This window comes from Mytilus trossulus, chromosome 3 (assembly GCF_036588685.1).
Source record: "Mytilus trossulus isolate FHL-02 chromosome 3, PNRI_Mtr1.1.1.hap1, whole genome shotgun sequence".
NCBI classification, from domain to species: domain Eukaryota; kingdom Metazoa; phylum Mollusca; class Bivalvia; order Mytilida; family Mytilidae; genus Mytilus; species Mytilus trossulus.
In genome coordinates, this window is record NC_086375.1 from 79,957,679 (window position 1) to 80,246,036 (window position 288,358).

Below are 288,358 nucleotides of genomic sequence, written 5' to 3' on the forward strand. Positions count from 1 at the left end.
TTTTCATTGACCAAAATATGGTTTGCGTACTGTTGGCATTAAATTAAAACATTGATTTCATCTTTAACACATTTTTTACATAAGTTACATTTCTTTCACTAATACACAAAGTTAAGATATCTTTCCCTTAAGGTTATGTAAACTTACTCTAAATTTATTTAACATTTAAATGACCAAACTTAAGGGCACACGATACAGTTTACAGTTTTATGAACATTTCCATATAGGCTACATTTTGCCTGACCAAATCAAATATGTATAAAAAATGTTCTACTTTTGAGTTAAATGAGGTCGAAATTTTGAATATTTGCTCAAAATTCGGATGTGTAGCCGTATTTTCCTTTCAAAAGACAGACTTAACTTTTTTGTTTTGAAAGATACACATACATTTTTTTGTTGAATAGTTTGTAATTCTGTATTTTATAAGTATTCTATAAAATTTATGCACTTTTTTTAAATTTCGAAATAACTCATATATATCAAACATCATGAATTGAGAAAAAACGTCATTTTTTTGCTGTATATTTATTAAAATTAAAAAAAACCCCACTATTTACAGTTTTATAAAATTTGGTCCACATAATCTCCCTGCAAAATGAAACAAAATGTCGTTTTAAAAAATAAGGGTCCATGCACTCGATTTCAAATGAAATCAGTTTGAATGATAAAAATCAGTCGGATAATGCATCTTTTCCCGATATGTCACAGTTTGACGTCGCGAAATCACATTTGACGTAAACAACGTCATTACAGCTTTTAGAGAACGTTTTACTATTGTTATAATATACACATGGAAAACAGAATTGCAACACCAAATTGCAATTCAAATAAAAAAAAAAAACTCTTTATTTTTTTGTAATATAATTTGTTGAAATAGAATTAGTTGAACAATATTTAAATATCACCTTAGTTTAATCAATAAATATCGACTCGATAAGTTCTTATCTGTACATGCAGCTTCTGCACTCGTAAACAATAACACAGATCTTTTTATCCTCATTGTTTTCAACACTTTAAATAACAAAGTTTGTTAAGTTATGTGATTGACACCTTGTAATTGGTCACCCACAACTCATAACGGCAGCAAAAAGGCAGATAATCAGCATGAGAGAATCAAGTATGTCGCTGTGACAATTGCACGTATTGTTGGTCATCACCATTCCACTATAAGTCATTTTGAGGTTAAAAATCAGGCAACATATGATGTTAAAGACCTTAAGAGATCGAGAAGACCCTATAACATCTACTAGGGAAAGTCAAGCATAATGTAGGTTGGTCAGAAGGAAACCCATTGCAAACAATACAATCCTAAAATGAGAGTGATGACCATTCGGGTGCCTTTAAACAAGAACTGTTCGAGGTCGGCTCATCGCTATTGGTTATCATGCGATAAGACCAGACGAACAGACACACAGTTGCCCGTATCCAATATAGTGCAGAGTTGACCAAAGTTGGATATTAGCATCGTGGAGGGAGATCCATTGTTCCACTGGAATTTGTTTTATCTTTTTTTTCGCCCGATCGTAGCCCGAATTTAAACCATACCGAGCATATATGAGACACTATTGGGAGTAAAGTGCACGAAAGGACACCCAGTTAAACCACGTCATGAAATAAACCCTTCGTCAGGAATGGTTGCTGCTACCTAGCTTAGCAACAGTAAATCGACTTGTGGCAGGAATCAAAAGAAGTTAAGATGCAGTTATCCGTTTGAATGGAGGCTGCGCACAAAGTTCTTATTCTTTGGCGTATAACGATCAACCATGATGTGAACAATCATCTAAAAATAAATTTTGAAATGTCTTCAATTGTAACAGTTCGACTACAGTAAAAGTTGTAAAATGCATTTTTGGTACAAAAAACTCTTCATTTTGTTATAAACATTTTGGTTAGAAAAAAAATTTTTTTTCATACATTTTTTGTTATTATTTTACAAATATTTTATCATATTCCTTCCAAAATAAGGGACAGCATAAAAAAATCAATGAAGGATACAAAAACGTAATTCAAATAGTTTCCCTGTTTTTGTTGGGGTTTTTGTTGGGGGGGGGGGGGGGGGGGGGGAGTGGGGGGAGGGTAAAATGGCTGAATTTTTGATGTTTCTAAAATGTTGATTTTTCAAGTTTCAAAAAATCAAGGTGTTGCAATACTTTTTTCCATGTTTATATAATTAGACTAACTATACATGTATCATCAGCCAAATAAATGGGAGTAAAATTTTATAATATTATTAGATGAACTAGACACATGTATCATGTATCGGTAGCAAAATACATAGGAGTAAATGCTCGGTATGATCCTCACCTACAAAAAGACCAGCATAAACTAGAACTTATACATTGTACAAAGAAGACCAGCATGGTACGTTACAAACAGGTACCACAACACATCATCAGCTGAATCTATGCTATGAAAGTTACAATGGCCAACAGTAGGAGAGGGAAAAGAACAACAGACTAGTAACCCTAGCCTGTTATACAAAATTTCAGAAAAAGTAATTGATATTTAATAAACATTAAACACAGGGAGATATATTAACTTTAAATAATAGAGAAGAGGGGGAGGGGAGGTACCAGATCAACATTCAAACTCATAGATAGAAAATAAACTGACAACGCCATGGCTAATCAGCAAATTATAGTACACAAGACAAAACATAGAAAACTGAAGACTAAGCAACATGAACTCAACCAAAAACTGGGGGTGCTATCAGGTTGTCCGGGAGTGTAAGCAGATCCGGCTCAACATGTAGAACCTGTCGTGGTGCTCATGTTATTACACACTCGGTAAATAATCTAAATCGGTAGCACATTCGTAAAAAAGGAAACAGGATTGTAGTGACGACATAAGGAACATATCCAATATCATCTGTGAAACGGATATTCCATAACGGCCAATTAACATGTGAAGGCGTCCGTAAAGTTTACGAAGGGATGATTTCAATTTCACCATTTGGAACTCTTGGTTAAATAGCTTCCTTGTGAGGAGCAATCTCTTTCAAGGCAATCATGATAGGAAAAACAAGCCCTGGAATATCGTTTTAATTGGGAGATATACACTCCGTATGCAGGCGCTGCTGGAATGTTGCTACGTTGAAATGGAAAGTTCACAATATGGAAGCTGAAATCATCACTTTTGTCGTTAAGTTTTGTTTACAATCGACTCTTATTGTTAATATCTAGATTTCTAAAACCAGTTGTTGGCATGGCATGGGTTATGCTCTTCTCATCTATTTTATGATGGTATAATGCTGCACCCATAATAGGAGGGATTGTGCATGATATTCATAGGATGAAGACATATTCTTTCAATCAGTTTAATTGAGGTTAGGAGTTTGCATGTCAGTAACTGTTAGTAGTCTTTTGTTATTTATATATTATTGTGATTTTGTTTATTTTCTTCTGTTTCATATTCTGACATCGGACTCGGACTTCTCTCAAACTGAGTTTTACTGTGCGTATTGTTGCGAGGTTTTTTCTACATTGTCCAGATGTATAGGGGGAGGGTTAGATCTCAATAAACATATTTAACCCTGCTGCAATTTTGCGCCTGTCTTCTGTCCTTTGTAAGTCTAGTATGATTTTTCATTTTAGTTTCTTGTGTATAATTCGGAGTTTAGTATGACGACCACTCTCACTGAACTAGTATACATATTTGTTTATTGGACAGCTGAAGTACAACTCCGGATGCGGTTGTTTCTCGCTACATTGAAGACCAATCGGTGGCCTTCGGTTTTTGTCTGTTCTATGGTCGGGATGTTGTCTTTTTTCCATTCTCAATTAAATTAAGTGGAGATATGAGGCAGAGTTATCTGTATCTGTAACATAGTCTGTTGTATACATTATCTTCAGTTTGATGGGTAAGATACGTTCAACATAGTCAGCAAATTTTGAATTATTATGTGAGAGAACATCATTTCAATAGCGTATATTAAAGTTAAATGATACTGTAACTTCTTTTCTGAAGAAGTTCATGTATGCCTTATGAGAATAAAGAAACAAGTCGCCAAAGAAGATGGATACAATTGGTTCCCATTGGAATGTTGATAGTTTGTTGAAAAACACGTTCTCCAAACGTAACAAATATGTTGTCAATAAAAAAAAATGAAGCGTCTTGATTTCAGAGAACTTTTTGTTTGAATCAGAGGGATTCTTTTATAAATAGGAGTTATCCTTCCCTTAGACAAGATACTTGTATCTTTTATTAGCCATTCTTTTTTTACAAAATAAAGCAAAACCAGCTCTTTCAATTAGTTGTTTGGTTTGGAATGGGGAACACTATTATTATAATTTTGAAAGCTTTCCAAACGAAATAAACTAAGTACATGTTGTATCAGTAATATAAACAACTCTGATGTTGATACTGTGATTTTATCACAAAAAGCTTTTTCATTTTCGCATAAATATCCACTCAAATGTCTTTATAGTGATTAGGGTTTTAAATAGTGGTTACCACAGAATGAATCTAAATGATGACGACGTGAACGACGACAGAATGTAAACGTTCATACCATGCTTTTAAAAAAAAGAAGAAGATAACGATAACCAAATTATATAATAAAAATGCTTATAATAATACAGATTAAAACCAATCTTTTATAAAATATTTAGTTCTAAAATATTGCAATGTTTCAATTATAAGATACTTTAGAAATATACAAATATGTTAGGCAGTGGTAAATTAATGAATGGTTTATCTAAAATTAAAAATGAATATGGGCAATGTGTCATTTATCTGTCAATTGTAGAAATAACATTCACTGATTATTATATATTTATAAACATTCTAGTACGCTACCCTGAAAGAGTAAGCAGTAAAATCGCATCTACAAAATTGGCAATAACAATGCAAATTTTGACATATATTAATGCTCAGCTGTAAAATGTAAAATTAAAAGAGACTAGTTCTTCTATTGTTTGATAAATATGAATGGTAATATACCCGTACAATGACTAAATTTACTTCTGATAAATAAACATAAAAATCAATTATGTAAAAGAGACGACCTGCTTGTGAATTACTGATGTAATTTTTGCTATGCCTGTATATGTTTTTGGAATATGAAAAAAAATTATGAACTTGCTTAAAACTTCCATTTTAGTAGCATATACATTTTTCTGAAAAGGATAAAGATTGAATCTGTGGATCATTTTACCTCGTCAGGTTTGCCCTAACTGCTTTAGTTTTAGAGTTAAATGTGACTATTACTAAATATTTCAGGCACACAAAGGTTTTTTTCTTACCGTTTAAGTTTTTGAGACGTTAACTCGAATACTATATTTTGACAAGCTAGTTCAAGAGGAGAACATGTAAAAATGTTGTAACCATTTAATACTACACTGAATCTAGTCGGTTTTTACTTTAATTAAAGAATAATTTATTGAAAGCAAAACTATATAAATGGTGTGTTTCCGAAGTAACTTTGTAGAAACGACCTTCATCAAGAACACTCAAACCAATTAAATTGAAAACCAAGGAAGTACCTACACATGCGTGTGAAAAGTTGAATGACGTTATTGGACATAAAAACGCCACATACCCTACAGCACCTTCATTCAAAAGAGAACAGTTTTGAATGGGTTTTTTTCCTGCTTATCTAACGTTTTCGTGCACAAGTTGCAGTCTACCTGTTTTTAATTTATAAATTTAAAAATAAGAACTGAACTTCCAGGTATAATCAAAAAGGGGAAATCCATTAAATCTCACACAATCAAGCGCATTTGTCAATGGAATGAGTGAAAAAATAGCTCGAATGACTTTTACCTTTGTGGTGCTGTTTTTCTTATCTCATCATATGTGACCATATATACAAGTAAAGTTTCAATCATATAATTATGTAGTAATTTTCGGCATGGGGAATCCCCTATTATGCACACAATTCAGTATTTATTTTTTTACAAAGTATCAATTTGAATTTTGACATAGATTAACAATCGAGATAAACTTTCCTCCCATTTATAAGGGCATGTAGAATCACATACACGAGGAACGTTGAAATCCGATATAAAGTTTTCAGAAAAGAAAATGAATGATGGCATGATAGGCGGATGGACTGACGATGAACGACCTAACAGACGGATAAATACCATGTTCAGTATTTTGTGATTTTATTCTATAGTTCTACAATAGATATAGGAAGATGTGGTGTGAGTGCCAATGAGACAACTCTCCATCCGAATAACAATTTAAAAAGTAAACCATTATAGGTTAAAGTACGGAATACTTTTAAAAATAAACAGTGAACTCAAATCTAAAAAAAAGTCAAACAATACAGTCAGCTTGCAGGTAATGGGCAGTTTTTTTGCATTATATTATCGATAGTTCAAGAATAGTACTAAATCAACCATATTCCATATATACAACTAAATGCTTAAATTAGCTTAATGCGCCGGTTTGAAACAAACTTATCGACAAACTACTCAATTTGAGTTATATTGCCATTTAAAACATTAAATGAACAGGTGTACTTATCTCTTGTTTGGGTAAAGTTTCACCAAACCATAATGCTATTAGTTGGATGACGTAAATTCAATATTTATTACGTTTATAGAACTACAAAATAAAAACCGAATTTGCAGATCATGGACAGTTGCAATAATGAAAAAAGTTCCAGTAATAAATCAGCTACATTTCAAATGTACAACTAAATGCCTTAAATAAATGGATACATCTCTACATCATATTACAGGGTTAAATTCAAAATATTATAGGAGCAGCATATTAACATAAAGTTATAACATGCTTAACTGAGACGACATAATACTTAAATGAAGCTGAACGAGAAACATTGGTATAATCATATGTTATCAATTCATAACCACCAACAGCATCTCCTGCTGTCAAAATATAAATCAATGTTTCGATCATTTATATTTGTTTTCGCTGTCATATTAGAATATTATCATTACAATCATGTTGTGTTGATACAAAACAGAAGATTTTGTATGATTACCAATAAGACAACTCTCCACAAGAGACCCAATGACACAGAATTAACACCTATAGGTCACTGTACGTCCTTCGACAGTTAACAAAGCACATACAATGAGTCTTGTTGTAGCGTTTGAATCTTAACAACAGGTTTGGTTTTGTCATTTCATCTACTCCAGTCTGCATATGCATTCACAAACAATTTATACAAAAATATGAATGTGCCCTTTCAGAAAAATTTACAATTCTATAGCTAGTCAAGCATATCTGTCCATTTGTCAGATCTCACAAGTTCCTTTAGACTGTGAAAGTACTAGCTTTCTGTGTTTTTTTTCTACAGATTAAAAGTAGAACTGGAAGAGGATTAACATGTCTCTGCAACTAAGGTTATCATAATCCAGACGCCAAGTTTCAAACTTCTTTAAAGTTAAAAGTGTCATCATTCATGCAGTATTAATCAAGTAATGTATCCATTGAAGATCTCCAAAATGTTCAGGTACTGATTTTCCTCAGCATCTGTCAATGCAGTGTTGTTCCATCTGTTAAAACATAATTATTATTCAACTTTGATAAAAAAAAATTAATGATTTTGAATTATACCTTTACGTTTTTATATTTTCATTTATATTCTGTTAATTTCAATATAAGAATTTCTTCAGTGAAGAATCTGTTGGTTATCAAAAAAACACTGAGCCACCTCTATTAAAAATACTGAATTGTTTTATTTATAATAATGATATGGACAAAACAACATCATAATATTTCTTGAAACATAAATGACTTTTTGGGCTTTTTCAGTAAAAACTCATCAGTTAACACTTCTGATGAGGTTATATCTATAAATTAATTGTTTAAAAACCTTGGAGAATTTTTTGAAATTCTTAGACTTTTCTAACCAAGGAATAGATTACCTTAGCTGCAAAACTTTTATAATTCTAGGTCCTCAATAATTGTGTAATGAACATATGAAGGTTGGTATGCTGCACATTTTAGTCCAATATAAATACACAGAAAACAATCTGATAAAACAATTAGGCAGATTGTTTTGTGACAGTGCATACAGAAAGATACAACAAATGTCTTTTGGGGATCTTATTGAGAATGCTTTTCTCTATCATTTATGAAGCGTAGCATTAAAAAGGTTGGTATTTTTGACAATACCAGCTGATAAGCATGTGAAAAAAAAAAAGAATTATATTAAGAAAATCTTATACAATATTAATTCACATAGTGATAATCGAATTCCAGTCAGACGTATAGTGGTCGATTTGTGTAAGACTTTTCAAAATCAACGTCAATTAAAGTTCTGCTGTCTTTTGGTTTGAGACACATAAGAAGAAAAAAAATCTCCAATTTCAAAACGTATACAATGATCTTATAGTGGCAGAGTGTATTTGTTTAAATTTGTTAATATAGTCGATAAAAAAAAATGCAACTTCAACAACCAATAATTATGTCAATAGATATAGGAAGATGTGGTATGATTGCCAATGAGACAACTCTCAATCCAAGTCACAATTCATAAAAGTAAACCATTAAATGTACACAAGACATCAATGTCTTTATTACCTGTCAACGATATTAGTATCGATTATGTCTTTTAGTTCCACCAGAAAGTATCGAACCAGGTGTTCATGGTTTTCTGCAACAGCTATATGTAATGCAGTTCTTTTATCATAATCTGTTTTGTTTATTATAGATTGATCACTGTCGATATATCTAAAATTATAATAAAACAAACTTTTTTATTGCAAGATTTTTAGATACAAGACTAAGAATTTAGCATGGCAAAAGATGAGAAGGATGGAATGGGCTGCAAAAATAAACTTTGATCGACATATTATTTCCTTATTATCTACATACTTGCATGAAATGCTGTTATATAGTCTCAGAGAAGTAGCGATGACAAGCTTTGCAGTAGTATATATCGACTAAAATGCTAAGTTCAAATGGTCATAGCTTCAAGTAAAAAAAAGATCGAATGACAACTTCCTGTCGATATGCACATTTACATATCATGAACCAATTAATAACACTGTTTCAAAAATACTGTTGTGTGGTTTAAATTCTATTTTCATTCTCAATTCTTTTTAAGAGGAGTTGCGACGACAAACTGGTGCACTCGTATATTACTGACAAAATTCAAAGTCTAAAGTTGTCTCATTGGTAATCATACTACATCTTAGTTTCAAGTGGATTGGACTTCAACTAAAAAACTACCTTGACCAAAAACTTTATTCTGAAGCAAGACGAACGGATAGACGAACGAATAGACGGACGAACGAACGGACCCACAGACCAGAGAACATAATGCCCCCTACTATCGTAGGTGAGGCATAAAAAATCAAAATTCAAAGAGACATAACTCCTAGAAAATCAAATAACAATTTCCTGTTAATAACAGCGGTATACTACTGTTGCCTCTACTGATGTCCCATATCTAAATAGAATAGTCTATTCAGGACATTGGTCATGATACATGAGAAAAGCAAGCTAGCTATCAGTCATTTAAATTTTACCTTTTAGAAATAGTGAAGATTTTTTTACTGGGTACCGGTAGTTAAATGACCACCTGTTGATGAGCTCTCACAATACCTATTGTACAATTTAAATGGACAAATTGTGTTGACAATTTTTTAAACTGGTCAGGCAATAGGTAATTCACTACCACAAAGCTTATTGGATAGGCACAGTAAAATAAGCATAGAAAATCATATTGCCCAGTATTGCCCACTATTAACAATTTCTGGGAGTATTGCCCAGCCCGGGAAAAACCGGGGTTTTCCCACCCGGGAATTCCCGGGCGGGTAATACTTTGCCAACCCTGTTTAAAACCACCACTATGCTTCATTGTTTATTGCATACATCTAAATATTATTTGTTAATGTGTATAAAAGGTTGCACAATACAAAGATTTGTTTACTTCCAATCACTAACCTTTGAAATGCTGTAACTTTCTTATGAATGCAGTGAGGGATATAAGCCGATAACTGTCCATTCTGTAAAATATTGGACAGGTCTGAGGCTGCAGGCCGAAGACCTGTTCAATATTTAACAGAATGGACTGTTAGAGGCTTATATCTTACTTAAAACATTGTTAAACACGTCGATAAAAGTTAAAAAAAAAAAAAAAAAAGTCAGCAAAGATTTATTTTCATCAAGTATGAAAATTGTTTTGTGAATAAACTTTCTTTACATTAAAATATATCCTACATGTTGGCCCCTTTCAACAATAACTAAACTTAAAACAAATAGACAAAAAGAAAGTACAGCTGAGGGTAAACAACATGTATTGCTACATGAAGAATAAGACACAAGTCACAGGGTATGCGTATCATGATTTTTACGTGCACAAGGACTACTCACATTTTCTGCTCATAGTTTTCGTGAATACCATTACATACGGTTTGTGTTTCAAAATGGTTAAAATGAATGAAAGTATATTTTAAATGCAAAAACGAAGAAAAAGATGTCGTTGCATGTATTAGTGATTGTGTTGTTTCAAACTTTGGATTAAAATCAAATGTGTAATTGGAATCTATTCAGATACAGTATTCAGTGTGGATTACAAAGAGGATATAGACAAAGCAGCTTATAATGGTTAGTTTTATATATATTATATTTCAAAATGTAGTCCTCCTCTATTAGTTTCTTGTTTCTTCTTGGGTTTTACTTTTACTAAGTGAATGAGAAAAGAAAAAGAATAGGATATGAAAACAGGTTCTTGTCGAACAATATCAAGTGCATCGCAGTCGATTTTATTACAAATATATATTAATTAATATGAACAAATGAAGAAAAAGCAACATGCAATCAGTTATATTCTTTTATTGGAATTTTCAAGAGACTGTATCCAAACGGTACCACCTAAATACATCCCCCCTTTCTGTTTTATTTTCTTTCTTCAAGGTCGTGTCGCTCTTTTTTCGTTTATTTGTTTATTGAGTCCTTTGTGTTTTATAAATGTTACCGAAATATATTCTTGTCTCGAATTTCTTTTGAAAAAAAAATCTCTCATAAAACAATCACTGCAAAAAAAGTGCGAATCGGAAACACGATTGGTTTGTTTGACAGATAAAATGCGGTAATGTCATCCTTTATTCTACTTTTCATATTCATCGTGGTTCATAAGCGAAGTGTAGCATTATAATCATATTTAAGCAATAATATCAGACTTAAAAAAACAATAATTCTAATCAATTTAGAAATTTGAATATTATTATAACTATTATAGTCCCCTGTAGTTCATGAAGGAAGTTCAAGATTCGCACTTCTACACAGGATAATGTTTAGTTAGTTCATGGCCCTTGTATTGTAGCATGATTTATCAAATTTAAAAAGAATTACTTCATTGCTTTATTCATTTTTAATTGTAGTTGAAAATGAGGTTAAGAAGAATAAGAGCAACACCAGAGGTCAATTTTGATAGCCTAAAGACGGATGAGGATAACCCTTTTGAAAAAAAGAAATAAATTCATAAAATCCAAAGAACAAGACTTTCAACGAGCATATTAATCCACTTATTGAATTAGTCTTAAAAGAGACAACCCCAAAACATGAGAAAATGGCTGTGATATAAGTATTGGATGTGTTAAAAATCAATTTGAAAGTGATTTTTCCTCAAGAAATCGTTTTGATGAGTGACAAAGTTATTGTATTGGAAAGTGACTTTAATAAAATGTTGTTTTTTTTTAATTGTCATTTGTTCTTTGGTTGTGTTTTATGTTTACAAGATGAAAACAATTGGGGTTATTAATATGTTTTTATTTGAGTGATTTAACTATCATTTACCTGTAAGAATCAGTTATGCTACCTTTAGCTGTCCAATATTTTTAAGAAAGAGGAGGGCTATTCTTAAAAATATTGGACAGCTGAAGGTGACATAATGGTTTCTTACAGGTAAATGATAGTCCAATCACTGAAATAAAGAACAGGTAAAACAATAGAATGACGTCACAACAATGTTTTAATAAAAATAATAAAAGAGGTATATATTTTTAACTCCCAATCACTAACCTTTGAAATGCTGTAACTTTCTTATGAATGCATAGAAAATAATAAAAGAGGTATATATAGATAGGTAAAAGATTAATCTTTAAAATGAAGGCTATATTTTTATTATGCAATCATTATATAATCAATTATTATGTAATTAGTGGCAAAATCTGGGCAAGTTCACTTGAATGAATTTAGCTCTATCATCTCTTTAACTATACATAAAATTTTAACGAAATCTAAACATCATGGGCTTCAAAACGGTGTCTCAGATTGTCTCTATGGTATTCCATTCTCTCATAAATCTCTAATTAGTGTAAACATCCTAACCACATAAAAGAAGATGATGTTCAATTAGGTGTAAAATTTGTTCTATACATTCTATCTGAAATCTGAGACACCCTTTTGTAGATAATGGCCATAGGAACAACATATAATAAATTCAACCCTCTAGGGATACCTTTGCAGAAGCTAAATTCATTGAAAAGAGTAAATTTGGTGAAAAATATTTTAGACACAGTTAACATTATAATTGGTTACATAATTATTGCATAATACTAACATTGCATTAATTTGAAAGAGTAATCTGTTAGCTATCTAAAACTACCACTTTAATAAATTTTTCAAGCATTATTAAGAAAGTTACAGCATTTTAAAACTTGGGAGTTGGGAGTTATAAAATCTTTGTATTGTGCTACCATAATAGGTTATGGTTAACTCATGAAATTCATTCTGAATCAAGAGAGCTTAAATGAACAGTTGTATAATTCAAATAAAATACCCTATTATAAAGAAATATGGTATAGGTTGCATTCGTAAATACAGCTGTTTCTCAAAACACGCCTCTTTTGGTGAGATCTTGAATATTCATAGAAAATTAATTTTGTTTACATACTGGTTCCCAGTTATGCTTTCTGTGTTCCGTCTCACAGAGACATAATTTAGGAATGTTACCATTAAATAAACATGTGCATATTGTTTACATTGAAATCTGTGGTAACCAATCATTCGAGGTAGGGGTAGTTGAGAAAATTAGGGATATTTAAAACTATGAGAAGTTCAGGGCGTTTAAACGTTAAAAATATGCCGCACAGCCTTATATTTTGACCTTTGAAAAATACTGTGGTGCATATGAACTTTTCAATTCTAGGGTAAGATTTTTTTCAAAACTTCATAGTAAAAGTGGTACAGTTTTAGCCGTAAAAGGAGTTCCTATGGGAAATTGCATTGTCAATATTTATAGAAATGCATTATAAATTATAAATTAAAGTATTATTTATTTTTTCACTCCTCTAAACTATTATCATGATTAAACGTATAACAATTATACATTCGTACTCACCCTCTAACAGATCGTATATCCCCCTTGTAGGTTTTATTCAAAAGCATGAAAATTCGAACATTCTGTTCGTATTTTGTGAATGCGGTGTTTTCATCCTGAAAAAGACAACATGTTGACAAATGACTTTTCTTGGGAAGGAAATTTCATATTTACACATAAAAACTCATTCTCCCTAATTAAACAAATATTGCGGACTTACAGAATTTACCTTGTTGGAAGGTAAATTTCAGAAGAGAATAAATGCTTTCTGGTGATTTTTCTGAGTAATTCTTTGTTTTCCGAAGGAAAAAGAAACTTACGAGTTGAATATAATTCAACGTTTAATATTCTTATAGATTATATACAGCAGGTAAGACTGCTAAACAGTTTTAAAAAAGAATATGCAAAATATTAAATAAGTTATTCAAAATCTAAAATTTACATCCAGTGAATAAAACAATAACTCAAAAAGAGTCAAACTAAAGCCAGTTAAATAACAACTCGATAACTTCAATCGTATGAGAAGTAAATGTAGGTACTAAAGTCTTGTTTTAGGAAGGTATACAAAGTCCATGATTACTTCTGTTAAAAGTCTTATAAACTAAAGGCTCTAAAGAGCCTGTGTCGCTCACCTTGGTCTATGTGAATATTAATCAAAGGATTCATGACAAAATTGTGTTTTGCTGATGGTATTGTGTTTGTCGATTTTACTTTACTAAACATTCTTGCTGATTACAATTAACTCTACCTATAATGAACTTGGACCAGTAGTTACAGTGGGAAATGATTTGTAAAAGTTTACAAAAATTTACAAAATTGATGAAAATTCCTAAAAATTGACTATTAAGGGCAATTACTCTTTGAGGGGTCAATTGACCATTTTGATTATGTTGACTTATTTGTAGGTCTTACTTTGCTTTACAGTATTGGAGTTTACAATTTATCTCTAATAACATTCAAGAAAATAACCAAAAGCTGCAAAATATTCTAAAAAAAAAATTTAGGGGCAGCAACCAAACAACGGGGTGCATGATTGGTGTGAAAATTGCAGGCAGGTAGATCTTCACTAAATGAACAATTTTGTCCTGTCAGATTTGCTATAAATGCTTTGGTTTCAGAGATCTGAGCCAAAATCCTCATTTTATCCCAATTTTTGAATTTTAGCCATAGCGGCCATTTTAATTGGTTGACTGGGTCATCGGACACATTTTTAAAACTAGATACACAAATGATGGTTGTGGCCAAGTTTGGTTAAATTTGGCCCAGTTGTTTCAGAGAAGTAAAAGTTAAAGACAACAACGACGACGTCGACGTGTTGAGAGAAGCTCACTTATTTCTGTGCACCAGGTGAGCTAACAATCAGACAAGAGGAGAAGAATTTTGAAAACGTTAACGACAGCATCAAGTAGTGGCTGTAACTTACTTGGTTCATTAAGCAAATGTAAAGCTATAACAATTTCAGCTGATCTATAAAATAAATTTACGTATTCTTCTGATTAAACTCTGCATAGATATTATTTTTTTAAACACTTTTGGTTTGAAGCTATGTTCACATCTTTATCATCTTTATCATCTTTGTCATTATTTTTAGACCGATAGTAAACAATTATATTACATTTGCGTTTGAGTTTCATGTACAATTTGTTTCATTCACATTTACCACATATTTGTACAGTAAATTTTGGATATGCCATTCTTAATTAGATTATGCTTTCATCTAAGGATAAATGGAATGACAATGGAAAGCGACACGAGCTTTAGTCTTTTTTTTTAGTGTAGGAACTTATTAGGGGTTGGTTGAAAACAAAGCTTTTTATGTAGCAACATGCCTGCACACGGCGTATATATCTCCCAAATGATATTATATTTCTATTCAAAATAACATAAAAAATGTGGTGCACCAAATTTTTTATGTTATTTCTTCATAGACAGAAAACATATTACAGTCATTCCTTAAATAAAATAATATCTATATTTTCATGCCTCTACCGATGTTGTTATTACTTTGATGGTGATTCCATTGGGATATAATAGTACTCCAGTAGAGGTATTGATCCAGTTATAGAAGAATATCAACGGTACCTATGTTAATGTATTAGCAGCATATTTTCACGATTAATATTATTTGAGTGATACTCGATACCAAAGGTTCGAAATCCCTAAACATATCACAGACATTAACGAGTTGAAAACAAACAAAGTAAAGGGAACATTTTAATTCATGTTAGAAAAAGTTAAAAATAATAACTGAATTATTTTAATTTAAAAACGAATTTCATAACATTTTTCTTCAAATTTTATCATACCGTATCTTCAGATCTTAACATATCTTCCATTTTATCAGTCAAATAGTTTCGAACACCAGTGAAACGTTGCCTTTGGTCAAGGTTTTCGTTAGTTGCAGCATGTGAAACCAATAATTCTACTTGATCATTAACCACTTCAAGAGGTCTTTTCATCGCACTGAAAATGAGTTAGTCGTATCAATATTTCGAAATGTTTAAAAGGGATAGATCTCATTGTTTGGCCTACTATTCTTAATATTACAGGGTGTAGCAGGCTAGTATTTTTAAGTGATACACCCATCTTATTACTGATGTTTCATTTGAAACAATTCAGAATATCATCCAAAAGGATGTGACTACCCGACACGAAGTAAAACTGCTTACATTGGTTGTGTTTGTGTTGGTTAGTCTTTAGTATATATGTTCCGGACCATATGAGTATTTGGACCATACGCGTATGGTCATGACCATATGCGTATACTCATATGGTCCGACCGTACGCGTATGGTCGGACCATATGAGTATAATACTCGTTTGGTTATTAACGGGCCGGACCATATGAGTATTTTGACCATATAGGTATATTTATTTTTTCCAAATGACATTATAAACGTTTCAATAATACAAGAACTTTATCTAAAAAAACAGTGATGGTTTAAAACATGACAATTTTTTAATTTTATAATCCAAAAAACTACGTAAAAATTTAATATTGATGCCATAGTTAGTTTTCATCGCTAGTAACATTTGTGCATGTAGGCTAGGATGACATTCACTTCCACACGGTATCATAGCTTTTTTGCATTTGCAAGAAATTTGTGCACGATCTTTTTCATTTACACATTTCGTTTGCGAGTGAAAAACAAGCCTTTTTTGCAGCTGCGTACAGTGATACCGAGGTCGTTGGCAATTCTGATGTCTACGGTGTTTTTAAGAAGCTCTAGATCTCAAGTATCGTAAAATGATTGACTGCAATACACCATCTTCACAACACAACTTAAATAAACTAATAGTATGCTACTTTCCAGTGACTTCTTATGTAACAGTTTATTAAGAAATTTTTGGAATTTAATTTTTTTAGTCGACATATTGCCATTTACTCGTAATAACAAATCGGTAATGACCATCGGTAATGACCATCGGTAATGACCATCGGTATAAAATGTGTTTAATTTAAATCTGACAATTAAGTAAAATAAACAATGTGAAACTTCTTATTTTTATTTAGCTTATCTTTTTATTATAATATAATGATACAATAACCTATATGATAGCGTCTTTTGAATGAACGGTCATACCATATGAAGAGTTTAGAAGTATTAAAAGTAAACTGTAACAGAGTGTTAATTACCCCGACGCGTATGGTCGGACCATATGAGTATATACCCATATGGTCATGACCATACGCGTATGGTCCAAATACTCATATGGTCCGGAACATATATATTGTATTGTGTCTTGTTTACTATTATTTGTTTGTTTGTACTTTTCTTTTTTAGACATTGCGTTGTCAGTTTATTTTCGATCTATGCGTTTGAATGTCTCTATGGTATCTTTCAACATTACAAATTCATAGAAAAAAAATAAGCAACAGTAGTTATCAAATAAAGATAATTACGATTGTCATGGATTCTAGTTTGAACCCGTCCATCTGTGTAAATATCTAAGAAAAACAAAACATGGGCCAGACCTTCTTGAACAATTGTTATAATTAAGTTAACTGGTGTGTATCCGATGCAAGCTAATCTAAATGTGGATAATTGAGTGACAGGACATCATCAAAATACCTTATAGTAAGATGAAACAACTGAACTGTTGATGTTTTTGAGAAGTCTCTGTATGAATACCGGATATGATTAAAACAAGAAGATTCCTGGGAAGAGATACAAAGGTGATAATAAAAACTACAAAAAGCCACCAGAACAAGTAGTGCCGTTAATTATTATTTGACCTTCGCCTAACATTAATAACGTCTTCTTCGTAATTATATTTTGCATTCTTTATTGTTTTGTAAAGAAATTCTTACTCGTTAGAACCAAACGTTTTGAGGTCAGTATGAAGTATGTCATATACTTCATGAATTCGCACAATAATTCCTTTTTAATAGAGGCAGGCCGATTGATAGTGTGATATACGTGTAAATACACATCAATTTCCGTTCCGGCTTCAGTTTGCGTTGTAACATATGCATCTTATGAGTAGTGTAATGGGTGTCATCGTCCATGCACATCACCTTCAGTCCGTAGTTGGCCGTTTACACGGCATATTTCATCTTTCTTCACCTTCCAGTGACTCTTTTGAAACTATGCGAATTCCTATTTCTCAATATAAACTTCAAAATGATTATATATATGTATGACTATGGACATTTAGTAAACAATAATACATTTATCAGTCATTCTTTTTCGAAAGTCCTCTGTATAGCTATAACAAGAATGTGTCCCCGGTACACGAATGCCCCACTCGCTCTATCATTTTCTATGTTCAGTGGACCGTGACATTGGGGTAAAAACTCTAATTTGACATTAAAATGAGAAAGATCATATCATAGGGAACATGTGTACTAAGTTTGAAGTCGATTGGACTTCAACTCCATCAAAAACTAACCTTACCAAAAACTTCAACCTGAAGTGGAACAGACTGACAGTCGAACAAACGCACAGACCAGAAAACATAATGAACTCTTCTATCGAAGGTGGGGCATTAAAAGTACCATGCTTATAATTTGAATAATTTGAATATTTTTGAAATCTTGATCACATCAAATTTGGATTTGGCGAATATGTGAAATAGGTAAACGAGACGTTGATATGAGAAGTGGAACTGGTTGCAATAGTGATCTAACCATGTTTCTATAATGAGTATCTCTTTTTTTAATCATTTTTTTTTCTTTTTTGCATTAAAGGATCAACTTTCAAATTTTGATATGGGGGCTTGCCCTCACCACATAACACATATTTTGAATTTATGAATTAATACATACTTGTCTCTTATAAATGGTGAAACTTTGCATTCTTCCACTAGATACTTCACAACATCTAAATGCCCTGCAGAAGCTGCTACGTGTAGGGGTGTATTCTTCATGTAATCCCCTACATCAAAATACGGATACTCAGATCTAAAAAAAAATTAAGTATCACAATATTGGAATTTGTAGAGTCTATTTAGCAAATAAAACAACAACTTGTTGAAAGTCATTGAGGTAACTGTAAATGAACTGTAATTATTGTGATCAGATAGTCTTCCTTTAATTAAATGTTAATTATGGTTAATCTAATGCAGACAGTCATGCTAAGTACAAAATAGATTTTTGTAACTATACAAGTATTCAAATTTCATGTTTCGGTGTACATTTGATTACTATTCATTTATCTTATTTCTAAATACTTTTTCTTTGAGAAATAAGTCTTACATTCTGCATTTTACCCCACTGTTCTGTTTTAAACCATTTGCTCTTTTCACAAAACAGAAAAAACACACACTTAATTCTAAATACTCGAAACATCATTAAGCTGAAGTTTGGTTTGAATCGGTTTAGTAGTTTCATAGAGAAGATATTGAAAAAATGTACACCGAACGGACGACGACGGACGCCAAGTGATGGCATCGTTGAGCTAAAAACGTACGAGTTAATAGTATTATTACAATTATATAGTGCCTATATTCAAACTTACTTTTTAATAGTTTCCACATCACCTATTGCTGCCGCCTCAAATAATAAGTACAAATTTGACCGGTCTGTTACCTAAAGCAAACACACAACTTTTTTTAGCAAAATTTTGACGCTGCATAATAACTACAAATGTTCTCAAAAGAATTGGTATAATTATATATATTGAGCCTGAGTTTATGATATTCTTAGTTTATAATTCTAGTCATAGTGGAAATATACTGCAAAGCAAATTAAATTCGTCATTTTAATTTCGGAATGCGTTTAAATGATATATTCATTACATAATAGAACCACACAAACTGCAACTGTTAGCAATCTTATTAACCCGTGTTCAGATGTCCTTGAGTTAAAAATGCTGACAAAGAGTATGTTTCAATAAATACAAATAAGTCTAAATCTGAAGGTTTAAAAAAAAAATGTTTACAATTACATTTTCTATCACAGTCTATTAATCAAGAAGTTAAGATATTGCATACTAAAATAGATATTGCATCCTAAAATTGTTCATGGTAGTGACGGATTCACTAAACTTTGTGTATAAGTGTTTGCACACATATTTACATCCATGACCTTCATAAAAATTGATGTTTGAGAGTTCCCGATGATGGAAAATTAAATCAAGAGTTTCAGGACGGATTCAATTTTGTACATTTTATAACTATTTTAATTTTTTTTGACAATTGTATTAGAAGCGAATTTATAAAAAATACATTTCATCCTATATTAATTATACTTCAGTATGTTATATTCATGGTTTTGGAACAACAGTCTGTGATGAAAAACAATTATATATATACTTAGTACAAAATGTTTTATATGTTAAGTTTTAAACGAAAATTTGTTTGTTAAAATCTATTTTTTTCAAATATCTTTAGCAGTGTGAGTTTAAAATAATTTAGGTTTGAGCGTTCTAGATAAGGTCAATTAAGGAAATAAAAAAATAAAAAAAATATCACTATCATTAAGTATCACAGATTCAAGTTATCTACCACTGTTGGTGAACCCTGATTATTTTATCTCCTACAAAGGTCTATGAATATGATTGTTCAAAAGCAACCGCGGGGAGACCGTGTATATTCAATATAAGGTAAGTAGGCGGGGCTTATTCCAATACACGGTAAGAAATGGTTTTACGTCCCTTTATTACAAAAACACGGTGTTGAAAAAAAATCTTACTAGATCTCAACAAACAAAGAAATTGATGATGAACGTTTGAAATAAATTCTTAACACACATTTGAAGCTAACAGAGTTATTGTTGGTATTTGTTTGTATATATAACAAAGGAAAGGTAGGGTCTGAATAAGAACAATATTGGGGAAGGCTCTGGATGGATCATTCTGCATATAACTCAAAATTGTGAAGTGATGTATTTCAGGATTTTGGTGAACCCGATCAAATGTTGAATCATCAATATATTGCAATACAAGTCTTAAAGAGTTTAAAAAATTTGTTTTGGTTATTAATGAGTTAGTTGCAAAAACTCTCGTGCTTAATGTTTTTAATTAACTTCTATTTGAAGCGGTTAAGCAAATATATGATCTAATGATTGTTTTTCCCATGAAATTTTACACATTTAATAGGTTTGTGAAATTTCACAAGACGAGTACAGTTCTACATAATCATAAAATTATTTATCATTTATTAGAACTTGTTATATAAGAATATATATTAAGTCGACGTCTGAAGCGATGGTGCTGAAAAACGTTCCTAGCAAAATAACATCTTCATAAGGAAAAATTATCATCTCTAATCTTCTCTCATTGTGTCGTGGAAAGCAAATATGTGCGCAATAAGCACATTAACACGCAAATAACCAAAAAAAACCCGTTACTATGTTTTTAGAAAAAAATATTTTCAGACTCAAATGATCTTGGTTGTTATTCAATATAAAAAAGAAGATGTGGTATGATTGCCAATGAGACAACTATCCACAAAAGACCAAAATGACACAAACATTAACAACTATAGGTCACCGTATGGCCTTCAACAGTTTATTTTATCAGAATTATTCAAATTTAAATTTGACTTACCTGTGGCGGTGCCACTTGTTGCTTTACTTTTGGAGTAAAACTTTTAGTTGATTTACTCTTTGATGACAATAGTATTCGGGTCATAAATTGTACTCTGCTTTTATTTCTGGAAAAGAAATCACAATATCAAACCAAAAGAAAGTAAATCAAAGATCTTGTTGTAACATGGCTTTCTAAAGCGTATACTTTATTTTCATTTTATAACTTACTTACCAAAAAAAAATCTTTCCTATCGTTTTTATTTTTCCCAATCAGATGTAATATTTTTTCCCTGATACTACCAGCCCACATTAATGATTTACGAAGAAATCGAAATGTTAGTAATTACAAAACTATAAGCAGTTTTCACGATATTTAAATACAATATGTATTTTTTAGATTAAATAGTTTTTCTTGATAGATGACGTTTATCGTTCCTCCTATCCTTGTTATTTCAAGAAAAATATCTTAAAATATCTAAGATTAATCGAATTTTCTATTTAAACACAACTGTTGCTCCAATACAGTTCCTGTTATATGAAAAGATTAAGCTGTATTTGGCAAACCGTTTGGGAAGTCTGGGTCCGCAATTAACTTCAACTTTGTACTTTATTTGCTTTTTTTTTCGAGCATCCCTGTTGACTTTTTTGAAGATAAATCGCGCGTCTGGCGTGCGATGTTTTTAAGTCAGATAGAACTTGTGAATGTGTTTATATACTTTTCATTTTGCCATATGATTACGTACTTACTGTTTGGAATTTTCCTCAGAGTCTTGAATTTTTTACCATTTTATTTTTTGGTAACTATTTACTTAAGGCTATAACCACCCGATTACTTCATAAACAAGAGTGCACACACTGAACTGTCTCGCCTTCTTTACAAATCATTGATATTATGTTGATAGTCCTAAGTATAAAGCTTTATTATAACTGTCACATAAACTTAACATTAACCAAGATAGCTAAACAAAGACCAATGAACCATGAAAATGAGGTCAAGGTCAGATGAACCATGCCAGGCAGACATGTACAGCTAACAATGCTTCCATACAACAAATAAAGTTGACCTATTACTTAAAGTTTTAGAAAAATAGACCAAAACACAAAAAACTTCACACTGTGCAATGAACCTTGAAATTGAGGTCATGGTCAAATAAAACCTGCGGGACTGACATTAAGATCATAATATATTTCAATTCACCAAATATAGTTGACCTTTGGCATATAATATTAGATAAAAAGACTAAAACTTGAAAAATTAACTTTAACCACTGAACCATGAAAATGAGGTCAAGGTCAGATGACATCTACCCGCTAGACATGTATACCTTACAATCATTCCATACAACAAATACAGTAGATCTTTTGCATAAAGTATGAGAAAAACAGACCAAAACACAAAAACTTAACTATAACCATTGAACCATGAAAATGAGGTCAAGGTCAGGTGACACCTGTCAGTTGGACATGTACACCTTACAGTCCTTCCATACACCAACTATACTAGCCCTATTGCTTATAGTATCTGAGATATGGACTTGACCACCAAAACTTAACCTTGTTCACTGATCCAAGAAATGAGGTCGAGGTCAAGTGAAAATTGTCTGACGGGCATGAGGACCTTGCAAGGTACGCACATACCAAATATAGTTATCCTATTACTTATAATAAGAGAGAATTCAACATTACAAAAATTCTGAACTTTTATTTCAAGTGGTCACTGAACCATGAAAATGAGGTCAAGGACATTGGACATGTGACTGATGGAAACTTCGTAACATGAGGCATCTATATACAAAGTATGAACCATCCAGGTCTTTCACCTTCTAAAATATAAACCTTTTAAGAAGTGAGCTAACACCGCCACCGCCGTAGCCGCCACCGCCGCCGCCGGAACACTATCCCTATGTCGAGCTTTCTGCAACAAAAGTTGCAGGCTCGACAAAAACTTCATGAAAATTTCTCATTCCGTTTGAAAGTCCGCAATTTTTTGTTGGCACGGTATAAACGTTTGATAACTGGTGTTATTCTTCAATTATGTCACGTTCAAACCGTCATACATGTATACCAACATTTAGATCATGCACATATGTTTTCTTCGCTTGTTTCGAAAGTGCACATGAAGGTTTACTGTATTAAAACTTTTTAATGATAAATAACATTATCATAAGCTCTGAAAAGTACTCAAGCCTATCATGAGTCAGCAAATTGTGTCGTCGCAGATATTGACATATATGTTGATCATGTTTTGTTGTTAAATGTGGTGTTTTTACTTTCAGCCTTCATTTTTTAAATTTAGAAATAAGGCAACAACTCGAAAATTGGTGAAAAATTGTCGTTTTATATTATCGTAATACCTTTTTACATTATCTGTTTTATCTTCGTCAGAACACAAGCGTTTCTACAAGGAATGAATAATATGTTAAGCAAATCGACATAAAAGCACTTTCATCATTCTATTGACTTCATATATTCATACACATGTTTAAGTTAAGAAAATTCAAATTATTTATTATAAAATAAGAACGTGGTGTGACTGCCAATCAGACAACTCACTACAAGAAACCCAATCTCATTGAAGCAAGCAATCATATGACGCCGAACAACTTCAAACAAACATCAAAACCCAATTCGAATAACAAGTTATAAAAGGCCCCGACATGACAAATGTATATCAATCCATAAGAAACAAAAATGTGTCTCCAGTACACAGATGCCCACTCCGCACTATCATTTTCAATGTTCAGTGGACCGTGAAAATGGGGGAAAATCTCCAACTTGGATTTTTTGTCTTGTCAAATAAAAAACAACACAAAGAAACATATGATAAAGACTTGCCTAACAACAATAAACACATTAAACCTCCCACAAAACAAAACACAAACAAACAGATAACAAGAAATATAATAACAAACGTCATTTAAACCATAGATCAAGTTAGGTGCATCGAAATGGCACATTTTTCTAATTAATAGCATCCAATGGGATGATCAAGATGGTAACAAATTCTAAGATTCTCAGGATTCAGTGATATATCATTGACGAGAAGAAAAACTAGAGGCTCTAAAGAGCCTGTGTCGCTCACCTTGGTACATTTGTATATGTGAATATTCAACAAAGGACAAAGATGGATTCGTGACAAAATTGTGTTTTGGTGATGGTGATATGTTTGTAGATCTAACTTTACTGAACATTCTTGCTGCGTACATATATCCCCATCTATAATGATTGGCCCAGTAGTTTCAGTTGAAAGTGTTAGTAAAAATTTACAAATTTTATGAAAATTGTTAAAAATTGACTATCGATTCGTCTGAAATTTTCAGGGCAGATAGATCTTGACCTGATAAACAATTTAACCCATGCCAGTTTTGCTCTTAATGCTTTTGTTTTTGAGTTATAAGCCAAAAACTGCATTTTATCCCATGTTCTATTTTTAGCCATGGCAGCCATCTTGGTAGGTTGACCAGGTCAACGGACACAATTTTTAAACTAGATACCCCAATGATGATTGTGGCCAAGTTTAGTTTAATATGGCGCAGTAGTTTCAGAGGAGAAGATTTTTGTAAAAGATAACTAAGATTTACGAAAAATGGTTAAAAATTGACTATAAAGGGCAATAACTCCTGAAGGGGTCATTTGACCTTTTCGGTCATGTTGACTTATTTGTAAATCTTATTTTGCTGAACATTATTGCTGTTTACAGTTTATCTCTATCTATAATATTTTTCAAGATAATAACCAAAAACAGCAAAATTTTCTTAAAATTACCAATTTAGGGGTAGCAACCCAACAACAGGTTGTTCGATTCATCTGAAATTTTCGGGGCAGATAGATCTTGGCCTGATAAACAATTTTACCCCATGTCAGAATTGCTCTAAATGCTTTGGTTTTTGAGTAATAAGCCAAAAACTGCATTTTACCCCTATGTTCTATTTTTAGCCATGGCGGCCATCTTGGTTGGTTGACCGGGTCACCGGACACAATTTTTAAACTAGATACCCCAATGATGATTGTGGCCAAGTTTGGTTTAATTTGGCCTAGTAGTTTCAGAGGAGAAGATTTTTGTAAAAGTTAACGCCGGACGCAGGACGACGACGACGGACGACGACGGACGACGACAGACGCCGGACGCAAAGTGATGAGAAAAGCTCACTTGGCCCTTCGGGCCAGGTGAGCTAAAAAGACTAGATAATATTACAGGATATTGTATATATGCATGACACACAATTACAGTCTTGATGTATTAGAAACAGATGCAGGTTGGCCACTTTCATTTAAAGATCATGCATTGAAACATGAAATGAGCAGTCTGGGCTTACAGTTGTCAATCAATGAGTTTTCTCTTTTATGCTTGTCATGTTTATGTATTTAATCATATATCTCTTCATGCCTTATAAACCACATACTGTGTTATGACGCTAAATAAAAACTGACGAGGAAAGGTAACACTTTGTCGAGCCTAGGTGGTATAGTGGTCCAGGCATAGTACAAGGCGACTTGGAACTACGATATCTCAGGAGCATTAGTTCGAACCCCGGGTAGTGAAGAACAAAAACTTGCTATCGCAAGATAACAGATTTAACATCGTTGGACTGTTATTTAGGCAAATAATATATATACATATATCAGCAGTGACAGTGCTAGTAAAAGTGATGAATTGGAATCATTCTTATCGTTCATAAGTTTTCTTATATGGTACCAGCATAAGGATTCTTATTTATTTAATTGTCTATTTTCGTATGTATTGGAAATGAGAATACTTGCAAGTTGGGATTCGAACAATTGAAGATCATCATTAATACGGAAACTACATCATTTCAAGAATTCATAAAAATTGAAGAGAGCTGATAAATATCAAAGACACAAAATAGAGATGAATTTAAAAACCTTGACACTGTTAAACGAGAATTGAAAATATCTTTCAACATTGTTGATGAGCAGCAAGCCGTCAACTCACAAGAACTTATGATAAATTATTCACAAAATGTGTAGAGTGTTTGAAAATCCCTTATCTGACTATGGAAACAAAAATAAAATGAGAGAAAAAAAATATTTGGAACTTTCTTAAAAGTAAAAAAAAATTTGTATTATTAAGAAACCTGATCGGGGAAAAGAAATGCCATATATTCAAAAGAAGTTAAAAAAAACAATCCCGGAGAACACAAAAATGACGTTGGTATTGTCTAAGAGAGTGATATTCGTAATTTTGAGGCTGAAATTTAATTGTTGAAAAATAAAGCTAACAGATATGAACATAACAAAAAAAAATCGAAAGAGAAATGTACAAATCTTTTATTTAAAAGTTTAACGCCGAGATCACAGAAAGTATAAACAATTTATGAAGATCTGAATGTAAAAAAGAAAAAACTAAATCTGTACAAATCTGGAAATAGAAACAGCTTTGGCTCGAAGAATACGAAGAAAATATCGGTAATTTCTCAGTTTCTGAAGAAACCACACAGTTTGATAACGGATATAGAAAGAAGAGCTTACTACAGAAATAAGAAAAGTACAAAGAAATTAACCCGGAACTACATATAATACAACATTAACATTACAAACCAAGTATCACATAATCCCCGCAGAATTTCCAGCCCCGAAATACATCAAAATTTCAATACAAATGCGAATCAGAATATCTATATATTGAGATTACGAAGAGATCCTGCATCAGAAAGAAAGGTTATTTAAAGGATGTTTCTTTGAGTGAAGATGTCTTGTGAGAGAACATAAACGGTGGATAATATTATGCCGAACATTAAATTAATCCATTATTTCTCCCACATACTGAATGCCACAAGTTTTACATGTTTATTCATAAATTGAGTTTCCGTTTTATAGCTGAAATATGAATGATGGTATAACTGTTTTTTGTTTTGTAAAGGAGCCGATGACAAAACTGTTGTAGTTTGGTCTTTTGTTGCACTTTAGTGTTTCTGTTGTTTCGTTGTTTTCCTCTAAAAGTTGATTTGTTCCCTCGGTTTTAGTTCGTATCCCAGATTAGTTTTCTCAATAGATTTATGACTTTCAAAACAGCGGTATACTACTGGTGCCTTTATTTATAAGAAAGTTGCAATACCCAATAAGTAAAAATCATGTGCTTTATTTTACAAGTTATTCAAGGTGATCATTAGTGCTGAAGTTTTAAATAGGTCTATTTACAATACTATTTTAGTGTATGACTCTTGAATTGTCTCGGTATAAATGCATTGGACAATCGGCATTTATAACTATTGAAGTTCCTAGTGCAGATGGTCCATATGTGCATCTTTTAGACTTATTTGTACGTTTGTTTAATTTTATAAGTCGTAAGTTAGTTGTACATCTGGTATGTATTTTGACCGAGTGTTGGCTGGTAGATCCAAATTAGTGTCGTATTAACCTATTATGCGTTGTGCTCACCCCATTTCGTCAATGTAACGGAAATATTTACAAGTGTCGTACAAGAAAAAAATACTTGATATCCATTCGTTCCATTTGGTAATACAGACTACAATATGAGTTTAACAGTTTTTATGGACTTTCCCGTTTTTATTTACCTCGAAGTTCGTTTTTTTAATAGCATTTGGATTTATAAATATACACATAAACTAAGAGAAGTTAGAATTTCGAAATAGAATAATCACTTACCACTGTTGTTTGCTCCTCGTCCCTTTCCGTGAACCTTTCTTTCAGACGTGTCTGATCCATATCTGCTCCATGTTCATATCTAGTTTAACGTTGAAATCACGTTCAAAATTAAATATATATATATATGGAAGACGTTTCATGATTAAAATTGATTTTGGATAAATGATTTATATAACAAGAGGCACAACCTTACTTTGGAAAATGTCAATCAGCTAGAATTTTATATACACATACTATATGTGCACTTTGTTGTTTGTTCATTGATGCAATTTCCATATTGAACATGGCTTCTAAAAAAAACCAGTCCAAACTATGAAATGTTTATTTTAGGGCCAATAAATTCCCAAAAAGTGTTGTCAAACTCTTCGAGTTATCAAAACATTAACTATAAAAAGGCTAAAAATTGGAAACCAAAGCCATTTCAAGTTACATATTTTGTAAATACAAAATTTTATCCTGGTTTATATGATGAGTTAATCTACAACTATGTCGATGCTACTGCTGGTGGAGTTTTGATTCCCCTAGAATATGACTAGGCCAGTAGTCAGCACTTCTGTGCTGACATGAATTATCATTTAAATGATCGTCTTTAATAATTAACTGTTAACAAAACGTTTGATTTTTTGAAATACTAAGGCTTTTCTACCTCAGGAATAGATTACCTAAGCTGTCTAAAAACTTTTAGGATGTTTGGTCCTCAATGCTCATCAACTTCTTTCTTTGTTTGGCCTTTTTAACTTTTTTGGATTCGAGCGTCACTGATGAGTCTTTTATAGACGACACGCGCGTCTGTCGTAAGTACAAAATTTAAATATGGTATCTATGATGAGTTTATTGAGAATGCATATCTTTTGTCGTTTCTGACTACCTTTTTCGGAAATGGGATACACATGTATTAATGAACAAAAAAATACAGCCTTGATGTACAAATATACAGAAGCAGATGCTGTTGAAAAGCTTCGTTGAGAGAACATGCGTTGAATACGCATAACATAAGCAGTCTGGTCTTCTAGTTGTCAATCAACGTGTGACATGCACCTCGATGTCATACCAGAAATATACAAAAATAAAGGGATGTTATCTTAAAAAAATTTAACCAGTCACCGAAAAATCATGTAATTGCTTGATCCCTCATGATTTATTGTTTTAAAATATACAAATCTTTCTTTTTTATCAATAAAATCCTAAGGAACGTAAAGTCCTGAATTTATAAAAAATCAAAAAGGAGCATTTGTCAATAGATATAAGCAATTCACGACAGTTTCACGAAAACTACTTAAAACATTCTTGAATTATTATCCGAAAACTAGATTATCTCTTTTTTAATAATTAAAAAACCCGTAGCTCTGAAGCGTAAAGTCTAAAATTTATAAAAAATGAAAAGGAACTTACGTCAAAAGATATAAACAATTCTACACAGTTTCATGAAAATTCATAAAATCGTTTTTGAGTTATTGTCTGACATATTGACAACGGACGGACAGACGGATGTACAGCGGTGTATCATATTACGTCCCGTAAACAGACGTAAAAAAGTTAATAATGGAAGTATTTTTTTCTTTTCGTGTTACGAAATTCATATGGGAGTTGAATATGTGTTAAAAGTTGAAGGATAAATAACCGAGATTAATTTTCGGTATTGATACCCTTTAAAGCACTCACGATTGTTTTCGCTCATATTGACATATTTGTGAATCTTGTATTGATTATGAATTTCTGCTTTTATTTTCCAAATTTAGTAATGATAGACCACTACTTAAAAGTTGATAATAAAACGTCATTTTGTAATTTCCTTGTATTACCTTTCTGCATCGTTTGATTTATCTTCATCAGAAACCTGGCGTTTCTACAATAAATAAACAATGATTAAACAAATAATAAAAAAAATCGACATAACAGTACTTTTATCATTCTATTACTCTTGACTCAAATATTAACATTCACGTGACAAGTTGAACTCTTATTTCCATTTACTTTTTATTTGTTTTAATTTATCAATATTTGTACATTTGTTAGAGATACATAAGGTACCAGTTCCTCAGCCCGGCCTCGTTTCTGTTAGAATATAACATATCATAGGTAAGGTTAGAAAATATACAATATATATAATAACTAGCTTATAATAATTAACAACTGAATCAAAAGAAGATAATATGATATATTATAAATTCTAGCTCAAGAAATAACTTATTTTTTTCTGCAACCAAATTGTGGAAGTTTTCAATGTGACTTGATAGACAAAACACTGTCAGCTAATCAGAAGACGCGTTACATTTAAAATTATATTATTTATCAATATTTCGTAATGTGGAACAAATTCAAACACATTAACTTGTTTTGTTTTTATAGCTCGGATATATAATATCCTTTGTATACAGTATAAAGTGTAAGTTTAAGTTAATAATTAATGCTGTAACAATTTATATATTGTATTAGCTTTCATTTTTTGATTTGTTTTGTATATGCAACTCTTTGTATTTCTTTTGTTCTTATTAAGTGACTCTGTACTTTAAAAGATCCCGTCAATATTATTTTGGTCTATTATATGTCATTATGATATATTCCTATTATGAATAACTATATACGTTGAACCACAAACGTCAAAATCATTCAATCGCGTAGCAGATGAATCGGACAATCCATTGTTGGGTTGCTGCCCCTGAATTGGTAATATTAGGGAAATTTTGCTGTTTTTGGTTATTATCTTGAATATTATTTTAGATGGAGATAAACTGTAAACAGCAATAATGTTCAGCAAAGTAAGATTTACAAATAGATCAACATGACCAAAATGGTCAGTTGACCTCCTAAGGAGTTATTGCCCTTTAAAGTCAATTTTTAACCATTTTTCATAAATTTTATATATCTTTTACAAAAATCTTTAGTTAGTTCTTGCAACCACGGTTTTTGGTATTGCTTTCATCAATTTAGATAATATATTATATATATGTAGTATACACTTTCTCGATAGAGTAAAAGTTAACACAATATAAATACAACACTGTAAAAAACATTTGTATCTGAATTGAACATCAGGATTGACCTGCACCGGGAATGCTAGTGTCTAAAAGTTGATAATAATCTGATGGCGAGATACAAAAATGCAAAATCATATTTCAAAAGTCGTACTTCCAAAAGAAACACAAAATCTCGAATACAATAATAAAAGATACACTACTACAGCACCTATAATCGTAACTAAAGACTATATAGTATTATTTGTGGAATAAACATTGACTATTTATCAACAAGGTCTTGGTACTTTCTGAATAACGTTTAAATTGGTACCGTTAATTTTATTACTATCACTAGGTCGATGCCTCTGCTGGTGGACTATAAGTCCCCGAGGGTATCACCAGCCCAGTAGCCAGTACTTCGGTACTGGCATGAAATTACGGATTTTTTGTGTTATTTAAATTTGTTGTTACGAAATATTAGAACTTATCATATACTTGTATAAAATATCACTAAAATTTTACAGTTCAATAACATTTGAAAATATCAAAAGGCTATGAAAGGATTACTAGGTTTATTGACCAGATTCTTAAGAATTTCCATAGCGGGCTGATAAAGGTACCTTTATTGACTGCTTCCGGAAGGTTATCACATGCCTTTCCGTTAATTTCCGTGACGTTTATCACATGCAACTTCGTGCATTTCCGGAAATTTGATTGAAACAACAGAACGCGGAAAACGGCACTGAGTGATAAGACTTTTCCCAAAATAGTTGAGGAGCAAAAATGAATTAAGTTAAAATTGTTTTGAAAGACATAAATGAGGTGACAATATTATTAAAGAACATAAAAAAAAACATTTTTTTTTTTTTTTTATCAATAAAACAATTAAAGTAAAGAATTTGTTTTGGTTGTCTGTAAATATTTTCTGAAAGTGCAAAGACAAACAAAATTAAATTTTAATAGTTCTTGTCTGTATATCTTCTGCTGAAGTATATGATAAAAAGATAATTACATGTCATTTTTCATATCTGACCCTTTATCGGCCCTCGTTCATGATATCAGCCCTCGAGCCTACGGCACTTGGGCTGATATCACAACCTAGGGCCGATAAAGGGTTTGATATGAAAAATGCCATGTAATAATCTATACTTATTATAAATTAAGGAATGTATCTCCCTCATGCAAAGCTCTGATTCCTTTCACGGATTTGGCTTTACTTTTTGGACCTTTTGGATTATAGCTCTTCATCATTTATGTAAGCTTTGGATTTCAAATATTTTGGCCACGAGCATCACTGAACAGACATGAATTGTCGAAATGCGCATCTGGTGCAAGACAATTGGTACCGTTAATTTTATTATAGTAAGGATTACTAGACGGTCTTTCCGATTTAAATGGTTTTACACTAGTAATTTTGGTGCCCTTTACAGCTTGTTGTTTGGTGTGAGCCAAGGCTCCGTGTTGAAGGCCGTATATTGACCTATAATGATTTACTTTTTTTTAAATTGTGATTTGGATGGAGAGTTGTCTCATTGGCACTCCCACCACATCTTCCTATATCTATTTGACAATAAGCTGGCTCTTTAAATTTTTGCGAAGACATCGATAAATTTTTCCAAAGACTGAAGAGCAGCTGCAAACTCGTACGTATCATATGCTAAGGTGATGAAAATTGATAATTTCATTAACGAAACCGTCTCGTTATTTATAAATTCTGGTACAGAGATGACTGATGTCGTCAAATTCGAAGTAAATGCCTAGAAATGATACAGAGGAAGCATTAACTTAAAGTTAGGAGGATATATTAATAGGACCAAATCAGAAAAGTTTGAAGTGTATCTTCGACAAACGAGTCGATATCAATTTTGAAATGATAACATTTTGAAATATTAAAAACTGTCATAACTTCATACAACCAAAAGAAAGGTGATTTTCATTTGTTTCGTTGGCAAATACATTCCAAGATTTGAGTTTGTCAGTTTTAATGAAATTCCACTTTGTGATTTTACCTTGGAGTTCGATATTTTTGTTTATACTTAAAAATGCCAACACAAAAACTTATAAGAGGAGAAACAATTTAAAAATATAACAATCACTTACCACAGTTGTTTGCTCCCCATCAATTTTCTTGTACTTTTCTTCAAATATTTTCAGACGTTTCTGATCTTTAATCATACTACTATCTGCCGTATGGCCATATCTAGTTGAACATTGAAATGACGTCCAAAATTAATAAAATGTAAATGAGAACACGTTTCACTAAATTGAAAACTGATTTTGGAACGAATATGATGATAACAAGTTGCACAGACATACTTGTAAAGAATGCAATAGGCTAATAACTACATAAAATGTATGTTTCATTATAATACTTTATTGTGATTGGCTAACTGCACATCACGTGTTTTTTCATAAGCAATTGCATTACTCAATACAACTTTTCATTCATGATAACACGTGGTCCCACAATAAAGTGCATAGGTGAATTAAATAAAACAAAAATAAAAATCGTGATTTCATAATCATAGCTAAAAAATGTAATTATAAGTATTGAATGCCTCTTTTTGTAGCTTCATATGGTTGCAAAAACGTTGACCGTGTGCACATTGTAAGAATGAAGCGCTTCCGCGTTACATACAAAATGTACTTCGGTCAACGCTTTTACACCCAAATGAATTTACAAAAAGAAGCGTTCAATTACTAATTGATGATTTTATATACACATTCTTAAGTTGATCTTTGTGTCGTTCTTTATTCATGCAATTTCCATACCCTATCTTCATTAGCTTTATTTTAGAATAAAAGTCAGCACTGCGAGAAAAAAATCTTTATATAAGGGGCAATCACTCCGCAACGTGTTGTCAAAATCATTGAGTAGATCCTGGCATGTCGATAGTTTTTTTTTATTGGAGTTTTCACTTTTAACATAGCTCAAATATAGCTTTATAGTTTTCAAAACATATGCTATAAAAATGCAAAAATTTGAAGCCCATAATAAGCAAAGCCATGTTAAGTATTAAGTTTTAGGGAATAGTAATAATAAAACAGATCTTTGCCGGGTAGTTTCTTTCTAATTTGGTCACAATTTTAGTATTTAGATTAAATTCATATCATTACTAGGTGAGGTTGTCTCGGCACAAAACAATATTAAACAAAAGGAGTCACGTTCTATGCCTTCCGAACATCCAATTAAAATTGCACCTTAAAAAAGGGCGACAAGGAGACAAAGGCAAAACTTGTCGACCATTTTACAATGCACTTACAAAATATTTTTGAACCATGAACTATTTCCAAATACAGTCTAGATGTTATATCTTCAACTTTTGAATTTCCAGACTTTGATTCGATTTATGTTTTAAATGTTTCTCAACTGTGCATAACATTTCATTGTTTTATTTATTTCTAATATTTTGAATTGAATGATTATTTACTATGTAAAATTAGTTCTCCTCATACATATATATAATTTATTTGTTTGATTTGATCGCTGAAAACAAATCAGTCCTATTTTTTTACTTGATCATTTTATTAAACGGCTCTAAAACCTAAAACGTTCTTTTCACTCACGTATGATCCATCTCTGTGCGCAATATAATTTTATTTTACGAAGATTAAAAAATATCTTATTACGTACACAAGTTTAACATTAATGGATATACGGACAGACATTGGAACACAGTTTTCCCCCTTCTTCGGAGAGGTGTATAAATACGGAAATATTCGAACTGACTTAATTCAAGACAAGTCATAACGATTACTAAATGATGTATTTATCTGTTGATTAACCACAAACATGTTGCGACCTTTGATGTTGAACATGCCATTATATCAATAGGCGAAAAAATATTACAAACCTACCAAGGGAGACTCTAACATCCAATATTTGTAGGATTTTACAAAGGACAAACAGGTGATGACACTTTTTCCGTGTAAAAGTGCATAAACCATAGCGTCACGAGTCAAACTGTATTTATTAAGAGACGTCTGTATGGTGGAAGTCAAGAACCGTTATACAGGAGAAAAAAATCCGAAGCAAATATCAATTGAAAAAAAAATGGATTAACAACACTGTCAAGCTAACCATAATAAAAGTTGATCAAGAAAATAAAATCATTGTACACATCAGTATTTGTCTGGCGCAAACTTTGAAATAAAATGCACGACATGATTTAAATACAAATAACTGAAAAAACGTAAACAGCACTAGCCATTGTTTAAGTAGGTAATTAAAATACTTTTATTTACCGATCTGGTATATTCCTGTTGCAGTTGCATTTAGCAATCAAAAAGATCATGGCATCTTCCTTCCACTCGTCCACAGCTAAATGAAGTGCTGTTCTACCATCATAATCCTGCATATTCATGCTCACTCCACTGTCATATAACCTGTACAAATTAGATTTAAGTTTAGGTTAGTTCTGGTAAAAAAATCGACATAATATAAAGATAAAAGTTTTAGAAAATATTTCCTGCTGATTTCAGCTTTTCAAGTAAGATTTGCATTTACTGTCATCTTTAGTAAGATGTAGCAGATATAACCGGGCTGAACTTGAGTTATCTTTAATATATAGTGGAATTCAGCAGCCGATTGTACGAAAGTTTTATTAAATTTAACGGCTCATTAGTGTGTCATCAACTAATGTCACATTAATAACTTAATGCATCATTAAGCCTTAATGACTCATTTATCTAATGACACTACAACCGGAACGATAGTTCCTTAAAGTAACAATAGATTACCAGCATCCGGTGTAAGGATCTCGTTTTGTGATTTTTTTCTTCACAAAAAATGCCAACTAAATTTGACTTGAAATTCTTCAAACTTCAGCAATTTAAGGAAACAAATCATGCCACAAGAATTATTTCCACGAAACACTGATGAATTTCACCATAAACGGATATGGAAGTTTAAAAAACCGATTTGTATAATTGGAATAGAGTATTATGTAACTTTCGTACATTATCTACGATTGCAATGGTTATTCCGGTATGATCAATTCAATGATATAAAACATTGATTACTTAACATTAAATTAAATCAAAAATTTTGAGGCCATGCAGCTATGCGCCTACATATGGATTATATATCTCTCAATTGATACGATATTCTCGGGCTTGTATTTCTTATCATGATTTCCTTGATAGAGGGTTGCTGCTCACAAGGAAGCTATTAAACCCAGAGTTCCAAATGGTGAAGTTGAAATCATTCCTTCGTAAATTTTAAGAACGTCCTCACGAGTTGGTTGGCTGTTATGGAATAACCGTTTCACAGATGATTTCGAATATTTTCCGTACGTCGTAACTACAATACTCTTCTCTCTTTATGAGTATGACCTACCGAATGAGACTACTTTCCGGGTTTGTAATAACACCAGCAATAACACGGGTGATACATGTAGAGCAATATCTGCGTACTCTTCCGGAGCACCAGAGATAACTCCTAGTATTTGATGGTTTCGAGATGCTTAGTCTTTAGTTTTCAATATTGCGTCTTGTACATTATGTTTTGTCTGGTTTTTGTTTTTCATTTTTGCCATGCCGTTGTTAGTTTATTTTTGATCTATGAGTTTCACTGTCCCTCTGGTATCTTTCGCCTCTCTTTTTAAAATGGACATACACTTTTTGAACACAACATCCTTTGATTCCGAGACATACATAGCCTCTTATAATAAATTATAAAGTAGGAGGAAAAATGAAGCAAAAAACAAGAACGAAACATTGGTCAACAACTAATTCGCACAATCAAGATGTATGAAACAATTATAGGCTCAACAAAATTCGTTTTTGGTGCATTTAGCCATCTGTTTCACTGTTGGAAGGGAGAAATGCAGAATAAGTTTTTTTTATGGCTTTATGACGCAACGATGTTACGCTCATCCCGACGTTTGTTTATTTTTGTATAAGTGCTGACGTTTTGACAATACAATTCCCCGAAAATTGTCAAAAGCTCAATTCTTCAATAAAGTATAAATGATCAATAACACATGATGGCAACTAACCCAACTAAATATGAGAGATTTCAAATGTGCATGGGATTTGTATTCACATAGTGTAATTATCACCAAAAAAAAAAACAAATGATCAAATTCCTATTACTCCTGTAAAAATAGTCAAATTTAAATAGTGGAACAATATGGTAAACGAAACATAAAGGCAAAGGTTCATACCATGTTTGAGAGTATTCTTCGAAAACATAAACAAGAACACTTGCGTTTCAAGCTGTTTTCGTTTTTCTAATAAAATTGTCAAACTCGCACAATAACCTTATTGATGGTAAATCGAACTGACTATACAGCACGGACAAAATACTATGATAAAAAATAATCCTATCAAATATGGAAGTCAAACGGATTCTAAGTATTGAACCGCTTCGTACTGACGGCCGCAGATTATTTCATTTTTATGAGGGTGTGAAGTGCAGGGTTGAGAACAAAAACATATTTGCAGTGATGTAAAATTTTAAGAAGGAACGCATGTTCGATGCTTCTGTTAGGCTTTGGGTAACACTATTCTCTTCAGAAGTTCTGTGTAATGTTCAAAGAGGCTGCTTTACAAACCTTGTAACACTACCTTTTTTAATTGTCCAATTCTATCACTATTTACCAAATCAAATATTTACAGTGAGTATTTATATCACTATATTATATATTTTTTTAAGCATACATTTTCCCATTCAAGAACAAAGATATTGTAACGATTGTAGCTATAAAGAAATATTTATACCTTTTCAGTGTTTCTACGTCGCCGTTGTTACCAGCCATCAATAAGCTAAATGTTTTATATTCATCATTCTCTGTGTTCGTTACATTCTAAAAAAACAATGTAATGTGATAACAAGTATTTTAAAGTAAAACTTTCTTACAAAAAAAAAAAGAGAAAGCACACCCTAAAATTGTTGAATAATGTTACACAAAACGCCCATGAAAAATGAATCTGTACAAATGCTATGCTTGCAATCTCCAATTCCCTCTAGTAAAATCACTCTAATTAACAGGGATCGTTGTTTATAAAAAATAAATCATAATCACATGGCAAAATTAAATGACAAAACACATAAAAAACGAATGGACAAGAACTGTCATATTCCTGACATGGTACAGACATTTTCAAATGTAGAAAATGGTAATTTAAAGTTGGTTTTATAGCGCCCATTTCTGCCATAATTATGCTCGAACAAAAGTATATAATGGCTCACATTCTACTAAATATGAAAGCTTTCTGAAATACGACCTGAGCGCAACTTCCATCACAATTGGAACAAAACTCCAACAAATGGTTGGAAACATATCACTCCAACTAAACTGATTAAGTCAAAATTGAAGAGTCAATCACATGCAATGCAAACTATCCTACCTTGTATGAGAATTTTCTGTCAAATGGTCTCAAACTAAAAACGTTCATAATCTTTTGATTGAGTGTATTTCTATGTTGTAATGTTACACTATTGTTTTAGATAAGGATGAAGGTTTGGTACCATTAAACATGTTAAACGTTTAAACTTGCTTTAACTGTTTACTTCACATATCATATCAATTTAATATTTCAAAGTTTCCACGACAATGAGATCAAGGTCAGATAAATTATGTCAGCTGGACATGTACACATTACAATCATTCCATAAACAAAATATGATTGATCTTCTGCAATAGTTATTTTAAGACAGACTAAAACAAAAGCTTATCATTGACCGATGAACTGAGAACAGAGGCCAAAGCAAAAGTATACCTACCAGACAGACATGTACCCCTTACAGTCATCTAATACACCCAATATAGTTAGCCTATTACATTAAGTATTTGGGGAAAACCCACACCAAAAACAAAAAATGCTAACATTGACAAGTGAACCATGATAATGAGATCAAGGTCTGATTATATATAAAGACATATAAACAATCATGTCATACACCAAATATTGTTTACCTTCTGCTCAAGTATTTACAAAACATACTGAAATAAAATCCTAACAATTGAACCATGAAAATGAGATCAAGGGCAGATTTTACTTGCCAACAGAAATTAACATCTTACAATCATTCTAAACACAACATATAATTGACATACTGCTTTAAGTATCTGAGAAACGAACATAATCATGTAACTCTAAGAAACATATCTGATCCTTGTAATGAGGTTGGGGTCAGCCGAAACCTATTTGACGGACAATAAGATGTTGCAAGGAACTCATATTCCGAATATAGTTTTCCGATTATTCATTATTAGTGAAAATTCACATGACAAAACTTAATTTCTTATGAGCAGTCCCTTAACCATGATAATGAGGTCAATGTCCATGGACCTTTGACTAACGGAAACATCGTCGCGTAGGGTATGTTGCATCCAGCGCTTTTTCTTTCTGAAATATAAATCTTTATAACTCTAGTATAAACCGTGGTAGCCGTTTGATAGTTATCCATATGTCTGGCCTACAGCGACGTTCATCGTTATCGACAAAATAAACTATACAGTGTTTGATTCACTAGTGAAGTATAAAAAAGTAGAGATGTTTTGTGCCCCTTATTCTTTTAACATATTAAATTCATTCTTGCAAAATCGTATGATATGCATCGAAAAATGCAGTGAAGTAGTCTAAGATACGAAACTTCATTGAGATAGGTGAAAGGAATAATCAGTATTTAAAATTTGGAATACCTCTTTTAAAAAGAAATAATTAAAGAAAAAAGAAAAAACGGGTTGATTTTTTAAAAACCTAGACTCTTATAAAAGAATAGATTCATAATGGTTTTCAGATATTTGTTTTCATGTATTAATCTATGCCTTACCGGACAATAAGTCAGGAAAAGTTTGAATATCTTGCCTCTTCCTTTTTCCTTAGCGACCATTAACGGTGTTCTATTCCACCTAAAATATAGTTAAATTTTTGATAATTTCAAAAACATCGTTTTGCGATATAATCACTAAACTTGCTTTAATATCTAGAATATATTTCAAAATCTTTCTTTTCAATTGAATTGACAAAACAACAATTCATAACCAATATTATCTTAAAAGTTATTAGTTTGACAACACATGCGTAATTTATTTATGAGATTTAAGTATTGGCAAACTACTTTAACCTAAATATCATTTATAACAAAGTGTGTACCTATCCTCAGCCTTTTGAACTTCCTCTGTTAGTCCACAATCTTTCAGTAGGTACTCAACAATATGTTCCTGGTTATTACTGACTGCTATGTGAAGCGCAGTTCTTTTGTCATAATCCGAAACTGTCATACGTTCTGCTTTGAAGCTGTAAAATTCAATCAAAGACACAGACCATTTACATCGTATATCACATTAAATTCCTGCAGTTGTTTTTTGCGCCATTATTTACAATTGTTTTTTTTTAAATATCTAAACAAACTGATAAACATGTCTTTTTTTGTTACCCATCGCATAATTTGATAGGCTAATAATGACTCTTTTTTAGTTAGAAGTAAACAATGGTTAAAAGTTTTGGTTGTATGCTTCAACCAAACTTCAACCATCTCAATAACATTTCTTGATAAACACATGTAAAAAAAGATACATACTATCATGAATGACAGAAATTTTGATCCCAAGTGTTTAGCTTCTACGAACATAAACAACCCTTGTATAAATTAAAAAAAAAGATGGCAAATGATTGCTCACGACATATCTATAATCAAAAACAAAACGAGAAAGATTGAACAAAGCAAGATAGGGTAATGCACATAGAGGAAACATAACAGAACATTAAGCTGAAAAGGCTTCTAATAACAAACTAGAGCTTGAAAGAGGCTGTGCCGCTTGTCTGAATCTACTTGTGTTTTTGAAATCATATAAAAAAGATAAATATCGTAACATATTCTTAAATAATGATTGACAGCAAATTTGATTAAATATTGGCCCTATAATTTAATAATAAATCCTGCCTGGTGGCCATCTTAAATTGTAAATCAGCAACAAAGTAGCAACATTTTATCAGCACCTCACAAGGAACAAATTTGGTTTTAATCTATTGAGTGGTGTTCTATTATAAGACATTTTTGATGTATTTTCCATAGGGTCCTTTGTTGAACAAACTTCCCTCTCGCTGCCATCTTGGATAATGGATCAGCTACAAAGTAACAACACTAGGTCAGCTCCTCATAAGGAACATTCATGCTATGTTTAGTTGCATTCCATTCGGTGGTTCTCTTAATAGAAGACCTTTGTTTGTATTTCCCAAAGGGTCCTATGTTAAACTAAGTCCCCCGCTTGTGGCCATCTGCGATGAATCGGCAACAAAGTAACAAAACGTAGTCAGCACCTCATAAAGATCATTCAGAATATATTTGGTTTCGTTCCCTTCAATGGTTTTCTAAATGAAGACAGTTGTATGTATTTCCCATTGGGTCCTATGTTAAACTTAAGTCCCCGCTGGCGGCCATCTTGGATAATGCATCGGCTACAAAATAACAACACTTGGTCAGCACCTCAGAAAGAACACTCATAATATATTTGGTTTCATTCCAATCAGTGGTTCTCCATCAGAAGTTCAAAATGTAAATAGTCAACAACCTTCGATGATGAATCGGCAACAAAGACAAGTAACATCACGTAGATCCACGTAGTCAGCACCTCATAAGGAACATTCATACTATATTTGATTTCGTTTCGTTCACCGGTTCTCAAAAAGAAGACAGTTGTATGTATTTCTCATAGGGTCCTATGTTAAACTAAGTCCCCCGCTGGTAGCCATCTTGGATAATGGATCAACCACAAAGTAACAACACTTGGTCAGCAACCTCATTAAGAACATTCATATATATTTGATTTTATTCCAATCAGTGGATCTCTAGCAGAAGTTCAAAATGTAATAAACTAAACATCGACGACGACGGACGACGGACGCCAGGTGATGAGAACAGCTCACTTGTGATGAGAATAGCTCACTTTGTCCTGTGGGCCAAGTGATCTAAAAATACAACTATTTAAAAGAGAAAATCAATGAACTGATTTATAATAACACCAATAATAAAAAAGAAAAACATACAATTATGGCAGAAATTAGCCAGTAACAAAAAGAATGTCACGTGATAAATAAACTCACCATGTTACCAAGATTGAATTTTGTACTTGCGCCAGACGCGCGTTTCTTTTTCAAAAGACTCATCAGTGACGCTCCAAAAATATCAAATAAAGTACGAAGTTGATTAGGCATAGGACCAAACATTCCTTAAAAGTTGTGCTAAATACAACTTTGATTACTATTCCAGAGGTAGAAAAGTCTTAGTATTTCAAAAATTCAAAACTGTGTTAACAAAAGGTAGAATCCCAAAACTGTTGAACTCCGAGGAAAATTCAAACGTAAAGTCCCTAATCACATGGCGAAATCTAATGACAAAACACATCAAACGAATGGACCACTACTGTCATATTCCTTACTTAGTACAGGCGTTTTCAAATGTAGAAATTGGTGGATTGAACCTGGTTTTATAGGGCTAAACCTCTCACTTGTACGACAGTCTCGTCAAATTCCTTAAGTTTATATTTACAACGATGCGTGAACAAAACAGACATAATAAATAAAATAGTCAAAATATGGGCACAACCGTCATCACTGTGTTACAACCTTAAAACAAACAATTTTACAAAAAAGCACAAAAGCATCTATCAAATTAAAACACATTCATTGCTTCAATCACAGGTTTTCAAGTTTCGAAATTCGATAGACTAAAGTAATCTTCATTTATCCAGGAAACGATTTTTACTACAACAAATTACAATTCTTACCATTTAGGAAAACAATATTGAATAAAGTTGTGTTATACAAATTACATATCTATAATATAATGATAAACATACGCTCTCATTCTACGAATGTCTCCACGTGCTGCACTGCTCAGGATTCGAACGATCTCTAAATCCTCGTCTACACTTTCATTATGATTTTCCTAAAAAATAAAAGAAGTCTTTTAAAAAGTTGTCACACAGAGTGATTCATGAACATTGCATTTATTCAGGAAAGTATACATTAGTGTCTAGTGTGACCTGGAATGAGTTTGCTTGTGTTTTTTTTTAACCTGCCATGATTATTTTTTTGGCATGCATGTAAAAAAACGGTAATTTTCCGTAGTGGCAAATGTGTAATAATTACAATGGTATACTCGCTTTATTGTTCAGAATGATTTTGCTTTTAAAAGGACAAACATGTCAAGAAATACTTGCTATCTTAAATAATATAGAGCAGAGTTTCCACATACCTTGTTAACCATCAAGGTCCAGAGGGCTAAACCTCAATATCGCTTAAATACAAGTTAATTGAACCTATGTCCCCTGCGTTACACATATGTAATCTACCCATAGGCATTTACTATAACAAAATCTTTGAAGATTTTAATAAAAATGAATAATGCTTGCTTGAGATCGCTTAGAATGTTATTTTTCAAATATTTCTTTTTCAACTGGCATTACTCCTTAAATATTGTTGGTTGGCACTCATCATATACCTTGCTCGTATAAGCTTTTGCTATATTATCAATTTAATAAAAGGAGAAGGTCCGGTAAGGGCCTTTTTTACCTCAAATTTCATGTTCATCTGACGAAAGATTTTAGACAATTTTCAAACGCTTTAGTGTTTATTTCATTTGATTCAATAAGTTTATGTGAAAGATTTTAACTGATTTACTCATTAAAACGCTCCGATTCTAGTTTCAATATGAAAAAATCTATCAAATATGCCCAAAATTTCACTTTTCAGATGGCATTTATTAAAAAAAATGAAAGTGGTCGCATCTGTGTTCATCCACAACCTATATATTATACAATTTAATATATACAATATATTAAGAAGGAACACGAATGCAGCCACTTTCATTTTAGACGGAAACTGTCTAAAATTTAACTAAATGCTAAAATTGTGAAGATTTCAGTTATTTAGCATGACTTATTAAAGTATACCTTTTAACAATTTTGAAACTGCTATATTTTGGGGCCAAAAAGGGGCCTTACTGAACCTACTTTTTTGGACAAAAGTGTGGTTGTGAAGACGCTTACAATGCAAAGTTATATATGAATGACATTAAACAAGAATGTGTCATGCCTAAATTGCACTATCATTTTCTATGTTAAGTGGACCATGAAATTGTGGTAAAACTCTAATTTGGCATTAAAATTAGTAGGATCATACCATAGGGAACATATATACTAAGTTTCAAGTTGATTGTACTTCAGCTTCATCAAAAACTAACTTGACCAAAAACTTTAACCTGAAATTTGCACTATCATTTTCTATGTTCAGTGAACCATGAAATTAGGGTCAAAACTCTAATTTGGCATTAAAATTAAAAAGATCACATGATAGGACACATGTGTACTAAGTTTAAAATTAATTGGACTTCAACTTTATCAAAAACTACCTTGACCAAAAAAATTATCATGAAGCGGGACAGACCGACGAACGGACGAACGAACAGTCGGACGAACAGACGTACAGACGCAAAAAAACACAAAACCATAATGCCCCTCTTCTATCGTACGTAGGGCTGGGACATAAAAATCTCTAACTTCTGTAAAATTAATAGATCAGCCCGGATTTTATAACGCATCAAAGATCATATTTTTATAAACCTATGATTTAACTTTCATAACAATCCTACAAAAAATGTAAGCGTGTGAGTTTTCTCTCTCTCATTTATCAGCCACCTGTGCATCTAGCAACTACGACTTTTGATTTTGGACCTATTGAACCGAATATTCGATTTAAGATTAGCAAAAAAATAATGAAAAATAATTATCCAAAATTAGATATGATTTAACTATTTCTTATTTCAGAAAAAGCGATATTGAACTTAATCGTTTCACTTTCAAATCAGTTCACTGTTTATTCTTCTTTGATCGTCTGTTAAAGTTTCGTTAATAGCTAGAAAGGGAAACTGTAGTTTTAACTTGGAAAAGATACATATTTGATCACACGGATAGCAAGATAAATGACAAACGTATACAGCTATGGTTATATGCGCATCTAGTTTATGGATAGTACAATGATAAAATTGAAAATGGAAATGACGAATGTGTCAAAGAGACAACAACCCGACCATAGAGCAGACAACAGCAGAAGGTCTTCAATGCAGCGAGAAATTCCCGCACCCGTAGGCGAGCTTCAGCTTGCCCCTTAACAAATATATACTAGTTCAGTGATAATGAACGCCATACTTAACTCCAAATTGTACACAAGAAACTAAAATTAAAAGTAATACATGACTAACAAAGGCCAGAGGCTCCTCACTTGGGACAGGCGAAAAATTGCATATGATACTTTAGGGCAAAACTAACAACTTGTTTTGGAAAAATCTCAATACCAATTGCAGTATGCTAACATTAAGCTTGATAACCAATTTCAGGAGAAACTCTTTATTCATCGGTCTTAAACAAATTTCAAGGATAATTTCACACAAGGCCATTGAGAAGGAATGTATTGGTTAATAAGAACCTTAGTGAGCGCGCTCACACACCCCGCATCCCCACATGGTCAGTGGAGAAATAAAATAACTGTACGAAAAAGAAAAAAATGAATCATAATTTCCTGTCGATATGCACATCTTCATAGTATGTCCTTATTATCTAAAAAAGGTTTCATGAAATTCTGTTGTGTGGTTTTAGAGGAGTTACGGTGATAAGGAACAGGACTGACAGAATGACGGACGGGTCAAAACATTATACCCTCCGCAACTTCGTTGAGTATGGTATAATAAGAAATAAATGATGGATGTGAAAACAAATATAATAGTAGATTCATGACCATCCTTAATGTTTTGGAAATTGACACTTAATATGTATCTTTTAGGTCTTGGTATCTTTCGATAACTAATTCGGAAAAAAGACGAGAGGTTATTTGCAACCTGGCTTATAGTTTCTTCCTTAGGCATCGATGACGTTTAACAAATTTTAGGATTTGAGAATTGTATACTTCACACGCGGTTGAAGTTTTTTTTCCTGCTAATGTGAGGACAATAAATATTTGAAAAATTCAAAAATATCCCTTTTGTTATATATTCCTGTACTTATATGACAACGGAAGAAATCAATGCATCTAAAATAACAGTGGAACTCCGTCTCGTTTGAAAATAAGAAGAGGTTGCACAGGAAAGTGCACAAGTAATTTTTAAAGGAATATCGGCAACTTTCTAGAAGTTCTACCTCTAAATATGTGGCCATGGAAAACTAACAAACAGATGACTTGTTCTTCAATGTGGCATGTATGAAGCAATAAATGTGTATAGTAGAACAATATTAGTGTACTAAACAAAAACAAAAAAAAATCGATTAACAACAGACGGAATGCAATATTACTGCATCCATGCTATAATATGGCAAAACAAAGGGCTGATTACATTATGCATTTGGCTACAAAACAATAAAAAGATTAACATGAACAGTCACTTTATAAAAAACAAGCTTATTGAAATATACAATACAATCTTGTCACTAGATTGTAATTTTAAACGTTTTCTCACATTCACGCTCGGGCGCCTTTACAATTAGTAAACAAGAATCTGAAATTTCAAAATGGTTGAGATCAACCAATGGAAAAATTACATATTACTTTAATAACAAGCACATAAATACATATGAAGTGTTAATATATTGTACCATTGACTCTGCCTTTAACTGTTGTTTCATATATGTACTCAACATTTCTTTTAAATTCTGGTTTTCTTGCCCAACTTTGATTAGCTCAACTGGTCGTTGGTCCCTAAACATATAATTTTGTGCTAAATGAATATAATGCAAAATGCACATAATTTCAAACCTGATCAAGAGCTATATAATATGGGATCAAATTAGATTTACCAACAAGTTACAAACATGACAAAAGTCCAGGCCTGGAAAAGTGAATTCCTTACAACTTTTTTTCAAAATATATATATATATATATATGATAGTATAACTATATACAACAATAACTACTATAAAATAATCATATAAGCTACTCGTTCATCATATGATTTTACTCATTCTTATCACCTCGCCTTTGTTTTTTAGATGAACAAATATAAAAGACTATTAATGCTGTATGTACATAAATGCAATAGCGTAATAAACAAATCCATAACATAACTTTCTACTAGCTATATAGATAAAAGAAAATTGTAAAAATACAAACCTCCATCTAACAAATGGTGAAACATTGCATTGATGAATTAGAAAATCTATCACTGATACTTGCTTCTTTTCTGTGGCGGCGTGTAATGCTGTTCGACCATCTGAATCTGATAAGTTCATGTCCGTGCCCAAATTATGCAATCTATAATATATACATATATAACACTGTGACAACCTGTTTAGTTCAAAATATTGAATTGCTAAGGCACAATATTTGCTTGTGAAGAAAGGAGATTGAATATTTAAATTCACCAATCCAAATATTACCGGAAAAAGCCATTAAAATTTATAGGATGAAGGGTATTTAGGACCCATAATTCCATGAGGTTTGTAAAAAATAAATCAAAGGATTGACTGAGGTATTAAACTATCGAAATAGACTTCTACACTCCTGCTGTAAAATACAAACTAGTTAAATGTGGGGTGTGCGTTTAACTCTGGTCCATGTATGAAGCAGTCGTAAACCTGACCGGAACTGGAACGTCTATTCCGTTTTCTCTTTAAAGAGGGATTTCATTCTGTTTGAATGTTAAAGGACCTTGAACAAACCCACTAGCTTCGGAGTCCACATAAAGCAGGTTGAAAGAATAAACCTTTGATCCGATCCAAAATTTATGAATATTTGCTTATTTTGAGGTCGCAATTCACTTCGATTTAAGATCATTGTAGTTGTTTTTGACAACTAAGTTTTAGTCTAACGTCAATTTTAATGGTACGTTATGCTAACAAAAGCAAAACACAATGCTTCGATAGAATACCGTTAACATTGTGCACCTCATTTGCCTGTTGAAAGCATTTAACTGAACTATATTTAAACACAGAAAAATGTGACTGCTGTTTATAAAAGACAATTCTTCAGTAAAGATAAGTTAATAAAATATAAACATAAGATCACATCTTTTTAAATAATAAAACAAACATACAATTCCATTAAACATAAGACTAAAAACGAAATAAGACGTTTCTATTTTTTTTAATTTTATAATTTGTGAAATCAATATTTCGTGAACAAAATAAAAAAGCACACTTTTTGTAAAATAATTAATCCATTATGTAAGTTTTGTGCTTTGATTTACCTTTTCAAATCTTCAACTTCTCCATTTTCAGCAGCTTTGATCAATTTTAAAGCGACAGTGTCTCTAAAGTGATGCTGTAATATCGAATAAATTCAAAAAGATAAAAAGCAACTCTGTAGAAAATAGGCAAAGAAATATAAACTCGTAAGTAGCAAAGAACGTCATAGCAAATTCGAAACTCGACAAAAAGACAAACCAAAGTATACAATACAATAAAAAATAGTTAAACAACTATAAGGACTACGGATCACGAACCCCACCAAAGATTCGGATGCTCTCTCGGGAAAACTTAGCCATTCCTTACATGACAACCGTCGTTTTGTTCATGTAAGTATCAATTCCGTAATTTTACATTCGACAACAAGACTATGGGACTATGGGTACGACAATTAGAAAATTACCATCGTCATCTGTCAAACAAATATTCAGCAATGGTAAACCAACTTGTGATGGCGTTCGTAAATGTTCAATGGGATGACACTTACCAAGACATCCTTGTGGTTATTCACTACAAATTGGTTAAACACTGACCTTGTCATGTTTAAAAAAAATGAAATGTATATTGTTCCTAAAATGTATCCGTTGAGGCTTTCACATAGGACGACGTGTAATCGACCGTTTATCAAATTTAACTAAAAAACAAACAGTCAACATCAAATGATAAATATTTGAAGTTACACTGGGAAAGCAAATGAATTACTTCCTTGTATAGAAAAGACAGCCAGGATATGATTCAGGCTCTTCTAACACTTTTAAAAAATACTGGTTATCAGTTTTTTAGTTGAATAAACATCTCATCCAGGGAAAGGATGTGTGGCAAGATATCACTTCATGCAGGAACTTTTTAGGAAGAAAGATAAAAAGTTAGCAATATCCTTTAACTCTACTTTCCGCTATATAGATGATGTTATTTTACTAAACAATTCAAAATTTGGTGACTATGTGGACCGCATCTATCCCATCGAACTGGAGATACTACAGATACATTTATGTCGGCTTCATATCTTGACTTACATCTAGAAATTGACAATGAGGGTCGGTTGAAAACAAAACTTTACGACAAAAGAGATGATTTCAGCTTTCCAATTGTGAACTTTCCATTTCTAAGTAGCAACATTCCAGCAGCACCTGCATACGGGGTATATATCTCCCAATTGATACGATATTTCCGTGCTTGCATTTCCTATCATGATGTTCTTGATATAGGGTTACTGCTCACAAGGAAGCTATTAAACCAAGAGTTCCAAATGGTGAAGTTGAAATAATCCCTTCGTAAATTTTACGGACCCAATCACGAGTTGGTTGACCGTTATGGAAAACCCGTTTCACAAATGATATCGGATATGTTCCTTACGTCGTAACTACAATCCCCTTCCCTTTCATGAATGTGACCTACCGAATAAGACTATTTACCGGATTTGTAATCACATAAGCAACACGATGGGTGCCACATGTGGAGCAGGATCTGCTTACCGTTCCGGAACACCTGAGATCACCCCTTGTTTTTGGTGGGGTTCGTGTTGTTTGTTCTTTAGTGTGTCATGTGTACTAATGATTTTCTGTTTGTCTTTTTCATTTTTAGCAATTGCGTTGTCAGTTTGTTTAAGATTTATGAGCTTGATTGTCCCTTTGGTATCTTTCGTCCCTCTTTTTTTAAACAAGATATGTTTATTATGATTCCGAAAACGTCTTGATAAAATTGGCATCTGTGCAATAATCTTTTTTTCCTAAACAATATATTCTGCAGTTGTAGATGTAAATAATAAGTTTGTATCATTGAATTGTAGTTTGAAAAAAGGGTTAACATATTTCAAAGAGGCAAACGATTTTTTTTTCAAGATTTTATTACTTTTTACACTATAACTATATTTTGATGATGACAATTTAATTTTTTTTTGTACAAAACAAAAAATGTCGCTTGGGTTACCAGGGTAAATACATAATTTAATCCTGGTATTAGAAGGACTATTACATTACTTGTGAACACATACATATATTATTGGATAATCAACAACATGTGAATGTCAATTATAATTACCTATTCTTATTTTTCAAATAAAGTAAAACGTTTTCGAAATATACTGTCATCAGTCACAAATTATAAACTTATACTCATGTCGTTTTTGATAATAGTCCTGTGTATCAATAGCAATCAGATATAGGTATATTAAATTCATTGACTGTAGATCTATGAGAATCACTGTTCTATGAACGGTTAATAATTATAAATAATTGTAAAAATCTTTTAAAAGAGTTTGCTACCTTAATTTTCTGTGAACTTTTACAGTTTTTCAAATCCTTAATTATTCTTTCAAAATCAGGTTTCCGTTCTATGTCTTTCTCTCGATTCAAATGCCACTCTGCATCCTCAGCAGCTGTAAAACCGATGCACCTAAAACATTCAAATTATAACAAGTGTAGCTCAAATGTTCTGTACTGGTTTTTTTTAAGCGTATAATGTTAGATTTCGACTTTGATATCTTATATCGTTAAATCATACATAACTATTTCAGCACATATGCATATGTGCAACACTATATGGACTAAGTATCAGCAATGAAATAACGACAGACATAGACAATTTACCCATTTAAAAGCAAAAGATGCTAAATTAATACCCATCGAAAATATTCCAAACTCTTTTAAAAAAAATGAATACTTAAACGTAGCTCAGAACTCCTAATATTGAAAGGGAAACAATACACAATAACTGAACCTTTCTAAATATATCAATGTTTGGTGTGCATCCTTGATCGATAATAAACTATCGTGATAACTTTAAATATAACAGTTAGGAAAAAACATAATACGAATAGTTTGTCTTAGTTTAGTTTTAATATTATTTTCATGAATAAAACTTAAAAACCAAATAAAAATCATTTCATGATTACTAAATACCTGTATACGAAAATATTGATACAAATGAGGTTGAATTATTGAAATGCACGTCAATAATACAACATCGATTTTTTAAAGCTCTCTGTGTCAACTTTTAACAAAACTAACTGTGTCTAGCGATATAATACAATAACTTATTAGTCAGTCTCATATGACCTGTTCGGACTGAAATTGGTTTACTAGTGATATACAACTACAAAATGTATAAAGAAACTTCTCTAATTCTATGGAAATATATTATTTTACAAACCAATTGTATAAAAAAAAATAATCAACATGTGATTGCCGGTGATCTCAGAAGATGATTGGCTGAGTCAATTGTTCATAACCTTTCTCAGCTCCCTGAACTGATCAAAATGCTCTAACAGGTGTTAATGAAATTGACAATTTCGTGAAAAGAAGGAGGCACTCGAAGGGGATTTTAGTTAAGAAAAGAAGAAAATTTATCTTTTGATCATTAGAGAAACAGATTATTACATAGTAGCGCGGGGACTATCGGATTGATCCAATCTCGTAGTTAAATTAAAAAATTTAAAGTCCTCGCCGAGGCCCGGACTTTCAAACTGTTAATTTAACTATCTCGATTGGATAAATCCGATAGTCCACTTGTTTCAATTTAATAATATATATTTATGCACCTTAAAACTGGAGTATACTAATATCTTATGTATTACATTGCATTTGATAAAAACAATTTATCAGAAAAGTCATGTTGTCATATATGGAATACATTTTCACTGTTTCTTTCTTTTATGTACTTATTCATTTCATTGTGATAAAGATCAATAATTTTATTAAAAACTTGACATGATTTACATTGTCACGGTTGTATTGCATAATTACTCCGTAAAAGTTTATTTCTAAAATAATTTTTCAAAAGTATTGAATGAAATGTAAAAACACCAAAATTGACGGGAAACAAAACTTTTTTTACAAAAGTACCTGTCAATTCCTTTCGGATAGCCAGCATTGTTTTTTAAAAGGTAATCCACGGCATTATAATGTCCCTGACATGCAGCTAAATGCAATGCACTCCTGTTGTCGTAATCAGTATCGTACATATCAATGTATCTTTGATTAGCGAATCTAAAATAAATAAAATCTAAAATTTATAAAAACAAACGAATGGTCAAGTTAATAGATATAAACAATTTACAAAAGTTTTATGCAAATTGAGAAAAATATTTTTGAGTTCATGTCCGACATGTTGCCGACGGACGAACAGACAACGGTTTACCATAATACGTAACGTATGAGTTCCGATTATCGGGTTGTCTGTATGTTGATAAAGACAATATGTAGGCTTTTGATCTCGTTCGGTGCGCTCACTAGCCAAAAAAGCTTCATAATGTGACTAGCAGCTAATATTTTACAATATCAATATCCAGATAACCTGATAATCGATTTATCTGGCAGTGTTTTGCGTCTTTGAGAGTTTTTTTTTATTATTTTCATCAGCAGCCGGAAGATGAATTGATAAATTCGGGTCAAACTTATCAACGTCAGTTCAAACATGATCATGTCCGGGTCAAAAATATTAAGGTCGGGTCAACATATTTGACATCAAAAAGCCGTGATATGTAATTGAATTATATTGGTTGCAATGAATTACATTGATTTCCTACTGAAATAAAAACCGATAATTTCACATATGAAATAAACGTGGTTATTCCACTCCTCTAACGTTATACAACAATAGGCGTTGTCAAGATGTCAATTACGGCGGATCAAAACAAATTGAGAATGCAAAGAGAAAGATATTTCGTTATAGTGCCTTACATTTTTCTACTTTAATTTCAAAAAAAAAAATCAATTTATTGAAGAGAATAACTTTTCAAAGAATCAAATATCGAAATAAAGGCAACAGAAGTATACCGCTTTTCGAAATTCATAAATCGATTGAGAAAAGAAACATATCCGGGTTAAAAACCCTGAGGGAAACACATCAAATATAAGAGAACTACGACACAACGAAAACACAAAACTAAAATGTAACACACACAGAAACGAACTATCATACCACATCTCCTTTTTATGCCCTACCTACGATAGTAGAGGGGCATTATGTTTTCTGGTCTGTGCGTCCGTTCGTCCGTCCGCTCGTTCGTCCATCCGTCCGTTCGTTCGTCCATCTGTCCCGCTTCAGGTTAAAGTTTTTGGTCAAGGTAGCTTTTGATGAAGTTGAAGTCCAATCGACTTCAAACTTGGTACACATGTTCCCTATGATGTGATCTTTCTTATTTTAATGCCAAATTAGAGATTTTACCCCAAATTCACGGTCCACTGAACATAGAAAATGATAGTGCGAGTGGGGCATTCGTGTACTGAGGACACATTCTTGTTTATATATAATATTGCAATGGTCATTTTCTTCTGATTTGTTACAGGGCATTTTAAAACAAGAATGTGTCCATAGTACACGGATGCCCCACTCGCACTATCATTTTCTATTTTCATAGGACCGTGAAAATGGGGTCAAAACTTTAATTTGGCATTAAAATTAGAAAGATCATATCATAGGGAACATGTGTACTAAGTTTCAAGATGATGTAAATTTTACTTCATGAAAAACTACCTTGACCAAAAACTTTAACCTGAACTTTGCACTATCATTTTCTATGTTCAGTGGACCATGAAATTGGGGTAAAAACTATAATTTGGCATGAACATTAGAAATATCATATCATGGGGAACATGTGTACTAAGTTTCAAGTTGATTGGACTTCAACTTTTTCAAAAACTACCTTGACCAAAATCTTTAACCTGAAACGAACGGGCGCACAGACGGACGAACGAACGAACGGAGGCACAGTCAAGAAAACATAATGCCCCTCTAATATCGTAGGAGGTGGGGCATAAAACAAATGGTGAGGCTAAACAAACCTCGCAAAATATTTTTTACTCGTGACCGAACAACACTTATAATTAACTCATACGCTACGTTTATTTGTAAATCAATGTGTTGTTGGGGTCACTCGTTGAATATTTTCTTCATTTTAATTCTTCAAATAGTTATTCTCTAATTATTAGTAGCTGAGTAGATTGGGACGATATATAAAATGGTTAAAGTGGTCATTAGAGGGCAATTACTATAATAAGGAGCCGACTGACTTATTTGTAGACCTTATCTATCTGATTATTTTTTGTAGATAAAGTTTTGATATTACAAAATGAACAAAGTAGATGTGCGATACATATAGGTTATAAAAAAGCTATCAGATGCGATACATATAGGTTATAAAAAAGCTATCAGACATTTTATCAGCCCTAGGTCATAATATAATCCGGAGAGCCGATAAGCTTGAGGGATGATTTTGACCATATGCTGATAAGGGGTTTAAATTTGAAAAAAATATATCTTATGTTCTTTTTCTCATATACTCCAACAGAAGATATACAACTGACAACAAATATTTTTTTAAACTTTGAAACTGCATTTATTGTAGTATTTGTTTTGCAATTTGTCATAATATATTTTCCTGATTACTAATGCTCTTTTTTTAATTTTTTTCCCCCACTAAAAACGTGCCATTGAGGTGTATAATAAAAATCGAAAGCAGTTGATATAAACCGGAAAAAGTTGATATAAACCGGGTACAGTTGATAACAAAAGTCATATCACACGGTTTATGCAATTCTTCAAATTCAATGAATAAATATAAGAACAAATTAGTTTTTATTAAGGTATACACTTATGCTATTATATTCTTTAAGTATATGCTACACATAATTAAGGCAGATCCCTAATTAAACACAAACCATATCTAAATAGAGGCAAAAGTAGCATACCACTGTTCAAAAATCATAAATCGATTGAAAGAAAACGAATCCAGGTAACAAACTAAAACCGAGAAAACACATAAGAGGAACACAACGGAATAAAAAAAACAATGCAGTGCAACAAAAACGAATACCAACTATAAAAGTTTTGATTAGTTTACAGGCGACTATACAACTTGCCAAACTTTAAATCGACCAAGTTTAAAATTAAAGAAAAGTGAATAAAGCTTTCAAGCACTATCACTGATCTGACATCAAAATTAACATTTCTATATTAACACTTATGAAGATATTGTTTAGGACCTTAAGTGTCCTTCCCGACTTTGAACAAGCACGCTAATATCAAAGTATTGGTAAAGAAATAAAAACCCGGTATATTTCGAAAAAAAAGGAATTGCCATCACTTGTTCAGGCATATTGTGACCATTTGACGCTTTTTGTCTCTTGTTTTTCATATCGTGACTTAAACTGAATACTTGTGTTCAATACCGCTCCGGGGAGAAAATTTCAGTTACTACAAAATTATAATACTGAGAAATTTCAGATCGATTAAATTGTACTTGATCGGACATGTATTGTCTGTCTTCAGATCTTGATTTTATTTTTTATTAAAATTAGTGTATATTTATGAACTTCGTTCGCATCTCGTTCCATTTTTTCATCTTATGGAATGAAACTGCAGAAAAATGAATTTGTATCGTACTTCACACATTTAGTTTTTCATTGTAAATCATTGACACGAAATAGTTTTTCTAGGAAAATAATAAACTCCATTTACACGAAAATATTTCATATTTTTTTGTAAATCATAAATGCCAAAACAAAAGAAATTGACGTTTTCAGGAACTAGTTCAACCCGCTTCATTTTCCTTATCAATATATAGTATATGCCATATTTTTATGAGTACCATCACTTAATTCAAATGTTGATGCAATATCTTTGATTGCTTTTGTTTCATTGTTTACAATCAATACACACTTTTCCAATTGGAACGTTATTTGAAGACATAGATACCCACTAGTATATTGGTAATTGTGTTTCTTTGATTGCTCATTGACGTAGAAACAACACTTTCTTATCTTATTCTTGCATCAAAATAATTATATAGTTTACCTTTTCAACGATTTAACGTCGCCTTGGGAAGCAGCTTTAAGTAATCTATAAATCAGCACCTCATAATACTCATCATAGGTAAGTCGAGGCTAAAACAAACAACGAACAATAACGTATTGAACGATGATTTAGCTGACATTTGTTTTTAAGTATTGAATCACATTATAAAACATGCGGAAAATTCACTTTTCTAATTCTTTTCTGATGGTCTAATGAGTTATATCACTGAATAGGGAGTTTTATACAAAAAAGCAACCGCATATTATACACGAAGATTCAGGAGAGTCAACTACAGAATAAAAGAAAATGTACAAATATACTTCAATGAATCACAAACCGTCAGATGGTCTACGTAGTAAGTCTAACTGCTGGTCGATTTATTCCCAACAACTGTCATGTAAGAACATTTATTCTAACAATCAAGTCGAAACGATATAGGGTAGCATTGACATCACTTGTAATTAAAGAAAGCGATTTGGTTTTCCTTAAAATTAATTAGTCACAAACATGTAACACTTCGCAATAACTGCATACCTAATCTAGTTGACTTATCGTAAACTTAAACCGACTTGATTATATAAAAACTATAAATATGCAAAATACATAACTTCTAAATCAATAAAACATGACCAGTGACTGGGACATATGAAATATTTTTTTCGTTAAACAATCAACACTTTTTTTTAATATACTGCTGATATTTACCCAAAGGAACTCATTTTAAACAAATCAAATTTAAACATTAGTAATTGTCCTTTCCTAGATATAAATATTTCTGTTTTACACGGAAAACTCCACACTTCAATGAACGATAAAAGGGACGAGTTTTCGTTCCGTATTGTCCATTTTCCCCTTTGTGGATGGGGATATTGCTTTGGCATCATCTTTCAGTATTGATAGATTTTATGCTCGTGTCTGTTTTGACGGGTTTTTTTATCGTAAAGAACGTATTCTATGTATCACTTGTAAATTATTAAGCCAGGAATATCGATACCACAAATTACTTAAAACCGTTACTTAATTCTTCAATAGATATAAATATTTGGTTTGGAATTTGCTTTGGCATCATCTTTCAGTATTGATAGATTTTATGCTCGTGTCTGTTTTGACGGTTTTTTTTATCGTAAAGAACGTATTCTATGTATCACTTGTAAATTATTAAGCCAGGAATATCGATACCACAAATTACTTAAAACCGTTACTTAATTCTTCAATAGATATAAATATTTGGTTTGGAATTTGATGGTACTTATAGAAACCTTATTTCAAACGGGATAATACATCATATGTCTATGGAAATGTTGTTCACCGTGCCCGAAAATTTAGAAACGATCCTGGTAAACTTACGATCCTTTGAATAAACTTATTCTAAAAGGTCATCAAATCAACATGGTAATTAAATAATTGAATATAGTTTTTATTGTTATTACTATTGATTTTGTTGTCAGTATATTAAGTACAAACTTAATGTTATTGTTTTATACATATACATATTCATAGATCCACAAGTTATCGATACCCGTATCTTGGTATTGCACAAAGTCATGTTTTTTTTCTGATTGCATATGACGTCTTTACACTTAATCCATTGGATGTTGGATGTATACTGATTGATTATTTAGTCTTACATGAGCGAAATTGTTTTATTAGTTGTGAGTGGTATTGCACTAGCTGTCAGTAACTGCGAGTACTCTCAGATCATTGCTTTATGTCTTTTTGTTGTTGGGATATACAAGTACCTGGCCACGTCCACTTTGTTGTTAGGTGTATTACTATTTGTATGCATCTGATAAGTTTAGCCTTTTTCAACTGTCTTTTTATAGCTCATTCGTATTGTACTGTAACATCACTGTCCCAGGTAAGGGGAGGGTTGGGGTCCCGCTAATATGTTTAACCCCTCGACATTTTAAATGTATGTGCCTGTCCCAAGTCAGGAGCCTTTAATTCAGTGGTTGTCGCTTGTTGATGCGTTACATGTTTGTTTTTCTTTCATTTTCGTACATAATTTAGGCCATTAGTTATCTCGTTCAAATTATTTTACATATATTATTTTGGGGCCTTGTATATCCGACTATGCGGTATAGATTTTGCTCATTGTTGAAGGTCGTAAGGTTATCAATAGTTGTTAATATTTGTGTCATTACGTCTCTTGTGGAGAGTTGTCTACCATTTGTACCAAATTTTATCAATATAAAATTACACCACATCTTCTTTTTTTGTATTGAAGAGCATTAAATATTGATGTTTATACAGACTTTCGTGCAGTGAGCTATTTACTTGAATTTATGAAGATGGACAAAAATTGTTCAAATTAAGAATGACTACGAAAATGTTTCATTAATGTTTATTAAATACTCATTGCAGTAATGCTTCGACAGTCGGAAACCAGGTTGAAATAGAACAAAAGAATCGAAGCTCTTTATTTGAGAAGGCGATACACGTGTTCTGTATTGTTTACTATAGTTACAAAATTTTTAAAAGTTGATAGAAACAAACAAAATTGCAATATTCTTCTCAATTACGAGGTGTTTTATTTTAAAAACACCATTTGCATAAGTTTTCAATTTATCTAGTTCATAGTTAAGCAGAACAATTAGATATCAAGTCGACGACATTGTATCTTTCAAGTTGGGTGACAAAAATGCATAACCTCCGATTTTTTGGAAAAAAATACCAAAGACGGAAAACATATCAATCTATAAGTTCAGTAATTTTCGTGTCTGCCCTTCCATTATGTGCTTGAGGAAAAATATCCAAAAAATGGGAAACAATTGTATCGAAAAGAGAAAATCGAGTGCACCTTTTTATGTTAGGGCGTGTTTGAGTTGGGTATTTTGTCTTGATATCGTACAAAGTAAGAATATTTCATACATCGTCTCGCTTCAGATTCTATCATTTTTATATATTAAAGCTACAGGTTGATGTTATAACACAAAAAAAATCACGGTACTAAAAGATAAAATATATGGGTCAAGTGAAATACCTATCTAATGAGTCACAAAAACAGAGAAGGTGTGTTCGAATAGCTATTTTTTTTACTGAAAGTACTTGACGACAGTCTTTCAAGTTGGATGATGAAAATGCATATCTTCGAAAAATTCTAATTTTTTGTATGTGATAACTAGAGTTTATAGTCTTCATAAACTAAAAAAATCTAATCTGCCCTTCCACGAAATATTTAATTAGATTTTTTTTAGATGTTTATGAACTTTCGAAAATTCCACATGACAACCGAACAGACAATAGTTTTAAGCTGAATCAATGCAGACAAGATTATTAACTGATGCTCATTAGCTAGTTCATACATTTGTCTTTAAAAATACAACTGACATATAAGGATCATAATGGTGCAATGTGGATAAATTTATCGGTTTCCAAGAGAAAAATTGGAAGCGCGTCATCCCTACAATGGCTTCCGTTTCTACGATTGTGAAAATGAACTGGCGTAGTGGGTAGATAATTTTGACGAAGTAGGTTCCTGACTGTCGACACTTACACTATTTAAAACATGCCTTTCTAAAAGTATCGCCTAAGTTCATGAATTACATATTCTTTCCCAAATTAAGTGTCCAATTGCTTCACGCCAAACTTAACTTAATGCATTTATCTATTATTTTTAGATTCTTTTTTGGTTATTAGCTTTTCACGTCTTTCAACATTTGTACATATTTTACTAATTATATTAACGTTGAATGTTTCTGTCCTCGCAGTCATATATAAGACATCTACTAATAAAACAAATGAATTTTGTGTTTCGAGCACATATTTATTACACCGATTATTTAGTAAAATTTTATGATCGAGATTTAGGTAACCACAATAGGCACTTCTTACGCATAAAATGACAAAATTATATTTTCCTATTTTGTTTCAGTAATATCCTGCTTATATTTATATTTCCTTTTTTGTGCTTTTTTGTTATGTATTTGATTGTTTTTTGTGCGGATTGAGATTATGACACGGTGATGATGGCTGTATCCCTATTTTGACAATTTTATCTATTATGTCTGTTTTGTTCACGCATCGCTATAAATATTACGGAATTTGATGCAACTGTCATACAAGTGAGAGGTTTAGCGCTTTTAAACCTGGTTCGATCAACCGTTTTCTACATTTGAGAATACCTGTACCATGTCATTTATACGTCAGTTGTTGTCCATTCGTTTGATTTTGTCAATGTCATAAGGGACTTTCCGTTTTGAATTTTTCTCGGAGTTCAGTATTTTTGTTGTTTTACTTTTTCTCAATTTTATCCTATATCACATCAACGAATTAGAATACCTTCTGTTATGTTTTTTATATTGAAATGAGAAAGACGACTGGTTCCCTAGTTGAGAAGAGGATGTTAGTCATTCCAGGGTACTCGATCTTGTATTAGGTGAAACTAAATGTATACGTATATGATGACGATAATTTTTTTCATGTTCCATTGTTTTATCCGTATTCTTTCAACTTATTTTTTTTTAAAGCTCTTGTCATCTTTTCTTTTGAAGCAGATTTGCTCTATTTTTCATACATTCTTTATTCAAAGTGAACCATTTTCCTAGACACTGTCATTAAACTATGTGACGAAATGAATTAGGGTGTAGAAATTTGGATCTTACAATGTTGTAATGAAATGTGTATACAAATCTAATATTAAGTTTCCGTAGGTACGTCTACAATAAGCAAAATCATAACTACTAGAATACAGTAGGTTTTGATACACCGCTTGCAGTATAACTATTTTTTTTTCAACTAAAGAGAAAAAAACACTTCTGGCAATGTGCATTCGAATGTCACATTTGAATTTTTATATTAAGTTCGCGTGTGTGTTTTGTTTTTTCTTCATATATGTAGGAAATAATTTATACAATTGATTTAAAGACTGAAAGAAATGTATTTGTCATTTTAGTTTGTCTTGCACTTTTTTGTTTTGGCAAAAGTATTGGAATAATTAAATAGTTATCATAATACCTGTACTATTTCATGTGTAGAAAATATATACACCACAAATACAGTACCTACAAAAGACATTTTATCATTATTCAAATAAGATTCGTAGGCTTTTCGTAGACTAAAAAACTAGCTATTTATTTTACAAGAAATGCTGGATAATATTATGTTAATATGTGTAGCTAAAAAAATAATTCTGAACACATTTACAAGTTTATTGAATGGATGAAAAATTGTCACTATTCGACCACTAAAAATGTGAAAATACAGACAGCAAAGTATTAGTTGTTGGTGTCAAATGTCGGAATGTACTTAGGTTTATTTGTAGCAACTCTAAAGTATTAGTTGTTGGTGTCAAATGTCGGAATGTACTTAGGTTTATTTGTAGCAACTCTAATGTACTGAATAATATTTACACATACAACAATTAACATTTAGAAAACTGGTCAAATAGAAACAAGAGTAGACACGCTGAATGATTTCTTCTTTGATAACCATTGGTATTATGTTGATAGTCATAAACATAAACTTTACTACAACTATCACATAACCACAACATGATCCATGAAAATGAGGTCAAGGTCAGAAAAACCAAAACGAGTCATACATATTCACCTCACTATTATTCAATGCACTAAATATAGTTGACCTATAGCTATTGCTCATAGTTTATGAAATATAGATTTAACAAAGAAAACAAATTATTGAAAGTTGAACCACGAAAATGAGGTCAAGGTCAGGTGAAATATTCCAGGCAGATATGTACATCTTACAATTTATCTACGCATTAAATAATATAGACGACCTTTTCATTGTCGAATTTAAGAAACAAATTAAACCATGAAGATTAAAAATTGACCAATAGACCAACAAATGGAGGTCAAGGAAAGACGATATCCGCCTGACAGACATATACAGCTTACAATCATTCCATACAACACATATATTTGACCTTTTGCCTAAAGTTTAAAATTAAAAAACAAAAAATACAAAACTTAACACTGAGCACGGAACCGTGAAAATGAGGTCAAGGTCAAATAATACCTGCGAGATTGAAATGCACATCAGCAATTATTTCTATACACTAAATCTATTCTTCACCTATTGCATATAGTGTTAGAAAAAAACTCATAAACTTAACCTTTACCACTTAACCATGAAAATGAGACCAAAGTGAGATGACACTTGCACGTTGGACATGTACATCTTGTAATCATCCAATACACCAAATACAGGAGGATATCGTATAAGAAAAAACAGACCAGTATAAAGCATCAAGGGCTTCCACCTTCTAAAATATAAAGGTTTTTAGAATCTAGTTATAGCCAAAACCGCCGCCGGATCAATATCCCTATGTCGAGCTTACTGCGACAAAAGTAACAGCCTCGACAAATGGAGTATATTTATATAGTTACTTACCTAGAATTACAGAAACCACTAAAACTGTAGTACCGATTTTAACTGGTATAGAATACACATCATATTCCAAAGTAGTGACAATGACTATAAAACAGAATAAAGCATATTTATATATTTTAACACGCATTATATATGTTTTTAATTATCATCTTAGGACTATAATTAAATGATTATACTAAATTGTATTCTCTTTTTTGTATTGTATCTTAAGCAGAAATATATTAACAAGCATATGAGGCATAGTACACAGGAACGAAAAGCTGCACAAGAAGAGAAAAAAAATCATTGCAACAGCGTCTGCCAAAGGTTTGATACGATATTCTAGAGATTGCGTTTCCTATCATGATTATCTTGATATAGGTTGTTCCTTAACAGAAAGCTATTTAACCAAGGATTTCAAGTGGTGAAGTTAAAGTCCTTCATTAGACACCTCAATTTAGATGACCATTATGGAATATCTTTTTCACAGACTGATTACGGCGGATATGTTACAATCGCCTTATCATAATTCATTCCTTTGTTCCTTAAAAGGGACATAATCAAATACAACTTCTCATCGAATTTGTGTTAATATGGGTGCTACATTTGAAGCAGTATTCTGCTATGAATAGACAACGGAAACGGGGGGGGGGGGGGGAGGGGGGGATAAAAAGACCACCATCACCAATTATTCTGGACTCATCGAAATCACCTATATATATATGGTTTGGTTCGCGTTGCTCAGTGTTGAGATTTTGATATTGTGTTTTATAGATCTGCTTTTTTTTATCATTAATTCTCATTTGCTTTACTCATATGTTTGAATTTCCATTTAGGATCATCCGCCTTTTATTTAGTTTGTTCTTAACCTAAACAACGTTCTCAAAATTTATTCAGATTTTACATAATCCACAACTGTGCACTTTTGTTGCGGAAAATCCAATGTTCAACGATTTCGTTTCCCGCATGCTTTGAATAACTTTTTCCATCGACACTTTAAATTGAAAATTATGTCATATTGCCACCTCTGTATTACATTGTGAGTTATTTGTCCTTATCTAAAGTGTATTAAAACACACCAGCATTAAATGACAGAAAAGTAGATACAATTATCTATACATATTTTAGATTATAGATATCCTTCAGCAGGATGTTGAGTGATTTATTATTTTTTACATTTTGAAGGATATCTTTTCACACGCAACACTGTGTCGATTGCATACAAAAACTGTATATTTCGTTATTTTGTTTTAATATATTAATTTCAAGAGCATCGTTAAAACTATTAAAGCTTACAGATTTTTTTATTTCATTAATAACACAGAGATTATCTTCAGATTAGTAGTCAGTACTGGAAATGATTAATTACAAAATTAAAAAACATTTTTTACATTATTTTTAATTATAAGTGACTGGGGAATAGACATATTGTCACTTATTTCTTAAACCGGCCAATAGCAATAACACACGTGTCAAAGAGAAGCACCTGTTTTACTTGTCTGTACCAAGTAAGAAATATGACAGTTGTAACCCATTCGTTTGATGTGTTTGAGGTTTTGATTTAAACATTTGATTCGGGATTTTCCGTTTTGAATTTTCTTCAGAGATCAGTATTCTTTTGTGATTTTACTTTTTACTATGCGTTCGTCCCTCGTCCATACATAATGTGTTGACTTATTAAACGTCTATATCATATACTCTCATGTAGGGTATTTTGAAAATAAAATAACAATAAATTAATGTACTCATTACTTTATAGTCATGGTCTTTATAAGTTCAGTATCACACAGCGTATATGGCTAGGGTAGTGTATTGTAGATATACCAGTGTTACAAAAAAAACAATTTTGTAAGTCTTCGATTGACAGTGTTTAAATTAATAGTTTCATCAAATTTTTTTATGTCATACTCACTAAAACTTGCAAATAGCAACGCAAAAAGTATCAGAAACGGTATCAGCTGATATTTGTAAGGCCTCAAAACTCCGCCCCGTATAAAAATGACTGAAATAAAAAAAAACACAATACGATATTTTTACGAATCTGACAGTTGTATCAAAAAGAATAATTACTGTTTACAAGTTCTTGTCCCATCTCATACAGTTAAAACAAAAGAACATATATTGTATTTTTAGAACAAATTGCAAATTAAATCATATTTTTCTGATCTTTTATCATTTTGATATTATGAATACAAATTTCTCTTCTCTAATAGAGATTGAAAATCTGATGAATGAAATATAATATGTGCTATTATGTTACCTATCAAAAGTATTGGACAAACCACAAATCCTGCTACAATGACTGGTAAAACAGAAGTTCTTAAACTCGTTTGACCGACTTTCGCTGAAAATAAAAACGTTTGTTTTATATTTGAATAGTATATGCAATGTTAACATGAAACTATATTGTACATTGTAATTGGCAAATTCCGCATAGTTAAATTACATTCCAGACATGTCAGAAATGAAATAAAAATTACACATAAAAATTGTGTGCGTCCTAAGAGTTTTCTGCATGATCCTTCACTAAAACCGCTCATACGTAAATAATTTACAGAAGTGAATGTGCGAGTACTTACAAGGACGAGGATTGTAATGATAAAACGGACCAATAACGAGTAGCTGAATGCTGAATGAGGACATATTTGCCTGAGGGACCTAGAATCCTACTTTCCAGATGATAATACCAACCAGCTTCGATTTCGACCTAGTGCTGAACAATGAAATTAACTCTTTACAATGTAGGTGCGTCAGCAGCGCCTTCCTAGAGTAACAAAATGTTTGAGAATCAACGATTCGAAAGTACAGTATTTGTTTACAGATATATCAAAAATGATCAAAATGTATCTTTGAGTTGGTTAATATTGAAAAATTGCAATTGTTTCTACATAATAAACTTTTTTGTACTTTTACACTAGAACATGCCTGAGTTGAAGAAAAATATATAAATCAAACAATGATACGGTCCATAAAAAAACCCACTAACAATTGGCACTAATATGTTATTAATGCTGTTATGTTCGATTGATATTAAAGCATTTCTAACATTACTAAGTTAATGCATACATGGAAGTAAAAGAATTATATAATAGTTCTTGAAAAACTGGTCATTATCGTGATATATGGACTGCCCACAGGACAGTGATATTGACTAAGATAGTGATAATGTGACTGAGCCGAAGGCGAGGTCATTATCGCTGTCGCGGTCAATATTACTTTCCTACCGGCAGTCCATGTATCACGATAATGACCAGATTTCAAGAACTATTATGTTCATTTTTTTGAACAACCATGTTTTGGAAAATTCACATAATTTCAATATGCCTTTAGGTGTAATACCACCAAATCATGGTACATCACATCCGGTTGCATACGAAAGTAGGTCTAAAAAAATATTCCCTTGAATTTGACCGTTGTAGATCATTAATCCTACATTTTATTGCAGTAAAACTATTTCTGTGTCATAAACATATGTCTTGGGTATTTCAAAACACCATTATTTTTTATTTGTGATTTCTATAGAAAATTTTGTAATCTTAAGGTTACATGGTGACTAAACCTTGTACACAGATAGAATAAGGGGAGAAATTTGATTGATTAACTTCCAATGATGGTTATTTTCTTATATGCAATGAAATGTTATGTGAAACTTTTTCTATAGAATTGGACAGGATAAAATTTTACTCATGCCAAGTATTTCTTTATTTAAAAAACAAAGATAAATTCTGCACAATTTTTTGAAAAGTGAAAATTTAACCAAGACAAATAGGGGAAAATCAATGGTGGTATTACACCTAAAGCAAACTCGCTTAGTTTTATTATTTTTATTGCAAAGAGTGAAGACCGTTCGTAGTAAAACTTTTTAGTGCAATTTTCACTTTATAAATACTTAATCAAGTTTTCTAAATTTTATAATTAACGAAAATATTATAAACAGTTCAACAACTTAAATATACTATTGAAAACAGGAAAAAATTATTAAAAGGACATATTTCTTCTTAAAAGAGAAGCCCACCGGTCATTAACAGAGAAATCACGCCCCACCGGTCATTATCAGACGGAAACCACGACCCAACGGTCATTATCCGACGGAAATCACGCCCCAGCGGTCATTATCAGACGGAAACCACGCTCACCGGTCATTATCATGTAAAAGTTTGTTAACGACCGGTGTTCAGGTCCGTTTTATTCTGTTAGTGACCGATTTAATTTATTACTGAAGAATAATGAATGTCATGTGGCTCCTTATTATGCAATAAAAGAAGCTTATTCTTAACCGATATGAAATAATAGATGTAACATACCTCGTATGGAAAATGACGTAGAACTTGTCGTAATATCAGTGGGTGCTGTTGTTTCTGATGTATAACTACAAAACATAGTCAAAAAGCATAAAGAGAGGAGCAATTCGTCTTTATCTTACGTATTATTCATTACTGAAAACACATTATAATCATTCAAGAAAATAACTACCTCCGAACCGACCATAAAAAAATTAATCGAAATTCCAATAGTCCTCAAAATACTACATAAAAAATCACAAGAATGACACATAAACCGGATGAGAGCTCGGCGTCTCTGAGGGGTTAAAATTAGTATGTCAGGTGGTAAATTCATTAATTTTCGATGGTATCAATTTTTGTGGATTGCTAAAAACTTGCATATTCGTGGATATTTGATTTCGTGGTTTTGCCAATCTTTGTATACAAAGCTTATTGAAATTATATAATTCGTTGAAGATTTGAATTCGTGGTTCGCATGCGCTCACGAAAACCACGAAAAACGGTATATAATGAATAATATTGAATCCACAGTAGTCTTGACTGTATGTCAACATCCAGTAACAAAACTTATTATGAACATATTGTTTGATGATGACTACTCTATAGTCTTCATTAGCTCAGATGTGGTTTAGAAACCTAAATACATTAATAACTGTTCATGTGGTGCCGGATCTGCTGACCCGTCATGAGTACCTGAGATCAACCAAGATTTTGGTGGGGTTCGTGATGCTCAGTCCTTAGTGTTTCTATGCTGTTTTGTATGTAGTAGTACTATTGTTTGTCTGTTTGTCTTTTTGTTTTTATCCAATGTGTTGTTATGTTATTTTCGACTAATGAGTTTGAATGTGTTCCTCTGCCATCTTTCACCTTATTTACAGTAATAATTTCAAATCCTTAAAAAACAAAAAGTGTTGATAATTCTTTTTTAAATAAGTGTTTTGATCAAAACAGACATATGAATGACACAAACTTACCTTGAATTTACTATGTCTTCACAACTATTTTGTCCAAGAGGTCTGTAAAAACCAGAACTGCACTTATCCACACACTTGAAATCTGGAATTATGACACAATGTTTCGTTTTACGATACAACATGCAAGAAGATTGTATTTTCAGATTTCAAAGCATTTCTTTCAAACGATATTTTTCTGGGGTCAAAAAAAATATTCCCTTGAATTTGACATACTGTTGTAGTAAAAAAAACCACTGAGTAATAGACATATATCTTGGGTATTTCAATTCACCATTAATTATTTTTTGTTGTTGTTCCTATAGAATATTTTGGAAACTTGAGGTTATATGGTTATTAAAGCTTCTACACAGGAAAAGAAAAAAAGTTTACATTAAATTGGTTAACTTCCAGTGATGTTTTTTTCTTATATGCAATGAAACATTATGTGATTTTTTTTTCTATGATACTAGACAGGATAAAACGTTTCTCACATCAAGTATTTCTTAATATGAAACAAAGATAAATTCTGATTTTTTTTGAAAAGTGAAAACTTACTTTAGACTAATAGGGGAAATCAATTGTGGTATTACACTTAAAATTGAAAGTTGCACATTCACCTTTTACCTTGTGCGTACTCTTTTTTTAAAACTTTATCTTATTTAATGTGATACATAACACTGTAAAATCAGCTGATCGTTTTAATTACGTTGTGTTGTTTAGGAAATATTAAGCTTCTCAATGATCAAAATTAGTGGGGGTTTTCAAAATGCTATATAACCAGTTTATTTTTTCTGATAAATTGGTAGGCTCAAATATTATGAAATTTTTATATTTTTGTCAAAGTATGAAAGGAAATATTTTATGAAAATTAAACGAGCCAAATTGATTTTAGTGAATATGTTTGGTACCACTTTAAGTGAAAAGATCATAAAAAAATGAAATATTTTGAATGAATTGAGTCCGAAAACACATTTTGCCTTGAAATAGGCTGTGCCTTGAATATTTAAGAAAGTAATCCACATTCAGTGTTTTGGGAAGTGTTTTTTCTTCTTATTTCTTATATTTTGCAATAATAAAAAACTTTTCCTAAGTAATAATGTTATAAATATACCGTAATTAGTAAATGAAATTATTGTTTATGTCCCACTTTAGAACGCGTCGAACATTTTTAAAAGTTTTAAAGATATATAAACCTCCATACAGAGTCAACACTTTAAAATGGACTGTTCATTCAGCTTGAATACTTCATTTACTCATTTATTATCACATTTCTTTCATTAATGATATAATTTTGAAAATAAAAGACAAAACACGTTTAAACTCCTTAACTCGAGTTTTATGAAGGGCCATACGGGTCATAATTTGTTTTGTTACACGAGTGGTACGCGTAACACTTTGTTTGAGTACACTAGATGTTATTTAACAATTTGTTCGCATACCCAACAAGTACACAAAACTGTTAGTTCACGTGTACAGAATAACATTTTTACATTATACACAATGAACTTTTTATTGAACCTTTTTAAAACATTCGAGGATACAAGTACATTTATAAATGATGTAAAACAAAATATTAATGCATCCATTAGAGAGGTTTTGTGTGCAAATTATGTTAGTGACGAAAAGATATCGTTAGTCTGTTTGAAAGGTTATTCGCATACCTCATCATATATGATTTTGTGAATAAGAATTAGTTTTTAAGATAACCACGTATTAGGCGGAATTTGTTTGGATAGTGAAATTATATTGACACCGATAATCTTTTATTCAGGGAAACGGATGGCAGGTTTCTGTTGCAGTTAGCTGCATGAGCAAACATTTACGCGTACCTCCAGGATACGTGAACGAACCGTAACGAGTATCTCTATGGTACATAAACAACCTGTTACATGTAAGTGTTCCCTCGAGTACGTGCAACTAAATAAATTATGACCCAAACTGCCCTTCATATAGTAAGTTTAAGAACTTGTCGCGATTGCTTGATAAACACGAACTGAAAAAATTGTTAAGATTTTATGACAACAACGTTACATACAAACCTGAGTCGAGTTCTTGTAAATCACTTTGACATGGTTGATATTTACAGAAACAATCATCATCGCCTGCGGGTGAACAACATTTGTCAGGCCCTGTCATTACGTATCCATTTTTGTAATCACAGCTACACGTAGCATCGTTTGTAATACTTCCATCAGAACATGCAACTTGTCCAATCCCAGTACACAATGACTTCACAACTTCACATTCCGTTATTTCATAGGATTTGATGGGCCAGGGTTGGTATCTTGAATGTGGACATGGATCATAGTATATTCTTTCTGAAAATGATGTGTACCGTGGGTAATTACCTGAAATAAATAAAAAAAAATCAATTAAAACTAAAGGCGAAACGCAAATTATAAATATTGTCGAATATACATAGGTATATCACATGAAGAACAGTTTTTTTGAAAGGAGAAGGCAACCGAAACTCATTTCAAAAATCAATCTTTAATGAAATATTCCTCTTTTTGTACTTTTCTATGACGCCAAGAGGTAACATTTTCTGTTAAATGTTATTAAACTATTGTCCTAACATTACTTTTGCACAATTGCTTTTTAAAATTTACTCCCAACATTATTATATCGTTTTAAGGAACCACAATACAAAGATTATTGTACTGCCAATCTCCAACCTTTAAAATGCAGTTTCTTTCTTATGAATGCATATAAATTAATGAAAGAGGTATGATACATAGATAGATACAAAATTAATCTTTTAAAATCAATGCAATATTTTTGTTATGGAATCATTATGACAATATTGTAATCAATTATTATGCAATTTATGGCAAAAGCTTGAGCAGTTCACTTGAATGAATTTAGCTCTGACATCTCAATAACGACACACGAATTTTTAATGTTATCTGAATCAACACAGCAGGAGCTACAAAATGGTGTCTAAAATTATCGGTAATGTATTCCATTCCCTAATTAATCTGTAATCAGTTTAAACATCCCTACTACATAAAAATAGATAATGTTTGATTAGGTGTAAAATTTGATCTATATATTGTATCCAAATTCTGAGACACTCTTTTGTAAAAATTGGCTCTGGGAACAACATATTATTAAATCAATCCTCTCAGGGTATCCCCTTTTACTAAGTTTCAAGCATTATAAAGAAAGTTACAGCATTTTTAAACTGGGGAATTGAAGGTCTAAAATCTTTGTATTGTGCTACCTTAATATAAGAAAAATATTGGAACGGTGATTCTATTGGTTATTGGTTTCAGCAGCTCTTCAATGTATAATAATTCATTATTTGTTTGCCTGAAGCATCACTGAAGAGACGCGCGTTGTCGAAATGTGCATCAGAACCAGTAAAATTGGTACCGTTCATATAATTGTTAACTTTTATGACGTTTCTAGAGCACCTGAAATCAACCTAATTTTTGGTGGGTGTCTTGTTGCTTAGTCTTTAGTGTTCTATATTGTGTCGTCTTGACTATTATTTGTATATTTGTCTTTATTATTTATCCATGGCGTTGTCAGTTTATTTTCAATCTATGAGTTTGACTGTCCCTCTGGTATATTTCGTCCCTCTTTTCAATATTGTCAACTTATACACGTAATTCTAACAATCTGTCTATTGTAAACAGTCACAAGTCACCATGGTAAAATATTACACGTTATTAAAATGACGTATTCATATTGTTACTAGCGGTATAACTTGCAAGTAACATTTACAACGTTTCAAAGTAAATATCCCATGTTAATCTAATAACCGTTATAACTTTTCTATTGTGAACAGTCATGTACACATCATCAGAAGGAATACAAATTCAAGAACGGACGACATGTTATTATTGGTTTGTTTACGTTAAAGCAGAACATAACAGATTGTGAGAGAACCTTACATCCACGGGTAACATTTTGTTTCCTTACTCCAAGAATAGCAAGACTACCACTTCAAAAGTAACTTCTGCACGTTTGCACTTATTTTCATTCATTGATGTGAATAAATCATATTCGTAAATTTTCCTAATCAACTCGTCTTTATATATTTATGTAGGAATCGGAACCGCAATGGTACTCCGAACTGCGATTGTTACGCCGAAGTGCGATGGCTGTTACGCTGAAGTGCGATGGTCTACCTCTGACATTGAGTAAAAAGCAAAATGTACATGAGCTGTTAAAATGAGATCATATTATTAAAACTTGACAAAAGTAGCTGCTAGCTTCGCATATGGAAGATCAAGTTATTTATATATTCATAACTATATTTGACAGCAATTTCTATGGTAAATGTTTTACGCGATAAAATTTTATTTAAAAAAAAAAACAAATGATGCAGAGATTCTAATTGTCAGATATTGGTCTGATAGGCTTTCGCAAGAAAAACGTTTCAATGATGATACATACCTGGTGGCAGTTGAATAAATTCATTGCATGTTTCAACATATTTGTCTTCATCGTCTATCAAACAATGATAAACTTCAGGTGGTTTACACTTTGGGTGAGGATGAATTTTGCTGCGTTCTGCTCTTGTTGGACATCTTTGGACGCGAGCAATAGTCCCTGTAGCTAATGCCGATGTTATCACCTACAGAGTGTAAATGATTGAGTTAAGTCTGCCAATTGATATTTTATCGTGTGTTTTTCTATGTTGTGATGTTATGCTATTGTTTCAGAAAAAGGGAGAAGGTTTGAATCCATTAAAACGTTTAATCCCGCTGCAAATGTTTGCACCTGTCCCAAGTCAAGAATCTGATGTACAGTAGTTGTCGTTTGTTTATGTAATACTGAGTATATATACGTGTTTCTCGTTCTCGTTTCTTTTTATATAGATTAGACCGTTGGTTTTCTCGTTTGGATGGTTTTACACTGGTAATTTTGGGGTCCTTTATAGCTTGTTGTTCGGTGTGAGCCAAGGCTCCGTGTTGAAAGCCGTACATTAACCAATAATGGTTTACTTCTTTTTAAATTGTTATTTGGATGGATAGTTGTCTCATTGGCACTCACACCACATCTTCCTTTATCTATATACACATATAACATTTAATTACCTTATAAACAACTTCTTATTAAGACAAATCAATAAATTCGTTATTTAGTTGGAACATTACAAGGCTAAATACAGATATGTAATCATCCGTGTTGGCAGAGTAGATAATATTGTGTCAGTTCTGGACATTAACTACATAAGCATTTATCAGTTGACTATGAGTCTTTCATCTCCATTTGCATGTGCTATCTTTTTTAAAGCATACACCGTAAAATGGAAACTCCAAAACCTTACTTATTTTTGGGGGCACTATTGGTTTTAGTAAACTGAATATACGATATACAAGTTATAGTCCAAAGAATGATTAACAAATTAATATCTATTGCTTATGCTCCCTTGTTCATTACGATTGCATCTTTCTCTTAAATGTTCATGTTGTCATCTTATTAATATGCCTATTAACTTCACATTTATTTTCATCTTCGAGGTTGATTCGTATTTCATACCTTAGCTTCACCGAATGTCGTACACACATTGCTAGTTCAATTGCATGTTCCACAACGAAATTTTACATTAAATGACAAAAATATGTTTGCAGTTAAAGAGGGTCATTGAACATTATGTAAAGCTGTTCACTCTCATTGCGAAAATAACAACGTATGGATTAAAAATAAAATTGAATGTTGATTCTTTATGAATCTCTGAAGGATCTTTCTTTTAATCTCTGAGCGATCTTTCTATAAAATTTAGTTTATCAGAACCTTTGAATTGTCAAACCTTTAATACCAACACTCCCCATGCAAAATTGAAAAATCATCTTAAAGAATTAATGCTTATCATTATGAAAAAAGTATCATGCGTTTTAAAATCTTTAGCTTAAGTTACCATATGGCATATTTCATAAACATTGAACAGAAAGATAAAAAAAAAACATGCCACACAGAAGAACAAATAATCAGTATGCTGGATTTTCTTAGTGAAAATATGTTTGTTGCATTTTTATGTAGTTTTTTTCAACACCCTGTCGGCTTTCATACGGAAACGATTTTTTAGCCTGTACTTGCTGATCTCTTCTTTTTTTCATATGCATCGGAGCTCCGTCAGACTCTTGTTTTTCACAAAAAGATCAAAGAATCAGATAATTTAATTTCACCTTCAAATATATTGATGAGGTTCTTTCTATTTACAATCCAAACTTTTTATATAAATATACAGTATCAACTTCACAAAAAATACATTATGGTCTTGTATTATAAGTTCTAGCTACTTATAATATTCTTTTTATTTGTCTTTGTATATTTTAGTCCTATGTGTATTTTATCTATATGCTATTTTTCTTCTTTATTGAGATAGTTGTTTGTTTTTATAGTGATTAAGATATACCAGTGTTCCCCAACTTTTTGGCTTTTTAAAAATAGTTTCTTTGTTTTGCTCACACGTTGTTGTCAATAATATGGAATTCTATGCGACTGTCATTCAAAAGGAGAGTTTAATCTAGCTATAAAACAAGGTTTAGCGACTGTTATCATCATAAGTAATGTCAAGTACCAAGTAAGAAATGTGACAGTTGTGTTCCATTCGTATTACTCGTACGATTTGATTTTGTCGTCACACTGTCCCGATTTTTATATACGATGGACACCCGAATGCGAAAATTGCAAGTTCGTACGAAGTTGGTCCCGATCTCGTTAAAATACCAAAAAGTAACCGAAGCAAGTACGATGAATAACGAAGTCTATACGATGGTGCCGAAATTATATACAATAGCAAATGATGGACATACGATGGTTAACCGAAGACGGGTATTTCAGATTCATATCTCAGCCGAAGCCTACACGGATACACAAGCGATTACGAAGGCTACACGATGGATTACGATGATGGCGCGACGGCCATACGATGTCTAAAAGACACTCTAGAACCAAAATGCTCAAAACTTGGTATGATGCTACTCACTAAGAATATCTTAAGCTCTATTGACTTTAAAGTTCAAAGGTCAAGGTCACAGTGGCAGTTGTAATCCAAGGCAATATCACCCTTGTGGACACTCTAAAACCAATTTGGTATATTGTTCCTCCTTGTAATGATCTGACATTTTTTACGTTCAAGGCCAAAGGTCAAGGTCATGCAGATGGACTTGTTTTTCTCTCCTTGAAATAGCATAATACACAGGAAATTGGTTGCTCATTTTTATACCTGCTGGTTCTAAAGACAACATTAAAGGTATTTTCAGTTACTGAATGATTTGGTTGATTTCTAAAAAAAATAGTTTATGTATCAAATATGCATATTTAATTTACAATTTTCTGCATGTGTCAAATACAATATAGTGTCGATATTTGTCCAAATTTGTTACATACGAGGGGATGCCACGCTCGGCATTGCCTTGTTTGAACTGTAAAATGTGTGCACTATTCTGAATAATCACCCATAATTATGCCCAGGTGTACTGACTATCTTAAAGGTAAGGTAATGGGTTCGTTGATCCCTTTTATTCAAAAAGAGCTCTTTCCAGGAGAATATCATAATAATATAATCAAAAGGAAGGATGTGGGGAATGCAACAAATGCGGCAAAATATGACATATAGAAAACAAAATGATTATGGAGTAAACATTCATGTGACAACAACTCAGACGATACATAAAAAAATCAAAATAATGAAGAAAAAGTTGGTTTCCCTATATTCTTGTACCTGCAGTGTTGGTGTACGAGGCGCGTTTATGATTTTCATCATGTTACTTGATATGAAAAATTGACAAAAAATAATATTCTACTTGTAAAAGTAAATCCTGACCCGGTAATAGCTGCTCTTCTTGTTCCATTTGAATTAAAAGAAACAACGCTGGCGCTTTTCTTGTTTTCATAGAATCGTATGGTATGAGCTCCATGTTTTGTGAACGTCTTTTTTAACTGTCGTATAAGACTGACCATTGCATATCGCGCATGACACTTTAAATGTATTTTAGCGCGAAAATTAACTTACAATGAGCTGGATTTATTACCGTCGCAGTTACATCTTGTCGCCTTCGTACTTTTATTCGATGGCAACACCACGGGATTACGAGTTCATCACGAAGTCGTGTTGCCATCGCAAGACCTTCGGGTAGCTTCGTGATTCATTCGTGTAGACATCGTAATGTCAAAACTGCCCGATGGAAACGATGGAAACACGAATGCAATACGATGTTCAAAGATGCAATTCCCGGTGACATTACGATAGTGAGGATGGTAATACGAACTCAATACGAACCCTCAACATCGGACGCACCTTCGGGGAATTTTTAACATGTTAAAAAATTTAGAACCCTTCCCGAAGTTGTCCCCGAAGGCTAGAAAAAGTGGCAGATGGTTCTACGATGGTTAAAGATGGCACAACGAATAGCCCGATCTGGATACGATCAGTCCCGATTTTGAAAATTTCCTTAGTCTTGTTGCCATCGGCGTAAAAATCGGGACAGTGTGACGCGGGCATAAGGAACTTTCGTTTTGAACTTTCCTTATGCCCGCGTCACACTGTCCCGATTTTTACGGCGATGGCAACACGATTTTGGAAATTTTCAAAATCGGGACTGATCGTATCCAGATCGGGCTATTCGTAGTGCCATCTTTAACCATCGTAGAACAATCGGCCACTTTTTCTAGCCTTCGGAGACAACTTCGGGAAGGGTTCTAAATTTTTTAACATGTTAAAAAATACCCGAAGGTGCGTCCGATGTTGAGGTTTCGTATTGAGTTCGTATTACCATCCTCACTATCGTAATGTCACCGGGAATGCATCTTTGAACATCGTATCGCATTCGTGTATCATCGTTTCCATCGGGAAGTTTTGACATTACGATGTCTACACGAATGAATCACGAAGCTACTCGAAGGTCTTACGATGGCAACACGACTTCGTGAAGACCTCGTAATCCCGTCGTGTTGCCATCGAATAAAAGTACGAATGCGACAAGATGCAACTACGAAGGCAATAAATCCAGCTAAATGTAAGTTAATTTTCGCGCTAAAATACATTTAAAGTGCCATGCGTGATATGCACTGGTCAGTCTAATACGACAGTCAAGAAAGACGTTCACAAAACATTGAGCTCTTATCATATGATTCTATGAGACAAGACAGCGTTGTTTCTCTTAACTCAAATGGAACAAGAAGAGCAGCTATTACAGGCTCAGGATTTACCTTTACAAGTAAAATATTATTTTTTATCAATTTTTCATTTCAAGTATCATCATGAAAATCATAAACGCGCTTCGTACACCAACAAAAGAGCTCTATTTGAATAAAATGGATCAAAGAACCCATTACCTTACCTTTAAGATAGATCAGTAAACATGGGCATTATTAGGGTGATTATTCAAACTAGTGCACACATTTTACAGTTCAAACAAGGCAATGCCGAGCGTGGCAACCCCTCATATGTAACATATTGGGGACAAATATGGACACTTTATTTGTATATGACACATGCAGAAAATGGTAAATTGAATATGCATATTTGATACATAAACTATGTTTTAAGAAATCAACCAAAACATTCAGTAACTGGAAATACCTTTAATATTGTCTTTAGAACCAGCAGGTAAAACAATGAGCAACCAATTTCCGGTGTATTATGCTATTTCAAGGGAAAAAACACGTACATCTGCAAGACCTTTGGCCTTGAACGTAAAAAATGTCAGATCATGTTACAAGGAGGAACAATATACCAAATGTGGTTGAAGCATATTGGTTTTAGAGTGTCCACAAGGGTGATATTGCCTTGTATTAAAACTGCCACTGTGACCTTGACCTTTGAAGTTCAAAGTCAATAGCGCTTAAGATATTCTTAACGAGTAACATCATACCAAGTTATGAGCATTTTGGTTCTAGAGTTTCATTACAATTGTATCTACACGCAACTTACATGTAGTAAGCTGTACACGACGTCTTTTAGACATCGTATGTCCATCGCGCCATCATCGTAATCCATTGTGTAGCCTTCGTAATCCATCGTGTAGCCTTCGTGATCCATCGTGTAGGCTTCGGCTGAGATATGAAGCTTGAATACCCGTCTTCGGTTAACCTTCATATGTCCATCTTTTGCTATCATATATAATTTCGGCACCATCGTATAGACTTCGTTATTCATCGTACTTGCTTCGGTCACTTTTTGGTATTTTAACGAGATCGGGACCAACATCGGACGAACTTACAATTTTCGCATTCGGGTGTCCATCGTATATAAAAATCGGGACAGTGTGACGCGCGCATTCGAGTTCGGTAAATTTTCCTATCTACTATGCTAAAAACAAATATTCCGTACCGACTTTAGAGTTTAAGCAACTTTATACTGTCTGTTATACAATATGTAGCACGATAAATATAAGCTTACCAGAGAAATAATACAACATTGAAAGAGAAACGTCATTAGCATCTTTCACTTATAAATTGAAACTGGATACCTCACATCCGTCCTATAATTAGAAATTTAAAACCATAATTAGCAACTCATATTAAAAGCATCTTATAATTTTCCATAAAAGATCTGACAGACAATTGTCTTTGGTATTTTAAATTTTTGAAGGAGTAAATGTATATGATAGTAGAAAAAAACTCCGAGCATAAAGTATGTAAATGCAGAACACAGACCACATACTGCATATCATATTAACCCAAAATCATTTCCTCATATTAATCAATCAAACATTATCACTGAACTAGTATACATATTTGTTTAAGGGAGTTTCTCGCTACATTGAAGACTCATTGGTGGCCTTCGGCTGTTGTCTGTTCTATGGTCGGGTTGTTGTCGCTTTGACACATTCTCCATTTCCTTTCTCAATTTTATAAATTACGCAATCAGTAAGTCATGGTTAATAAAATAAAAATAATATGTTTTAAATGCACAGACACACATGTGTTGCCTATATACATTTTTGTGTCTCTTTGTTACATATTTGTTTGTTTTTATAATGATTACGATTATTACACAATAATTAAATTTAGGATGGTACACGTCTTCTGATTGGCTGAAAAAAATTTGTCTCTCATCAGATAGTCACAATTTTGTCACGTAAACGCGACATTATCAACGGTTTATCACTATTTACTCCTTTTAGAATTAATTTATTAGGAATGACTTTATTTTTTCTATCTATTCGAATTAACATAAAAAAGTGATGCATACTTTTGAATAACTGGCTAGTCAGGTTATTCAGAATGCACCACATTTTTTATGTTACATGTATTTCTTCATAGACAGAATAAATTTTACATTCTTTAAATGTTGACTGATGTACCACTATTGTTTAACATTTTTACCTATTATGTTTGTTTATCTTGATCATACATCGCTGCCAATACATGTGTATAATTACATTAGCTGTAAGTTTCATTATAATACGTTATTCTGATTGGCTAACATGTTATTCCGTAAACAATTGCATCAGACAATAACATTTATCATGCATGATGACACGAGTTCCCACAAAAAAGTGCACAGGTGAATTAAATAAAACTGGATAAAAATCGTGTTTTCATGATTTTAGCTAAAAAAATGTAATTATAAGTATTGAATACTTCTTTTTGAAACTTTATAGGGTTGTAAAAGCGTTGACCGTGCGTACATTTTTAGAATGAAGCGCTTCCGCGCTTCATACAAAATGTACTTCGGTCAACGCTTTTACCACCCAATAAATTTACAAAAAGAAGCATTCAATTCTTAAAATAATGAATTGTATGCGACTGTCATACAAGTGAGCGGTTTAGCCAGCAATAAAACCAGGAAACTAAATTATTGAAACCATAACCCCCATAATTAATCCCAACCTTCCTTTAGTGGTATTGAACCTTCTGGTAAAAAAATATAGAGATCCATTCACTAAAACTAAAGTTATTGTCCGGAAACTTAATGCGTCTTCGGACGACGACGACATGAAACACGGGTGTCATTCGGTTTATCGAGAGAAATGATCGTGAAATAATATCTAACGGCGGTCAAGTATTGAGAGACGATCGTGAAAGTTCTGGTAACGGATCGTGAAAGACATTTAATGTACATTCTAGTTCAGAATTTTTGAAAAAATCGCTTAATTTTCAAAACGCGGACCAAATCCGAACAAAAAAATATGTGTCTGTCAAAATGGTTTAATTTCCTCTACATTACTGTGAAAGAAGATAAAGAAAATATGAAGTACTTTTTGAAAAAACACAAAAGGCGCAATGCGTGTCTATGAAATTAATTGCAAATAACAGCCTTTTGTACCTATAATGGTCATATTTCAGTTTATCATGATATATTTGAAATTTAATCTTTGGTGTATCTGATGGTACAGTAAAATTAAGGTTATGTTCTTCTCTTAAAAGCATTAATTTGTATATAAAAACCTTGAATTTGTTGAATATCCATCAAACTTGATCGTGAAAGCTCAGGCAACGCATTATTTTGATCGTGAAAGATAATGCGTGACCAGACTTATTACTAGTAATCAGAAATCAGTATTTCTTTTACCATTTGATAAACCCGCAACTGGTTGAAGCCTGTAACTATTTTAATAAAGAAGAACATTAAAACTATTTTTTTTATTCAACACTTTACCTCGAAAGTTAAAAAAACAACAACTAAAAACGTCTCTAGATAAGTTTGAAAGATTTAGCTCTGAGAATCGGTCAAGTGCAATTCAGGCAGACCGATACTATTTAACCAATAATATGGATATGCAAGATTTAAACCAAAATGATATCCATCAAACAAAAAATTACAGCAAAACAGCATCTTTCATGAGTAATTTCAGATTGAACGATAACCAACATTTTGTGCAACAGTACTTTCTTAAGTTCTGTATATACAACGCAGATGTTGATTGATTTAACTATATACTACAGACTATAGAATACCAGAGCGCAAATGCTGTAATGTCTCGTCTGTTTTACTTATGATAGTAAATTTTTGGAAAGTCTATAATATGAAGGGTTTTACTAGAAGTGTCAAATGCGCTTAATGCGCTTAATGTATCTTTGTCCATCTGATGAGTTACGCCTTTTCAATTGATTTTTATAGTTCGTTCTTATGTTGTACTGTTATACCACTGTCTCAGGTTATGGGGATGGTTGGGATCCCGCTAACTTGTCTTAAGTTAACCCCGCCACATTATTTATTAATTTGTCTGTCCAAAGTCAGGAGCCTGTAATTCAGTGGTTGTCGTTTGTTTATGTGTTACATATTTGTTTTCGTTTATTTATTTTTTTATATACAAATAAGACCGTTAGTTTTCTCGTTTGAATTGTTTTACATTGCCATATCGGGGCCTTTTATAGCTGACTATGCGGTATGGGCTTTGCTAGTTGTTGAAGGATATACGGTGACCTGTAATTGTTAATGTCTGTGTCATTTTGGTTTGTTTGTGGATAGTTGTCTCTTCGGCAATCATATCATATCTTCTTTTTTTTTTAATTATGATTGTCAATGGTTCATACAAAGAGTGCAAGGTCAGATGAACCATGACATACAGATCTATATTGTGACAAATATTGGACATAAATATTGGACATAGCTGACGTTAGAATTATTAATTAAATTTTATTTGAATAAGAAAGGTTTTGATTATCTTAATCAATATGTATACCGTTAGATAATGCAAACAATTCTCTGGTCATTTAAAGTTTTATCAAAATATTTATAGTTTTCTGTTAAAGAAATAATTGAAAATATTTGTTTTACTTTATTGTTGTTTGTAACTGTTTTGTATTATTTTTGTTTTTATTTATTTTATTAAAAAAGTTTGAATTTTGAAACTTATAGGTGTCAGTCGATCCCGGCCTGCCTCTACATCGGCAACAACGCCCGGACTGCCTTTACAGCGGCAGCAATGCCATGTACCATCCAAGGCATTGTCCACGGCTAGTACCCCCATGCAGATGTTCACTACTAGTTCCCCCCACAAAATGTAAGATTCCAGACTCAGCTCTCACAGATGTAGTTCGTTGTCGAGAGTCCGAAGATCAAAGAACATCAAACAGATCATGTTCCAGTATCCGAATATTCACCTTCTTTTTGTTATAATATTTGGTGGAGGCCCGTTACTAAAAAATTGGACGCCAAACATCGACACCTATCTTACAGCATGCCAGAAACTAAGACAGTGTTTCAACATTTAGAACCAGAAGATTTACAATTGGACATTATTTTTATACCGTTCGGACTATTTATTTCTATATGTTTCCAGTAGATGATATATCTGTGAATAATCAAAATACACCATTGAACAACGACATCAGCTGATTATCAAAGAACATTTTATTATTACGTGAACATTTATCAACATCAGTGACATTAATATTGAATTTATATTATTGTGTATTTGAATTGTAAACATATATTTTCATGAAACTGTGAGTACATCTAAAGCTTATTTTAAAATCTAAATTTTTAATTTAAAATTTTTAGCTATGAAACAAAATGTTCATTTTCATTTCACAAATCGTATTGCGTTTCATGTCTTAAAATTTCAAGAAAAACTTTTCTAAAAAAACTGTCTACATACATGTAAGTTATAAAATTATGTTTTTCATAAAATGTTGTAAAATTTAATTCATTTAAATCATCCATTGAATAACTTTTCAGAATGATATTAATTAGAACTGAATGTTTGTATTTCAAACGCATGTCAATATTAATATTTGCAATCTGTCGTCTTTAAGAATAGGTTCAAACTTCATTAAGAGTTACGTAACGTAAATATCCTTGTTTGTAAGTTACCTATTAGGAACAAGTTAGTCAAATTCTTGTTGCCGTTTACTGTACATTTTGGAAAAATCAAAGTTATAATAGTTTAATATATACATATGTAGGCAAGCATATTGCTCAGGCTACCTGAATAGCAGGGACGCCACGAATAATAGATATAATGGGTTACCTCACAAGAAGGAACGCCATCAAAAATAAATGCATGGGTCACCTCAGGAGCAGGGACGCCACAATCAAATGACAAATGGGTTACCTCAAGAGTAGGAACGCCATCAAAACGATAAGACAGTAAATTAGAGACTGCAATAAGCAAAATCAAATTCTGTTTAAGATTTATTCAAGATTTCATATTTCATATATTTTTGCAACATTTTGTTTAAACACTTTTCTTATATTTATAACTACATTTCATCAACTGTAAAGATAAACGTTCATTTGTAAGCATGTGTGTAACAAACTTTAAACAACAACGATTTATGATTAATACTTAATAGTATTTAATCAGCGTAACATCAATTAAATTTAAAAAAAAAAAACAAATGAAAGAAGAAGAAAACACCAATTGAATAGTATGATAAAGGAATCTAAAAAATGAAAAAAAAGAAAGAAAAAAAAAGAGAAAAATATTAAAAAATAAGTTCAAATTTTTTATCGCTTAAAAATCAAAAACTAAATGCTAAATGTTTATATATCCATTGGTTTTTCGTCACTCAATTGCTTGTCTTCTATATTGTTTTGAGGTTTAAATATGGATATTGATTATTTACTTACATTAATAATTAAAAGTTATAAATCCATTTTCAAATTAATATAGTAAACATAAAGTTTTACACAATTTCTCTTAAATATTCTTTATTATTTATTATATTTTGGAGTCCAAAATTTCTAAGGAGAGTGATGTATTGTGACAAATATTGGACATAAATATTGGACATAGCTGACGTTAGAATTATTAATTAAATTTTATTTGAATAAGAAAGGTTTTGATTATCTTAATCAATATGTATACCGTTAGATAATGCAAACAATTCTCTGGTCATTTAAAGATTATTTATTATCACCAAAGTCAAATTGACCTCTCTATTATATATGGAAAATTTACTTATGCAACATTTGGCCTTATTTCGGACATTAACCATAGTAGATAATTTCTAATCAAATCGTGACAAAGAAAGCCACGTTGGCATAACAATAATTTAATGATTACTATATAAGTAGAAATTCTGCTTTGAGACGTCAAAGTTTGAATTTTGAAACTTATAGGTAAGTCATGATTTTAAAAGTATTAAGATTTAAAGTAAATTATTTTTAGATAATGTTTAACTAAAATAAAGATGATTAATAGTAATCATAAATAAAGTTTTATCAAAATATTTATAGTTTTCTGTTAAAGAAATAATTGAAAATATTTGTTTTACTTTATTGTTGTTTGTAACTGTTTTGTATTATTTTTGTTTTTATTTATTTTATTAAAAAAGTTTGAATTTTGAAACTTATAGGTGTCAGCTAGTCGATCCCGGCCTGCCTCAACATCGGCAACAAAGCCCGGCGGCTTGCCAGCGGCAATGCCAAATACCATCGTCGGCATTGTTCCCAGCTAGTTCCCATCAAGATGTTCCCAGCTAGTTTCCACAAAAATGGAAAGATTCCAAGACCAACTCTCGCAGAGTCATTCTTCTGTTGAGAGAAAATGGGTCTTCAAAGAACAACTAACTCCACAACCAACATACTACTACATAACATCAACAAGACGAAAAACCATCTATATTATGTTACAATATCTATGCAAATATCCCGTAGACCAAATAAATGTGTTCCAATCGTTACAGTGACTTAAAAACTGACAAAAGTTAATATGCTTGGCAAATTAATTCGAAACATAAGGTCAAAAGTATATGAACCCTGACCGACAGCCAGACATAGACATATTGATATTATTCAATATATCAAATACAATTGACGTCATCATGGTCATATATGAAACATGTAGAAAGACATGTACACCATACACGAAATACCATGGCGCTATAGCATACAGGTATATATCCAAAAAGCTAGACAACATGTTGTGCAACAGTACTTTCTTAAGTTCTGTATATACAACGCAGATGTTGATTGATTTAACTATATACTACAGAGCATTGACGAATGATGCATGATAATGAGTTCGATGTTATTTGAAACCTTGCAGAAGTAGAACATGTACACCTCACAATCATAACAACAGACAAATATCCTAAAGCTTAACGAATCCGTGATACGGATTTGACCACAAAAATGAATCTTCATCCATGAAATAAGGCAAATTCGGGGTGAGGTGAATCTTGTCTGACGAACATGTAGTTTATAGAATCCAATTTACAAAATGTGGGTATCTCCTAGCTATAACTCGTAATAAGTGAGTACTTCACATGACAATAAAAAGCTTCATCCTACAATCATCCAACTATTTTACATTTCATTTTCTGAAAATATTAATAACTTGAAAAGCTTAAACCTATTGCGGATGTTGACCTATATAGCTTTTCTCAATATAAATAACAAATATTAATTATGATATAATTGAAGAATAATTTGAACGTCTTCGTAGCATCAGATCATTTACGATCCTTTTCACGATCTTCAAAACTGCGGTACGTGATCTTTCACGATCCGAAAAATCATTTTTTGTGTAAATAGTTCTTTATTTACCAAGTTTCAGATTATGTTTATACAAAATAATTCTGAGAACCATTTGAGTAATTCAAACAGAATGCCCTTATTCGTATTAAAGTAGTTTTTCTAGTCGAATTTGTGAAAAAATCATGTTTGTTTACATTTTTATGTCATTGAAATGTCGAGACGCAATCTGCCTTTTGTTGTTTTGTAATAACTATGTACTTTTAAAACTGGATATTCTCACATACTGATCATAATGTTGAATCATTTTGACTTCAAGATTTCAAGATTCTTTATTTCTTAAACACCATAAAGATACAATGGTACAAAGAAGTTCATCAAAAGTCATATAACATAACACAAACACACATGACAAGATGAGATGAAATATCAAATAATACATAATAAACAGTATAGTAAAGAAGAGTGGTGATTAACCAGGAAGACTCACTTGAAAAGTTATAACCCTGATAAATTTGCACTGCTTTTTTAACTTATTTTTAACTTTTAACTGAAATAGTTTTTCAAATTTTAGTATGTTACATCTGTGCAAGAAAAAAGTATCCAAATATTGTGCTCGAAAATTTGCCAAAGAACTACACTGCAAAGTGTAATGAAAATCACCAATCTCGTTACAATGACATAAGTTACAATATCTAAGGTTTCGCTCAATCTTATTCCATCTACCAGTTTCGATGGGTAACTTATGGTTACCCGTACGAAATCTACAATATGTTATTCTATCTTTATCATTTAAAATATTCAGATATTCCTCAAATTCAAAATTTTGTTTATACAATTTGTAGGCCAAACCTTTTGGCGAACAGTCAATATCAGCTCTCCATTTCTATTGAAACTGATCAAATCACTTTTGTTTTAAACTAATACCCAACCACTTAGAATTAAATCTTCCTTGTGACAACCATATATTGCTGTATCCACATTTATCTAATATATCTTTAATGCATTTCAACCAATCTGACCTAAATTGATTGTCCGAATTTTTCAAGAACACGTATTTGTATAGTATTTTAGCAATCCTGTTATCATCCCCATTAACCATTTTTGACCAAAAATTAACCATACGCAGCTGTATATATAAAGACATGGGATAAATACCAAGTTCACCATAAATCATAAAATTGGTTGTCGACTTCTTAAGGTTTAATAATAATTTACAAAACTTTAGGTGCACTTTTTCTATAATATCAGTATTACTGAAACCCCAAATCTCACACCCATACAGGAGAATTGGCTTCACAATTTTATCAAAATGATCATATTGTGATTTCACTGACAAGTTGTGCAACCTCCCCTTTTTCAATACTTCATACATTGCTTTATTTGCTTTTCTAACTAAAATCTTCTTAGCACTCATAAAGCTACCTGTTCTTGAAAAATTCAACCCAAGATATGTCTATTCATTGACTATCTCCAATGCATTTCCGTCATATATAAAGTTAATATTTTGGGGTAATCTACAACCAGAAAAAATTATAATCTTAGTTTTACTTGTGTTAACTTTTAATTTCCAGGTACTGCAATATTCAAAGAATATATCTAATTGCAACTGTAGATCGGATGCATTATCCGAAAATAACACTGTATCATCTGCGTATAATAACACAAACAGTTTTAAGTAGATATCAGTAATACAATTTAAACCACATACATTTTTTTCTTCAATAAACTGTTGAAGGTCGTTCAAATACATTGAAAATAAAAAAGGAGACATATTTTCACCCTGTCTTACACCGATATTGCATGAAAAGTATTCTGACATTTCACCATTATACATAATGACAGACAGTTTTATTTTGTCGTAAATTTGTCTGTGTAATTAATTAAATTAGAATATGTATTGACCTTTCATATGTCTTCTCGATTAAATGTCGTTCACGATCCGTTACCAGAACTTTCACGATCGTCTCTCAATACTTGACCGCCGTTAGATATTCTTTCACGATCATTCCTCTCGATAAACCGAATGACACCCGTGTGAAAGCATTATATAACGCAATTTTTTGTTTGCGTTCGTATAAAAACTAACGGCCTGATTTATATAAAATCCAAACAATAGGATTGTAATACGTTACTAAATAAACAAACCAATACAAAACCAAACAAACAAACAGACAGAAAGGCATATTAACGTCAAAACGATGGACATTAAAAACAGTACAAGCATGTAGCATTGAAAAAAAATTAAAGATTAGTATTATTATTTATTATACTATCTTTGACAGCATTAGTGAAGCACAGACTTATTTCAAAGGTTTAATTTCTTACTATAATAATAATAGTTTGATGATCTCATAGCATGCGACATTTACTTTATGATATTTTCAAACACTTAATCTGTTTCAGTCTTGATTAATGTCTGCACTTTTGTTTTCAAGGTTCATGTCATGTGTAATGATATAAGTACAAAATGTTTATATTTGTGTATATATATATATACATGATATATATGAGGCGCAAATTCATTATTGACGTGTCAGAAAGAGAAAGTATGTAGTATGGGATAATAATTGGAAATTAATGCATAATTCCTTATAAGAAGACACATACACAACAGTGGTCAACAGCCTAATGATCACCGATCAGGACAGTCAACGGATAGTACGTCCACAACTGGCACGTTCAATAAAACATTATTTGATTAGTCTGCGACTAGCTCTATTCGATAAAGAAATTAACGATTTGCTACTATTAATCATCGTGTTTATAGGTCGAGTTATCTCGCCTACCACAATCTTTATAATTCGCAATTATAAATCAAATCAATCAAATAATTTTATTGGTGTAAATTCCTATACAGAAATGATACCAGCCGACATTTACAAAATACAAATACAAATACAAATACAAAAATAAACAAACAAACAAACAAACAAAAACAAAAAAAAACCCAAACCAAACATATTTTCTCAATGATAAGAGATACATATTTTATATTTACATTGCGTGGAGGTGTTATTCATACAAAATTATTAATTCAAGCCATTAACAATTAGCTTTAATACTATAAAAGTTCTTGACAACATTATGTTTGCTTTAAATGAATGTTCAAATCATACATATCGCTTATTCCAGCTACACTTACAGTACCAATGTCTGTATCAGTGGCGGATCCAGGAATTTTCATAAGTGGGGGCCCACTGACTGACCTAAGAGGGGGCCCGCTCCAGTCACGCTTCAGTGATTCCCTATATAAGCAACCAAATTTTTTCCCAAAAAGGGGGGGCGGGCGGGCTCCCTGCCCCCCCCCCCTAAATCCGCCTCTGTGTTACATTACTTTTCAAAATGAAACTAAACTTATATTATTTCTGTAATAACAAATAAGATCTATAGTTCTTATCTAAATTTATATTAGGGGTCTATACGCGAACTAAACAATTGAGGGAAGCATTTGATTATTTAATTAGGCGAGAATTAATAACAACTTGATTTCATCATATTTTTTTTAAATACAAAAAATTCTACTTGAACATGATTATTGCAATATCAAAACGCTTTAATTAACGAAACGGTTTTAATAAAAGTTCCTATTTATAGAAACAAAAGTTTCTATTTATAGAAGCATATCTTTCTATGCAAATATATGATATACAGGGGGACTGATTGAGAAGCTAATTACCAACTATACTCAATTTATTTTCTATGGCAGTCAAAATTATTCCCCCCATTACTGTCCAACCTTCCTACTTTCTCTTTCACATTAACTTCATGTTTACATTCTATGCTTGGGCGTAAAACACCAAAAAACATTTTATTCTGTGTTAATGTTAAGAACTTTTTGTTGAAATCATAATAATGATTGTTATCAAGAAGATTAATTTGAACACAATACACAGGGATGGGTTAGTTCTATATTTATATAATATTGTAAACATTCCTTCGTGATCTATATTCGTAACTTAACATTGACCTTGCCAAATACATTGATAATTGAATATGGGCCTGTTGGGGGTATATATTTCTTGGTATACAGATAATATTCTATGTAAATGAACAATGCTATAAAAATTCATGTACATACCTCAGGTCTGCTCAGACATATTCAAATAGAAATAACCAAGGGACGTAATCAAATACATTCTTAAGACGTAAACTAAAAATATGTATATGACCTATTTCTTAAAATCTGCTTATTATACATTTCCGCTCTTCGTTTTTAATAACCATATTTAACTGTATATATCTTTCGTTAAATCTATGGGAAATTTAGAGCTATGGGGGAGTTTTTCAGAGATAAAACGGTGTTTGAATTTTTTATAACACAAGCGGTTTCTTTTTCTTTTTGATACTGATTTAATCAACAAGCCGTTATCACGGTTATGAATATAAAGATGCGTTAATATTCGAGCTGATAATTTTTAAGTTGAGTCAGTCTATAGAAAAATAAATGCAACTATATATATATAGTATACATGTTGTTTTTTATTTACAATACGAGATAACAACTAGTTTAAGGTACAAATTGTTGTGATAGTTAATCATACTTTTTGGCATGGTCATGTACATGTCATCAATAAATTGACACGGGAGGGGTGACTTTGCTTCATTTAAGAAGGGAATGCTTCAAAGCGTTGACCAAAGTTTATTTTGTGTGACGCGTGGAAGCGCTTCATTCTAAAAACTTACGCAGAAATTTCCGAAGGCTTGTCATTTGACTGAAAAAACGCGAACATATTTCGTATAATACATGTACGCGGATATTATTCAGTGCAAAATAACAACGCCTACTTAAACCAGTCTATTAGAAAAACAAATTATTACGGAAGAATCCATTATGTACTTGCACTGCACTATTATTAGAATAGTAGAATGCAGGATGAAAATTTCCCTGTATATTTAATCAAATGATCTGTTACATATCATAACAGTTATACAAAGTTCAGTACTTGGGTACTTTGATTACATATTGTGACTTGGATGGAAAGTTGTCTCATTGGCATTCATACCATATCGTCTTGTTTCTATTTTGCATGATGCGTGGAAGAATTATTATATATGTTATAATATTATCGTCACTTGCTTTCATGTGGTATACATTAAAGAAATAAACGGTTGACACAGAGATATATCTCGCCTACCTTCATTAAATTTTAATACAAAGACAATCTGATGACCACACCATGGGTATTTAATTCAGTCACTGGTAGAAATCCAGAGCCATCGTCCAGAAAAGAAAACCTAGTTCCTCGCTTTCTGAAGGCGAGACAAAAATGGCAATGTATAATTCTTATATTTTAATTTGATAGAAATGTATATATGTAAAAACGTTTTGAATCTAAAAGTAAAACTTTAAACACAAACAATTATGTAGAATTGTCTAGTAAGCTGAAAACAGTATCAGGCCACGTAAAATCGTCAGAAATTTACAAAATTAAGAAGTCTTCTACGGGGTGACACATGCGGCTCAGGATTTACCTGTCCCTCCGGAATATATGAGATCACTCGCCAATGGTTTTAGGGGGTTCGTGTTGCTCAGTCTTTTGATCGTTATTCGCCATGGTATTGGACGTTTCTTATCGACGTTCGATTCCGTATACATCTTTATTATTTTTTCGCCTCCCTTAAATTGTGCTTTAACATCACTATCCTAGGTAACATGAAGATGGAGCACTCATAAACATGTATGACCCCTTCCCATTCTGCCGCACGTGTCTGTCTATCTGTAAGTCATATGTGTTTGTTGGGTAACGTCATGTTTGTTTTTTGTATGTTGTCGATTATCGTTTTAGTTGTTTCATCGGAAACGAAGGTTTAACTAAATATGATAAAGTTGAAGAATCAGTTACAATACATACAATTGTGTTTATAGAAGTTATGAAATATCAACAAAAAAGGGAAGATATTATAGCACCATAGGATGTGTAGGACTAAAGATACGTTCATTAGCATATTTTTTTTCTTGGTTGGGTTGTTGTCTCTTTGACACATTCCCCATTTCCATTCTCAATTTTATTAGCATATGGCTGAGCTATAATCAATTATTGTTTAATCTAAATCGTTTTATCTCCTAAACTGTTAAGGTTACATTAAAACTTGAATAAATGCTAATAAAAATCAAGTCTGTAACAGTCAATCATAGGCCTGAAAATACTTATGAATAGTCAACATTTTTTTTAATTTAGTATATATATATATATATATATATATCAGTTTATACAGTTTTTAGAACAGACAAAAAAGGTACTCGTTACAAAAGTCATACTCATGAGACTAACATAAATTTAGTAACTTCGCGTAATGTAGAGGCTGCGGATTCAATAGTGAACAAAATAACCGAAAAATGTTTCTTGACTACGTTCCATCTTTGTGTCTGATTTGGATCCTTTTCAATTTCAAATAAAGCATCAACAAGTCCTGGAAAACTACTCCCAGCATAGCTATTGACACTGCTCTCAGCAAACAGAACATGTCTACAAATGGAAAAAAAGTATATTCTTATAATGTTTTAATTTCTCCTGATTTGATAACCTGAAATTTTCATTGTGGACAATGTAAGAATTATGAGAACATTAATTATTCAGTCTTGAGATTAGACACGAACTATATCGCATTATATATATAGTTCTACAGTCAGTGTCAGTACTTACTTATGCTATTAGTATCTAGAGAAGGTCATAATAATAGAGAATAAACAACTATATCGTAAACATCTTGCACTCTCTTCTATAAATAGCAAGTTGGTAGTTAAATCAAAATTAGAAAAAAGAAAGACAGACGACATCGAATTTCAAAATGTTGTGTGTGCCAATGATTGAATACCGGTAGTGAACTGAATGTTTAACCTCGCCATAATCTCTATGTATGTGCCTGTCTTACGTCAGGAGCCTTTTATTCTGTAGTTGTCGTTTGTTTATATGTTACAAAATTGTTTTTTTATCATTTTTTACATAAATTAGGCCGTTAGTTTTCTCGTTTGGATTGTTTTACATTGTCATTTCAGGGCCTTTTAAAGCTGACTATGCGGTATGGACTTTCTCATTGTTGAAGGCCGTACGGTGACCTATAATTGTTAATTGCTGTGTCATTTTGGTCTCTTGTGGAGAGTTGTCTCATTGGCAAGCATACCATATCTTTCTTTTTATATGCATGAACATATTTTTGTATGAAAGAACATATTTACTATCAAATAGGTTTACTCAAACACTTAACAAAAAGTATCGAACAACTTTCAATATTCCCCCCCCCCCCTTATTTTGGAATCGGTGATGTACAGGCAATCCTCCAAATTGAATTTAAATGTGTTATAAAACGCAATAAAATGAAGACTGTTTGTCGTTATTCCTCAATTAATAAGCAAAACTTAAATTTCTGAGTGCAATCCATGTATAATGCTGTGCTCGCAGACGTTGATTTTTTTGGCAAATTTTTCAACTCTCGTGCATCGCTTCCAGATAGTACATCTTGTTTTTCATTCATTTTATTTTATTATTTTATTTTATTCCTTCTTATACCTAGCAAATAATATAAAACATTAATACTTTAAATCAGTGATAAGATGGCCTTCTGTATTCGGTAAATTAATTTATTTCCCAATGAAATAAACATATAATGTATTATATGCATGTTGCCGTGGCAGTCACAAACCTAAGTAACCCTTGGAAGTTTTATATTGTCAATATGACCAACCAGGATGTAGGATTTCAATTGCTGTAATATATAAAAGCTAATTTGTTATGACGTCACATAATTCACAATTGCTTACAACGCCATTGAATTTTCAGACTACTAATTCTCGAGTTTTTACATTGTAATATTGAAAAACCTATTTCTTGTTCGTAAGTTGCAACAATTCTCCACTTTTTATAGTTTTATTTTCAAATTTGAAATATAAATACTCGCAGTAACTCGTATGCTTTATTTCAAATCCTTAAATTTAAATATCGTGGACGAAAAAGAAAACGTAACACAAACGTAACAAAATTGAAACTTCTACATATTCTGTTCATTTTGCAAATTTCCTTATTTTGATGTGATGATTTCGGTTCTTTGGTCATGCCTGTGTTGGTTTTAATCAATACTTGTCTACAACAGAGCCAATATAAAGCTTTGCATCAGCTTTAACGACTAGGGAACAATAAAGGTTGTTCGGTAATCTTTTGATGTCTTCTAGTCTGACCCTCACCTTGCAAAGGGTCTCCCAGGCAACCCCTGTGGATCTAGGAACGCTTTCTCGAGTAATGTCATCTGATCATTGATCATTCTGATTGCATATGGACTGAAATGAAAAATCTTTCTTTTTCACTAGCATAAACATACTTCAATAGCAATGCTAATCGTATTTAAAATACAGGCAACGAATGGCATCGCTTAATACATATGTTGCTTTGTTTTGTAAAAGTATGCATATTGTTGGTTTTGCTAACAAAATGGTTCTGCTACTACTTAATGACAATTTAAAGTTATAAGTGTGTTGAAAAAAACATTGTTGACAAATTCTATATATGTGAACAAAAACATACTACAAGTCAACGTTTTAGACAACTTAAAAAAAAAAAACACACGATGCAAAATATTAATTTGTAAACCCAACCAATACTTTATTATACAATATAAATAGTAAGTTGTGGTGTGAGTGCCAATGTAACAACTTTCAATCCAAGTCACAGTTTGTAATAAGTTAACAATTATAATAGGTCAAAGTACGAGCTGTAAAATAGAGCTTTGTCTCACACCGAACAACAAGCTATAAAGGGCCCCAGTAGAGTAATGTAAATAAAGTCAAACAGGAAAACCAACGGTATAATCTATACAAAAACGTAAAATCCTTATGAACAACAGCAACAAACGACTATCAGTGAACAATAGGTCCCTGGTATGTTGTGTTTATTATAAATATACATACTTTTGCATGTCTAGTTTGTTAACATGTTCCTGAAAGGATGTTGTTGACTTCGTGAATGAATTGGCAACATTATGGAGTTCGGCTGAAAATTAAAAACACAAACTAATAAACAAAAAATACTTTTACCTACTTGTGCTTCTAGAAGAGCGGAAAAAAAATCACAAAAAACACAAAAATTATAAATAGGCGGAAGCATCAACAAACCGGTTCTTAAAAGCAGAACACGAACTATTACACGAAAAATCGGACTTCAAACTTAATGGATAATAATAATAAAAAAAAAGGAAATTGTATAATGGTAAAAAGACTACAAATACCATTCACACGGAAAAAGTATTGACTTTGTATTATCAACCATCGATAATTATGCAGTTCCTACGTTTCATGTTTCAGACAATTTTTGTTTTTGTCAAGAATGATAAAAGAGTTGGTTATTTATCATATTTGCGAAGCTTTTTCTTTTTATTTGAAACGTCATTTTATTTTATTTTGTATGTGATCGAATACACTGGTAAAGCATTTTGAAAGTGTCTACGTGTAGAGTAATATTGTTAAAATACATTACGTATGCTAATGTTGTTCGTTGATAACAATTGCCCATACTCCTGCTCCAGTAATGTGACTAGTTGTTGAAGTTTGAGTGAAAAGTCAGTTACAACAAATGGAACGAGTAACTCTTCTGAGAGACGTCTTGTTACCTCAGCCATCACTTGGGCTACTACTTTATGATACTATAAAAAAAATATAAAAACTTCAGCCTTCACTAGTGCTTCTACTCTATGATACTATAAAAAAAAGCATTAAAAACTTCAGCGTTCACTTGTGCTTCTACTCTATGATACTATTAAAACATAAAAACCTCAGCCATCACTTGGGCTACTACCCTATGATACTATAAAAAACATAAAAACAAATTGTGTGTTTTTAAGGCCCTACCTTTCAACGTTTGGTTTGAGCGTTCCTGATGAAGGTTTTTATCACAACCCAAGTAATATCGGTAATGAGAGGATCCTTTCTCAAAATAACTTTTTAATCGCACAAGGAAATTGAAGAATTACCTTTCTTAAGGTAAATTTGTCATTAACAGACACAGATTGTACCATGATGCATACATTTGATTTAAACTGTAAGACATAAGCAGACTAAAGGCATAGTTCCATATGTACAATGTACGTCATAGATATATAGGCGTCCGTTCTTAATCATGAGTTTTTTGGTTGAATGTAATATATTCGGTAATTATGGTCACCAACAAATATAAGGTACTGTTGTCGCTCCTGTTTGTAATGTAGTATGTTAAAGTAAAAAAATTCCTATTCATTTAACTGACACTTCTCTAAAGTTTTCATTGTAAACAAAATGTATACTAAACAACTGTCTTTATACCTTAAAACCAGGATCCATCAGTTTGTCGACAACGTTAAAAGTTTCATACTTGGAATGATACAAGGGATAACCACCAGTCTAAAAGATAAATATACAAGAAAACAAAATTACTCTAAATATGTAAAAAGTAACTATTTTGATCTAAATTTCATATTTATTTATATATTTAGTATTTACTTCCAAGGTATAATGATTGTTGAATCAAGAGAACATAATTTGTATACAGGTTGAATTGATATTTGATTTTTTTTAAATTTAGTTTTCGGAACGTTGCAATAATAACCATAATTTTTAACGTCTGATTAGCAGCTGCAAGCTCTTGTATACCGAATAAGTTGGGAAATATATATCTCATAAGCAGGTGAAGTTGGTTTATTGCCACTAAGGTGGCAATATACATTTTTTTCCCGTTTTATTTCAACAAATACATGTACACTTACTTTGATGGTACATAAAGTCATACACACATTAAAATTTTCATTTGTTATTTCAAGTTCTTTCACAATAAAAGTTAATTCTATCTAGTAAGAACTTAGGGCCGAGTACTCACCCTCGTTGAATATGATATGTCACATATAGGAACACCAGCAAGCTGTACAAATGGTGCAAAATCACTCCCAGAACCAGCTACATCAATTCTGCAAGAAGACATTCATAAGGGATACAACTAATACAATGAAGCAAAACAATATATTTCAAGTAAGAAACAAAAGAACACATGTATTAAACTGGATTCCTTGCATATGCCAGATTAATATTTATATTCATCACGGTACAAAAAAAAAATTTCAGCTTAAATGCTCTAACAGAGCATTCAATTGAAATCAAGGTCGATTGATAATTGTTTTCCGTAATGATAATATGATCACATTATGCATTATCAAATATGCAAAATTCAAAAAAATGTTTTACTAAATCATCAAAACATCCTCAAAATTAAGTATTTCTATCATAATTTTAACAACCAATGGAATGATTTGGAACATACGTTACGGCATTGTCTTCCAAGTGCAATAAGTAGCCAATTGATGGCTTTAGACATATCGACGTCTGTGTAGTTTTTCCTATTTGCTAGGTTTTTTTTTTGTAAACAGTTCCTTTTTTAGATCACCTTACCCAAAAGGACCAAATGAGCTGTTTCATCACTAAGCGTCCGTGGTCCGTCGTTCGTCTGTAACCTATTTCAAAAATCTTCTCCTCTAAAACTACTGGGCCAAATAAAAACTAAACTTGACATAAATCGTCCTTCTGGTATCTAGCATTAAAAAATATCTCCAATGATCATGTCCATAATTCAAGATGTCCGCCATGGCTAAAACTAGAACATGGGGTAAAATGTAGTTTTTGGATTATAGCTATGAAACTAAAGCATCGAAAGCAAATATGACATTGGCTATATAAATGTTCACCAGCTCAAGATCTATCAGCCCTGAAATATTTAGACGTTTCGGACAACCTGTTGTTGGGTTGCTGCCCCTAAATTGGTAAATGTTGCAGGTTTTGGTTAATACCTGGAATATTATAATAAATAGAGAAAAACAGTAAACAGCAAAAGTGATCAGCAAAGTTAGATCTACAAACAAATCAACATGACTTAAAATTGTCAGTTAACCCTTAAGAAGTTATTGCCCTCATAGTATATTTTTAAAACTTTTTGTAAATTGTTTTAATCTTTTTCAAAAATCTTTCTCTCTGAAATTACTGAGACTTTAACAAAACTTGGCCATAATCATCATTAAGTTTTTTAGTTAAAAAAATGTGTCAAAACTGTTACACAAATTCTTAAGGAGTTATGGCCCATAAATGACAATCTGTTCTTCATTTTTGCCTATTATCATGAAAACTATAATATTTAGAGAGAAATATTTTTTTTCTGTAATGCCTTTTATGATTTAAATTATAATAGAAAAGTAAACACCTTAAATCTCAAACAAAATCAACAAGGCAAGATCTATAAATAAGTCAAAGAAACTAAACAGACAAAGAGATCAGTAATACATTTTTAGCTTTTGGTTCTTATTAAAGCAATGGGCAAGCACGTTAAAATAATATTTTAAAGTTATCTTTAAAAATGTCAGCAAATGACCATCACTCCATAATGACAAATATCGTTGACTTTTAATACCTTGGTTTGGTTTTATCGTCTTCATCAGGGTGACCATGCGCCCATTTTGAATATAAAGACCTATAAGTGTTCTGCATATCAGGACTTGGCATCTAAAATGAAAGCCGTTTACTTTACTAATGAGTTACAAAGAATATATCTTGATGATTCATAGATTAAATTGAAACAATAACCTGCGTTTATAGAACACAATGACCCGCTTGAACTATAATTTGGTATATATAATAAATATTTCACATCACAATGAACATGTGTACCAAGTTCCAATTTGATGTTACCAACCTAGTAGAGTAATTAACTACCTTGACCAAAATGTTTTAAAGTGAAACATGATAAACATGTCGGCTGACGAACGGACAGACGGACAAGACAGTCCCTTAAACATAGTTTCCCAATCGAAGAAGGGGCAAGAAACGTACTGATCCCATAAGCCTCGGTCACTTTAACGGATAGCTCGAAAGGATGCCTAACGGAGAACTTTTATACGTCCGTCGATATCCGAAGCATGTCCGTTTATCGTACGTTTTATCCGTCGATGTCTGTTTTGTCCGGGGCAAAACTTTGAACGGACGTCCAACGGTTGAAATGTCCGTTTAACGTCCGGTAGGCGTCTGTTTTGTTCGATACTCGTCCGTTTCGTTTCCGTTTTGTATCCGTTACGTGTACGTTATACCGTCCGTTGGAGGACTGGCAGATAAATTCACCAACAGACTTCCATTCTCAATTTTATTCTAACGGACGTCTAACGAATGTGAACCAGACTTTTACCGGATGTACAACGGAAAAAACGGACGATGAACGGATTTGAAACGGATAAATGTCAATTGAAAATTCCGCGTCAGAAATGCCAATTAGATTTCATGAGGTTCATGAATTCTTATTATTTTTAATCGATCTTAGAGTAAGGGTACGTCTTCACAATCAAACAGCTTTTATTCATGCCAGACACTACCCTTTGGCGGCATTTTGAAGAACCAGACCAAAACCATTTACACAGAAATATTTTGAATATTTACACGATTTACATTTATTTTTGTCGCCTTTAATTATTCCGTATATCTTGTTCATCCGTTTTATCCGGTACGCTTCCGTTGGGTGTCCGTTTTATGCGGTACTCGTCCGTTGGATATACGTTCGACAATTGTTCTGTCCGGTCGTTTCTCGTACATTTGTACGTTGCATATCTGGTGTGTGTCCGTTATGCATTCGTTACGCGTCCGTTTTTATTGGTCAGTACACCAACGGACTCCCAACGGATAACATTTTTGTCAACGGACAACTTTTATTTTCATCCGTTATGTGTCCGTTCGTGCTATCCGGTAATGTTTGACCGAGACATATTGTATCGAGTTAGTTCACTAGCAAATTGGGTGACGAATTATCTTTTAACATGTGTCTTTTAGAATAGTGATTAAGTCTTCAATATAAAGACCATACTTCCATTGGTCTATACTCAAAAATATGGAAACAATAACGACTTGTTTTTACAAATAATATTTCAGGAAATGTATAGTAGGAGCGACAAAAAAAATGTTCTGGCATGTAAAAATGTAAAACAATTCAAACGAGAAATCAACGTCAGGATTATGTACAAATACGTTTATGATTAATAGCTTACATTTTCTGCTATATTATAAATAACACTGTTTAACAGAGGCGATGCAGCTACAGATAGTGAATAATTCCCTATAATGAGAAAAATACATATAAAAATTGATTTCCTCATCAGATAGTCGAGTTAATAAGTATACATGCAGCTAAATATGCACAATATATTGGTATTCACAAAACTTATCTACGTCCGACGACTTGTAGTTTTGTCATGCCTCAGCAGGAATTGATGACGAGAACCTCAAAAGTATCTTTATTTTTTTCTTTAGATAATATATGGTAATTTTACTTGCCTCCAACTGCTATATCTACATTAACATAAGCAACAGATCGTGTTTGCAGATTTTTAACAAATTGCTGAAAAAATAAAACATAATAATATTTATTTTTTCACAATCTTATTATGTATCCCAATTTAAAAAGATATTTTAAGAAACCGTAGAAACCGTGGGGCATAAGGCAAAGGGCGAAATAAAAAAAAATGGATTGTTTCTTTTAATTTTCTGTTTTATAAAGTATAATATGATGAAAATTATGACGCGTGATGCAAACAACAATGCAGCAATCGTGCATTTAATTTACTTCAAGAGAATAATTAAAGATTACATTTAAAAGATTTTAGGCTAGGTTTTTTAAATTACAACAAATACAAATCTCTTCAGTGATGCTAAATGCAAACAAATTTTGAAATCCAAAACCTTATAAGAATATTTTATAATTGAACTTATTCTGCCAAACAGAAACAAAAATATCTCAAACAAATCCTTAAAAGGATTAAAACTCTACTCGAGAGAGCCTCATCTTTTCTATTACAATGTTATAAGACTTTCGCTTACTGCAGAGGACCGTTAGGGCCTCGGGTGTATTGCCATCGCCTAATTTTCCGCCTTATTTGAATATCCATATAAGGATATATGCATATATAATTAGTTTTGGAATGATAACCGAGCTATAAAATTGTAGATCCGTGCACATATATATTCCTTATCGCTTCTTTTAAATTCATGTTTTTAATGGATACTAAGAAAAATATGGAAATGTTTTGTCAATAGAAATACAAAAATGTATTAGATTATTAGTCAAACAATCTTTAATATCAATGACATACCGACAAATTGTTGTAACGGATCTCCGAGCTTGAAGAAACACGATCGCAAGAGCTGATCAATACAGGAATTTATATATCTGATTAAGAAACGCTATTATATGAAGCGCCCTATATTCGTTCTTTTCTAATTATGAAGAGTGTTGCTGGTTATATTCTAGAACTTACATTTAACAAAAATATTTAATGAGCTTGCACTTCGTTTTGTCTTTAAATTTACAATGTATTAGCAGTATTTAAAGACCACAATTGAACTTGTTGTGTGGAATATTGAGTTTTTCTCAGGGCTATGACAAAGTTAAGATTGCATTGAGCCATACATATCTGCCATTGTAATGCTTTGTACTTCGTACTTTTTTATTAACTCGTTGATTCGTCATTATTCTTTCTGTTTTGTATATTGTACAAATAACTTCTAAATCTGTTGTTTACAGTCTAATGGAGGGATATAAATAGTGCTTTTAGTCTTGACTCTGTGTGTTGCATCATTAATAAATGACACATAAACCAATTATTTAGAAAGTCATTGTCCTTGTATGTTAGATTTGTGTATATTGAAAAAGCTTTTTCTTCGATTTTAGCCGATATTGGTCTATACATTCAGAAATACATTCAGTTTACCTCTACCCATTCGTTGGAACCAATTAACCCGTATTCTTCTCCACCCCAACTACAGAAAATTATTGAACGTCTTGGTCGCCATTTTTCTAGATGGGAAAACAAAGATTATTGTGGTTAACAGGAAATAGACCTTACGGAAATATTTTGAAAATTTACAATTTCAAGACACAGTGGCTTGATGTTCTTTATGTACATTTTGAAAGTGTAATTTTTTCAATGGTTATAGAAACCAAGGGAAACAAACATTGGATACCAATCTACAGAAACGTACACTAATTTGAGACTCAAAAGAAACAAACGTTTGATACCAACCTCACTTAGGTTCCTTGCAAACATGTAAAAGAGTGTTCCAATATTATTTTTATTTTTTTATTTGTAGGATTATCAATTATACATCAACCCTGGCTTGTTCTTTAAAAATTAGAAAAGTTTATTTGAAATGAGTTCCAGTTGGTGGCGTCTTATGTTTCGAAAGTTTTACGGACGCCATCATCGGATGGTCCAACTTTATGTTTCTTTGTTATCTTCCTTTTCTTCTTCTCTCCACAATCAAATGTATCACGAATTAACTTTCATCATTTAGTCCTAACATTTCGACTTCATTAATTATATTAAGAAGGAGAGGAAAATGTATAAGTTCTCAAAGTGTTCAAGACAAATATTTGCCACTATGCCACCCAATGAATCTAAAATAAGAACGACTTGTGAAAGTTCTTTTAAACACTACATAAAGTTTAAAAAAATATCGTTTTTTAGTTCCAGAACATTTTTTGCAAACAAACCAGTTATAACACCAACACACTGAGCAATACAAATACTTATTTTGTTAGTCATTAACATATTGACTTACTTGTATTTACAAGATTGCCCATAACACGTGATATTTCCTTCATTACAGCTGTACCAGTTGATGGATCTATTGCTCCAAAAACCCAAGCGTCTCTATGGTTACCCATAAGAACATAACGATCTAGAAAAAAACAAATAGCAGGAATTGATATTCCAAATTTCTGAATTTGAAAAAAAATATTAACAAACGTTTACCTGTTCATCTGGTACCTTTCGCCCTTTTCACCATTAAGCTGTATTTGACAAAATTAATATTTAGTATCTTTTTTTGTCCTCACTGATGCTCTTCAACTTCGTTTGGCCTTTTTAACATTTTTCTTATTCGAGCGTATCTGATGAGTCTTTTTGTAGACGAAACGCGCGTCTGGCGCAAATAAAAAAAATCCAATCCTGGTATCTATGTTCATGACAATGAGTTTATGTATTACTTACTAATCCTCTTTTTAAATATATTTGTTTCATTTTGGATCTCTGTAGCTCAAAAGTTGATGGCAAGAGCAGCATTTATGATATGATGGTTGATGGTCCATTAGAAAATGTTAACGGTTTATTCTTGATTGTTAAAATCATAAATAGAAAGTTGCATGTATCTTTATGAATAATAACAAAACCAGTTATATATTAGCAAATAATTTACATACATGTATAACTGACCTGGTTCAATAGCACCTCTTATTATTCCAAACACATTGTGTATTGTCCTCTTCTTATTTGAAGTAGAAATCCTCATACGGACTTTCCTTAAAATGTAAAAAAAAAAAAAAAAATGTATGTAGATAGACTAAGTTATTGGAAAACAGTCAGGCTATCTATCGCATGTACATTCAGGACGACGAATATTTTTTAAATGGTTTATTCATTTCTACGAATGATACTTTATTTTTGGAATATACCGATGCACTAGAACGATAAAATCGAGAATGGAAATGGGGAAGGTGTCAAAGAGACAACAACCCGACCATAGAGCAAACAACAGCCAAAGGCCACCAATGGATATTCAATGCAGCGAGAACCTCCCGCACCCGGAGGAGTCCTTCAGCTGGTCCCTAGACAAATACATGTATATTACTGGTTCAGTGATATTGGACGTCATACTTAACTCCGAATTATACACAATAATATATAGAGTCTGATATAGATACATAAAAGCTTACAAGGAACCAATGTATAGAACATCTGAACACCCAGGGCTGCCATTCTTAACTATATATGATGCACTATACAAATAAGGTAATTCGATATGATTACTATCTACAAAAGTTTAAAATGATAAAGATGTGAATAAACTTACCAACTTCCTGTTCGACCTTACAACACTGAGCAAAACACATAAAAATAATAAACATTTATAAATGGTCGATTGAAGACTAAATGTGAAACAACGATCCGTGCCTTCTAAAGCAAACGCAAAGTTACGCTAACAGTTATTTGGTCCTTGGTGTATAGTTATTGTCTTATTGACAATCTTATCACATCTTTTTACTTTTATATTTATTTGAGTTATGACTCGATCTCATCACTAATTATTTGTAACTCATCAAATAATTTTAGGTGCCGTCTGGTCATATCGCTCGTCACTTGTTTCGGTACTAACATCCATTTCTTTCAGTATTTGGCTTTCGTCGTTTTTGATGAAGGTAAATTCAGAAAAGTGTTTCTGATGCATACCATTTACAAAGTGTTAATTTATTTTAATTTGAATACTGTAAAATAAGCTTAAAACATTTAAATATATACCAGTCTGTATCGGTAAGAGGACCTCCAATTCTGTATGTAACATTCATTTCTCCTCTCCATGATGCTGGTAAGTTGGCTGTACCTGTCATTTTACTGAAATGACATCAAGCCTCAATAATAATGAAATACAAATAGCTTTTCGGTTGTGAGAATTATATTACGTGATTTTATTTAAATATTTGACGCTCGTAGTAGGATCAAACTGGCAAGAAAAATGCATTTGTTTCTTGAAACCTTTAGTGACAATTTTAATTAACGGCATTTTAAACAAGATAATAGGCAAATAGGTCCGAAGTCCAAGTAAATTGGGTTTTCTGAAACTATTACAATAATATAAACATTGTAGCTATCCACACTTATTATTATTTTTTTTTTTTAAATAGACATTTGATGAATAACCATAGTGCAAAATATTACACTCTTTAAATGATGACAGAGATGAAAGTACATCATTACATTATATTAGAACCAATTTGTATACCTTTTTCATACAGACTTACGCAAATAGTTCTCTAGCTATTCCATAACCTATAGGATGGACAGGAATTGTAGGTAGATTCATGCTAGGATCGTTTTCTTTAAGTCTGTAGGCAGTTTCTATATATAGAAAATAACACTTTAAGTTGTATTGTTGTAATTAACAGAAAACAACTTATCTTCCTTTGAAGCATTTTAGTTTGAACTACAGTAACTATTATCAACATGAAATGATAGTCGATATTTTCTTGTTTTTAAGTTCATTTTATACTACATGTATTTAGTTTTTGCTTTTCTTCCCAGGCAGATTAATGTCCTGCATTGATTTGTTATAGTAAAATTCCTTATTACAACACAGCAATGAAGATAGATAATACCAATCTTAAATTCTATATGTTAGAAATGAAGAGTCTACTTGTTTCCCTTTACATACAGTGTATACCATGATGTAAAACAATGACGAACCCGTTGCTGGATATCCCGGTGTTAATGGATCTCCATCAGTTTTCTTCACAGTTCCTCTTTGTGTACCAGAAGGAGGTAACCATATAGAGTGAGGATATACATCTTTTGTTTGTCCATTAGAGTAGTCAGCAGGATCGGAATATATAATTATACCTATTGCACCATGTCTAGTTGCTTGCTGAACCTAATATAACGAAGAAATACAACTGACAGGTCAAACAGCTTTTCTTTTAAATCGTTTTCGAAAAAAAATGTATTCATATTAATACGCCTAAAATTATAGATTTCTATCACTGGCATTAGTTTTATTTATAATAAGGCTCCAACGACTGAACTGAATAAGGTTGTCAAACTTTCATTTGAATTTTTATATGTTGAACTGAATTTAATTTTCATTTTTTAAATTTCAGTTACTAGTAGTACCTTATCTCCTCTGAAGATTCTACCATATCTTGCGATGACAATTTTCCCAGACACATTCACCGATGTATTAGCTTCAATGTACCTGTAATCTTCTACTCGTCCGTAGTTTACGTAAATAAGCTCCGACTAATGAAATAAAAAAAAATGGATAAACAGTATTTCGAAACTGCTAAAGGATGATATTAACCCCGTTACAAGTTATGTTATTATAACATAAATATTCCAATTCAAAACTTAAAGACGTCTGAATTAAACGAATTGGTCCAACCACAGGCACTTGTCTCAGAAAAAAAATCCTATATACTTTTGTTTGTTTTTATAAAAAGAAGAATGGTCAACGTACATGTATCAACGATAACCCCAGTTCTTTTTTAAATCGCGTTGCTCATGTAGTCTTAAGCTCCATGTTGTGTTTTGGATACTGTTGGTCTTTTTGTCGTTTCTTGGAGTGTTTGCCACAGTGTTGTCAGTGTGTTATCGACTTTTTGAATATCAATAGGTTTTATAAAGATATTGTTATTGCAATTCTTTTAAAAACTTGTTTAGACAACAAAAAAAAAGATTTAGAGATAGGCAATTTCTATAGATAATTGATTTTGCGAAAGAATATAGACATTTGTTTTTGTTTTGTTTACCCAAATTAATTGTTTATTATCTTTTGACTTGTTGAAAGTGATGAGTCACCTTTAAGTTAAGGCAAGAATATGTACCCGATTCGTTTAATGTACAGCATATTTACCGAATTCACAATCCCAGGAGCCGAGTATGCATTAAATGGAGGAACCACATTACTTTTATTTTCTGAAGGATCTAAGATGTCTTCATACAATGGAGATGCATATTGTATATCACCTGAACCGTTTAATATCTGGATTTGGTTCATGATGCTCTCGTCTGTTGTATTAGGGTACGAAAGTAAAACTTCATACGGAGTGATAAAAACTTCATCCATTCCATTATCTTTCCAAAATTGTTCCAGTTCCTTCGCTTGTTTCAGGTCTGCTGGTGTGCCAGCCAGATGAGGGTTTTCGGATAAACCTCTAAAATAAAGAATTTCAATATCTTACTATAATTGTTGATATTGAAATTTCTTTCAAAACAGATTTTTTGATTTATCAAGTTGGACCCCTTCTTTTTGCTTTGAACTCTTAACGTATCATAATCGTTTTTCTAGGTAAACTGATTTCTCTTATAAAAATTCGCGCTCTTGTACATTATTTGATTACAATGACCTCGTACTAACATAATTTTATCACAAAAATCAAAAATGAAAGTAAAAAAAAAAGATCACTTCGTAAAGATGTCTGTAATATGCTGTAAAAGATATGTCAGTGAATAAGTGAAACAGCAGCTATTTATATATTATATACTATTTATAATTAGTTTGATGTGTTATCTTCATTTGGATTCTCATAGGAAGAAGGCATGAGACGTTATGTTTTTGCAAATTTTATAAAAATATCACCACTAGGGTAACAGGCAAATAATAATGCCTTTGCGTCTATTGTTAAGTTTGGTGTGGCAGAAGGTAAGCAATGCTTACAGCACCGTCTCTGTCTCCTTATTGCAATCAATCAATATGCAAGTGTATGATGTGGTATTATTGCTAACGAGACAACTAATCAAAAGAATTCAAATGATATGAATGTAGGCAATTATTAGCCAACGCACAACCATTATGTTTGATTTTCTTATATTATTTCAAATATGAATGAGTTCTCTCATTTGAATTATCATTTCGCGGCATTTTACAGCTTGTTATGAGGTATGGATTGTGTTCATTGCGAAAGGTCGTACTCCGATCTATAGTTCTTAAACTTCTACGTAATCTGATCTCAACTTGAGAGATGTCTCATTGGCAATCCTATTCCTATTTTATATTACATTTGCCTCTCCCACCCCAAAAAAGAAAAGAGAATCGACTGTAAAAAACAACAACACAGAAAACTTAGAATTCAGCAACACGAACTCTAACGAAAGATGGTTGTGATTCAATGTGTTTATTACAGATGCTGATCAAATAGTTGCATCAGTGTGCAAAGGGCAAATACATTTCAAGGCACGTCTCACTCGGTTGCAAGTTGAAGGCATGAATAACAAGAACTATCTTTAAAAAAGATATCCGACGTATTTGAATTTGAGTATATTCACCAAAACCCCACGGAAATCTCACATGCGTAGGTGCGTTTTAAAAGTCATGTGCGTTCGTACAACAAAGTTTTCATTACAAATTATATAATTGTCCCGAATAAACAGCTGTCATGGATGCAAAGAGCTATTGGAGAATCAATTATTTTTATAAAAATATAAATCTTTGTAAGATCTAGTTCAAATATTTATAGTTTTTCACTTGCTTTCCCATCACGATATAATTAACGAGACGTTTTTTCAAACAGAACCAAATCACCCATCATGACAGCATTTTGTCCAATCACAGAAAGGATTTTCGAGCATGCGTATTCTGTTGCCATAGTTAAGCGTCCTTAAGTTCAAAGGGCACAAACCGAAACTATACCGACTACGTCGGAAAAAGATTAATTGTGTCTTGTTAGATTTTAGAATATTCTAAATTACAAATGAAAAAAAAAAAACAGTAAGTAGAAGATAGAAATCTTACTTGAGATATGTTCTTATATTATTGGCATCTATACTGTTCATCAATTCTTCACGGATCGCTGGGTCTCCATCTGTTAAGTAATATGGTGACAAGTTGTCCCATGCCGGTGTCACTTTATTATTATTGTCAACCTTTTTGTCAGTTTTACACAGTGCGTATCGTCCAATGAGTATACCAAGTACTGTTGCAACGATTACGATGAAAATTGCAAGTACATAAAATGCATATCGTGAAGAGAATATACTACTACTGGAGTTTTTAGCTGGTTCGTCCAAACTGTAACCTTTTTTATGCATTGTTTATTGTATCCTTAAAGTGAGGTGACACCCTTAAAGTCACGGCTTGTCTTAACATATCTTTATACACCGATAACATCATATTTGCTAACCAGATATTTGATAAAAATCATAGCTTATCAAAACTATTTTTATCATTAATTTTAATTTTACACTCAAATTTTTAAGTATAGGAGGGTTACACTAGTACTCATGAATTCAATTTGACTATGATCCTATAAACAACACTCAAATTTTTAAGTAAAGAAGGGTTACACTAGTAATCATGAATTCAATTTGACTATGATACTATAAACAACATATGGATTTGAAATTTCTATGTATAAACTTTGCAGTATCCAGAACAAACGATGTCACATTTAGGTGTAGTTTGGACCACGCGGCAATAGTTTAAACGATCATATATAAACATAAGTATTTATATTTTATGTTCCTTTTATGTCTCTTTCGGAAATCTATAAATAGTTATTTCGTTTTACTTATTCATTTATTTCAAAGGTTTATCTAATATTTTTTCTTTCCTTTATTCGGCATCAACATAAAAATAAGGAGCTGTTATTGCGAATAAAAGACAACTCCGTAACCACCAAAGTTCGGTATTAACTGCTCAAAGTGTTCTTCGTATGTTCATGGACATGAGTAAAATTGTTTTACAATTCAAATTCAGCAACCTTCGAATTTTGAACGTCAGTGAAACAATTTAACGGAAATACTTTTTTTTCGGTTATTCAAGCTGATGTGTGACGTGATATGAAACATACAGAAAAAGAAAAACTTTGCACTTTAATAAGTTAAACAAATATTATCAATTCACAAAAAAATCAAACCCAGAATTAAGTGTATACATGGCACAAAGGGTTCTTACAGTTGTTTTAGTTTTTGATGTGAATGTTTTCATTGATCTGACATTTTCTCCAATATTTCTATTCTCTCGAGATGTTATATGTATTGCCTATATTTGTTCATTAACTGATCAATGGTGGAGTTACAGGTTATATTGGTGTGCTGCAATTGTACGTTTATGATTATAGATTATATAATTACAGAATTATCTTAGTACCACCAGAGACAAATAAAACCATAAGTATCAGGGATCACTGTAAGCAATAGACGGTAAGATAATGTTTTATATTTGTATTACTTATAAGAACAAAGCGTTAAGGTACGTGTTTAGATACAGGTTTATATATACAAAAAAATAATACAAAAGAGTTGTATAAGAAATTAAAAAAAAATGTAGATACTGAGATGGTGACGGAGGTTCGCGTTGTTCTGTAGTTTTATTGTATTATGGACTTGCTTGTCTCTTCATCATTTTTGTTATGACATTGTCAATTTTTCTTCAACTTCGACCTGTTGGTCAGTGGTTTTCGTTTGTTACTGTGTTCATACGTGATTCTCGTTTCTTGTTTTTTTTTATTATATATATTAGACCGTTGATTTTCCTGTTTAAATTGTTGTACACGAGTCGTATGATTGGCCCTTTATAGCTTGCAAGGCTCTGTGTTGAAGGCCGTTATTGACCTATATTTGTTTATGTTTACACATTGTGACTTGGTAGGAGAGTTGTCTCATTGGCACTCATACCATATATTCTTATTTCTAATATAAGATTTCAATGTCCGATTCGTAGCATCCACCTTTTGTTATAACAATTTTTACTTCAAAAGTATGTCGTCAATTTCAAAAGTTTTTATTGGCTTAAGTTTTAGTTTACTTTTATTTTGCCTATAAATCATCTTTCATTTGAGGGAAGATTTTAACCCAAATAGACAAAAAGGGGAACGAGCACACGATTGTAATGTCTTTTCCAACTCTATAGGTATAGCTTATCTGTGATTTCTCATATATCCAATCTTTCATTGTTAAGGGATGACATCAAAAGATCAATAAAGGATAAAAAACTTAATTCAAATAGTTTGGGGGTGGGGGTGGGGGGTGGGGGGGGGGGGTTTAAACTTCCTGCAAGTTTTGTTTATTCTACATCGATTTTACATATATCCATATGGGTCAATCAATTTTTCCCAAGTTAACTTAAGAGGGGGGTAGGGGGGTCATTAAAAAAACTATATGAATTAAGTTTTCTATCCTTCATTGAAATTTTGATGTCGTCCCTAATTACTCTTTTATTTTTGTGATAAAACTTTTTTTCCAATAACTTAGTTCCAATTCAATAGAATGATTTAACTAACAACTAACAACAAAGAAATGCAATTTATTTATAATAGTGTCTAATTACTATTCGCCATTAATATAAAGTTTTCATTGACAATGACACAAATGCATCAACAGTAACTTGATGAACAATGCTTAGGTCAATATGATTGATATAAAATGGAGAATGGAAATGGGGAATATGTCAAAGAAACAACAACCCGACCAAAGAGCAGAACACAGCCGAAGGCCACCAATGAGTCTTCAATACAGCGAGAAAATTTCGCGTTTGGAGTAAAACGACGACAAAAAAGTCCACAATACAATACATATAAATATTTCACAAAGTAATTGAAGTAGATTAGACGCTTCGTCAGTAATTTATCACGTTGATGAGTTCAGGTTGGTATCAATCTTTTCAGTAGCCGCAGTTTGGTGTCTATTACTCGGTAACTTACTCATTAACTAACTAAATTATTTATTATAGCAACATGTGTTTTTGACAAATAGGGAATATTACGATGTAAATAAAATCAATTCACAGAACACTCGTCAGTTTTTGGCCTACAAGTTATTTAAAATATTAATGTCTAATACAGTACGACGAACAAAATATAATCAATTTAGAAAAGTTTCCTACTATCAGCTTTTTTCCCTTACTGGAAGCTTGCAATATATATTCAGCAGTTTATCTCCTCCGATGTTGACATAGATAATACTTAAAGTGTTCATCTTTTATAGAATATAAACATTTTAAATTATTGATACAGGTTGAGCTCTTAAATTAATGTAATGATTACAGTTAATGAGGAAACATAATTCGTTTTCTACACAGTTATCTTTGCCTATTTTACAAAATCCGGGCATCTCCTGTTACACCCACAATTACGACCAGTTTCTAACATAAGGGGAAGCATCCCAAATCTGAACATACTCAGCTTATGTGCCATGATCTTTGGTATGGGTTAAATTAAGTTTTATGTAATGAAAACAGCTGTAATTTAATGAGTAAGTATGTACAAAGTTTCAAAAAGATATTGATATTGTCTTATTATATTTTCAGTAGCGGAAAAATTGTGTTTATTACTTGTTTTTTTTCATCTTTCTGAATGCCGAGTTCCTGGTGCATTCTAGATGATTGTACATTTTGTCAATAGTTATACTAGGGTGTTTCTTGGGTAGTCAGATGGTGTCGTATATATATATATATATAGATGTTTGGTATGAGCATTGACGTATCTTTTTAATTTTGTTGTGAAATCCTTCCAGGTAGTTAGTGTTGCATTGTTGATTAACAAAAAGCGGTGTCCTTCAACCTAAAACTCTGTCACGAAGTCGGTAAATGATGTAGCGGATACGATATCAGCATAAACGTAATGCACCGGTATGTCAAACATCTTACAAAAAAGTGAGAAATCATTAACAGCTGGGACTTATAAAACTTGCTTTAAAAACTTAGCTCTCGTCATATTTGATTGAAACAAAAATAAAACAAAAATATTTGTTAAAATTTATTATATTAAAGTAAAAAAAAGTATCTTCAAAAATTTAACATCCGATAAGATAAATAAGGTTGATATGACACTGATTTCATTGTTTTACTTTTTTCCAGAATTAACCGAACAGTTTTATTTGATTTCCATTTGTTTGGTGTGTTTGAGCCTTATATTTTGCAGGATTTACCGTTTTGCATTTTCCATGAAGTTGTGATTTTTGTTTTCAAACTTTTAAAAAGTTTTAGTGATATTATGTCAAAACAATAATTAAGACAGCTTTATTTCTAATATTTGTAACTGAATTCAATGTCTTTTCTGGTAAATTTCACAGATATTCCCCAAAATTGTACATCTTTTGTGATATACAAAAGTCATGCAAACATTAAAATTTTCACACTTTAACGACTTTTTTTTCTAAAATTGAATGTAGAATTCATTATCCCTTATAAGATTTTACAGACAAATTACAGGTACATATAAAAAATATGACTATAATTCAGAAAAAATGTTATCTACTTGAAAATTTAAAATTGAATAGATATGGACATGTTTTATTGTTAATCTAATAAATTATTACTTACTTAAATTAATTCGAATAATCCATGCAGGCTTTTACATGTTAATGTTATTCTAATAAAGAAGAATCCATGGTACAGATATATTATTAACATTAATAATAAAACATATAGTCAGTATTAATACAAATGTATGATCAGAGACATATACTGTAACATATGTCTGTGGTTAAATATACAACTAGAAAAAGAGAAATTTCAGCTTTTATAAAAACACATAAGGTATGTACACAATGTAATGTAAAGTAATTAAACAATGTCTCCTCTAATCTCCACCTTTTATAAGTCAATATATTTGATCTAATTAGATAATAAGATTTCAAATGTTTTTTTCTCTTTTTTAAGGTTGCAGTCTTGTAATTGACTGCTGCATAGGCTTACATACAAAACTGCTTAAAAATAAAAAAATAAAAATGCTACATAGAAAAAAAATGTCATGTTCATGTCATGTATGTACTAATGTGAAATTGTGATTTAATCGAGAGAAAAAAGGGGGTCTTGCCACGAGGAATAAAAAGTTACACAATCCTGAAGTCAAAACATTTTTTTTCTACTTTCTGTTTGCTATTTTACTAGGCCGCACCACTTTCAGTAAACATGATATCCTTCCACTTTCCTGGATTGATATCCCCAAAAGATGCAATATTTTTTCAAAAGTCTATGTATATGTTTCAATTCAGCATAAATCTCTAATCAAACAGAAAAAATTGAGTTCAGAAAAAAATTCAGAAAAAAATGCACTATTTTGTTTCCCTCCATCTTCATGCACCGGAAACTGGAGACTGGTACCTTAATTAAAATTAAGAAGATGAAGCCCATACTATGTTATCTTGCATACTCTATAACGATTTCAGAAATTAAGAAATGTGACAAAGCAAAACATTTTAATACTGATTTTATGTCTTTTAATGACAAACTGAAATACGTGTTTTTATTGTGATTTTTAGTGTTGATAAATTCTGTTATCTTGATTTAAATATATATTTTTTCTAATTTCTGTAAATAATGTATTTATACATTGGGTTTTAAAATACGAGATTTTTCTACAATGTGTTCTTACAATTCTGTTCAACACGGCTCTATTTATTTATACTGCATGCTTTTATAAAAAAAATATTATTCTTTACGCTTAGTGTAATGCTGTTTTATATGTGTTAATTAGAGATGCGACTTAAAATAAAATATTGATTTAAATTGAAAACTTTATGTAGTTCACATGAATGCTCTGTCCGCAAACCTCATTTAAAAACTTCCAATTCAAATAATTGTGTCAAGGATTTGTATAGTTCTATACAAATCCTTGATTAATTATAAATTATTTCAGAATGAATTCGACAGAGAGCATAGCGTAATCGTACTGTATATCTACTTAAAAGCACTGGATTATTTAAAATGAGGAGTTAAAAGCTATAATAACATACCAGTAATACCGTTAAATCATTTCACAATAATATGTTTTATCATGTCCATCTAGTAGACATTTAAATCGTACATGATTACAACTATGTCAATATTATTTTTTCTTTATTCGAAGGCTTGAACAACAAAGAACTAGACCTGGGTTATGACATAGATATTGTTCATTATATTCGATATAAACGAACTTGGACTTTCACATGTTGTCATGATTGAACAGAAATAATAGCCTAGAAAGCAAATGTTATGGTGAGTACATTTTTGTTTATATTTTGCTCCCCACATTTCACTGACTATTTATTGTTCAACACTAATATGGAACAGATACTGCCTACCCTTAAGTTATTAGGCAGCTATACTGACCGACTTTAGAAACGCAACACTAGATTGTTCTTTTTAAATTCCCATTTTCAAATATGCAATTTTTGTTGGAACAAACTAATGAACCGAAATTTTATTCATTACTCAATTATTTACAAAAAAATGCAGTTCGAGAGATGAATTGAATAGTATTACGTCATTTTTAATCGTTCAAAGCATGTGGTATACAATGAATTCCTGGTTTTCCCCTTAACAATGGATGTGTCCCCTTACGAATGGATGTGTCACCGTCGAATGCAATGACTGTCTGTAATATATGCCAGATTGATCGTCATCAACGTCAACCAATTCTGTTTGGCATGTTTCAGGTTATCGATTGCACCCTCTGATTTTGCATTTGTTCCACCTGTTACAGTGTGTTTTGACAATTATACGGGTGAAACTTTAGGGTTTTGAATGTTTTTTTGCAGCCAATTCCACGTTGCGAACGTAATCATGACTCTCAAATGACGTTGCGTAATCATATTATCTATTGAAGTTGCGTAGTCACTACATGTTGATCTGTTCATTGATGGTCATCAACAAATCCCGTCTACATATATCGTTGTTATAAGGACAGTAAGACGAGTTTCTGATCTCAAATTGTCTGGTTGCAGCCTGTTAACGTTTTCCTGTTTGCAAAATTCTTATGGGCTGATTCGGTTTTTTATTCCTTAGTCTTGGCAATATAGTGAGGCAACATGTTTATACCGATTTAAGTGTGGCCATGGATTAAAAGAACTGTTTCACAAAGAAAAAAAAACTCTAAAAAATCTTTCATGGGGTCCAAATTTCGCTTAAGAAACTTCAATAATCCAGCAGGTTCAATAACCACAGAAAAGTGGAAGAAGTATGGTTAGCATGAATAATAGTTGTATGAGGATCAAGCGTGATTTGGTTGAAAAATAAATCAACAAAATGAGTGTTGCATTTTTAAGGTCAGCCAGTATATAATTTATTGCAATGTTGTTGTCTTTGACCTACGACTTCTGATTGCGACTGGCCCATTGGTGTCTTCCCACAACTTTTAATTGATAATTCTGATAAAGCAATTTTGAAACAAACACAACGGTTACTGGAACAACTTTGTCCGATATGTGCATTCCTAGGAGAAAACTGAACTAACATTTTCTCATTTCCATGTAGTCTGTAAGGTAAATAAATCCATAAATTGATACAAGTCATGTTTATGATAATAAGAGAGTGTATTCATTATTATCTCGACACGACGGTTGGTATGTATTTACAGCTTCAAGTAATGTACACATATAAAAAAGCAACAAAATAAAACAAATCCTAAAATTAAAAGCCCTAAAGACTGTGTCGCTCACCAGTGTCTTCAAAAACTGCCCCTTTTTAGCTCACCTGTCCCAATGGGCCAAGTAAGTTTTTCTCATCACTTGGCTTTCGTCGCTGTCGTTCGTCGTCCATTTTCTTTTACAATAAAATTGAGAATTGAAATGTAGAATATGTCAAAGAGACAACAACCCTACCGAAGAGCTGACAACAGCCAAAGCCCAACAATGGGTTTTCAGAAAACTCTATACATGTACAATGAAGAATAAAGAAACACAAAGTAATACGCACAGTAAATCTCGATTTAAAAGAAGTCCGAGTGCGATGTCAGAATAGAGAAACTAAGCAAAATGACAATAATACATTAGCAAAGTACTGCACACTGTGCCAGCTTCATACCCCAATTGAGCTGATTGAAAGATTAAGTCATAAACAAATGAAAATAAAGTATAATACCACCCATTAGGGGTTTAATATCATACCATCATAAAATATACGAAACGAACATAACCCGTACCATGCAAAGAACTGGTTTCAGAATAAATGTGTTTATTTCCGATGAAAAGACCATATGAGTGCATCTATACTATTAAACGAGAAGACCTCATTTTTGGTGTCGCTTCTCCTCCTTCCACAATAAATTGATCATTGTGACTGTATGTCCTATAGGTACCATGCATAGTCGCATTTGTCATCCATTCTTATGATTATTCAGTTTCGGTTATTTTGGGAGAAAAAAGGAAAAAAAGAAGTCCGGATATGTGTCCGTCATCCCCCCGGCTTTTATTCATTGACAACTTCCTCTTCCGTTTATATTTCCAGAAGTATCTATACTATCGAGAAGACCTCATTTTGTGTGTTGCTTCTCTTCCTTCCACAATAAATCAATCATCATGCCTCTGTGTCCTATAGGTTACATGCATAGTCACTTTTGTCATCTATTCTTATTATTATTCAGATTGCCCATAATTGGGGCATACACATTTATTGTTAAAAGGGAAAATAGTGATTTGGCAAAAATGAAAGTAAGGTAGAGATTAGAGTGGGTCTCATTGGGGTCTAAGCGTGACGCGGGATTGCCGATTTTTCGGAAGCGGGAAACGTGAAAGTCAAATTATAGTGTCGTGAAAACGGGAAATGAGGTCTTGCGGGACCCGGGAAATGACAAAAAATTGAAAATTGCTTACGTACATAGTGTAAGCGGGATACGGGAACCTGACAAAACAGTAAGCGGGATCCGGGATTGGAACCCCCATATGAGACCCCCATTAGAGGGTGGCAGGACCTTTTTCGGGGCGTCGGGATCGGGTATTTTTAGGCTCGGGATTTGGGGATTGATCCTTACGAGATCCGGGAATATAGAACCACAACTATTATACCTCCTTAGAGAGGACAATTATTTTTCGCGTTTACCTACATGTAAACTACGATTAAACTACTTAATATATAGAGACTCTCTGTATTCTGTCATGGAATTTCAAAAATCACAACTCTTATACTTCCTTAGAGAGGACAAATATTTTTATTTGGCAACAATTAAAGTAAGGTAGAGATTAGAGAGTGGCAGGACCTTTTTCGGGGCGTCGGGATCGGGTGTTTTTAAGCTCGGGATTTGGGGATTGATCCTGACGAGATCCGGGAATATAGAACCACAACTATTATACCTCCTTAGAGAGGACAATTATTTTTCGCGTTTACCTACATGTAAACTACGATTATACTACTTTAATATATAGAGACTCCATACCTGCCAACTGTCACTATTTGCGGGGGATTTCCCCAATGGAGTTTCCCAATTTGAAATTTTGAAAGAGCAATTTTGTCCACAATTTTAAACAAAACAATTAATTTTACAATGACTACAGGCTTATAAAAGTATGAAGAAGCCAAAAAAACTAAATTTAACTGTATTTGAAGCCCCCCTTGAAGGTTTTTTAGGACTATGGCAGCCATCTTGCATGCAAAACCCCCATGGGCATTTTGAAAAGTTGGCAGGTATGAGACTCTCTGTATTCTGTCATGGAATTTAAAAAATCACAACTCTTATACTTCCTTAGAGAGGACAAATATTGTTCGCGTTTATCTACATGTAAACTACGATTATACTACGGGTGCACAGACTAGAATACATAATGCCTATAATTGGGGCATACAAATTTATTGTTAAAAGGGAAAATAGTGATTTGGCAAAAATGAAAGTAAGGTAGAGATAAGAGGGTGGCAGGCGTCGGGATCGGGTGTTTTTAAGCTCGGGATTTGGGGATTGATCCTTACAATATCCGGGAATATATTTTTTGATTTCGGGATATTAATTTCTGTTAATTCTGAATCTCGGTATTTCGTGGTTTTAAGCCCGGGATTTCGGGATCAGGACCCCTCCGATCGACAACCCCTCAAATTAGCCTTAGTCGCTATAAGTCATTTATACATGATTCAAATCCTGCCATTGGCATGTTAATAAGGCTCTCAAAAAAAAAGTACTGATGGATTGTCATAGAAGCATTTTTTAGACTAATAAGGGTATATATATATAAAAAGTTACATTTAATTCATGTTTGAAACGGTGTAAATTTTTAATTTGATTTGACTTTTACCAAAAGAAGCATTTTTGCAAAGGAGAAGCATTGTGGTCGTAGGCAAGAAACACGAATATAATTGAATTTAACAGAAAGGAAACATATCGGACTTTGGAAAAAGGCAGATACCTTTATGTAATTCTCCGTACATAATATCTTTTACAAAAAATCATCCTACAACAGTTCAAAAGCTGTATATGCCCGCGATTTCGCGGGTGTGTTCTAGTCAATACTAATAACAACATATGCAATCCTTAATTACCCGACAACAGTAGCTAGTATAACTATATCCTTTTCGAATAAGTCTGTTTAAAGGTTTGGTTATTCTTCTTCTCTGAAAGTACTGAGCCAAATATAACCAAACGTGGCCTCAATCATCATTGGGATATCTAGTTTTTATAAAATGTTCGATGACCAAGCCAACCAACCAAGTTGGCCGCCATGGCTAAAAGTAGAGCATATGGGTAAAATGTATATTCTAATATGACGTCCCTATTACGATTTGAAATACAGCAGTCCCTCTATGTCATGATTACACTAAGATCTGTGAAAAACATTGAAAATTTAAAGTCACATTTTAACAATTTTTCTTTATTTTTTGTAATCTTTTACAAAAGTCTTCTCCTCTGAAACAACTGAGAAAAATTAAACAAAACTTGGCCACAATTATCATTAGGATATCTAGTTTTCCGATGATGCAACAAACATGGCAGACACGGCACAAAATATAACATAGGGGTAAAATGCAGTTTTTGGCTTATATCTCAAAATCTAAAGGAAAAATATAACGGTTTCATTATTTCATGTATCAATTGTAAATAAAAATATCAAGTGAGCGACGCAGCCTTCTTGGAGCCTCTAGTTGTAAATAGTATTAAAGAAGGATACCAGTATTAAGAGTTTCAGCCATATTTGTAAAATTTTATCCTGCTGATATATGTTCTATTTTAGAGTTTCTGTTTATCTATTTTAAAACAAATGGTAAACAATGCCATTCACGTGTCACGCCCAATAATGGTCGCTTTTTTGCTTTTTAAAGTTCCTCGTATCTATCTATTATATTTTCTAGTTAAAAGCATAATTGACGAATAAGAAAAAATGCCACTTACGAGCAAAAACTTCAATAAGAAGTCGACTTACCAACTTGAAACAACTTTTAAACCAGCTACTCTAATAATGACTATAGACTGGTTATGATTTCAATTGGAACCGTTTTTTCAGAGGAGTCTCAGAATACTTTTGTTAACGGACGACAGATGCCAAATAATAGACATAACAACAAAAAACATTTATTATTGGATCGTTGCGATGATATATTCCGTATTAGATTTAGTTCACTTTTTTTCTTTTATTACAGGCTGAAAAGCCACCAACCAAGGAACAGATAAACGGTAAGTATTTTCTGATTCTTAGCACTTGAGTTTTAGAACTTCAATATACATATATACTCTAAATTATACACGTGTGATGTTTGTTTTTCATTATATCTGTGCTGGATATTTTCCCAGCTCAAACTTCATGGTCGTAGTTGTTTGATACGGATAGCTGTTTCCTGTTACTATATCAAATTCTACATATGAGATTAGACTCAGATTAAGAGACGATGAAGCAATGTCTCTAGAATTTCCTTTATTACTATGCCACAGGTGGTCTGTGTAAGATTGTGTCATTTTTGTTCCCATAAAATATTCCGTTTATTGGTAGTGAATGTTATTGATTGAAAATAAATATGAAGATAATTTTTTTTAAACACAAAAGATTTACAGAAGCATTACAAGAAAGAGACCGAAAGAGAAAGCTTAAGTCCCAACAAGTTCTGTCGGCATCTATAGCATTTCGTCAAAAATTGGTGCAAAAAAAGTTATCGGAAAGTTTGTTTTATATATTCCAATTTTGAAAAGTCTTGGCTGCATTTCATTATGATATATCACAGATTAACGAAACAAATAACAAAATCTTGTCTACTGTGTAGCTTTTAGTGGAACCTTTGATTTTCAAGAAAAACGTCTTTAAAGATGAATATCGATACAAGCAATGATATATCCTCGGAATTCTTGGTGCTGAGCATAATATATGTGGGTCTATTTGTGTTTGCTAACCTAATCAATAGATATAAGAAGATGTGGTATGAGGGTCAATGAGACAACTCTCCATTTACAAGTCGTTAAAGAAACCCTTTATATAAGGCTATTTTATCGACGACAGACATAATACACTGTATTACTGAACACATTTTAGTGGGATCTTATTGTATTATAGTCAATGCTTTGATGTTGACAGGCATTGCACATTAACTTGGTGTAGGTTTGAAATCCTTTAAGATGTGTTTTAAGAACAATTATCCTTCTCTGCTTTCACGTCTATCTGGGACAATTAAGTTAACTTATTTTTTTTTGCTCAAACTCATGATATTTATTTCAAACAAGAATACCAATTTTGAATAAACAGAAACAATAGACGGGGTCATTTGTACGGACATCTCCCCTACTTATTGGTGCATGAGTTCAAAGTCCTATTCTTTAATTTGTTTATGTGACTTTCAAGATTTCACAATTCACACTCTACATATATTATGCAATATCACTTCAAACAGCGACGCTTTGATAAGCATTTTGCTAGTCTACTTGTATTGTGCTATTTTATTTTAAACAAAATAGATCACGTTCAAAGATGAGGAATATTTGTCTTTTTTTATGATAGAATATAAAGACGCCTTTCGTGCCTTTGATACCAATGGGGATGGGAAAATATCCTGTAAAGAGTTACGTACCTTCCTTAAATCAATGGGAGAGAACCCATCGGATGCAGAAATTAAAAGAATAATGAGACGAGTCGACAAAGACGGTATGATTTGTAAATTAATTATCAGTAAATATCAATAGACTTATTTCAAATGTATCCATTTATATTTATTATACTGACAATTGATGGGATATATTTTTGTCAATATTTATATCACTATTAGATACATTCGGTGTTTAATTTGTCTGTTATAATATGCAACCATATCCTGGAAAATTAAAGATATCTAATCATGTCATTATACTATGTTTAACCTTTATACAAGATATGTGAAAAATGTCTGTAGTGATACTAAATATTTCGATTATGGCATTGCGAACATATAATGATAAATACAAAACATTGCCACGGAAAAGAGGTATACAAAAACAAAACTTGTTTAAATTTGGTGAGTTCATACGCGGCACTTAGTGTTACATGTGGTCTTGCCCCAAAATCTGACATTTAAAAGTCAGGAATGTATAAATACTTGAATACTTGTCATGCTTAAAAAAAACTAAAAGAGACCTAGCAATATCCAATGAGGCTATCTTTGCATGATTGAGTTGAAATCCCCATTTTCTGAATGATATCTAAATTTATAGTCCTTCCCTTTGGCTATACCTCCCTGCACATATCACCATTCACGGCTTTGAAACAAGAGCAGGCATTATTAGCGACATTACAATGTCTGAGGAGAAGTTAGCAAGCTTTATTTCGTCAAGCGTAAAACTGTCTTAGGGAAGGGGATAAGACCAGTAATAGTCACTGGCCAAAAAAGATTCACATTGTGTCAAGCGGTTGCTATTTTACGAGATAAATGTGTAGAAAACCCGATAATCTATACTTATCAATGTTGAATGTGGAAAGAATAATAGGTTAAACATAACAGTACTGAGTAATTGATTATGACCCTCGGGACTTAGCATTCCACTAGCAGTGGTATCGACCTAGTGCTTGGTAAAAAGTATTGCACTTTTAAAAAGCAGATTGAACAGTATACATAGATGACACGTACTGATGATTAGCCAAAGATATACTTATTATTATACCAATAAAGATACATGACCGAAATTGTCATTTTGCTGTTTATTGGAGTTATTGCCCTTTATAATGATGATTGTACTAGCCATAATGTGTGGGTCCTACTTTGATTACAAAGAGATATAAAGAAATTGTAAACAGTTAAACTAATAAACTAATCATATTATGCGCATGGATGTTGTGATCGTCATTTGCTGTATAACCAATCGAGTTGTAGGGCCTTGGAGGACGACTAAGTACGGATATTTTGGAGATAATGTCCTGTTTTTAATTCTATCTTAAAATAATGTGATAAATACTATTGGTGTATGAAATACTAGAAGATATGTATTTATTATAATATTTGAAAATGTATATCAATATTATTCATTCTTCAAATTGGTAAATTACTGATAAGGAGAAAACTATTATCTAAATGGCATCATTTAATGGTGAGCGATATCCGACGCATAGGTCATAGGCGCATCTTATTATACGTACAAACGTATTTTTTTTTTCCTAAATAGGTATTTTTGAGCCTACCCTCAGATGCGTGATAATAAGGTTATAACCTAAAAAAATCTTGACTTATAAAGCTGTGACACTGAAAAATATTGCAGAACTTTTTGAAAAATAACCCTTGTGTGAAATGAATTCAATAACACTTGTGGCTTGGTGTTTTAAAAACCAACTACTGCCATGATAGGTGTTACATTGCATCTTTTGAATAATTATATATAGGCAGTGGGACAATAGAGTTTGCAGAATTTGTTGCCATGATGACCGAACAAAGAGAACAAACATTGCAAACAGACGAATACAGAAAGGCATTTAATTCGTTTGATCTTGACGGCAACGGTTTGATAACTGTGAAGGAGTTTAAGAAAGCAATGGCACGACTTGGCGAAAAAATATCAGAGAAGAAAATAAAGAAAATAATGAAAGAGATAGATATAGACGGGGATGGATGCATTAACTACCAAGGTTAGTAGCATATAATACAATGTTGATTGATAGATTGTTCTTAACATAATAGTGTATTGACAAGTTGATATAATAAGATGTGGTATGAGTGCCAATGAGACAAGTCAAAAGTCACAATTTATAAAAGTAAACCATTATAGGTCAAAGTATGGTCTTCAACACGGAGCCCTGGCTTACATCGAACAGCAAGCTTTAAAGGGCCATACAATTTTCTAGTGTAAAATCATTAAATCGGGAAAACAAACGGTCTAATCTATATATAAATACAAGAAACGACAAATACTTATAAACCACATCACACTTATAACCCACATCAACTAACGACAACTACTGAACATAAGATTCCTGAACATCAGATATCGACAGGACACGATAACGATAAAAGGATAAACGTTAATAAAGTGGAAAATGTGAGGGTTTGAAGTAAGGTTTGGAAGTAAGAGGCTTTTTTAATTTCACGATAGTCTTTTCTTTTTAGGTTAGATAATTTTACTGTTTCATATACTGTTCATATGTTGACAGTTTGAATCAAACTGGTTAATCATCTCAAGGTCACATATAAGTAAAGATTGAAACGTTACAGGCAATGCAATTGTGTAATTCCAATAAACAGGCAGTATTGTGCAATAAACCAATATTTTTATTTGTACTATCATTGAAACATCTGCACATTATCAGTATTATGGAATTATTGCTAATCAATGTTGACTAAAGCTAGAATTCCAACTGGTATTATATATACAGGTCTGCAGAATCTCATTGATTTACCAACACATGTAATTTCCTCAGAAACCACTATTTTCAAGACGGTAAACTAATAAGAAATTTAGTCTAATAATTGTTTTTGTATTGACCCTGCTTTCTACAGTGACGTACATAGGATAGCAAAATATAATACGTATAGCCCTTATAAAACACTCAGTGAATAATTGACTGTTCTTTGAAACACGAATGTATAATGTTGATATAAAAAAAAACAAGAATAAAGAATACTCAAATAAACCATATTTGGTATCCATCCATGACACAACATTTAAGTCAGTACATGCACAGCAACGAAAAAAACACACAAAAAGCAAAGACTCTGCGCGTTTATTGCTGTTCTTTATCTCAAAATCACGATAAGTTCTTCGACACGAATGAATATTTTTTTTTAGAATGCACTAATCTCACTGCAAGTTGAACACGACCCCTAGCAGCTGCTTTAGCGGAATTATTTGCAAATATAATCTGAATACTTTGTGTCAAGAGATTGTAAATCTGACATGATGTTTTTTTTTAAATTTTATTGAACACATATTTGTTACGTTTGGTATAAGGATATTCAGCATATTATATTTGGCTTTATAATTGGAACCAAGGTTGCTCCTTTTCTCACCAACATTTTCTTTATATATATTAGGCATATTCTATAGTTCAATTAGTAATTGTCTATCTACGCATCTTGTAAAAACACTATAAACGTACGTATACAGTAAAAAGACAAAGATGATCTTAAACTTCACCGAACCTGTATAACACATTAAAGGCGATCATGTTTCTGTTTTGATTTTTAGATTTTCTACCAATACTGATTTTTCATTCACTTAAGTGGGATACATAGTGTACATTAACTTGAATTCCCTCACAGCATGTGATTACTTATGTAAATCACATAGCATAAGCATCCTAATTATATGTTTAATTCAATAAATATTACTCTAGATATTCAATATATTTTGCATACTTAGTTACTCATTTATGCTACATTTCTTTCATTTATTTTTCAGAATTTGTCAAAATATTGACAAAATGAACCAGTTATAAAGAAGCAAAAAAGAAAGCAAGACTTATAATTATTCTGAAGTTGATAATGGTGCTAAATCGACTTTTATAAAGACACATTCGTAGATCGTTAGTAACAAAATAAGTTGCTTTGATGATACTACAATGTCATCTCTACATTTTAAGTTGAGTTATCTTTCGTCCTTCAGTGCATTCATATAATTTGGAGAACTATATGCGAAGAACTACTCGGGTTTCACTGCGTGTGGTATATCGTATTTTTTTGTTCTATTCATTATTTATTTAGTCGGACAAAATGTTTTCTTAACTTGAAGATATTAAGAAGAAATAAATCACGTCCTGTTTTCAAGCTCAAAATCTGTCCGTATGTTAGTATACTTTGCTTGATTTCGTCACATAAACATTGTAAAGTATGTGAACATTAAAAAATAAAACCGCAAAATATATTTTAAGTCGATAGTCGTTTACGAACAAAATAAACGTGAAAAAAGATATTGGGACCAATAAATATGTTTTTAAATTGGTAACATTGAGAAGAAGGACATCTTTCGAGAATTCCGTTCAACAGTCGGTTTTGTTGTGTTATAGCTTTTTGAAATAGTATTTCACACAGTTTTGTTACATACTTTTCACTGTGTGAATTAATAAAAATCCTTTCACGGTAAATGGGACATATTAAATGGACCATCACATGATCCTTTCTTCTCGTCAAGGTATCTAGTTTTTATTCATTTATCTATTTCAAGTATATTCTACAGCAGATTTTGCAAAATCATTTATAGTAATCATTATGCTGTCAGCACTGAGGTTGTGAGTCCAAACCACACACAGCAAAATGCGTTTGACTCTAACCTGTATTGACAATGATCGCCAGTTTTCCTGCAGATATCGGTTGTTCGCTCAGGGTACTATTTAGTCATCCTCAACCAATAGAAAACATACGGCATGATCAAGACAGATGAGTTGAATGTGACATTACACACCAACATTCAATCAAAACATATATTTCAAATTTACGCATGACATACTTATAAGTTATGAGTTTTTATACATGATTTTAACGGATATTTATCTGTAATGTATATTGTAGATACTGGAAAAGTATTCATTACATAGCTTATAATGGAAGTAAACAATTAAAATAACAAGTATAATCTTTGCTTTTTGAGCATTAAATACAATCTGCAATGGATAGAACCCAATGAACTGTCTACTTTTAGTTTATGACTTTTAATTATTTCAATTTTATTAATTCTCACCTTATCTGCCACGCAACTTATAGTAGTACAAACTTAAATAAAGATAAATATCACATTTTATGGGAGGCTTCAAAGAAAAATGCAATTTTTGGTGAAGGCACTTTATCATCAAATGTAGTTTTCCCAGAAACTGTTAATTTGCACATACAAATTGACTTTTTATAGTTATAATGTGTTTCTCTAAATCCAATCCTATCAATTCTATATGCGTCTTTTATTATTACACAGAAATGAACGAGCGACCTTTCAGACAGGTTTTTCTGTATTTTATAGTTTATTTTAAACAGCAAATAAATAGACAAAATAAATGTATATAATATGCGTTAAAATATGTATCAAAGGATCAAACCTTAAGACGAGTTTTCATTAAGAAAATATCATTACTGTCAATGAAACTTTCTTGATCAAAACCCATACAACAAAGCAATTAATTGAAGACATGATGGCAGTGATACAATTCGAAATGTTTATTTGCCGAAGCCAAATCCGGTGCTTAATTTTAAGATATACAATACTTGCTTATTCGAAAATGATTACTAGTATCTAAACTACTTAATAATTATGAATGCAAGTAAAAGGAAGTATTAAAAAAAATCACAAAAATACTGGACTCCGAGGGACTTCAAAACGGAAAGGCCATAAAAGCAAACGAATCAGCAACTAAGCAACACAAATGATAAAACTGATGGCAACATAACACACTGATTGATTGGTGATCGATTACCGCCGCATCATCATCAATATAATACAACCTTCAACAATAAGCTTTCTATATAACGTGTTAAAATTCATAGGTTTTTATTTCATTCATTTGATGTGTTTGAACTTTTTTTTGCCTGTTTGAATTTTAAAATCTTTTCTGAATCTTATAAATGAATTCGTTTTAAAGGATATTTTGTATAATAAATCTCTCTACACTGTCGTTTTGAACCTTAGAGTTAGACATGGAGTAAGACATTTGAATAGACAGGAATATATATTTTTTTTACATTTTTCTCATCATACAATACATGTTGATAACTTAAAACAAACGTAGGAAATACTTGAACTTTGTCCTGACAGTTGTCAGAAAACCACTTTAGAAACAAGAAACATTTGAAATCATGAGATACATCCTATTGGCGGAAATGTCGCAATTATATGATGAACAACAATACTATAATTCGATAATATTGTACAAAAGTCAAGTGGTTTCTCCTAAGTATTGTTGAATGACCCCTAACAAAACAAATTTCCGGGTTGAGTCCAAAATTTAACAAGTTCACGAGAATAAATGTTATTTTTAGTGTAATAGTTTGTAAAAATCATGTGAATATTTATCCAAGTCTTGATTCATAATCGTGTGTTTTAGAAAAGGGAACATAATCATTAACGTGTTGTACTTTCCTAAATAAGGGCAACAGTAGTATACCGCTGTTCGAAAGAGAAAATATCGTGGTTATGCTTGTACTGAAAACGTACGATGATGCGCTATGAATGTCGATTTTTATACGCCTGTAAAAATTTTGACGGGACGTATTATGGTGTACAAATGTCGTCTGTCCGTCTGTCTGTTCGGCGTTCACATGCTGCACCGTAACTTGAGAACCACTTATCTAAATTTCATGAAACTTTTTTTGGTGAACATGATAATTAAACTTTTGGAGATACGGCACTTTATTACTACATGGCGCAGCTGTTTATTTTGATAAATCACACCTCTTTAATATTCGTAAAAATATATCCGACAAATTAGGTAATTTGTATTTGTTGAATTCAGGCATACATATTAGATTTACTAGAACTTGAATGTAATACAAAATTTAAAAAAGAAAACAACGCCTATGGTGCGTGTAGATCAGGGCGAGAACATGTTAATGAGACATGATTACGAAGAATGCTTATAGCGACTTCCTTAGCCAAATTTGAATTAAAGGTGCTAAATAGTCATTTATAAAGAAATAGTCAGCAAGAGTACATTATAACCTTCCTAAACACATTGTTCTGACTCATACCAAACCAATTTTTCATGCAGAGAACAAATGACTTAGAAGCTAGAACGACCTTAAAAAAAATTGAAACCTTAATGGGATATGTATTTTTAAAGTTGTTCGGTATTTAAGAGCTTTCAACTGCTACTCCGACTATGTAAACGAGGGGCGAAAGATACCGGAGAGACAGTCAAACTCATAGATCGAAAACAAACTGACAACGCTATAGCTAAGAAAAAGAAGGCAAACAGAGAAATAATAGTAAACAAGAAACAACATAGAAAACTAAAGACTAAGCAACACGAACCCCACCAAAACTTATGGATGATCTCAGATACACCGGAAGGATTATGAGTTTTGAACAGCGGTATACTACTGTTGCCTTTATTTAAGTACTGGGACCGAATGGTTAGATTAACAGTAATTCTGACGTAGAATCGCGCGTTTGACGTCAGAATGTAAACGTCACACAGGCTGAGATATAAAATAATTTTGTCATTCAAAGTGTGAAAAGAATATACTTTATAGTAGTATATAGTGTGGTTTTTTTTTGTGTCATTGTGGGTTTATTTTCGTTTGTTTTTGTTGCGATTTAGTGTTTCTGTTGTTCCATGGTTTACTTTCATAGTTGTATGTTACCATCGTGTTTAGTTTGAAAAACAGATTTGTTTCATCTCAATCGATGTTTGACTTTTGAAAAGCAGTATAATAATTTTGCCTTTTTGACTGTTGAGTTTGAATTTTCCTTTGGTATATCTTTCGCCTCTCTGTAATATTTGAAAAGTTGTAAAATGTTTTATAATTGTTATTTTAGGTTGAAGCTATTTTAAGGTTCATGTGGACCCTTTGGTTTAAATGGCCGTATTTTTACCTCAGAATTTACTCTGAGTACAAAAAAACCTGTACATTTGTACAAATTTTCAGGCATAGCATGCTCTAGATAAATAAATTTCAAATATGTTTTATGTTTTAGAAAATAAAAAACTTACCAGGATTTTACCGTGCACTTTTTTTCATTTCTCCAGAAGGTGCAAAATAGACTAAGTTAGGAAACAGTTTTGAAAACTTCCCTACAGGTAATAATTGAAGTAAGCAGTATTGATTGACATGGACATTAGATGGACAATAGATACCTAACAATAATTGGTTATTTAAACTGTGTACCTGAGTGGACCATATCAAGGTAAACTCAGCTGTTTGTTAATTATATCATCTTCTGCAGGGACGAAAAAAAAGTATAACGCAAAATCCAGTTAAGTTATGAATTATCTAAATCATACAATGCATTTGAATTATTTTTATCTAGGGCACGCTATGCCTTAAAACCTTTCCATATGCACAGGTTTGCCTGTACTCAGAGTACATTATGAGTTGAAAATACAGCCATTTTAGCCATAGGGTCCACATGAACCTTAGACCATCAACTTTTTGTTCGTCTTTAGGGGTTTGTTGTTGCCTGCTACTATTTAGGAAGGGGACAGACACCTGATTCTAATGTATAGTTAGTAGTTAACCTTCACTGTACAGATCTACATTCATCTTCAATCAACAAAAGTCCTAAAGAATTTATTTTAAAATTCTGTATTTATGTTCTTAAATCTGATTCCACATCATAAAGTCTAAAGATCATCGAATCAATGTCTTGAACTTAATTGTGATAAATGTCCGCAATTGAATAACAGGATTGAATTATTACAGGTTCGGTTTCCACAGGAAGACGGCCGTCAGATTCTGATACTATGCTGTCAAAGGAAGACCAGGAATCTTTTGAAGAAAAGTCCGTTTTATTTTCAGATTCTGTTATGTCATTATCCAGTCCTGCTTCAATTGCTTCAACGTGCATAGCATTGCTGTTTTCCACTACGCTGCTCACTTCAAATCTTTTACAGTGATGATGTGCACGCTTTGTGATCATAGCAATGACTACAGATATCACAACACACGATAGTGTTATCACCAAAATGTCTTTATAGAAGAATGTTGCTGCTAGAAAACAAAAATGATGTTATAACTTTTGATTATTATTTCAACTTAAATGCATAAAGAATATGGACAAAAATTTAATTACAAATATTATGATATAAAGTAACCAAGGTTTTACGATTAAACTGTTGAGAGGTGTTTGAAAACTTGTTAAAAATGTCTTCAATATCAAATTTGTAACGTGACTTATATATTTTATTGCACACTATTGCTGTTTTAATATCATGATATTAACAATATTGGATAACATAGTATGTATCATCGAGTTTCATTTGTAAAATTGAATTTGAACTAGCCACTTCAGTTAAGAATATTCGGGGGATATAATAGTTTGACTGAAAAGTTCATAAAAGACTATTCTGTATAAAGAACCAAAATAGTTCTTATTTAATGAAATAGTACAGTATATGTGTTAAGGCATCGTGCTTGTCGTCACGCTCCGGTAGAGCATAGCTTAACCGTTCATACTATTTCATATGTTAAATGTCTAAGACTATCCTCTATCAAAATAATATATCCAAAACATTATTTTGACATCCATACATGCATGACTTTTGTTTTGTAGCCTTCTCATATGTTATTGCCCAGTTATTGCGCCTGAAAAAGTCAATAAATGCGATTGAATTGAACATGTGAAGAAAAAGGACTCAAGTTAAGTATACGTATTGGTTGTACAATATCTACTCTACCTAAATGCCCTTGGTACAGTCTGTAAATATATATGTTTAGAAATCAGATTCGTTAAAACCTTTATTGATTTAGAGTAGATTTCAACGCTTTTTTTCCAGTATGAATGTCAATTTAATTTTTCCAAGCTATATACACTTTCGAAAGGATACATAGCATAAACAAAAATAAACTAATATTATATTATTCCAAAATATTTTTTAAACACGACAGAGTGATGATGTACCTGTGTGTTTTTCATTTTTCAAATTCATAACGTTTGTCGTTGACTGTAAACTTCTTCTGTTCGTATCACTATATACTTGCTGACTATCAACTAAAACATATTGTCTTATATAATATATTTGGAGAATGGAATAATGGAATACACACAGTTACAAAAGGTCAATCATTTTTTTTTAAATTAAATCCGCCTTGTATTGCACCAAATAGTGTATATGTGTATTGGTAGTAAAAAATCAACGGTAGAAAAATAACTGAGTTAATGTTTATGAAGAACTTCCGTACTAGGTACGTTCTATATAATATCTTTCCGAAGCCAACAAGGTAGTATTTGACATTATTAAAAACCAAAAATAGGCACAATAAAATATGTATGTACTTTTCCCAATTCTGTAGTTGAAATTGTTTTACATATTGTGATACCGGAGCATTCAAATAAGAATGTATTATAGCTAACTTAACGGTTTGGGTTTTGCTTATTGGTGAAGGCATTTCTGCAACCTAATGTTATTTACATCGTCCTTTCAAATGGTATCTTCGTATTTTCTTTAAAAAATAATGCATAAGGTATATAAGGATTAATATCTATAAGTGAAGTTTGTATTACACAGATGAAAATACCATGATTCTTTATTTCAAATTTAACTAATCGATTAGACAAGTTTTAACTGATTCTGTATTAACCAAGCAAGATGCATAAATACCATACCACTTTTTTTTTAAAGTAAGAAGCCATTGTGTTTTTCCCATATCAATAGGAATATCAGAAACAAATAAAATTCACATAGAAAAGGATGATTCTCTTCTACTATATCCGTATTTATTAAATTTAATTATATGCAGTAATGGAAAACATTACTAATCCAAAATGGAATATAAAAGTGAATATTCGAAAGGGGGAAATGCTACAAATTTCTTGCATTGTTTAAAGAAACTTTTATAGATTTTATGACCTTTTTGTTTTAACACCTCTTGAATGCTTGATAAAGGTTTTGGATCTAAAATGTTTTGGACAGGGTAATACCAAAGACACTTACATTTTAGAAAGTGCATCTAGTACAGTTAATATGTTACTGTTTATACTACTCACCGTCGTCTCCTTTGGATAAACATCCTCGAAAAGGATCACAACTAAAATAATGAACAGTAAACATTTGTATATCTACATTAAATTAAGGCTAGTTAGAGCAGCATACACCGAATTATTGTTAGCGATATGATTAAACATAGATATGCAAGTCACCATTGGGTCATCAATGCGACAACCGACAAAAAAACTGTGAACACAAAAAAGTATAATATTATAGACAAATCACGATACAATAAACCAATCTCAGAATGTCATTGTGAATAAGAAAGATATGGCAGTCGACACCAAACATCTTTATTTCATTCAAACTGTTCATAATTCCTTGGTACACTGTTATTCTAGATAACATGAAAACAAGTTCTGTTTTAATTAATTTCTTAAATATTGTTAGTTTGTCAAAAAAACCAAAACATGACAATTTACAAACCTTTCATGTTTTGAACATTTGCACATATTTACGCATCTGTATCCATAAAATCCCCTCTGACATGGTTTACAATGATCTTCAGCATCCTCACTTAACCTTACAGTTCCAGTTGGACATTCTGTTAATAATTAAATGTAAACAAAAATGTAAATACATGTTTAGAACAACAATAAGTTATAAAACAATCCTAAAGACATTAGTATCTCTCCTAGAGTATATAACACAAAAAAACTGCGATACAATATTTTCACTTAAATGTATACAAAATGTTTTTTACGTTAATACCAAATTCTAAGGTAAATTGCACAGCTACGCAGTCTAAGAAATATATCATGTCAATTGAATTATAATTTAATCTACTGCTGTCAGATGTGTTCAGTGTCACTTTCTCTTTACGTGAACAAACCCTTTATCAAAAAAGCTCCGAGTCCATAATCGAGCTATTTGCAAGATTATTTGCTATTGTCCATATCCAAGAATATATATTTTAGTATATAAGTCCGAGTAAGTCATTCAATGTTTGCTACTGGAAGTAAACTAACTTAAATTTATTAACTAAATAATGTAGGCAATATTTCGAGCACTTATTAGTGCTATGATAAAAAATAGACAAAATTATATAATTACTGACAAAACGCAGATATTCGAATTGATCTCTAGTGAATGCTTCTCCCATGCAAATTGTCTAGATAGTGTTTGTCGTTGCCTATTTAGAAGTGCCACAATCATTATAGGTGATAAATAGACGTTAACAACTGCCTTCTCTTCTTTAATCTTTCGTGGATGTTTGTATCGCAGGGAATAATACCACATCTCCTTCTCTTTGTATTCGTAATATTTTTTTTAATAGCCTCTAGGGAAAGAGTATGTCGAATTCTAAATCAAGAATTGTACAAAGCTAGAAGTGAGAATAGTGCTTGATATCGATATAAAAAAGGGAATGTTTACCTTTACAGGCTCCATCGCTTTTAAAGTAAAATGCACAACAATCTTCCCTGGAATAAAAACCAAATAAAAGTCGTTGAAAGCTATTAGTTACTAAACAACCAAATGATAGGCATAACAATTATTGATTTTACCATTTACACAGTCCGTTACGTCAGCGAAAGTGTGTTACTTGGCATGTAATACTAAAGAAAAAATAACAAAGATAAAAAACAAAATAATAAGATTTCCGACAAAACGCCAAGCACTTTGTTTCCTTTACAATGTTTTCATTTCCTCTGCAGTATAGAACATTATTTAAAGTATGAACAATAAGCTGAATTTCGGCGCCAATCAATATGTAACCACACGCAAGTGAGTGGCTGTTAAATTCCAAATACTACAATCATTGTCGCCCTTCAGTGTATCTGTTGTTTCATTATTTTCCTCATATATTTGATGTTTTTACCTCAGTTTTAGCTTGTAACCTGTAGCCTTTATTGATATTTGTATGAACAAGTCATATGCATTTTTGATGATACAGTAAAAAGTTTAAATTTATGTAAATTATATTAATTATATAATGGCTATACTTAGACATTTGACAAAGCATTTGTTGGAATACTTATTTTAAACCTGTAAAGAAAAAAAAAAGAAAATCTCCGGTTCCTGTAACGTTACTAACAACAATTATAACAACAAAATCTGTGTCTTCATCTTATTTTGATGTAGATGGTTTTCTGTTGTATTTCTATATCTCACGAAATCTCTAAATATTCCTTTTTTAAAGTTTTGGAAGAATTGTAGAACCAAACAAATAAAATACGTTACCCACATAATTTACCGTAGCTCCATTGTCCCGAACAGCAAAACACAAACACTAATAAATATACGATATTCATATTTGAAAATTGTAGTAAATAATGATATGTTGATTTTTAGAAAGATCTTTTTGTGCCTTGTACAAATCAAAGTACAGTAACTGTTTATTATCATTTTAAATGCAATTAAGTTTTCATTTTTAGTGGATCATATTGATCTATTGACATTGGACATCTGGCATTACATTGTTTCCGTCTCTTATTTACATGTAGCATGGGAATACATTATCGCCCACAACGTTTTCGATCATATTTTTTTCTTTCCAAATAAAAAATATATTGCTTTCATCCAGTAGATGTTCGCTGCTCAGTTTCAAAATAAATAACTTTTCATAAAACTTGTACGTATTGATAGGGAATAAATTGAGAAATCAAAAAAAAATAGAGGGTTCAATGTGAACATGTTCTCTCTTGATTTTTCAAAGCTTTATCATTGGCCAGTTAAAGCTCTCTAATACTAATACTTTTACAAATGACTTATGATTATAGATGTAAAAGATTTATAAAGAGAAAAACTGGGGTTCATGGGGATTTTTTTTAAGGCATTCAAATGGATACCGAAAATCTGACAAAAATTCCAAAACATGACAAGCAGACACCCTTAAGCCCATTATATATGTGATATCAGCCGATGATTATGGATGAACATGAGCAGAAGACGTTGTTATACTTTTCGAATATGTTTAGCTATGAGGTAATTGATACAAATAATGAAAGACTAAACTGGCGTATGAACAGGTATGCTGTATATATATCTTCAAATGACCAGTGGTTGCAATACAACTGTTCTACAGCCATGACAAAATATGCTTTAATGACCGCAGACGAAGTCCCAACAATAATCGTTTGTGTTTGTAAATCCCATTACATAAATTGCTTGATGCTTGATAAAGTAATTATATATTGGCGATTCAATTGGAAACTCATCACTATATACTCCTACGACACTTACCAAAAGAGTATGTCCCAAGTAGAAAAGTTTTTTTTATTGTACTTTATGATGCCGTATCATTAATATTTATTTTATTTACTGTCAAAAACTACAGAGTTTCGATGAGACTACCATCTCGTGGGACGATGGGAATCAGATAAGGATTCTGAAAAAATCATGTTACAGACGACCAGGGATATATCCTAAATTGTGGTATCCACAATCCCATCCCCGTTTGAATTATTGAGACATTCCTAACTGAGACTTATTCCCACATCTGTACTTTCCGAGAACTTATATTTTTACACGGCTAACATGTTAACAGTGCTTTAATTGGTACAAGCATTTTGTGATAGTGGAAATCATACTAATTCCTTGTACGCCTGTATATTTGTTTGTCATGAAGCAAAGTAACTCCCTGTTAGGTGCAAGATTAGAGGAAAATTCTTGTGTTGAGCAAAACTAACTGTACAAAAAATATTGGTATAGAAATATATTTTCAACGACTTTTATTATTTCTTTTATTGTCTCACCTTTGACAGACTATAACTTAGTAGGTAGTCGTTTCAACCACACAAAATTAAAAGAAAACCAACTACAATTCACGATCGGTTGCCTTTAGGAAAAGTGATAAACTGAGATTGCTAAGAACACGGAAACCTAAGTAAAACACAGTTTCAGCAGTCACTTGTTATACATGTCCCCGTTAACTATTTGTTATAATATCGAAGGAGAGAACCATTTAAGTGAATTACGTATCATATCTCGATCGCCTGTATTTCGTGTGCAAAGACACGTTAAGATATTTGCTGGACAACATTTTTGATCGCTATGGCAATAATTGAATATTGTCAAACTTCTATGGCAACTAATTCGCACCTCGAACTGTCGAACATTTATTTGTATGTGACAAATCCTCGTTGAGAGCCGTGGTGTAGTGGTTAGTGCATCGGACTTCTAACACAAAGGTTTCTGGTTCGATTCCCGTTTGGGATGAAAGTTTCAAGAACTAAATTTTCGGCTCTCCCTTGACACCAATTGCGAGTATGGTCTTAAGGAAACGATGATAGTCCGTCGGAAGGGGACGAAAAACGGCTGACCCGTGTTAGGAGAGAGCCATATCTCTTGCACGTTAAAGACACCCTTGTAGATTTCGAAAAAGAATAGGCTAATGCCGCTACAAGGCAGCACTCGCACCCGCAAAGTGGAAAGGGATTAATATAAGTTGCAAAACTTGTTTCCCAATCCACTCTAAATAAATATGTTTAAACTAAAATCCTCGTTCATGGAAAAATTTCAGAAACGGAAAACATATTTTTTTTCAAAGATCATAGACTTTTGATTTTGTTTTTAATGGTATCAGAATCTTGTCTGGAAGCTAATCCAATACTGTACTTTTTTTAAATTTTTTTTCTTATCAAAACGCATGTGAATAGACTAAAAATATAATCGTTATCTTAGCTCGGGATTTTTTTTTAAACCTTTCAACGGAAATGATTTCAGGCGTGATAGACTTTTATTCACTTAAATTGTTCTTTACGTTGATGGTCTGACAATTTCAAATACATGTACATACTTTCTAAACACATACTGCCGATTTGAATTTAACTTCATGGTATCTGTTATCAATATTGTTTCCTGCTTTTTTGAAAGCAGTATCCAGCCAACATATATCGCAACCTAAGATATCTAACCGTACTGCCGAGCTCATGTTGATATTTTTTTTCAAATCAGGTGCCGTATTAGATATGTTCTTGTGGAGTGAATGTTTATTTTATTAACAATTGCACAAGAAGGTTAATATTTTAATTGTATGCTTTACTTTTACGACAGATGATATTCACATAAAATTTTTTTCTATTTTGAATACTTCAAGCACTTGGTTGAATTATAAAACTGAAGCTTTTTGAAAACGTATACATTATAGAGATCTAATACGTGTGTTCTAATATTTTATTAGAGAATAATCATTCATAAAAATACACATATAACTCATGCACATTGAGTATTGTATGCAATTTTTCGTTTGAAAAAAACCTGTAACGTTAATGTTGATCCTTGTTTAATTCCATTCTGTCATAATTTGGAAGAGAAACAGTAGTTTGCTTTCCACTTTGAACATTTTGTATTTTTGTGTAAATATTGCAATTGTTTAAGTACACATCTGTGATCTTTCTCTCGATTTTTGGGTTCAAATGATTATATTTGTCGTCTTCTGCATCATTTTCTAAGTATAATGAAATATTTCCTTGGTTTAACGGCCGGATCATCGCTGATTCCCTGATGCTGCAGTAATGACCGTCAATATCGTCTTCTTCGTGATACCTCGGGGCAATGGCAACACCGGCGGGTTTCAATTTAACTCGAAGTTTATCGATGTGATATATAAGACACGAAAGTGTCGTGGAATCTGTAATGATTAAACATGTACAAAGTTAATTTGCAGTATACAATATTTATTATGGCAGTAAGATTATAAATTTCTAAGATTAAACATTCGATGCAAATAAGACATATAATCTGGAAGCAAAACAAAATAGAACCCCAGAAAACACTTCGCACCAGCACACCAACACAAGAATCCTAAAAGATATTTTTGTCTATCTTAATGTCAGAAAAATATGTCCAGCTATAAACACGACCAATACTATAATAAAACACAGTACGTAATCTAGTAGATAATTTGATAAGAAATCAAAAATGGGCTTGCTATAACAAGAATTTATCCACAAGTGTTACTAGTAATATTGTTGCTTAAGAACGTCGCATTCCACGTCCAAGAAGTCATATCATAAAACTAAATATAAATCTACTATGTTAAGAAAAAAGAGGCAATCAAGTTTTCAAATTAAATTTCAAGACCATCAGCTCAAAAACTATTTTGAATATTTACCAGGACTATATTTCTTGCTTTTGAAAGTCGAAAGAATTCTTTTATCATTTCTCAATGTCTTAGTTTATTCCACGATTAAGCAGCAGCTGGGATGATGAGAAATGCCGTTTTTACAAGAAACATTGTTAGTAAAAATGATTCTTATATCCACTTTTCTCTAATAGTCCATGTAATATGAAGCTACAGTAAGTTACACTGTAACTGTAATTTGAAAATGCCTGTACCAAGTCAGGAATATGACAGTTCTTTTGTTATTTGATTTTTGCCATGTGAATATGGACCTTCCAAATTGAGTTTCCTTCCTCTAAGTTCAGTATTTTTGTTATTTTACTTTTACCAGTATATATCAATATATGAATTACAAATCCTTCCGCCCTTTATAATCTGCTTGCATATCTTTTGAAGACATATCAGTTTCTACGAAAAAGCAATTAAAGTACTTTCCTCTTGTCATATGTAGTTAATCAACTGATGTTTTCTTGTGTACTTTCAACTAATAAATGTTCTTTGTATCAGTCTTTAGTTTTCTATGTTGTGTAGTGTGTGCAATTGTATGTCTTCTCGTCGTTTTTGCCATGCCATTGACACTTTTTCTTAGACTTGTTGAATATCCCTTTGGTATAGTTCGACTGTTCTTTAATATAATTACTTTCAGTCAAAAGTAAAAGCGACGAAAGTGATTTAATTTTTCCTTTTAAGGCGTTAATATCAAGAAATGTTCAACTCGGTGAATGGTAGAAACTTAATTACATTCGAAAGACTGTTGGTTTAATTTTAAACTATTAAAAAAGGGGATAAACATAAGAATTATTTGAAGATTACCTTCAAGTTGTCTCGTTCTGCCATTTTCTCCATCTTGAGATACAAATTGTTTGTAGAGCCTTAAAAAATAAAAGTCGTAATTTTATTTTAGACAACATTATTTTGTATGTAAATCAAATTATAAAAACTGCTTGAGAAATGAATTGAGGATTCAATTGAAATCAACCTTTACATCCACGACACTTAATGTACCAACTTGGAAGTAATGGATACGCATATGTGTTTTCAATGTTCCTTGGGATGAAGAATGGTTGTTCCTTCACTGTATTGGATACCTAAAAGTGTCTTTTCCAAAAACTTATATTGCTTAGTTTTCGAAGGGCCCAACGAAACCTCATCTGAATTATGAATATTAATTGTATCAGCAATTGAAGCCAGGCTTCAAAGTCATTATGAAACTACCTTGTCTATGTGTGGCGTAATGTTGGAAATAAAGCATAACAAAGATATGTAAGAGTACATACAATGTAAGACTTTTCATCTTGCAATAATAAAAATGTTTTACTTTTCAATACCTGAAACAAGTAGACCTCATTTCAAAATTGAAAGAGTTTGTCCTGTTTTTTTTTTAAAAGAGAATGACCAATGTAGATACAATTATCTAGTCTTAGGAATGGATAAATCGCAGTTTTTTTTAAATATTAATCAGACTAAAACAAATAAGTTTTAACACTGACGTTGTCAAAATGTTTTATTTCTTGTTCGAAATCATATTAATTACGTATGGAGACAAAACATATGAATGCCCATGGAAACCAACTGTGCTCCTCTTCTTGGCGATTTTGTATTTACGGGGCTGATTTCACACTTGGATTGTTAAAAAGAAGGGAAACTAGTTAGCTTTAGCCCCTAACATCACTTTTTGCTATATAGATGATGTTAGTTGATCATGTTGAACGATTCTTAAGATAAATGCTCTGCATTATACCTTAGACTGCAGATAAATATTGACAATAGGATCACAAAACTTTTCGTCAAAATAGATGATGTCAGCTTGTTAAAATTGCACACTTTTCATTTTTTTATGTAGCGCTTGCATATGGAACATATATATCACAGTTTATATAATATGATAGATATATCCTATCATGGTTTCCTTGATACAGAATTTTTGCTCACAGAAAAAAAACTAAACTTTCAAGTAATTTGTTTGAAATCATCACTTTATGAATTTTACAGACACCATCAGGAGTTGGTTGACCGTTGTGAAACATCTGTGGCAAAGATGACGACAGATACTTTGTAACTACACTCCCACCTTTTACCTGAATGTTACCCACTGAACTAATTTACCACTGGATATGTTCTTATATGAGTAACTATATCGATGCAAAATGTGGAGCAGGATCTGCTTACCATTCCAGAACGCCTAAAATCAACCACGGTTTTATGATGGTCTTCATTTTGCTCGGTCTTTAGTTTTTTCTGTTGTTTTTTGTTTTTGGAAATTTCTTTTGGCATGGCGTTGTCAGTTTATTTTTTACTAATGAGTTTGAATGTATCTTTTGTATCTTTCGGCCTTCTCTTTTAACCTGTTTTCATCCTTTTTTTACTTACATTTGTACGAAACAAATTTGACTAAAACAAAAAGACGGCAATTCATAACGAAGTTTTCATTAAGTTTCTTCAATCTATTGCAATCTAATAATGTTTAAATGAAATAAAATATAGAACGAACGCTAGTGATAAGAAAAATTGAATTAATTTGAATGAATGATGAAACCTCTAGATAATTTAAAAAAAAATATCAACTCTATATCTAATTTAAAAACATTGAATTCCATAAAACGGTCAAAAACAAGCGTTAGATTTTATCAACCAACGGAACGAATTGTAAAAAAAACCAAGATTGGAATCTTGTGATATTTTCATTTAAACAAAACATTCTTCAACTAATATTCAACTAAGCATATTTGATTACAGTTTTTTTTATCAACAAAAGATTTGTGTGTTCTTCCGATATTTCATAAACGGCATGATTCCAGTAGAGAGTGATGCTCAAAATTGGAAATTTAACTTGAACCATTTATTAGATTTTACTCACCGAAACCAACTAACTGTACATACTAGCAACATAACAAATAAAACAAACAAAACAGGAACAATAATTGCAACATTATTTTGTCGGTCTGGGTCATGTGATGGATCTACAATACAAATAGAAAGGAATATGTATTTATATAGCACACAAAATATGTACCCCTTAATAATTAAACTCATAGCAATGAAACAACATTTATGTTACTGATATTCACTTCAAAGTCACAGTACTTGGCTTTCATCATGAAACGAGTTAGCAAACTTCGCTGTACATCAAAGAATGAGTCTTCTTTACCGGGGACTACAAGTAGTTTAAGCATATAAATGTGTGCTAATAGTCCATCAGCCGGTAGGGCAAAACTTCAGTTCTGTGTTACACCCCAGGGTACCGCATTTTTTTTGTATAAATTTAAAGAGTAATATCTGAAGAATATTTTAAGAGGTGTTAGACTTTTGAAAATGTGTCCCAAAGGGGTTAAAAGAGGTCATGTTTAAGGGTATATCAAAAATTTTGTATTGCACATATTTACAGAAAAATGTAAAAATAACCAGTATTCAGTACTATACTTTTTTATTTAATGGAACACATCATATCTTATTAAAACGCAGGCTAATTTTTAATTAATTTTTAAATCGTAGAGGACCAAGAAAAAAGGGGGAGAGTAATTTCCAAAAGTCATGATTTTGGATAAAAAGAAGCATACGTACTAATTGTCTTGATAAAATGATATATTTTTTCACATTGAAACATAGAGCATAAAGTATATAAAAGCTGTTGAAGAAAAATTTAAAGGTAAGAAACAAAAACATAGAATCAACAACGAACACAAACATTTATAAGCAACCAGAAATGCACGATTCTGTCACAAATTTATACATCACATTCATGAAATAACTCGCATATTAAAACATACAAAACTGTCAGGGTTTCTAGATTTCTATTTTTTTTTTTAAATTTTGAACAACCGAATCACAACATTTTAAGGTCACGCATCCATAGAATCATAATCAGATTGGTCACATGCATGTACAGAATTATCATTATTATCATTTCCATCATCTTCGTCGTCATCGTTAGCAATATCAACGATTTGATAATGCTTACATGTATATCTACAAGCTTTCGAGCATTAACATACAGCTATCTGTTCATGATAAACCTTGTTGAACACATGAACATCTTTTTTTGGCACAACCAGCTTTACATGAACAGCACATCAGCTTTATCAAAGCATCTAACGCTGCTGGTAGGTCTAGCAAATTGATACTGATCAAAGCGCTCTAAACAATCCAACCATAGTTGTGTGGCAACAGACCAGTGTTGTGTTTGAGAGCAGATTTCCAAATCTTCGTCTGAAAGTTGGCTTGTTTAATTTGCTTTAACATTGCATCTTTTGCATTTCAAAAACAATTTTAGAATTGATATGCAACTGTGAAAATAGTAAGCCAATACTTCCACATCAGGGTCATAAGGTGTTTTAACAATGGAGTCGTAACCTTTGTTAGCTGCATATTTTTGCAATAAGAAACATTTTTTTATCGGCTTCTTCCTGTTTGATTATAAGCTAAAACAATTCTACCCTATTTCATTTTCAACATATATTTTGTGGCACATACTTCTATTTATTTACAAATAAATCTATATATTCAAATGTAAATCTATAGGATTATTTACTCTTTTCAAAACCAAAGAATTCAACAAAAGCAACCCCACCCCCAATCCAACAAGCATTTCTGCCATTCCCAAGAGCACGATTATGATGGTTTAGAACTTATCGTAATGATTTGCCCTCCCAAGGACCTGCCGTTCTATTTTCTTTATGAATATTGTGGGATACTAATCAGTTACAAAATCAATCAGGGACCTCTTTTCGAAACTAAAAGGATGGTTTTTAAAATAATTGCCAAATCGAAAAAAGTGCTTGGTATCCTAGTAATGGCTTGAATAACTCCCATGTCATTAAATATCCACATGCTTTCCTAAGGAATGAGAGTTTTCTAAAAGACCACTCAGGACAAATTTTAATTTTTCATTTACGTGTGTACCATCAAAGTTTGCAAGAGACATTGGAAGAGGACCTATTTCAAACTTGAGAACCTATCGCATAACCAACTATCTTGTCTGGGCTATGACAAGCAGGCGACATTTTTTTTCATCTGCTTTTGTTGTTCTTATTAGCCATTAACTGCTTGCCTTTTATTTTCTTTTTTAAAAATGTAAGCAATGATTTTCATTGAAGTGTTTTGAAGATATCGGTTGACTTTTGAATAAGCCGTTCCGTAATGAAAATTTCTGAAGCAAATTTTCCCTTTTCATACGCGTTTAGAAGGTCGCACATTAATTCCGATGTAGCAACAGAACCCGAGAACAAGCCATATAACTGCTCAGATGTTATAATGGAATTGGCCAGCTTTGCAGTGTCTGAAACAATTCAAAACGCCAGCTTCGTCTCGCTTCATTCGAGTTTTTCTGTGTTCTTTTTGGGTGGATGTTTCAGTATTCCTACTAAATCTTTACATTTTCATAAGGAAGCTCTTTCATGTGCGTTTAGCAACTAACGTTTATCAGAATCGTTATTTAAACTGAAATCAACAAAGCCATGTTTTGTATTTCTAAAAAAACTAAAAAAGTAAAAAGTATTGCCAAATCCCACAACTGACTATATGACGTTCGTTCAAAGCGATGTTTGTCGATTGAATGAATTAACAATCCTAAGTCAATCACTACATAGCTAAAACACAAAATGTTATCAAGCACACCTTTATTGAGTTCGACAGAGTGCACCTTTTCTGAATGCAAAAAAATCACCTTATTTTTTTTTTTTTCATAAATATTTCGTTACCCATTTACTTTATAAAATAATTTGTCTCACAAAAACATCATACATCGACAATTAAATGTTTGTTTTCAGTTGCAAATTGATAATGTTTATGTGTGAATATATTGTACATGTTGTATACTGAATCAAAGACGGTAATTTGATGATTTCCGGTGTTTCACGAGTGTTTGCAGGGACATATATTTTATTAAATAATTCATATTTTAGACGATATTTAAATACTGCAAATGATTTAAACATTGCATAATGATTAATTCTCAAGTTTAATTAACTAAAACGGGTAATTGTATAACGAATTTCTTTATGAAAGGAGAAAATATGCCTTAATTTGAACCCAAAAAATCGGATTGTTTGTAATGTAAAAAAACATTCTTTTTTAAACAAAAAATCTTCCGAGTTACATTTAATATGATAGTTAGTTTTGTATCTGTTTGAGAAGTTAAAACCTATACTTTATTTTTTTTTTAATCGCTTTATATTAAAAAAGTTAATTAAAAATTACTTAGACGTGATTGCTAAATGAGGGGATTAAAAGATTTTGTCTTCATCATATGAATATCAGGCACAATCCCTCTTGTTAGGGGTTCAGTATTATAACATCATGAAATATATGAGAAGTACATATATTTATATTTTTTATTACTATCTTTTCCTGAAATATTACTGGATGAATTATTTCAAAAGATTGAACTAAATCTAAAGCACATAGAATTAGTAGAATTTTTTTGGCTGTACCTGAAGAAAATTTATTAAAAATGGTATCTTACAACGTAAAGTTTATGGAAATCACTATGTAATTAATGTAAACTCGCCGAACCTTTTGACACACTTATTAGTAATGATTATCTTACCAATGTTGTAATTAGATCTTTGAATATAGTATACATTGGCACTTATATTGATTTTAATCAAATTAAAACTATACTAAATTAGTATATTTTTCAAACGGGATGTATTAATACACACCCACGTTCATTTTAGTCTATAAACTACAATAACTATCCTAACTATTCTACAGCATTTCGATAAATTTATATTTGGCATTGCACAAGTCTTATCTTCTCTGAATGTCCATGACGTTAAAATACTAAATCCCTGTGTTTTAGTTGAATCTAATTCTAAATGCATTTGAATTTTACATTACATTTACCTGCTTTATCTGGTTCTTTGTTACATTCGACATTACCACTTTCACACTTACAAGTTCCATTTACTGGGTCGCAACTGAAGAACAAAATCTTTTAGGGTTTACGTATTTGTATATGCTAACATAAAAATGTTAATTATATGTTAAACAGAAACAATAAAAAAACTGCTGGTCAAATTTCATTTCTTTTTTTCGAGTATTCATTACTTTATTTCGAATATGTTTGTACATATAAAAAAATCAATTAAAAGTAAAATCAGAACCAACCTTTGCTTATTTTTTTGTTTAAATATGAGGTATTCCTGATTGATGATACGGGATTCATCGTGAGATTTTGTTTGTTGACATGTTGATAAATATCTCTGTGCTTTCGTCAATATTTAAATCTGAGCAATTAATTGCAATACTCATATATGAAGACCCTATTTCAATACTGAACGAATAACAATGAGATGAAAAACAACGATCCAGAGTTGTTGACGTATTTTCTAAACATATTAAAACTTAATCAAGAGTTGTCTCCCTTTTTCTGTTGTGAATTATAATTCACAAATACCAAATACTAACTAAAGACTTTCTGTATATTATACTCATTTGTGTAGAGGTTCCATCCTCTGTAATTCATATACAACTTATACAAAAACAATCCTTTGAATTAAACATACATTTTATTACACCAACTTGTATTTACATTTTCATGACTAGAATATACATTTTTTACTTTTTGGCAATACTTTGGCTACAGAGTATTCTATGATATTTTGTTGAGGCGCCAGGGTGACTACTGATTACCTACACACAATGGCTATCAGCTGACCTATGTTGACATAGTGTCATAAAACCCCTGGTAGTTAAACACGGTTACACCACCACCTACCATGGGGAGTGACCGGGGAAAACACTCGTATTACCAATGCTCCAGTTAGCGCCCCACCTGTTGGCAGGTGTAGGCCTCCCCTCTATGAGATGAGGTGGAGGAGGTCCCAGAGTCACCCATCTGTAGACCACACCGTTACCACTAACCACATTTTCCAAACCTGCAAATTTTATAACTTGTCAGGCCCAGAGCAAGGGCCGAGTGAAATAATCCCCCAATCACTACCAGTCTCCCTGGACCTCCCCCCATTCAAAATTGACTCTGCGCCTTAGGATAAAAGAAGATAATTGATTTTTTTAAAATGTCATGTTTTTGTTCCAATTAATATAATTGTTAATTAATAAAAACTAAAATTAATGCTGGATGCTCAAATCACAATAGTCCATAATATGTTAATAAAGTGCTTAATAACGGAAATGTCCAATTCATAGAAACGCAAGTTTATTCGAAATTATCCTGTATTGGTCCAATACTATGAAGGTTCTGCTTGGATACTGGTAACCATAATATGCCAATCAAATACAGCAAACAGATGCCTGAAAATATAAAACAAAAACAGCAGCAACTATTCTCATAGGGAGGGCGGGCGGGTTTTAAAAGTTTAACTAATTTGTGTAACACCTGCTTTCTAGTCGACAGCAAATTAACAAGTGCCCGATTCGGGAATTCCAAAATTCTAATTCAAGCTGATACGGGAATTCCAAAATTCTGATTCAAGCTGCGAGCGCCCTCTATGGCCATGCCGAATATGGCAATAAGCTACAGGCTGCAACACCCACACACCCACACAAATATTTGATTGAATTAAACCAGATTATTGAAAATATGAAATTTTTATAATCTCTATTAATTGCAATACTCATATATGAAGACCCTATTTCAATACTGAACGAATAACAATGAGATGAAAAACAACGATCCAGAGTTGTTGACGTATTTTCTAAACATATTAAAACTTAATCAAGAGTTGTCTCCCTTTTTCTGTTGTGAATTATAATTCACAAATACCAAATACTAACTAAAGACTTTCTGTATATTATACTCATTTGTGTAGAGGTTCCATCCTCTGTAATTCATATACAACTTATACAAAAACAATCCTTTGAATTAAACATACATTTTATTACACCAACTTGTATTTACATTTTCATGACTAGAATATACATTTTTTACTTTTTGGCAATACTTTGGCTACAGAGTATTCTATGATATTTTGTTGAGGCGCCAGGGTGACTACTGATTACCTACACACAATGGCTATCAGCTGACCTATGTTGACATAGTGTCATAAAACCCCTGGTAGTTAAACACGGTTACACCACCACCTACCATGGGGAGTGACCGGGGAAAACACTCGTATTACCAATGCTCCAGTTAGCGCCCCACCTGTTGGCAGGTGTAGGCCTCCCCTCTATGAGATGAGGTGGAGGAGGTCCCAGAGTCACCCATCTGTAGACCACACCGTTACCACTAACCACATTTTCCAAACCTGCAAATTTTATAACTTGTCAGGCCCAGAGCAAGGGCCGAGTGAAATAATCCCCCAATCACTACCAGTCTCCCTGGACCGCCACATGAGAGCCCAAGTCAGCTTCCAAATCTGACATGGGTTCTCACCTCCACAAAATTTTCTTTATTGACTCTAAGGAAAAGTTGATTATGTTGTGCGTAGGACCGACTCCCCCCTACACAAACCCTTGTATATTATTCAAGAAAAACCTGATTTCCAGTTTGTGACAAATAAGTTCCATTTGTTTTGTATAAAGACACTTCACTTGCCCTAATGTTCTCAAGTAATATAGCTTTACCCCTCTTTTCCGTAACAAAGATTTTGTTGGCCACTAAATCACTCTTTTTCTGTTCTGTTCTATTATTGCACCCACATTCAAGGGTGCAACATGCCAGTATCGCACTGTAGCAATAAAGGCCATATTATAATAACCTTTTTAAATAAAGCCTGGTTACGTAGGGTAGACCATTTTTTTTTCATTTTCAATTAAACCATTTGATGTCAAATTCTAAATATGTCAAATCAATAGCTCCACAGAGAATAATAATAAAATGGGGAGATGGTAAAAACAAATATTCTTTTTGCATCCAGTAGGGAGTTCAAATCTTAAAGAGACTATAGAGACAATAACAAGTGGAAACAAGGAGCTATCGTTCATAAACTCGTAACAGTAACTTATCTAGAAGTGACATATTTTTCAGATTCGTAACTTCATACCGCAGGAAAATAAAAACATACCAAACATACTTGAAATTACCATATCTGATATTTACACTGAATTAATAACCTAACCAACATGTAATTCACTTGCGATACCGAAAAATCTGAAAATAAGAATGAATCCGAACAAACTAAAATAACCGAAAACAATTGAAGTAGATGCTAATGATACTATAGTTATGCACCGCACATAAAGAGTAAGAAAGGCACCAGACTGAGAGAGACTTATTGAAAACATATATGACTGTAACTAATTGTGGTTAAGTTAGTGCAGTGATATAACTGTAGGTTTAGGATTTCATAATTGAACATTAAAACTTGACATGTAGCTATTTAGTTCAATTGAGTGCAAAGTGAATTTATTGCTTTCATTCACTAGAGATTAATCTTGTTTATCTTGATCTTCTTAATTAAAAGGGGGATGATTGTTATGTTAACAACAAACAAATGGAAGTGTTTAACGACCTTGTCTGGTTATGTTTACATTATACGTTATCACTAATTTATAGTTGAATCGGCTTATAATTAATACTGACAGTTAGGAATTTATAATCATCAGATTAGCGGATGTTGTGTATTTGTCCTTTAACCCTGTGATTGCACTGACACGCTGTTTTGTACTATGGGAGATGTGATGTGTAATAGCCAATATTCACCGTGTATATTTCCCCAAGATAAATTTGGATTCTTCTCTATTTTTAGCCTAAATTGCTCGTCATAGGTGGCCCAGTTTTCTGACCTCGTTGCCGCTAGTCTTATATCGCGCATATATTTTAACAATTCCTGTGCCCGTGTGCAGTATTTCTCAATGTAGACACTCATAAAAACCATGAATGCTGAAGTCCATTCATTTATGGACAAATTAACACTCGACGATCTTTTTTCAATGCAAATTTTTCCCCTTTTTAATTTCAAATCGCCCTCGTCCACCTCTTCCATTGCTTTTTGCGTTCTCAAAAGAGAATGCAGCTCAATAAACTTTCCCTCCCAAATTTTTTCCTTAATTTTAAAAGGCACGTGTTCCCCCACTGTGTCATGAATGCTAGATTCTTGTGAAGGAGTGAAATCAATGGAATTATTTGCAATTTCAAAGTTTTTGTGTAACGGGTCGTGCCTTAAAGAGGTGAACGCTCGTGCATCCTCCTCCGACTCATTACCTGATGAAAAATCAGTAGTTTCCACCGGTCCTTCTGCCACCATGTGTCCGACCCCTTGGGTTTTCTTTGCAATTCTTCTCCGGCCAGCTCCGTCCTTCTTTTGGGTTATTTCCTCGTTCTGCATTATCTGTCCGCCTGTCCTGTTAGCCGTTCTTCTCTTCTTTCCCATGGCCCTTGATGGCGATCCTACGGCATTTCTCTTGTTTGGCATCTTTTCTTTTTCTTTTAAAAGTTTAACTAATTTGTGTAACACCTGCTTTCTAGTCGACAGCAAATTAACAAGTGCCCGATTCGGGAATTCCAAAATTCTAATTCAAGCTGATACGGGAATTCCAAAAATCTGATTCAAGCTGCGAGCGCCCTCTATGGCCATGCCGAATATGGCAATAAGCTACAGGCTGCAACACCCACACCCCCACACAAATATTTGATTGAATTAAACCAGATTATTGAAAATATGAAATTTTTATAATCTCTATTAATTAAATTCCGAGCTTTGCTTATATATACGAATGCATTTTGTTTATCGTTACTGATATAGAAGTACTATGCATTCCGGTTATATTTGAATACATTGGCGGTACAGTCTTTAAACGGTGCAATTACTTATCATGTTTAATTATAAAAAGTTTTTTAAGAAAAACTTACTTCCCAATTTGACAGTTGCACCTGTTCGCACAGAATTTGCCGTAATATCCTTCTTTACACTCTGTACAGTTGTGGTTTTTATCATCCGAGTAACGATATGTTCCTGGTGAACATTCTTAAATAAAAACAATATAACCAATTACATTGATCATGACAATTTGTTCCACCTTTCCCGATAATGTTTTTTTTTCAATACGCGTTTCTACAATATTTCATGCAGAAAAAACCCCTAAAACAAATAATTTACATTTCAACATTCGTTATTTGAAGACCAATGTTAACTAATGTCAAAATATATCAAATAGTTATCAAAGGTACCAGGATTATAATTTAGTACGCGCGTTTCGTCTACATAAGACTCATCAGTGACGCTCATATCGAAATATTAAAAAAACAAACAAATACAAAGTTGAAGAGCATTGAGGATCCAAAATTCGAAAAAAGTTGTGCCAAATACGGCTAAGGTAAATTATGCCTGGAATAAGAAAATCCTTAGTTTTTCGAAAAACTGAAAGTTTTGTAAACAGGAAATTTATAAAAATGACCACATTATTGATATTCATGTCAACACCGAAATGTTGAAACCTATGCCTACAAACAAATTTCAATAGCTGTTTATTTAACAATTATCTATTTGATTAATAACAGGTAAAATGCAGTAATTATTTTAAAGCACTTTATTTTACTTTTACAAATTTAGAAACAAAAAATAAACTCCATGTATTTGCAAAATGTCCTCCTGCAGATGTCAGTATAATTGTAATCTCCTAGTTATAGCAGTAAAACTATTACAGGGGCAAAATTGAAAAAAAGAAGAAAAAACATAATTAGGAAGGGACATGTAGCAAGTCTAAACTGCAGCTAGAATTGATTAAGTCAGTTCTATCCAAAGAACAGTTTTAAAAACTCATTGCTTAAATATAGGTCAACAGAATATGATATATATAAAATTCTCATCACAGAACTATTTTACCTTTCTCGTTACGGAAAATGTCCATAACCGTTTCCTCGGTCGATATTCCACTTTGGCGAATATTAACTATTCACTGTCTCAAATTTATTGAAATTCTTGTAACTTTGACAGGGGGATTTTGCGTGTGGCTTATCAACGATAATAATTAAACTACATGGTGACCAGTGAGATGCCAGTGAAGTCATTTAGAACTGTTCTACAATCCTGACAGTTTTAGTCGGCTGGGACAGTGTTAGCCAGTTCTGCTGACAGTTGTACGGTTGTAATAAAGTCAGTTTTGTTGACAGTCCGACGGTTAGAACTGATTTGATCAGTTCTGATGACACTTCTGCGACTAGAAATGATTTGGACAGTTCTACCTGGAATGTTTTAGCCAGCTCTACGTATACAGTAGAACTGATCCTGTCAGTTCTACCCAAAACTAATTTAGTTAGTTCTACCTAGACCTAATTCTGACAGTTTTACTCAAAACAGTTATACGGTCGAAATGTTATGTATATGTAGAACTGTTCTAGGATAGTTTAGAAAATTTCTTAGACAGATTCTACTGAGAGGGAAGAAGTGATATCCACTGTACGTGTCGCTTGATTGTCCCTTTTGTCCGACAACAAATTGAATACAGTCAAGCACTAGTTTCCTCATACAATAATAACTGAATAACACAAACACTTTTATCGAATATTTGATATCTCACTGGATTGTTCTCCTTTATTTAAGTATAAAATTATTATAACAATACTATCTGAATTTCTTATATACACATCAAACATCACAACATTGTCAAATCCGTATTTACTAAAAGCTTGATAAGGCAAGACTGAAGCATCTTGTACTCTCTTGTAGACTTGACTTGCATGTATCATTAAAAAAGATAATAGAATATGCAGTGCCTGACGACATTGTATATATATTTGTTGTATAGAGTATTGTTCAGCACATTTTTGTTTAATGCAAAGAGAATTTGACACTGGTTTAACTATCGTTCTGAGTTAACTTGGAGCTAACAGGCAACATAATTATAAATCAACGACTTATTTTAAATTGTTAATGTTCAGTAATCTCAGCAGTAATAAAAATATTAACAGAAACAACAAGAAGAAATTGTAACTATCGTATCATTCTGTACAGAGTTGCTCTCTTTTTATCTCTATATATTTTTACGCTAAACGTCATGTTGTATTATATATTATTGAGAGATGAGACTTAAAGAAAGCATTAAATCGAATTGAACTAAAAATATATTTTACATGTATAATTATGATTATGATGTAACGTTGAAATAAGCCTTACAATGCTTTATTCCCCCTAAAAAAACAGAATAAAGCTGTTGTAATACACATACCCATGCAAATGTCGATGGAAATGAAGTCCATATATCTTTAGTTTTAAAGACACATCACCAGCCCAGTAGTAAGCACTTTTTTGTGCTGATATGAATTATCATTGATATGGTTATATTTATAAATTACCTGTTTATAAAATTTTTAATTTTTGAAATACTAAGGCTTTTTTTTTACCTCAGGCATAGATTACCTTGTCTGTATTTAGTAAAACTTTTAGTAATTTTGGTCCTCAATGCTCTTCAACTTCGTACTTTATTTGGCCTTTTTAACTTTATGGGATTCGAGCGTCGCTGATGAGTCTTTTTGTAGTGTACACGAAACGCGCGTCTGGCGTATATACAAAATTTAGTCCTGGTATCTATGATGAGTTTACACAATTTCTTGTTATTGCATTTTGAGACTAAATTTATTTCTATTTCTTTCGGTTTTATTTTAGAGCAGTTCAGACTGTTTCGAGTGCATCCGTGTGTTATCGAGGGATTATACAAATTTCCCATGGCTTAAAATGTAATGTTTCAGAGTATTTACGTTTAAATAGTGTACTTTTTAAGGCACGAAACCAATGAATTCATGAGTTTGATAAAGGTTTTCTAACACTTACACTTTATTAACAAGTATCATTCATTTGTATACACATGTCTTGTTGTTTGTATATAGTTATCAACGGTACCACCGGCAGGATTGTAATTTAATACGCCAGACGCGCGTTTCCTCTACTAAAGACTCATTAGTGACGCTCAGATCTAAAAAGTTGTATAGCCGAAACAAAGTTGACGAGGACTCACAATTCCCAAAAAGTTGTGCCAAATTCGGCTAAGGTAATCTATTACTCGGATAAGAAAATCCTTAGTTTTCAAAAATTTAAAGTTTTGTAACAGGAAATTTATAAAAATTACCATATATTATGTATTAATTTATAAGTATGTCAACACCGAAGTGCTGACTACTGGGCTGGTGATAGCCTCGGGGACGAAACGTCCACCATCTGTGGCATCGACCCAGTGGTGTAAATAGTTATCAAATGTACCAAGATTATAATGTCACATCTCATAAATTACATATACAGTATATATTAATGATGTCAAAAATCTAATGTAAGCATAGGCAATTTGGATTGAGACGTACGTACAAATAGTGAATTAAGCTGACGAATTATTCATTTCATTGTTAACTATATATTAGGAAATTTAATTCAGATTTTATGGTCAATGGTAATAAAAACTGGACGGATTAAGTGTGTGAATGTTTTGTTGTTGTTGTTTTATTGATTTATATTGTTCGGGCAGGGGGAAAAGAATAGAATAGAATTTCAAAATAAGAACGGACTGATCTAACTTTCAAGTTAAAGTAACGTTTTCCGAATACCTTTTCACTTAATACTAGCGCAGCCACGAAATAAACAAACCAACCCAGGTTCTTTACATAAACTATGAAGACCAGTTCTGCCCTGGACACCTTGTCACACTAGGGGACAAGTGCCTACACAACCGACATAACGGACAATTCTCTGGAAGGACAAGCTAATACTTGACCAGATAATGATTTGGACAAGTATAAGCCAATGAATATGTCATTTTACAAAATAACAGGAATTTTAAGGGCAATTTGTATGGTCAAGGCACCAAAATTTGACTTTCAATAGAATATTTTTTATTACATATAAACAAGAGATGTGGTATGATTGCCAATAAGACAACTTTCTACAAGAGACCAATTGACGCACCGAACGGCCTTCAACAATGAGCAAAGCCCATGCATACCGCATAGTCAGCTTCAAGAGGCCCCGAAATGACAAATGTAAAACAATTCAAACGAGAAAACTAACGGTCTAATTTATGTACAAAAAAAACCAAACGAAAAACAAATGTAACACAACAACAAACGACAACCACTGAATTACAGAATCCTGACTTTGGACAGGAAAATACATACAGAATGTGGTGGGGTTAAATTTGTTAGCGGGGTCCAAACCATCATATAACTCTGGACAGTGGTGTAACAGTACAATATAAGAACGAACTATAAACATCACTTCAAGCAGACTTAACTCACCAGATGATTACACATATACATACATTGTACATCTAACAAAAACAATGTATTTTTCTGATTCTTTTCTCCTTTCCAGAAAATTTCTAACTCCGCTGTTTCAATAAACAGCTGCGCCATGGGCACATAATACGCCCGTCGTGTTTTCAAAGAATAAAGTTCAATATCTTATGGTTGTGGCTTGTTATATATTTATTGCATGGATAAACATGTCTCATATCACACTTACAATTGCGTCGTCCATCATGCTCGAGTATATACATCTAGAGCACAGGCACTTGTTTCAAACATTTTGTTTCATATGATTTAATATGAATTGTCTCAGAAAGAAAAATCCTATATACCTTAAAATAACTTGTCTCAGACTTCCCCCTGTATATATCTTATTAAGGTATATAGAACAGAAAAGAATTCTGAAAAGTGCCTGTGTTATATTACATTAAGATATATAGGAACTGGAAAAATCTTAGACAAATGCCTGTGTTATATTATGTTAAGGTATATAGGAGGGGGATATGAGACAAGTGCCTGTGTCTAGCGTTTAAGTTGCTGTTAAAATATTACAATCTGTGCAGCTTAATAACTGTATTTTATCTTTAGGATATCGGATCATGTGCAACGTCCATTTTATATAGAGATAACTGTAAACAGCAAGAAAGTTCTACAAACAAGTCACCATCACCAAAACATAAAATTATGTTAAGAATTCTTTTCTTGTTTTTAATGTAGCGGAGTGTCCCACTATGATGATATTTTAAAAAATTCGTTTATTAAATTATATTTATAAACAAGAAAAGTGATTTTTCAAAGGCCAAGAATCAATTTTTTTTTTAATTAAAATTGTCGGTTAAAAAAACCGGACCATTTGTTTAAAAACCCGGAGGGTTTCAAAGTTCCTCTCGAAAAAGCCCGGACAATCACCAACAACGAATTTACTGATTAAATACAAGGAAATTGTGCTTCTTTGTTACTAAAACATCACTTGAAAAATTCCGATATACATTCGACAAAATGGACAGATTCACTCGTAAAATCACGATTCTAGCCGGACACTTCATCTACCGTGCATATAGGATTATCAGATTCAATGGCTTTCGTGTATTTGCATAATAACACTGCAATAAGTAAGGAATTGAATCTTCATAATTACTTATATCATCATAACAGAAAGCAATTCATTGACACTCTAATGATTATAGTTTGATTGAGAGCGAGTTAAGAAAAAACGTGACATTTTTGGCACATGAATATTCAATATAGAATGAGTTAATTTGGAATGCACCATAGTCAGACTGACTGAACGATAATTAAGATATTTACATAAGTCGAAATATGGACCACAACAACAACAAACATTTTTGGTGCTCCCATCCCAAATCAAATAAGAAAATAATACCTTATTGATGTCCATATTAACATCACAAACAGAAACGACTTTTAATTTGCTTGGCCTCTCTTTTCGTATCATCTGTATACTCGTTTGATTAAGTTGATATTCATAGTATACCTAAGAATTGTAGTGGACTTTTATGACAAACACAAGACAAAAATAGTGAGTGATAAATTCAATCTTCATGAGATTCAAAAAGTTTTGAAGTAAATGTGCTCTGATTTCGTACCTTGACATCTTCCACGTAGTAAGTAATACATAGAACAACAAAGTGGTCCAACATCTTTAACACTGAAATGTATAGATATTTTAATTTAGTGAACCTATATTATCTGCATAAAGTACTGACACGGTTATAGTTATACATCAAATGTGTGTTTTGCTAACTGTGTAGAAATCAGATATTCTAACATATTTAACAAAATCGAAAAAGTGTTTATCGATAACATTACATATATTACTCAACATGTAGCTTTGAAAAATCAAGGATATTACATGTACGCTAATATAGTTTGATGCATATGAGACTGGATTTGTACAGGTAGAATTTTCACTTGAAAAAAAACATGCTACATAGCAGTAAAACCATGTTCCCGGTTTCATAACCTTGCAACTACCACTCATCTTTGTCTGAGTGCGTGTGTTTGGGGGAAGGGGTGGCATTTTTTCTCAGGTTCTTTTATTTTAATCTCAGTGTCGTATTTATTTTTGTCCCTATATTCTTAAATTGAAACCAATAACAGTTAATAACCATGAAACATAAATATTTTTGTTGATCGATAAATTTGATACACTACCAATCTGTATTCACTCTGTCTGTTTTCATTCATAAAACGATCAAATAACTTTCAATCTTTTAGAGAAATTAACGTGTACCTAATGCCTTAATTGACAATTTTAATCATAAGTTACTTTTTTATTTTCTTAATTTTGTTTTTAAAAAAGCAGATATTTTCAGACCTTTATTCTACTTTTAATATAATAATCAAATATGAATTTGTAGTTGGACAGACCTTCAATTGCTTTCTAAATAATTGGTTTTTAAAATGGTTATTTTGTAAAAAAAATGTTAGCCAATCAAAGAAGAAATCTGTTTTTGCTTTATGTAGTAAAATTGTAGATGCATATTATAACTGTGAGTTTTACTGTCCTTATTTGATACTTATGTATTGAGTATACATAATTATAGCTTTGAAGTGTGAGGTAATCATAAAGCTGATGATATAGAGAAAGTACATTTATATTTTTTAAAACGAATTCTAAAGATTAGAAAAACTGCGGGTAATAACATGGTTTACGGTGAATTGGGACGTTATCCATTGTATTATGAAAGGCAAAGAAGACTGATTCAATTTTGGTTCAAATTATTAAAGTTCAATTTATTTGTAAATTTGTTTTTAGCACGAAAGTTTAAATTTGGCGCGCTCCCTCTTGATCTTGCAGCAGACCCCAAATACCCAGCCTCGTTTCAGTTTGAACCATGCTTTCTCAGTAACTTGCTCATGGCTGCACGCTTCTTTTTTGCTAGCTTTCTCAAAACGCGATGGCCGAGGAACACGATGGTGAAAAGTTAAGAGACATTATCGAGAGTTTGAGATGCGGTAAACAGAAGAAATTGGATTCGAACGAATCTGATGATGACTTCCAAGATTCCTTCGAGGAACTTGACCAGGAGAACGGTGGAACGGCGAATCCGAAATTGGACACTGCACATGTTAATTCTGAAATGGAAATGAGTGAACTCGAAAAACAATTGAAAGAACCCCAAGTTGAGAGTAAGAAGGCTCAATTACGCCAGCAATTCGAGAAGTAGAAAGAAAGTTTGCGAACAATACGCAGGTCTGCTTTTACACTTCCCGAGGGACTACAAACAGCATCTTTACAACAGCCCTCTGCAACAGGTGAGCCTATAAACTTTCGCAACCTAACAAGGAACAAAGTGCACTTCAAATCTTATCTTTCATATAGCCAGAACCTGTTGAAAAGTTCCAAACGTTTACTGTCGGAGGCGAGGTCGAGTTCCGTGTCGGTAAAAAGAAAACCCTAGATAAGGTAACGATCAAAGAATGAGGGGTACGTATATATCAGAATTATGCAGGAATTGCTCAAGCAAAAGCGTCTTAGTCACATTCAGGGTTATCTTAACAATACGGCTGACATCTATAGTTAAGCGGCCAGGAATGTTTGGTATTCCGTGTTATTGTATGATAAAGAGTATCGCCAAAAACAGGCCGATGAATTATTCGAATTGGGAATTTATCGCCAGGATTTACGCGATTTCCAGTTGGTGTCTAAACGTGACAACCGTACAATTCTAGCATTTTCAGAAGCGTCGGTTGGAGTATCTTAAGGTAGGGGAAGGAATTCTGGACCAGGGATAGACGAGCGCCACAAAGGTCCGTTTTTACCAGATGGGAGAAAAATTTGTCGAAGTCTTAATTCCAATTCTTATTTTCGATCGGATTGCAGAATGATGAATAGCTGTGCGATTGGCTTCTCTAATGCGCATTCGGCGCTTAACGGTCATTCTCAACCCACAAATAAGCCAAAAAACTTGGAACTGCCTAAAAAATCGTGAATAGTCGTGAATAGAAAGACCTCTACGATTAATTGTTTGCATTTTGAGGCTTGTGGTCGTCTTTTGCCTATAGACATAGAAGACCATGAATATATTTTAGATGGAGTAAAAAATGGATTTCATCTGTGTATAAAATTTGGTCCGCATTATCCGGTTAATAGAGAAAACTATTCGTCCGCTTTCAGATACAGGTCAAAAGTTGAAAATCAAATTAAGAAAGAGATAGAATTAGGAAATTATATCGTAACAAAATCTATTCCGACAATTGTGAGCTCATTAGGGGCCGTGCCGAAGCCAAATGGAAATATTCGTTTGATACACGACGCGAGTCAACCGATTGGAATTTCCTTAAATTCGTATACTAGTGATTCTAATTGTGCTTATATGGATATGCGTCACGCTTTTAAGCTCATCAAACCTAATAGTTTTCTTGCCAAAGTCGATTTAAAAAGTGCTTGATAGTGATGATAGTCTTACATATATTTTTGATTCTAAGCTTCCTTTCGGGCACTCCCGGAGTCCAAAAATATTCCAAAAATTAAGTGAAGCAGTGTGTATAATAATGAAATGTAGATATAATATTACATGTATTGCATATTTGGATGATTTTCTAGTTATTGAAGATACAATGTATAATTGTAATATAGGGTTACATTTATTGATTCGTACTTTACGAGAATTAGGATATAACATTAACTGGTCTAAGGTTGAAGGACCAGCACAACGCTTTTTTTTTATGTATAATTATAGACACTCGTGAATTAACTCCTACTATGCAACCGGAGAAACAGTCTGACTATTATAATTTATTATTGTCTTTTCAAAAACGCAAACCTGCAAGTATTAAACAGATTCAATCTCTGTGTGGTAAACTAAATTTGGCCTGTCAAATGGTAAAGGGAGGAAGAACTTTTCACAGACGTTTGATTAACTCTGTTTCCAGCGCACAAAACCGCAATGACAGTGTTTATTTGAATTCTGAATTTAAAGCTGACATGTCTTCAAACGGGAAAGCACATCCTAATTTTTACGGAAATGTTGTTAACCGTGCCCGGAAATTTAGAAATGATCCATGTAAACTTGTTGCTCCTTTAAATAAACTTATTCTTAAAGGTTACCTATTCAACACTGTGATTAGATCATTGAATATTGTTTTTATCGGTATAAATATTGACTTTGTTATCAGTAGATTAAATGCTAACTAAATATTACTAGTATGTTATATAAATATACATTTTCATGGATCTACAATCTGTCGATACCTGTAACTTGGCATTGCACAAGGTCATGTTTTTCTCTAGCTGTTAATGACGTCTTTACACTAAATCCATTGTTTGTTTGATGTGTTCGGATTGATCGCTTAGTCTTAGATGCATATTTTTTTATTACTTGTTAATGGCTTTGAACTAGCTGTCAGATAACTGCGAGTACTCTCAGATCTGTTCATTGTGTCTTTTTGTGTCGGGATGGATTAGTACCCGCTCATTGTTGAAGGCCGTACGGTGACTTAAATTGTTAATGTTTGTGTCATTTTGGTCTTTTGTGGATAGTTGTCTCATTGGCAATCATACCACATCTTCTTTGTTATATGTCTTAGTGGTTAAACTTTATGAGTGTATCTAATGGAACTGTTAAATTCATGGATTTTAAGCATATCACTTCCTTACAAACTGACGCTTCTTCGTTAGTAGGCGGTGGCTATTATAACGGAGATTACTTTTATGTGAATTGGGCTTTTGACTTTCCAGCTTTCCGAAAGGAACATATAAACATAAAAAAAACATTTGCTGTTGTTTTATCAGTGCTTCGTTGGGGCCACTTGTGGGAAAATAAAACTGTAATTGTGCTAACTGACAATATTACTACAAAATGTATTCTAAACAAGGGTTCGACAAAATCAATGTGTTAATGAGTTTATTTAGGGACCTGTTTTGACTGTCCGCGATGTATAACTTTGATAAAAAGGAAAATTTCTAAGGGGACGTTGCAACATTATAGTGGATGCTGCGTCCAGGCTGCATGATGAAGGCCAACTTTCAAGACTGTATGATATCTTAACAAGTTATAATTATATTCCTTTTAGTGCAGACGAACTGTTGAGACACGTGTCTAATGAATTTTATATTTGTAGATAGTGCAAGCCGGCCATTAGACTTGGAGATAACTATAGGACAGGGGTGGGCTTAATCAACACCAGGAACTTATCGTATGCATTTGAAGACGTACGTTCAGTTTTGTGTAGAGTATGAGTTAAAGCGGTGCCGTGTGATGAAAAAACAGTTGTTTTACGTGGCTTATTTAGTGGATAAAAAACACTTTGCTTATAGTTCCATACGTTCTTATATTAACATTGTATCTATTTTGCCGAAAATGCACAGCTTGCATAGCCATGTCTTAGGTGCTTGCCTTGTTAGGTTATTGGTCAAGTGATTGTTTTTCTGGGTACAAAGATTGTAAATCGATAAACGGCTGAAAGCCATTTCTACCTTCAGTACCCTTTTACCACGTTAATTTCCCCCTCTTTCGGTTTGGGACTTTATATTACTTCAATGCTTGTCATAAGATTGGGGGCATGCATGTAATTGGTTTTTTTTTAGCTTGGGGGTACCAAGCTATTAAAATTGCCATATTGTCTTATGTTTTGTTTTCATACCAAGTAACGTAAATACTGATAACTGTATACTTAAAGCATGTTATGAAGATATGTTGGAGAGTTTATTTAAAAAACTCAAGGACAAATCAAAATAGGCTTGTTCAGTCAAAGATTTATTTATGTTGTTATGATTTTCATGATGTTTGGCTAAAACAAAGCCAAAATAATGTTGATATACTCATACATGAGTTAAAACAAAGAATGCAAGATACCTTTATTGTTGATGTTAATGCTTTTTTTAATAATTCATCAAAATGCAACTGTATAGATACATGTATATGACATAGATATACTGTAATTTTATTTAGATAGACCTGTTAATCAAGTATATAAACTTTGTATATGTAAATATCGTTTATCCACGCATAGCCACACTATAGAAACAGTCAGATATTTCAATGTAGATAGAGAAAATAGATTATGTACTATGTGCAATAACAATATTGTAGAAGATGAATACATAGAATGTAATCGATATAGTGACGTAAGAAAACTAAACATTAAGACATATTATTGGCAATATCCATCCACTTTTACAGTTGTTATCAGTTCCCAGTGTGAAAGAACTTAATAATTTAGGTAAATTTTTGTTAAATATTGAATAAATGGTAATATGTAGTTTCATTACTTATTTATCATATGAATTTATTTTCATTCTCCGCCATACATGTATTGTGTATAATTATTGTATTTATATTCCACTGATGCATCCAAATAGAAATATTGTAAAATTGTATATTCTATAAGCTGTATTGCTTCTGAATAAAGTATTATTATTATTATTATTATTATTATTATTATTATTATTATTATTATTATTATTATTGTACTTCACACTGAAATAGAAATACAGATATAGTTTTGTTGTATAATTATTTTTCTTGTCTAGATATAAGTTTTTGTTTTTTTTAATAGATAAAATCTTTGACTTTTGATTTAATTGAAATAAGGCTTCATCAAAATGAGTAAGATTTAAAATTTATTGAATTTTACTTACAAGCATTTTCCTTTAGTAATATTACTCAATACATCGTTAGAGTTGACCGCATATACAAGTATGGTTGGTGATAAGAACGGCACAATAAAGGTCATGATAACAGCAACAACAAAACCCATATTCATATCCATAAATATGCATGTACATAGACATACAAGTCTCAAACGAATAACACTATTTCTAATTTTTCCTCATTGTATTGTATAATGACGAACACAACTTATACTTTCCGGTTGCTAGATGTCGATAGACAAATAATAAAAACAGTTTTATCAACATATATATTAGATGATGATACGTTTTTCCTCTTCATTATTGGTTTTTAAATAAACAAATTCTATAAAAACAAAATACAGCCCTTGGATGGTGTAAACTTCCCCAAAAGCGTGTATGGTGTAATGGTGTATAGCATATGGTGTAATGGTGTAAGATTTATGTTGCTATGGTGTATCGTGTAAGGGGAATAGAATAATGGTTTTTAAGGAATAGTGTGATTGTGTAACATGCGAGCGGGTATGGTGTGAATGATGGTGTACGACATTTCATTGGTTGAAAACGAAGTTCTTTTTAATTTATTTTTTCGAATTGTAAACATAAATATTAATAATAATCTTAATATTTGAAATTTAATTGCATTACGGGTAATTTGGGATAGATTTGTAGAACGGGGAATGGTGCATGGTGTAATGTGTAAGGTGTATGGTGCAAAGGTTTTACGTGATGGTGTAATGATACAAGGTGTATGCTGTAATGGTGTATGGTGTATTGTGTAGGATGTATGGTGTAATGGTGTATGGTATTAGTGGGAAGTTAACACCATCCAAGGACTGCACGTACCCGAAACATCCATCTTTTATTACAAAGAACAGTTTTATACTCTGGTACTTGCATTCCATTATATAAACGTTATTTCCTAATTTATTAAATCTGAATAAGGACTAAAAATTCAGTAAATTTTCCATATTTGTAAGATACGATTTTTACGTTTGCTTGGCCTGTCATACTTTTGTAGGTCACGAGTCTTGATCACTGGAATCTAAACAAACCGGCAACTCAGTTTGGAAGGGATTTTCACTGTGTTTTATTATTAAAAAATCAATTTAAAGATGGGTAGAAATCATAGAGAGTGGCTTGCAAACATTTTTTATTAAGAGGTTATAAATTAACGATAAAACAATTATGGTACTTCATTCAAGTAAAGTTACTTAACTACAGCCAAATCTAGTAATTGTATTTGATATGAGAATGTGTATGGTAATAAATATGCAAAGGGTGCATTGTTCAAAAATATGTAATGAATAACAACACGGATATTATTAAAAATATCTTCAAGCAAATAGCTGTCGCTTTTTTACAGGTACGTTTTAGTCAGTATTATTAGTATTGTTACGTGTCTTGTCCATTATATCACTATGTATAGTTTAATACAAAACAAAAACGTATGTTTAAAGTTTCAGATATAGGTACTTATTTACACTTATCATTTTATTTAAGACCGAATAAATCGCAGACATCAACTGTTTTGTTCAACTTGTGAAATTAAATGTCCGTTCTTGTTCCTTATCCAGATAATAGTCTGATATGTCGGTATATTTATTACAAGTCTTGTGTGTTATAATATTAAAATTGAATATTACTACATAAGTTATCAGTAAAGTTTCTTCTGTCTGCACACTGGAATTATGCGTTTTTTTTTATTGAACTTATGTTGTTGAACTGACCAGTTCTTAAAGAGTTTTGCCTCACCAGCGCATAAAGAATATATCATAAAATCGTTCAACTTTTTTTCTCAACTCCATACGCACGACAGTATTTATTCCGTGTCCCTTTCGAAAATTCTGGATTCGTCACTGTAATGCAATATAGCATTAACATATTTTGTCGACTCGGGCCCATATCCAAAGGCCTGACAAGAAACATTATTGTATTACAAGTAGATTTATTATATAATTTGGCAAAAAATACTATTTTTAATAGGGTAATACATAAGTTAATCAAAACTATATATATTATTTTTTTCATTTTTAAATATTTCCTGAAATCTTCTGCGGTTAAGAGGTTAAACAAAACTTAAAAGTGTATTATCAAAGTAAATATAGATCCTGTGTAAACAAAATATGTGTATTATAGATCACTGAGGAATTAACACCGTGATTTATGATATACTCTCCGTCCTTGTTAATTGTGAGATTATATCCGGGTAATTTAAATTTCTTCTATCTTCCTCCTATTCATATAAACCATATTTAAGAATATTTTTTTTGTCCCGACTGGCTTTTAATTTTACTTTCTACAAAAGAAAATAACGTATTCATCAACGTGCCAATTGAATCCATTTTTTTTGTAAATGCCATCTGTTATAAACATAAAATTTAGCTACATTGCATCTTTTTATAAGCTGAGCCAAACATATTAAAAGTTTCAATTATGTGCTGGATTCCGGAGCTGCACCAAAACACATTGCAAATATAGATTAATTAATTACTTCCATCAATTCCTCAATACTAAACTGTCTATTCTACTTACAAGTACACTTGGTACAATCAACGATCTAATAGTAATTAAATTTGTTCCAAAAAAGCCTTTGAAAATAGTGGAGTTTAAATACTTTTGGAGTGTTAAAAACTCGTTGAAAGTAATTGATAATTTTCAAGCTTAAATTGGTGATTTCGAATCTGTTCAAAGTTTTGATTTTTCTACCCTATATACCACGTTGCCTCATTATCTCATGGCGAAAAAAAATCACACGCCTCATTAAATGGGCAATTAAAAAGTCAGAATACGAATATAAAATGCTCAAATTCTTTAAAGCCAGAGTTTTAGTTTTAGTAACAACAAATTAAAAAACTGTGTCAATTTGACCTAGTTTGATAATTTCCCGGCTCTTGGAAGTTTTTGGATAACATTTTTGTTCGCTATTGATAATCCGTATATCGTCAATGCAAGTTATCGTAATTCCAATTGGAACTTATTGTACAACACTTATTGTGGACCTATTTCGTATTGTTATGAGCTACTATTAATGACTAAAAGCAGGTAAGATTCATCGAAACAACATCTAATACAATAACTTAATAACACTTTTAGATATTTGGAAGATATATATTAGCTCTCCAAAATGACAACGTAAAAGTATGTAACCTAAAGAGATTTATCCTTCTAAACTGACTTTTAGTAAAGGTTATAATATCGAAGAGCACTGCCGTTCCCTGGATCTTTAAAGGGACGTTTTATACCGAAATTTAAGATACAAGAGTTGGTTTTGCATTTCCTATTGTTAATTGTCTATTATAAGATGTTGAAGTTCCCTTGTCACGAACTTTTGGTGTTCACATATCTCAACGTTTTCGATTCGCTTGCGAATGTAACAATGTATTTAAATTTAAAGAAATAACTGGTCAACTGAAAAAAATATTAAACCAGTGTTTTCGATATCACGCCACTAATCATAACATTATCCTTTAACAAGAGCATTATAAGTAAATACACATCAACAAGCAGACATAATATACGTTAAGGTAATTAACATCAAATTGTAATGGTAAAACTCTATACAAAGCACAAAAATATCGGTATGCACTTCAAAAACTTTCCAATCTACTGAAAAGTTTTATTCAGAAGGGATGCAGTTACGGTACTGCTGTCAGGTAAATAAGCTCATCATAGATAATTTAACATGGCATATTGTGTAATTAAAATTGTTTCAATCATAAAGTGTTTGAAACGGAAATAAACACATTTCTTCTAAAGCAGTTGTTGCATGATACGCTCACGTTTTTTTAATGATGGTATTATACTAAACCACTAACTAATTTCCTTGATTTTCGTATGATGAAAAACAAATGAAAAAAAATGCATCTAAGAGTAAATCACTAATCAGTGCAATCTTCAACACCAATGGATTTAGAAACCAGTCAGAGATATCATGACTGTGTGCTTTGTCAGAGACATATATACACATGTGTATACATGTATAAGGCTATGTCAAGATACAATTATTGAAAAAAAAGTGTAGAGCCTTGAATATGCATATGTATATAGCAATAATATTTAGTTTGCTTTTAGTTCACTGATAAAAAAATCAATATAAATACCAATAAAACAATATTTAACGATCTAATTACAGTGTTGAATTGGTAACCTTTTAGAATAGGTTTATTTGAATAATCGATAAGTTAACCTGCGTGATCAAGCACCAAAATTCACGATCTTTGTTTCTATTGAAAAAAGAACTTAAGTAAACATTAATTTGTTATGGCGAAATATATGAATTAATAATTTACCAGTAATACTTAGATTGTGTTCATTAAAATAAAAAAAAACACAACAAACATGGGGTAAGCGAACGAGCTGTGATAAATCAACAACGTGAGATGGTGACAAAGATAAAAACTATTATCCGATAAGTCCCTGTTATCGTAAATTTTAGGGTAAACTTTCCCATGTTAAACTGAAATATTTAAATATAGGAAATGACATGTATAACCTTTTACATTTGATACATTTAAAGATCAATTTCGGCAGTATATTTTCGATACCAGCCACCATATTCAAGTAAGCAAATATTTTTCTCTAAACTGAGTGAAACATGAATTGAAGTGACACAAATTTGCCAATCAATGAAAGCTTGAGTAGTTAAAACATCATGTTACACCTAAATTAACTAAATATTTGGGTTTAAAGGTACACATATTGCGATAACCAGAACAAAACAACAATGGCCACTAAACAACCCTATCTGAAATAAACACAGACGTGGAGAGTCTTGTTAAGTTTTATAATGTCACAGATACATATAGAAACAAACAGAAATCTTCAAACGGAAAGATAATCCCTTTCGAATATATTGATAAGTCATTCTACAAACAAAAAGGAAAGTACGCCGGCTTAATAACATCAAATACAAGAATTCATGCCTGGATACCCGCTCTCGGAGATCTTATATAACAAAGAAGGTACTGGTTTTGATGTGGTGTAGATTGATAAGAAATCTGAAAATAATAAAAATAATAAAAACTGAATTTGTTGTGTCCAATAAAAGTAGATTAGACTCTGATGATGACTTTCTTTACAAAGTCATCATTTATCTTACAACTGGAAAAAAATCAATTTAAGGTAAAGATTAGGAGTCATTTTGTGATACAGAATTTTAAGCCTGTAAACAACTCGAAGATAACTGAATGAGTATACAAGAAAAACAAGGAAGAGATAACTGTGTAACTGTAACCACAAATGACACCAAATACTGACATGACTGAAGAAACTAGTCCTAAAAACCTTTTGACAAATTCAGGGAATGATTATGAAAATCACAAGACTGAAAAAAAGATAAAACCCTGAATAAAATTAAGAAACATGGTCCAGTAGCAAATGCTACAAATAAAGATGAAAATTGTATGAATTTACCAGAAGAGGTTGATTCAAATACACTCCTAATAGTTAACAACAGGCTGAATATTTTTGAAGAATCTTTAGTCTAAATTACTTCAACTCTGGTTAAATACAATTGACATTTTAGGAACAAATCATATAGATACTCTGCAGGATCTTCAAAAAATCAAAAACATCAAAAACATCAAAAGGTGCATATGTGACACTCCAAGTTGAAATAAAACAATTCGAAAATCTAATAAAAGAAAAAGATGATATGATTAGTTCATTAAGCAAAGAAGTTCAACAACTTAATGAATTACAAGATAGAAACAAAAAGAAGTATGCAAAAGAACTTTGAAACACAAACAATGAACTTCAAAATCAGATCAGTGTGGTTAGAGAAGAAAAAAAACCAATCAAGTATTTAAACTGAGAAACTTTCCCTAAAACTTGCACGGATACAAAACGACAAATAATAGACAATTTAGAAATAAAATGCTGACCAAAATCTTGAAATCGAATAATTCTTCACATGAATTTTGGAAAACTGTTTAAGAAAAAAGAGCTTTATGATCCTAGTTCAAACATTCAAGCTATAGAATGGTTTGAATACTTCAAAATATCTTATGAATACTACCCACATAAAAAAATGTTGATATCAAATCATGTAATGATGGATATTTTTTAGTAATTGTAACAAAAATTTAAATGTTAGAATAACTGCAGAGGAAATGTTGCTTGCTTTGAAAGCCCTGTAAATAAGAAATCATGCGGTTATGATGGATAAACAAATGAAATGTTAAAACTATCTTGTACTGTGAATGTCAACATGTATGTACAATTATTTAACTGAATTTTTTTTACTGGTCTATATCCCTTTAAATGGAGAGAAAACTACATTAAACAAGTGTCTGAAGGAGGATGTTTTAATAACCGCATAAACTACGGAGGTATTTGTAGCACTTTCTAGCTGCTTAGTGACTTTAATTTAGTATTAGATCCATGTATTGATTACTGTAATTATTTACATATTAATAATCCCAATGCCAGAGATAAAGTTCTAGAAATTATAGATCCCTGTTCCCTTGTGGACCCCTTCAGAGAACTGTTTCCTGATCTACACAGATATACTTGGAGAAAAAAAATCACCTTTCAAACAAGCCAGACTGTATGTTGACAAATTTAAGAAACTGTAAAATTAAACTTAGTTATCGTTCAGATCATGCTATGGTAGTTTTGGAATTTGAATTTAATCCTTTTGTTCGAGGTTAAGGTCTATGGAAATTCAATAATTCTTTACTTTATGATATTGAATACATACATATTGTTAAAGGTAAGATTTTATATGTTAAAAACAGTATGGTGCATTGGTTTATAATTTTGATAATGTACATGAGATTAGTAATGATGATCTCCATTTTGCAGTAAATAGTCAGTTGTTTCTTAAAACTTTGTTGTTAGGAATAAGAGGTAAAACCATACCTTGTTCAAGCTATAAGAAAAAAACAAAGGGATAAAAAGGAAAAAGATTTATAATGTGATATTGAAATATTAGAAGCTAAACTGGAAGAAAATTTATTACATAGCTTAGAAATTAAAATTATAAAGTATAAGAAAATAAAAGATTAGGGGTAAATTTATACGCTCTAGAGTGCAGTGGATTGAAGAAGGTTAAAAACCCACAAAGTATTTTTGTGGTCTTGAATCATAAAATTTTACAAACAAAATAATTCCCAAAGTCGAAAACCAATTTGATATTTTAAAGGAGACAAAATACTTTTATACAAAATAAGGATACTATTGGCAATGGTTGTAAACTAAGTGATTAAGAAAGACATTTGAAAGATTTGAAGTTCAAAAAATTATCTTTGGATGAACAGTTGAATTTAGAAGGGGAGATAACTATTTATGAAGCTAGCATTACTTTACAGAAAATGAATAATAATTAATAAATCACCAGGGTCAGATGGTTTTTCAACAGATTTTTAAAAGTTTTTCTGGAAGGATTTGAAAGCTTTTGCTGTTAAATCTTTAAATTATGGGCCAAAGGAGTAGGTCCAGTAAGACCCCTTTATGGCCCCAAAATATAGCAGCTTTACAAAATTGTTAAAATGTAAACATCTAGTTATTTATTGGACAGAAGAATGCTTCTGCTACATATGGGCTGTTTTTGACAATGCAATAGACATGTATCGGGTAGTAGCACCATTAAGTCATGCTAAATTACTGAAATCTTCACAATTCTAGCATTTTAGTTAAATTTTAGACGGTTTTCGTGTTAAACGTAAGTGGCCGCATTCGTGTTCATCCTTAATATTGAAATGTAAGTTGTACTTGATGATAATACATAACATATATAAAGGTTGAGGATGAACATAACACGGATTCGATCACTTTCATTTGTGACAAAAACCACCAGAAAAGTGGCATTTTTCGGCATATTTGGTATTTTTTCATATTTGAGCTTGAATCGGATCGTTTTTAATGACTAAATGTTTTACATAAACTAATTGAATCAAATAAAATAGACACTTAAGTGTTTAAAAGGTGGCCAAAATCTTTCGTCTGATGAACCTGAAATATTAGGCCAAATTCGGTCCTTACCGGACTTACTCCTTTTGGACATTTATCAGTGACTCAAAGGCAGGGAATCATTACATGCTTACCAAAAGACAATAAACCAAAACATATACTCAAAAATTGGAGACCGATCTCCTTACTTAATACTGTATACAAAATTGGTTCAGGGGTAATTGCTAGTAGATTTTAAAAACTTTTAGACAAACTGATTGATTTAGATCAAACTGGCTTCATTAGTTGGTGTTTTATTGGGGATAACATCAGATTGATTTATGATCTTTCACAATATACAGAAGAACATAATATTCCTGGTGTATTGCTTTTAATAAATTTCGGAACAGCATATGATTCTCTTGGGAATTTTTGTTATCAGTGTTGCATATCTTTTAATGTTGGTGAATCTATTATCAACTGGGTTAAAGTATTTTATAATAATATCTCATCTGCAGTTATTCAGGGAGGAAATCTTTCAGACTTTTTTTCAAAAAGGACGTGGCTGTAGGCAAGGGGATACCTTATCATCCTACCTTTTTATACTTTGTGCAGAACGTTTGGCAATTAGAATACGGGGGAATGAAAATATAACTGGCATAACTGCGACTAGGATAGAACATAAATTATCACAGTTTGCAGATGATACTTCACTTATTTTAGATGGAAGTGAACAGTCCTTAAATCAAACTTTAAATGGATTAGATTGGTATGCAAACCTCTCAGGGCTGAATATAAACTTTTCTACAACACAGGTAGCTTGGATTGGGAGTAAAATATACTGTAGTGACACACTTTGTACAAACAGAAATTTATCCTGGGGTGCAACATCTTTTAAGTTATTGGGTATAAATTTTGACGTAGATCTTGATAAAATTATTAACATCAATTATAGTGAGAGAGTTTTGCATTTGTATAAAATATGAATGCGAATTATTATTTTTTTTATTGGATTTAGACATTCTGACAATTCAGATTTTAATTTAATGAAAAAAACCTAATAACATCAACATCAAAAACAAAATGATTTTTTTTTAAAATGCTGCAATATATAAAGTACGAATATATCTATATATGGTATTGAAGGAAATATCTTCAAACTGTGATATAAGAGTAGATGAATACATGTAATAATTGTATAGTGTGTAAATATGATTGAATAAAAAAAAGGGAGTTTTGCATTTAAAAAATCTAATAAAAATAAGGTCAAAAAGAAATCTAACAGTAAATGGGAAAAATAAAGTTGTGAAAACTCTGATTTTACCTGTTCTTAATCACCTTATAATTACACTGCCAAACCCAAATCAAGAACTTTTGAAAAAGATTAATGAGCTTATTTGTACATTTATTTGGAATTCACCTGTTCATATAGTCAAGAAAGAGCTGTTACAAAAGAATTACAGTGAAGGTGGATTAACAATGATCAATCTTAATTCCTTCATCATAGCACTCAAACTCAAATAATTATAAACTAGTCGCCGCTTTTATTCCTTCATTTGCAAAGATTGTTTTAAAAGCTCAAGGTGAACTAAAGACATGTATTCACTATTAATAAAAATAATAGTGTTTCAACGGGTCAGAAAAAATGGGATCAAATTGTAAAGGTAGATGAAGAGGAATTGAAATTAATTTTCAAATTACCTTTTAAAGTCACAAAAAATACCAAACTGCAGTGGTTAGACGTTACGCGCGATGTTCGTACCTCATTGGAAAATCGGTGTAGTTGACATAATGCAAGTCCAAAATATCTTATTTTGTGATATCATATTCATTGCTATTGTACGCATTTTGAACAAAAGTAGTTTTTTTTAAATAAAAAAGAAAAAAAATTGTTGAAACTATGTTTTATGCGGCATGCGACAAGCTTCAGTTTCGAAAAACGGCTATTTTTAGGCTGTCCCGCGTAACAAATTTCATTTATTGTAACCACTAAACTGTAGTTTTCTTCTAAACTATTTAATATTTTGAAAAACGTTTTTTTTTCCATTATTTAACAAAGAGGTTCCTTCATTTTTTATGACGTTTTGATGACGTCATAGAAAAAATAAAGTGTTCCATACTACAAGGGCACGGGAGAAAATAAAATGGTATTCCAGATTTGAGAATCAAAAACATTTATCTAAAAGGAAAAAGGTTAGTATTTGCATTTACTTCATCAATGTTATTTTGCTTAATTTTATGAATTTAAAAACAAATATCCTGAAAAATGATATATGGTAATTTATGAGCGATTTTTCAAAGGGTAACAAGGTTGTCGCACCGCCATTTTTGACGTAAAACGAACTCAACTCAAATTTACGTCAATTGTTTGCTTATCAGAGCTCTTATAATGGTAGAATTTTATTATTTTTCAAAATGTTGTTTTTCTTAATTTTTCAAAAATCTAAAGTACATCAATTTTCGATAAGTAGTTAAAACGCGTCGTCGATTTTGCGGAGTCTTACAAGAATGTCGCACATGCTTAAAACCAACGTTCTAGTCGAAGTTTTGGTTTGAACGTTACGAAATATTCGCGACGTTATGTTACGCTTACATGTACGAACATCGCGCGTAACGTCAAACAATATAGAATAAATCAGCATATTTTAGATACTAATAAATTATTGAATAAGATTAAGGTCACTGACAACCCAAATTATACTTTTTGCCAAGAAGAAGTATAAACTATTGTACATTTATTTTGGAATTGTTAGATTGTTCAAACATTCATTGATGAAATTGACTCATGGTTTTTTGTCAAATGGTATAAGTGTTCCATTTACCATAAAATATTTTCTATTTGGGGATATTACAAAATCATTTAGGGGAATGCTGCAAATTTGATTTTTATGCAGATAAAACAATATATTTTCAACTGCAAATATTTTAAGAAAGCTTTAACAATCCAGGCAGTGCAAAAACATATAAAATCTTATTAATTGCTGTTAAAAATAAAAGAGTAGATATTTTTGACAAAAGTTGGAATGGTCCGTGTAACACTTATCAATTTAAAGTTTTAAAAAGTTTTGAAATTTTAGATTTTTGGAATTTTGATCAAAGTTTAAAAATATCAAAATTTCAAATTGTGTACAAGTTTTGAAATTTTGAAATTTTAACCAAATTATTGAAATATTAAACTTCTAAATATTGTTTATAATTTTATAGTTTAGGAATTTGATCAAACTTTTAAAATACTAAACCTAACGTGCACTTTTGATTATTTCACTTTTTGAAAGTTTGATTTTTTTTTTTTTTAAATATCAAAAAAAGAAAAGGGGCGAAAAGAGGGGTACTGTACCTGTAAAAACTGATGTAAACACCGGGCTCTGATAACAATTATTCTTAATTATAAATAAATAGCACGAAATATATCAAATCATTTTTAATTACACAATAAATTATAAAAAGGAGAAGTCGCTTTTTTTTATAAAACATATTAGACATCACATGGTATATCAGTATCCTGAAATTTTAAGGTTGTGCATCTATCAAAAAAATAATAAGTTAAACCTATTTAAACCGGAATAAAAAAAGTTGATTTAAATCTCTTATATAAGGTTAGCGTTTGAGATAAATAATTCAGAGCTCTGAAGAAGCTCAATGAACAATAATCATATTTTAGAAGAAAACATGTCTTTTAAATGACGATTATCTTATTAAAATGAAAATAAACTAAGAACGTTCAGAAAATTTCAAGTAAAGTATGAACTAGAAAAGTACACTTTATTAAATTTAGAAAAAAATTACAATGTTACAAAAAAATATGCCAAATTAAGAATAAGTAATAGTATGCTGGCTGTTGAACGCGGTAGATACAACAAAACAGCATTGGAAAATAGAATATGTCCTATGCAATAAAGAGGTGGAAGATGAATTCCATTTTATCATAACATGTCCAGAAATTAATAAACTAGGATTTAAATGTTTAATGAAATTTCTAGTATTGGCTCAAGTTTTACAAATCAAAAATGTTGGGTCAATCCGCCAAGGGTGAAGAGAGCGGGAGTGGATCGTAACCCTTGGCTAGCGAAGATGACTTACTATAGGCCGTGAGGAAATATTATTCGAAGTGTTTTTGTGAGGTTTAGGTAACCAATTGAAATACATAGTAAGGGCATTCAAATGTTCAAAAGAGGTATTACATCATGGTGTGGTTATGGTATGTTTATTTACTATAATATGACTCTTTGTGGAGCGCAATGACTTGAATGTATATAAATTCAAAATGTCATTCTTAAAAACGGCCGTGTAGTATTTACGGCATAAAACCACCACATTATTGTTGTCTGCTTTGTCGGCCAATACAAACACAAACTGTTTCTTGAAGTTTAACATTTATTCTAAAATAGGAGTATTATGTTTTTTTCTATTTATTTATGAATTGTTTTCAAAATGTGCTATTCGAATATCCACATCATTCACAAACTAATTTAAAAAGGAATCAAGAGATTTATCAGATTTTTACTAATTACACCACTGCTTTCAATACAATGAAAGAGCGTCTGTTTGTGACCTTTTTTCAAAAGTGTTTAACCTCTCTGTCTCGAACGATATTATGGTCCCCCTTAATAACACGATCTTAGGAATCTTGTCTAAAATTTGACCATTCAAAATTTTTAAGTAAGGTGAGTGATATAACCGTGTTCACACTATAAAAATCTGCACCTGGTCGAACCCGGGTTAATAAACCCGAATCAAATACACCAGTTCACACTTGATCAAAATTAACCCGGTTTTGAATTCCCCCTCTATAAAAAAAATAGAAAATTGTAACCTGCATTTTTTCAATATTCATTTTTACATTCGTTTTTCCATGACAGTTGAATTATTTTAAAGTCTGATAATTGTTTGCTGCACTTTTGGCCGCTTTGATGAGTTCGATCGCCATAATGATCCGTCAACCACATTCCGTGTTTTCGATTAACGTCGTAATATCCAAGTTGAACCCATTTTCTTCCAAAATACGATAGTGATGATATAGGTTTCATCGTTTGTTAATATGCAGGGTTTTGTTTAACAAATATTTATATCTTTATATATTGCTCTTGTTGTCGCGACAACTTGATATGATTTTATAATTCGTTACCTCCTAGTGAATACGGTATGGACATCTTTCAAACTATAAGATCAGACAACTTTCGAGTTCGATGCATTTCCGTCAAAGACTCTAGTTTTAGTGAACATCATTCGTGCGTTTAGGGGCATCGTAACTTCCGGTCCAATGATGAGCTAGTGGTTGGAAAACTGTTATTCTATAATGCACGAGTTATTCGGCAAATTAAATTGTTATACTGTCAATAGGTAATTGTGATTAAGTACTTAAAACACAAACTTTGTTTTCTTTTTTTTCCAGTCATTCTGCACAATGACGATCACTAATACGCTTGATGAACGTTAAAAGCGCAGGGATAAAGGCGATGCCCTCTATCTGGTAAATGACGTCATAAAGGCGCGCATAATTGAAGATTTTTTTTTTACCGGTGACGGATAAACTCGAAAGTAGTCTTATAGACGAAACGTCAATGTGAAGACGTATTTAAGCAAACGTCACTATAGCAACAACCTCACATTAACTTCACTTTGTGTTCACATTTAGAAGTGAGGTAGTTAACTTAGGTTCGCCCCACACTAACTCCACCTTAACTGAGGGGTATTTTTAACCCGGGTACGCCCGGGATTCGGTAGAAGAAACTAAACATAAAGGCTATATTTAAGTTGAAAGTAGTTATACCTGTTTAATTAGGGTAATTATAAATGTATTTTATATATGTTACGGTTTTATTAAAAGAACACCCCCTTTTCCTCTTAAGAATAAGCAAACATTCATATTCGAATATACTGTGAGAAAGGTGTGTCTGCATTAGAAACCCGTCGAGCGTACACAAGGAACTCTCTTTTTTTTTTCCTAAAATGTTCTTTTAATTATATCTTGAAACAAAATGTAGTGAATACTATTGGTAATTTGTTTTGCTGATGCCATTTTGTTATATCTAATACTGTTTGAGGACAAGTCTGAGTAAGTTAGGATCAGTAGTTTAAGAGAAGAACATTTTTGTAAAAGTTAAGGACGACATATAACGATGACGACGACAGAGGACGGATGACGATAAATAGTTTCACCAACCTAAAAAGGAAGATAAGTCCAATCACCAACAAGTTTTGATTATAGTGTTCTTGAATTTACTCTAACTATTTTTGTCCTTAAAGTATCAAAAGAATTTGATGAAATCCTAAATAAGCAATTTATTATGGCGAAAAACATTTCAACTATTTCTTACACATTTGTAGTTAAAAGTTTTAAAATTATATTAATAATATAATTTTAAAACTTTTAACTAATAACTGACAATTCTTCAAAATAAACATAATCGTTGAATGCATACGTCTTGAGTGCCTCTTTTGAATGTCCAATCAGTATCAGTGTAAAAGCAGTTGTAACAATTTTTAACGGAATATTTTTGATATCTTATAAAGTTTAATAGAATATAGATAAAACAACTAGTATATACCAATATTTTTACTTTATTATGATAAACAAAATGAATTTTAAAAAATCACCGGTTTTCGTGTTTCTGTTTGTTTTATATTTATTATTTTGTAAAAAATGAGGATAGTCATTTGGTAATATTGACTTAAGCCAAACACCAGGTGATATGACATCATGATGATAATTGCCTATTTACATTAAAGAGAGAATTGACTAATCTTTTGTGTATTAATAAAATACTTATTTGCTAACATATAAACAAATATAGATAGGTATGATTGCCAAATGAGATATCTTTCCGAAAGATACCAAATATTATCACAAAATGATATTCATACTGATTGATTAAATTAACTATCTCAAAATTGTGAGAAGTTGCAATATTAATTATGAATTTAGCAAAGAAACATAAAATATAATGATGAACGATAAACCGGATACATTTACATGTACTGTTATAAGAAGAAAAAAACCGGATACATGTAACAAGAAAAAAGAATGCATTTCGTAGGATTGTATTTGTGTATTCGAATAGGTTAAAATTCGTTTCTTTAAACATATAATATCGTCTTGTGACACAGTCAGGTGATAATCATATAGCGAAGTGTGTGACACGCCGACATTAAATGAACACTGTAAGTATCGTCTTTATTCATGTTAATATCAATAAGCATGTTTATCTATTATCATAAAAGTTCATAATATAAAATAAAATTTGTAGATTTAGCTAATTAAATTATTGTTTTTTTTATTAAATTAAAACCTATTTTTAGTGCCATTTAAAAAAAAACCAATTAAGCTCTAAAAAAATGGGATGCTTGCTTCTCTCTGTGATAAATGTAAGATAACTCTGATTTCTTTTCACAACCATGTATCATTATTACTTTTACAAGTAGCAGAATAAATGCTGTTTGAGGTTAAATGATGCGGAAAACTACTTAAAACAGTATTATTGACAGCAGAATGAAACGCTTTATTGAGCTGAATGTTTACTTAAAAAGAAAGATGACAACACAACACGAAACAAAAATACCAATCAGATATCATGATGCCAAGATACAACACATATATAATTCTTAGTTCAGGATATTTTTAACTTTTTTTTTTCAGAACCATATGAATGCACATTCGATGACGTGGAAAGTCATTCTTCTGGTGAGACAGTCTCTTTTCTTATTTTTACCAGCATGTTGATGATCTATAAACGTGCTTACAGTTTTGCAAACAAATAAAGTCTTTAGCGCTTTATCCGTACAGTACATTCCACATGTCATTGAATTACACGAGTTAATATGTAACTTCAGAATTTAAAAATGGAATCAGTTTGAACATATACATTTTTTAAAGACATTATTTGATATTACGATGTGTGACATACAGACACATGTATAGCTTTATATGTTATCAATATTTATGTTGTACTCTTAAACACTGACTTTTCAGATATGCATTATTTATCAATTAGATAAAACAATCCTCTACGTAGGTAATAGCAGGGAATATGTGTTGTGACAAGAAATTACATACAGTTTTATTTTAGATATCAGGAAGCAATTAGACAATAACTGAACATTAATATGCGTTAAAAACAACAAAGAACAAATAAAATACCGAATGTGACTAGAATGATAACACAATTCGGTCATGTGTGTTTAAACGTTAGTAAAAAAAATTATTTAAAAAAACAATTTCCTGCATAAGTAAAATGTTTGGTTGTTCATATTTGTTTTGTTGTAAATTTGTTTTTTAAGGCATTTTTATAATTTATATTGAGGCTTCCTTTGTTTATCTATGATCACTTTGAGACACTAAATGACTTATAAACTTTGAAACCTTTTTACAATGATACTTAGACTATCAGCTATAACAACTTTTGCCTGACATTAAACTTGTTATGGAGTTAGCTTTTATTGATATAAGGAGATGTAGTACGAGTGTCAATGAACGAGATAACTCCCCATCCAAGTCGCAATTTGTAAAAGAAAATCATTATAGGTCAAATACGGTCTTTAACACGGAGCATTGGCTAACACCGAACAGCAAGCTATAATGGGCCACACAAATGACTTGTGCTAAACCATTCAAATGGGAAAGCCACCGGTTTAATCTTTACAAAAAACGAGAAACGAGAAACACTTATATGAACCACATTAACAAACGCATGATATATTTCAATGATGATATTTTATTCCTAATTGCCATTTGAAATTATGTTACATATATCTAGACCATGACCACCAGTAGGAGTTGCCATAGTAACACAATTAAACTGTTAACAGTTTTTTTTCTAATTCAGCATTTTGGTCCAAATCATGATTTTTATGTTTTGAGATATAAAAATAGCGCATACATGGCTAAATATTTTTACTTCATTCCACCTGTTGTTGTGTTGGACCACCACTTCAAAATCACTATCTATTAAAAAAATATATTCACAGTTCTCTAAATATTTTATCTTAAATCAAAAATCAAACAAACTAGGTATTTCCTGAACTGTACACATGTCACTTTCTACATGCCAATTTTCAACCAATGCTTTTAAAAAGTCTTGAAATGAGACACCACCGTTCCTACGTTAACTACGGTAATCATTAAAAAATAACCTTTGTTTTACAGGAAGTCTTAAATCAGTTTTCTTTTGAGTGCAGTAATTCTCAATTTCAAATAAAAACTCATTGTAATTTAAATTTTGGCCCAATATGTGTTTTTGATATTTCTTGTCATTAAAAGTTTAATTTCTGCAAATATTTTGCTTAGTTTGAGTAACCAATGACACAAAATACGTTTTGATTTGTCAGGAAAGGGTTACTGCTACGTTTAACCAGAGACATATATATTTTATACACATATATGTCTCTGGTTTTATGATCTAAATCAAAGTTGCTGAATTGGTGATCTGACACCTTAACAACCACGGTTTGCGATTCTCACATACTGAATTCTATTTTAAGACTGTGGTTCACTGTGTTAGCTGTATGTGCCCTCCGCCTGCGTTGAACACGTCATTCGCCACACAGACGTGCTCCAGTAATCCTAGATCGTACCATTGTCTCTGGGACGGCCTAAATGATAAATTTATTGAAATTTGTGTATCTCCAGAGTATTACACACCAGGTAATTAACTTTTTTTTTTTATTAATCACTAAACACCAAATATTGTTTGAATATATGTAAGAGAAAGCTCTTGAAATCATTATCTTCTTACATTTATTCATGTTACAGCTAAAAATAAAATAAAAAAAATTGGTAAATGAAGGTTTATCAAATTTAAATCATGCTAGGTAAACATCTCGTCAATTTTTTTTCTAGTGGATTCAAATGTCATTCATGTTGTTCAATTTTCATTTAAATTTATTACTTATTGATCTGAAAGGCTCATCTTTGTTAGTTTGCCTTAAGCAGGTGGTGTATTGACCAACGATTAGAAAAACTATTTTGTTTATTTTCTAATTTTTCATCCGTATTTAGTCTTATTTTGTTTTACTAAGACTCAGAATTAAAAAAATAAAATAATTTAAATACCTCGAATTAGTAAATCCGATAATTGTTTTGGGATATAAAAATCTGTTAATATATTTTTAGCTCACCGGGCCCGAAGGACCAATAGAGCTTTTCTCATCACTTGGCGTCCGTCGTCCGTCGTCGTCCGTCGTCCGGCGTTAACTTTTACAAAAATCTTCTCCTCTGAAACTACTAGGCCAAATTAAACCAAACTTGGCCACAATCATCATTGGTGTATCTAGTTTAAAGTTTGTGTTTTTTTACCCGACCAACCATCCAAGATGGCCGCCATGGCTAAAAATAGAACATAGGGGTAAAATGCAGTTTATGGCTTATAACTCAAAAACCAAAGCATTTAGAGCAAATCTGACCATGGGGTAAAATTGTTTATCAGGTCAAGATCTATCTGCTCTGAAATTTTCAGATGAATCAGACAACCCCTTGTTGGGTTGCTGCCCGTAAATTGGTAATTTTAAGGAAATTTTACTGTTTTTGGTTATTATCTTGAATATTATTATAGATGGAGATAAACTGTTAACAGCAATAATGTTCAGCAAAGTAAGATTCACAAATAAGTCAACATGACCAAAATGATCAATTGACCCCTTTAGGAGTTATTGCCTTTTATAGTCAATTTTTAACCATTTTTCGTAAATATCCATGATCTTTTACAAAAATCTTCTCCTCTGAAACTACCGGGCCAAATTAATCTAAACTTGGCCAAAATCATCATTGATGTATCTAGTTTAAAGTTTGTGTTTTTTGACCCGGCCAACCATCCAAGATGGCCGCCATGGCTAAAAATAGAACATAGGGGTAAAATGCAGTTTTTGGCTTATAACTCAAAAACCAAAGCATTTAGAGCAAATCTGACAATTAGTAAATTTGTTTATCAGGTCAAGATGTATCTGCCCTGAAATTTGTAGATGAATCGGACAATTCGTTGTTAGGTTGCTGGCCCTAAATTGGTAATTTTAAGGAAATTTTGCTGTTTTGGGTTATTATCTTGAATATCATTATAGACAGAGATAAACTGTAAACAGCAATATTGTACAGCAATTTAAGACTAAAAAATGAGTCAAAATGACCAAAATGGTCAATTGACCCCCTAAGAAGTTATTGCCCTTTTTAGTCAATTTTGAACACTTTTCATAAAATTTGTAAATTTTCACTGATATTTTCCACTGAATCTATTATTCATTATATATAGAGATAATTTTAAGCAGTAAGAATGTTTAGAAAAGTAAGATTTACAAACATTCCCATCATCAAAACACAATTTTGTCATAAATCCATCTGTGTCCTTTGTTAAATATTCACATAGACCAAGGTGAGTGACACAGGCTCTTTGGAGCCTCTAGTTATTTTGTTGTGCCTGTCGTATCAGTTAATTATATAATAGTTGAAATTAAACAAACGTAGAAGTTATTGGTTGAATATGGTCAGACTGGACGAGCATAGTTCAGAAATTCGGTCGAGTATGGTTTAGACTGGTAAATTGGTCGAGAACTTTTTTGTTTTTATATGTTTAATATTGAGATTTAGTATGTTACATAAAACATAACTGTATGTTTAAAGCTCAAATAATCTGATAAACATATAAATTGTTTGTTATGATTAATATATATTCTAGAAAAAATTTTCTAGTGCGTGCATAACTGGCCCTTCTAAATCTGAAAGTAAATTGTTTGCGCATAGAACACTATCCAGGTCACAGTAGATCAAAGAAAGGTCCATAAACAAACCAAAAAATAATTATTGATCAGGAAGAGGGAAGAAAAGTACTATCACATTAAGTATTTAAAAATGTTTTACAAAGCTTGTCGTGTCTCTTAAACATTTATTTCGCCTCTTATTTATTAGTTATAAGGATTAAAGGTCTTAACATTATATCCTTTTAGAGATTTTCAATAAAATGACATACGTACGTTACTCGACGTACGGACCATATGGAACTAGTTACTGCCAACCATTGAATTTCAATCAAATTCAATCAAAGTTTTTCAAGACTTTTTAAATCTCACACTGGAATTTTCTTCCATATGAAATAGTTTTATCTTGGCAAAAAAAGATAGAAATCTAGTATTTTTAATTATTACGTGGTTTTCTAGATTCCCGCTTATATTTTCACTGCCATAAGATCACATATAAACACACGTATCCCATACATATCATACTTACGATTTAAGTTATCTTTGATGCTTGGTTTTGAATACGACTTTTTTTCAATATACTTTGCAGGTAGAGGCCCTATTATACACGAGTTCCTGCCTTGCTATATTTTTTTTCTTTTAGTATATTTATTACGGGAAAATATTAAGTGCTAGTCTGCCTAAGAATCAGGCAGTGGTGAAAACATGACAAAAACAACCCACCCAATTTGACATTGATATCAGTTCATAATATGTTGTTATGCACAAAAATAGCATTCATTACTGTTTTCTGTTCTAGTAATAGAAGATACAATTTAGTTGAAATGCACTAGCATTTTTAACTCAATTGCCTGATTCTTACAAAAACTGGCACTTAAGAAGGATATTTTCCAAAACAAAGGTTTGTCCGAATCTGTCTCTCTATAAAAGTTTATAACTGAGATTAAGCAATTGCTTCCGTTTAATTTCTTATCAAAAGTATTTTTCATTTATTATAAAGTATATTGATAAAAAAATCCTTAAACATGTATATGGTTTTTTTTTAAATTTTAGGTGTGTACGATTTTGAATTGTTCTGTTCTTTTTTGTTTAACAAGAATGCTATCAGAGTCCAAATACAAAAGACATTTCCAGACAATTGTATACCTTGAAAAAATTAACATATAGTGTTTTATCGGTTTTTTTATATTGATATATGATTGAAAAAGGGGGTTCACCGAATTTACTGTACTGAATATATAATTAACAAAAATATGTAAGTAATATTGAACAGAATATTGCGATAGCATTGCCAGATGCTATTCAAGGATTTTGAAAGGGAGGAGGGGTTTTATGCAACGTTTAAAGTGGAACAAAAAATATAAATATAAATAGAATATGAGGCCATATATAAGGTCGTTGGATATGTATTTTAAAAAATACATTTATATATACATATGTGTGTCCTTCTGATGAGTGGAGCCTTTTTCAACTGATTTTATAGTTCGTTCTTATGTTGAACTATTATACCACTCTCCGAGGTTAGGGGGATGGTTGGGATCCCGCTTACATGTTCAACCCCGCCAAATTATGTATGTATGTGTCTGTCACAAGTCAAGGGTCTGTAATTCAGTGTTTGTCGTTTGTTTATGTGTTACATATTGGCTTTTAATCTAATTTTTTTAAATAAATAAGGCCGTTAGTTTTCTCGTTTGAATTGTTTTACATTGTCATTTCGGGGCCTTTTATAGCTGACTATGCGATACGGGCTTTGCTCACTGTTGAAGGCCGTACTGTGACCTATAATTGTTAATTTCTGAGTCACTTTTATTGAGAATTTGTCTCATTGACAATTATACTACATCTTTTTTGTATTGAAACCGAGAAAGTGAATATGTACTATTTTTGTATCATACCGCCGCTTAAGACACATCATACATTGACACATACTTCTGACCCCGGACCGACCGATCTTTGCTCTAACTCCGAAATATTGCGTGTTTGGTAGATAGGCAGCCAATCTTCGATTTGATACGGGATAGGATCGGGCCCAAGACCTACACACTCGAGCAGTGGTGTAGCTTTGATTGTCGCAAGCAGGCAACCGTCACAACTATTTTTTTTACCATTACAAAATTGAAGTGAAGAGAATTAAAAAAACGATTGTTTAGAGAACAATTGAAGGTCTTTCCCATCATATTTTAAAGTTATTGAAACAAGCTAGCTCCGGTTTACTTAAGTTCAAATTGGCGTTCAATAATAAGGTTCTTCATACTGATGCTTCTGTCACACTCATTTCAATCGTTAATAGTTTGTATGTACTTTTGCCTGTAAAACAGAATATATATGTCCACTTTCCATTAATCAAAAGTCACTTCTAGTCTTAAATGAAAGTTGATTTATTTATATTACACTAAAAGTGTCGTTGATAATGTAAACACAAGGAAAAGTCAAAACTGAGAACTTGACCTTAACATTGACCAATCATCTTGAGGATATAACGAGCAATTTAGTACAATTAGTTAGTCGTTTTCTTTTACGGTGACGGAGGATATATCGGAACAATGAAAAGTAAAAAGAATAGAACATAACCTTGACCTTTGACCTTGACCTCTTTAACCCAGGACCTCAATTTCACGTAGTGTATTACGTACCATTCATGTGATACATTGACTTATATCTTATGTCAAATATAAAAGGGGAAATAACTGTCATGAAGTCGCAACTCATCCTAATGATATAAAGAAATAAATGTGTCGGTTACTTTTAAGGTTATTGAGGATATATCACCACAAAGAAAGCAGTGTTTATGGAGAAAACTTTTATAATTAAAAGTCTTCAACTAAACTGTGTCAAGTGCAAGAACTGTTCAATATCACTTGTCTTCGTAAATTCTATTTGATACAGAAAGTCGAAAAGGTACTATCAAAAAGATGCATTGGTGAACTGAATTTTACTTTTTGCCAAAATATCTTTAAATTATTTGTATACAAGGAGTCAAAAATGCATGCAGACTATTCTCCCCTCCGACGTCCTTCACTGCAATAGGTCAGATAGGTTGGTTTTGGGGAGTTCTGTCATTTTATTGGAAATGTCTGCTATGCCATGGTCATATACTATTACATATAAACTTCAAAACAGTTATTGTATATAATATCAGATTAACGAATCAATATAGCTATACAATAAATCTTTAGATCAACATAGATTACATAAATTATAGAGAGAAAAAACAGGACATTTGTGTATAAATTATCAGAACTGTTTTTTTATATTGTAAAGTGAAACAATGGTAAATAATTGTTTCATGAATCGAAAATGAGAAATGAGTACTTTATTGCTAGATTTGTAACATATACGGTTAAAACAATTGTAATGGCATATGCAATTATAAATATAATATGCAATATCTATTGTTTGGAAGGATATATAGGTATTGTATACATTCATACAATATTGCAAAATTTCAAAAACAAAATTTTTCAGCGAAGAAAGAAATAAAAGCAAGAATATTTTGTCAAAAAGTCAGACCACGAAAGCTGTATAGTTGATTCTATCCAGGTAACAGCACAGTAGTTAGCACTTCGCTGTTGACATGAATATCAATTATATTGTCATTGTTACAAATTCACTGTTTGCAAAAGTTTGAATTATTCGAAATACTAACTTAAAGGCATATACTACTTTAAAAATAGCCGTATTTGTCACAATTGTTTGGAATTTCGAGTCCTCAATGCTCTGCAACTTTTTACTTGTTTGGCTTTTTTATCATTTTGATCTGACTGTCACTGATAAGGCTGGAGTGGACGAAACGCGCTATGTTATGTATCAAATTAAAAGCCTGGTACCTTAATAAAATTGAGAATGGAAATGGGGAATGTGTCAAAGAGACAACAACCCGACCAAATAAAAAACAACAGCAGAAGGTCACCAACAGGTCTTCAATGTAGCGAGATATTCCATCACCCGGAGGCGTCCTTCAGCTAGCCCCTAAACAGATATATATTAGTCCAGTGATAATGAACGCCATACTAATTTCCAAATTGTACACAAGAAACTAAAATTAAAATAATACAAGACTAACAAAGGCCAGAGGCTCCTGACATGGGACAGGCGCAAAAATGCGGCGGGGTTAAACATGTTTGTGAGATCTCAACCCTACCCCTATACCTCTAACCAATGTAGAAAAGCAAACGCATAACAATACGCACATTAAAATTCAGTTCAAGAGAAGTCCGAGTCTGATGTCAGAAGATGTAACCGAAGAAAATAAACAAAATGACAATAATATATAAATATTTACAGATTCGGTGGTGTGTTATAAAATTCTACTTGAACACCCTATCGTCAGCCGGAAATGAGGAAATTTTCTTTCATTATATTGATGTCGATGCCTAATAGAAATTATTCGTTCAAAAACGTTAAATGCCATTGACTGTGACGAAAGAAGAATATCTTACCAAACTTAATTAAGGTTTATTCGCTTCTTATTACGAAATTACTTTCAATAAATACAAAATATTGTATATCTATCAATGTATGTCAAGTCAAATCTGTCTAAATGATCAACAGTAATGCAAAATCAGAGAATTGGACCAAGATTCCATGCGTGGCAAAGATGTTCAGATATTATCTGAAAAGTCTAGAGACAATTTAATGTTCTTTATATTACTTGATGTGAAGTGAGCAATCTAAACAATTACTTGCTGGCGCTAACATATAATACTCCAAGCAAATAATTGATAATCTCAATCATAATTTTTCTTTTGAACCAAGAGTACCTTCGGTTGTAGAAGCATATGTTGAAATCTAAATCTACATTATTTGTTATAGGAAGTTATGTGGTTTTTCAAAAAGCTTTAAATGCAAAACGATGCCCAGCCGGCAGATACCAGCCATTTGCATATTGGACAAATGCCGAAAACAGATGCATTTACCAAAACTCTAAATGTACCGCGGAGGGTCAACTTTTTTTGATTGGCAGTGGAACAACAACATCAGATATAACTTGCAGGTGTGATTACAGAAAGGGATATTCTTATTTAATACGTCCGGACGATCCTTGTAATTGCAAACCGAATACAGAGGATTGTTCATGCTACCTTAATTTCTGTAATGATGACAAGACTTTATCACCAGGTACACAACATTTTGAATATTTTACACATGTTTATGTCTAGTAAAATATTTTTTAAGCTAAAGACTATTTTATACTGTACTTCCAGATTGACTTTCATTCACTGGAATTACAGACAAAAAATGGAAGGTTCTCTATATGTAAAGCATTTTGAAAGGTATAAAATTGTTAAACAATGTTGACTGCTGTACCCATATTTTAACTATTTTATTTATTATGTCTGTTTAGTTCACGCATCATTATAAATATAACAGAATTTGATGAGACTGTCAACAAAGTGAGAGGTTTAGCCTATAAAACCAGGTTTAATTCACCAGTTTCTACATTTGAAAATGCCTGTACCAAGTCAGGAATATGACAGTTCTTGTCAATTCGTTTTTGATTAGTTTTGTCATTTGATTTTGAAATGTGATAAGGGACTTTCCGATCTGATGTTCCGCTAAGTTCAATATTTTTGTGAATTTACTTTTTACTAAAATCTATCTACAAAGTAACATATTTTGAAAATATGTGTATTAGTTTCTTTTATACCTTATTTCGGTATTTATATATCCTTGTCACATGAAATTGTGCGTTCCTGATGAAGAGCACTCTGGAGACACAACGTTTTAATCACGTTTATTGTGAAGGAAATATTAAGCTTCTTAATCATCAAAATAAGTGGTTGTTAAACTGCTACATATCAAACCAATTTTTTCCGAGAATGTGATTAAATCAAGGTTTTTGAATTTCTTTTTCAAAGGATTAAAGTAAATATGTCGTCAAAATTTTGTGAAAATTTAACGAGCCAAATTAATTTTAGTCAACCTTACCTCTATAATATTAGTTTGCAAAATATAATGCCGCTATCAATAACACATGTAGGTATTAGTTTGTCATGACATCAAAAAGTATCCTCAACGACAAGTCAAGTTAACTCATCATCATTGTAAACAAGTTCATCAAAGATACATGAGATTGAATGCATAAAACTTTGTTTAGTGTTTTCGGAGCACAAAATTCATGCTCGAAATACAAAATCCAGTATTTTGATTTGTTGATTCTAGAGTATGAGTACAAAAATCGTGTTCGAAAGTTTTATGGCCGCAAGGCCAGGAATTTAATTTAAATCATTGAGATTGCAAGATGGTTATTTTAGTTAAAATCATTTAATGGCGTTGTCAGTTTATTTTCTACTTATGAGTTGGAATAAAGGCAACAGTAGTATTCCGCTGTTCGAAATTCATAAATCGATTAAAATCCGGGTTACAAACTGAGGTTACCACTCATCATGTTTATACTGCTCTTTCAAAGAAGAACAGTTAACTGATGACGAGTAAAGATGTAAATGAATTAGAATGACACAATGATTATTTGTTTCAGACTATAATTGCGAAGTTATCAAGTCCGACGTGATAAGGCAATATCAATGTCCACGACTAGTGAAATCAAGGTATATTTACATTGTATTGAAATCATATATATGACACTGTAAGTTCGTCATAACCACTCACTACTACATCATTTCAACTATGATCGGTAATTGTCTCATTGGCAATCTATCCACATGTTGACCTTTTTATATAACTTGCTGGGTCTATTAAAACAGGCTGTTAGATGTGAGCTAAGGCTCCGTCTGAAATACCTTCATGAACTATAATTTGTACTTTTTTCAAAAAGTGATTTGGATGGAGAGATGTCTCATTGACACTCATACCACATTTTCTTATATCTACGTACATGGAAAAGTATCAAGTAACAACAACATATTGTATAATGTTCAAACACAAGTGTTTAAACTCTAGCACACATTCAATAATTGTGTATACTTATATCGCATTGTTTAATTAACTGTATCTATAGATCTGGAAGAAAAAATGTTAGATATATGATTCGTCGATATCTGAATGCAGTCAACGAATTATAAAAACATACAAACTTTCATTTCATAAAAACCAGGGGGAAAAATCTGACTCATACAAAAATCCCCCTCCCAAAAAGTTTAGTGGTTGCTCGCTAACGTTGCGTCACAGTTACCGTAAAATGTACTTCTCTTGCACAAATTTTAAATTTGAACATAGTGCATTGTAACCAAAGTACGATAAAAAGCATTTTGGTCTCCCTTTCAATCATGTTGTTAGTATTCCTATTTTTTGTCATTTGCTGTCTTTTGCGTTCTGCACAAATAGCTAAATTACAAAATTAAATATGAAAATGTACAATATAGACAAAATAACAAAACTGTTTCTGCCTTATTTCATGATTGAAATAATTTTGATAAATCAAACCAAATCACTATTAACATATACATATACTCGCTGTTGCTGCACATTATCAATATCATATCATTTTATATTCATAATTTTTGACTGGGTTTTACGTTAAAATATACCTAAGTAGCTGTTACACCCAAATAACGTCCTGCTTCTATTGATAATAACAACAATTGATATTTTAGTTATGCAATTAATACCAGTCAATGCATTTAAAGATTAAATGTTATCCTTTTTAAACTCAGACACATACATAAAGTATTTGACAAATTTCATAGTGTCAAATCGTTGGCATAGGTTAAATGAACCCCTCAGCTAATACTTAGATATAAGACAGATCTCAAAGTAAGGACATTTTGGTGTTTTATGTAGCATTTGCAACCTGAACCTTCATATCTAAATAAACAATGTATTTGATTCACTGTTTCCTTATTATATTGTTTTATTCTTAAATGGTTAAAAGGTATTTTCCCTCCTTCTTTTGATTTTAAAATCGTTTTTAATCTAAATGAATGTTATGTATTATATCTTTTCAAAGTGAAGACGATACTGATCACAGGAATCGCACGGACATTGAACTAACTTCAAATAGCTACAACAATAACATAATCAGGCAACCTAGTAAGTTGACAATTTACCTTAATTGCCATTTGAGTTGCAATGCAATTTTAAACACGATAGCCAGAACAATGCACAAACCTCAGTAGCAATGCGAAACAGTTAATTCATGCAAATACAAACGACGTTTAACACTCTAGAATTACGTGTTACAGTTTTGTGTGTGTGTTTTGTTTTAAACAACGCGTTGCCATTGTTTGCACGATTGAAGTTGTCAACGTTGTTCAAACAGAGTACATGTACAAGTGAGGCGAAAGATAAAAAAGTACATTAAAACTCATAAATCGAGAATAAAAAGACGCCATTATTTAAAAACATTAAAAAAAGAACAGTCAGACAATAGTACACAAAACACAACATATAAAACTATAGACTAAGCAAAACAAATCCAACCAAAATCTGGGAGTGATTTCAGGTGCTCAAAAAATTGTATGCACATTCTATCTATATGTGGCACGCGTCGTGTTGCTCATGGTAGTACAAACCAGTTAACCAGTCTTAATTGCATTCGTGAAAAGGGTTGAGGGATAGTAGTGACGAAATTATGAACAGATCCGCTGTAATCTGTGAAACGATAAATGATATATCTTATCTCTTCTGTTCAAAGATCACAAAAAATATACTTTCATCAATAAAATAAATCATACCTAAATTTGAATAGTCCAATACAAGATTTTAACACGAGACAATCTTTAAAACTTCAGACAAAAATTTATTGCTTGTAATTTTTTTGGTTCAAAACCTGTTAGTAATTGAAATCTCTCATCAGTTGTTTCAGTGTGATTACTGCCAAACAAAGTTTACGTTATATTGTGTATTATATGACTATAGGCTTCAATTTTAACCGATTATTGGCTATTTCGTAATTCAGACAATTTCGTTACTTATTGATAAGATATACACGTTTGGCACACAACGCACTTTCCGTATTTGTAACATATGTTGCTGGGAAGATTACCTCGTAGGAACAGACAAGGCAATTGTTGTGTTTAGCATATTGGCATATTTTTTTGTTGTTGATAAAAGTCAGGAATATTAAGTGAATCTGATCGGGCGAGTTGACGCCCATTTTTGGGGGGAATTTCTTTGGTGTTGTTTTCGTTTTATAAGGGCGGGAGGGGAGTGGGTGGTGCATTCGGTAAATTTTGAACTTATATTTGAAAAGTGTATTTTTAAAGCGTTCAAATTGTAGGATTCGATGGAAATGAAAACATTACGACAAAAGAAATGATTTCAGTTCCCCAATTCTGAACTTTCCATTTCAATGCGGCTACATGGTAACAGCCCCTGCACATTATTAATTCAATAATCCAGATTTTGGGTTTCCTATGATGATTTCCTGAGTAAAAGGTTAAAGCTGAGATGAAAGCATTGAAACAAGTGTTACATGTGATTAAGTTGAAGGTATCCCTTCGAAAGTAGTATGGTCCCCATCACAAGTGTGTTGATCGTTTAAGAATATATGTATCACAGGTGACTTCTGAATATTGCAATTATGTTAACAACAATCTAACCTTAGATTGTGACAACATATGCAAAACAACGGGTGTCTCGTATTTATCAGGAACTGCTAACCTTTGCTTCGTTCCGTAGTTCATAACCATTTTTTTTTATGAGTTTGCATAAATGACGTTTATACTTTTCTAAATAGTGTTTGTTGGACTTGTGAGTTTTGAAAGTTTGTTGGTATCTTTCGATCCTTCAAAAAGTATGGTAGAATAATGTATTTTTTTACCTAGAATAAATTTCCATTTAAGTAGGTGATTATGAATTTCTTTATAAATATTTTTTTTTGTAATATATGTATACATCAGCTTTTTTTAAATTATTTTGTAGTTGATAGATTTCTTGTAGGAAGAGTATTATTAGGGGCAATCATTGTTATGATTGCTACCTTTAGTGGTAAGTTGAATCATTTTTCAAATAATATAATCAATTTTGGTATTTATTTATTATTCTGCATTTCGAATTTGTATTATGAAGGATATTCTTATTAGAAACTGGAATTCCAAAAATACTAATAGAAAATGAAATTCTGATTTTCACTAACCGAAATCTAGTTAAAAGCCAAAATACATATAACTACCAGTAAGACTTATACTTGCTAAATGTAATAAGCACAAATACGAGTAATAATACTTTATTGCAACAATTCTTGGCTTTTAAAAATACAGGACAAATAATTTAATTATTGTGTTCTGTACAGTTGCAGACAGAAGCCAAATGAAAATCAATACCGAATCTCCTTCAAAAGTGGAATATGTGATATATCAGAGAGCGATTTGAGATGAATTTCCAAAAAAAACAAACTTGAATTTGTCTACTTCTAATAACGAAAGATGAAGGACAAATTGTAAGTTCATTTTCTATGAGTGTGTGTGTGTGTAAGTGTGTAATTTTATTCCGCGTAAAGTTGGAAAAAATACTTGACAATTATTTCAATAACTTTATTGCTGATTTTTTTAGTATGGTTTGGGGTTTTAGTGTTTGCACATGAGGAGAAATATGATCTGTCCAAACTTATAGGTAAGCCAATATACTTTACATTGCTTATATCATGTTGCTGTGTATTTTTGTTCGCGCCTTAGGAATAACCGATTACTATGGTAACCATATACTAGATCAAATACAGTTTAAATTACACATTACGATCGTGAAATGCTTTTAGATTAAAAATTTGTTTAATGTAATTCAAAAGCAAGGAAAATATCATACTTTACTACCAGTCAATGACTCTAGATAAAGACAAAAGTGAACTTTAGTAATAGATTGGTAATCATTTTAGTTTTGACCTGACAACATTTTCTTTCAATACTATACTAGTAAGCAAATATTAATATTGTTAAGCTTATCATTTAGATCTGTACATATATTACAATCGATTGTCATGAATTTTGTCATGAATATGAAACCAAATTTTCAGATACAAGCACTGTACAAGGTGTAACGGACACAGAGGCTTTTAAAAAGGCAAAGACCGCATTTGAAAATAATAATATTTTAATTATAAAAGGAGAACACGGTTCAGGCAAGACATCTTTGGCCATGCAATTATCAACATTGTATAGAACAAATAACTACACTGTGCTATTACTAGATAACACCAACGTTCATCTCCTTAACGCCATAAAAGATTCTTTTGTGAAATATGTTATTGTTTTAGAAGAATGGTTCGACGTCTGTGCAAGAAAAAACAAATGGCCTCAAAGCATTATCAATGCTTTAAAAAATATTCAAATGGCAACCAAGTGTAAAGCGATAGTCACTGTCAATTCAGCTACTTATATAGATTGTGAAAAATTAAAGTCATCTGGAATTTGGACCGAATTTAATTTTGTAAACCTTGACCAAGACGATTCTTTAAGTATAGCAGACAGAGAAAAGATTTTACTGTTTCACTTAGATTTTCATAAAAGGAAAATAAATGACATAGAAATCAATAAAATAATCAATGCACAAACAGCTGGTGCCTTTCCAATTCAATGTTCAGCCTTCTGTAGCACAAACAGCTATTTTGAACTCGGTTCTAGATTTTTCAGACTACCACAACGAGGTTTGCTTGACAAAATCAGTGAACTTCGCACCAAAGGTTTAAATAATGTAACAGACAGAGTCAAATATTGTACTTTGGTATATATCCTCATAAACCCCGATAATGGATTACAACTTAACGATATAAATACGAAAAAAATCAACGGAATATGCAGGTATGTTTTTAAAAAGAAATGCCTAGAGGAATCGTCCATAAAGAGCGCATGCCAAAGAATGCATTTGGTTTATTTACAATGTAATGAAAGTGGTGACTATTTTCTTCGTCCTGTTGTCTATCTGGCGGTCTTATTGTCATATGCATATATTGATGTTGAATGTTTAAAACTTGTCTTACAAAATTGCGACTTGAACGCTCTTCTTGATGTTTTAAGACCTCCAACACACGTGAAGCTTAATGAGGAGGAATCTGTTCTAATTGTAGACAAGGACAAATTGAGAGAAGGGTTTGATATTATAGCCAAGCGTTTTGCAGAAGCTTGTTTGCACAGTGAGCAAACATCTGAACTTATATGTGAATATATTGAAGTTTATAAATTTTCAACTGTCTTGCAAAAAACGATGACATATTTAGACAACCGTTTAAAAAATTTGACGACAAAAAACCGAGTTAAACTAATGATTTTGGTGACAAAGCGATTGACATTGAACTGTTCAAGTCTTGACTTAATTAGTTATACTCCAACTGACTTTGCTTTGGCTTGGTCGATTATTGTGTTTCAAAGCTCAAACGTGCAGCTTCTTTCTGAAATAGATAATCGTTTCTTGAAAAAGAGTTACAGTTCGTTAGAGGGAATTTTAAAGACTGTTGTTGATGAGCATGGAAATACTATGTTACATTACTGTATTCTTTGGTGGTACAATAAAAAAAATCCATTTATAATGCGAATTTCGAATGCGTTTCGTCAATCACCTAATAGCTGCTTCAGCTTATCTGGTGAAACTAGTACTTTTATTCGAAACAAGGAGGTAAATATGTCGGCATTAGATTTTGCTGCGTTCTTTGGCAATTACGAAGCAGTTAATGATTTTGTTGTTTATATGGTTAAATGGAATAAAATAGGATCAAAAGACATAAGCAGTTTAATCGAGTATGCTGAGAATGGAAAAGAAAATAATAGTATTCAAAACTATAGCAGTTGTAAATTTATTAACAACGATATATGTGGTCCAATTGCAGTAAATGAACTCTTTAGTTATGATAAAACCATCGAATATTTGCAATCAATAGGAAAAGACATCAAATAAGATATATATTAAGCGGTTTTGTTGCAAATTTATTGCAAAATTGGTTCTTGGACTTTTATTCATGTCTTCATCATTAAATAGTCTATGTCATCATGTAACTTAGAATTATTTTAAATCATTACATTTTTAATACGAGCATCACTTCAGAGTATTTTGTAAACGCAACGCACACACATCTGCAGTACACAATTATGAGTCTTGAATCTTCAATGAGAGTTTTTAAATGATTTTAGAATTTGATTACAGTGTGTCATGACTTGAACACAACTTCATTTTATTGCCATAAATTATTTTTTTATATTGACATAAACACACTTGGTTGTGATCGTTGTCTCTGGGTTATCTTTATTTTTCCCAGTGTTTTGTGAAGGAAAACAAACTTTTTGCTCTGAATTTGATTACTGCCAATATTTTTCTAAATTTGTTTTCTTTCGTTATTTTTCGATTGTTAATTAATTTGTGGGAACACCCTGTCTCTAAACCTTTGAGTTTTTTTGAAATTCTGATTGTGATTGCTTTTTATTAATTGATTTATGAGATTTGAACATCTGTAAACTACTGTTGCGTTTTATTTACACCCATTATTACCGACACCATTTTTAGAAACAAATATCGTTTGTTAATCACACAAAAAGCAAATTGGCGTTTACATTATTTCTCATAGGACTCGACAGTTACTACTATTTTACCTGTAAATTTATTTTCATGGATAGCAGAAAACCTGTCAAATAGCAGTATACAAAACACAAAAGAAAAAAACTATAGAATGAGCAACACAAATCACAGGCAATACAAACCGATAGTGTACTCTGGTGCTATGGAACAGTAAGCATATTCTGCTTCATTTGTGGCACCGTCGTGTTGCTGCTGCTGTACGAACCTTGTGATAAATCTAATTCGGTATGTAGCATTCGATTCGACGAATGAAATCAGAACTGTGAAAACAACATCACCAAAATATCCTCAGTAATATTTCAAATCAATCAAGCTAATAAAAAAAATTTGTTTTTGTTTTAATAAAGCCTGTCGGTAATGCTACTGTATTTGTATTTTGTAGTCGAAAGAAGAAGTTTCAAATACATGGAATAGTATCGACACATCTTATGACCATTAAATAAACAGGAATTAAACATAAAGAACATGGCCCGAAGTCGGGTAGAGGAAACTTGAAAATTTTAGTTAAACAGTTAGAACCATTAAAGAGTAGGGTACATATTTTGGACTGAATAAAAATTAATGTAAAAAAAATTGCAACGGCAATCCAAGAAAAAGTATTAAAGTCAAATTAAGCAGTGTAGAAGTGTATAATACACAAATAACTTTTATCCCGGTTGAAATTTTGTCTTATAAAATTGGCAGACTTGTAAATACAATTACATCATCATGCACACACAAAGCGGAAGAATATTTTTGTTTCGAACTTTCACAAAGATATTCCATTACACAACTTAATCGAATACATAATGCGTTGATAAATAAAATATCAAATAGATGGTATACACAATCGAAAGCACATAGTTCACACAGGGAATGTATAAAATTTATGTATGTCTTTTTTCCGAACTTAGCCAATTATCTTTATTGGTATGTATCAACATGTATTAAAGGGCACACGATAGACCCGTGGTTTAGTAGCGTATCAATAATTATGTGGAGGTCACACCAGGGTATACCTACTGGTAAATATTATATGTTTTTATTTTATAGAAAATTGTGTTATAAATATGACTTTATTAAAATGATGTATATTTATGTCAATCTTATAGTAAATATGAGCAGTACTATACATGCTATAGTTAATATATCAAAGCTAATAAGATCATTAATTTGTAACTTTAATAATGGCTTTAGCACATACAATTAATTTATGCAGTCTCAATGTAAACGGCATCGGTTCTAGAGGAAAAAGGAATAGAGCAGTAGAATGCATAAAAGCACAGAAAAGTCAAATTACATTTTTACAAGAAACACATTTTGACGAAAATATTGAAAGAGAAATTAAAAATAAAACAGAATATGAAACTTTTTGCAGTAACGGTACAACAGCTAGTAGGGGTGTAGCTATTTTAATTAAAAAGTCACTGAGCTTTGAATTTATAAATAAATTTAGTGATAGTGAAGGGAGATTTGTACTTATTAATGTGCAATTAAATAATACTATTTTCACATTTTCCAGCATATATGCACCGAACTGTAAAACTTCAAGAATTTTTTTTTTTTAAAAAGTAAGCGATAATTTGAAAGAATACAGTCTTGGTATACATATACTAGGGGGAGATTTTAATGATGCACTTAAACCAATCGATAGAAAGTCTTTATGTCCTGGTAAATTTATTCAACCCGTTAACGGATTAAAGCAATTAATAAAAACTAACAAATTAACAGATGTTTGGAGAAATTTAAACACAAATAAACAGCAATTTACATGGAGAAGAAAGGATAAATCACAAGCTAGTAGAATAGACATGATTTTTATTGGGTCAGAATTTTTACCTCTTATAGAATGGTGTAAAATTAAACCGGCCGTTATACAGTCTACTGATCACCAAAGTGTATTTTTAAATTTTAAGCCAGGGTTATCAGAAAGGGGAAATGGGTATTGGAAAATAAATAACTCAGTATTACAAAATAAAGATTATCAAGAATGTATAAAATGTTTAATTGATAAATATACATTTAAAAAAGACTCAATAGATTGTAGGCTTTTATGGGATGGATTTAAAATCGAGGTAAGGGAAGTAACTACAACTTACTGTAGAAATAAAGCGAAGTTAACAAGAGAGCGAAGGCGTAGTTTAGAAAAAGATCTGGAACAAAAGATGGAACTTATAGATGAGAGAAATAATGATGAAAATCAAAATTTGGAAAAAGAAATTAAAGATATAGAAAAAGAATTAAGTAACATTTATGACGAAAAGGCAAGAGGGGCACAAATTAGATCTAGAGAAAAATGGGTTGAGTTTGGGGAAAAGAACAATTCCTACTTCCTCGGTCTAGAAAAGAAGAGGCAAGTGAAAAAATCAATAAGCAAACTAAAAGGAGAGGATGGGGAATTAATTACTAATCAAGAAAATTTACTCCATGAAATAAAAAATTTCTATGAAAACTTGTATAATGTAAAATCTGCAAATAAAAATTTAACTGAAAAATATATCAATGACACAAAACTAGAAAATCAAGTAGACGAAAAGGATAAACTGATATGCGATGGAAAAGTTACAGTAGAGGAATGCACGCAAGGCATTTATAAAATGAAACTAAATAAATCACCAGGGCTTGATGGTCTAACGGTTGAATTTTATAGACAATTTTGGGATCAACTTAAATTTTTAGTTGTGGATGTTCTAAAAAAAGAAAGAAAAAAAAAAAAAAAAAAAGTCAAATTAAGGAGGCTCTCGGGTATAAGATTTTTTTTACAAATTTTATTAATTACCTGAAAAAAAATGTTATTTTATCATACGGTACAAAAAATCATTCTAAAAATTCAATTTGTGTTTGCCCCAGGTGACTTTTGAAATGTATATATCATTGAAAAAGCTCCAAATTATCTCCCGTCGATGCAAAAATGCAAAAAAAACCAATTATTTTGTAGATGTTATAATTTGTACAATGCAAAAATACAAGTTCCAACATGTACAAAAGTACTTCATAAATGTTATAACATGTACAAAATATAGTTAAAATGGTTTTAACTTGTATAAGAAATGAAAATAAAAATATGTTTCTAATATTAAAACACATGCCATTAACCTCAATACTATGTTCATCCTTTTTTTTGGGGCATTGTCCATTCATTTTAGTGTGAAACCTTTGTTGATACAGTTGATGACCAGATAAATGGCTTTTATAAAAATGTAATACCTCAAATTATTAAACGTGTTGTTTTTAATTTTTTTAAAGCTTGTAAAATGCAAGTGTAGTCAATAAAAATTATTCGGATTGTGCATATATATTCTGCTTTATCATTATTTTAAAATTTTGTACAGGTTAATCCCTTTTTTAAGCAATATGTTTTAGTAGTTATAACATGAACGACGTACTTTTTTACCTGTTATAACTTTTATTTTTGCATTGTACACATTATTACATGTACTATATTTTGTACATGTTATAACCTGTACACAATTGCAACATGTACACGACATATATATCATAAAGTGACTTACTTAGTTTTAAGTGCACAATTTTATCCTTTTTTTACGCAAATATAGCGTATAATCGTCATTCTTTTTCTCTCTGTCTGTTATGATTTAACAAATATTGCAGCTCATCAAATGCCGTGTTTTGACTCCGATGTTTATCGATTGGCACCTTATAGTAAACTATCAACAAAAGGCATGGATATTCAGCACGTGTTTAACATGTACAATCAGATAATAGTTAATTTCGGTGACAGATCCATTCGTATTGCGATTAATTGATATTTTCGAGAAGGTTTACGCTCGGGTCACTTTGAAAACGGAAAATATGTCGGCGAATTTTCTTCAGAAAAAAGTATTTGTACATAAGTTTAATAATGAAAACTGTCCGTTTTATTATAAAAAAAAATTATGCACAATTTTTTTTTAATTTGAGGTTTCATATGACTTTAAATGATTGAAGTTAAAATAAATTCAAAAATGATAGGAAAGAAAACTCTGTTCAAAACATTTATCTAAATTTTCAACTTATCATATTCGACAGCAGCACTGTTAAGGAAATAAATATATATAAAAATGAATTAAAAATGTCTGATTTTCAAAAAAATGAATAAAAAGTTCGTTGTCAAGGAAACAATTGATAATAATGGGAAATTAATCAAAATAAGATATATGTCTCCGCATGCTATTGGTTTTCAGAATAGTCTAAATAAATGATAGCAGTACAAAGCATTGGTTGCATGAACTAACGGAAGAAGAACTGGTCCCGAAATATATATTTATTTGATTTTTTCTTCTTTTTTTTTATAATTATTCTTTTTTAATCAGTTTGTAAGAAATTGACTACAATACACAATACAATATTGAACTGTTCCTTCTTATATGCTGTTAAACATCTTCTAGAATATTAAGATACTTACATGTATACTCGTGACGTTACATTTCAATAGTTAACACGCAGAACCTCGCCTTGCATTCATTGCTGATTGTAAATACATGTGACATGGTATTGATGGTTGTATTCCTATTTTGACAATTTTACCAAATATTATGTCTGTTTTGTTCAACCATTGTTATGAATATAATGGAATTTGTTGCGACTGTCATACAAGTGAGAGGTTTCGCGCTATAATGCCAGGTTCAGTACACAATTTTCTATATTTGGGAATCCCTATACCAAGTCAGGAATATGACAGTTCTTGTCCATTCGTTTGATGTGTTTTACTATTTGATTTTGCCATTTGATCAGGGACTTTCTGATATGAATTTCAATATTTTTGTTGTTTTACTTAATTTGAATTCAATATACTAACTTTGATAATGAACTGCATAATGCTAATGTTAACAACACAGGGATAGGGTATTCGTCTTTTGTGTATCTACAACACTTTTACAATTTGAATAAAATATAATAGCATATAAAAGGTGTAATATTACCAAATCATAGTACGACAGATGGCTTTGCATGCAAAAAGAGTAGAAAAAATACTGCCTAGAATTTGAAAGTTGTAGTCAATTTATCCTACATTTCATTGCAGTAAACTGAATTGGTGTTTGAAACATATATATATATTGGTTGTTTCAAAGCACTATTATTCTTTTATTTTGTTATTCTAAAGAAGAAAGAGTAAAAATTTAATTGGATCACTTCCAGTGATGGTTATTTTCTGATAGCAGCAATGAAACATTATATAATTGTTGTTCTATAGTACTGGACAGGATAAAACTTTACTCATGCCAAATATTTCTGAATTTGCAACAAAGGTAATTCTGCACGATATTTTAAAAAGTGCAAATTTTACAAATCAACGGTGGTATCAAACCTAAAAAAACGATATATCAGTTTTCAGATTTTAAACATAATAAATTAACCACCTAAATAAGTGCGTCGATAGGAGGTGAGGTTTAGTAACACTGTGCTAATTTAGAACAAAATGATAGACAAATGGCTAAATTGCAGCTAATAGCAGTTTTCCATACAACACACATGGTATATCATGCGTTCGGAATAAAAGAGGGACGAATAAAGGCAACAGTAGTATACCGCTGTTCAAAACTCATAAATCCATGGACAAAAAACAAAATCGGGGTAACAAACTAAAACCGAGGAAAACGCATTAAATATAAGAGGAGAACAACGACACAACACCGACACGCAACACACACAGAAACGGACCAAGCAACAGACAAAACACCACGAGAATAACAAATATAACATCAAAACCAAATACATGAATTTGGGATAGACAAGTACCGTGCCACGACGAAAGATACCAAAGGGACAGTCAAACTCATAAATCGTAAACAAGCTGACAACACCATGCCTAAAAGTATCGACGTATAAAAATAAGCAGGCACAAATTTACAGCAAATTATGATAAAGCTATATTCTAAATAGTATATCATATTTTAAAAGGAAACGACAACTAAAAGCATATCAGCTACTCTTTACTAGCACTTTCCAGTCATAACTTATTTCCGATATAAGGGTATAATGACAAAAAAATGGCAGAATAAAATTAAGACTTTTGCAGGTGAAAGCCTTATACCAAAATATAATACAATTCTTATCGTTATTTCTGTGTTCGTATCGCAAATAATTAAAAAAAAAAACATCAGTCAACTTGTCCACATGATTTTCCATTGGAACTTTTAAATAATAAAATGTCATGATGTAAACTGCAAGTGCAAAGAATTTTAGACAAAACTATTGTGTCATATGAGAACCGAATTGAGAGATAACTGACAACATCGCTACAACCCATTTCCCATGACAGTTATTTAGATGAAGTGGTAAAATTATTAATAGGTATAGCATTGTCTTGTAATTGTAATGCATTAGTATCTTTAAATTGGTACATTGTGTAAAACAGTTTTTCGTCGTTCCTTATTTTCAAAAAGAAAGTATCCTTTCTGCCCGACTGTCAGTTCAAAATTTGAATGAATAAATATTTAAGAGTAGTATTACCAAAAGGGTGAACAAAAACCCAATTTTCTTAACAAACATTGTTGGTAAGATGAAGTTGTCATCTACTTTGAATAAGATATTTAAATTTTTCATAGAATATTTTTGGAACTTGAAGTGTCATGTTTACTTAAGATTGTACACAGGATGCAAAGAGGTGAAAACATGATTGGTACACTTCCATTGATTGTTAATTTCTCATATGTAATGAAATGTTATGTGAAATTTTGTCCATAGGACTGAACATAATAAAACTTTACTCAAGTCAAGTATTTGTTAATTTGAAACAAAGATAAATTCTGCACATTTTTTTGAAATGTGCAATTTTTACAAAGATTTATTGGGGAAAATCGATGGGGGTTTTACACTAATAATCAGGAGGAATAGCATTCTGGTTTTTTGTTTTGCAAAAACAATTGTCAATACACAAGACATACTTACTGGAGGTGTGATGAGATGATTGAAGCTGGGTTTTTCTCCTTGATAATATTTATGTACGTTTTGGAAACAAAGTTTATCGACAGCTTGTATGTATCCTCATGGGCCCTTATTGTGCCCCTTTAATAGCAGACTTGTTTTTGTACTGTTACGAATCACAGTTTATGACAAAACTCAGTAAAGACCCGTCGAAATTGCATTTAATTGATAAATTCAACAACACTTACCGTCATCTTGATGATATTTTTTCGTTATATAATATAATCAAGAATTTTCTCAATATACTGCTGAAATTTACCCCAAAGAAATTCCTTCAAATAAATCAAATTTATACGGTAATAACTGTCCTTTCCTGGATTTAGATATTTCGGTTTTAAACGGGAAACTCCATACTAAAATTAACGACAAAAGGGACGATTTTTCGTTCTCCGTTGTTAATTTTTCCATTTTTAGATGGTGATGTTTCCTTGGCCCCATCTTACGGTGTTTACATTTCACAGCTCGTTGCTTGCCCGTGCTTGTTTTGAAGCTTTTGATTTTAATAAACGCAATCTATGAATCTATCGTTACCATAAATTACTTAAAACCTTTACGAAATTTTTCCAGGGGTATCAAGATTTAATTTTGAAGTTTGGTTGTACCTTATTTTCCTCATTTTAACGGAAATGTTGTTAACCGTGCCCGGAAATTTAGAAATGATCCTTTAAATCAACTTATTCTTAAAAGTTACAAATTCAACACTGTAATACGATCATTGAATATTGTGTTTATTGGTATAAATATTGATTTTGTGATCAGTAAATTAAAAGCAAACTAAATAATACTAGTATGTTATATACATATAAACATTCATGGATCTACAATTTGTCGATACCTGTAACTTTGCATTGCACAAGAGCATGTTTTTCTTTGACTGTTTATGACGTCTTTACGCTTAAGCCCATTGGATTTTGGATGTGTACAGATTGATAGTTAAGTCTTAGATGCATGATTTTTTTATTAGTTGTTAGTGGCTTTGAACTAGCTATCAGATAACTGCGAGTAGTCTCAGATATGTTCATTGTGTCTTTTTGTTTTCGGGATGTATAAGTATCCGGCCACGTCTACTTGTATTTTTTGTCCATCTGATGAGTTAAGCCTTTTTCAACTGATTTGTATAGTTCGCTCTTATGTTGTACTGTTATACCACTGTCCCAGGTTAGAGGAGGGTTGGGATCCCGCTTACATGTTTAGCCATGCCACATTATTTATGTATGTGTCTGTCCCAAGTCAGGAGCCTGTAATTCAGTAGTTATCGTTTGTTTATGTGTTACATATTTGTTTTTCGTTCATTTGTTTAATAAATAAGGACGCTAGTTTCTCGTTTGAATTGTTTAACATTGTCATATCGGGGCCTTTTATAGCTGACTATGCAGTATGGGCTTTGCTCATTGTTGAAGGCCGTACGGTGACCTATACTTGTTAATGTATGTGTCATTTTGTTCTCTTGTGGACAGTTGTCTCATTGGCAATCATACCACATCTTCTTTCTTATATTTGTGAAATTGAATTTAAATGAGTACTCTTGGCATAGATTAAGGCAACAGAAGTATATCACTGTTCGAAACTAAAAAATCGATAGAAAAAAACAAATCCGGGTTACAAACTAAAACCGAGGGAAACGCATTGGATATAAGAGTAGAACAACGACACAAAATTAAAATGTAACACACACAGAAACGAACTAAGCATTAGACAAAATCCGATGAGAATAACAAATATAACATCAAAATTAAATACATGAATTTGGGATAGAAAGGTACCGTGACACGTCTTATAGCAAAGCGAATTCACACTCAAATATAAGAGGAAACAAACGACACATTATAAACACACCGTTAAAATGTAACACAAACAGAAAGGAACTATAATATAACAATGGCCATATTCCTGACTTGGTACAGGACATTTTATTTAAAGAATAGAACATTAGACTATGATCATAAGCTATCATAAAGAATGTCATGCATTAACGAGAGAACATTTTTTTCGGCGCATTTCGGAAAGTTATTTCTTCGTCAACCTAAAACTGCAAGTTACATAACATGAACAGGTGTCTCATAAATGATTCTATTTATTAGCTCCCCTTTGAAAATGTTTTTTGGGTTACTGATAATTTTTTTGCGACCCATCTCTGAATATTGTTTCCGAAAATTTTTATGTAGATGACTACGCTCTTCAAGTGATGACATGCATGGTGATCGTAATTAGTTTGAAAAATAACAGTCATACACTTGTATAGCATATATATGCTACTAAAATAACGAGGTCCTGTCATACCAATTTATATGCCGACATGATGCCAACAAGACGAATCAAAGAATTATTATTATTGGGCAGTTATGATTTAAGAATTACACCATTCAAAGCCCTTTTGGTTTTTTTCCAAAATAAAAACATGTGTATTAATAGCCAATAATTTTTAAGTTATCGATATGATCTTATTCCGATACCAAAAATATGTCATATGTAGTGTCATGTAACCTTCTGCTAGTCACTCCTTTATCAGGAATACGTGGAATTATTTTTTTAAATCTATGTAGCATTATCGTACATTAGTTAACCAGTCTGTATTCTTCCACCCAATACTACTACTAGTTATTTTAATTCGTTATGAAATTAAATTTTGTTTATAGTGAATTTATTACAGTAGGAATGCAATGACGAGTTCAAACAAAAAGATTTTGAATACAAATATAACTGTGCACAACCCACCAATATGATTTTATCGGATGACAAGACGAATACTAAAAATCTATGCTAAAATAAGGGCTAAATAGTTTAATTTAGTCAAGGAACCACGATTTTACGAGTGTATTCTAGTTTGATACGAAATAGTTTCCTCTAAGATATACTTTTTCGATAGAATAAGACTGGAACTGTGAGAAATAGAACCAAACATGTTAATTATTCTGCCTTACATTTCTATTTGTATATCAACGAAAGAAAATTAATTATCACAAATTGTACATGTAAATCCTATCGACACATCTAGAGAGATCTTTATCAAATATCTTCCCAGCCGTTAAGAAGTTGCGCTTACAATGCACATCGAAATAGAAATTATAGTTGTCAGTATGTTGGTTTCAAGCAGCAAGGCTAACTTTCGTCCCTGTCCAACATTCTAATACTTTCCACTGAAATGTCCACTTTCATCCAGTAAATCCACTTTTTATCAAAAGCAAAGATCAGAATGGTCGTTTGTGTTAAAATCAGGACACTTTAGTATAATATGATTGTATAATGAATCGTATTCCATGTCTGTTCCATTTATGTATTTATATAAAACACTGACAAGGACTGAGAATATCCTGTATAACATATTGCTTTAAAGAAAGCTATAAGTCTTTAGTTAACTGACCTTCAATATGATAACTTTGAAAAGACTTAGTTACATATACCACAACATTTGATATTTCTTTTTGTTAATATACATTTGTACATGTGTGTGTGTATCAACCTGATTGCTATTCATACATTTATGTTGTTATTGATGTTATGTTGAAATTATAGTAACATCTGTTCCAATGGATGAATATAATGTATAATGTTTGTGTAATATCGACGTTTTTGTTTAAATGGCGCTGTACATGTAGTTACACTGTAAGTAGTGTTATCATCATTTTTCTGACAAACATGAGCAACTGCCATACATTTTTATTACTGGTTAGTTTGGCAAGACAAAAAAAATATTGATTAAGATCATCTTTGTAAAAAGAATGTGGTATGATTTTCAATGAGACAACTGTTCACCTGAGTTCAAATGAAGTGGATAGTAGTGATTATATGAAACAGTAATGCATTAAACAACGAGAAAACCCCATTGAGATATATAGAGAATAATACATGGCAAAAACCGTATCATATGTCGTATCATCCCGAGCACAGGCGCTTGGGTCTATGATACATATTTATTTTTTTTATTTTTTTTTATTAAAATATTCAATTTTCTATATGTATAACACATATCTATCACTTCTGTGCATGTCTCACCTAGTTTCGAGTGATTTAAACGACCCAGAGAAAATACCCAATTTTACTATCCATACTAAGAAAGCGCTTGGGTCTATGATACAGATTTTTTTTATTTTTTTTATTATTAAAATATTCAATTTTCTATATGTATAACACATATCTATCACTTCTGTGCATGTCTCACCTAGTTTCGAGTGATTTAAACGACCCAGAGAAAATACCCAATTTTACAATCCATACTAAGAAAGCGCTTGGGTCTATGATACAGATTTAATTTCTTTTTATTTTTATTAAAATATTCAATTTTCTATATGTATAACACATATCTATCACTTCTGTGCATGTCTTTCCTAGTTTCGAGTGATTTAAACGACCCAGAGAAAATACCCAATTTTACTATCCATACTAAGAAACAAAAAGGCAACTAACTCGATGCCATTTTTCTGCTATCTATAAATAAATAGATTGACCTACCTTTGATTCCCCAACGATTTCTCTCATATATCTTTCTTTATTCTCATAAAACCAATGCATCACATCGGTACAGAGATAACAAATACAACAATAAATATTTACAATATGTACAAAACAAGCGAGAGAGGTTACAAAAGTTACAAGCCAGATGTACAAACACTAGTATTTATATTTTTTATTAACTAAACACAAAGATGCAAACTTATCAGATGAACACAAATAGAAATACACCTAACAAAAACACAGAGTGTACATCGACTGGTACTTATACATCAAAACAATAAAAAGTACAAGTCTGAGTACTAACAGTAAATGACAGCTACTTCAAAGCAAATGACAAGTAACACAAATAAGCCATTTAAGACCAAAATATCAATCACTACGAATCCAACATCCTATGGATTTAGCATAAAACGTCATAAACAGTCAGAGGAAATCTTAACCATGTGAAAAACCACGATACAGGTAGCTACATAGTGTATAGTATCAGTAAGTAGAAATAGTCATATATTCATATATAAATCTACAAAGCCTACCCACATAACGTGGATTGTCGGTGTCCTTTTCGAGGGGGGTTATTGAATTACGGAATGCGAGTCCTTCAATAAATACAACTGCTACAAAATAAGAAATGCAAGTTACAATGTAAAAAAAAAACACGTATAAGGGGCACTAGCTACGACATATATAAAAAAATAAGATATGACTTTTTTGTTCAATCATTCAAGGGCACTAGCTGTCAAATTCGTGTTCACCGATTTAACTCAAATTCTCATATTTAACGTATATCCAAATATTACAACAAGTCTGAAATAAACAGTGAACAAAGCAAGAACCCGATGATATATTTCAGAATTCCATGTGTATTTTACTTTAGACGCCATCAAATTAACTATCTAGGTGATCCCCTAAAATTGCCCATGGTCACATAACCCGATATAAACCTAAACAAAAATATAAATAGACTGCGACCTCGTGCAATTGGAATTTTATTGGTCTGTTTGAATTTATGTTACAGATTAAGAAAATAAGTTGTTAATCTTTTTAACTGTTTAGTGTAAATATATACATGACTTATTGTTGATTGAATCAGTCAATGAAATGATTCACCTTTGTTTCACTTTCATTGCCGACATTCTTTTCCCTTTAATGACTCAACACAACTTAGCATTATGCATGCGTAAACATATGTAGCTGATGGGTTAAATTGAAGTTACATAAATACGGAATAAATGAGATCGAATTATTCACTTGCAAGTGAATATTCATCATAGACATTTCTTTGATTTTTTGTACAAATTTGAACCAAATTGGCTGCTAAAAAAGAAAATATTTGCACGAATCATGTTTGTTTGTGTATTAAAAGGGAAAGCATGTAAAAACGTAAAGGGAAACAAATGCAAAGCATTTGACTGACAGATTTGATCCACAGAAACTCATTTTAATACAGGTAACAACGATAATCAACATTTATTGTTAATCTATAATGTGAAATTAAACAGACACAGAACAATACAATTCCACGATTTCGCTATCTATTTATGTCTATATTTGTATGTATATTACCTGTATGACAGGCGATAATCGTCGGAGTTCAATTGACTCGATAATTACAAGACTAAAATAGACTTGAAAAGAAAATGCATATTATCGACTCCATACCATGTAAATTGTTAGTTTAAGCCTTTTTTATAATTTGAATATATGTTTAAGCATGTAATATGTCAAATATGAGAATCTGACTAAAATCAGTTGACAAGAATTAATAAATAATACAAAAAAGAAGATGAGGTATTGATTGCCAATGAGACAACTATTCACAAAAGACCAAAAAGGCACAAACATTAACAACTACAGTTCACTATACGGCCTTCAACAATGAGCAAAGCCCATACCGCATAGTCAGATATAAAAGGCCCCGATAAGACAATGTAAAACAATTCAAACGAGAAAACTAACGGCCTCATTTATGTAAAAAAATGAACGAAAAACAAATATGTAACACATAAACAAATGCCTATTTAAGGTCAAATAATATAGTAACAAGCAAATTAAAAACACTGCGCATAACTTATGACTGTTGTTTCAATGGAGCTAAGGCTGATAAAATCGACAACTGGTATCTTATTATCTTAGTAAACATGCAGGAAGATCTGAACCTACCTCTTTCTATGAAAAACAGTGAAGCAAGTATCAAACTTCGATGTCCCTATACATCTTACAGTACCGTTAATTTAGAATAGGAGTTGTAAATCCAATGTTCCATGTAGGGGACGTGCCATGCTCTCGATACGTGGAATAATGTTTGCATAAACCATAAGAGGGGAGCGAAGATGGCTCATTTGCAAGACACAATGTCTGCCCATATCCAAATTATCCTCTTTTTTAATTGTATACCAGTCTAAAAGTATTATCATTATAGTCCGGCGGCTACAAGCATATTTCAGACGAATTGTGCACATCCTGTTACAAGCATGAAATTTGGCATAGATCTTCCTCAACTATTACTCTTTTATTTCAGATAGGGAGGCATTTGAAAAAAAATGTCTCACTTCCGGTAAAATCCAAAATGGCGGACGTCATACTTAAATCAGCCCAATATCGAAGGCTAGCGTGTAAAAATGTGTTATTATCATGCTACTATCATAATATTTGGTACAGACCTTTGTGTTTTACTACTTTTGGATAAATTAAATAGATTAAATGTCTTCAGAAACCCCACTTCCGGTTTAAATCCAATATGGCTAACATTGTACTTAAATAAGCTTATTTTTTAGGGAGGGTAACTGAAATGTGTTTTAACGTATTGCTACTATAATTACATTGTGTATGAACCTTTCTTTGGTGTTTCTGATGGATACAATGCATAAGACATATGTCTTAAAAACCCTTTCTTCCGGTAATATCCAAAATGGCGGACAGAGTAAGATCAATTTTTTATTCAAATTTTCAACTTTTTTCAAAATGTAAAGAAAATGATTTTATTTTGTGCTGGTCATTAAACTTTTGGCTTAAAGTAATCCTCAAAACCACTTATTCTAGCATGTTGTAAATATTTAGACATAAAGTTGACACTTCCGGTTAAAAATATGACGTAAATTTCAAAGATGAGTCCTCAATCTATTTCTTCGATGTAGAGTTTTGGATAGATTGATTAAAACAAAATAAAATCAATATAGTACTAAAAATTATTTAAAATTATTACTATTTGGCCAATTATACATTTATTCACAATGCACATATCGCAGTGCACAGGATACCCGATTTTCCACATTAAAAATGACCGTGGTATCCTTTCTTACATCCACAATAAATAAGCTTTTGACAAAATGATGAGGCCTCAAAAAGAGTTTTTCAAAAGTTATCCTCTTTATCCCCGCCTGGAGTGGGTAGCATAAGAGCCAATCCCAAGCTTGTCTCCCTAAACACCTACCGATTTATATAGCATGATTTACATGCTGGAAAAGACTAGACCAAGTTGAGGGAATAGCCTCAAAAAGCCGTCCCTGTTGCGAAAATAGTTATTTTCTTGCTTCGTTAACCCATCTGGTAAGTTTGTGCGATCTTACAGTAAAACCCCGGTGATCTAGTCTGATTAATCACCATTCTTTATGTTAAAGTCACATCTTCAAATGCAATCAATGTCTCCCACATAGTATTTTCCCCCCTTTCAAGCAAAGAGAGAACCATATCACAACAGGTAAAGACATGGATAACAATAAGTGTTTCAGATCACCCAGATCACTCATTGCCTAGTGCATTTGAAAGGCGAAACAGTAGTGACAGCATCATCATTAACGACTGTTCGAATCATGACTCGTTTAAGTGTGTGTTTCACTGCATCAGACACATGGACAATGATTTTAGTGTCTGCTCTAAATGTGAACTTGGTGCTGAACTTGAAATACATTACGTGGTGGATAAGATAGAATATCCTGACCATTTGTTGCTATAACTACCATTCACATCCAAGACTTCACCCACTCGTATTTCAGTTTCAAGGTATTTTATTTAGATAAGGACATAATACCCAATCAGCATACTCAGTAGGCCGCAATCCACAATCGGAGAGCTGATTTTCAACATTTACAAAGACTGTAATATTGTTTCTCACATCCATAAATTCTGCAAAAACACATATTTTCTTGCCTTGTTAACCTAATCTGGTTTTTTTTTTCGATCTTCCAACAAAACCACGTATCGTTTTCAATGACATTAAACATCAAATCCATATGGTGATGTTGGCTGGTCAATCGTCATTCTAAATGCTATAGTCACATCTTCAAACTCCATTAATGTCACCAACGCAGTTCCTTTTCCAGCAAACGTGTTATCTTAAAATGCCGAGTGCATTTGAAAGGTCATTGATTGATATATATATCTTATACTTTTCTCCTTCCAAATGCAAACCAAAGTGTGTCTGCCCCTATGTCACGGAATAGCGAAACAGCAATGACATCAGTATCGACTGTTTGAGTAATGACTCAGTTAAGTCTATGTTTCACTGCATCAGACACATCTATCTTGATTCTAGTGTCAGTCTCTTCGTGTAAACATGGTGCTAAACTTGAAACATCGTCAAGTGGTGGATAACACTGAACATCCTGAGCATTTGTTGCTTCAACTACCTTGTACTCAAAATTGTATTGAGCAAGCTCCTGTGAATGAAAACTTAAAAGTTCTTTCTTGCTGTCGTCATCTCTCAGAAAACTTTCCCAATTTTGAGGATGTTTTTAATCCTGGGTTCGTCTGTGTATTCCCTTTCCCCTAAATGTTGCCCTTGCTTCTTTTAGCAGCTTTCAAACTACCAGTATTGTCTATGTTCACATGTTTCAGTTTCAAGGTGTTTCCTAACGAGTATGATGATCGGGTATTATGTCCTTACCTTAATAAAATACCTTGAGACTGTAACAAGAGTGGATGAAGTCTTTGATGAGTATGGTAGTTGTAGCATTAAATGCTCAGGATATTATATCTTATTCACCACGTGATGTATTTTAAGTGAAGCACCATGTTCACATAAAGAGACTGACACTTAAATCATGATGCATGTGTCTGCTGCAGTGAAACACGCACTTAAACGAGTCATGATTTACAGTCACTGATGATGCTGTCAATACTATTTCACTATTCCATGACATAGGGGCAGACGAACTATTGATTGTATTTGGGGAGGCAAAAATCTTTGGATTAATATCTATCAATGGCCTTTCAAATGCACTAGGCAATGAGTGATCACACACTTTTATTTTTGACCCATACCTTATGACGGGTTGTGATACTGTTTCCTTTGCTTGAAAAGGAAAAGAAAGACTGCGTGGGAGACATTGATGGTATTTGAAGATGTGACTTTAACATAAAGAATGATGATTGATCAGCCTAAATCACCGGGGTTGTACTGTAAGATCGCACAAACTTTTCAGATCTAACATGATTAACGAAGCAAGAAAGTCAATTGTTGCACAAAAGGGAAAACTAATTTTAAGTGAGGCTATTCCCACGACTTGTTCTAGTCTTTTAAAGCATGTAAAACGTGTAATATTCTAATGCAGGTGTTTAGTGATACGAGCTTTGGATTGACTCTTATGCTACCTAGTCTTGTCACTAATGGATTGCGAAGGGACAAAGAGGGTCCCTTTAACAAAAATTCATCATTTTTTCAGAAGCTTGTACATTATTGATGTAAGAAAGGATGCCGCAGTTATTTTTAATGTGTAAAATTGGGTCTCCCGTGCACTGCCTTGTGTGCATATGGTGGTGACTGTGAATAAGCATGTATTCTTGGCCAAATAGAAGTAATTTTAAATATTTTTTAGTACTATAGTGATTTTATTTTGTTTAAATCAATCTATCCAAAACTCTTCATCGAAGAAATAGATTGAGGACTCATCTTTGAAATTTACGTCACATTTTTACCGGAAGTGTAAATTTTATATCTTAGCATTTACAGCATGCTAGAATAAGTGGTTTTGGGATAACTTAAAGCAAAAAGTTTAAAGACCAGCACAAAATAAAATCATTTTCTTTCCATTTTGAAAAAAGTTGAAAATTTGAATAAAAGATTGATATTTTCTGTCCGCCATTTTGGATACTTCCGGAAGTAAGGGTTTTTAAGACATATGTCTTATACATTGTCTCCATCAGAAGCACCAAAGAAAGGTTCATACACAATGAAATTATAGTAGCAATACGTTAAAACACATTTCAATTACCCTCCCTAAAAAATAAGCCTATTTAATTACAATGTCCGCCATATTGGATTTTAACCGGAAGTGGGTTTCTGAAGACATTTAATCTATTTAATTTATCCAAAAGTAGTAAAACACAAAGGTCTGTACCAAATATTATGATAGTAGCATGATAATAACACATTTTTACACGCAAGCCTTCGATATTGGGCTGATTTAAGTATGACGTCCGCCATTTTGGATTTTACCGGAAGTGAGACATTTTTTTCAAATGCCTCCCTATCAGAAATAAAAGAGTAATAGTTGAGGAAGGTCTATGCCAAATTTCATGCTTGTAACAGGATGTGCACAATTTTTCACAAAGCTGCCGGACTATTAATGCCGTTCGACTAAATGAAATGTATGATACGCGCGTCTGTCGTATCAAATTTAAAGCCTCGTGTCTTTGATAACTATATAGTTATATAAAACAGCAGATTGATAAATTGATTGATTTATTTAGTTATTACTCCACTTTCAACACTATTTGCTATTGGCTGTTTCGTGGCGGTCAGTTATTTGAGGTTCCAAGGAGAACCAAGGAAAACTGACTTTTTTATAGTTAAATTAGATTTCAGTAGAACACAACTGTCATGTTCGAAATCACAACTTTAGTATCGACAAGCTAGTGGTAGGGCTGTTTAACTATTCAGACGACTAGGTCGTTTAAATATAATTAGCACTAGACATTTAGCAAATAAAAATCAGTCGATCCTCTATACTGCAGTTTGTGAGATTAGGTCGAGATATAATTACTGTATCCCGTATTTAACAGACTATCTATATTTTTGTTTCTTTTTTTCCCCCACGTTCATTTGCATAAGTTTAAATAGTACAGAAACTGATTCAGATAGATTCATTCCTAAAAGTTGTCACAGTCAAATTGACTCTTGAAAAACTCTTAATGTTATATCTAATTAAAGCATCAATGCGTTCCTCAAATGTTGATACTTTTCTAGAAACAAACAAAAAACATTTATGAATATGAATACAAAAAAGAAATGCGATTATTTTATTTATCATATTTTTTTCCCGCAAAAGTTTAAAGTCATTTATCTGTCACATACATTGGGATCATTGATCAATAGATACATAATAAACCTTTTGTACATGTACAGACATTTACATTCTATATTACAAACTTAAAGCGCAGTAAAACATTAAGACTGGTTGCATGTGCCAAAAATGTATAATGTCGATTTATCTGATAACATACTAACTATGGGATCATCTACCTTCTTCTTAACCATGAAAAACTAATTAGTTTTTTTTTTAAGTATTATGTCATAAACAAATAGTAATGATATTCAATTCTAATAATAGATGGCTATAAATCATGTTTCAGAAGACGTAAACATTATTGATCATTTTTTATAGTTTTCATATTTCGCATCCAAAATATAGGTCAGTTATATTCCTGTTGTATAATATCATTATAAAATATAGAAGTTTTTTTGCTTTTGGCAAATGAAGCAGAAAAGTAATATCATATATATTTGAAATTGTTTAAGTTATTCCATCTCATCAATTACATGTAGTTTTGATAATGGGTCCATTTCGATCGATACATGCAGTTTTGTTAATTATCAGAAATATCAAACAAAACCTTCGTCAGAATCATACACATGTTTGTTGTTGTGTCTAGAGATATACATGTAATAATCGACATTCTGTAGATAAGCTGATAATCCAATTACATTAAAATTGGAGTCTAGTGGATAGGCGACGTGCAGGATTCGACTCCCAGTCACACTCAATGTTGACACGTTTGTGATGTAGTGGTTCAACTCTTAGACCACTCGGTCATCGGGATTCTTATTACATAATTACAAGGTATATCAAAATACTTATAAAACAATATTACAAACTCAATCTAATACTTTTTACTTATTATTGCAGAAGATGAATATTGATACAACATGTTGGAAAAAAGAGTTCAAACGATATTCAGACTGATATGTATTTTTATAATTACTGAAAACGTAAGATTTCAATTAATAATAACAAGAATCACGTAAGTGTAGCTTAAAGCTGGATTGTAACTTCTTTTTTGCATTTCCTATCCGATGGTATCACCAACCATATAGTCAGTCTGACATGAAATATCATTAATACGGTATTTTCAATAATTTTAGTTCCAAAAAAGTAAAAATCATCCTATATACGCTAATGACTTTTTGTCGTCATGAAAATGTAGCCAATCGACTACTTTTTTTTGAGTTGATTCTGACAGATGAAGGATTCAACCTGATTTTATAGCTAGCTAAACATCTCAAGTGTATGACAGTCGCATACAAGTCCATTTTGTTGACATAGATTCGTGAAGTAAACACGTAATAGGTATAAAAGTGAAATAAAAAAATAAGGATACAGTAGTCAACAGTGTGTCATGTTTTTTATCACTATAAAACCAAACAATATATATACCCACAAAAACCACAAAAGGTATTTTAGACAAAGTACATAACCATAATGAAAGATAAGACTACAACCATTTACCATACCACAATGACGGGATCTTTAAGTACCGAGTCACGTCAATTATATATTATCAAAAATAGACTAAACAACAAAATAATTTTCACAAAGACAAATACTATAACACTTTATTAAGAAGATAAACACTATAAGTACAATTATATATTAATCGTTAGGTTGATACGGAATATTTATCAACACGGTCTTGGTATCTTCGGATGCGTTTTTCAAAGAAAGTTCTTTGACATACCCATTTGTTCATCAACTTTTTGCTCAGAAACTGGTGACGTTTTACAAGAGACCCATCACTGACACTCTAATAAAAAATATAATGAGGTCAAATAACGTTAGAATTTGAAGAGCTTTAAGGATTCAAAGTTCCAAAAAGTTTTTACAGATGAGGTAACCTATCGTTGGGGTTGAAATTCTTGTTATTCTAACCATATCAATGATAATTTATGTCAACACAGAAGTGCTAACTACTGTTTTGGTGATACCTAAAGATTAAACTTTCACCAGCAGTTGCATCGACCATGTGATTGTAAATAAACTCATCATATATACCAGGATTAGAAAAATGTTCGCCTAACGCGCGTTTTGTCTACATAATGTACTATATCAGTGAAGACAACTACTGAATTTCAGACACACATAGAATTTGGTGGGTTAGTTATATTTGCAAGCGCTTAACCTCCAAATAACCTTGGAAAGTATAAAATTAGAAACAGCTGTACAAATAATAATTAAAATGAAAACAAAAGACGCAAAATACAAAACAAACTTTTTAATGTAGAACCATAAGTTTAAAAAATGCATATTAATTTAACAAAAAATTATGTGAAAGTACCAAAAATAACAAATTTCTTAAAATTAACACGATGTTTAATTGACATCTTTGAATAATAACTTCATTCAAAAGATCAATCAGTTAACATGGATAGTGTTAACGAAAGAAAAGAAAGAATTCTACATATTAAGTCAAACTACTAAAACAAATATTAGTACCTTTTGTGTGGTAAGTTGATATTAATATGAAGCAATGAAATTGTTGTTTACTACTTATTTGACTTTCTATAACGCGCACTGACTTGCATACATGTAGAAAAAAAACATAATTTCTTTCTATAAAAGAACTTCAATGTCGTAATGACGTCATATTATTGGCTGCTTTTTCGGGTGGCACTCTATATGAAAACCCATGAACAATTGGATATGTGTAATGTTCCTCAATAAGAGAGCTATTTGCGGGGAATCATTTCGACCAGATCTTTATAGTTATGTTAAGAACTAAGATTGATCTATGGGAGTTGCGGAGAGCAAGCAATTTCAAGACTTCCGAGATGGTTATTATACATATGAAAGATAAGCGTGTTCAATTAAATGACTAGTTATGGATCAATTATTTGAATAAAAAATCGAAGTTGATGTTTTGTTTATCTCCTAAAACTTTAACAAGGTATACAGATAATAAGCAATAACATTAACGGTACCAATTTTTCTGCCTCAGATGCGCATTTCGACAATACATGTCTCTTCAGTGATGCTCGTGGCCAAAATATTTGAAATCCAAAGCTTATATAAAAGATGAAGAGCTATAAACCAAAAGTTTCAAAAAGTATAGCCAAATCCGTGAAAGGAATCAGAGCATGCATGAGGGAGATACATTCCTTACTTTATAATAATTTCTAACATTTGGTAACAGCAAATTTAAATAACACAAAAATATTCCGTATTTTCATGCAAGTATCAAAGTATACTGGCTACTGGGCTGGTAATACCCTCGAAAAGTTAAGTTAGCATACGGCTCATATAACTACATGAATATCTATATCTGTATAGTTTTATAACAACAATATTTAATCTTATTCAGATTGCATCAACTTCAACATTCAGTACATCACTCACAGTTTGTCCAGCACCTGCTTTGTGGCAATTGGTGGCGATAAGAAAATGTGCCGATGAATCAATGTATCACTGTCTATACAATGGAGTAACAGGGGATTTCGATGATAGCTGTTTTGTATCTGAACGTTATCCAGCAGGTATAATTCTTTACTACTATATCATACTTCACATCTTTACAACTTTCTATACTTCTTTTAAGTACCAAGATATTTTCTATTTGGAAATAAGTGTGTTGATAGAAAAAAATGCAAAAGGTAAGTCTGCATGAATCATGTGTATCTGGAATTTCCATGAATTCTAGATTTTTTTTCGTGGAGGCTAGGGGGTTACTAGATATAGATATATAAGTTTTGTAGTAAATATAAAGGAGACTCGTTTGCGTAAGATTTAAAAAGACGTTAAAACTGAAACTGGAAAAGTATTTTTGGAGCTAAGTTCATCAAAAGTATTTAGTGAAAGAAATTTTTATATTTAAACGAAAGTTCGGGTAACAAACTGAATTAAATGGCCCCTTTCCTTGATATGTAATTCCAAATTAATACTCTATTACCTGATATGTAATTAGCTATTCCTGTCATTACATATTTGAATCTTTACAAGAAGTGTTTACATGTTATGTAATTTTGGTATAATAAAATTAGATTTTCAACATTAAGAGAGATGTCTTGCTTCTATATCTTATAAATTCCTTTATTTATTTTAATGTAGAATGTGTAGAATTGTGATGTTATCCAAATGTTTGGTTTACTGGTTCCTGTAGGGGCTTCTTATCTCCAGTTGTCTTGTGAAGTTTATTGGATTCTCCTAACGCGTTGAGTAAAATTTGCTACCTTTCTCAGCAATGTTTAAATACTTGAAATCCTGCAGAGCTCTAATGTGCTCTTAACTCGTAGATAAGGTTATTCCATGCAAAGCGATGGCCTTTAGATATTGAACTTTTGTTGTCAATTCTATTATTTCCTTTTGCACCATCCATTTTTCTTCGATATATGATAAGGATTTATATGTACGTCTCACAAGGGATCTCCCAAGGAGTGAAACAAATCAGTTGTCACTGACAATCCTAAATGCACTTTTTGTCCAGAAGAAGAAGAACAAATAAAAATTTATTTCTGATTTGTGAGATTTTCCTAACATTAAATTATGAAATCAACTCTTGATTTTTTGTGTTATGGTATAAATGTTCCATTTACAAAAAAAATAATTGTTAAAACATAGGTGGGATGCTGAAAGTTAGATGACAATATAGTTCAATTGCTCATAATTAAAAAAAGCTTTTGAAGGCAGTATAAAGTAAAATATAGTCCTCATTTTCATTGGAAAATTGATCGCTGATAAAGATAAGATATTGTTGACAAGTGTTGCTATACTTTTCATTGATTTATCAGGTATATGTTTTATAATGTGTATTTGTACATTAAGTAGTACGTATAGAAATGTCAGCTCTCCCTTTGGTATCTTCTGTCTCTCTTTTAGATTGGCTCTTATATGAGAAAATAATATATAATTCATCTGTGCAAATGAAAAAAAACAAAAGATACAAACATCATTTTTTAAAACAGCAACAAAAAGTCTTTCATTGCTGTCTTTCTTTCTTTCTTTCTATCATTCTTAGTTTTCTTCAGTGACAAAAATGTATACGAAAACATATCTTTACATTTAACAAAAAAACACACGCACTGTTCATAATTTGTGCATTTTTTATATAGATCATAGTGGTTGATACTCTAATGGTAAGCTTTTTGTTTGGTATTCCCGACATTTTATTTACTCTTAAGTATATTATATCTAAGGTATGATATTATTTTTGACCCGTCCGTCAGTCCATAAGTCCTGTTCTTGTCATCTCAACTTCTCTGAAACCACACAACAGAATTTTATAAAATCTTTTTAGATAATAAGGACCTGCTATGTAGATATGTATATCGACAGTAAATTATGATTCTTTTTTTTTTGTACGAGTTACGCCCCTTTGATCTTATTTGCTTCAATATACGACTGCAACAATTTATTTGCAACTCCTATGAAACAACACAACATAATTTCGTGAAACTTTGTAGATAATAAGGACATACTATATACATGTGCATATCGACAGGAAATTATGAGTCAGTTTTATTTCTAGGAGTTACCCCCTTTTAACTAATTTGCCTCAATATACTATTGCAACCGTTTGTCATCAAAACTCCTCTGAAAATTCACAACAAAATTTCATGAAACCTTTTAGATAAAAAGGACATACTATGTAGAGTCGTATATTGACAAGAAATTATTATTTTTTTTTAATGTATTTTATTTGTCCATTGACGACATTAAATAATACCCATTGTGGCAAACTTACCGCACATTTATGGACGTTTGCAAAACATGTTGTAGTGTTCTAATTCGTTCATGTTTAAAACACAACTTCTGTCTGTTCCAATCCTCACTTTCTGGTGGCAGTTGAAATGCCTACTTTTTATTCCCGATCACTTGCACTGCAGAACCTACCTACTGATTCATGCTTATATTTTGTTCCTGTGTATGCGTTTAGTATTTGGATATTGTGCACCGACTATATTTTTATGATATTCCACAGTATGAATGGTTTGTGCACAATAAGCATGAAATGTCTATTTCATAACATATTTAAAAAAATCTGCCTGGTCATGATAGTTTGAAACTGGACTGGGTTTTGCTCATTGTTGAAGACCGTTTGATCGTTGTTAATTTCTACGCCATTTGGTCTCTGATGCGCACGTGAAGAGATGCGTCATTTGCAATCATATAACACATTAATCATAAATATGTCGTCCCCTTTGCCTTGTTTGGAATATTGACACTCGATTCTCTACCTAAATCAATTGAAGTATAATATTTTGAACTTGCATATCTCTTGAGATTGGATTCAGGATTCATGATAAATGTTTTCGTACAAGGCTTAAGGTTAAAATCGAATTTGTTTCATAGGTTTCGATTCCGATATACTAGTATATATTATCCTTTGTATTTTAGGTAGTTATGTTTTATATGAAGGTGGTCTCAATTCTAAACATTGCCCTGTTGACCAGTACCAACCGATGCCATACGCATCAAACGAAGACAATAAAAATGATAAATGTATGTACTTAAAGACACGATGTAATGGTGAAGGTCAACTCATACATGACCTCAGTGAAAAGCCGGATACAGATAGCACATGTCGATGTGATTACAGTCGGGGTTATGATTTTGTCCATAAACCGAGAAATAGATGTTATTGTATACCAACTGAAGAGGATTGTTCTTGTTATAAAAAACCTTGTAACAACAACTCAACCAAACTGACACCAGGTCAGTGTTCAGTTATTTTTCAAAAATATGGTAACCTTTACAGAATTATTTTATAAAAACCAACGAAAATTTCACAACTATATACCTCTCTCAAAGTAACGAAATCAATACATGATTCCCTGTAAGTTTAGTTTTGTTGTGGTCATTTTGACTAGATTTGTGTAAATTGCAATTGCGTCTTGTTTAGTTTTTTCGATACTGTTATATTTACTTGATAACCACGAAAGGGACAATAAATGAACAATCAGTGTGATAGAACATGACCGAGACAACTGACATGTACATTTTTACAAAATATGAGAAAATTATCACCGTCACTAGGACATTTTCTTTACAACTCAGGAATATTTTAGACCAATGTTTGTTAATGGTCATTAACTAATAAAAAAAATGTAATTGCTTACCCTTATAACTGTCTTCACTCTCGTCTCAATTTGGAGACGAATCAAATACTTTTTGGAACATTGATATCATACACGGGTTTGTTATACAATTTAACTTTAGTAATGGACTTATATCATTCGACATTCTTAATGAGATCATGATTCTTATTTCACTAACTTACCTTATAATAAGTAAGGAATACTCTTTTTTCAGTCATATCAGAAAAACAACACAGAATACTTCTAACCCCTGTTTCTACTGGTTGTTATTCCTTGTTATGTCCGTGTCTATCACAAATTGTAGGGTCGAAAATAAACTTTTAAAGTTGTTTTCATGTAGTATCCTATATTATTGCATAGCAATATAATATTTCCAACAGAAAATAACCAAAAGTTAGCGTGCAATACATTTCAATATTGCACTAGTGAAATACATCTTTAAAATTCGTGACATCATCAACGACAAAATCTTAGTTTAAAACAATTTTTACTTTGAACTATTATATTGCTATACAATAAAAAGTTTATTACATGAATATTTGGGAATATTGTCCCTTTTAGAACATATATTGCAATCGCAATATAAAATTCTACTCGTGACAATATTCACCAATATTCATGCAATAACCCTATATCATTTTGTTATGTTTAATTGTCTTACAGATTACAAATGCCAGCTTCAAGGTATCATAACATGTCCTGTTATACCAAGTGTTATATTAGGTAAGTACATAAATTATCATAGAACACATGCTGCTTGAAATATTCATGATAATGATTCTATTTAAATCTACTAATACATGATAGCCATAGATGGTCTGGCTGTAGATCGAAGTGTGATCTCGACATGGTCAAACAAACATGACGATAATAGGTAAAAATGTCACAAATAGCGGTACAGCAGTCAACATTAAGAACAATAACACAATCACGGGATACAAAAGTACAGACAATTAAAAGAACAACACGTTATTAGATCATAAACAACATTAGTACTCAAAATTTATACGTCAAGGCCATCGTGTATAATTTGTGAAGTTGATACAAGGTATTTACCAACATGGTCTTGGTACCTTTTGGATGACCTTTTTTTTTTTTTAGAAAAAGGACGAAACGTTCTTTGACATACCACTGGTTCGTCATCGTCACTTGTGTCGTTTTACAAAGTCTGAGTAGGAGCTGCAAACTCTAAGTCTTGAATACCGAATAAGTTTGGAAATATATATCCCGTATGCAGGTGAAGTTGGTATATTGCGAAAAAATGGAGGGGGGGGGGAGCGGGGAGATTTTGGTAATTTCAAAACTGAAATCTTCTCGTTTGTCATAGATTCTGGTACTGAGATGAACGTGTCGAATTCGAGGTATAAGTCCAAAATTGAGGCGGAGGAATCCGTTTTTCAGTAAGTGGAATTAAAGAGTAGGAACAAAGAGAAACGGGCTTGGACACGTAATATGTACCAGGAAGGGTGATATGTCTTTCTACGAAATTTTACCCTATTAACTAGCACGTAAAATAATCTGGCTCAGCGTGTCGGTCTAGTAAAAAGTAAACATTCAAAATTCGATTGAATATAAAATACCATTTCAAAAGCTTTTGTATGATTTACACGTGATTATAACAAAGATGAAAAGTGTATTCGCAAACAGACTTAAATTATACATATAATTTCAAACTAATAATATTAGGTAATTAAGATATCATTTTAATTTTGGGTATTTTATTATCATCTCATTGGTGATATTTGATTACAGAAAATGACATTAAAGGAAAAGACACAATGAAGGAATATTCTGTTAAACGTTATGATGTGTTTGATGACCGAGTTTACAACTTGAAACTTACACAAGGTAATTGTAGAACAATATCCCAAATGTGATACATACTAGCGAATTCAGTCAATCTTGTCTAACTCACAAAGGCTTTCATGTAACAATAAATGAAGAGCCGAACAATGCTCCATATTAATCTATAAAGTGATCTTTACTTTTATGCAAGCGTTTTTACAAGGGCCGTGTGTGAGTACATGTACATGCATATGTGGAATATTCTAATGCAACAACGATTGTAACGTTCATTTTGATTGGATAACGTCACTTTCTTACATGGCATCAATTGACAATTGATGCTATGGGACCTACGCGCAAGCGCAGACGGCATATGACAGATTTTAAATACATGTTTTAACGTTGTTTTCTGTCAGTTTCATTAGAATGGAGATAACAATATTGTATTTTAAGCTCCGACGGCATCAATTGGGGATTTGATGGTCGCAAATACCCGTTTACTGTTTCCGCTAACGCGTCGCCAGTAAACTTAATTTGCGACCATCAAATCCCCAATTGATGCCGTCGGAGCTTAAAATACAATACAGTTATCTCCTAATTGATCCGTTATCTGTACAGACTGTGATTTTTTTCAGAAATAAACAAAACGACAGATTAAAATGGTCTAACAGCGATGACACTCATTTCGTGATAAATAAAGGATCGGCTTTTTTCTCCATGGACAAAAATTGACTGTACCATTTTTTAAGAATAAAAGGCGAACACTAAACGTACCAAAACATAAAATAAAATATAAGATAATGGAACATTTTTTTATTTCGACACAGTGAAGTAGATATATATATACAACTCGTGTAAACATCAACCCAACAATGTTAGATCTTTCGCAAATTTTTTATTCTTCCCTCGCCGGGATGCGAACCCATGCTAATGAGATATCGTGACAGCAAATCGCCTGCACTGTGGCCGTCCCGCTAGACCACACGAACACCTGGGCTTCATAAAAACGAAGCTTTCGGTGACCGTGTTTTAACTTTCCTCGTCAGTTTTAATCTAGCCTCGTACTACAGTACATGATATATTAGGCATTGAGATGTTATGTATATATATACAGAGAGCGTACCTCTTTGTAATTTTATACAAGATACAAAGTGATACCCAGAAATGTTAAACGTTTTGAAAAAGGACAAGTTGCCTGTAGCAAAGCTTTTAAATTAGTTCGCCATTTTTTTTAATGCAATTTTCCACGCAAGAGTTACCTCTCTTTAACAAGGAAAGTAAGTTTTGTTCTAATAAGAAGGCAAAATAATCTTGTTTAGGGAAGTTTGGTACATGAGAGCATGATTCAAATGCATTTATAATACATTTATTAAGTGTAAAACGATAACCGAAAATTTTTACTGAGCATATATAGACGAAGTAGTTTATATTTCTGTAGGCTTTAAATCGCTATCTATCTACCTAATTATTTCTAGTGATAACCCGAAGTTGCTTATCATGTCAAAAAACTCTGGAATCCGATTGTTTCCACTTCAATGTTTGACTGATTTTTACAGTTGAGTTCAGTCCTAATATCTCCTCATAAATGTCTATCATAGAAATGTTCTTAAACAAACTCTACCTTAGAACTGTCGAATTCTGTTCTAGTATAAAATTGCAAGCACCTATTATATGAAGATAACTTCGAAAATAAGACAGAACTTATCTGTTATACATTTTTACCTGTCAGAATATGTTTTAGGCTTGAAATAAAATGAATTACACAACAAATAGCAGATCAACAGTTAGATACAATGTATTTTAAACCGCTCTTTGTCTTAATTTAGGTAGTATTTTTGTAAGAATGGTTAAAGGGGCATTAGCTATGAGATATATAAAACATCTTATGTAATATGTTTTGTGCTCAATTATTAATGGAATGCAAAACGTAAAATAGAAATTCACTTTGAGCAGCCGGTATGGTTCAATAGTGTCAAAACTAAATTTATACCACAAAGTTTCTCCATGAAGGTATACTATAAATAACTACGTTGTGACATAGTTAAGGACTCATTGATTACCGTCTGTAGGTTGCAACTGGTATACACTTGTAATTGACCTTAATGACCTGTACCAAGTCTGTAATTAAGTGGCTGGTGGTGCTATAACAGAGACAAAATGCCTGACTGAAACGAATACATTTCAACAGAGAAAAACTGACAAATATAAAAGATATATAAATTTATTACAAAAAATAAAATTATATAAGTATTGCCCTTGGGAAATCATCTCAGCTAATTTTGAAAATATTTTTTGCTAATTATGAAAATATTTTTCCGTCGAATTCCCTGAATCCTGAGCTGTTGTAAAGCGTAGTTTGCGCGAACTATTGATGCTTGCGAAACAGTGGTTGACAGGAAATTCGACGTGACTTGTCCTATCAACTGTAGTATAACTAATGAAATGTGAGTTGTAAGTTGATAGAACTTGGGGGATAAAAAATTGTCATTTAAAAGACTGACCAGTGATAAAAAATGCAATGAATGGCATTGCATAGGTATTGCTACGTAGCTGAGATCTCCCCGTCACATGCGGAATGAAGGCTGGCTGTCAGGGGCAGGTTGGAGGGATTATTTTTGGTAAGACAAGAACTGCTAACGAAACTGATCAAAAGAAGAAGACAGCGTTATCTATCAAAATAATTTCAATAATGATTATTTTAACGCCTATGGTCTGACCGCTATCTGACTGCTAGGCTATAAAATCTCGACGAGACACAGAAACAAAAACAATCACCCGAAAGTCGTTATGGATCATTAAGAGAAGAACTTCTCAAACAAGCAATAAAATGCAGCTGTCGAAACAATTATAAACCAAATTATATGCTATATATTCAAATAATTTAACATTTATACCACAAAGTTTCTCCATGAAGGTATACTATAAATAACTACGTTGTGACATAGTTAAGGACTCATTGATTACCGTCTGTAGGTTGCAACTGGTATACACTTGTAATTGACCTTAATGACCTGTACCAAGTCTGTAATTAAGTGGCTGGTGGTGCTATAACAGAGACAAAATGCCTGACTGAAACGAATACATTTCAACAGAGAAAAACTGACAAATATAAAAGATATATAAATTTATTACAAAAAATAAAATTATATAAGTATTGCCCTTGGGAAATCATCTCAGCTAATTTTGAAAATATTTTTTGCTAATTATGAAAATATTTTTCCGTCGAATTCCCTGAATCCTGAGCTGTTGTAAAGCGTAGTTTGCGCGAACTATTGATGCTTGCGAAACAGTGGTTGACAGGAAATTCGACGTGACTTGTCCTATCAACTGTAGTATAACTAATGAAATGTGAGTTGTAAGTTGATAGAACTTGGGGGATAAAAAATTGTCATTTAAAAGACTGACCAGTGATAAAAAATGCAATGAATGGCCATTGCTCAGATTATATGAAAAATTATATTAAAATAAATATATGAGCTGAGAAATCCCCCAAGTGGTAAGATTTTAAGTGAGGTGGAATTCAAAAGGGGGTATAAAGGGAGCCTTCAAGTCGCATGTGCTGAAAAAGTATTAGAGAGAGAGAGAGAGAGAAACAAAATGAATATATACAAATATGATGCACAAAACATAACTGTAAAATTTGAATGTATCTAGAAAAATAAAACAGCAACTCGTCACATGGCTGAATATTAAGAAAATTATAAGGTTCACATGTGTTTCTTTTCACATTCCAAGCAGGCTCTAAATTGAAATACGCGTTTTTTGGCAAAAAACTCAATGACACAAGTTCTGTAAACACAGTGAAATATAAATCCAACATGTATCAGGTGAAAACAGCAACTCTTCGAACGGCTGAATATTCTATGAAATCGGTAAATTCGAATTCAAATAATTGTCACTATATAGATAAGACTTAAAGTTAAAATACATTGTTTCTTCTGCTAAACGTACAAATATAAGTCCAAGTGTATCGCAAGAAAAACAGCAACTCTTCGTATGGCTGAATACTTCATAACAAGTATAGTAATTCGCATAAAAGTTCTGTAATGGTCAACAAGTTCACATTAAAGTTCATTGTCCTTGGTAATCCATTCAAGTTCGATAATGTCCACATATCAAATATCACTCAGGTATTTTTAGACAATGTCAAAGACTTCTGTGCTTTTCGAATAGTGTCATTGGAAATACGAATATAACGACAATAACTGTCTGATGTCCACCGACCAAGTGTTTTGATAAGATGATCTTGAATATTAACGGATCCTGCCGATGTACTAGCACCAATTCTAAAGGAATGACCATTGTATAAGCTTGAGTTGTACCCACAAATATCTATTATTTTTGGTAAGACAAGAACTGCTAACGAAACTGATCAAAAGAAGAAGACAGCGTTATCTATCAAAATAATTTCAATAATGATTATTTTAACGCCTATGGTCTGACCGCTATCTGACTGCTAGGCTATAAAATCTCGACGAGACACAGAAACAAAAACAATCACCCGAAAGTCGTTATGGATCATTAAGAGAAGAACTTCTCAAACAAGCAATAAAATGCAGCTGTCGAAACAATTATAAACCAAATTATATGCTATATATTCAAATAATTTAACACTAAATAATAATGAATTAGTCACTTGTAAGTGAATAATTCCACGGCATTGAAACCGTATTCATGTAAACTTCAATTTAACCCCTTAGCTTGAGAGGGATAACACGTGAATTGTATGTGTAAAGTTATTTAAACGAAAAGAATGTCAACATTTAAAATGAAACGACGTTAAATCATTTGATTGACTGATTCGATCCACAATATATCATTTCGTGTACAGGTAAAAACGATGATTAACATTCATTTTTCATCTATAATAGGAAATTAAATAGACCTAGAATAATCCTACAGCACGAGTTTGCATAATCTATTTATATCTATATTTATGTTTACATCGCTTATATATGGTCATTGGGTGACTATAGAGGTCAACTCGATACTTAATTAGATGGTGTTTAAACTGAAAAAAATGTTCAAAAACTGTTTTAGGTTAGAACCTGGCAAATATGTTTTTTGACGATATTCTAGAATATAGCAGATTTTGTCAGAAACCGGTTTAAAATGTTACTAGTGGTCTTTTATGATTAGTTTCCCTTAAAGATTGTAAGAGAGATTAGAACAAAACATTGCGAGATACTAAAACTTTTCAAATTTAGATATATGTTTATTGCATTTTGTAAAAACATTACCGGTTTAATTTAAATGTTTTCGTTGGATTAAATAGGAGGGTAGGTAAAATTTGAACTCATATATTTGTAGAAATTGTTAAAAATTATCTGAAATTCATATTTTAAATTTAGGATTATTAATTGATTACAGTAGAAAACTTATGAATTATGAAAAAAATTGGTAGATGGAAAGTGTCTGTCCCAATATACGGGAATTCTTATTACTCGATAAAGTTTGATGTGGAAAACAGCTTTGAAATGAATACTTTTTGTGAGTTTTGACAAATTGATGAAGCAATGGTATGCCATGGATTGGAAGACACACCTCTCCTTTTGAATTTGCATAGAACAAATCTCGTCTCTACCGCTTTGTGGAGATTGTTCAAAGTTACTTGTTTTTTGGTGTATATCCTCTCATATTTTAACAATAATGATTTGATCTGGTGCAGAAAAAAATGACACCGTTCATGTTATTATAACGTATTTGTTCTTGATCATGTTGATAAGATAATCAAATATGAAAAAGATCACATGTGTAATTCATTCACATTTTATTCAGTCCTTCCTTTTCGAACATTATTGCCAGCAAGTATATTATGGCTTGTTTGAAAATATTCATTACTCCTGTCAAGAACTATATTAAAAAAAACACAATCAGAACTTGCATAACGTAGCTCCGTCTGAGGCAGATTAATGAAAAATATTTGATGCATTAAAGGGTTATATTAATATGCGACAGTTACAGAAATTTTGAATGCGTCTTATTATATATTTTTAGATTTAAAGATATTACGTTTATTAAAATGGTTTAGTTTGATCCTGATTGTATTGGCACTTATTACGGTTATGCCGGGTACGTATAAGGCAATGTCTCATTGTGCATGTTTTTTTTCTTTTAAATGATGAATTAACATGAAAATTTTAAAGCCTTTTCGTCTTTAACTCAAGCTACACATGTCTGTGTCTACATAAGACTCACTAGTGACGCTCAGATCAAAGGAATTATACAGCGAAATAAGCTCAACATTGAAAAGCATTGAGGACCCGAAATTCCAAAAAGTTGTGCAAAATACGGCTTAGGTCATCTATCAAGCCTGGGATAAGAAAAATGCAAATTTAACAGGAACCTTATAAAAATGACCATATAATTGTTATTCATGTCAACACCGAAGTGCTGACTACTTGGCAGGGAATACCCCAACAAAGCAATATAGAAACCAAAAGTCTAAGCAACACAAACCCAGCCAAACAAATATTTAGATTGAAACATAATTTACTGGATATCGGAAATGATATGATGCAGCAGTTGAAGCTTTTAGTTGTTAATGATGCTTACACTAATGTTTATAATATAATGATTAAATTTTCCTTTATTTTCCAGTGCTTATAGTTCTTTTATATCACCTATGTCAAGATAATCAAGGTATATCTTATCAAATAATTTTGTATTTTATTAAGAAATAAGATGTTTATGTTAAATGCATCTTTTTTCTGATGTAAACATACCCGGAATATTTTCTAACTGTAGAATACATCTATGCAGTTTACGCTTCTACATAATCTACATTGACATCATCATTCTTTGTAACTTTGATTGAACTGAATTGTAGAGACCAGAGTAGTGTCGTTGATACATACATGAAGAAAACAGTTTTTAAATATTCAATCATATGTAAGACATTTTCAATGTTTTACACACGAAATGATAAAAATGTATGAAGTTTAAGAATTTTCGTTGTAAAATCCGTATATTTTGTAAGTCGAAGCATTGTCTTGTCAGATGGCATATTACGCTATGTTTTAGATAAATACATTTCATACATGTATGTACGATATATATATATATATATGTTTATACTAGTTTTGCGCCACAACTTTTAAAAGATAAATTATGCTGGTTCATCTTAATTAATTAATTTACAATTTTCGTTAGGCTTTATTTGATAGTTGACTCAGTGAAAATCCTACCAGATCTCCTGACATTTACACTAATTTTTATTATGGCAGAATGCGGCCATGAAAGAAGAAAAAGAAAAAAATCCCACATGATAGTTTTCTCGTTCACTCACGATGCTATATCGTAACCTCGAAATGCTATGTCGTCTCCACAATATAGTTATTTCGTTCCCTCAAGATACAATGTCGTTCACACAAGATAGTTATGTTGTTCCCTCAATATACTGTGTCGTTCCCTTAAGATACTATACCGTTCCCTCAAGATGTTGTGTTGTTCCATCAAGATAGTTATCTCGTTCCCATAAGATAGTTATCTCGTTCCTATAAGAAAGTTATCTCGTTCCCAGAAGATACTATGTTGGTCCCTCAACATAGCTATAAATGTGTATTGATATATTATTCATTCCCCCATTCGAAGTATCTTGAGGGAACGACGTAACATCTATAGGGAGCGAAATACCTATCTTGTGGAAACGACAAAACATCTTGTGGGAACGACATAGTATCTTGAGGGAACGATATAACTATTTAGTGAAACGACATAGCATCTTGAGGGAACGAGATAACTATATCTTGATGGAACAACATATTATCTTGAGGGAACGAGACAACTATCTTGAGGGAACAGCATTTTGAGGGAACGACATAGTACCTTTAGGGAACAAGATAACTATCTTGTGGGAACGACAAAGTATCTTGAGGGAACAACATATTTATTTGTCTGTCATGACCGTATTTTGTTACCGTAATTCTTCGACCTTGAAAGTAACAAAAATCTCAAACGATTAATTGATAGAAAAGAGCAGTAAAACAAACTGCAGAGAAAAACTAAATTTTCGAACTGCAAAAAATGGCCTGCTACTGTAGGGTCGACAATGTTAGAAAGAATAAGGAGATGTGGTTTTATTGCAAATGATATAACTATTAAAACAGAGTTCAAATGACGTAAATGTAAGCTTTTTTGCTAAAGGTATAGTGGGGGGGGGGGGGGGGGGGGGTTGAGATCTCACTTAATTTTAATGTGCGTATTGTTATGCGTTTACTTTTCTACATTGGATAGAGGTATAGGGGGAGGGTTGAGATCTCACAAACATGTTTAACCCCGCCGCATTTTTGCGCCTGTCCCAAGTCAGGAGCCTCTGGCCTTTGTTAATCTTGTATTATTTTAATTTTAGTTTCTTGTGTACAATTTGGAAATTAGTATGGCGTTCATTATCACTGAAATAGTATATATTTGTTTAGGGGCCAGATGAAGGACGCCTCCGGTGCGGGAATCTCTCACTACATTGAAGACCTGTTGGTGACTTTCTAATGTTTTTTTTTCTATGGTCGGGTTGTTGTCTCTTTGACACATTCCCCATTTCCATTCTCAATTTTAACCATAGGTCACCTTCATCCTGGCAAAACCTCCTCTTCGTGTCGGAACTGTCGATAGCAGTGGGTCACGATCACAGGATTGTCACTGTATGATCTTTACAAGTTCAGCTGCCTAAGTGACAAAAGTGTCATTTATTCTTTAAGAAAATGTTCTAAACAGCATTTTATATCGATTGCAACAAGTGAGAGTTTAACCTTAATTTGTAAAGCATGGCAATATGTTTCTATTTTATAGATAAATCCACGACTGACAAGACGGATACAAGTCATTGTGAAATCGTTGTGACAAAAGGTATAGAACAGTGTAGTGAATACCTAAATCAATCTAAATTGCTGATAATAAAAGGACGACGAGGAACAGGCAAATCTAAAATTGCCCGTTATATTGCCTGTAGGAATGAAGATCACAAATTGGCCATAATGACAAGAAATGATAGCAAAGAAACTGCTTCGCGTATGTATGAAAGTCTTCAAAATACAAATGATAATACTATAGTAATTTTTGACGAAATGTTTGATGCATTTGCTAGCAATGACGATATCAATCAATCTTTGATTATTGCAGAAAATATTTTAAAATTACCTAGAGTTAAGTCTATTTTAACTGTTGACGAAACCGATTTGACGCTTGCTGATACTCTTCGCAGACGAAATGATGATGTAAAAATGCAAATGGTCGATCTTGATTATGAGTTTCCCATGTCAAAAGACGAAAAGCGTTCACTAATTAATCGACACCTGAAAAACTATGTTTCCAGACAAACTAAACATGGCCATTTAGATATGCAGGTGTCAGAAAAAGAGGTAAAAAATATCATCAATACAGACACATTTTTGGGTTTTCCGTTAATGTGTGCTTGTTTTTTCGGAAATACTGACAATTTCAAACTTGGCTCCAAATATTTCCGACAGCCACACAAGTCGTTACTAGATGAAATTGAACAACTTCGTGTAGGTGGTTCTGGTAAAAAAGACGAATATTATCGAGACCAGTATTGTGTTCTTGTATATATTCTACTGAACAAAGAGGGTGTTATAAATGTAAATGCAGTAAATATGGAACTTTATCGAAATATAAGAAAACGGGTCAACTTGATTAAATTTTATTTAAACATATTTGATGAGCATTTCAATTTTCAAGATAAGATTACAAAACGATATTTTAGTCAATATGGAAATGGGTTGTATACAATTCGACCAAGTGTATACCAAGCTGTGCTATTATCTTATGCAAAGATCAGCGTTGAAGATGTTCTTGAGAATTGTAAACTTGAACATTTGCTTGACATTATCAAACCTCCAAGTTTTAAACTGCTCCCATATGAGGTCGGACTTGAGTGTAGTCATGGTATGGCAAAAACGTTTGACAGAACGCTAGGATTGAGACTTTCAAACGCATTATTGTTAGGTGAAAATGAATCCGATATGATATGTCATTACTTAATGAAATATCAATATAATCCTTTGTTAGATATTTGTCTTGACAATCTTAAACAAGAATGTAACAATTTTCTTACGAGTGACCGAGTTCACCTAATGTTAAAGCTTTTTCACATTATCAACACTAAAAGGACACCGTCTTACATTTTGGCGACAAATGCAACATCATTCGTTTCTGCATGGTCATTGTTAACATTTAGAAAATATGAAGAAGTGAAATTATTAAAAGATTTCACTGAATCGTGTGTTCCTAAAGATAAACCAGAATACTTACGGGATATGTTATGCTCTGTTGTTGATGAGTTTGGAAACAATGTGTTAACATACTGTGTTCTTTGGTGGAACGAAGAATCTTGTCCTCTGATATCTTTTTTATCAGAAAGGTTTGCAAGGGATATGAAGCATTGGAGGACTAACAGAGAAAGATTGTTTACAGAAAATGGGGAAAAGACGTCAGCGTTACATTTTGCTGTTTATTTTGGAAGACTGAAGGCTATCCAGACTTTTATGGAGCTAAAACTACTTACTGTAAAAGAAAATCTCTTTTTCCAGAAAGCTGAGAACAAAAGTTTTTTAAATGAACTTGACATGCTAATTGAATTAGGAAACCAAGGGGAATCCCGTATTTATTCACAAAACATGGGGTATAATCTTGGTATTTGCAGTAAAGTTGATTATGGCTCACTATCAGATTATACAGAAATACAAAAAATATTGAAAGAGATAAAAGCTACAGTGCAATCTAATGTGGCTTCATGAATTCACAATTATAAATACCAAGAATAAACCTATTTTTTGCCAAACGATTATTCATTTTGCATTGAACAAAAGTTTTAGTGTTATGACATAAAAACTGTATAATGTCCAATGTCATTAATGACACTAAGTTTTCTTTTTAATAAAACAGCAAAGCACTCATGTTGTGCATTTGCAGAATTGATCATATTTTCAGGTCTAGTCAGCATATTTAGCGTATTTTCCTATTTTAAATAACAATAAGACGTTCAGTGGATTAGAATTAAAGGACTAAGTGTGACTTTGTGATTACGAATAGCAACAACAAATGGATGTGCTCTTGCTGTTTGCTAACATTAATAACCTGAATACATGCACGATATCCCCTAAGCAGTTTTAACAGTTTGATGATGTAAATCGAACACATCGTAGTGTTAATAGATATCATAAGACTAAGAAATCATAATATTTACTTAATTGATTATTTATTCAACACAGTAAAAGATCAAGAATAACAAAACAGGAAATCATCCTAAAAAAAACACCTAAAATGACCTACAACCTTATAGATTTTGGTTATAAAGTTCGGCATTCCAAAAGCATTCGCCATTTGTGTTCGAGATAATAGTATTGACATTATTTCTTCGAACAATACATTCCTTGCTGGACCCGGAGAGATGAAGACAAGTTATATTACATATAATTGCTAGGAGAGGGGTCAGTCGCTTAAAAAGAGATGCAACGCAAAACAATTAATATCTCGCTTTTTTTTTCTAGTGAAAACCTTATTCCCAGGAAATTTTAGTCTCTAGTAAATCTGTCTAAGGTTACAATTTAGATAGAGCTATCGCCCCCTTTGAAAGATAATATTACTGTGATTTATTATGGTATATCTTGAAAGAGTAGAACTCCTAAGTTGTTATTTTTCTGCTCAGATGCACTTCGGTCAACATGAGAATGATTTGCACGCTCTTTGACCATTATCCTGTCTTACGGAAGGGCGTCTTTAGGAGCTAGTGTCTGTTGAAACCGTTGTTCTTGTTCTTCAATATTTACGCCAATCTAACCCACGTAAGTCATGATACCTAGATGGTATATCAAACCATATTCTAAAGTACTGTGCTCAATTTTTGTATTTAAGAATTGAATGCTTCTTTTTGTAAATTTATTGGGGTGTAAAAGCGTTGACCGAAGTACATTTTGTATGAAGCGCGGAAGCGCTTCATTCTAAAAATGTACTCACGGGCAACGCTTTTACATCTATAAAGTTAAAAAAAGAAGCATTCAATACTTAAAATTACATTTTTGCTAAGATCATGAAAACACGATTTTTATCCAGTTTTATTTAATTCACTTGTGCACTTTATTGTGGGACCTCGTGTCATCATGCATGATAAATGTTATTGTCTCATGCAATTGTTTACGGAATAACATGTGATGAGCTGTTAGCCAATCAGAATAACGTATTATAATGAAACATACATCTAATGTAATTATAAACCAATCGAGTCACTAAACTGTTCTATTTCTAATTCGTTCTTGAGTATATACATCTCTCTGGTTAGTATGTAATGTGTGCCCAGTGACTGTATAAAAAGGCGATAAAAATATCATGTCTCATTATTGACTTATTGTTCTTCTATCATCTGTGTCCAAGATCCTTGACAAAAATCGTCTACAAGGCCATCTGTGAGTTCTGTGCATTTTATGATTTACTTATCACGGAAAATTCACCCTTTCAGAAAACGATTGATCAGTGAATCAACTAATTATTATTAATCATGAAATTTACAATTTATTAGATAAAGGCCGGTAAAAAATGTATGTATAATCTTTCTAGATGTGTCAAAGGCCTTTTGATAAAGTTTGGCACAAAGGCCTGATTTTCAAACTTAAACAATTTGGCATATTTGATCACTGTTGTCTCTTATAATGAATTACCTTTCAGATCGTACCCTTTGGAATACCAAAAAAAGTTTACTTCTCGATGAAGGTCATAGATTAATTTTTATTTTTGAGACTGCAATCTTGTTTTTTTAACTACGAAAGACATCAGGGCAGTGGTTATGATTTCGCAGATGGGTCCATATTTGACTTATCATTTGATTGTGGAGTAAAGAGCAATGATATTAAAAGAACTATGCTGGTATACCCCGGGGCTCTTTAGTTGGTTCTCTGCTTACTTTTATCTATGTTATTGATATTAAAGATTGAGTACTCAGCATTTTTCAACTGTTTGCTGGTCAAACAATTTTATGACATTACTGATTGGTTTCCAAATATGATTCATAACAGTGACCTCGACACGTCGAACACATGGTCCCATCAATGATATGTAACTTTTAATGCACAAAAAAAGAGTATCTTAGTATTTCTCAGAAGAATAATATACCCCATTACCCTCCATTGATCTTTTATTATATAAATATGAAGAGATTTACACGCAAACATTTATGTCCTATTTTGAGAAATAAACTTTCTTAGTAGTCAACACTTGTGTTGACATAAATTATCATTGATATTGGAATATTTATATATTTATTTTTTCCCACAATTTGGAATTTTTAAAATAATAATGCTTTTCTACCTTATGCATAGATTCGAGCGTTTACCTGAGTGTTTTGTAGACGAAACGAGCGTCTGGCGTATATACAAAATTTAGTACTGGTATCTATGATGAGTTTATTGGACCGATCATATTGCTGATATTTTTAAGAAATGTCAGAGAAAACTCAACACTATCTTGAGGATGTGAGGTTTATAACCTAGATTATTCATTGAAAAGTTGCATAACACATTTATTCGTTCATTGCTAGACTATGTAAATGTCATCTACAACAACTTCTCTTGCGCTGATTCGGTAAACATTGTACATGAACAGAGACGTGCCTGCATTTTATACAGGGGCAATCAGGGTCACAAAACATGACACCTTTTGGAAAGAGTTTGGTCTTGAGGATCGCCTGTGCATTTTTGAATCTCCTTTTTTTTATACAAATTAGACTGTTGGTTTTCCTGTTTGAGTGGTTTAACACTAGTAATTTTTTGGTTCCTATATAGCGTGGTGTTCGCTGAGAGTCAATTCTCCGTGTTATAGGCCCTACTTTGACCTCTAATGGTTTACTTAAAACAAACTATTTCTTTGATGATAAGTTCTCTCATTCGAAGTCATGCACCATCTTCTTAATATATCTATAAATCTTATATCAGATAAACCCCTTATAAAAAACTACTTTCCTGTACTGAATCTTTTGTTAAGTGCAATATGAACAAACACACTTCTAAAGCTTTAACGGTAACGACAGTTATGATGGTACAAGAACGATAACGTCAATAAAAATACCAAATAAACAGCATTGAACGATCTAAATGTATACATATAGAGAAAAGTAGAGCCCAGGTGGTCGTGTAGTCTAGCGGGACGGCTGCAGTGCAAGCGATTTGGTGTCACGATATCACAGTAGCATGGGTTCGAATCCCGGCGAGGGAAGAACCAAAAATTTGCGAAAGCAAATTTACAGATCTAACATTGTTGGGTTGATGTTTAGACGAGTTGTATATACATTATGTCCACAGCCATGTTTCACCATCATTGATCGCGATCCGATGGATACAACTGTTGTAGAGTTGTCACTGACTAAAACGTACTTGTAAATATAGAAAAAATATATACACATTTCTAACGTCAACAGACATTTACATCTTATTTATTTGTTTTCTAAACATTTTTTTTAGTATCATTGAAGAAATGAATTTAAAACAAGCGATACGGATTGTTCTTTATACGATCGATTACTAATCAAAAACGCAAGTCAAATCTCTGTGGTAACAAAGCAACGGAATGCCCTCACGGTCATCGCGATGTAAAAGAGCGTCCAGGCGGCGAGCTGATTATGTTCATAGTGATATCGATTTACCAACGGGGAAAGTCTTTGATATAAAAAAAGAACTGTTTTCCTTCTCAATATTTTTTCTATGTAAATAATAAATACATTTTCTGTTTGACAAGAATTTTTATTTTCGTTGTATCTGAAGTTGTTCAACTTATAGTCTAAGGCTACTCAGTTGGTATCTTCAAAGTTCGGGACATCAGCATTTGTACATTTTAATTTGTTTGGAATATTTATTTTACCATTTGAATATTTATTGTTATTTGGAGCTGTATTGGATTGGACTGTTTGAAATAATGTTTTTTTTAAGTAATGATATGTATGGTCCGCAACGAAGTTGTCGGTGCCATCTAGCTTTACCCTTGTTCGAAATTCCGAAAATCCGTAATTTCGAAATTCTGTATTGCAAGTGGTGAAACTCTAATAAGATATTGAATCTGAATCTGCTTTAAAAAACAAAGACGCTAAATTCTGACAATTAACTCTCGTTGTCTCAAACTCGGTTGACTCGAAATTTCGGATGAGTCGAAGTTTTCACGTGATCCCAAACTTTGTTCCATATAAATGTATGTAATTCGACTCCTGATGAGTCGAAATTTCGGTTGAGTCGATCTGAATTTATATGTATTTGTTTTTTCTTATTTCGTTATTTTGTATCTCAGTATCACAAAAGGTTACTATTCTTTTTGAATATAAGATATATTTTTAAAAACTTGTGCATTATTTCAAAGAAAACATGGTTTAATCTTTTAATACTGTTTTTGTTGACAACTATGTGTTTAAAAGTATAAAAATAAATTTTAGTATAGCATTCAATAATTGTTAAATTTTATCCATACACAACTAGTATACTAAACTATATGTATGTATGACAAAAAAAAACATGTAATTTTATTAGTCTAACTCCTATTAACAATTTATGCGTCAAACAATTTGAGAAGAACCAGGAAGAAAATTTTGGCAGAGAAAACAAAAGCACACTATTGTTTGTTGTTTTTTTTTTAAATTATTTCCCTCTTGAGAAATATCCTGTTATTCGTCATTGATAATAGTTGTTTTTCAATTTTAAACCATAATTATTGGAAATGTATATTGGGATTGAACCACTTGACACCAATGATTATGTACTTTATCATGTACCATTGTATTTGTCGAATTCAGTCAAATCCTGTTTTGACTTGTTTAAATTACTTTTAAATCAAAGCTGTTGTTTTATTTGTTATATAAATAATCAGAGATTTTCAGAAATGATTGATTAAAATTAAACTAAAGATATCGAACGCTTCGGCAAATTTGACTGAAAAAATCCAAAAGAAAACAAATTTATTGCTTAGTATCAAGTATTAAGGAAAGATTATTCTGTGACATTAGTCTCCGTCTTTTTTTTGTCTTTTTTTGTTTTGTTTTAGATTTAATAAGATCAATTGTTTAACCATTAACATGTTTAACCCCGCCACATTATGTATGTATGTATCTGTCCAAAGTCAGGAGCCTGTAATTCAGTACGAGTGGTTGTCGTCTGTTTATGTTATTCGTTCATTTTTTTTTATATAAATAAGGCCGTTAGTTTTCTCTTTTGAATTGTTTTACATTGTCATTTAGGGGCCTTTTATAGCTGACTATGCGGTATGGACTTTGCTCATTGTTGAAGACCGTATGGGGACCTATAGTTGTTAAATTCTGTTTCATTTTGGTCTCTTGTGGAGAGTTGTCTCATTGGCAATCATACCACATCTTCTTTTTAATATTAAACCTGCTACATTAAATGTATGCCTGTCCAATGTCAGAAACTAACTATAAGGTATGTAGGTATGGGTTTTGCTCATTATTAAAGTACGTGTGGGGACAAAAAAATAAAGGTCATGTGCATTGTCGTTTTTTAATACTTGTTCAATTAAGCAATCAAAATAAATCTTCTTACCTAACTTAAATGTTGCAGTCGCCGTCGGAATATGGTATCGTTATTTTCCAATTAAGATAAACAAATAGACACAAATTATGTGATATTATTTATAAGAAGATGAAATAAGAGTGCAAATGACACAAGTCTCCAGCAAAGTCACAATTTATAAACATAAACTATTATAGATTAAAGTACGGTTTTCAACACGGAGCCTTGGCTTACACTGAACAGCAAGCTATAAAGGGTCCCAAATATTACAAATGAAAAACCATTCAAACGGGAAAACAAACAGTATAAACTATATAAAAAACGAGAATCGAGAAATACTTATGAACCACAACAACAAAAGACAACTATAGAATATCAGATTTCTGCCTTAATGTAGTGCAAAACAAAGATTTTTCATCCCCAATCAGACATCTTTAAACTGATGTAATTCCACTCATCCTTCTTTAAATTTTATAAATGAGGTACCAAAAGAAAGAAGAATGATTAATCTTTCAAATTGTGATAATTTCATTATTACATAATTATTACGTAATTAATTGTTATGAAATTAGTTGCTATATTGTGATGTCCATACTTGAATGAATTTTGCTTCTTTGTTATTCATAGCATCCCAAAAATATTTTATAGATTCTTGCACTACACAGTTTGACCTCCTAAACAGTGTCTCAGATTTTTTCTTTTGCATTTCATTCTCTCATAAATTTTCAATGAAGTTTGCAACATCACATCAATTCATAAGAGATCACTAAATTCAATTGGGTATAACATTTGTTCTATTGATGTTTTTGGGAATCTGAAACACTGTTTTGGAGGTCAAGCTGTGTTGTACAAGAATCTATAAAATACTTTATGAATAACAAAGAAGGAAAATTCATTCAAGTATGGACATCACAATACAGCAACTAATTACATAACAATTAATTATATAATAATTATGTCATGTTGAAGATGAGAATCCGGTTATTTTAGATTGTCCTATTTGTGCAGATTTACGTGAAAGTTTATTTTATGAAGTTAAAAGAAGTAATGGTGATTTTAATATTTTATTTAATGATGAGAAGTTTGTATACCTTTTTAAAAGTGCTGATTGTTTTGATATGGTTGCAAAGACCTGCTTTAATATTTTAAGTAGAAGAAATAGTTTTTTATATGCTTAATTGATAATTATGTTTTTACAGACCTGAAATATTTTATAGACATGATAAATGTAGTTATATAGTTTTACATAATGTAAATGTTTATAGACATGATAAATATATAGTTATTATTTATATTGATGTCTACAGTCTCTCATAATTCTTTATATAATGGCACTTGTATTTTTATTTAAAAAAATACCGTTTTATTCAATGTTTATATTATGATGATTGTATTATGTGAATTGCAAGTGGTGATACTCTAATAAAATATTGAATCTGAATCTGCTATGAAGACGCTAAATTCATTCTTCAAGTGTGGACATCACAATATAGCAACTAGTTACATAATAATTTATTATGTAATAATTATGTCATAATCAAATTATCACAATTTGAAAGATTAATCTTTCTTCTTTCTGTTGATACCTCATTTATAAAATATAAAGAAGGATGAAATGAATTACACCAGTTTAAAGTTGTCTGATTGGGAGTGAAAAACATCTTTGTATTATGCTAACTTAAGACAGGTGCAAACAATCGCAGCTGATTTAAAGGTTTTAATGGTATCAAACATTCATCCGTATCTAAAACAATAGTGTACCATCACAACATAGAAAGACACACTATAAAATATCAATTGAAATGGCTACACTTAATCCTAAGACATATTACCACAAGTGAACATACACTAAACGAATAATTTTGATCTATAATTCAATGTAAATACAAATCAATAAAATAAGGTATGAATAATTAAAGTAACAGTAAAATTCCGCTGTGAAATATTCAACGAATTAGGAATACAGCAATAACATTGACCAAAATACCGACATTTATAATATTATACACAGGAGATGAAAATGATTTTGCGATTAGGTATATAGTTTAAATGGAGAATGGAAATATTTTTTACAAAATAAATATTTATGATGTTCATAGTTCAAAGGAGTAAAAATGTCTAAAAAAAGGTCGATAATTATCATCTTAAGTGTGTAATACTGTTTGAGTGGTATTCTCAAGGTACGTGAACGTTGTTTTAGTGTAAAGATAAAAATCATTTATCGACAGACTGGTGTATGTTTATTCGTGAGAGAGGCAAGGGAAAGTAACAAAATATTGGTTTGAAGCGAACACATTGAAAATGTCCGTTAGCTACCTTGTGATTTCTCGTACGGGTATGGATAGAAAACCCCATATTGACAGAAACAAGTGCCTGTGGAAATGCCTCAACAAAAAGTTTAATATACTTCATTTTAAAACCTTTGAATTATTACCACCTGAAGTTATTTAGTAATGTCGTCTTTGAAAGTATCACTAACCCAAACATGTCCATACACATTGCTTTCGATTTCTTGTTCTGGCAACTCAAGCCTATCATCAATAGTGCTCAAACGTGCACGTTCACTTCGCTTTAAATTTGTTAAACTTTTACTGCAATCAGTATGAGAATATTCACTGTCAAAAAAAATATCCAAATTTGGAACTGATGTAGAAAAATCAAGATGATGGTAAACATTGCTGTATGCGAGACTGTCCCGTCTAGGATTTCTTGCTTTCGTGTTGTTTATGATGTTCATTTGGCGAACTGGTTGTATTTCCCTCACCATCTGAGATTCACGAATTTCGCAATACATATCATCATCTTCCGCAACATTTATATCTTCTTGTACTATATCTATTCCAGTAGAGATCGTGTTAACTTCTGTGCGATTAATAGGCATATTAACTGAAAATAAATCAGAAGGGAAAAGACGATTAACGATAATTCAATGATTTGTGTTGTTTTTGTGACAATCTCATGCGACCATGTTTGTGTAAATATATATATAATATGAAATATAATAGTCGAAAAATGTTCTAAGCAACAAACACCATAACAAAAGGAATCATTAAATGTTATTATCTAATTGATATATGTTTACACTTATTGTAATTCAAGGTAAAAGGTGGACTATATTTTTATTGCCTTCTATTTCCCCTGGATAGATGGTTCATTTTGTAAACAGGGACTCTCACCCTGTTCCTGGACGACCAAGGATATTTAAGACATTTAAGAACAAAACGTTTATATGTCATAAATTTAAAAACAAAATGTTTCAGATAACATATTTCCTTCATCAGTATGGATGTGATGTAAAAGGTATCATATCAATCCATTTAAGGAATGATTGTAATATTTATTCTGTATATGAAGAAATAACATGAAAAATTTGGTGCACACTGAATAACGCGCGTAGCGGTTTATTTAACAGTGTGCAGCACATTTTTTATGTTATTTTGAATAGACAAAAAATATTACAGTCATTTCTTATAATTTAGTTCTAGATTCCATTTTAAACCGTAGAAAACCATGAAAAAACGCTGATGACGTCATGGTCATTTAATTATGTCTATGGGCTCATAACATAATAACGTCAGCCAATCAGAAGTCGCGTTACATCCAAAATTAAATTATTCTAAATTAACTATAAGTATGACCGAAATGAAAAGCACGTTGCGAATTAGAACTATACATTTTAAAATTGTTATGCGATGATGACTGATGTACCCATATTTTTGACTGTTTTATTAATTGTGACTGTTTATTTAACGCATCATGTAAATATAACGGAATTTGATGAGACTGTTATTAAAGAGAGAGGGTTAGCGCTATAGAACCAGGTTTAATCCACCATTTTCTACATTTGAAAATGCCTGTACCAAGTCAGGAATGTGACAGTTCTTGTCTATTCGTTTATGATGCGTTTTGTTACTAGTATTTGATTTTGCCATGTGATTATGGACTTTCCGTATTGATTTTCCTCTGAGTTCAGTATTTTTGTGATTTTACTTTTTTCCATGATCATATTTGGCGCCAGAGTTTTTAATTTTCTTATCCAAAATCACTCCCGAGTGAGTCTATCTTTCCTTAACCAATCCGTGTTGTGTTTTATGATTGTAATGTTCAGTCGATTGGGATCTGCCTTAGTATGGCTAGGGGGTCGCAAATGTCGACTGAAAGGAATGGTGGCTTGCATTCATATTCGCTGTGTATACGATGGCCGTTTATTCGTTTGTGAAATATGTATTTTATTTTCTTATGTCATAGGATATCCGAAACTATAATGAATGAATTGGAATCTAAAAGACAGTACACATTATAATACCAGGGGTGTTTTGGTTTTGTAAAGGAAAATGATTTCTAAAACCATCTTTACGCAATAACTGTTTGGTAAAATTTTAAAAACCAACATAATGTGTGAAAGAGAACATAAAAGTATACACATTCATCTATATGTGATACTATGAGTTTTACCCTAACTTGAATGATCCGATGAAAATGATCTTAACGTGAAATAAAAAATCAAGAACTGGTCCAAACATCTGTTTTTATATGTATCAGATGAACATTTCTCTCTACTTCTACTCGGCGTAGACATAGTCATGGTTATCTTCATTATAAATCACCTATTCTCAGTGATATATCTATAAAGGACCTGCTGTCATTCTTACAAAAGCCGTTAAGTATTTATAACATTCGCACGAAGCTTACTATTACGTTATTCTAAGACTTAATCTATCAATTGGAAACACAATTTCAAATAGATATGGATACATGTCAGTCGAGAATTATACCTAGCAATCGGATTAACGCGAGAAAAAAGACGTAGATACTCTTATTTGAACAATTTTGATGAATTTAGGCTCTGTGGTCGTTTATGCAAATCAGAATTCAGAAACTTTATGCGTCCCTGCACACCCATGCTACATTAACTAACCCAGATATTTTCAAAAATCTTGTCCAACCTCCATGACAAAGATGTAATTGTTCCCGCAGACAAAGCTCAAAATAGCATCGTATTCATGTCTTAATCACATAACATAATTAAAGACAACAGATGTATACCATTGTTTAAAAGTCATAAATCGATCGAGAGGACACAAATCCAGGTAACAAACTGGAACCGAGAAAACACATAAACTATAAGACAAAAATAACGAACCAACAGAAATACTCGCAACAAATAACAAACGACAAGTCAACATACATAGAAGCGAACTATAAAAGCAAATATGTAACACATAAACAAACGACAAATATTGAATTACAGGCTCCTCACTTGAGACTCTTTTTCTCTTACCAAAGTATTAATAAAACCATTTGACTTTTTTTACAATAACACAAATTTTCCCCATTTCAAACTAAAGGACAAAGTGAAAGATTTGGCCCTGCTTTGTTTCATAAAAAAAGATTGACCAACGTATAAACAAGTACACGCGTCTTGGCTTAGTCTTGTTTAATTCCACCTTGTAAAAAAATAACTTTCATTTAAACAAAAATATTATAGAAAAAACCCCGAACATTATCAAGATGTAAGATTTCTTGATGACATCATTGTAACCTTTTCTGACATCGGATCCGGACTTCTTTTAAACTGAGTGCGTGAGTCAGCGTGTTTTTTCTACATTGACAAATGGTAAAGGGGAAGGGTTGAAACTTGATTAGTTTATTTCGTATGTTCAGCAAGGTAATAACTTATTCATTTCAGAGAATACTAACCGAAAATTATTGATTTGAAACTGATATTTTACAAATTATCTCATTTTGCAGAAAACTTTATAATTTACAATCAAAATTATACTTTAATAAATAGTAGTCGGACAAGAGTTTGTACAGCATAAGAGTACATAAGACTTAAAAGTTTACTAAAGTAGAAATAAAACGGAGTGATTCACAGTTTTGATTAAACCGAATACTGAAATGTTGCTGTAAGTCAGGTAATTCACCTTTTAAGACCTTAAGCACACTGTGTTTGTGTGCACCTGTCCTTAAGCAGGAGTCTGTTGTTCAGGTATTGTCTTTTGTTAGAGTGTTTTTCGTGTTTTTTTTAAGATAAATTAGACCGTTGGTTTTCCTGTTTGAATTGCTTTAAACTGTTAATGATGGTGTTCCTTATAGCTTGATATTCGACGTGAGCAAATGCCGATTTTTTTACATTTAATTAAGTAGTTTTTATGCATGTTGACTTGGGTGAACAGTTGTCTCATTTGGCACTCAAACCACATCTTCATATTTCTATTCACATAAAAAAAACAGTTGTAAACCGAGAACCTATTCGAATCCACTGTTTTGTTATACCACCACCATATGGCACCTGTTTTTTTCGCACATAAAAATTGACGTTTATTTTTAGATGGAGACTCAAACCTGTCAAAAAGGTATCTGTTTAAAGATTGATATGCAAATCAAATTACCGTAACACCTATGACTTCAATAAAGGTACAAATGAACAAATTATAAAAAAAAATAAGTAATGACCGCTTGCGTTATTTTCTAACGCCCTATGGAAATTATCTGCTTTTTGGACGCGGCATATCTTTAGATCAATATAAGTTTAGCATTCTATCAATCCTTATAATTATACATTAAGTGACTTACCCCCTAAGATTCTTACTTGTAAAGAAGGCTTGAGGCAGTGAGTTACTTTTTCCCTGTAAAATATTTAAAATTGTTCCACAAGATATCTCAAACAAGGAAACAGTTATATAGCATATGTACCTGACGGTATCGTGATGTAGATATTTAGTCGGATCTGAACATGTACTTGTGATTTGTTTTGATTAAAATAAACAAACAAGTGTCGAAATGTTCAGGACTTAATTAAATCTGTATTTTGGTAAGATGATGCAAGCACACGATTTTTATTGCGTCTAACATTTTGCAAATAAATATTGAACTACTTTATTAAAATATTGCGTAAAAACGTTAATTATGAGCTATGAAAGTCAAATGGCTCGAGCATTTATCTGAGGAAGTTTATAAAAATTTCAAAGAAATATTTTTTACAGTGGGCCAGCTTTCATTAGTCTTCACTATCCCATAGATTAAACACTTTTGGTTATATTCATAATTTTGAATCTTCATTGAAGATGGAGCACGAATGCACAGTTAGTTAATTATATAAATGTGCCGATTTGTATGCAACAGTGGCATTCTTTGGTATTTTCTTGCGATTCGAAAAAAAGTTATGCGAGTATTGTCTCCCTTTAATAGGTTAATTATTTTATAATTAAGTATAGGTTTCTGACATAGAATAATTACAAAATGTATCAGTTCAATTTATGTCAGTTTTTGTTATTGGTGTATCAAAAACATTGATGTACGAATATAATTTCATAAATTTGAAACGTTTAAAATGATTATATAAAATACTATAAATGGGTGTCGAATTATTTATCTTCCCTTCATGATAGATTGATTGAGAAATTAAGTTATTTAATAATAATTACAGAGAGGGACTAGCAAGCAATTTTTAATTGTAGCTTATTCAACGTTAAAACAATTTTCCACTATAAACTAATAGTGTGGGATCCTGCTAACATGTTTAACCCCGCCACATTATTTATGTATGTGCCTGTCCCAAGTCAGGAGCCTGTAATTCAGTGTTTGTCGTTTGTTTATGTGTTACATATTTGTTTTTCGTTCATTTCTTTACATAAATAAGGCCGTTAGTTTTCTCGTTTGAATTGTTTTGCATTGTCTTATCGGGGCCTTTTATAGCTGACCATGCGGTATGGGCTTTGCTCATTGTTGAAGGACGTACGGTGACCTATAGTTGTTAATGTTTGTGTCATTTTGGTCTTTTGTGGATAGTTGTCTCATTGGCAATCATCCCACGTCTTCTTTTTTATAATGTTACTATATACAAATATAAGGACCTTGTTAGCTAAATCTACAAATTTTATAAGTTATTATGAATTTTTAAGTTACAATAGATTAATATTCTATAACAGATATACTTTATGTAGCAAAATTGCAAGTAGTCATGACTAACTAAATATACACACCATTTAATTAAAAGATAATAAGAAGCAATGTTACCGAACTTGATGTACATTTCGACAATAAATAAAGTCAACAGTAGTATACCACTGTTCAAACGTCATAAATCGATTTAGAGAAAACAAAAGCGGGTAACAAACTGAAACAGAGAAAACACCTCAACTATAAGAGGAAACAACGACATAACAGAACACAGAAAGTGAAACAAAAAACAAACGACAATGCAGCATTCATACTAAGGAACTATAATTTGATAACAACTGTCATATTCCTGACTTGGTACAGGATGTTTTAAGAAACAAGGTGGGGTCAACCTGGTTTTGTGGCTCCCCGCTTCATGGTTAATATATCGCTATTAATGACAACATTACATGACGACAACACACTGTAAGTACAAAAAAATGAGAAAAAATACAGACACAAACAGAAAATACATGAAATATATAGAAAAATAGTTCATTTCGACATGTTAAACACAGAAAAAACCGAATAACTAAAATTTTTCAGGATAGTACACTAAACAGCTAATTAGAATTACAAAGTATGTGTCTGTAAAAGGAATTGAACAACGCCACAGAAACTAACATCAAAGATAAATTTCTAAAACTTGGATATCAATCAAGATAAGATTTTTATTTTATTTGATGTATTTTTTATATATTACAAGAATTTTAATATCTGTTTAGTCGGAAAACGATGTTTTAACAACCTGTCGACCTATACAAGTAGAAGACTTTTTGGTATTATTGTCAACTCGTCGACCAGTAATGCTTTTTATGTAGACATTCTTTTAGAATCACATTGTCGACCTGTCGACTTCTGCTGTTTAAATATTTTTCTGGTTGAATTGCAGATCTCAAGTTAATATAAAAATAAGAAGATGAAGTATAATTGGCAATGAGACAACTCCTCAAAGGGGACCACAATAACACAGAAATTAAAAACTATAGGTCACCGTACGGCCTTCACCAACGAACAAAGCTTTAACCACATAGTCAGCTTTAAATGCCTGAAATACAAATTTGCCGAATGGTGTCTTGATAATAAGAGTAGTTATGAATATGATTTGTGTTTTCAGTCGTGTATCAACATCATTTGTTATACAATGGATTTATCTGTCGTAGAGTTGTCAGTTCTTTATACGTTTTATATATATATATACAATTAATGACCTTTTTTGAAAGACAATATTTTAATATTAAAATACATAGATTCATGGACCTTATTTGCATGCAAATATAAATTCCCTGACTGATTCAAATGCCACAGTTAGTCATTTATAAGATTTTCAATAACATATGTATAGAAGATGGGTGATACAAATTTCCCAAAATCAATATAAAGTTATAAAAGAACAATGCATATCAATATAAAATTTCATTAAAAGTAGTGTCATATATATAAAATCTCTTAAAGTTATGATCCTTATCCAATTGATATACAATTACAAGGAAGTTTGCCCCCAGTTTTTTTTTGCTACATGAAGCTATACAAGACTATAGATACATACACATTTTATAAAATGTTTAGCCGCAAATAATTATTATAAATAGAGTATACGGAAAAAAACACAATTAACTATGGGCTTGAAGTAAAATATCAGTGATTTCAAAGATGATATTTCTAGGATTTACGTACGAATTTCCAAATTTATGTTAATAATTAAAGTTGATAGTTAAAAATCAAATTTGATTTTTTTCCAAGTTTAATTTGAATAACTCCTGGTTTAATTAAAGTCGATGATTCCAATATTAAAGTTGATTTTTTCCAAGTTGGATTAGGATAAATCCTCGATTAAAGTTGATAATTCCAAGGTTTAAATTGGAATTTTCAAGATTTAAGTTGAAAATTCCAAGGTTAAACGATGATGATTCCAAGAATAACGACGATGATTCCAAGATTAATGTTGATAACAGATTAAAATTGATAATTCAATTGATAATTCGAATATTAAAGTTGATAATACCAGTATAAAAGTCGATAATTCCAGTTTGAAGGTGATAATTCCAATATTTAAATTGAAAATTTCAGTATTCAAAAAGTTGATAATTCCAAGATAAGGATTGATAATTCAAAGATTACAATTAGAAATTCCCATATCAAAGTTAATCATTTCAAGATTTAAGTTGACAATTCCAAGTTTAAAGTTGATATTAAAATTGGAAAAAAAAATATTAAAAAAGGTACGATAATTCCAAAAATAAAGATATTAGTTCAAAGAATAATCTGAGGTGAGCTAAAAAGGGAAAGTTCCTAATGAAATGGCAATATTAAAAGCTCAAAGACAGCAAACTTTATATATGATAATGTCATATTTGGTAATGTAAATTTGTCTGGAACATGCATTTTGTTGATACTGCTAATATTCTACATAAACCAAATACACATAGGCTTTTTCAACATCATAAGAATTATCGAAGGTTTCGTATGGTGACTTGTATATAATGCTTATTATTAAAAATTAAAAAAAATCATTCGTCACTGACGCATGACTATTAGAAATATAATTAAACTCAATGTCTTTTCGGCTGTTGCAAAGCAATTGTCGAAATCAATTTTATTTTGATCGGTAGTCCACAGCTTCCACAAGAAAGTACATAACCTTTTGATGCTCGTGTAACTGTGTTCTTAAACTATTACAATGTCGTTATACGAATAGTGAGTGTAAAATGTTTCAACTGCACACCAATCTTTATTATAAAGGGCAGTTGATTGTATAAAATGATGGGTGACCACACCTGTATTAAAACTCAGTTCCTACAAACTGACTTCAGACAGCTTCCAGTATTCGAATTTGATAGAACAAATCATTGATATTTCTTGCTGTTACAGTATTAAAAGTGTTGAGTAACGTAGTTGATATTTAGATTTTTGGGAAGTCGTGCACATCTCCTCCTCCAATCCTCTTTTTTAGTTTTACAACATTAAAAAATACAACAAATCCACTGGTTTTGAATTTTTAAGAATTGCAAATATTAGACAATTTAGAATTATCCTACTAGAGAATGATTTTATTTTCAATTTTCTTCAATAATGATTGCTGAAGCATTTTTTTTTACAAATCACAAAAAGTCATATATTCCCGAGTTCCAATACGTGTATTCACACACATAATGAAGTCCTAACCTGACCTTAGAAAAAGGTTTGTTTTGGAGTTAAGTTTAATTTAAAAAAGCCAATGAAATGCATGAAATTTTTAATGCCATGTGTCACGCATGGACTGTCTTATTTTATAGGGATGCTCTTGTGGCACATCATCAAAGATCCGATTAATTTACCACAAATCTTAAATTCAATCGAATACATTGACCTGTTATTTTGTCAAGTTTAAAGCCAGTCAGACGGATAGCTTATATCCTGAGAAGTGACCTTGGTGAAACTTGAAAGTTAAACAACTCTATTTTACGGTAATGAATATTTTTTAAAACGCTCTAGTGATTAGGTCATAAAAACTAGTTCTAGCTCATAATGAAGAAAACGTCAACCGTCTTATAGCAAGAACGTTTCCTCACTTAGAAACAGATTTTGTCATAGCTTGTAGACTTATGTTGCTGGTTGATAAAGTCGCACCGACATGCATGATACTGTGATAGCATGCAATGGTTTTCAATAAATACTTCTTTATAAAAATATCTGAACAGAAAAAATACATTTCAACAATAAAAGGATTTCAAAGTTACCTGATTGAAAACTATTTCTATAACCTTTTATGAACAAGAATAGTCCTGGATGAATTAAAAAGAGAGACGAAAGACGCCAAATGGATCTAACATGTAAATTCATAACTCGAATAACAAACAAACAATGTCATGGTAACATTTAAAAAAAGACTAAACGACAAACAGAAAATACAACAGATTTTTTTTTTACTTAACTGAAACATACGCGACAGCAACCCCACCAAAAAAGGGGTAGTTCAATGTGCTCCGGAAGGATAGACATGTCCTTCGCTACATTGGTATCGTGTTCCCTGTGTTGATACGAAGCCGTTGATACGTTTGATTTTGAAGGTCACATTCGATTCGAGGAAAAGAATCAGTTGTTGTAAGAGCAGAAAAGAGTCAAAAGACAAAACTGTCAACCGAATCCAAAATACTATTAAAATCATATAACTTTTAAAAATATCCAAGGATGTTTTTACATTCCAATACATATAGAGCATACAGCCTTCAATATTAAGTATACAACACTCATCAAATCGAATGCAACTTTTTTTACATGGATTTATGCTACTATATAATTTATTGTTTAAAGTTGATTTATTTAAGCGTAATGTCAAAATTTCTATATCAATTATACCTCAACTTTGATATGGACAGCACCATTACCACCAGTCCCGTTGAAAGGATAATGTACAACCAGATACTCCAACTAGAAGAATTAGAAGAAGTGTCACCACGGATTTCGCTTGTTGAAGTTGTTATTCCTGAAATTCATATAAATATTGAAAAGGTTCTTCTTATCGGACTTTGCAAACACAGATATACATCTATTACCAGTAAAGAACGTTTTTATATATGGTTAACATCAGCTTCAAGAACATAACGCAAACTATTAAAGAAATTGCATTCGTAGATAGACAGACTTCCAGATGTCCTTTGTTTAACTAAAATACTTTTACATTTAAGTATCAAATCCTTAATAAGATAGTAATTACAGCTATTCATATTGAGCAACACTAAAATGAAGTTTGAGTGAATGATATACATAGGTCACTTATTAATCCATGAAATATTAAACGTTTATAAGGCATATTTCAGTTTTCTATATTATAATTATTTCCTACTGATATCAGTATGAACTCGATCTCATTGTAGTATACTTTAAATGTTTACCTCTGTTTTGTGTGCTTTTGATATAATATGTGTGCAACGTTGCTGATATAAGATAGTAATACACGAACAAGATGCAAAATATTCGAGTAAATAAGTTTGGTAAATAGATATCATTCTTCAGTGTCATGTTTTTATTAGTAAATGCAATACAATATGTGCGGATGTGTAAAATTAATTCACTCGAACAAGTAAATTTGAACCAAAAAAAACTCGATACTATTTTGCTGGGAATGCGTCTTATACATGTAAACAAAATGTGTAAATATATATAAAATACTTCTGAAAAGATCGCTATCTACGAAAACTGCTAGTTCTTACTGCTGATTCCGTTTAATTGTAGTTCATTCAGAATCTTTCCTGAACCTGTTGCTGGGAATTATTCTAGGGAATGTTATGTTTTATCACTTAGAGTATTTTTGTGGTCCGACTGTCTCATGTGTTGTTTTATTTTTTTGTAGGTACACTACCGTGCCAATAGTGAAGATAATTTAATGACGTCATGTCGAATGCGGGTTGTAAGTGACAACTTCTAACGCCGTTTTATCTGTAAATAATTTGGAGTTATCTCTCTTTTTGCATAATATGAAAGTATGAGGAAGGTCATTGACCTGATACGTCACCAAAAGATTAGAATCGTCTGCTTTGTTTACATTTCGTATAATTTTGAGAATGGCCCCGAAACGCAAGGAACTGTCATTGTCTGAGAAAATTACCATTGCATCAATACATAAGGCTGGTATGAAAGGACCTGACATTGCACGTCAAACCAGACATCCGCTTCCAACAATTTATGGGATTTTAAGCCGTTTCAAAGGTCGGGGGAGTTTTGAAAACAAGGAGAGAACGGGAAGACCAAATCTGCTAACACCGCGAGATACTCGCAAACTTTGAACCACTGTCAAGTCGGACAGAAAACGTCCACTGCATGAGATTACTGCTGTTTTTACTGAATCTAGAGAAGTACCAGTATATAAGCGTACTGTTCAGAGAAAATTGTATGAAAAGGGTTCAAAAAACGTGGTGTAAAAAAATCCATCAGAAATCGGGCTGCAAATGTCAAAAACGGCTGGCATGGTGTAAATTGGTCAGGCACAAAACTGTGGAAGATTATTGGAGAAATGTCATATATAGGGATGAATGTAAGTTGAAAATTGGAATGGATAATCGTGTTTTACTCTGGAGACGGCCTGGTGAGGAGTGGACTCCTCATTGCTTAAATCCTGGCCGTGGGTCACGACTGAGTTTGATGATCTGGGGGTACTAATACTGTTGTAACTGGTGATATAAATGCTTTAAAGTATATTGAGGTTGTTGACAATTTTGTTTGGCCTGTTATTGCTCGTCATTTCCCTGCTGACAATAACATATACCAAGATGACAATGCCCCGGTTTATAATTATAGGACAAAATTGTGAAGGATTACATGGAACAAAATCAACTTCATGGTATGGAATGGCCAGCGCAAAGACTAGACATTGATGTAATTAAAAATATGTGGCGTAAAATTAAAATTAAACTACAAAAACAGGCACATAACATCACTACAAAGGCTCAAATGGAGACAGCAATTCAGGACATATGGACAAATATATCCTTTGAATTCATAAGAAAACTTTATAATCCAATTCCAAGAGTTTGAGGCTAGTAACAAGGACAAAAGGAAACATCACAAAGTATAAGTTGAGTTCAGATCATTTTATTAATATAATTACAAAGGTTGAACTGTCACAGATACTCGACAACTGTATGTGGCTGCAATCTTGGAATTATCTTCACTTTTAGCTTCATAGTGATACATGTAATAATCCTCTGACCATGGAGGCGTTCTTGGAATGGCTGCTTTGAATCATAAACATATCGGAGGCACCAAACCGAAAAGTTTAGAATGTAAATATAACATTCGAGCTTTTTCAGGTCAAATTGCACATAATTATGTCAGACAGGCGGACTACATACAAGCGAAGCTAACAAATAAATGAATGGTGCCTCAGCAAAATACGAATTTAACATAACTATTTGACTGTTTTTCTATTACATTCAAACACTAGTTTAAAAGAACATTACCTGCGTCCAGTTTCTTATCAGTACTAGTATAAACTGTTACATTTATGCTTGGGATTGTGCTGATTTCCAACTTTACTGTCGTTTCTACAAGTAATTCACCAAACAAATAAAAATGACTATGATGGAAAGAAATAGTATATGTATAGATTCAATACTGAGACATAAAAGTAATTATGGAACAAGGTACACCAAAATAAATGACACATTCTTTAGACTGAAAAGCAAATATGATTGAAGAGCTAATAAAACTTAACATATTTGGAGAATACAATGTAAATCAAAGCATCGTCAGTGCTGGTTTTCAGGCATTTTTTCCGATCTAAATTTCAAAAAGTTAATTCGGGACGTAACGCATCATCTGGGCTAAAGTGTCTCATAGACAGAATTTTGTCATGTGATCGTGATCAGAATTTTTTCATGATTTACTCAGAATTATATTATTAGAAATGACTGAACATGCATTTTCAAAAATAAGATACACACTTTTAAATAGAGGTTTTCAGTGTGCACCACATTTTTTTATGTAATTTATTCATAGCAGAAAAAAAACAATCAATTAAACTTAATGAAACCCTTGCGTTATATGTATTTTTAAAATGAATATTATTTTCGCACAAAACATGACCCTAGAGTTCAGTATTATAATAATAAGCGACTCTCTTTTTCGTTTCAGTTAGAGCGTTCCAAAATCCTCACAATTGCAAACCATTTTGTGGACTTACGACGCCTAGAACACTGCGGACTTGTTGAAGTTGGATATCGAGCTGATACTGCATTTCTTGCTAGCAATGGATTGTCGAAATATAGGCTCATGGCTCCAATTTGTTAGGACAATTTGGACTATTTTTTTTTGTCGCACATTGTTTATACTAAAACGTTTTTTATATGTAACCATAACATTTTTTATATACTGTGAATCTGCTATTTGTGATGTCAAACGAATTCCCTAATATAGAGAAGACATCCTGTTGAACTACCTTGTACATATTTCTTTTTTTTACAAAAAATGCAGATCTAGAAAGAAGAAACTTATTCTAGATGAATGGCATAAAGGGATCATTATGCCCATACACAAAGGTGGGTCTACACACTCTCTGTGTAACTACAGAGGTATAACTCTCACAGAAAATGTTTACAACAGAGTTAATTTTTGCACGTACCAAATTTTTGGGCCGAAAATAGGTAGTGTTTTTGTGATCAAAAAAGTTCAAAATATCATATAAACAATCTGTATATTGACTTGACCTTAATCCTCAATTGCCAGAACTGGTCCAATTCAATTAGTTAATGTTAATGCTATAAAATATAACTTAATTGTGCAGTTGATAAAATCAAATATCTTTGTCGTGCTTTTGATGAAATAGAATATCATGTATTGCATTTTCAAGACCTGATTTTGAAACTATCAAAGTTGCATCTACTGACAAAATATTTATATTCCTTGTCTTAGATATGGATTTAAACGCATCATTTGCCTCATTTACTCATCAATGAATTTTATGTCAAGATGACATATTTTTAGGGCCCTCGGTTCCTATTATTACAGACAAAATATTATTTCTTCACGAGTTATATCTCAGATATGGACTCTAAGGCAAACTATAATCAGTCACTAATATGTGACATGTAGATCAAAATAACCAGGACCCTTTGGTTATTCAAGATACAACTATGAACAAAATATCATGAACTTTGACTTATACTTCCACAAATATGTGGAGAGCCGTGGTGTAGTGATTAGTGCATCAGACTACTTACACAAAGGTTCCTGTTTCGATCCACATACCGGAGAGAACATTTCAGGGACTGAATTTTCGGCTCTTCCTTGACACCATTGGCGAGTGTGGTCTTGAGAAACGATGATAGTCCGTTGGAAGGGGGCGATAAATGGCCCACCCGTGTTAATAGAGAAACCTATATCTTGCACGTAAAAGCCAACTTTGTAGATTTCGACAAAGAGAATGCTAATTCCGCTATAAAGGCAGCACTTGCACCCGCAAAGATGAAAGGGATTACTCAAAGTTGCAATAACTTGTTTCCCAATCCACAAAAAATAAATATGTTTTAAATAGATGGAATTTAACTTTGTGATTGACAGATGAAACAATATATCCCTTCCCCAACTTCGTTTGACAGAAGATATAAAAATCTTAAAGCTAAAATATATCAAATTATTCCTCTTAGTAAAGGTTGGTGTAGCTTTTTGTAATATTTAACCATGAATCAACCCGATGCGAAGGGTCAACTTAAACCTACCACCAGCTATGAGAAATATTGATCATTGCTGAATGCCTCATGGTGACTTGAAGATGAAGGACAACAATAAAAACGTTTGATATTCGGGTTTCACCATGTATTGATATTAATATTGTCTCATGTACATTTAGTCCTTTTCTCTTCATATTTTCATTGGGTATACGACAGACAAAAATACTGCCTTATACTACAACTAAAAATACGAAAGCTTCGGACAGTATAGCAATAAATTCTCTTCGTAGAAACTGACAAATCATTGACAAAATGTTTTCATTTCCATCTGTTTGATTGCATTAAAATTGCAAAGTATTAACTAATACCACGAGAGTATTTGATAGTTTTGAAAATCACGTTCAGCTTCTATAACTACCTATAAAAACTCCCGAGATCGTTTACGTTGAAATCAAATATATATTTATTATAAATATTCTTCTAAATGATGAAAACTGTGTAAATAATCAATCTAGAATCCATTTTGTTTTGTACCTGTTAAATGTAATGAATGGAAATATATAGAAAATATCGAAACTATTTTACAGACTGCGGGTCTTGACCATTATACAAATGGAAACAAACGTAAATATCTTTAATTAACATTATGGTATCAAAAAGATCAATACTCAATTATTTAATATTTTAGGAAAGAGTAGTTTAAACTTGCACCAATCCAACCTGGTTGTTAAACGTAGGCAGCCGTATACAACGAATTTCGCCAAACAAGTCTAAAATGTTTGCCAAGATGGAATTATCTGCCTATAAATGCAACGCTTCAACGAATGAATCGTATAAAAAATAAAACATAAATGTCAGTTATGTTCCTTAAACATTGTTAAATGGGACTGAGAATTTATTTCGCGTTATGTTAGATTTTACTTCTTTCTCGGCTATCAGAAAAAGTAGAAGTACTGACATACAAGCATGATTCGATAGTTTAAACATGGATATCTGTTTTTCAGAGTTGCCGCCCTTAGCACAAATACAGTTCATGATAGGTGATCTTGGTTATTTGTATTCTCTAGACTTATGTAATAGTTTAGATAAGATCGTGAAAAATAACCTGCAGACGTTATGAATAATTCTTTTCTACTTGATAACATTTCCAACGAATAATATCTTGGACTGTGTGCGAACGTTTTTAGTTTCAGACTGAAATTTAGTTTTTTAGTTTCAAGGCTGAAATTTTTAATCTTTTATGGACAAAACATATCCAATTATATCTGAATGAATTTGATACTGTAATGTATTGTTACGAAATAACCAATGTATTATTATATTTTAGCATTAATGAATCTATTAGATTTTTAAATATTTGCAAGAATATTGTACCATTGTGATTATAATCATATATAAAGGCAACAGTAGTATACCGCTGTTCAAATTCATAAATCCATGAACAAAAAACAAAATCGGAGTAACAAACTAAAACCGAGGGGAATGCATTAAATATAAGAGGAGAACAACGACACAACAACACACACAGAAACGGACCAAGCATCAGACAAAATCCCACGAGAATAACAAATATATAATTTTGTTTGTAAATACTATGATGAGCTTTTTTAGGTGGCAGTATCCCGCTGGCGCTTGTCCCCGTTGTAAAGGAGTAGTTCCACAATACATATATATATGTATGTATATATATTACCTTGATCGCTTTTTATCCGCACCAAAACCGCCAACCCCGTTACCCGTGTCAAACATAGACAACAGTGTGAGCGGCAATAAGTTTAACTCGCGGTTTTTATACTTTTATATACTTTTTTTAATATTAAAAATCCGAAACGTGAAAGTACATGCTATAAAAGCAATCCTTTAGAGTTATTGTTGTTTAATGTAAAACGATAGATAAAATTTAACTGTCATTATACCAACGAATGTATATCCTATGGTACGTTTGACTTTAATAAACCTCTTAGTAAAATAATCATACTAACTTTCACTTTCAATTTCAGAGTCTTATTCATTATGAATTCAAAACAAAAGAATTTCATCCGTTTGCTAATGTCTTGGATCAATGCTGTTTTACAGTACTTTTATAAAAGCATGCAAAAAAAAATATTGAGCAACTTGCTTGCTATGTTTGCTTGGTTGTGTGCAAACAAGAGGTAGGTGGAGTTACAGTCATTTTTATATATACTGGGATTTGATTGGACAATAAGAATTGACATGAAATGAACTTAATGTTTATATTCCAATCAAATTCCATCAAATAGTAAACAAATATCCAAACAAATATAACAAGCAAGTTCATCAATGATTTGTTTTGAATGCTTTTATAGGAGTGCTGTAATATGATTCCATTGTGCTATTGAAAGGGTTCAAATCCTTTTTGAATAAGAGATTTCACGTCCATTATTTTAAAAGAAGAGTTTTCCTCAATACATTCCTTTAAATTTCCCCAAATAAGTTCTTCAGGATGAAACTTGCAGTGAAAAAGTGGCAGTTTTAGTAATTCAAGATAAATTCGAAAGAGTCAACTGGACGAACGAACCTATAAAAAGTTTGGGCATTTATTTTGGCTATAATATAGAAAACTGTCAAAACTTAACTGTCAAAAACATGCTGATAAAATTATAAACATTATAAACATGTGGTCAAAAAGAAAGCTAAGCATGCTAGGAAGAATAACTGTAGTGAAGTCTCTAATACTCCCAAATATAACATATATAGCAAGCAATATGATATTACCAAAAGATTTTATACAAAACATTAAAACTATGATATATAACTATATATGTTATGGGAAAAGAGATATGATTAAAAGAAATACTTTGTCACAAAATTATACTGAAGGGGGATTCAAAATGGATAAAACAATTATTGTTTGAAGAAAATGATAAACAAACTTGGAAAATAATTCAAATTTTTTTCTAGATAAGTTAGGAGATATTTTTTTAAAGGGGCACTATCTGTCAAATTCACGGTCACCGTTCTGACTCAAATTTTCATATTTTATTTTTAACAATGTAAAACATTTATCCAAACTATCAAAATTGTGAAATATCAAGTTTACAGATCAAAGGCTCAATAATATGTAATGTCGTTTCGTGTGTATTTTAGTCTAGACTCCATCTAATTAAATGTCGAGTTGACCTCAGATGATCATATAAGCGATGTATAACATATAAGTATACTTATGATTAGATATAACTTAGATTAAGCCAACACGTGCATTTAAATTTCTATAGGTCTGTTTAATTTTATTTTATAGATTAAAATATATATATGTTTCTCGTCGTTTTTACATGTAGAAAAAAGATTTTTGGTGGATCGAATCAGTCATCAAATGATTTACCTTCGTTTCACTTTCATTGGTAACATTCATTTCCTTTAAATAAACAGTACACGTACAAAGCATGCGTTCTCCATCTCTAGTTAAGGGGTTAAATTGAAGTCCACATGAATACGGATTTAATGAGGTCGACTTTTTCACTTGCAAGTGAAAAAGTTATTATCAGTATTATTTTACTTAATTTGACAAAATTGAACCATTTTGGCTGCTAAAAGCGATTTATTATTTCCCTATTTCACTTTATTTATTGATTGAACAAAATAAAATACGTTAATTTGTTATGCATCTCGTAGCTAGTGCCCCTTTAATATTCAAGATGAATATAGACTATATAAATATTATTGAAAAATACATTGCAAAACAAATCCCTGAGTTTTATTTTCAGTTAATAAAGACCTGGATTAAAGCAAAAGAAAAAACTGAACAAAAGCCAACCATGTTTTGGAAAATAAGGAAACAAATGATATGGGGCAATAAATATATTAACATCAACAATAAATGTTTACTGTTTTAAAATACTGGATACAAAGCAATATTCTTGTTATAAATGATTTATTAGATAAAGATGGAAACATATCCTCAGACATCATACTAAGTAAACTAAAAAATAAAGAAAAACTGGATAGCTGAGCTAAAAAAAACCTGAAGAAAGCTATTCCAAAACACTGGACCAATGTCATCAAAAACTCACCATCTAGACAAGTCAATATAAATATAAAAGAAAATCTAAACATCATAAACAAAAAACCTATTCAAACCCTAAATAACCATGACATATGTATCTTCTTACTTGAAACAAAGGAAATGCAAACACCTATTGGCTTTTTAAATGGAAATCATATTTTACAGTAGAAAATACTAATCTAGCATATGAAACATTAAATTTATTTTTACATACTTAGATGATAATAGAAATAAAATATTTAGATGGAAGCTACTTCATCATATTCTTTCCTGTAATTAATTATTAAAACAATCATATGTTTTCCTGTAATCAATTATTAAAACAATGGCATATAATAGAAACAAATACTTGCTTACACTTTAACAAATAGAAAATTATTAACATTTCCTTTGAATTATTCTGGAAAAAAGTACAACAAATGCTTGAGTATTGCTTTACAATATAAAATACATGTTAAAGAATACTATAAACTCAATTTACTTTTAACGAATATCAGTTACACCATATATATAGTATACTATATGTCTGACAAAAATAAACATACAACCACTCAAAATATTAAGACAAGAGATCAGAAATTTTATTGAAATAAGAAACTTTTTAGGATATGAAATTGGCAGACTATTCAAGCAATTCAATGAACTGATGTCTGACTTGAAAAACGACATTAGGAATGATGACTCACTCCAATATTGATATCATACTGTAATTTTCTTCAAACATTGCACAGGTATGACTACAAATGTACCTGTTTATGTATATATATGTAAATTATAGTGTTTATCAATTGTGATCAGAGATTTGAATGTATTTTTATACAACAGTCAACAGTAATTTCATATTTGTTGTGTTATCATAGATATAGGAAGATGTGGTGTGAATGCCAATGAGACAACTCTCCATCCAAATAACAATTTAAAAAGTAAACCATTATAGGTTAAAGTACGGCCTTCAACACGGAGTCTTGGCTCACACCGAACAACAAGCTATAAAGGGCCCTAAAATTACTAGTGTTAAACCATTCAAACGGGAAAACCAACGGTCTAATCTATATAAACAAAACGAGAAACGAGAAGCATGACTATTATTTGTACTATATTATTCATCTATTGTTGTTATTATCCACGAAATAAAAATTGCTAGTTTGATATTATTCAAGATATAAGAATCTAGTATGTCATAAGAATACATAGAAAATGAAAATTACCTTCAACTGAATGATCATCTGATTTTACTGTAGATATGTTTTGTAAAACACATTTAAATTTCAAACGAATATTCACAACAGATAAAGATAACGGCAAATTAATAATCCTTTCAAAACAAATATTTTGGAAAATTTCCTTGAATCATGCACTAATGTATATCCCATATTTTATAAAGCATTACACGTGTTATCTAAAGAAAACGGTAGTATTATATTTTCCCAGCATTAGGTTGGCCTTTTGTGTAGCCAAGGCAGGTGAAAGAAATCAAATGAGGAGCGCTGTGATTGGATGTAAGGTACAATATTTTTTTTCATTATCTATGAATAACTGAAGTGTGTAAATTTACAATATCAATTTTAAAACCTATTGAATTATTTTCTAGCGAATAATTCGAAAAGGCTTTAAAATTTGGTGTAAAATAAATGTGAGCATGGATAACAAGCTCCATTAGAAAATGGTCATGATACTATTTTGCTTCAATTTTTAAAATAGAATAATAAAATACTAACACCACACATAACTGTTTTATCCAGGTTTTTATTATAAAAAGTGTTAAATTTAGGAATGGTTAGTAGTGTCGCCTATGCCAGAATAAATATACTAGTCAACAAAAGAAACGATACACGACTTTGGAATAAAATTTGTCAAAAAGTATTAAATATAAAACAAAATAAGATACATTATTTGAAAAAAAGCTTTAATTTGTTATGTATGAGCATATGATAATGAGAATCTAATCCTGTCGGAAAGTAACAAAATTCCGTGTAAACGATCTTTGGGTGCAAATTATTTTTGCGGAAAGTTGAATGAAAAATCGACACACAATTTTCAAAGTACTAAATGAATTATCAAATTTGTTTTTCAAAATACTCAATATGCTAATCAAGTCATGTTCATATTGTAACTAATGGGTTGAAATAATGGTTTATTTTAATGTTTTGGTAAAAAAAAAAAGTGCTTTTTAATATCTAAAAAAAATGCAAAAAAAGAAAAAAAATGGTTTTCGTCTCAAATCAATGCTTTAGATTTTTAAACAACACACTATAAATTTTTAACCGTTCGAATTATTTTTAAGATTGTTATCGGTTTCACTTTACACATACTGTCTATGGTAAATCAATAGATAATGTATACATTTGACCGATTTCTTGTGGTGCCGAACTTTGTTTTATAAATCAAGAAAGAAAAAGTGCGATTTTTAAAAAAGAATTGATGGCAAACATTGTCTTAACCTTTCAATGAAAGGTTGACATCATAAGTTGGAACTTCTGTTTTTAAAATTGTCGTTTTTTGTAAATTTTGAAAGAAAAACAAATCGCCAAATGACGTCATTAAAACAAAAACACTTTTTTTTAACGGATTTATGTTTTGATGGTCATTAAGTATTATTACCTTCAATATAGGTCCTATAAACGGAAAACTTCATCTTGAAATTTGAAAAAAGTCTTGTATCGTTTCTTTTCTTGACTAGTATAGTACCGTTTTCCCTATACTCAAGATAGCAAGGGAAATCAAAATCAAACAGACTTCAGTCATATTATACTTATTTGAAACAATTGATAAGTAAATTTGAATTTTATCACAAAGAATAGAAATTTTTAACTGAGAACAATACTGTGTTGAGAAAAGTGCTGAGTCATCATAAAAAGTCAAATTGATGGGTACAGATATAAAACTCTATTCTAGGATTTCAATATTATCTGTATTGTATAAACTGCCACAAACTATTGTTCTTTTGTATTTGATTTCACCTTTCACAATGTTTTTTTTTCAATTGGACGCACCAGAATTCAAGTCGCGACAAATATTTTTTACTGAAATGTTTGCCTTTTTTGCTGCGTAATTCACTAAATGTATCACTTGGGTATTTCTGTAAACATAATCTATTAAAATGGGGAATGGTCTTGTTTAGTTTGTACTGTTTATGGAATTAGGCAATATCTGGTCACACTAGAAGCATTTTCAGTGTTAGAATTGTTTATCTAATAAAAAAAAAGAGGCCCACTTGAGGCTAAATTTACATAGAATTTATACTTTCCTGTGTAAAGATTTGTTTACATTCTTGAAAATTCATGCAGCAAATATTTCAATAGTGCTTCATTTTGTAGTTTCTTTCTTTTATTATATCAGACATAAATAATTTTTCATTTCCTACTGTTTGAAAGGACTTTTTTTGGAAATTAATACTGCCAAGGGACATAATTCATTCAATTTTTTCATAGATTAATACAGGCAACAAAGACAACCTTACAGCTGAGTATTTTGCATATTTAATGTTTAAAGTGTCTAATATCTTTGTGTCCATCATCTCTAGACAGAATAATTGATTTTATACAAGCTCTGAAATTTTTAACCACAATATTGCATATACTAAAGCATGGAATAGAGATTAGCATGACACATCTTGAATTTGTGCATTTGTTGTAATTTTTTGATTTAAATGAATACAAACTGAATGGAATTGTCAATATTATCTGTTGAAATGGAACTATTTATCATTCTTTTTAAATAAGATAAGATACAGGTTGTTTATAAAGGCTTTTCTGAAAGAAGTAGAGAATGAGGTAAACCAGCAAGTAGAGGTGAGGACATACAATGATCTATTGTTTCTTATAGTAATGGGGACAGACAAGTATTTATTATAGTCAAGGTTTTCACAATAGCCCAGTATTGCATTAATGGTGTCGGAAGAAATCTTTATATATTTATGCCACAGTATAGGGAAAACGGTAGTATTACATTTTCCCAAAATTAGGTTGGCCTTTTGTGTACCCAAGGCAGGTGAAGGAAGTCAAATTAGGAGCGCTGTGATTGGATGTAAGGGTACAATACTTTTTTTTTTTAAATATAAATTTTAAAACCTATTGAAATATTTTCTAGAGAATTATTCGAAAAGGCTTCCAAAATTTCATAAAATTTGGTGTTAAATGACGGTGGGCATGGATAACATAAACAAGCTTCGTTGGCTCCGTTGGAAATTGGTCATGATACTATTTGGCTTCAATTCTTAAATAGAATGATAAAGTACTAAACTAACACCACAAATAACTGTTTTATCCAGGTTTTTATTATGAAAAGTGATAAATTTAGGAATTGTTAGTATTGTCGCCTATAGCAGAATAAATAGTACCGTTTTCCCTCTACCTTCTTTGTAAACATAGAAACTAGTATAAAAAAATATTCAGGTGAAGAAATGAATTATTTCCGGATAAATGAAAATTTTGGTACTAACATAATTTACCATAATTGATGTTCTATACAAATGTTCACGAGGCCGGGATAAGGTACCGGTATTTGATGTATCTATTAACAAATGTAAATATGTTAATAAAACTTAGTTTCAAGAAGAAGAAAAAAGTAATTAATGTCCTTTTTTTTAAACTACTCAGCAACCTTTTATACAGAGTCTTATTTGTTTGGATTTAATAATACATGATATATCTTTGATTTTGTTTTTCCTCATGTCCAATTAAACCTTTTCTTGAATTAGATGTGGGAATTATTTTTATCCACGACAAGCACATAGTGATGTGACGCATTGTCATACTATGTTTGGGCAAAACTGGATCCATTTATTGTACTGTCATTTCCGTATGATAATCGCGTACGTCCGTACTGATCCCGTAAAACATAAGAGGCACTCACGAGCCTTGATCGCACACCTGTATTTACTACATGATTTTGGAAATCATGTAAAATAAGTTTAAAATCATAATAAAAGTAGCTATTCCACTTGCAGTCAAAAAAAATGCCGTTGTTATCTTTTAGTTCGTTTCAGTGTTAGTTGCATTGTCTTTTGTTTGTGTTGCACTTCAGCGTTTCTGTTGTTACGTTGTTTTCCTCTTATATTTGATATGTTTAACTCGGTTTTAGTTTGTTACCCGGATTTGTTTTCTCTCAATTGATTTATGACTTTCGAGCAGCGGTATACTACCTTTGTCTGTCTTTATTCACAATAGTTAATGAAGACCCCTTATCATTATTACATAAATTTTAAAGTTGTGACCATTTGAATTTTTTTTTTTACTACACACAAAAGGATTATTCAGGTTTAGTTTAGTTTACTTTAGCCTAGTAAATTTAAAGGAAAAGATTTTTTTGTAAAAGAAAAAATAAGCCAAAAACAATTAACTCCCAAGTTTTAGTTTTAAACATAGCAGTCATCTTTTTCGATGGAAGTGGTCATCAGACACATTTTTATAAACAAAATACCCTCACGAGGCAAAATTGTTTTAGAGGAAATCATTTTTGTAAAAGTTTACGGACGACAACAAGGAACGACGGACTTCAAGTGATGATAAAAGCTCACTTGGTTCTGTTGGGCCATGTTTTCTAACTAGATCACATCCTTTAAAAAAAGATATAACATCAAGAATGTAATACAACGAATCGTTGGTCTTTACCTGTGGGGGATTTTTCGAAAGTAAAATAGTTTAATCATTTCAACTGACCTAAATTGTTATAACATAAAAAGAACCAGATAGATTTAAGCTACTGTAACTAACAGTTCGAAGTCTAGCAACCTTTGCTCTGTATACAAAAGCCATTGAGTATTAATTCCCATAAGGTTTTATGACTACCCCTCTCGAAACTTTCAAACCAGTTGGCATTAGAAAAGATTAACGGAAAATAATCATTTCTGAAGTCTTTCCCTTGCCAATACATCAAGGAAAAATCTATATCAGCTTTATTGTCAGCTAGATTTTATTTACGTTTTACCCAAAGTACCTAAATATCATGAGACTTAATTTATATTATGAAAAAACATCTCATTAAATACTAATGAATTCAGCCAGGCAAATGAAACGTGAATATGCTCTCACATAATGGCTTGATGCTTTGAACCCCGTAACACAGGATGAAAATTAAACACATTATAATACATGTATCTTCAGAATCCGAAACATTGCTAAAAAGATGTCTTTCTACCATGACAAATATGACATTGTGCACAAACAACATTGTTTATGTGTCTCTTAAAGATAATGCAGTATTGCTAATTAAATCGAAACTCGAATATATGCATGACACTTACTAAAGAGGAAATATTGAACGATCAAATTAGGACTATTCTGTTATCCTTTGGTTTCAATTGTCGTTGGTTACAAAACCAAAGGATAACAGAATATCTTTCCAAATCATTGACATAACTTTTACCGGCTAAAACATTTTACAAGATAAACCGAAGTTTCGGTTAAAATTTAATTCTTGGTGCTAGCAATATTTTTGATAATGCTGTAATTTTTACTCTTCAAATGTAATTCAGTGTAGCTTCAGGGGCAGCCTTATAATCAATTTTACCATAACAAATTAAGGATTTGCCATATATACACAAATCCTATATAAATTTATAATCTTCTATACCTTACCTTCTTTCTTAACAGTAGTTAGATTGATTACGCATCCTAATACATGATCACATCTATAAAAAAAAATTAATATATTATTTTCATTTATAATGGGTCTGCTCACATACCAAGTAAGTAAATGAAGCATTATTATGTCATTACAACTGCAGGATGAGGTCAATGTATTCTATTACTAAAGACGCAACAACTTTTTGATTAGTTCTGAAAGTGGTTTTGTTTTGATATATTTCATTGCAAATATCATAAGAAACAAATTAGCCTGGTACTCATCTAGTGTTGGAACTGAATACTATTTCAAATAACCATCCCTTCCCATCTTACTTGAATTCATTGATAGCATTCATCATTTCCCTGTTATTTTTTAACAAAGTAACTAAATTGAATATTTCATCTGTGTGATAATGAACACTTCTATTTGCTTAACTTCTTACCCATATATTGTGTTCGTCTTTTAAGCATATGGGTTAGAGTATACAACAGAACTACCTGATCATTAGTATCTATGATGAGTTTATTTTGTATGACTATCTTATATGAGCAAAATGTTTGATGTAGCCGTAGATGTAAAGGGTCATAATTCTGTCTCGAAATCTTGATGGGTCCATTGTCAGGCAGTTAAATGATACACAATTAATTTGCATATGGTTTTTTTCTGAAATTACATGTACCTTGTGTTCATCGACAACCCCTTGCGACAGAAACAGAACTATTATTCTCCTCATATAGTCTTATATTGGGTAGGTGTTGCGCAGACTTTGTCTTGTTGCTGTATTTTGTGTCGTTTTCATACCTTAATACACAGTTTGTATGCACCTTTTTAAAATATGCAGATTGCCGGAGTCTTATATACTAATTTATACTGCACTCGTTCTATTCGAGCCATCAAAATGCTTATATGACGTATACAGTCACTGACCCGATATCACTTGTCCTCATGCATATTTAAATTAGAAGTTGTTGAAACTATATTCAATTATTCATACGACCTCTTCAACTTGTTCCTGTTTTCAATGTATATGTTCCGGACCATATGAGTATTTGGACAATACGCGTATGGTCATGACCATATCAGTATATTCTCATATGGTCCGACAATACGATGTCCGACTGTACGCGTATGTCGGTATAATTACCAATCTTTTACAGGTTACTTTTAATACTTCTAAAGTCTGCATATGGTATGACCGTTCATTAAAAAGACGCAAACATATAGGTAATTTTATTATTTTATTATGATAAAAAGATTAGCTAAATAAAAATAAGAAGTTTCACATACTTACTTGTCAAAACTATAATTAACACATTTTTACCGATGATCATTACCGATGGTCATTACCGATGGTCATTACCGATGATCATTACCGATTTGTTATTACGAGTGAATGGCAATATGTCGACTTAAATAAATTAATTCCAAAAATTTCTTAATAAACTCCTACCAAAGAAGTCACTGGAAACTAACATAGTTTATATAAGTTTTCTTGTGAATATGGTGTATGGCAATCATGATACGATTTTGAGATCTAGAGCCTCTTAAAACACCGTAGACATATCGCAATGGCCCAATACCTCGGCATCACTGTACGCAGCTACAAAAAGGCTAGCTTTTTACTCGCAAACAAAAGGGGTAAATGAAAATAATCGTGCACAACCAACCAAGACTTGCAAATGCAAAAAATCTATGATATCATGTGAAAGTAAATGTCACCCCAAACCTACATGCAAGAATGTAATAGCGATAAAAACTAACTTTGGCATCAATGTTTAATTTTTATGAAGTATTTGAATTATAAAAGTAATACATTGTCATGTAACTTTCATTCTTTTTTTTAGATAAAGTTTTTGTATCATTGAAACATTTATAATGTAATTGAAAAAAAATACCTATAGGGTCCAAATACTCATATGGTCCGGTCCGTTAATAACAAAACTTGTTCTTGTTTTCAATGTACATGTTCCAAACCATATGAGCATTTGGACCATACGCGTATGGTCATGACCATATCAGTTTAGTTTAAACATATTTTATTTGCTGAATTAAAGCAAAATGGATTAGACACAAGTAAATCATACTTATGAAGTTTTCTCCATAATAACCATAAGAACCATATCAGTATACGCATGGTCCAAATACTCATATGGTCCGGAACATATACAATGATGCGTGGAACAACTCAAACTTATCTCTTTTACGATTTTCGGAAAAATGTGTTTCACTTGTTAATATATTTTGTTTGAAACATATAAATCAATATAATATGTTAATGTTGATATTTGAGTGCATTCTCAAACGAATTCGTTCACCATAAATCGCGGTTTACAACAGGTAATGTACGTTTCATTGTGTTTTATATTTCTCGGCCATAGATATGTGGCCTTTTTGAAGAAAGCGTTTTTTAATATTTAAATCAAAAAAATAACAGTAACACATCAAACAACAGTTGAAAGCTTTTTCCAGATTGCAGTATAAAGACAATAATAGTGCATTGACTTGACATATCAACGAAGAATTTGGCCTCGCATTTCCCCGTCTCTAAACCTCATCTTTATATCGTTGAAATGTCAAGTCAATGCACTATTATTGTCAATGGTTTAATAGATTAAATAAATTGTAATAATCAAACCATTGACACTTCTGTTAATATTAACATCTCAAGTGAGGTTTTAGATGGTGAAATACTGTTTGAAGAAGTAATGCTACTGCAAAAAAAAAAAAACTAGAGGATCCAAGGAGCCTGTGTGTTTCACCTGATATTTTTATTTACAATTGATGCATTTAATAATGCAACCGTTATACCTTTGCTTTGTTTCAGAGATATAAGTCAAAATCTGCATTATTATCCATGTGTTTTTTTTTAGCCATGTCCGTCATTTTGGTTACATTTGTCTCAGAGAAGAAGATTTTTGAAAGATACAAACATTAATTGACTAATTGACTATTTCTAGTATTATAAGCCAAATTCTAAGTCTTCAACTTTAGATCTATCATATGCTTTAGCATACAGAGGCATGAGTTCAACCCCGGTGCATATACATTCTATTGTAGTTTACTGAAAGCTAGGTAAATGTATTGATTAGAACAAAGAGATATTATTTATTAATTAAGACATTATGAGAAAAATTTATAACGTAAAGGTAGAAGTATCTCATTACATTAAACTCAATTATTGAAACTAGAAAATAGAAAAAGTTATCAATATTTAGAGCTTTGATAGATTTTTTAAGCGCGTATGTCCAGCAGCACCTGCATACGGGGTATATATCTCCCAATTGATACGATATTCCCGTGCTTGCGTTTCCTATCATGATTTTCTTGATAGAGGGTTACTGCTCACAAGGAAGCTATTAAACCAAGAGTTCCAAATGGTGAAGTTGAAATCATCCCTTCGTAAATTTTACGGACGCCATCACGAGTTGGTTGACCGTTATGGAATAACCCTTTCACAAATGATATCGGATATGTTCCTTACGTCGTAACTACAATCCCCTTCCCTTTCATGAATTTGACCTACCGAATTAGACTATTTACCGGATTTGTAATCACATAAGCAACAAGACGGGTGCCGCATGTGGAGCAGGATCTGCTTACCCTTCCGGAGCACCTGAGATCACCCCTGGTTTTTGGTGGGGTTCGTGTTGTTTATTCTTTAGTTTTCTATGTTGTGTCATGTGTACTATTGTTTTTCTGTTTGTCTTTTTCATTTTTAGCCATGGTGTTGCCAGTTTGTTTTAGATTTACGAGTTTGACTGTCCCTTTGGTATCTTTCGTCCCTCTTTTAGTAGAAAATTACTGTTTACTAAATAAGATGATTTCGGAATAAGTACACATTTGTTATGTACATTGAAAGCTATATATTCACATGCAAAATGTTGTATTAACCTTATTGACAATATGACAGACTGGTTAAGTGGTAATTCAGGTTTAAAACAAGGATGTGCATATTATCTTTGGTGTCTTTCGTCCCTCTTTTATCGCATGTTATATTTGAAGTGTTTATTAAAAGTTGTCTTGATGTTAAACAAAACACTAGATATTGGTGTATACATTGATGATGAAAAAGTTGGTATACTTTATATGCAGACGACATTGTATTTATTGCTGAAAATGAACTAATTTAAAGGCTCTATTTGATGTTTTAAGTAATTGGTGTGTATAAACTCATCATATATACCAGGATTCAATTGTGTATATACGCCAGACGCGCGTTTCGTCTACGAAAGACTCATCAGTGACGCTCGAATCCAAAAAAGTTAAAAGGCCAAATAAAGTACGAGTTTGAAGAGCATTGAGGACCAAAATTCCTAAAAGTTTTTTGGGTCTATGTGAAATATGGGTCTATGTGAATGCTGCAATTTGGGTTGTGTTGAAGATGAGTACAACTTTGTACTTGTATTTCCAGCCTTTAGAACTACAAGACTATAATATTTGCCAACGCATTATTTTTCTTGGCCAATTAAATTTAATCTTGTTCATTTGCTTCAAGCAAAATCTAAATCAAACGCAATTTAACTGTGTAACTTGCATGGAAAATTATATCCTGTATTGTGAATTAATTAAACCTTTATTACATTATTATGTATTGTGTTTGCTATATGTTATTTTGTCACATAGTGTATACTTGTTTATTTATTGTCATATCATGTTATTTATGCTTTCGCAAATAAAATATCCATTCATTCATGTAATCATTTTCATTTTAAAATATAGGACTTTAAACAATTAAATTCAAATTTAAAAATGTTATTTATTAAAAATAATATGCTGACACACTTATTTTCATTCGAATCAGTTTTAAATGATCAGTGGATATGCAGCAAAATTAAAGATCAAATATTTTGGTTTGACTTGGTTTTGGAAGGGAAGGAGGGGTTGGACTTAAGACAAGGGGGTGGAATGAAAACCTCAACTCTATGCAAGCAAGAACACATGAGATAGGAGGGGAATTGGATATTCTGTATAACATTTAACAAGAAATTAAATAAATATTTTGAATTTTTTGGCTTCAAACAAATTTAGTCCTCTTCTTAGGTAAATTCGAAAAAATATTAATACATTTTTTTGTCCGCGGGGTAGATCGCTGCGGGAACCAGGCGTCCGTCCGTCCGTCCATCCGTGTGTCCATCTGTCCGTCCTGTCTTGTTAGCCCTCTCACATGTTCAATTCTTGTCCGATTTTTTATGAAACTTACACTTTAGGTTAGTGTAAGCAATATCTCGGAACAAGAATATGTCCATAGTACACGGATGCCACACTCGCACTATCCTTTCCCATCTTTAGTGGACCGTGAAATTGGGGTAAAAACTCTAATTTGGCATTTAAAATAAGAAAGATCATATCACAGGGAAAATGTGTTCTAAGTTCCAAAACTTCATTAAAAACTACCTTGACCAAAAACCTTAACCTGAAACTTGCACTATCATTTACTATGTTCAGTGGACCACGAAATTGGGATCAAAACTCCTATTTTGCATTACAATTAGAAAGAACGCATATCATATGGCACATATGTACTAAGTTCTATATATATATAAGTAGATTTGACTTCAACTTCATCAAAAACTACCTTGACCAAACACTTAAACCTGAAGTGGAAAGAACGGAAGAACAGACGAACGAAAAAACATACAACACCACGAACAAACGAACGGACGTACAGACCAGAAAACATAATGCCCCTCTACTATCGTAGGTGGATCATAATAAACACATCATTTTCTATGCGCCTTTTTAAATAATAGCTTTCATCTGCCTAAGCCTGTTGGTACAAATCCATTTGAAATTAAAAGTTTTACTTGTGCAAAATGTTTAGTGGTACACTCATGACAACATATGGATTTCACAAGATATGAACACAAATGGATGTAGGGAATCCTAAGAGTCAGATATTTCACAATTATATTTTATAGAGGGATGAGTATCGTTGGCAATGACCACCCTACAGAGAAAATATCTGAGTTTATTGACCTTCATCTAAGAACGCATTTACCATCCTATACGCAAGACATAACACGGTATCTGAAGAAAATGGAATTTGAGAGCCCTCTCCCACCTAAAAAGATCATTGTCTCGCTTGATGTTACCTACATTTTTAATTATGATAGTATTGAAGCATGTAGGGATGTCTGGCGCTCCTGAAACATCTTACATCTACCAACTGAATTCAGCCTCTAACTTTGGTATTGAAATGCAATAATCATAACTTCACGTTCAATAGTGCACACTTTCTCAAGGTTAAAGGAACATCAATAGGAACAAGGATAGCACCGTCTTATGCCGAAGTTTTTATGGGGGGGGGGGGGGAAAGAACAGCGAATCGTCAATTCTCCTCATTATCTTTTATTAAAAATTGTCCGTTTGTAAATTTTGAAATATTTCCAGAAACTAAGGTTTCAACTCCCTCAGGCAAAGTTGGCTTTAGATGAATTTGACTATTTATTTTAGGTAGTTTTGGCACATAGCTCTTCAACGGTTGCGGTACATTTTCGGATTTCAAATGTTTGACTTTGAGCGTTCCTGATGAAGATAAATCCAGAAAAAATTATTAAACGTGTTGTTTTAAATTTTTTACATCACTGAGTCGATACCTCTGCTGATCGACTATCAGTCCCGCTGGCATAATCAGCTCAGTAGATAGTTTTTCGGTATTGACATGATTCAACAAATTTTACTAAAATTGTCCGTTTATATTCTTCTTATTCAGGAACTAAGGTTTCAACTTCCTCAGGCAAAGTTGCCCTTAGATGAATTTTGCTATTTATTTAAGGTAGTTTTTGGCACATAGCTCTTCAACAGTTTCAGTACTTATCCATCTTCGGATTTCAAATGTTTGGCTTTGAGTGTTCCTGATGAAAGTAAATCCATAAAAGCGCATCGGACGCAAGTAATTATTTAACGTGTTGTTTTAAATTTTTTATCAATCTCCCTGAGGCTCTTGGTTTTGATTCATCAACGATCTTAACATGAAGAGAAATAATACTGAACAAGAAGTAAAATTTGCCAACGATGCTTATCCCTCAATTAAATTCACTTATGATTTTTTTTAACTTTAAAATTTGACACTGCTATGTAAAGGAAAATAGCATAATATTTACAGAACTGTATCGCAAGCACGCAGAAAAAACATCAATAGTATTCTCCTTTCAAAGATAGGCGAAAGATACCAGAGAGATATTCAAACTCATAGATCGAAAATTAACTGATGACGTCATTGAGTTGTCATCCTAAACTTTGCACCAGGAGCATTCCCTACATGAGGCCATACAAATAAAACGGATGTGTTTAACCAATGATACTGCAAAAAGGCGAATACAAAAAATTCAAGGGTCACCAAAACAAATCGGGTCTACAAGAGAAAATACAAAGCAAGGGTTAAGCTCGTGCAATCAACATCAGCCGAGATGATCTTTTAAAAATAAAGAAAAAAGATCAACATTTAGAGAGCCGTTTGTGCTGACTGTCCATCCCACATTTGACAGGTTATCGCATCTAATCTGCAAAACTTTGAATACAATCGAAAAACATCACAAACTATCGAAGTTCTTTCCCTAGCCACATGTATTGGCTTTACGTAGGGTCAAAAGCCGTAAAGACTTGCTATTGATAGCTGATTTATCCTCTAGCAGGCTAGACTTTTAAAACTCACTCCGCTGGTATTGATTTGGAATTGTAAAAAAAGAATAATATATATCTTTTTTTATATAATGCAATCTTAAATACTTTTGTAGGTATTTTTTTCGTCTCTTTCTCTCATGTAAAAAAAACATCATGATAATAACTTACGTTTCATTGTCAGAACAATTGCACTTGTTTGAGCATGACATGCCATAATTAATTCCATCACATTTTCGAACACAGCCTCTTCCAAAGTACCCAGATGGGCAATCTGGAAGTATTGAGAGAAATTTATAACAAAAGACAACGTATATATTTCACAGGTCTAAAAGATTTTTGACGAAACATTAAATGAAACAATCAAATAAACTTTTTTTTCTATAATTATCTTTGAATTAAAACGTGTGAACACTATATAAATCAACGATCTATTTTAATCATCCCTGTTTAAGGCGAGGCGCACGCGCCTCTTGCATACAATACATCTTTTGTGGTACGTGCATCAATTTGAATTCTTTATATATATTCGAATAGAAAACAATAAAATGTAGTTATTCAAAATTAACTTATAAATTTGAACTGACTATGTCACTTATTTTTTATATTTCAAACTAACGACGGAAAATTGGATTTTTTGACTGTGATGATTACTTTAAAAGATGATATGACATACATGTATGCATTTATAAATTATGTTATCTTCAAATCTGGATTGCAAACATAGACACGAATCTAAGAAAAACGTGTATATGCTTATTTTATTATTAAGTGTGATAACTGAGCAACTTAATTGAAGTTTAAATCTGTGTCATAATTTTGTTTTTGCACAGTAGAATTTTATTTAGTTTTTCAACGCTATTAATCAAATTATTTTGTTCAAAATTAAACATTCTAAGATATGAGGAAAAGGGAAAAATCTGGATTCAGAACATTTTTGTATGTCTTCTGTTTGAACAGAATACTTTTTAAGGAAAAACCCATCATGTTAGGTGAAATCAATTTGAAAACATTTTAAAGTCTAATGATGTAATGTTAAGATAGGATGATATGTGAAGAATGAGGAATTTATTTTCATAATTGTTAAATATGACTTGGTAGAAATTTTTTTTTGTAAAGAGGTTTCTCGTATTCACAATGAAAAGTAGGGCCAGAATATACCAAATAAACTCATCATAGATTCCAAGATTGAAGTTTTATATTTACGCCACACGCGCGTTTCGTCTACAAAAGATTCATCAGTGCGTTCGAATAAAAAATGTCAAAAAGGCCAACTAATGTACGAAGTTGAAAAGTATTGAGGACCAAAAATTCCTATAAATTTTGCCACACACGGTAAAAGTTATCCAATGTGATATTTCATTTTTTGTGTAAAATAATACGGCCAACACTATTGTATGAGGAACGTTTTCTTTCTATTGATATCTGAAACCCTGTTCTTCTAATAATACTTATATTGTTTTATTGAATAATAGCATTTTTGCTACAGTTTTTTCGCTAAGCCCCTGCTATTCCAAAAGTTGTGGTCATATTACTTTTACAAACGAACATCGAGTAGATATTATGAGCTTGATAGAAACTTTCCGCGAACTGATCAAATAAAATAAATATTGTATATTTGACCATAATAATAAGTTTGTCTTGGGTATCTTCCAAATTGCATTACTTGCAATTAAATTAAAAGATACCTATTTCTGAACCCATTTAAGTTAAAATTTGATAAAGTCTTCATTCTTAAGCTGTGTTTATTTTTTATTTATTTTTTTACTTTACATGATGAAGTTTGTTTGGATTATGATGCGTTGTATTGTTATGATTTGTTAAGTTTATGACTACTAGACATATATTATGTTTCAATTATTATCTTTGACTCTTTATTTGATATCATATTTCTGATTATTCATTGAACCTGTTTTGCTCTATAAAATCGTGTCTTCAGTCAAAATAAAATATAGAACTCTGATTTCTGAGTTTTTTTAAGAATTGAATGCTTCTTTTTGTAAATTTATTGGGGGTAAAAGCGTTGACCGAAGTACATTTTGTATGAAGCGCGGAAGCGCTTCATTCTAAAAATTATGAACTTACTTATGAGTGGAGTAGTAGGTGTATTGTGTTCTGTGGTGCAGTTATTGCCCTAGAGTCATTTTTACAAAATAACTTACCAAGATTTATCGTTCGTATACTGAATTGTTTATTTATCGTAATTTTGTTTTTGTTAAACCGACTCCTTATACTTAGCCGAGGGCAATAGTTTTATCCAAAACTAGTTCAACGCTTGCAATTTGAAAAATAATCAAAATACTTTTTACTTATTTTATATGGAAAGTAATAACCGAAGTATTATAAATAATAATATGTTTTAATTTAACGTGTATTGGTACTTACTTTCACATGATCCATCTACAAATGTTTTGCCTAAAGGGCATAGTGACGAAACAGCATTACTGTGGAATAAATATAAATTAAACTATTGAAATATATTTATGTATACTTACAACGGGTTTATTTCTATCATGTTATAATATTTCTTTCAGAAAGTAATTTTTTAACGATGCATATGGTCATGTTTTCCCTGACTGATTATGACTAAATTGTACTGATTGATATTTAGGGGCAAAAGGCATATGATTCAGTTTTATTATCACGTTTAATGTATTGCGACAATGTGTTGCTTATCATCGTAATAAGGTGTGTAAACATTTCCTTTTATTGTTTTAATATGAGTGTATTATTCAAAATATTCGAAATAATATATACCGAAAAATATTATTAATTAACTGTTAATCTAATTAAAAAGAAATACTTACCAAATTTTGCTTTTTCGAAAAAATGTTACAGAATATGTTTGTTCTTTGGTTAAGGGTAACTGGATAAAGATAAATTTGCGGGTTAAGGGTAACTCCTGGATAAGAGTTTGACATACGTCTGCCAAAGACTTATCAGTGACGCTCGAATAAAACATTGTTAAACAGGTCAAATTAAGTAAGAATTTGAAGAGCATTGAGACCCAAAAATCCCTAACAGTTTTGCAAAATACAGCTAAGATAATCTATTCCTGAGGTAGAAACGCCTTAGTATTTCAAAAATTAAAAGTTTTGTTAACAGTATGATTATGAGCATCAATGATAACTCAATTCAACACAGAAGAGCTGACTACTGGGCTGGATATACTCTTAGGGAATTAAAACTCCACCAGCATTGGCATCGACCAAGTGGTTGTAAATAAACTCATCATAGATACCAATATTGAAATGTTGTATTAACGCCGTACTAAAGATTCATCAGTGACACCCAAATAAAAAATGTTAAAAAGGCCAAAAAACTACGGTTCATACGCATGTTCCTTATAAATAAATGCGTTGCAACCAAAAAATACAAAAAAATACCAATACACCTAAACGCTGGCAACAACAATTATTGGCCAAATACATAGTTTTAAGTAATCCTTTCTCATTGTTTCCATTATGTCAAATTGATGAAAAATGAATTTCCTATAATGGTTTAATTTTTAAATTGTTATTTGGATGGAGAGTTGTCTCATTGGCACTCACACCACATCTTCCTATATCTATTCAGCAAAACATGCAGTATAAAAAAAGGTTTTGTTGTGCATATGTGTTTATTCTCATTTGAATATTTATACTTGTTGAATTCTTATCAATGATATCGAAAAATGATCAATAATTTTCAATAAGTGAACAGTAGAATAAATTCAAATGCTAATAAATATTTAAGTTACCGAATAAATGGTTTCATTAGTCACCAAGACGAGTGAATTTTCGATTCGTGAATCATGACAATAAAGTAATAAGGAAACTGATTATACATAACTACCAAATGTGCAAAACCTTACCTGAAAATTAATCCAAATGAAATCGGTATTAACATAAATACACTAAGGTTAATTGTCATTTTTAAATTTTGCAATATTAATTTCATATTTTGACCCAAATGAGGAAGTCATTGTATTTAGTCATACTTTAACACAAAGACCATAATAATATATACAGGAAATTGAGTGCTGTCATACTTAATAATAAACTGATGAAAACCTTGTGGATAACGAGAATAATGTACTTATAAAGAACAAAACAAATAAAAATTGACTGATCATTTGTATTTAAAGGGACAGTTTTCTGAGAAAATTAATGTGTTGATATGTCTTTGTTCACTTTACAATGTAACCGAAATTGTGAATTGTGTACCCTTATGTTGATTTAATGCTTGACATATGGAAACTTTACAAAAAATCTACAGCCTTTCTCCTTTTATTTATTAAATAGAATATTATCGCATGCAGTGCTAGCAATTTTTCATTAAAACATGTTTATAAAGTTAGATATTGGCTTTAAAAAGAATTATGACCAATTTTTGGGAAATTTATCGGTTGGTTTAGACTTTTTGTAAACAACGCACACCAGCGTTTCATAGAAAAAAGGGAGTAAGCTATGCTTAAAATTTAATAACAAAAATCTCTGTACCAAAGTCTATGAAATATTTTTTAAAAATGTTGGTTTCATTTGCCCGAAAGTTCCCTTATCTATTAAATGCAATGAAAAAAAAACATTAATGCTGTGCCCGTTTTTTTTACCCTCGGTAAACTTTACAAAATAGCATATCTCTATTGTTCATTATCTTTGCAATTTTGATAATATTGCAGTTTGATAATTTTGTGATTTACATGGATACAGTAGGAGTCATAAACCTTAATAGCTATACTCGTCAAAATGTACATAAACAATTATTATTATTATTGCTTAGCAATATAATATTTCCTACAGAAAGTAACAAAAAATTAGCGTGCAATAAATTCCAATATTGCACTGGTGCAATTAATCTTCAAAATTAATGACGTCATCAATGACAAAATCTTAGTTTATACCATTTTTTACTTTCAAATATTATAATGTTATTTTAAGCAATACTGTCATGCTACCGCATTAAGCCAACTTTATGATAGTTTATGTTATCCACTTCGAGTTACTTTTGTGAAAGAGGTCAATATAATATGCTCTTGTTCATTCCTTAATCATAAAATCCTATAAAAATAATAATAAAAATAATAATAATAATAATAATAATAATAATAATAATAATAATAATAATAAAAATACTAATAATGATTATAATAATAATAGTAATAATAATTTAAAAAAAAATAACAATAATAGTAATAATAGAAATAGAAATAATAATAATAATAATAATAATAATAATAATAATAATAATAATAATAATAATAATAATAATTATAATAATATTAGTAATAATAATAATAACAATAATGATAATAATAATCATAATTATTATAATAATAATGATAATAATATTAATATTGGTTATTGCATGAATGGTGGGGAATATTGTCCCGAGAAGAATCTTATATTGCACGAGCTTGCAAGTGCAATATATGTTCTACGAGGGCCAATGTTCCCAAATATTCATGGAATAACCCTTTTATTATATAGCAATATAAACTAGTAAATATTTGTTTAGGGGCCAGCTGAAGGACACCTCCGTGTGCGGGAATTTCTCGTTACATTGAAAACCTATTGGTGACCTTCCGCTGTTGTTTTTTCTATGGTCGGGTTGTTGTCTCTTTGATACATTCCCCATTTCCAATCTCAATTTTAAGATTTATTGCACTAATGCAATTTTAGAATTAATTGCACGCTAACTTTTGGTTACTAAAACAGTGCTTTTAAAGCCATAAAGAGGGTTCTTCGGTTGGTATATCTGTTATTAATATATAATGTCCTTGTGGACTATACTCACTATATCAATCAGGAAACATTAAATCTAAAGCACAATCTGGAAGATAAATTAAACAATCTTCTGCATTCATATTGTGGTTGAAGTATGATTTGACCAATGTGAATAACGTTCTTTAATAACACAATAACAGGTGGTAATGTATATATAATGTGTTAGTTCAAACAACAAACAGCAATAGAAAAGTTCAAATTACAAAATACATATAACACCCTGTAGATTGATTAACAGGTGAAGATAACCTTTGAAAAGACTTATTAAGAAGGGATATAATTACGATACTGTTGTCAAGTCATTAAAGATTGCATATTTTGGCGTTAATATTGAGTCACTGATAAGGTCTTTGCGTCGGAACTAAACAAATTTATTCTAAAAACAGTTGTTGGCATGACACGGGTTATGTTCTTCTCATATATGTTATGATGGTATGATACTAAACCCCTAACGGGAAGGATTGTGCCTGATGTTCATATGATGAAATCATAATCTTTCAGTCAGTTTAATTGAAGTCTGGAGCTGGCATGTCAGTTAACTGCTAGTAGTCTGTTGTTATTTATGTATTATTGTCATTTTCTTTATTTTCTTTGGTTACATCTTCTGACATCAGACTCGGACTTCTCTTGAACTGAATTTTAATGTGCGTATTGTTATGCGTTTACTTTTCTACATTGGTTAGAGGTATAGGGGGGGGGGGGGGGGGGGGGGGGGGGTTGAGATCTCACAAACATGTTTAACCCCGCCGCATTTTTGCGCCTGTACCAAGTCAGGAGCCTCTGGCCTTTGTTAGTCTTGTATTTTTTTAATTATAGTTTCTTGTGTACAATTTGGAAATTAGTATGGAGTTCATTATCACTGAACTAGTATATATTTGTTTAGGGGCCAGCTGAAGGACGCCTCTGGGTGCGGGAATTTCTCGCTACATTGAAGATCTGTTGGTGACCTTCTGCTATTGTTTTTTTATTTGGTCGGGTTGTTGTCTCTTTGACACATTCCCCATTTCCATTCTCAATTTTATTGCTTATTCTTTAGTTTTCTATGTTGTGTCATTAGTTCTATTGTTTGTCCGTTTGTCCTTTTAATTTTAAGCCAGGCGTTACCAGTTTATTTTTGATTTATGAATATGACTGTTCCTCTGGTATCTTTCGTCACTCTTTTTGAACCACTCCTTCAACATAAATCTCATTGACGATGCTAAATAATCTAAAGAGGAAGAGCGTTATGATCCTCAATAGTTCCGGGGAAGGATGAGTGCTTTCGATAATCACAGAAAGCCAATGGTTTCTGGACGCATTTGTCGTGCATGATTGAACAACAGTTGTTCCGGTAGTATTACATGACTTACCTAATTTGAATTGGCCAATTTATTATTTTCCGTTATTTAGAGCATGGTTATATTTGTTGGATAAATAACGAGCTCCACTTATGTCGCGGTTAAACAGACAATATAACAGTATCGCAAGAATCATACATGTACTTATACGCGTTAGCGCTATCTATATGTAACGTCATGGTATCTTGTGTAAACGTCATTGTATTCAAACATTAAATAATTTATTTGTATAGACGTCTTTTTAGCTCACCTGGCTCAAAGGGCCAAGTGAGCTTTTCTCATCACTTTTCGTCCGTCTTCGTCGTCGTCCTTCGTCATTAACTTTTACAAAAATCTTCTCCTCTGGAAATTCTAAGCCAAATTCAACCAAACTAATCCATAATAATTATTGAGGTATTTAGTTTGATAATGTGCACAGTGACCTGGCCAACCAACCAAGATAGAACATAGGGGTAAAATGTATATCGGGGCTTATATCTCTGAAACCAAAGCATGTAAAGCAAATCTGACAGTGGACAATTGTTCATCGGATCAAGATCTATTGCCCTAAAATTTTAAGATCAAATCGGACAACCCGTTGTTGGGTTGTTACCCCTGAATTGGTAATTTTAATGAAACTACTACAACAAATTGAACTAAACTTGTCCACAATCATCATTGGGGTATCTGGTTTGAAAAATGTTTCCGATACCCCACCCGCGAACAAAGATGGCCGACATATCTAAAAAAAAAAGTCCATAGAGTAAAATGTAAACATTAGGATCATATCTCTAACACCAAAGCATTTAGAGCAATCTGATAGGTTAAAATTGTTCATTAGGTCAAGATCTATCTACCCTTAAATTTTCAGATGAATCGGACAACCCGTTGTTGGGTTTCTTCCCCTGAATTGATAGTTGTAAGAAATTTTGCAGGTTTTGGATATTATCTTGAATATTTTTATAGATAGCGTTGAACTGTAAACAGCAATAATGTACAGCAAAGTAAGACCTAAAAATAAGTCAACATGACCAAAATGGTCAATTGATCCCTCAAAGAGTTTTGCCCTTTATAGTCAAATTTTAACGTTCTTCATAAATTTTGTAATTTTCACAAAACATTTTCCACTGTAACTACTGGGTCAAGTTCAGAAATAATTGTAAGCAGCAAGAATATTCAGTAAATGAAGATCTAGTACAAACACATTGCCTTCACCAAAACAATGAGATTTTCTACATCATCAGTTCCTTTTAATAACAAGGCCAACATTTTCCGATGTATTAAAGAATGTATTGCAGATGGAGGAAATACAGCATGACATACCTCTACATCAAATATGTGTAGAATTTCAATAAAGATATGGCTGTCCAATGGAAGAAAGCTGACATGCATTGTTTAAAGACAGCTTCCGTTCGTACATAATCCTCCAGATTTCCAGCATTTTTTTGTCATAGCGCTAACAGAGTTCCAAAAGGAGGCCATTCATTAGTTCTGTCAATACTGACTGTTGTTCTTCCTTAAATATATTGTCAACAATACTACGGTTGTGAAGCTCAAGGAAATGATTTCTAACATTTTTCTCTTACCAAATTGCTGATGATCAGTCCAACATGCAGTTAGTGCATAAGGGTACTAAGGCAAATGAATGTGATACACAGGCTTTCTTACATAAGAGGTTTACCTATTTTTTTTAGACACACATTACACAAAGTGTTCAAGATGAAACCATACTAACAGAATATTTTATGAAAAGTATGTTATGGATGTGTTCACACAATATAGTCCATTTATTGGTTTTATCAGATGAATGAAGTTAGTCATAAGTCTTAGGTGCGCGGATACACCGGACTGCACCCTATATAAAATAATCCTATTTACACTATTTCAAATATAAACTCTACATAATCGTGCAAGTAGGACGTTCTTTTTTTATCGGTTGTCACAGAATCTGACACAAAGAAAAGATCGGCATTATCAAAACCGCTAGTCAAAGGTTCTGACGAAGAGTTCAAAACACTTTGATTATTTTGATTCTCATCACTGAATGATATATCATATAAACCAAGATATAAATCTTCCAGATCCATATTGATGTTTTGTTCCAATTTACTCTCGACCCTTTCAAAAATATTAGGGATGTCAAAAGATCTGAAATTTAATACTCGGATACTCGGTTATGATACTCGAGTACTCGCAAGTACTCGAATGAAAAGTTAAGGCTTGTGATGAGTTAATTATTAATCCATAAAAGTGTTGATCCGTGTACAAACACCGTTAAAAATGTCTCTAATCAGTTAAGTAGGATTCACCGTAGGTCACTTTGATATTGTTCGTGTTTAAAAATATGATCTGGTAACAATATCAGACGAAAGACTATTTGACTTTTTTATTTTTGTTATAAGTTGAAGTAGTGCACATGAAAACATTCCCTTGGAAGGAATGGAGTTGCTGGTACTTCTATAACACATAGTATCCTCGCGATAAACTTTTATGTTGTTAATTGATTTTTATTAGTATTACGAAGGGGATATTTCAACGGGACTAAAAAGAGTGGAAATGTGAAGAGAAATATCTAAAGATGTATAACACGCAAACGAGTATCCGAGTACTGAAACAATACTCGAGTAATCAGCCTTCTGAGCGAGTAGCCGAGTACTCGAGGACTCGTTGCCATCCCTAAAAAGTATCATTTCAAAATCTCTCTGACCATAGAGATTACTCTGTCAACACATAATTTGATGCAGGACTTCCTGTAATCTCCTTTCTTTAGTCTGTAGTAATACCGGAGACTTCACTTCAATAACCACATATGGACTTCTCCAAGGAGTTTTTAATTTCAGAGATATCACTACTTTTCTAGCTATACTTACTTTTAATACAATATCTCCAACACCATATTTTCTGAAGTAAAGATTTAAATCGTTATTTGTTTTTGACGTTTCTGTTCGGATTTAAGATTCTCCCTGGCGTAATCATCAGCGTCATAGAGAATCGCTTAATTTTTTAACATACTTACAAACATCTTGATCCAGAAAACATTCTTTTATTGCCCCTAGAATTAGATCAAAAGGCTGATTAACCTCTCGTCTACACACCATGAGATTTGGTGTAAAACCAGTTTGACGTTTCTCTGTTGCTCTGATAGCACCTGCTAACTGTTGCAGGTGTATATCCCATCTGTTTTAAGTCTTCTTTAAGCTGTGTCTCTTCTTGACTGTTGGAATCAGGATGATATGCCGATGTTCATGTTTTGGAAACGTTTAAGATCACATAGTTGTCTAATAACCCTCCTATCTACATTTTAGTTTTGCTCTGTATGTAACTTCATTGGACAACCAAATATGGTTATAGTGCTATCCATTAAAGCTTTGAATTCTATTTAAGCATTCTGATTTTGCAAGGGAAAACATTCCAACCACTTGGTAAATTCACGGGTGTTATTCGGTTAATCGAGAGAAATGATCGCGAAAGAATATCTAACGGCGGTCAAGTATTGAGAGACGATCGTAAAAGTTCTGGAAACGGATCGTGAAAGACATTTAATATACATTCTAGTTCAGAATCTTTGAAAAAAATCACTTAATTTTCCAAACACGGAGCAAATCTGAACAAAAAAATATGTGCGTCAAAATGGTTTAATTTCCTCAACATAACTGTGAAAGAAGATAAAGAAAATATGAAGTACTTTTTGAAAAAACACAAAAGGTGCAATGCGTGTCTATGAAATTAATTACAAATAACATGCTTTTTGTGCCTATAATGGTAATATTTCAGAATATTATGATATATTTGAAATTTAATCTTTGGTGAATCTGATAGTACTGTAAAATTAAAGTATGTTCCTCCATTAAAAGCGTTAATTTGTTTATGAAAACCTTGAATTTGTTGATTTTCCATCAATTTGGATCGTGAAAGATCAGGCAATGTATTATTTCGATCGTGAAAGAAAATGCGTGACCAGACTTAATACTTGTAATCAGAAATCAGTATTTCTTTTTTATCATTTGATAAATCTGCAAGTGTTTGAAGCCTGTTATTATTTTGATAAGGATGAACATTAAAGCTATTATCTTTTTTTCTATTCAACACTTTACCTCGAATGTTAAAAAAAGCTAGGTAACTAATAACGTGTCTAAATAAGTGTGAAAGATTCAGCTCTGTGAATCGGCCTAGTGCACTTCAGGCAGACCGACACTAGTTAGCCAATTGATATGCAACGTCTGTTGCTTGGTCCGTTTCTGTGTGTGTTGCGTTTCGGTGTTGTGTCGTTGTTCTCCTCTTATATTTAATGCGTTTCCCTCGGTTTTAGTTTGTTACCCCGATTTTGTTTTTTGTCCATGGATTTATGAGTTTTGAACAGCGGTATACTACTGTTGCCTTTATTTAAACCAAAATGTTATCCATCAAACAAAAAATCATAGCAAAAACAGCACATTTCATGTGTAATTTTGGATTGAACGATAACCAACATTTTATGCAACAGAACTTTTCAAGTCCTTTATAACGAACTTATAAGGACTAATTTAACTATAAAGTACATACTATAGAATACCAAAGCGCAAATGTTATAATGTCTTGTTTGTTTTACTTATGATAGTATATTTGTTGAACGTCTATAATATCAAGGGTTTCACTAGAAGTGTCAAATGCGCTTAAGATTGTCAATGTTTTATAAAAAAAAAAAAGGTCAAGGTCAGATGAACCATGCCATACAGATCTCTACAAATATCCCGTTCACCAAATAAATGTGTTCCCATCCTTACAGTGCCTTACAAACTGACAAATGTAAAGTTATATTTGGTCAATTAATTCGGAACATAAGGTCAAAAGTCTATGATCCTTAACCGATAGCCAGACTTCGACCTCTTACTATCATTTAATAAATCAAACACAATTGAAGTCATCATGGTCATATAAGAAACATGCAGACAGACATGTTCACCACACACGAAACACTTTGTCGCCATAGCATACAGGTATACATTCAAAAGGTCAAACAACATAAATTATTATTATATGTGGGGGTTTTGAGGACGGCTTTCCTACTGGAAATTGCGCTCTACATGTTCCTTATGTTTTTTTTTTACAAAACAAAACAAAAAAGAATCTACTTAATGTTTTTTTTTTTTTTTTTCTTTTGTTGTGAGTTTTAAAAGGACCTAAAGTGTGTCGCTCATTTTTTTTTTCTTTTAAACAGATGTTGCTAACTTGCTTTTGAAATATTCGACTTAAGTTTCGATTAGTTGCCCCAGTCAGTGGTCCCGTGAGAATCGTGTATACACACTATCTCACGGAGGTACTAACCATGGTAGTGTAGGTTAGTTGCAAACTGGAACCAAACATTAAACAAACATTGCCTATTATTATACTTCACGTTAAAATGCCATATTTTGATTGGCTAAGACGAGGGTGTCAATTTACTCTATCACATGGCTGAGCGGGTGACAATTTTTTTTAATGTTACCCTCTCGTCTACACCAATCAGAAATCGATAATTCAAAGAACAATGAATTGAATTTACATCAAGTAATTAAATACAATGCTTAAGTTCTACGTTTTGGCTCAGATTTTATTATCGACTGTTAAAATAGATGAAATAAAACATCTTGCCCTGACTTTTGTTGTTTTTTTCTAATGCCCGTAACGTTGTTATGAACGTGACGTCATAGAGAATACTTTTAAAATAAAAGTAATCTGTAAAAGCCAATAATGAAAGGACAATCAGTATAATAAATTAAATAACACATAGCTGAGAGGGTGATAAAGCAGATTGGAACCCCTCGAAAAGGCATTGTCAACCTTGGCTTCGCCGCGGTTGACAATGTTTTCTCGGGGTACCAATCTGCTCTATCACCCTCACAGCTATGTGTTATTTATGTAAAGATGCATGATAACGGGTTCAATGTTAGTTGAAACCTTGCACAAGTCAAAAGTATATACCTTACAATGCTAACAACAGACAGTTATCATAAAGCTTAACGAATCCTCGATACGGACTTGACCACTAAATTGAATCTTCGTCCATGAAATGAGGCAAATTCAGGATCAGGTGATTCCTGTCTGACGGACGTTTAGTTTATGGGATCCAATATACAAAATATGGGTATCCTATTACTCATGATAAGTGAGTACTTCTGAATCACATGACAATAAAAAACTTCATCCTACAATCATCCAACTATTTTACAAACAATATGTTCACAAATGCCCAAATAATAATTTTAATGTATTTGCGCGTCTGGCGTTCTAAATTACAATCCTAGTACCTTTGATAACTATTTACACCACTGGGTCGATGCCATTGCTGGTGGACGTTTCGTATACCAGCCCAGTATTCAACACTTCGGTGTTGATATGAATATCAATAATGTGGTCATTTGATACAAATTTCTTGTTTACAAAACTTTGAACTTTTCGAAAAAATAAGAATTACTATAGTCGTATTTGGTACGACTTTTTGGAATTTTGGATCCTCCTTCCATGCTCTTCAACATTTTGCTTGTTTGGCTTTAACATATTGAGGATGTTGACCTATCTAGCCTTTCTCAATACCAATGACAAATATCAATTATCACATAATGGAAGAATAATTTGAACGTCTACGTAGCATTAGATATTTCACGATCCTTTTCACGATCTTCAAAAATGCTGTACGTGATTTTTCACGATCCAACAAATCAATTTTGTGTAAATAGTTCTTTATTTACAAAGTTTTAGATTATATTTATACAAAATAGCTATGAGAACCGTTTAATTAATTCAAATGCAATGCCCTTATTCTGATAAATATAGTTTATCTAATCGAATTTGTGAAAAAATCGTGTTTGTTTACATTTTTTATGTCATTGAAATGTCAAGAGGCAATCTGCTTTTTTTCGTTTTGTAATAACTATGTACTTTTGAAATCGGATATTCTGACATATTGATCATAATGTTGAACCATTTTGACAGACAGTTTTATTTTGTCGTAAATGTGTCTGTGTAATTAATTAAATTAGAAAATTTAGTGACCTTTCATATGTCTTCTCGATTAAATGTCCTTCACGATCCGTTACCAGAACTTTCACGATCGTCTCTCAATACTTGACCGCCGTTAGATATTCTTTCACGATCATTTCTTCCGATAAACTGAATGACACCCGTGAAATTGATCTATGATAACTAGAACATACTTTTTTATTTTGTTTAATGACTTGAACAATGATAAAGTTTTCGTAGAGCACTTCGAAGACCAATCAATATACCGTTGTTCGCAAGGAGGCTATTAATTTTTTGCCATTTTTAATGCTGTGGGTCCACCATAATATGAGCTTATGTGCACGTGATAAGTAACATTATATTTTCCTTTCAATAGTTGAACAGGATCAATTTGTCCTCTTTATTTGATATTACTTTTTCTACCTTTATCAAAGTTTATTGTTGTTCTGTCTGATATTTCGTTGGAATGTTCATGTAACTTTATATCTTTTGTTTCTTCATTTTGTGATTTAATTATTTGCTTCATTTGTTCGAGTTGTTCTTATTTCTGTTTTATATAGAAAGCTCTTTGTTGTTCCAATATAAGCTATTGTTCTTCTACATGTGCTTTACTCTGTTCAAAATTTTTCTCCATTCTTGTTTGTTATATCATCTCTTGATTTTTTCACCCACAGAATTTTATGATGTAGTGTCTCTATAGTGTTTTGCAAGACCTCTTGATCCTCATTGTATCATCTGTGTATTCTAAACAAATAATGTTCTCACTTACAGTTCAGTCCACAATGATTGTTGTATTTCTGATATCTCTTATAAATTAGCTTTATTAAGAAAGCCTTCTTCTTCTCTCTTTGCAGTTATTTCAAAGGCTCTTGTTTCGCCAATCCTTTTAATCGCTTTTATGTTTTGACAATTTATCTTGACGCAATTTTTTACATATGCGGTTTGGCTTTTTAACGATTAACCGTGTTGGAAATTGTCTGTAAAACTGACACAAGGGGTTTTGTCGTTTAAGAAATTGATACATTTTTCTCTGGTTTAATTTTTTGTTTTGGTATTTCTAGATTTCCTATCATTTATTCGGAGCTTTGGGGACCATGATTTACAGAATTGTCACAATTTATCATAAAAGTGATCAGTGCAATTTTCATCCCACATTGCTTTTTTTGTTTTATAGGAGTAAATTCAGTAAATAAATATACGTCATCAGAGACCGCTTATTTAGGGGAGAGCTTTCTGTATAAAACTGAAGTCCATTGCTCTTCTGATTGGTATAG

General features: G+C 31.9%; 7 protein-coding genes and 1 long non-coding RNA gene across 11 annotated transcripts; 3 read left to right on the plus strand and 5 right to left on the minus strand.

Moving 5' to 3' along the window:
* Window positions 1-5,177: 5,177 nt before the first annotated feature.
* Window positions 5,178-88,825, minus strand: LOC134712570 (alpha-latrocrustotoxin-Lt1a-like). Its single transcript, XM_063574269.1, has 32 exons — window positions 88,761-88,825; window positions 77,708-77,789; window positions 71,752-71,932; window positions 69,387-69,695; window positions 67,369-67,450; window positions 66,416-66,480; window positions 64,372-64,455; window positions 64,024-64,113; window positions 62,133-62,216; window positions 60,735-60,781; window positions 55,779-55,867; window positions 51,827-51,970; window positions 50,249-50,378; window positions 47,987-48,060; window positions 46,912-47,052; window positions 46,398-46,500; window positions 42,612-42,700; window positions 39,907-40,050; window positions 39,584-39,662; window positions 37,525-37,610; window positions 35,047-35,187; window positions 32,902-33,001; window positions 29,647-29,690; window positions 27,845-27,923; window positions 23,572-23,615; window positions 21,237-21,342; window positions 19,206-19,276; window positions 18,515-18,649; window positions 15,553-15,709; window positions 13,268-13,362; window positions 8,500-8,649; window positions 5,178-7,469 (listed from the first exon to the last, which is right to left on the minus strand). The coding sequence occupies exons 2-32, from the start codon at window positions 77,747-77,749 to the stop codon at window positions 7,388-7,390; spliced, it is 3,267 nt and encodes a 1,088-aa protein (XP_063430339.1). The 5' UTR covers window positions 77,750-77,789; window positions 88,761-88,825; the 3' UTR covers window positions 5,178-7,387.
* A 2,103-nt stretch (window positions 88,826-90,928) lies between these two features.
* Window positions 90,929-107,361, minus strand: LOC134712572 (putative N-acetylated-alpha-linked acidic dipeptidase). Its single transcript, XM_063574272.1, has 18 exons — window positions 106,998-107,361; window positions 105,120-105,420; window positions 104,381-104,506; window positions 103,958-104,141; window positions 103,516-103,612; window positions 103,016-103,108; window positions 101,933-102,018; window positions 101,280-101,399; window positions 100,430-100,515; window positions 98,997-99,060; window positions 98,711-98,778; window positions 97,093-97,184; window positions 95,518-95,605; window positions 94,968-95,045; window positions 94,147-94,312; window positions 93,582-93,663; window positions 92,862-92,954; window positions 90,929-91,149 (listed from the first exon to the last, which is right to left on the minus strand). Exons 1-18 carry the CDS (start codon window positions 107,291-107,293, stop codon window positions 90,942-90,944), a joined length of 2,328 nt encoding a protein of 775 aa, XP_063430342.1. The 5' UTR covers window positions 107,294-107,361; the 3' UTR covers window positions 90,929-90,941.
* A 978-nt stretch (window positions 107,362-108,339) lies between these two features.
* LOC134712571 (calmodulin-A-like) lies at window positions 108,340-124,897 on the plus strand. 2 transcript variants are annotated; one of them, XM_063574271.1, is made up of 6 exons: window positions 108,340-108,406; window positions 113,053-113,183; window positions 118,524-118,557; window positions 119,867-120,010; window positions 121,712-121,954; window positions 123,724-124,897. In XM_063574271.1, the coding sequence occupies exons 2-6, from the start codon at window positions 113,181-113,183 to the stop codon at window positions 123,747-123,749; spliced, it is 450 nt and encodes a 149-aa protein (XP_063430341.1). In that variant the 5' UTR covers window positions 108,340-108,406; window positions 113,053-113,180; the 3' UTR covers window positions 123,750-124,897. The 2 variants fall into 2 exon arrangements, with proteins under 2 accessions (XP_063430341.1, XP_063430340.1); XM_063574270.1 differs by lacking the exon at window positions 108,340-108,406 and adding an exon at window positions 111,588-111,740.
* Window positions 124,898-131,378: 6,481 nt separating this feature from the next.
* On the minus strand, window positions 131,379-133,216 carry LOC134709759 (uncharacterized). The gene is made up of 3 exons (XR_010106032.1): window positions 133,133-133,216; window positions 132,326-132,372; window positions 131,379-131,495 (listed from the first exon to the last, which is right to left on the minus strand). It is a non-coding gene; the product is annotated as an uncharacterized LOC134709759 (long non-coding RNA).
* Window positions 133,217-136,048: 2,832 nt separating this feature from the next.
* On the minus strand, window positions 136,049-161,015 carry LOC134709760 (uncharacterized). The gene is made up of 7 exons (XM_063569909.1): window positions 160,751-161,015; window positions 154,752-154,813; window positions 148,768-148,882; window positions 143,859-143,932; window positions 139,873-139,975; window positions 137,829-137,887; window positions 136,049-136,523 (listed from the first exon to the last, which is right to left on the minus strand). Exons 1-7 carry the CDS (start codon window positions 160,879-160,881, stop codon window positions 136,159-136,161), a joined length of 909 nt encoding a protein of 302 aa, XP_063425979.1. The 5' UTR covers window positions 160,882-161,015; the 3' UTR covers window positions 136,049-136,158.
* A 14,644-nt stretch (window positions 161,016-175,659) lies between these two features.
* Window positions 175,660-194,383, plus strand: LOC134712573 (uncharacterized). 3 transcript variants are annotated; one of them, XM_063574275.1, is made up of 9 exons: window positions 175,660-175,795; window positions 176,271-176,315; window positions 178,112-178,274; window positions 185,126-185,431; window positions 186,792-186,861; window positions 188,220-188,302; window positions 190,136-190,201; window positions 190,766-190,825; window positions 191,223-194,383. In XM_063574275.1, exons 1-9 carry the CDS (start codon window positions 175,787-175,789, stop codon window positions 193,094-193,096), a joined length of 2,676 nt encoding a protein of 891 aa, XP_063430345.1. In that variant the 5' UTR covers window positions 175,660-175,786; the 3' UTR covers window positions 193,097-194,383. The 3 variants fall into 3 exon arrangements, with proteins under 3 accessions (XP_063430345.1, XP_063430343.1, XP_063430346.1); XM_063574273.1 differs by having other exon boundaries at window positions 175,773-175,816; XM_063574276.1 differs by lacking the exon at window positions 190,766-190,825 and having other exon boundaries at window positions 175,773-175,816.
* Window positions 194,384-204,249: 9,866 nt separating this feature from the next.
* LOC134711061 (uncharacterized) lies at window positions 204,250-220,192 on the plus strand. The gene is made up of 5 exons (XM_063571491.1): window positions 204,250-204,280; window positions 213,253-213,335; window positions 215,702-215,873; window positions 218,731-219,048; window positions 220,095-220,192. The coding sequence occupies exons 2-5, from the start codon at window positions 213,273-213,275 to the stop codon at window positions 220,190-220,192; spliced, it is 651 nt and encodes a 216-aa protein (XP_063427561.1). The 5' UTR covers window positions 204,250-204,280; window positions 213,253-213,272.
* A 19,019-nt stretch (window positions 220,193-239,211) lies between these two features.
* Window positions 239,212-276,983, minus strand: LOC134709761 (uncharacterized). The gene is made up of 8 exons (XM_063569910.1): window positions 276,879-276,983; window positions 275,411-275,469; window positions 273,197-273,299; window positions 265,417-265,469; window positions 252,607-252,690; window positions 250,007-250,133; window positions 244,304-244,356; window positions 239,212-240,610 (listed from the first exon to the last, which is right to left on the minus strand). Exons 1-8 carry the CDS (start codon window positions 276,962-276,964, stop codon window positions 240,168-240,170), a joined length of 1,008 nt encoding a protein of 335 aa, XP_063425980.1. The 5' UTR covers window positions 276,965-276,983; the 3' UTR covers window positions 239,212-240,167.
* Between the last annotated feature and the right edge of the window lie 11,375 nt (window positions 276,984-288,358).

Bases quoted from the DNA above. Each gene is read 5' to 3' on its own strand.
- LOC134712570 (XM_063574269.1), bottom strand. From the start codon at position 77,749: ATGCTAATGACGTTTCTCTTTCAATGTTGTATTATTTCTCTG. The intron at 66,481-67,368 runs GTAAGTTTGTGT...TATGTTTTGTAG, and splicing joins GAAGACATAGTAAATTCAAG to TTATACATCAGAAACAACAG. The intron at 15,710-18,514 runs GTATGTATTAAT...ACTCATTTTCAG, and splicing joins TCACCATTTATAAGAGACAA to TGCGATGAAAAGACCTCTTG.
- LOC134712572 (XM_063574272.1), bottom strand. From the start codon at position 107,293: ATGCATAAAAAAGGTTACAGTTTGGACGAACCAGCTAAAAACTCCAGT. The intron at 104,507-105,119 runs GTAAATATGCTG...TTATTTCATTAG, and splicing joins CTCCTGGGATTGTGAATTCG to TCGGAGCTTATTTACGTAAA. The intron at 95,046-95,517 runs GTGAGTACTCGG...TTTATCTTTTAG, and splicing joins ACATATCATATTCAACGAGG to ACTGGTGGTTATCCCTTGTA.
- LOC134712571 (XM_063574271.1), top strand. The intron at 118,558-119,866 runs GTAAGTATTTTC...TTTTTATGATAG, and splicing joins AACCAAGGAACAGATAAACG to AATATAAAGACGCCTTTCGT. The intron at 120,011-121,711 runs GTATGATTTGTA...AATTATATATAG, and splicing joins GAGACGAGTCGACAAAGACG to GCAGTGGGACAATAGAGTTT.
- LOC134709760 (XM_063569909.1), bottom strand. From the start codon at position 160,881: ATGGATATGAATATGGGTTTTGTTGTTGCTGTTATCATGACCTTTATT. The intron at 154,814-160,750 runs GTAAGTAAAATT...TATACATTTCAG, and splicing joins ATTACTAAAGGAAAATGCTT to TGTTAAAGATGTTGGACCAC. The intron at 137,888-139,872 runs GTGAGTAAAATC...TTATTTTTTAAG, and splicing joins TGTACAGTTAGTTGGTTTCG to GCTCTACAAACAATTTGTAT.
- LOC134712573 (XM_063574273.1), top strand. From the start codon at position 175,787: ATGAACACTGTAAGTATCGTCTTTATTCAT. The intron at 185,432-186,791 runs GTACACAACATT...TATTTGTTTCAG, and splicing joins TGACAAGACTTTATCACCAG to ACTATAATTGCGAAGTTATC. The intron at 190,202-190,765 runs GTAAGTTGAATC...TGATTTTTTTAG, and splicing joins TATGATTGCTACCTTTAGTG to TATGGTTTGGGGTTTTAGTG.
- LOC134711061 (XM_063571491.1), top strand. From the start codon at position 213,273: ATGTTGGAAAAAAGAGTTCAAACGATATTCAGACTGATATGTATTTTT. The intron at 215,874-218,730 runs GTATAATTCTTT...TTTGTATTTTAG, and splicing joins ATCTGAACGTTATCCAGCAG to GTAGTTATGTTTTATATGAA. The intron at 219,049-220,094 runs GTCAGTGTTCAG...ATTGTCTTACAG, and splicing joins CTCAACCAAACTGACACCAG to ATTACAAATGCCAGCTTCAA.
- LOC134709761 (XM_063569910.1), bottom strand. From the start codon at position 276,964: ATGAAATTAATATTGCAAAATTTAAAAATGACAATTAACCTTAGTGTA. The intron at 275,470-276,878 runs GTAAGGTTTTGC...TTTATTCCACAG, and splicing joins TCATTTGGATTAATTTTCAG to TAATGCTGTTTCGTCACTAT. The intron at 240,611-244,303 runs GTAAGTCACTTA...ATTTATTTTCAG, and splicing joins ACAAGTAAGAATCTTAGGGG to TTAATATGCCTATTAATCGC.